The following is a 288,358-nucleotide window of genomic DNA, read 5'->3' as shown; positions in this document are numbered from 1 at the left end:
ACAAAGCTTATATCAATATACTCAAAGACTGATAGCAGAAATCCAATTAGTGTCATTTACTGTCCACACCCAAGGACAACTAAAGTTAGAAAATAAGCCTTATTTCACACTGATTTAAATTGACAAATTGAAATAAGTAAATATTCAGGGGACCTTAGTAGTACTAGGCAGGAACCTATTCCTGGAGCATTAACTATTTTTTCTGATGGTTCATCTCATAGTAAAGCTGTTTATCATGCAATGAATTTAGACCAAGTCATCCAAACCAGTCATACTTCTGTGCTAAGAATTGAATTAAAAGCTATCAAGGCTGCATTGCAGGATTTTCAAAAGCCAAATTATTGTACAGCAAGCAAATAAATAAATAAATATCCCTTTTGCATGTTAAAACAAAAATGGGGAATAGTGGAGAAATATCCTGTAAGTAAACTACATCAAACTTTAATTACTTTAATTTTTTTTACTTGTAATGCTGATGGCAAGACACCCATGGAATTACACTGGTGTCAGAAAATAAGTCAAAGGAAAATGGTTTGGTTAAATAGAAAAATTCTGAGTCTGGTTTATGGAAGAGTCCCTTTATTAACCTTTGGTCGAGGATATGCTTGTATATTTCCAGAAAACTCCTCCAAGCCCATGTGGAAACTTCAACAATGGATCTGATACAGGAACCCACCAGTAGTGGTGGCCCCAAGCAACACACTGATGAGACAGAGGAGAAACAGTTCAGAGATGGGGGATAATAAAGACACCTTGCCATGCTAGCAGTCATTAGCTGTGTGTCAGTGCAAGTTGCCCCAGACCACGCCAATGCATGTTAGACCTGCATTGCCATTGCTCAACATTTGTCCACCATTCAGAACTCAAATATCATTGCTGTCAATTCACAAGGGGACAGTGATTGGGAAGGGGACTCAAAGAACTGGTGACCCAGAAAGGAGCCTACTTCAAACTAGTTCCATAGATGCCTGACAACAATTTTTAAAGGACATGAAAAAACTCAATCCTTTTCATTGAATCTAAAAAGTCTTAAAAGGACTCAAGCCCTTCAGGCAGCAAACACCTTTCAAAATTTATTAAGAAAACAAAAAAAGGGGAAATGCTGAAAGCTACCCATTGTCTACACCAGGGGTCCTCAAACTTTTTTAACAGGGGGCCAGTTCACTGTCCCTCAGACCGTTGGAGGGCCGGACCATAGTTTAAAAAAAAAACTATGAACAAATTCCTATGCACACTGCACATATCTTATTTTGAAGTAAAAAAACAAAATGGCAAAAACACCTGCATGTGGCCCGGTCTACACTATCATGAAAGTGCAGCAGGGAACACAGAAGGCCGATGGACCATGGTCTTTAGCAAGGGCTAAAAACTATGCACCAATTGTTCTGTTGAGACAATGGTGGCTCAAGGCAATCCCCTAACCTGATAATCCTTTTACTGTTTACCAAACTTTACCTTTGATATGCCTATTTGTTTTGCTAAAGGGAAAATGGGTATTCTAGTAAATAAAAGCAAAGGGAACCGAGAAGTCAGGGAGCTTCTCCACTAGAGTGAAGCCTCCACCTGGCTTCCCCCATGCCTTCTAAATTTATATTTCTTGTCTAGTATATCCATTTCTATGCAGCCCCTTCTCCAGGCTTGAACCTTAGCTGCAAATGGATGCAGCAGACACACTAGTTTAAACCAATCAAGCTACTATAATCACCAGCCAGAAAGGAGTTCAGGAATCATCCTGGGGCACATTTCTGCTCAAAGTCTTCTGAGAAAGCTTCCTCTACTGAGAGAGCATTCCAAGCACAAAAACTCTTTTTACTTCCTCAGGGAAGAATGCAATCTATCCTTTTCCTAAGAAAGATCACTCCAAGGATAGCATAGTGGCAATAGGGAAAGATATCAAGGGTTCTGGATGGCATCACTGAACTGCCAACCCCACCAACCTCATACCTAGTCCAACCTCTGGATTCCATGTTGCCTGATAAAAATGTCCTAGATGTCTATGCCAGAATGAGTCAGATTCTATTTCCTTTCTTCAGAAGCTTCCTGGCTGATGCCAAGAGTCAAAATCCAAATTCAGGTCTGTCTGATGACTGAAGCACCTACTCATTCTAAGAGTTTTCTAGTCTGAAAGCTATCTCTGGTGAGCATAAAGTCTCAAAGGGTTTCCAACTCAATAGCAACAGTAGCCCTTGAGTCAGACTTGGATTAAGTCCCAGCTCTGCCACTATTTATCTGTTTGATCATAGGCAAATTTACTTTCCTTTTTATGCCAGTTACCTCATCTGAAAAATGTGACTAATATCAATGCTTATCAAGGAGACATTTGAAAAATTAAAAGACATTTTCACACCTTAAGTGCTCAGTGCCTGTTAGTGCTCACAAAGAAGCGGGTAGTGTGACTTTGGGCACCTAAATTTTTTTTCAGAATCCTTATGATGTTTGAATAATGTGATCTTATTTCCTGCTTATATATCAAATCTATGCCAGAATTAAAATATGGTGTTTCTTTAATGTTTATCTCTATCTGAGCTTTTGCCTTTTTACTTAATGATTGCACTCATTCTTTTTTGAAAAAAAAACACAACATCATTAAAGAAAATATTTATGTCACCCATAGTATTGCACTATCTAATTAAACTATTTTTCATTCTTTAATATTACCTCTTGCATGTAATATTTACATACCCACGACCTTAGTGAAAATCCTACTTGATTTACTTAAACTATATCATGTTCCTCCATATTTCTACATGTTCTTTATAATTATTCACGTTAATATTTTTATGATATTGACATAGCATAATTCACTAAACATTCTCCTAGCATTGATATTTTAAAATAAATACTTCCTTATTTTTTGTCTTAAAAATAATTCAGCAGTGAACACTTTGTTTACATATTCTTTGGTTTCTGTGAATTATTTCCTAAAGAAAAATTCCTAGGAGTAGAATTACTGTGTCTAGGGCCATGTATTTTCTTTATGCCTCCTGCTATATACTGCTTTCCTAGAGGATTGTTCCAGCTTGCAATTGTAAACTTCATTTTAACTAGTCAAGACTGAAATTGAGTTCCTCTAAGCAGTTATTGGTTTGAAATACCATGAAAGTCTTTGTACTTTGGGGAAATCAGTATTTTGATTGCCTTGCCATGGGTTTCAAGCTTTATAAGTTCTGCTTTCTTGCTTTGAAAGTTCCCCCTTGAACCAATCAGTCTTATTTTTCACAGGCCATGAACTTTTAAAAGCCAGTCTGCTTTTATCTTTCCCTCTCTCTTCATGAGTCTGATTGGATTGATATAGACCCCCAAGGATGTATAAATGGCTCAAGGACATCATTTTAAATGGATGACCAAGCCTAACTTCATACTTCCCATGAGAGGCACATTTCTAGTCTGGAAGAGAAATGGTACAATCACTCTATCCAGATGGAGTACATTGATCTCCCCTGGCAAAAGCCCAGATTCTTGGAAACTCACTGACCACTTCATGAAAACCTGGGACATTAATAGGTGAAGTAACTAAGAAAAATGCACCCCATGCAAAGTTTAATGTGAACCCCTCCTTACTCCTCCTGTAGCAAAAATAACTACTCTCCTTTTCCCCTAGAGCAAGGAAAGTGAGTTTGGCTATGGCAGGAGGAGTCTTTTTTTTTCTTTTAACTTTTAGTTTTTTATTTTGTTTCAGACAACTGGATGAGGCTTCTACATTCCAGCACATCTTTAGTGAAATCCTACCTAATAATAGACAAATATGCAAATTGACCATACCTTCGCTATGCCCATGATTGGCCAGGAGGCACGTGGGGGGGGGACTCGGGGTGGCCGGGGTAGCTGATTGGGCCGGCGGGACGCTGAGCTGCGTTGCCAGCAGCAGCACGAGCTCAGCGTCTGCGCCATGGCTGTGCTGCGGCACAGAAGGGGCCTCTGGAGCAGTGAGCTGACTTCCCGCCGTGCGGACCATCAAAAGCGGGGGAGCTGAGTGCCTGTCCGCTCAGGCAGCAGGCCTTTCAGAAGCCTCCGGCGCCTGGTGCACCAGCGGACAGGCACCCAGCTCCCCGTGATCGAAAGGGAAAGCGTGTAGGGGACTCTACACGTGCATGATTCAATCATGCACTGGGGCTCTAGTGTATATATATATACACTAGAGGCCCAGTGCACGAAATTCGTGCACAGAGGGGAGTTGTCCCTCAGCCCAGCCTGTACCCTCTCCAATCTGGGACCCCTCAAGGGATGTCCGACTGCCCTCTCACAATCCAGGACTGCTGGCTCCCAACTGCTTGCCTGCCTGCCTGCCTGCCTGATTGCCCCTAACCGCTTCTGCCTGCCAGCCTGATCACCCCCTAACCACTCTGCTGCCAGCCTGTTTGCCCCCAACTTCCTTCCTCTGCCGGCCTGGTTACCCCTAACTGCCCTCTCCTGCAGGCTTGATCACCTCCAACTGCCCTCCCTTGAAGGCCTGGTCCTTCTCAACTGTCCTCCCTTGCAGGCCAGGTGCCTCCCAACTGCCCTCTCCTGCTGGCCATCTTGTGGTGGCCATCTTGTGTCCACATGGGGGCAGGATCTTTGACCACCTGGGGGCAGCTATATTGTGTGTTGCAGTGATGATCAATCTGCATATTACTCTTTTATTAGATAGGATAGAGGCCTGGTACAGGGGTGGGAGCCAGCTGGTTTGCCCTGAAGGGTGTCCCAGGTCAGGGTGGGGTTCCCTTGGGGCGTGGGGCGACCTGAGTGAGGGGCCTGTGGTGGTTTGCAGGCCGGCCACGCCCCCTGGCAACGCAAGCGGAGGCCCTGGTATCTGGAATTTATTTTCCTTCTACAATTGAAACTTTGTAGCCTGGAGCAGAGCCAAGTCTGGGGCTCCCTCCGAGGCCCGCAGCCATTTGTGTTGGGGTTATAATTGGAACTTTGTAGCCTTAAGCGGGTGGGCCCCGCCAGGGTGTGTGGAAAGCTTTGCTTCCCCTGTTGCCGGCGGCAACCCTGGCCTGCTCTCTCCAGCTCCATTCTGCCGCCATTTGTTTGAATTTGTTTACCTTCTATAATTGAAACTTTGTAGCTTGAGTGGAGGCTTAGGCCTGCAACGGCTGGCAGAAAACTTGGCTTCCTCTGTTACCTAGGAAACCTTGCTCTCTGTGGCTGTAGCCATCTTGGTTTGGGTTAGTTTGCATACTCACTCTGATTGGACGGTGGGTGTGGCTTGTGGGTGTGTCAGAGGCATGGTCAAATTGCATATTTGTCTATTATTAGATAGGATATATATATATATATATATATATATATATATATGTGTATATATATATATATATATATATATATATACATATATATATACACACACATACATACATACATACATATACTAGAGGCCTGGTGCACGAAATTCGTACACGGGGGGCAGTGTCCCTCAGCCCAGCCTGCACCCTCTCCAATCTGGGACCCCTCGAGGGATGTCCCACTGCCTATATATATATATATATATATATATCCCTAATATGCAAATAGACCAAACGGTGGAACAACCGAACAACCAGTCGCTATGATGTGTGCTGACCACCAGGGGAGGCACATGGAACATGACAAGCATCAGCAGCAGGTGACAGAGCTCAGAACATGGCAGGCATCAGCCGCGGTGGGATGGTGGAGCAGGTGAGCAGGGGTGTCAGACCAAGGCAGGGCACCAGTCGCTGTCATCAGGGTGAGCCTCTGGTGGTTACTGAAAATTATTTGCTCCTGCAAGCCGCGGTCCTGTCTGGTGTTCACACCTGCTGCTGGCACCCTCAGCTGACGTCAGAACCGCTGCTCACACCTGCCGCTGGCATGGGTGCCAATCCCGATTGCTCAGCGCCATCAGCAGGTGCAAGCGGGGCCTGCGTCATCAGCGCATGGGAGCAGAGGCAGCAGGAACGGGGCTGCCAGCAGACAGGGGACTGGGCTGTGGTGGGAGGGGCCGGGGGGATACAGAGGATGGGCCAAGACCCGTCCCTGTGCCCACCGCAGCCTCGCAGCCCACAATTCCTCTTAAGGTGCACGAATTCATGCACTGGGCCCCTAGTGACATATATAAAAAGGCAAGGGAATAAGATCTCTTGTTCAATGTATCCAACTCTTGCAAAAGGATTACCAGTCTCTCATCCAGGAGCTTCCCAAGGATTCCCTTTAAACCATTAAAGTGCTGTTTGAGGATATCTCTTGTCTGTGACACACTCTCTTTGGTCTGCCTCTGTGCCTCCGGCAGTCCCTGCAGCCTCTAGCCCAGCTCCCACCAGTAGCTCTGCACTGCCTCCACATTCTCAGGGCCTGCTGCAGCAGCAGCTCAGGCTCCAGCTCCGTCACCCCCTCAGCTGGCCACTGGCCAGGGACTCTGAGCACAGTTCCCAACTGTCTGGAGGAGTCTCTTGAGGGTGTAGAAAGCCTGGGTATTTTTCTCTGGTTCTGAGTTTACCTAACTCATGGGCAGACACCTCTAAGTCATAGGCAAGGTGGTAACACAGCCCTGGATGCTACTAAAGGGACTTTGTCTAGCCCGCTGTGAGGTTTTTACACTTTCTCATGTTTCTAACAGCCATTACCCAAATATAAATGCAGACGCTAAAACACAAGGCACCATGACTGGGTTCTAGACTAGTCATTCAGAGAATACAGAGCATGCTTATGTTCATTTTTTAAAATATATTTTATTGATTTTTTACAGAGAGAAAGGGAGAGGGATAGAGAGCTAGAAACATCGATGAGAGAGAAACATCGACCAGCTGCCTCCTGCACACCCCCTACCAGGGATGTGCCCGCAACCAATGTATATGCCCTTGACCGGAATCGAACCTGGGACCTTACAGTCCACAGACCGACGCTCTATACACTGAGCCAAACCGGTTTCGGCTTTTTTTTTTTTTTAAATATATTTTTATTGATTTTTTACAGAGAGGAAGGGAGAGGGATAGAGAGTTAGAAACATTGATGAGAGAGAAACATCAATCAGCTGCCTCCTGTACACCCCCCACTGGGGATGTGCCCACAACCAAGGTACATGCCCTTGCCCAGAATCAAACCTGGGACCCTTGAGTCCGAAGGCGGGCGCTCTATCCACTGAGCCAAACCGGTCAGGGCCTTATGTTCATTTTTAACTCCAGATAATCATAGACATAAACACACAAAGTTCTGGTAAAATTCCAAAAGTATGTTTAGAGATCCTAGAAAAGTTATAAACTCCAGGTTAAGAAATACATCAAGTTCAAGGGTCTAGGAATCTTTTTTTGTCAAAAGCCAGATAGTAAATATTTTAGGCTTTGTGGGCCATATAGTCTTTGTCACAACGATTCAACTCAACCTGCACAAACACAGCCCTAGACAATTTGTAAACAAATGGCATGACCATGTCCCAATAAAACTTTTTTTTAACAAAAAGAAGTCTTGGATTTCACCCAAGGGACAGAGTTTGACAACCCCTGATCCAGTGTGTGAATGGTTAAATGAAAGCCCTTACTCTCTCTGTGCTCTTGCCATAATTATCAGCTCTGTACTCTTGCCATCTGCAATTTATGTTTGCAAGCTCACTGATCCATTTTATCAGTGAGTTTATTTATAATATTATGAGATTTAGGATATAGGTGATGTTTTAATCATATATTTAAACATATTTTGGTGCCTACTGTATTCTGGACACACACGGTCTGTCCTTAATTGGCCCTGCCTCTATCTGTTAAATATGACCCAAGATTGCATTTTTTGATGACGTGGTAGAATTGGTTAGGAAAATAAAAAGTTGGACAGTAGTAAGCAGTATAAATCAATTTCAGGAACTTCTGATGAGCAATAGGATCAAACCGCTTCTTTAAGATCTGAGCATTGTGCTTTGAATGGTTTCTCAGGGATCAATGAAGAGTTGAAGGCAGGGAAGCAGTCTGATATAGCAGAGCATGCTGAGCTCAGAGTTAATTACTGATGCTGCAAATACTTAGCTGTGTGACCTCTCTTTAGGCAAGTCGCTTAATTTCTCTGAGACTTGGTTTCTCCTTCTATAAAGCAAGAGATTTGGATTAGATTAATTGTATTATATGAGTCCTCAATCTGCTCAAGCTTTGAATGTTTAAAGCTTTGTGTCAACCAATCTATGCTGAGAGACTGCCATTATGTCAGAAAACAAGCAATTTAGAGAGTCCGGCTTCTTGTGGAGTTCAAAATATAGTAGTATATCCTATGAAGGTCCCTCACTTTGGTTTCCTCTAAAACTGGGACATTTCATTCATATTGAGGACCACAATGATTTCCACCCAGTGAGGGAATCTGACATTTAACTGCTAACTGCAGCCCAAGGCAGAGTGAAGCAGAGGGATAAGCTGTGAGAGTGTGGGGACAGGAGCAGCAATTCTGACCGGAAGAGGGAACTTTGATTTGGGCCCTGTGGAATGCACAGCTTTTAATAAGCATTGAAGGATGGGGGTGTTAGAAGGCTTTGCTGACTGGAGAAATGTGGTGGGAGAATGGAGGCAGCATCCCAGAGCCATAGCTCAGGCATGCCACTCTGTGAGTGAATGTTTTCATTGGATTCTGTTTCTGTTCGTACCCATCTCCAACAGTTCATCAATGGTGAGTATTGTAGCAAGCACACAATGGGAACTTTTTATTAAATACTATTTTTTTGGCTTTAGATATCATTTATTCCAAGGCTTTGATCTTAACTATTATGTCATATATAGTTGTGTTGTTGTTGTTTTTTTTACTGCCAGTATGAAATTTTGGTTTATGCCTCTCAATTGATTGGTCCTTCATAATCATGGACTCATGGTTTAAAATGAGGTCACATTCAAATGGGAGAATAATGACTATGGTAAGCACAGTGACTCAAGCTAATAGCAAGTGAGGTATAAAAAATGTAGATACATGGGTCTATTATAAAACCCAATAGTGGCAGTGTACTTTCAACAAAATACCACCTAACATATGAAACTAATCTTTTTAACTTGAATACTGTTGATAGTTTTCTTGTTTATATTTAATTAGTAGATGTTTTAATGGTTATATAATAAATATAAACACATAGAATATTTGCTCATTATGTAACTCCATATATAAAAATAATGTAAGTCAACACTTGAAGTCTGTAAGAACTTTTTTAAACGTATTCATTACTCAAGTTTTCTAAACATCACATTAGATGAACTTGAAGTTTATTTCTTCATGTATCAAATAGAGAGAATAATTGTTTATTTTGCAGGGCTATTAAGAGGGTAAAATTAGATCACAGTTTAAAGGGGCCTGGAAAGTATAAAATGCTACATAAAATCAAGGAGATAAAACAGCTTTTATTATAAAACAAACACAGGAAAAAAAAAAAAAAAACAGCTGCCCAGTATCTACATCAACCTACATACTCCAGGCTCTTGGCAGAACTGTTTTCATAGGTAAAGAGCAATGACTCACAATTTAGATGTGTTCCTTGGGGAATCTAGACATGCAGCAGAACTCTACCTGCCTGAATGCATTATTATTTCTGCAAATAGGTAGATGCTAGCAAGTTTACTCAGGGCTCCTCACAGCTATTTGCAGCAAAACTCAGCTCAGGGTAAATGCAGCTGCCAACTCATGAAGCTGAAGCTCCTCAGAACTGTGCACAAGCCGCTAATGACAGAATGCGTCTTGATATCTAAGCTGGAAAGTCTTTTGACTGAGGCAGGTGGGCAAGTTTTTCTATAGCATGTTCTTTAGCATCAAGAGGTCCAAATGGTATGCCTCTCAACAAACACTCAACTAGGGAGGTGGGTGCATGCAGGACTCACAAGGCAGGTGTCTGTCCGTCTTGGAGCATGAAAACAGTGGTTTGGGTCAGGATTTCTGCATGACGCTGCTCACTAATACCCAAGCATTAGTGTTTTCCAAAAGGAGGGTGGATCACTTCAACCAGTGAAAATGAAATTTGGGTAACCCGTGTATAACTAGTAATTACAGAAGTTTAAAATTTGATCGCTTAGCACCAGTTTTGCAATTCTTTATTCAAGGTGAGAAAATTCATATTTCTTGGGTGTCCAGAGACTGCCTAGGTACTGAAGTTCTTGACTTTCAGTTGCATTATTTCAATGACAGTGACATCTTGACATTTTCGTGGCTAATGAAAATTCTTATAGCCTCCAAGAATTTACTTGACCTTCACAATAAGGTTTGCAACAACTTCAGATAAATATCTCTGAACTATTGTGCTGAGGGGTTTCCTCAAAGTCCCTGAGCAAAATCAGTCCTTATAATGACTGTTTCCTTTATTCTTCTCAAATGTCTGACAAATTGCTGTAGCTAATGCATTCTCTTCAATCCATATACTCTGCCAGTTCACCACTGAGGAGAGTTTAAGCAACGGGACCACATTGTTTCAGGAGCTCTCTGTGCTCCACCGCTCACTACTGATGGGGTCCTTTTAATCAGGGGGATGGCAAGTGATGCAGCTTCAAAACCTCATCCTATTGCCTGTTTTCCTGGGCCACTCCCAGCACCAACTCTTGCAGGTTGTTAGTGATTCTGAGTTTTTTAGAAGCAAACTCTGAGATAGAGTTTTTGCATACAAAATATTTATTAGAGATCACCATCTGTGGAAGAGGAGGAATAGGATTGGCCAGATAGAAAAGTCAAACCAATACAAGCACAACAAAACCTTTGCCAACTCCCACAGGAACTCAGGAGTATATATGACCCATAAGGGTTGCGCCACAGGGAGCTGAAATGGCTAGACCTTTATCCCCACCTCAGTCACTGGAGGTAAGCTATCCTCATGTGAGGCAGCTTTCTGTAATTGAGGTAAACCCTGAAGGAGCTGACAGGTTGAAAACATATGCTGACAACTGGGGCCATAAGTCATTCCTTGAAGAGGGATCTGAGCAGCCCATTATTGCACCCAGAATAATCCACCTATTGCCGTGTTCAGATCCACTTCATATCCATTCGGGGAACAACCCTTTAGGACTCCAGAGAACACCTTTTCCTGCAGAAACTCAGAAGTGTGATGAATTATAGCTCTCAGCACAGTGTCTAGTATGGGGAACAAAGCCAGTACTCAGCATTTCTCTTTTCTGCTATCCCTCCTTGATTCCTCTGATCCACAGCCACCACATCTGCTGGCCCCGGACTCTCCTCCCTGGGAAGTATGAATCCTGAGCCCACCATGACCTTCTCAGGCCAGGGTTGCAGCACTTTTTTATTTACCATCACAATTGGGGAAGGGAGTTCCAAAGGTGCCCAAGTATATCACTGAGGGACACACGTATTCCTCCTCGATTTCACTGTGTCATAGCAGCCCTGCTTTTTCTCCATGAGGAGGATCAAGTGCCCCGCAAGGACAGTGATTCTTCTGCTGCTGGTCTCTGGACACAAGAATCCAAATGCCCAGTTGGCAGCCAGTTTTATACTTAATGAGATTTGTCCTGTGTCCTCTGGGAGACCATGACCTCTAACCCTGAAGTGCCAACAGTTGTGGAAATGGGAGCAAACTCCCGCAGTGGGATGTTGAGAGTGACGGTATGTGGCATTACTCTTGCTCCACCCCTTGGTTTTCAAGCCCATGTATTCCTCTTATTGCAATAGCACCATAAAAGGACCTTTCATTCAGTGTGCACATTGCCTCCTGGAGAATGGAGCCCCATATTTGCAGATTATCATTGAACTGATTATTTACCTTGGCTTTCAGCAGATCATCCAATCTATCAGACTAGTAGCTCTTGAGTGGTGTAGTATATGATATGGCCAGGGCTCCATGGTCATGGATCCCTCCTCACATCTCCTTTGCTGAGAAGTGGGTTCCCAGTTTGAATGCCATATTATGTGGAGTTCCATGCTTGTGATTCAAGAATGCCATACACTTTCAGAGAGTGATGTTGGCTAAAGACCTGTCAAGGAAAGGAAAAGATGTACAGGTCCCTGAAATATGTAACTTCTCCTATTAGAACAAATCTTTGTCCCTTCCAGAAAAGAAGTCCAATGTAGTCAAGTTGCCAACAAGTGGTTGCTTCAGTATTGAAGGGCCAGCATTGGTCTCCATTGCTGGCAGGCTGAATATCTGGAAGCAGCAGTAACTAATCAGCATGGGTAAGTGGGAGCCCATTCTTCTGGACCTGTAGGTTCTCTCCATCTCTCACACATGGCTCCTTTTTCATTTGCCTATCGGGCCAGCATTGGGATGGCTGAAAATGGAATCCGGCTGATGATAACTTCCTGTGTCATTCTGTGCACTTGGCTGCTTGGTGCCTGTTCTGTAGTTCTCAGGAGAGCTCAGCATCTGATATAAAGATCTTCACACATAATACCTACTCCCATAGGTCTAAACATGACTCTCCTCCAGAATCCCTTCTCCCTGATCTTCCAAGATTTCTCTTTTCAAGCCTGACAAGTCCATTCACCACTGCCCTGGAATTTATGTAAATTACAGCGCCTGACCATTTCTCCTTCTACATGAAGTGGACCAGGAGAAACTCTGTCCATTGGAAGTATTTTCCCTAGCCACTATCTATCAAGGCCTCTCCCAAGTTAGGCTAAAGTGCCTGCACCATCCATTTTCAGCTGGCACACACATACCAAGTTGACCCACCTGGAAACCCAGGTTGGGATATTTCCTCCTCAGAGACCTGGTGGTAAGGGATTCCTTATAGGGTTTATGTGAATGATTGTAAAGGGCCTGAAATCATTTATGATAAATGTAGGGGCTAAGTACATGATAGTTATAAAGTCCCTTCTCCCTGTGTCTTTATTTTTGGATCTGTATCTAAAAGGTGTTGAAAGAGTCCTCTCTCCTCCATGCTTCCCAGAAAGACATGAAGATTAACATCACGTCTGCAAAGTTTTTGTGCCCTTAGATGAAAAAAAAAAAAAAAAGAAAAGAAAACAGAGAGAATTACCATGGTTGTTAAAGTGGGATGGTTGTTAAAGTTAGGCTCAGAAAATCCAGATGAGGAGATTTCCTTTTATACTATAAACAACCATGGGTATGGTGAGGCTCTTAGCAGAGGGGAGGGGGGGGAGGAGGGCGCAAGTCAGGATGTAAGGCTGTGTCCAGACAGCGCCCTGGTGGGTATCAGTAAACAAATGCCGAGCTACTTGTTAAATGCCCAGGGGATGTTCCGCAGCCGCTGCAGTGATGTCTACTGATGACTGACTATGCCTGTAGTCAGTAGGATTCCCACAGAGATCAATATCCAGCAACCAGGCAGCGTGTGTGTGTGTGTGTGTGTGTGTGTGTGTGTGTGTGTGTGTGTGTGTGTGTAGAGAGAGAGAGAGAGAGAGAGAGAGAGAGAGAGAGAGAGAGAGAGAATACGGGCAGGGAGGATAAAGAAATCCGTTTTCCTGAATATTTCTCTCATTTGAAGATCTGTCCCACATCAGTTGGTAAAAGTATAATAACCACCAATTAAGAGGAATTATTAATTACCATCCATAAAACTTGTGCTGAGTTCTCTGAGGAAACAAAAAGTTACTATATATGGGCCTGGCCTTTGAGGAAGCTTGAAATAAACCAGTAGAGAAACGTCCAAGCCTCTCGGGGTCTAGGGCAGTGCTTCTCCAACATCAATGTGCATAGGAATCCTCGGGGATCTTGTTAAAATGCAGGCTCTGATTCAGCAGGTCGAAGTGGAACCTGAGATTCTGTATCTCTAACCAGTGTCCAGGAGACACAATGCTGGCAGTCTCAGGCCACACTGTGAATAGCTGTTGAGAGGAGGAAGAATGTGTTGTGAGCTGACGTTGTGACCAGGGTAGGCTGTTGGGTGGACATTGAAATATGGGTAAGATGCTAAACCCCCAGACAGGATATGGGGACTGTGTTGTGATGTATAATAAGCAATATATATTTGGTCTTCCTCCCTTTCCTGACACAGAGCTCTTGAAAACTTGGAATTTCCCAAGTGATAAGAGGCACAAATGTGTCTTCTGTTAATGAGGTGACTTTAGAAAGCCCCTCAGTAACCTAAGAATAGTGACTGGTTGGCAAGGGAATCAACCCTGTGATTAGAGGTTTGGAATTTTAAGTCCTATTCCTTGACCCCTGAGGAGCTAGAGGTTGACTCCATCACCAGTAGTCACTGATTTAATCAGCCACACCTACCTATGCAGTGAATAGGCTATAAAAACCCCGAAGGACAGGGTTCAGAGAGCTTCCAGGATGGTGAGCACATGGGAGCATGGGGAGAGGGGCCTGCTCAGAGAGGGCGTGGAAGCTCTGCACTCTTTCCCCATACCTGCCCTATGCATCCCTTCCACCCGGCTGTGCCTGCGCTGTGCCCTTTTATAATTACCTGGCAATATAGCAAGTAAAATGTTTCACTGAGTTCTGTGAGCCACTCTAGCAAATAAATCAAACCCAAATAAGGGATCATTGGTCCCTCTGACCAGTAGGTCAGAAGCCCAGGTGATAAGCTGAACTTGCGATTGGCTTCAGAATTGGGGTGGGGGCAATCGTGTTGACTGAGCTCTTAACCTGTGGGATCAGATGCTATCCCCTGGCAGACAGTGTCAGAATCTGCTTAAATTGTAGGACACCCAGCTGGTGTCAGAGAATTGCTGCAATGTGTGGGGGAAAACCCACACATTGGAATTGGGAGCAGAATTGTAGGGATATACAGTAAATCGTCACTTATGTCATGGATAGGTTCTTGGAACTGAGCCAAACAATGTATAATGGAAGCAATTTTACCACAGGCTAATTGATATAAACAAGGGTTAATTTCCTATAGTATCTCATCAATGTTTTAACAAAACACCATTGAATAAAAAGGCATAATTTGGGGACCTGCTGTTTGTGGAAAAAGTGGACACTTTGAGCAAAGGCTCAGAGATGGGGATGCCGAGAGCATTCTGGGCACAGCAGACTCCATCGGAAAGCCCTGTGGCCTGAGGAAGGCGAGATGTTGGAAAAGGGCAGCCGGGTCTGAAGGGGGATGGCTGGGTGGAGACTTGGCCCTTGGATAAGGCAGCGCCATGGGAGGTTTTATTGGTCGTGTTGTTACTGGTGATGACAAAAGCAGGTGAATGTGGCGGTGTTAAGCGGGGTGCCTTCCAGCAGGAGAGTTGGGAACAGGCCGGTTAGCATCCTGAAGGAAGGACGTGACAAGATGATAGGCGCTTCGATAGGAATACGAAGTCAGGAGTTACCGTGTGGAGGTGGTTAATAAGAGGGGCTGAAATCTGTGCTGCAGGTACTTTTCCTCTTCAGCTGAGAGTTTATTTTAAATCCAAAGTTCAAATATTCCGTGACAGTGACATGGGAAAAAAAACAACAGACATGCCCTTCACCCTCTGTGAGTTGGGCTCTCATAGAACAAGAGAACTTTGGAGCCCAAGGGTACTTTAGAATGATCTAGACCAACTTCTTCAGTTTGCAGATGGGGCCGGGGGCCCAGGAAGTGGAAGAGACTTTTTTCAGGACAAAGTACACATGGATGACAAGGAGAGGGTAAGATTTGGGAGTCTCTCAGCTTTCAATACAGAGGGTCTAACTCTTCTTTTTGCCTATTAATTTAAAGTTTCTAATCATTCAGCGATTGTTGTTATTTCCTTTGCAGACTTCCTCTCAACTGACTTTACCTGCCCATCCATCTCCCGTCCTGGCCAGGAGGCTGAGGCCCTAGGAGAAAGGCCCTGGTGCCCCGGGGCTCCTGCCTCCGTGGCCCCTGGTGCAGTGGCCCCGCCCTGCTGTTGCCTGCAGGGTGTGTGCCTTCCTTCCCCTGAGGATCAGAAGCAGACTAGCAAAGCTGGCGCACAGGCCAGAGGCTTCCTGACCAGTGGCCGTGGAGCCAGGCAGCCCTGTTCTGCATCTCTCCACCCCCACCCCCAGCTGCTGGCTGTGAGCAGTGCCCTTCTCCCATGTCTAGTCCTGTGGTCCACGGCCTTATAACGACCAGGTAGTTAGCACCTACATTTGGGTAACCAACTTGCTCCTGTTTGGCAGGGACTATCTCAGTTGTAAAATCACAGGCCTCACATCCCAGGAGTCCACTGTCCTGAGCAAAATGAAGCACTTGTCAATTTTCTCATTTATCAAAGGTGGTAACATTTTGTATCTTACAAAGTGGTTTGGGGAAACTTTAAGGAAACAAAAATATAAAACAGTTGGCCCAGAGCAGGAATTCAATAAACGCTCTTTCCTCTCTCCTTCCGTGCCAGGTTTCCTAGTGTCATTGGCCCATCACATCTCCAGCGTGGGGCGCAGTGAGCGCCATTCTCCACAGTGGCCCAGTGTCTTTGCCGGATGGAGGGAGGGAGGCTGAGCCCACATAGGTGTTCCTACTGCAGTGAGGACTGAATCTTATCTTAGATTTGGGTCCAAATGGCACACAGGTGTGCTGAGCCAGGAGCATCCCGCTCCCAGCCAAGTCTGCCCACTCCAGCAGCCCCTATGAGGGAACTCCAGTGCAAGTTATGTAGCTCTGTAGAGTTGACCATGAGAAACTGATCATGTGAAAGCAAAAAGCAGAAGCAAGGGAGGACAAATGACTAGACCACACAAAACATTTATTTATGTATTTATCATGTAGTCATTTATTTATTTACTATTTTTAATTTTTATTTTTAATTACATTTTGCATTCACTATTATTTTGTATTAGTATCAGATGTACAGCATAGCAATTAGACAATCATATATTTTACAAAGTATCCCCCCCCACCAATATTTCAGTTACCCACTTGGTCCCATACATAGTTATTACAACATTGTTAACTATATTCCCTGTGCTTTACTTTACTTTACATGACTATTTTGTAACTACCAATTAGTACTTCTAATCCCTGCACATTTTTCACCTAGCTCTTCAACCCTCCCTCCCATCTGGCATCCATAGGTCTATTCTCTGTATTTATAAGTCTGTTTTAATATTGTTTGCTCATTTATTTTGTTCTTTAGATTCCACATGTAAGTGAAATCATATGGTATTTGTCTTTCTCTATCTGACTTATTTCACTTAGCATAATACTCTCTAAGTCCATCCACGCTGTCAAAATGGTAAGATTTTATTCTTTTTTATGATCAAATAATATTCATTCTATGAATATTCCACAACTGTTTTATCTACTTGTCTATTGATGGGTACTTGGATTGCTTTTATATCTTAGCTATTGTAAATAATGCTGCAATGACCATAGGATTGTATATATATATATTTTTTTTAATTACTCTTTTGGTGGTTTTTGGATATATACCAGAAGTGAAATCACGGGGTCACAAGGCAGTTCCATTTTTAATTTTTGAGGAACCTCCACACTGTATTCCACGTGGCTACACTAATCTGCATTCCCACCAAGACTGCACTAGGGTTCCCTTTTCTCCACATCCTCTTCAACACTTGTTATTTGTTGTTTCATTGGTAATAGCCTTCCTGACAGGTGTGAGGTGATGCCTCATTGTGATTTTAATATGCATTTCTCTGACGATTAGTGATGTTGAGCATCTTTTTATATGTCTATTGGCCATCTCTGTGTCCTCTTTGGAGAAGTATCTATTGAGGTCCTTTGCCCATTTTTAAATTGGATTACTTGTTTTTTGAGTTTTATAAATCCCTTATAAATTTTTAATATTAACCTCTTATCAGGTGTATCAGCAAATATGTTCTCCCATTCAGTGGGCTGTCTTTTCATTTTATTGATGGCTTCCTTTGCTGTACAAAAACTTTTTAATTTGATATAGTCCCATTTGTTTTAGTTTTGTTTCCCTTGCCCAAGAAGATATGTCAAAAAAATATTGCTAAGAGAAATGTCAGAGATTTTACTGTCTATGTTTTCTTCTAGGAGTTTTATGGTTTCAAGTCTTATATTTAAGTCTTTATCCCATTTTGAGTTTATTCTTGTATATGGTATAAGAAAGTTGTCTAGTTTCTTTCCTCTTTTTTTTTTTTTTTTGGCATGTATTTGTCCAATTTTCCTAACACCATTTATTAAATAAACTATCTTTATCCCATTTTATGTTCTTGCCTCCTTTGTCAATATTAATTGACCATATAGACGTGGGTTTATTTCTAGGCTCTCTATTCTGTTCCACTGATCTATATGTCTGCTTTTATGCTAGTAAAATGCTGTTTTGATTAATATGGCCTTGTAGTATATTTTGATATCAGGTAGCATGATTCCTCCAATTTTGTTCTTTCTCAAGATTGCTGTGGCTATTTAGGGTCTTTAGTATTTTTATACAAATATTTGAATTATTTGTTCTAGTTCTGTGAGAAACACCATTGGTATGTTGATAGGGATTACATTAAATCTATAGATTTCTTTGGATAGTAATCTATAGTATTGCTTTTAGTTATCGTAATTTTTCCTATCCATGAGCACAGAACATGCTTCCATTTATTTGTATCTTCTTCAATTTCTTCCTTCAATGTCATAATTTTTTGAGTACAGGTCTTTTACATCCTTGGTATTTTTTATGCAATTGTAAGTGGGATTGCTTTTTTAAAATTTCTCTAATAATTTATTATTAGCATATAAAATGCAACCTATTTCTGAATATTTAATTTGTATTCTGCTACTTTACTGAATTACTTCTAGTAGTTTTTTGGTGGAATCTTTAGGGTTCTCTACATAAAATATTATATCATCTGCAAATAAAGAGTTTAACCTCTCCCTTTCCAATTTAGATATCTTTTATTTCTTCTTGTCTCATTGCTATGGCTTGGATTTCAGTACTGTGTTGAATAAGAGTGGTGAAAGTGAATATATTTGTCTTGTTCCTGATCTTAAGGGAAATGTTTTTAGTCTTACCATTGAGTATGATGTTAGCTGTGGGTTCATCAGAAATGTACTTTATTATGTTGAGATTTTTTTTTTCTATTTCCTCTGTGTTTGTTGGGATGTTTTTAATTACTGCTTCAGTTTCATTGTTTGTAATTTGTCTGTTCAGATTTTCTGTTTTTTATTCAGTCTTAGGAAATGATGCGTTTCTAGTAATTTATTCATTCATTTCTTCCAGATTGTCCAATTTGTTGGTATATAGTTGTTCATAATATGTTTCTACAATCCTTTGTATTTCTGTATATCAGTTGTTATTTCACTTCTTTTACTTCTGATTTTATTTATTTGGGTCCTCCTTCTTTTTTTCTTGGTGAGTCAGATGGAATAGTTATCAATGTCGTTTATCTTTTCAAAGAACCAGCTCTTGGTTTCATTGATCTTTTGTATTGTTTTTTAAACTCTCATTTTATTTGCAGTCTGGTTGTTTTTTGTTTTTTTTTTTCTATTCACTTTGGGCTTTATGTGTTGTTCTTTTCCTAGTTCCTTTGGGTGTAAAATTAGATTGTTTATTTGAGATTTTTCTTGGTTCTTGAAGTAAGTCTGTAATGCTCTGAATTTCCCTCTTAGAACTGCTCTTGCTGTGTCCCTTTGATTTTGGGTTGTTGTGTTTTCATTTTAATTTATCTCAAGGTATCTTTTGATTTCTTCCTTGATCTCATTGTCAACCGATTCATTGTTTAATAATATGTTATTTAGCCTGCATGTGTTTGTGTGTTTTTCAGTTTTTTCTTGTAATTGATTTCTAGTTTCCTACCACTGTGGTTGGAAAAAATGCTTGAGATGGTTTGACTTCTTAAATGTATTGACACATATTTTGTGGCCTAATGTGGTCTATTCTGGAAAATGTCCCATGTATACTTGAGAAGAATGTATGTTCTGCATTTGGAGATAAAATGCTCTGAAAATATATACATCCATTTGGTCTAATGTGTCATTTAAGGTCACTGTTTCCTTGTTGATTTTCTGTCTGGATGATCTAACCATTGATGTCAATGGGGTGTTAAATTCTTCTACTATCATCTATCCATTGATGTCAATGGGGTGTTAAGTATCTCTCTTTATGTCTATCAATATTTGCTTTATACATTTAGACGTTCCTATTTTGGATGCATAAATGTTTACAAGGGTTATTTTCCGTTGTTGAATTGATCTCTTTATCATTTGTCATGCCCTTCTTTGTCTTTTGTTATAGACTTTGTTTTATATTCTTTTTGTCTTATGTAAGTCTTGCTACCCAAGCTTTTATTTTGTTTCCATTTGCATTAAAAACCTTTTTTCATTCCTTTACTTTCAGTCTGTGTGTGTCTTTCATTCTGAGGTGGGTCTCTTGCAGACAGCATATATATGGGTATTGTTTTCTTATCCATTCAGCTACCCTATGTCTTTTAATTGGAGCAACTCATCCATTTACATTTAAAGTGATTATTGATACGTAAATAGTTATTGCCAATTTCATTCTTTATGTCTCTCTCTCTCTCTCTCTCTCTCTCTCTCTCTCTCTCTCAAAGAAGACCCTTTAACATTTCTTATAATACTGGTTTGTTGATGACGTACTCTTTTAGCTTTATTTATTTATTTTTTAATTCAGGAAAAAAAGGTGTTCTCTTCCTAATGGAAAGACATAGGAGCTGCTTAGATAAAAGAGATTCCTTTTCATTTTTTTTATAGGATTGTAGCCTGAACATTAGCAAAGAACCTTAAATAAGCCCCTCCAAATCCTTTCCAGGTGGCACATGTTTGTAGAGAAAACTGTCCAAGACAATCTTCTACTTGCCTCATGTTTGAGAAGATGGTGGTTGAACCCCAACACTGAGATTAGGTGAAACGTTTATGTGTCTGCAGTGTCTAACAGCAGTCTTGACTTCCAATATTCTGTGTAGTTGCCCCCACAAACAAATATTTGCCCAGGTTGCAAATTTGAATTTAGAAAACGTGGCTGGGTAAGCACAGGTCCACAGTGTTTAGCGGCCCCATCAGTCTTCGCTTCAATAGTTGGGCCTGAAAACACCTTTGCAGAATTGCAGACTGTCCTTCAGGACTAATGGAAAGCCGGCATTAACTACTTACTTTTGAAGGTTTACTTCTTCTCAGAGCTGTAAGCCTAGGCCTTTCCAAAAAATGCACACAGGCTGTCTCTGGGAATGTCAGCAGTTACTGGGCCGCTGCAAAAATTTTCCAACATAGGAGTCAGTCTCTTGGAACTTTCAGTAGCAGTTTTCTTTTTGTTTTGATGTTTTGCTTTAGATCCCCATACCCAGCCTGTTGGGTCCTATCATGGGAATACGAGAGGCAGTGAAGGTGTACTTGAGCCAAGTAGCAGCATGGGAATCCCTCTACACTCTCAGAAATCAAGATCCAAATGTTCAAATCCCAGCAGGTCTGAATACCACTTAGCCCCACAGCAGGGAAAAGGAGTATATGTTGGAGCAGTCTACTGACTGAAGAGCTAGCTCCCTGTGCAAAATTCAGTTATCTTAACAGGCAATATGGTTGTCCATTCCTTTAAGAAAACAGTCCTTTAGCAAAACTTCACACATAGTCACATTAGTTTATTCAGTTACCTTTATCAAGAACTATTTTATTGTCTTCTGTTTTTACTTTCTTGCATAAATTATTTAGCTTTCATTTGAAATATCATTTTGACTTTAAGTATTTGATAACGATAATGTCTTTAGGTGTACTTACCAGCTAAACAATAATAGAAGCAAAATCAAGTGACTAACAATTAAGTGGAGCATAAAGTTCTCTCTCCTTGGCCAAGGAGTTCTCCCTTGAAGTACTTTTATTATCCTAGCTGGGCAAGTGGTGCTTAGGATCCAGGTTTTCTCCTGAGTGCCTTGTAAAAAGATACTACCTTTGGTACCTTTCAACTGTAACAAGAAACCATTTTGTAAATGGTTACCCTCAAGAATATATACTTTCATTCATCTCACTAACATGTAACTAAATTTGAAGATGTATAATCATTAGTGTTGTGTTTCCAGCAGTGGTTCTCGAACTTCAGTATGCATTAGACTCTCCTGAAGAACTTCCTATTTAAAAAGCCCGAGGCTCTATATTCCTTCCTAATACACCAGTGTTGGAGAACCATGAACAGACCCTGCATCCACTTGCTACAGAATAACCAAAGCCCAGAGTTCTCAGTTGTCCACATGCTGATGCCAATCAAATCAGACCAGTGTCTGAGTTTTCACCAGTAGTACTAAGGAGATTTCTCCAATGCTTAATTACAACCACAGACTCAGATGCAAACAGGCTCCTAGAGAGCTGGAATCAGCTCATGTATCTGTGTGCTGTGTACAGACAGGCTCTGGTGATAATGTTTGCATCGTGGCTTCCAGAACACTCATTCTGCGGGAAGATGAACATCAGAGAGAGCAAGCCAAGCCACACCAAAGGCAAAACAAGGTCTGAGTCTCAACTTCTCTAAAGCTAGGATTTCAGTCAATTAATAAAACTCACTCTGGCCCATCAGCAGATGAGTGGATTAGAAAAAATACCTGTGGTACATTTACACAATAGAATATTACATGGCAGTAAAAAAGAAGGAACTCTTACCATTTACAACAGCATGGATAGATCTGGAGAGCATTATGCTAAGTGAAATAAGCCAGTAGGAGAAAGATAAGTATCACATGATCTCACTCATATGTGGAATCTAATGAAAAAAAATAAATTGATGAACAAAATAGATCCAGAGAAATAAAACTGTGAACAGACTGATGAATTTCATAAAGAAGGTGGGGATGTGGGGTGTATGGGGGAGAGATTAATCAGGGAACTTATATGCATATATGCATAGCCCATGGACACAGACGATAGTGTGGCAAAGGTTAGCGAGGGGCAGGTATGGGGAAAAGGGGGTCAATGGAGAAAAAAAAGCTGACATCTGTAATACTTGCAATAATAAAGATAAATTAAAAAAAATAAAACTCACTCTGCGATCACAGAATTGTGAGACACTGAAGGTCATTGTAATAAAAGCTGGTGTGGCATTTTCTTCCCTGGAGACCTTAGGAGTTCAGAGAGTCCCCTCTCTGGAGTAGTTTAAAGCACAGATCTGGCTGCACAGATGTGACTGGAAATTCTGTGACCTTCAGAGGGAATTGGTTTGCTTCCTGGAATGGCTTAGAACATTTTCTCCATCCTGTAGCACTGAGTCAAACAGGTCTATACAATGGAGATGCAACTTCTCTCAAGACGCACAAGAAGGAATAGGAAATGTGAAGAAAGACAATGAAGGAAGAAAATACTCTGGACCTTGACAGAATTTTTGCTCCCAAGGTAATCTTTCCTGCTAACCCCCGACATAAAGAGCAGACCAATAATTGTTTGCTTTACAGAAAATAAACACGTTTACTAAACTATGATTTTAAATGAGGTACGTAGAAAACAGGTGTCATCCTTACTTCAGTTGAAAAGACCCATGAAGCAGATACTTGCCACAAGGCTTGTTTCCCAGTAGAAGCATCTCTTGGTGGCCATTGACTTCTTCACAAATCACAGAAAACAGAGTTCTGTAGAGGAGACAAGAAAGAATGCTGAAGTTTCTGGCAAGTCTGTTCAGAAAAGACTCTAGGCTTCATTTCTACACATTCAGAAACCCTTTGACTACAAACCCATACAGAAGTCTTAGCAAGAACCTGGATGCTGGAAATTTAAATTTTGCACAACAAAAATAAAGCTTTACAACAAAGTCTAAAAGCAGTCATCTTCTAGAGGTAGCACTTTTATAACCATTACCATTCTCTGTTTCACAACTAAAGAAGAAAGGAAGACTGACAAGTGGAAGGCCGCCCACCAAAATGTAGAAGGAATGAAGTTGAGGTTCACATGAAGCTGAGTTTGAGACCTGGTTCCACCATCTCCCAGCAGTGTGGCCTCAGGAAAAGTTGTTTAACTTCTCCAGACCTTAGTTTGTTCATCTGTAGGATCAGGAGAGTAGAAGTATCTCCCTCATCCATTTGCTGGGAGGATTAAATTCAATGACATGATGGTTGGAGCCTGACACACAAAGAAGGTACTCAGTAAGTGTCAGCATTTTGGGGGGTCTATACAGGAACAAGACCACATTACACTTCAAGCAAAATTCTCAAGTCATTGGAAAGTTGGTAACGTAAGAAAGAAAATGAAGGCATAGAAGGTGGTGGAAGTATCCTGCCTGTTATCTCTTCTAAAAAAAATACGTAGGGAAGTTCATTATTTTCTGAACATCTGAACTACATGCCCAGACTGTCCCCGGCATTATTGGAGATATAAAATATGGTCCCTGCCCTAGAAGAGGTTATAATCAAATTATATAGACAAACCATATAATCATCTAACTGTATAGACAAAGAAAAATTAAGTATAAAACCAAATGATATCTTCAGTGAAGAAAGAATGAGAGGAATGAGATAGTGTGCATTTGAGAAAAGCATTCTGAGGGTGGTGGGGTTGGGGGTGATCTTGCGTAGAATCAAGGTGTCTCACATCTCTGTTTACATCAGTCACCATGAGACACTCAAGTCTCCCAGACCATGCCCCACCCCCTGCATAGTTCTGTATACCTCCACGTCCATTCAATCTCACCCTCTTTCTAACCCGCCAAATCCCCTGCCCTCTGCCCTCTAATCTCACAATCTGAAACAGAAATCTTCTAAACCTCTTCTCTGAGAGTCCTTTTCACCTTCTTGTTATAATCACACCTCGTTCCACCCTATGGAAGCAGTTTCTCCTACAGCCCTCTCAAGCAGTAGCTCTTCCTCACACACACACACACACACACACACACACACACACACACACACACACACATCTGAGTTACCTACCAGGCCAGGCTCCTCATGCCTCTTCCAGCGTCTACTCCCAAACCTTGAGATTCTAAAGCTCTCAGACCAGAACTCCCTGTTAATGTCACCTACACACATCCGGGACCCATTCCCAATTCTTAAAGAGTTCTGCACTGGGCTGATTGTCACTCTCTTCAACATATCTTCTATGATAGAATAATGTTCTCCTCCTACCCTACTTCCCAAAGATGTCCACACACTAGTCCTTGGAACCTGTGAATGTTACATGGTGATATGGACTGGATTGTGTCCCCTGCCCCCCCCCCGACCCCCCAAAAAATTTTCATATGTTGAAGCCCTAATCCCCAGTACTTCATACTGTGACTATATTCGGAAATCAGGCCTTTAAAGAGGTGATTAAGTAAAAAATGAGGCCATTAGGGTGGGTGTTAATCCAATCAAACTGGTGTCCTTATAAAAAGTGGAAATTTGGACACACAGAGAGACAGCAGGGACGTGCACACACGGAGGAAAGACCATGTGAGGACACAGCGAGAAGATGACCCCCTGCAAGGCAAGGTGTGAGACCTCAGGAGAAACCAAAGCTGCGGACACTTTAATCTTAGACTTTGAGCCTCCAGAACAGAGAAATAAGTTTCTGTTGTTGAAGCCACCCAGTCTGTGGTGTTTTGTTATGGTAGCTTGAGAAGACTAACACACATGGCAGAGGGAAAGGTTGCAGATGAAATTGAGGTTACTAATGAACTGACCTTAAAACAGAGAGATTTTCCTGAATTATGCTGGTGGGGTCCATGTAATCATAAAGATCCCTAAAAGTGGGAGAGGAAGGCAGAGAGGTCAGAGTAATATGATGAGAGAAAAATGAGGCCCACCGCTGCTGGCGTTGAAGTGGGGAAAGGAGCCATAAGCCAAGGAGTGCACATGGACCCTAGAAGCTGGGAAGGGCAAGGAACCCAGTTCTCTCCTACAGCCTAAGGAAAAAGCACAGACCTGCTGACACCTTGATTTTAGCCGTGAGATTATCCATTTGTGTTATTTAAACCATTAAATTTTTGGTAATTTGTTACTGCAACAATAGGAAACTCATATAACCCTTGTCACATTGGAGATTTCAATGTTTACATAGAGTAGACAATGCACCCAATATCGTCTATTCCTTCAGTTCCTTTAGTTTCTTTCCTCCAAAGACCATATTCTGCACCCTCCTCCCTCAGGCCCCATGCTCATGACCTTGTCATTGCCTCTAACTGTAGGTAACCTTTCCATAATCTCACTCCCAAGCATCATACTCTTCAATTTCTACATCTCTTATCATCCCACCTCACTTCCTTAGGTCCTGAATCCAGACTCCAAAAATCCTTCAGCTGTACTTTATCTTACATTCACTCTCTTCCCAGTTGAGATGTCATTGGCCATAAATATAACTATTCCTTACATTTACCCTCATTATCTTTACTCTTTCCCTCCTTCATGCTCATGTGGAAAAACCAAGACCTGGGAAAATCCAGTGTTCCACTTACTCCATACCTGTACCTGAGCATCTGACCTAGCTGGAGGAAAACATTCTGCCAGGCTCCTCAGTCTCAGTTTAAATTCATGACTAATAATCTCAAGAGGATCCTCAGTGCTGCCAAGAAATCCTGCCACATTCCCCTCCATCCACTCTCTCAGTCTCTTGGATGCACAGTTCATACCTGACAACTGAGCCATCACCTCTTTTTTTTTTTTAATTACTTTATTGATTAAGGTATCACATATTTGTCATCAACCACCCCCCATTCCCACCCCAAACCCCCCCACACTCATGCCCCCATACCCCTGTTGTCCGTGATCACTGGTTAGGCTCATATGCAAACACACAAGTCCTTTGGTTGATCTATCTCCCTTGTCCCCACCCACCCCTACTTTCCCTCTGAGGTCTGACAGTCTGATCAATGCTGTTCTTATTCTTCAGTCTATGTTGTTCATCATTTCCCCTAGATGAGTGAGCTCATGTGATACTAGGAATACACTTATAGGAACCGAAAATGAGAAAAGCAATAATGGTTATGCTGAGAGGCAAATGAATCAGTCTATAGTGAGTTTCTTTCTGGGCCAACAGTTCTTTTGAGTCCCGATTTCTATGTCCAACAGTTGTTTATGTGTACATAACAGCAATGATATTTCAGTTCTGGATGGTGGACAAATGGTGGTAATGCAGGTCCGACCCTCTCTGGTTTGGTCCTGGGCAATCTGCAGTGACGCACATTTGCTGACTGCTAGTATGGCAAGGCATCGTCAGGGTCTTCCATCTCTGGACTGTTTCTCTTCTGTCTTCATGGCTGGAGCACTCCTGTCAATTCCTCTCTGTTGCAAGAATCCACATGGTCTCGGAGTTGTTTTCTGAAAATATACAAACATATTCTTGACCAAAAGTTAATAAAGTAATATTTTCTATAAATTTGACTTGAGATCCTTTTTCATTTTTTTGCCCAAACGATTTTCCTTTGGCTTGTTTTGACACCATGTATGTTTTACCTGGGTGTCTTGCTGTTAGCATTACAAATGAAAGTTAATTTTCTAAAGTAAAAATTTTCTAGATGTAATTTATTTACAGGATATTTTTCCTTACATGATATTCTTCTATTATCCCCCCTTTTTTGGTTTAAATATTGGGAGGCTTTTGGAAATTTTATGCTGTAATCTTGATAGCTTTTAAATTTTACTTTTTTGCACTAAAATGTGACTGCTTTAGGTTCTTTATATGTTACACAATTTTACCATGAGATGAACTACCAATAAAAATTTTAGTTAACAATTTAGAAACAGCTTTTTTGTCCAGTACAATTGATTTTTCTAGAGTATTTGCTTATTTTGATTGGCCAATTTAAATTAGTCTGAAAACTTGACTACTATTTTACATCACCTCTTATAGGAAGCCCTTTTGACCTCTTTCCTGGCCACACCACAACCAGATGAGGTGCTTCTCAACAGGACTGTTAAAATATTCTGTGCATATTTTTGCATTTACCATTTTGGATTGTAATTACCCATACACCCACTGGATGGTGAGATCCCAGAGGGTGTTTTTCCATGCCCTGCAGTAAGTCCAGTGTCCAGCATAGAGCAGGTACTCAGTAAATGTTTGAAGAATGGGCAAAGAAATAAATGAATGAACTAACAAAGAGGAGGGAAAAAGACTCTGAGGAAGCCAGATGGCATACAACATTATATGATGGGGATTTAACCTCTGAATCACTTTTCCCCAAAAGAATAGAAGCCAAGTTGCCGACTGACCACCCAAGGCCATCAGTGTGCTGGGCAAACATCCTGAGACAGCTGCTGGAAAGCAGGTTGGATATATTTGTCTAAATCAGGATATATTTCTTTTGGAGATGTTCTCAAGTCTAGAACAATGGTTTTCAACCAGTGTGCCCCAAGAATTTTTAAAACATGCAATACCTGACTATTTAGTCAGGTGTACTGACCTCTTTTCCCTTATATTGTCAAATAAAAAGTGACAATAGCCTATAATAGCCATCTGGTGTAAATAAATCAAAATTATAACATTTTTTTGTAAGAATATATTTTTTGGTGTGCCTCAGAATTTTAGTAATTAGTTTATGTGTGCCTGAGATGAAAATGGTTGAACATTGCTGGTTTGGAGGGTGACCTTGACTTCAGAACAATATTGTTTGCTGTTTTGGTGGATTCATTATTATATTTATTACTAGAGGGCTGGTGCACAAAATTCGTGCATGGAGGGGGGGTCCCCTTAGCCCAACCTGCACCCTCTCCAATCTGGGAGCCCTCAGGGCATGTCTAACTGCCAGTTTAGGCCCAATCCCGCAGGGGTCGGACATCCCTCCTGCAATCCGGGACCTCTGGCTCCTAACCTCTCACCTACCTGCCTGCTCTAACCAGTCTGCCTGCCAGCCTGATCCCCCTAACTGCCCTCCCCTGCCGGCCTGGTTGCCCCTATTAACTTTTTTTTTTTTTAATCTTATCCCCTTCACACACAATTGTATTTGACTTCCTTATTGGCTTCTCCCACTCACAGAATTTTTCTCTCTCCTTTATGAAACATTTTTTCCTACTGACTCATCATTTATAAACTTTTCTTTCCTCCTTATTTCCTACTTCTGTTCCACCATCCTTCTTCCCATCTTTCTCCTACCCTTCCTTCCTCCCTCCCCACATTCCTTCTTTCCTTTATCTTTACCCCTCCCTCCCTCCCCTTTTCCTTCCTTCCCACCTTAATTTTTTTCTTCACTTCCTCCCTCGGACCTGCTTTGCTCCCTCCCCCATTTCTTCCTTCTTCCCATTCTCCTTTTAAGCTCTACCATCTCCCCTTTAAAACGTTTCTTCCCTCTATCTTTCTCTCTCATCCTACCTTTCCCATACACTCTTTTCTACTTACTTCCACTGTTTTTAATATCTATCTATCTATCTACCTACCTGCCTAATTATTCACTATCATTTATCTTTTTTCTTTTCTTACTCCTACTTTTAAAATCTGTCCCCAGTACACAACTATACTTGATTTTCATTACAGCTCCTACAGTTCACTCACACATCTTCTTTCCTTCTTTAATTTTGCTCTCTACTAACTCCTTTATAAAGTTCTTCCCTCCTTCCTTCCCTTCTTAAAGCTACCATTCCAGGGGGGGGGGGGGGGGGGGCCTTAACCCCCAGCCCAGAGCTCAGCCCCGGCCAGGTGTTCGCTGCCCCCCTTCCCCGGCCTCCCTGCCACCATCTTGCTCCCATTCCCTGCCTAGGACGCCCAGCCCAGCGAGGGTGGCTGAGGCCCACACAGCCCAGGCACTGCTGCTGCCACTGAGAAGCAGGAGCGCCTCCACCCAGAAGGCCTTGGACTGTCCACCACTCCGTCCCAGACCTGTGAGCGCCTCCCACCAACGGCCCACGCTGGGGGCCACCGCCCTTCTCCGGTGACTGGGCGGGGCTCCTCACTGGGCACACCTGCCTCCCCCCCAATCCTTTCACCACCCCCTCCCACATGCAGTCCTATGTTTCTTTCCCTTTTCCATTCCTGCATCTTTTTCTTGTTCTCTTTCTGTATTTCTGTTTCTCCTCTCGGCCTGTCTGCATGCAGGCCTGCCTTCCTCTCCCTCTCCTTTCTTATCCCCTCCTATCATATCCTATCCTACCCCAGGCCTTGCAGCTGCCTGAGCAGAGGGCAGGGACACAGCCTGCTGATCGGGTCATGATGTAATGCTTGTAATGGACAATTTGCATATTTCTCTATTATTAGTATAGATAACAATTATTACCTTTAATAATTATTATAATTATTTTTAACACAAGTTGTTTAGAACATAAGAAAGATACTGGAAAGGAAAAACATTCACCTTGAAAGACCCATTAAAATTGGCCACTTTCATACATTTTTTTGGATTTGAACAATTAAGCCAGATTAGAGGGAATGGAGAGATGTATGACCCAAAGTCAGGAAATGAAGGCCTATAGGCTCACAGGTATACCTGTGCAAACCACTGATCCTTCCTGAGCTTTCCTCCCAAACAATGGATATTATTATACCTGCATTCCCCTCCCCAGACCTTACTGCATTAGGTAATGCCTGTAACTAGACTGTGCTCCATGGAGAGTGGGTACAAGCAAAAATTATACTGTTGGAATATCTGCAAGACCATAAGAAACTAACGGTCTTTTGTGTATTTTTAAAAAATCGTAAACCTCATGATTTGACCCAGCCAAGTTATGAGAAATGCGGCTAATCATCCTAAGACTTATGGAATAGCAAAAGGAAACTTTAGAATGTTGGCTGTTTTTTACTAGAAAGAAAGTGAAATGCAAAAATACAGAACACAGTTTCTCTGGGCCACACTTTTGAGCTTTTGATGGTGAACATTTACTTGTCAAAAATACAAACAAACCCAAAAACGTTTATTCAGCATCTACTAAGTGCCAGGCACATGCTGGGCTAGCCCAATATAGATGAAGATGATGAGCTGTAATACCTTCTCTAGAGAGACTCAGAGTGTGGTGGGGTGGGGGAGACACAGGTGGAAACAAACCACCACGATAAGCATGCCAAGCACTCCTGAGGAGGTATTATAATAACAGGAATAGCATCTATCAATATTTCTAGTTCCCCTTCCAGGCAGGGACAAGTTGCTTTGGTCAATAAATGTTAGAGAAAATGATACAGGCAAAAAATATTTCACTGCCCACGTGAGACTCTTCAGAGTTTTCATCTATCTTGGTGATTGTGAAAGTGTAAGCTAAAATTAAGAGCAATACTGAGCCAACATATGAGGTCAGCCTCCCAAATCTACAATAAACTTTGCATCAACAAGAATGTATCTTTGTTGTTTTAGACCTGTCAGATTTAGGAAGTGTTTGTTATCCACCTATTCTAATTCAGATATCTACTAAGTGCTTTGAGAGTAGAGAGGGAACTGAAATGAAAGAAACATTCACAGTGGAGGTGACACTTGAGCTAAATGAAAGGGCCCGGGGAATGGTAAGCAGTCTGCCTGGTGCATGTGTATGTATACAATGTGAGGAACTTTAATGTCTAAAGAGATTCAGGGTCAAGAGCATTGAAGGTCATGCCAGGGAAAGGAGTTTGGACTGATTCCAATGAACTACTCTTTCCCAAAGAGTGTCAAGGCTCTTTGGGTGGTTCTCCAACGGAGAGAAATAATATCTAATCATGTAGTGAAAAATATTATTCTCTTAATTTTTTTTAGAACTTCTAATGCATCAAGGAGGAAGTCTCAGTGTGAGGCTCCTCACCTCACTTGAAGTAATAGCCCAGTGGGTTACAAGGCCTACAGCAACTTGAGCTCATTTAGTACTCTTCTCTCGGGCACTCCCCTGAAACCGTACCAGGCGCCTTGATGTTCCTTGAACCCCAGGACCTTTCCATTCTCCATTCTCATGCCTGGAATGCTCTTCCCAGGATACCTTTTGGCTCACTCTCTCACGTCCTTCAAGTATTTGTGCACATTTCATTTTACCAGTGATACCTTCCCTGACACCAGCTACATAAAATTATAACCCCTTCCCTGATACTACATACCTTTTAAACTTATTTTGTTTAGCATATGTCCATCCTCACTAAAATATCAGCTCATCAATGGCAGGGATGCTTGACATTTTGTTCACTGCTGAATTCCCAGCTTTTAAAATTAACAACAGGTGTGCAAACAATATTTGCTGAATGAATACCTACCTAAAATGTGTTCATGTCCATTTTTATCAGAGGATTGGCATCAGGATGAGAAATGTTGGAAGGCATCAATATAAACTTAGAATGGGAAATTGTATATGTGATGGATAATTTTTTAAAATATAAAATTATGACTTTCATACAAAAATAAAATAACAGGTGTCAAACATTTTATTTAGCTAATTAATGAGTGAACCAGTAGATGTTATAACTAGTTCAAAGGAGAACTCATTACATAACAGATAAGTAGTACCCAGATGGATATATAAGTAGATATAAAACTACTCAATATCAACAGGGCAATAATCCAATCCATCCCATCAGATAAAATTAATTTGCCTCTCTACTGACAAGAATCGTGTATACAGTACTACATAAATTTCTTATACATACATTTTCTATAACTTATAGTGTTGGAATTTGCTCAAAGACAATGAAAAGCATAAAACAAGGCAATACACAAGACACCCAGGAAACATTTTTGCCCATTTTAAAGTCTTTCACAACATTTTCTGACATTTAAAATTTTTTATTGCATTTAATTTTATAGATAATATCCTATTTATAAGAAATGGTACTAGTTTCACATTTATATTAATGATATTGTTTTCTTTAAACATAAACTTCTTTTTATTTTTGGAAGACTGACATTTTAAAGAAAAAGATTAGAAAAGTGCAGACCCCTGTGCCGCAAACTTTTACTATGCATACAAATCACCTGGGAATCTTGTTTCAATGCAGATTCTGACTAAGGAGGTCTGGGGTGGAGCCTGAGGTTCCGTATTCCCAGAAAGCTCACATGTGATGTCTCTGCTGATGGCCCACGAACCACGCTTTAAGTAGTAAGGGCAGTATTGGCATTAGGATAAGGCAAAAAAAAAAGAAAATCGTATTTTGACTAAAGTTTGAGAAACTGCTCTGGGCTATTGAATCGGGTGTCTTGAAGGTTTAAACAGAGAAATGACAGGATCGGGTTTGCCCATGGGGATCATTACTTTACCTGCAGAAGGAGGCTGTGAAGGAAGGTGGCTGAGGGAAGCCACTGTCCTCCTCTGGAGCAGCAACGGTGGGACAAGAACACTAACAAAGGTACTCCCTCCGCAGCTGGCGTTGTGTTTTATTGTTGTTATTGTTGTTCTTCAGGAACTTGATAGTTTCTTTGTAATCTGCCGTTTCGTGAACACTGCATACCTGTTAGATAAGCTTCTTCTGTAACATTTGGTGAGAAACAGGTCTTCACACCTTGAATCACAGGTGCAGCCTTCTCTGCTTAAGTCAATAGACCCTTATAAATGCAAATGGCAATGACTCGGTCCTTGGCAAATTTGAACCTAACAGAATTCTTTTCAGTTATAAAAATAAGAATTTAAGAGTTTAATGGCTTCCTTGAGTGATTTCTCCTCCTCTTATCCAAATTTGGCATCTTAAGAAACCATCTTCTATAGAACTCTGAAGTACTTTTTTTCAGTAGTTCAGAACACCCCTAAGACACACAGCAATCAGGCCAACCCACTTGCAGATAAATTTCTACTGGACTACTAATCCAAAATGCTGACTACTAATCCTGGCATGGTAAGTGTTGGGGGGAAAGTCATATCAAGCAGAGTAAGATGACTGGCTAAAGACAACACTTATTTTTAAAAAGATTTATTGAGATATTACTTAGATACCATAAAGTCACCCATTTTAAGTATACAGTATAATTAATTTATATAACATATACAATTATATTGCCATTACCTCAATTTACATTTAGCATACTTCCATCACCTTAAAGTTTCCTTACCTATTTGTAGTTAATACCCAACTGCATTCTCAACCTTAGATTGCAGTATTGCCTTTTCTAGAAATTTCATATAAATCGAATGATACAGTATATAGTTTTTTGTGTCTGGCTGGCTTCTTTCACTTAGTATAATGTTTTTTAGTTTCATCCATGTTGTTGCATGTTTTAGTAGTTCATTTCTTTTTATTGATGAGTAGTATTCCATGGTATGAATATATCATTAGCTTTTCTGTTCATTAGTTGATGAATGAACTTTTGGGTTATTATGAATAATGCTGATATGATCATTCATGTATAGAAATCTTAATGTGGATAGATATGTTCATTTCTCTCAAGTAAGTACCTAGAAATACAATTGCTGGGTTGCGTGGTATATTTACATTTAAGTTTTTTTTAATGCCAAACTCTTTCCCAAAGTGATTGTACATTATTACATTTTACATTATTACCAGAAATGTATGAGGGTTCCAGTTTTTCCACATTCTCTTCAACTTTGGTATTGTCATCCATCTTTTTGGTTATAGACTTTCTAGTGGGTATGTATTGGTATCTAATTGTATTTTTATTTACGTTCCTCTAATGATTAATGATAAGCAACATTTCATGAACTTCCTTTTCTATCGCTTTCTCATTTTTGTTTTTCATATAACGCCCTTTGGCTCAGTACCACCTTGAGTCCTGGGCATAAGAGAGCAGGCTCTTGGCCCTTAGGGCTGCCAGATTTAGCAAATAAAAATACAGGATTCTGCTAACTTTTATTTTCAGAGAAACAATAAATAAATTTTTAGTTTGAGTATATATCATGCAATCTTGGGAACAAACTTATACTAAAAAATAGTCATTGTTTATCTTCAATTTAAATTTAATTGTATGTTCTGTATTTTATTTGTCCCATGCTTTAGAGGACCTTACATAATATAAACACACTTAACACAAACAAATAAACATTCTCTCTCATAACTAAACTATTCTCATAGCAAACACCGTTCAGGCCCCAGGGAATCACCGTCTCCTCCTCTTTCATTTGTCCTTGAAATGAAAGACAATTGCATCCAAACGTAGTGAAGGTTTGTAGGCTGGACCACTGCCAAGGTCAAAGGTGAACACTGCCTCAAAGTGCCAGAAATTTTTGAGTGACAGAAGCATGAAGGTAAAAGACAAATTAATTAGCTTGCCAAGACCTTCCTGTCAGATGGTATGGAAGACACAGACTCTTGCGAAATTTAATACTGGTTTGCAGTAGTGCCAGAGGACTAATTTGTGCTCCAGTGTGTGGTTTTGGCGGTACTCCAAAATTAGCAGGGCAATCACAACAGAGTGACAGAAAAACATTTTGCAATATTAAACAAGCCATATTACTCTTAAATTTATGTATTTACAAATATATACATGACATGCATAAAACATGATAACAATTCTTTATGTTGGCAACTAAAGAGACATTTAATACTAGAAATTCATATAGGTTTATTTTTATAAAATATTTAATAGGATTCAAATACTCAAAAAATTAAAAACTCAGCTCTACTTAAATTATTTTAATTTAAAAGTTTATTCATTATAATCTATAATTTGCCTTTTAATTTTAAAGGTAATTTTTACTATTTTAGGGGAAAGGTAACTATTTAAAAGTGCATATAAAAATAATTATAAAATTTCACATTTAATTTAATTTGCTTTTTAAATATATTATTTATACTTTGTTACCTTTAAATAATTACAATGTATCTTAATCCTTATATTATTATTAAGTGAACATAAATGATGTGAAAATCTTGACTATAACATAATTAGCTAAATTGCTGAAATAAGGCAAGAAAAAATGTATGTAATAATTACATAATAATTTATTTATTGTTATTTAGGCCTCTACTTGTTAATTTTTCAAACATTTCCAGGTCATGAAAAGATCACCCAAACATGTACAGTGATACTTAAAGATTTGCCATCTTTAGTATTTTGCCAATTATTCGTCAAGTAAAAACTATAGCCCTACCTATATTTTTGTGTTGCTATTTTGCATGGTGGACAGACATAATGTACTTATTTACCTGAACGCTAACTCCTTTGATGGGTTTGAGAGGTTTTTGCTCTGGGCTGGTGCTGCCAGGGCCAGCTTGCCTAAACAGTCCCAATGACCAAGGCCGGCAAAGGTGGTGGGCACATGCTTTCTTGCCCCTGAGGAATGGGAGAGAGCGGGACCAGTGGCTCTTTCTGCAATTAGTTGCTGGGGAAGTTTGGCTCCAGCCCCTGGTGAGACTGAAAGCTTCCCAAGGTTGTGCTGAAGAGGCAAAGTCAGGGCGAACGTCTAACTTGGAGGAAGCCACAGAATCTCAGGAGCAGAGCCAGCTGGGTCCTGGGATGCTCAAAGAGGCAGGCCTCAGCTGTGGCCTGGAATCTCTCCAGAACAGGTAGAGGAAAATATGCACATGGCACACTGGCAGTGAGGATGCTGAGGCCTGGCTGAGGGCAGGGCCAGGCCAGGCAAGGGCAGGTGACTGGAAGGACAAAGGGAACACAATTGCATAAAAGAGCAGACTTCGGAGTGACAGAATCCAGAGGAGATCTGCTTTACATAATTAACTATGTTCCCATTGACTGCGTATTACCTGATGATGACAACACTATTTATAACACTCCATTGTCTACTCCCACTGCTAGCATTTGCCAACATCCCTTCTCCAGTAGAGGCCCTTCACCTGCAGCAGGAAGCCCAAGCACCTAATCCTGCAGTGGGACTCACCCAGCCCAGCCCAGTCTTGCACTCCCATCTCCCCAGCTTCATCTCCCTGCCCCTAACTTTTCCCAGTGTCCCATTTCACTCTGAGGAACACCAGAGGGCTTGCAGGTGTTCCTCATGTTGTTTCATACCCACATGCTGCTCCCCTCCCTGTCATCCCCTTTCTGTTTCTGGTAGACCTCATACACCTTCAAGACTCAGCATGTGCCACCTCCCACCCATTGCCATCCAGAGCGGGACCAAGGACTTCCCTGGACTCCTATTGCACAGAATGAACTTGTGTGTCCACAGCCATTCTTCAGAATGGAACAGTTCACTCATTAAAGGGTCTGTCCCTATAAACTGGGAGTGCTTGAGGTTCAAGAACTGTTTTATCTTTTGTTCCCAGCATCTGGCATAGTGTTTGGCACATAATTAACACTCAATAAATGTTGGTTGCCTGAATTGAGCATCATCTCACTTGAAGTTCACAGCACAAAATAGAAATGGACATATTATCTCATTTAAGTACCTGAAAACAAAAGCTTAAAGAAGCTAAGTTTTCTAATCAAGGGCCTCAGTCTAAATAAAGTCTTCTGGGTCCTAAGGCCACATAGAACTTTCTATTATTATGAGTGTTAAATTAAATGGCATACTTTTAAAAAATATGATTTTTAAAAATATGTTTTTATTGATTTAAGAGAGAGGAAGGAAGAGGGAGAGAGAGATAGAAAACATCAATGATGAGAGAGAATCATCTATCGGCTGCCTCCTGCAGGCCCCTACTGGGGATTGAGCCCAAAACCCGGGCATGTGCCCTGACCGGAAATCAAACCAGCAACCTCTTTCTTGGTTCACGGGTCAACACTCAACCACTGAGCCACATCAGCTGGGTGGCACATTTTTTTTAATTAACTGTAAATCATGTTTGAAGAACAAAGGATCAAGTGGCCCTCACCTTTGAAGCAGTGAAGCAATAGTTATTCCAACACTTTGGAATATTCCTTGGCCAACAAGAATTGTTTTTGAGACTTCCCTTTGCATAAAACTGAGTTGGCATCGTTAGTTGGGAAATAATTACATAGTACAGAGCACTCAACCCACAAAAGTCTGTGTGGGTTTGTTTTTTTTAAAATCAACCCTTTACAAAAAGTTAGTTTTTACCCAGGTAACTGCTGCAAAATATTTATCCAAGCAGGAGAAGCATTTCTCTGCCAATCAGAGGCATCTCTGTTGTGTGACTTCTCCTACCTCATTACCATTTCCTACACGGACTGTGTAATTACCTCCAGTATGGACACATCCTGTTTCCGCTTGCTCAGACTCGGTGACATTTTCTCTGACTTTCCAGAACTGGGCCGGGACGTCAGACAGGCAAAGAGGAGTCTGACTCTTTAAGCTCTAAACCTCTACCTCATAGCATGTTGGGACACAAACTTAAACCATTCCTAAAGACCAGATGCACACTTCAACCGGGGAGAGGGGTCCCTTGGAGCTTCACTGAAAGAGGGAGTAGCATCCATCTAGGCATAGTAAGTAATGCCCTGGGGCTCACACATGGGCACCTCCTCCTCAAGGATCCTGGCCCCCTCTTTCCAGGAGCAGACCTAAAACCGATAATAGCACCAGAACATTTAGGTGGAGCCTTAACAGCGATGGACACCAAAATCTCTGAAAATCTAATTTTCTATCCTTTGGCACAAACCAATGAGTAGAAAATGGGTTAGGAGTTCTAAAGGGCCAGCCTCCCACCCCAGCTCTGCCTTTTTGTAGCAGTGTGACCTGCTGCAAGTTATTCAATTACCAAGCTTGCTTCACCACTTATAATATGTGTTTTGTAATTTGTATTTGAGGATAATAGTAGTTACCTCACAGCTATTGTGAAGATTAAGTAATACAGGGTGTGTGAAGTGCAGAGCACGAATGCCTGGCACAAAGCTGGGCCCACAGCAAACATTAGTTCTCGTCCCTCTTCCCCTCTGTCCCTGACAGCTGTAGAGAGGGATCATAAGGCCCAGCCAGAGAAGGACAGCTTAATCATCCTGGGAGAACCAAGAAGAGACAAACACAAGAGCAGGAGCTGCACATTCAGCTTCCTACTAGGGCCGGATGAGAGCTGGCCATACATCCGTCCATTGTGAGGACATGGGGACTATGACAAATAGGAGAAAGCATGCCCACTGAGAGGGACCTCTTACAATTATCTTAAATACATAAGTCTTTGGCCTACTGTTACCAAAGCTTCAATTTTTAAAGAGAAGCAAGAAGCCCTAACTGGTTTGGCTCAGTGGATAGAGCGTCGGCCTGCGGACTACAAGGTCCCGGGTTCGATTCCAGTCAAGGGCATGTACCTTGGTTTCAGGCACATCCCCAGTGGGAGGTGTGCAGGAGGCAGCTGATTGATGTTTCTAACTCTCTATTTCTCTTCCTTTCTCTCTGTTAAAAAATCAATAAAATACATTTAAAAAATAAAATAAAAACAAAGAGAAGCAAGAAATCAAGATTGATTTGAGAGTTCCCAGTTTTAAAAATGTAATCAAATTTAAATAAATAATAATATCTTGCAGGTCAAGTAAAATATATTACCAGCTTGAAATCTCTATACAAGTTAAAAGTGCAAGCAAATGGTACAATACATTATATAGTGGCCTGAACTTGGAGACCAATGCACATCCTGTGGCACTTGTGTCATTTAATGTGACCTTTAATCCGCAGACATAAATCAGGTAGTTATTACCACTAACAGCTAATACTTAATGAGCTCTTACTGTGTGCCTGCATTACCCCACCAAATCCCAGCAATCCTATAGGGCAGGTATTATTATGATCACCATTTTGCAGATTAGAAAGCTGTGGCTTAGAGATAGCTTTCCCAAGAGTATCTACTTGTTAAGAGGTGGAGCTGAGATCAGCCAGTGTGTACTCCACATCTTAGTCTACCCCAAGTCTAATGCTTAAATGAATTTGAAGAGTTAAGGGACAATCAAGTTATTGCCACCATGTCTACTTGGTCACCATTTCTACTTAGTCACTATGTCTAATTGGCATAGACTCTTAAGAGACATCAGAAGCAGAATGTTTTCTGCCAAGGGCCTTTGGCTGGAGGCGTTTTGGACTCCGTAAGCTCATCAGGAAGAGTGGCTCCTAAATGTACCCAACCAATAAATAGAATGAAGCCTACACTTAAGAAAATTAGGGTCAATATTTGTATGGCCTTGCAGTCTTGCTGACTAACAGGATGTGGGCACAGAGGCAGTCATCATCCTGGGAGCATGAAAAGTCTCCCACACCCTGGCCCTGGCCTGCCCACCCCTCCGAGTCTGCTTCGGACACTCAGGTGAGGATAGAGTGTGATGCAGCTCCTGGGAGACTGAGCACTCTGGTGCTGTGGGCACAGACCACATTTCAATGAGCCTTAATTCATGTCAGAAATAAAACATCACCAGTAAATTAAAACAACAGTTACTATTTCCCACTCATTGTATTTGCAAAATTTGAAAAGTCTGACCAATGCCAAATATTGTCAAATATGTGGGGGAAATGGAATTTCTCATTCACAGAACATGAAAATGTAAATGAATTCAAACGTTTAAGAATGTTTGGTAATATTAAAAATGAACACAGCCTACAACCCAACTATACGATTCTAGGTGTCTACACCTAAAAGAAATGCCGCTTAAGTGCACAAGGAGCTACGTACAAGGTTTCCTATAGCATCCTATTTGATAGACAGAGTAGGGGAGTTACTTGATTTTGTGTTATGTTCACCCTATAGAACACTCGAGTCCAATTCTAGGGTCAGTTATCTTGTGAAAGTCAAATGTGACTCATGATTTTAAAAGGAAGAATGTCTATCTAGGACACACGACTCTGCCAGCCAATCATTTTCTACCCCTACAATACAGTCAGAAGAAGAGTCGAACTTCTTGATGGATCAATATACAGAAAACCCAACATATGGCTTAATAGACTTCGAAATCAGACAGACCCAGATCTAAGTTCCAGGACCATTACTTAGTAGTTTTGAATCATTTTGCAGAGTAACTTACCTGAGTCTCAGTCTCCTTGTCTATAAAGTGTGGAAAAGGAAACTTTCCTCATAGATCGGTTGTGGGAACTGAATGAATGAATAAGGCATGTCCTTATTCTAAGTCACACAGTTTTCTCCACTTCAAAATCTCTGAAATCAGGGTCTGCTTACTATCACTATCTTAAAATTATAACCGGTGGTATTTTTTTGTTATTATTTCTCACAGGAAACCACATAAAAATATGTCTTATAAACAATGGTGTCTTAAATTCTATTAAATACAGGGTGGGGCAAAAGTAGATTTACAGTTGTTCTTATGGAAAATAATACAGTAATTAATAATAATATGAGAATAAACTGTGTTTTGCATACTCACAAACCTATAGTAAACCTACTTTTACCCCACCCTGTATATTAATTCCTAATCTTTCCGTGTTTTCTTTAAATCTTTATTGTTGAGAGTATTACAGATGTTCCCCTTTTGCCCCCAATTGCCGGCCTCCAGGCCTTCACCACCCTATTGTTGTGTCCATAGGTAATGTCTATATGCATATGTTCTTTGGTTAATCTCTCCCTTCCCTTCCTCCCCACTTTCCTCTGAGATTCATCAGTCTGTTCTATGTTTCCATCCCTCTAGTTCTATTTTATTTATCAGTTTATTTTGTTCATTAGATTCCTTGCTTGTTTGATTTTTAGATTCAATTATTGATAGATATGTATTTATTGCCATTTTATTGTTCATATTTTTCTTCTCCTTTTTATTCCTTTCTCTTCTTAAAGAATATCTTTCAGCATTTCCTATAATAGTGCTTTGGTGGTGGTGCACTCCTTTAGCTTTTTCTTACCTATGAAGCTCTTTATCTGACCTTCAATTCTAAATGATAGCTTAGCTTAGCTGGGTAGAGTAATCTTAGTTGTACATCCTTGCTATTCATCACTTTGAATATTTCTTGCAATTCCCTTCTGACATGCAAAGTTCCTATTGAGAAATCAGCTGACAGTCATATGGTGCTCCCTTATAGGTAACTAACTGCTTTTCTCTTGCTACTTTTAAGATTCTCTCTTTGTATTTTACCTTTGGCATTTTAATTATGATGTGTCTTGGTGTGGTCCTCTTTGGATTCCTCTTTTTTGGGACTCTCTGTGCTTCCTAGACTTGTAAGTCTATTTCTTTCACCAGGTAGGGAAAGTTTTCTGTCATTATTTCTTCAGATAGGTTTTCAATATCTTTCTCTCTCTCTTCTTCTGGCACCCCCATAATGCAAATGTTGGTATGCCTGAAGTTGTCCCAGAGGCTCCTTACACTATCTTCATATTTTTGGATTCTTTTTTCTTTTTTGCTCTTCTGCTTGGGGGTTTTTTGCTTCCTCATATTCCAAATCATTGATTTGATTCTCAGAGTCCTCTACTCTACTGTTGAATGCTTGTAAATTATTCTTTATTTCAGTTAGTGTATGCTTAATTTCTGACAGATCCTTTTTCATGTCTTTGAAATTCTCACTAAGATCCTTAAAAGTATCACTAAGTCCCTTGAAGCTCTCATTAAGATCCTTGAGCATCCTTATAACCATTGTTTTGAACTCTGTATTTTTTGTTTTTTGTTTTTTGTTTTGCTTCCATTTCATTTAGTTCTTTTTCTGGAGATTTCTTCTGTTCTTTCATTTTTGACATGTTTCTTTATCTCTGCATTTTGGTTGCTTCCCTGTGTTTGTTTCTATGTATTAGGTAGAGCTACTATGTCTCCTGGAATTAGTAGAGTGGCCTTGTGTAATAGGTGTCCTGAAGGGCCCAGTGCTCAGCCTCCCCAGTCACCTGAGCTGTGTGCATAGTCTTATTATAGTTGAGCCTTTATTGTTGTTGATGTCACTAGGAGGAATTGACCTCCAGGACAATTGGCTCTGAAGACCAGCTGCGACTACAGTGAAAGAACTGCTGTGCAAGAGATACCCCTATGGAGCAGGACTTGCTTCAGTGGGGCTTTGGTGCTCACTGAGTCTTCCCCTTGAGTGCATCACTCATGGATGCATAGAGTTGTAATCTTGTATGGTCTGACGCTGTCCGCTGGGTGCACTGGTTCTAGAGCCTCCCAGAAGGTATAAAGTCAGCCACTACCTAGGCCACCTTGCAGGAACTCTAGATGGATCTGCAGATGACTGCTATTTGTGTTGGACTCAGAAGTGCCCAGGCAAGGCCAAGCTGTGAAGCAAGGCAGTCTGCTGCTAGTGACAGATCTTGGGTCTCTTATTGATAGGGATGGGCCACACTGATGCCAGCTGCTGCTTGTTTGAGAGATTTTAGCAAAGTCTGCTGCAAACTGCTTGGGTGGAACTGCAAATTGGATGGGGTGGAGTCCCAGGAAATCGCCAGGATGGAGCAAACAGTGTGAGCCAGACTGATGGAAACTCAGATATGGTGGCCAGTCAGCTCTGTGATAGGGGAGGTTTCAGTATAAGAACAATGACCCCTGCAAGCACCCCTGTCTGGGATAAAGCCAACCCTGAGTGCTTGTCTAATGCCAGATAATCCAATTCCTCCCCACATGTCCCTGGATTCCCCCAAGCCACTGCCCCAGTGCTGGAGCTCAGGGGGAGCAAGTCCATGCCACAGCCATTTATTAGTAAGAGGAACTGCCTGGGACTCCAGCAGCCTCCCTGGCACTCAGCCACAAACCCCACTGGTTTTTAAAGGCTGAAGTTATGAGGGACTTCTATTCCCTGGGCTGGGAATCTAGTCTGGGGTGGGGACCAATTGCTCCTCACAGGAGGCCTCCACAGCCAAGATTAAAAAACACCACATGTGAGTTTTGGACCACCCCATTCTGTGCCTCCACCCCTCCTACTAGTCTCAATGTGTTTTCTTCTTTACTTCTCTGGTTGTAGGACTTCCATTCAGCCAGATTTCAGGAAGTTCTGAATGATGATTGTTCTGTATTTTAGTTGTAATTTTGATGTGGTTGTGGGAGGCAGCAAGTACTGGCATTTACCTACATCACTATCTTGGTTCTCCAGAACCCCTGATCCTCCTGTTTTAAACAGTAGCTATGTGTAAAATCAAGATAAATCAGAAACACTATTAGGCTAGTATCTAATCTATGTTTCCAAGAAAATTGCTAATAAAAATTTACCTCATTCTAATTAGTCACCCCAACCTCCTTAGAAAAAAATGGGTTACCTCCTGGCCCTAGATAAGCTGTATCTCTAAAATTAATCATCATACCTTCCACATGCTTTATGGTTCTCCTGCAGGACTGCTGGGAAGAGAGACAGGTTTCTATGTATTAAGTGCATAGAAACAGCTGTAAACAACCCCCAAGCTCTTCTTCTTTATACACAACAGAAGTATTTGCTAAGCATTTTTGAGAGATAAGGGGAAATTTGCGCAACTTTTGAAAAATAGAAAAATGTAATGGAGAAATAAGGTGTAAATCTTGGGGAAACATACATAAGAGGAACATATATTGTGCTTTATATTTTTCAAAGATTTTCAACTGTTTTATTTAATGTAGTCATCACAACATTGTGCATTAAGAGAATAAATATTATTATATTATTCTCATTTTATAAATCAGATATATGAGGCCTGGAAGTAAGTGCTTTGTTAAGATCACATAGTAGAAATAGTAAAAATAGAAGTAGAATCCAGTTGTTCAAATCCTCAATCTAACTTCCTTTTCACTCCACTGTAAGAGCAACCCAGAAGAAACCAATTACAAAGATTTTATTCTGTGGTCTGTTACAAGTAGGTCTCATGCCAAGTCATTTATTAGAGTTCTTGTTCTCTGGTCACCCTTTCAACCTATTTCATAAGCAACAGCAGATGAACTACTCTTTTTTTTTCTTTCCTTCTATCTTATGAATTCATACAATCATTTCTTTAAAAATATTTGACAATTTGTCATGACAGCAAAGTCAATGTATTCACTGTTGTCATATCCCAGCCTGGCAATTTGCCTGGGTGTTCTGGCATATCCTGATGAAATTACTGCTCAACTTATAGAATACTTTCTTACATCCATGAGTGAATTTCCCTGCAACATTATTCTGTAATCATCTATCTAACATATCTAATCAATAATCATGTTCTATCTTTTCTAACTCACTAGCAACAGAACCTGTGAAATGACACATTGAAATGGAATTAGCTTCTAGAAAATGTAGTCATATATATGTGTGCAGATTATCATGTGTTAGATTTTTTTAAAGATAGTCCGCATAGGATTAGGATATATACATGATCAAGAAGGCATCTGTGTTTTTATTTTCAAACCAGGAAAGTGAGATCCCAGAGTTTCTTAAAGTGATTTTGATCTTCAACAAGCTTACTGTTATGACCCATTACTGGTCATTTATTCATTACTTTCATGTGCAGGAATGACACAAGAAGATTAATTTGTCTTCTATGAAAATTCCAGCCAAACGGTTATCACCTTTAATTGAATGCCTACCATGCTCCATGTTATACACTCCTTAAGGAGATTAAGTATTGTTAAACTTAATAATAAGCAATGGAGCTGAGTTTAGAGAAATAAAATAACTTACCTTAGGTAGCCCAGTTCATCAATGGAAATCCAGGATTTGAACTCAAAGCCTATGCACTAACAAAATGAAAAGTGAACACACTGTATGGGAGAACATATTTGGCAATGATACATCTGATAAAGGGTTAATATCCAAAATATATAAGGAACTCATACAACTTAACAAAAGGAAGACAAACAATCAATTGAAAAATGGGCAGAGTACCTAAATAGACACTTCCCCAAAGGGGACATACAGATGGCCAAGAGATAATTGAAAAATGTTCAAAGTCACTGACCATCAGAGAGATGTAAATTAAAATGACAATGAGGTACCACCTCACACCTGTCAGAATGGCTACCATCAACAAATCAACAAATGACAAGTGCTGGCGAAGATGTGGAGAAAAGGGAACTCTAGTACACTGCTGGTGGGAATGCAGACTGGAATGCAGCCATTATGGAAAGCAATAGTTTCCTCAAAAAAATAAATATGCAACTGCCTTTTACCCAGTGATCCCACTTCTAGGAATATATCCTAGGAAACCCAAGATACCAATCAGAGAGAATGTATGCAACTCTATGTTCATAACAGCACAATTTACAATAGCTAAGTCTGGAAACAGCCCAAGTGCCCATCAGTAGGTGAGTGGGGGAAAAACTGTGGTACATTTACACCATGGAATACTATGCAGCAGTAGAAAAAAAGGATCTCTTACTCTTTGAGACAGCATGGAGGGACCTGAAAAGTATTATGCTAAGTGAAATTAGCCAGAGAAAGACAAGTACCACATGATCTCACTCATATGTGGAATATAATGAAAAAAACACACACAAAACTGTTGAACAAAATAGATCCAGAGACATAGAAGCCCAAAACAGACTGCAGAATCTCAGAGGGAAGGCGGGGTGGGTGGATGGGTGGGAAGAGATCAACCAAGGAACTTGTATGCATTTATGTATAACCCATGGACACAGACAATAGAGTGGTGGAGGCCTGGAGTGGAGCGTGGGGGCTGGCTAGAAGGTGTCAGTGGGAGAAAAAAAGGGGAAGTATGTAATACTTTCAAGAGGAAATTTTTTTAAAAAATATATTTTATTGATTTTTCACAGAGAGGAAGGGAGAGGGATAGAGAGCTAGAAACATCGATGAGAGAGAAACATTGACCAGCTGCCTCCTGCACGCCCCCCACCGGGGATGTGCCCGCAACCAATGTACATGCCCTCGACCGGAATCGAACCTGGGACCTTCCAGTCCGCAGACCGACGCTCTATCCACTGAGCCAAACCGGTTTTGGCAAAGAGGAAATATTTTTTTAAAAAGGAAAAATAATAAATAAAATGAAGGAGTGAACCAAGGAAGAGGATGATGGGGGATAAAGAAAGCAGACATAATAGAAGAGCGAGCAGAGAGGATTCCCCAGGTCGGTGAGAAGAGGGAACTTGGATGACAGCAGTCACCAGGCATGGAGCCATGGGACCATATCGCAGGCAGGTCAGAAGGCTCCTTAGCACTTTAAGAAAATGAAATTGAAAAAAACCTGCTAAGAATAAATTTACAATGAAGGGATTAAGATAACTAATGGACAGGTTAGTATTGAAGTAGTGATTGGTACATAAATAATTAGGCAAACTTTAAAATATTAACCCTAGGGAAAACAACATGTTATACAGCAAAAGGAAATTAATTATAGGTACTATAGATCAGCCCAACATTTTATTCATAATAATGAAAACACTGAATAGTGATATAACTAAAATTATTTGGAAAATACAGTGGAGGATGGGAAGTCCAAGGTAGTGAGGTCAGTTGAAGAAAGAGCTAATTTCCGTATCAGTTAAGATCTTCAACAGATACTGCCTAAAATGAGGTTTAAAAAAATTTTTTTAAAGATATAAATATACAAATATTTTTAAAATCAGCTAAAAGAGTTAAACCTGGGTGTTGCTCTTCAAGAAGAATGAGGGCCCAGCTGGCATGGCTCATGGATAAGCGTGAACCTATGAACCAAGAGGTCATGGTTCAATTCCTGGTCAGGCACATGTGGGCTCAATCCCCAGTGTGGAGCATGCAGGAGGCAGCTGATCAGTGATTCTCTCCCATTATTGATGTTTCTATCTCTATCTCTCTCTCTCTTCCTTCCTCTCTGAAATCAATAAAAATATATTTAAAAAACAAAAAAATAAAACCTATGCCCTTCACACTCTAAGAGTTTAATATGACCTGAAGTTTTGTCTTTAAAATGGGATTTAAAGATTTAGGGATCTAGACTTTCCAATGGATATTGAAAAGCTCTGACATAATTCTACTCATATTAGCATATTTTGGTTTTCATATATTTAGTCAACTGATACCATTTTCCTGTATTCTTCTTGGTCCTGGAGTTTACAGCCCAGAGAGGACATCAACATTAAACAAATAATTACACAAATAAATAAATGTACAGCTACTCTCTAGCATCCTATATAACATTTATTCCTATAAAGGAGAGATGGTACATGTTTAGGGAGCTCTGATGAAGTCCCAAAGATTTCAGAGTAGGAAATGTTGAAGTTTCTAACCCATGAAGCACAATACTTCGATGTTGCTTCTAAAGCTGAGGAAACGATAGCAACAATAATCAGAATTTCCAACTGTATCTGGTGGTCAGCATTTTTTAATTGAATTCAGTATGTCCTCTTCAGACTTGGTCCCATAGTATTCTCTTAGAGCAACTCTAGGACATTGTCTCCATCTCTGTCAGCTATACCTAAGTACATTTGAAATAATTGATCCTGTGAATGACTTGGGCATAGAGGATGGCAGCAAAAACAAAATCCAAGATGACTGTGAGAACATAAATGTGGGTAAGTGAGAACTGAGCACTTTCCTTCACCAGCAGTGGTAGCGTTGAACATCAGTGAGCGTTTGGGGAACACCTGGATTATAATATATTCCATCTTAGACACAGAGATGTAGGTGACGGTAAAATATCCAAGGGGAAACACCTTGTAGACTAGAAGGAGGAAAAAAAAGAACAAAATATGAAACTGGGACTAAGACTGGAATTTATCTGCATTCAGTAATAATAACTCTTTAAATTACATAATAATCATTAACATTTCACATCGTTCTTACTACGTGTCCATGTACATATTAACCATTGAAGTCACAGAACAATCTCTGAGGTGGGTATTATTATCATCTCCATTTTACATATCAGGAATTTGAGACACAAAGAATCTAAGTGACATGGCCAAGGTAATAATGCTGAACCAGGTTTAAACCCAGAAAATCTGGCTCCCAAGGCCACATTCCTAACCACTCTTAAGGCCTCCCTACATAGTATTACGGATTATAATGCTCTCAAACATCCTACTCCACATTTAATTTCCATAGCAACCTTACCGAGTGTAACAATGGGGAATTGTAAACCACCCCACCATTCTTTTGGCATTGTTTTTGCCAATGCTGACTCTGACTAATATGTAGCTTGTAGATAAACAGCATGTTTGTATAAGAATCCTAGGAACTCTCCAACATCTACAGGCAGCTTATGCAACTTAATAAAAGGAAGATAAATGATCCAATAAAAAAATGGGCAACAGACCTAAACAGAATATTTTCAAAAGAAGACAGAAGGAAGGCCAAGAGACACATGAATGCATGTTCAAAGTCACTTATTATCCGAGAGATGCAAATCAAAACAACAATGAGGTACCATCTCACACCTGTCAGAATGGCTATCATCAACAAATCAACAAACGACAAGTGTTGGCGAGGATGCGGAGAAAAAGGAACCCTCGTGCACTGCTGGTGGGAATGCAGACTGGTGCAGCCACTGTGGAGAACAGTATGGAGTTTCCTCAAAAAACTGAAAATGAACTCCCATTTGACCCAGTAATCCCACTCCTGGGAATATATCCCAAGAAACTAGAAACACCAATCAGAAAGGATATATGCACCCCTATGTTCATAGCAGCACAATTGACAATAGCTAAGATTTGGAAACAGCCTAGGTGCCCATCAGCAGATGACTGGATCGGAAAACTGTGGTACATCTACACCATGGAATACTATGCTGCCATAAAAAAGAAGGAATTCTCATCATTTGCAGCAACCTGGATGGAACTGGAGAACATTATGCTAAGTGAAATAAGCCAGTCAATGAAAGAAAAATACCACATGATCTCACTCATTTATGGATAGTAAAGAACATTATAAAGTGATGAACCAAAAGATAGATACAGAGACAGTAAAGCATCAAACAGACTTTCAAAGTACAGGGGGAAAGTTAGGGAGAGGTGGGGGAGATAAGAAATCAAACGAAGGACTTGTATGCATGCATATAAGCATAAACAATGGACGCAAAACTCTGAGGGGTGAGGGCATGTATGGGTGTGGGGTGGGGGGGGGCAATGGTAAGATATGTACACATATAATACCTCAATAAAAAAAATTAAAAAAAAAAGATAAAGTATAGCAAAAAAAAAAAAAAAAAGAATCCTAGGAACTAACTTCAGAAGATACAGACTCCAACCTTCATTCATCCAGGAGGTTTGCTGACCTTCAGTCGTAGAACCAGGGCGACGAAGATCAGGATGATTCACACCAGACCATCACTTGACCAGTTTCAAGATCCTTATAGGAATGGACTGTGCTGGCCTGCACATAGAGAACTTTTAATCCCCTCCCCTTGATTTCTTTGTTCAGCTTTCCTTCTCCCTCCTTATAAAAGCCTCTGCCTGCATTGAGGTAGGAATATGGGCTTTGTGAAAAGAGTACCCTGAGAGAAGGGGAACTCCTGAAATAATGTCAACATTTAAAAAGAATTTTTTTAAGAATCTCCCCCCATCTTCTCAGGTAACCAGCACATGAATAAACCTCTTTCCTTTTTCACCAGCACCTGTCTCGTGAGTTTAGCTTTTATAGAAGCAGGTAGCCAAACCTTTGTTTCTATTACAAAAGGATATATTTTTATGCTCATTTCTACAGATGAGAACACAAAGAGCTGCCCAAGGTCATAGAGTTCCAGAACTCAAACCTATCTTTTCTGGTTCCAAATTCAGTATCTTTCCATTTGATCATAGCTCCCCCTGAAACCTCATAAGCTCCTGCTATAGGTAGCACAGAGGGAATAAAGGGAATTTCCAGAAGTGTTGAGGAGAAAAGACATGAAGGTGAAGGTATAAAATGAAAAGTCATAAAAACAACATTTTATAAAGCTCAGACATCCCAAATCAGATCATTTCTCTTCTAGTAGCAATCTCATCAAATTATGATTGGCTGATTTCTGTGTGCAAAGTGCTAGGCTTGGTGTTTAATAAAAGGTAGTCTGAGGGCAGATGCAATGGTCAACACCTGCTGGAATACCTGATTCTTGTCTTCGATGAACTTATAATCTTGTTGGGGAGAAAGTCAAACATTAAAGACAGATAAATAACCTTTCTAGACAATGTGCTATCTCTTTTAGATGAGTAACTCAGAAAAGAGTAGGAGGATTGCAGAGGAGGCAAAAGTTACAGGTTGAATTATCAGAAAACACTTCCTGAGGGCAGATGGACGCTGAGAATTCTACTAAGAGAATCATTTTGTGCTCTTGCTTTCCTTTTCATTCTGATCCTTCTGGACCAAGAGGTGAGAAAACAAATTTAAATCCTTCCCTCTCTCCTACCTCTCACTCTCCAAAAAGTGAAAAATAATGACAACTTCTCTACACACAACATTGAGATGATCTGTTTGAGTGGCCTATTGCAGCTCTAGTAGCTGTCCTTCCCATGCTACAAGAATAAGTTTTAATTACACTCCCATCTCCAAAAATGTTAAAAGTGCTTGAAGTATGCCCAAGGGTCCACCCTTCAACTGTTAACTAAGTCAACGGTCCCTCAAGGAAATAATCTCCCTTTTAGAAATGAGCAAACCTTGCCTATAGTTAAACATAGTCTATGTGATTCCTATTTCTTAAGAAGAAACTAACCCAATATGGATATTTGTTAAAGTGGTTTCCTTGCCACAGTAATAGAATCTCAAAAAGCTTATATAGATCCCAGAGTTCTAATTATCTACAAGTCCAGTTGTGTCAAAATAGATGTCTGACAAAGTAGCAGGATACAAAATTAATATTCAGAAAATTGGTGGGATTTTTATATACTAATAATAAACTATCAGAAAGAGAAATTAAGAAAATAATCCTATTTACTATTGCAACAAAAAAATAAGGTACCTAGTAATAAATTTAACCAAGGAGGTGAAAGACTTGTACTAGGAAAATTATAAAATACTAAAGACAGAAACTGAGGAAGATGCAAATAAGTGAAAGCATATATTTGTGTTCATGAATAGGAAAAATTAACATCATTAAAATGTCCATACTACCCAAAGCAATCTACAGATTCAACACAATTCTTATTAAAATACTGATGGCATATCTCACAGATCTAGGACAATATTCCAAAAATGGAACCACAAAAGACCCAAAAGAACCTCAGCAATCTTGAGAAAGAAAAACAACGTTGGAGATATCATACTACTGCATATCAAACTATATTACAAGGCCATTGTAAACAAAACAGCATACAGATCAATGGAATAGAATAGAGAGCCCAGAAATAAACCCATGCATTTAAGGTCATTTAATATTTGGCAAAAGAGGCAAGAATATATAATGGGGTAAAGATAATTTATTCAATAAATAGTGTTGGGGAAAATTGGACAGATACATGCAAAAAAATGAAACTAAACCACCTTTTTATACCATATACAAGAATAAACTCAAAATGGGTTAAAGACTTAAGTGTAAATTGTGAAACCATAAAAATCCTAGAAGAAAACACAGACAGTAAAATTTCATACACTCCTCATAACAATATTTTTGCCGATATGTCTCCAAAGGCAAGGGAAATGAAGGAAAAGATAAACAACTCATAAGATCCAACTCATAAGCTTTTATACAGCAAAAGAAATCATCAACAAAATGAAAAGATACCCACTGAATGGGAGAACATATTTGCCAATGATACATTTGATAAGGGGTTAATTTCTAAAATATATTAAAAAGTTATACTACTCAACACCAGGAAGACAAACCAATTAAAAAATGGGCAAAGGACCTCAATAGATACTTCTCCAAAGTGGACATACAAATTGGCCAAGAGACATAGGAAAAAATGCTCAATGTCACTAATCATCAGAGACATGCAAACCACAATGAGACATCACCTCACCCGTGTCAGAATGGCTATCATCAATAAATCAACAAACAACAAATGCTGGGGAGGATGTGGAGAAAAGAGAACCCTAGTGCACTGCTGGTGGGAATGCAGACTGGTGCAACCACTGTGAAAAGCAGTATGGAGTTTCCTCAAAATATTAAAAATGGAACTGTCTTAAGACCCAGCAATTCCACTTCTAGGAATATATCTGAAGAAACCTGAAACAAAATTCAAAAGAATATATGCACCCCTACGTTCACTGCAGCATTATTTACAATAGCTAAGATCTGGAAGCAGCCCACGTACCCAACAGTACATGAGCGGATAAAAAAGCTGTGGTATATCTACACAATGGAATACTACTTGTTCATCAGTTTATTTCGTTCATTAGAGTCCACATATAAGTGAGATCATATGGTATTTGTCTTTCTCTGACTGGCTTGTTTCACTTAGCATAATAAGGTCCATCCATGCTGTTACAAAAGGTAAGGTTTTCTTTTTCCTTTTATCTTTTAGAAACTGGTCATGGAAGCATGGAACAGACTGACAGCTGTCAGAGAGGAGAGGGGTTGGAGGCTGGATGAAAGAAGGTGAAAGGGATTAAACAATAAATATATGTATAAAACACATAGACACAGACAACAGTGTTGTGTTAGCCAGAGGGAAAGATGTGGGGGCGGGGTAGGTGGAGGTGAGCAAAGGTGGTGGGGAATGGGGACAGAAAGAGACTTTGTGGGGGGTAATGGGCCCAGGATGCAGGGTGCAGATGATGTTTTGTTGAGTAATATACTTGAAACCTATATGGTTTTGTGAACCAATGACACTCCAATAAATTCAATTTAAAAAATTAGTAATAAAGAACAAGAAAATGGTAAAATGTAGATATATTGATAGACTTGAGTCAAAGAGAATTATATGGGGTACCCAGAATAGGCAATTTCGTAAAGACAACGTAGAATGGTGGTTACCAGAGGCTGGGGGAGGGGGAATTGGAAAGTTACTGTTTAAGGAGCACGGAGTTTCAGTTTGGGAAGATGGAAATGTTCTGGAGATGGATAGTGGTGATGGTTGCACAACAACGTGGATGTACTTAACGACACAAAACTGTACACTTAAAAATGGTAAAAATGCTTGCCTTAGCCGGTTTGGCTCAGTGGATAGAGCGTCAGCCTGCGGACTGAAGGGTCCCGGGTTCGATTCTGGTCAAGGGCACATGCCTGGGTTGTGGGCTCAATCCCCAGTAGGGGGGCTTGCAGGAGGCATCCATTCAATGATTCTCTCTCATCATTGATGTTTCTATCTCTCTCTTCCTCTCCCTTCCTCTCTGAAATCAATAAAAAATATTTTTTTAAATGGTTAAAATGCTCAATTGTATTTGCTGTATATTTTATCACAATTTTTAAAAAGGAGTAAAGGGAATTTGTTTCAAAGCTGGTTATTCGAATCATCTCCTAATGACATGGACCAGGGCAATTGCCACCTTTTTATGACACACCAGTTTTTAGTAAACTATTTTAAAAATAGCATAAATGAAGGGAAGGGAGAAAATAAGGCTTTTTACAAGCATAATATGAAGAAAAGTCCAATTGTTTGCTAAGAGTCACAGTATGAGTAATTCAGGTGAACCATGGTCATTTCCTGGATTATTTAAGGAACAACTCAGTTCACCAGCTGGTCATTCGGCGAACTAATACAACTGCATTGAGACTTTGAGCCAATTATTATCCATTTAGAGAAGCTAAGATTTCAAAACTATTTTTCAGTACCTAGAATAGGCAAATTCATAGAGACAAAAATAGAATAGAGGTTACCAGGAGCTGGAAAGGGGCAGGGAGGAGGAATTGGGAGTTACTTTCAGCAGGTATGAAGTTTCTGTTTGGGATGACAAGAAAATCCTGGAAATAATAGTGAAGGTTAATGCCACTGAATTATACTCCTTAAAACTATTACATTTTGTGTTTTGTATATTTTTCCACAATACAAAATTTAAATTTTTTTTAAAGGTAGACAATTTCAGCCACTTGAAATAACAATGAAATAAAGATCCATTTGGGGTGTGAGGGGATGGAGTGAACCGTAAGGGAAAAGGCTAAGAAAGAATCGGTAGACACTGGGTGGGGGGCCTGCATAGGGGGATATTTCACAAAGAGGGTTGTTATCAACATGCGGCAGCTTTTAGCCAGTCTGCTCAGCAGACGTCCAGCCCCGATCTTTGGCCGAGAAGGTCCTGTTCAGCCAGAAGTCTTCCAAGTGGCCCAGTCCCTCTCTCCCGGGCCTCCTGCCCCCTTCCTCCCCTTCCTCCCCTTCCTCCTAACCTATTCAGAGCCCTAACCAGTCATTCCCTTCCTTTTATATTGGCAACCGCCTACATTGGATAAACAAAATGCACAGGATGGAGGGGGATTGTGAGGGGGAAGCACATTTCAGAGTAAGAAAACAAATAGCCAATGAAGCAGGAGATTACAATCTGACCTAGACACGTTCAGCTGTGGAAATACGTGTCCGAGGAGTCAAGTGTTTCCAGATTTCAACAGGCCAGGGTTGGAGAGAGCAAACCATACCGTTTATTGAAGTGAGCTCACATGGGTGGAGTCAAAGTCAAGGGAATGGATGGAGAGAAACAAGAAAGGGAGTTAAGGTCCCTTTCATTAAGTTGTCACTGAGAAAGCCAAGTCTGTAATAAAACACATTGGGTACGGTTTAGATTCTGTGGGTTTGGGCAGGGAAGGAAAAAGGATAAAATTCCAGTCATGACATGACACCTTCTCTCTGATTCTCACTGGAGCAGAGCAGCAAGATTGGACTAAACCAAGCACAGAGACCACAAAGCCACATGGCCACCCACCGCAAGGCTCCCATGGGCTGCCAGGGATGAGCCTCTCAGGAAGCAGGATGAAGAAGCAGGAGGGGACGCTGGTCCTGGGCAGGCGGACAGACTGCCTCCGGCACACTGAGCCATCGGGAGATACAGAGGGACCCAGATGGACCTTACCTTTCCATGAGCTCCTCGCAGAGCCATGAACAAAGACAATGCAACTAGAGCCTTCAGAAATTATTGGGTTTGCCCCAGCCAAGTGGTTTAGTTGGTTGGAGCATCATCCCCTACACCAAAAAGTTTGCCGGATCGATTGCCGGTCAGGACACGTACGGGAGTCAACCAACTGATGTTTCTCTCTCACATAGATGTTTCTCTTTCTCCTTTCCTCTCTCTCTAAAATCAATAAACATATCCTTGGATGAGGATTTTTAAAAAAATTATTGTAGATGAGTTAAGGCCTTGTATTCTTAGTCACATTAGTAGAGCTGCAGGATATGCTGGTGCATTTTGTAACTTGAGCCTGGCCTTGGGGGAGACAGCAGTATTACATTTAACTCTTTCCAATTGCATCAAGTGAAACTGTTGGATGTGCATTCAGGCAATATTATACCTAACAAAGGACAACTTTGCCAAACCGACGTCTCTGCCTAAATGTCAGTGCCTTTGAAATGTCCACTGTGCACAACACTGCAAAAAGCACTGTAGAGAAGGTGATCTGAAGAAAAGAAAACAGATCATGCAGACACAAACCGAGTGAGTACACTCATGGCATGTCAGTTAGGACAAAGGATTAAATCACACAAAAAGCACCAAGGCACTGAGTGACCAGGGAAACAACGTTTAGATGGAATCAGTCACGGGAGCTTCCTGGAGAACCAGGCTTGTCAGTAAAATTGTGCACACTTATTATTAAAATAGTAACACTAACATTAACCACAATTACTCTTAAAGAAACATACTTTTGTTTCTTCACAGCAAAGGAACAAACAACCCTCAGTCAAACCAGTCATATTTTCTTCCTTCTACACTTTGTTCCTTTAACTGCCAAGCTGTTTATGACTTTTACTACAGAATGATAATGAGCTGTGTTATAATAAAAAACTTTGCTATAACATATCCTACATATTGTCAAAATGATAAAGTAGCAGAAAATGAGCCCCGCCCCAGCCAGCTAGACACACACACACACACACACACACACACACACACACACACACTCAAATTCTTTAAGTACAGTTTTGCATAAAAAATTATCACTCTCAGTTACCAAGCAACCAACATGATTAAATTCTCTATCTCTTGACGTTTGCTTTGCATCACCTTGAAGTGGGGTGTTGGACTGGATAATCCCCAAGGTCCTTTTTAGCCCCGAAGTCCCATGAATCTAGGAAGGAGATGGGGTCATGGATTGTCAAACGAGGAGCTCTGACAAAGAGCCGGGGCCAGGCAATCTGAACCCTCACCCGATGCCACCACTGCATAGACGTGAGAAACAACCCCCAGCAAAGTCACGTTAACCGTTGTGGGCAATGATGGTGCCAGGGAGACAGGGCGTGGGGTAGAGCCTGGGCATGTCTGAGGTTTTTTCAATATTATGTGATATGCTATGCAAACACGACTTCAAGACAGCCCTGCCACTGTCCACTCCACCCCCGTCCGACCAGATTGTTGACCTTAAGGTCCTCCTATATGGAAATTCTGTAGCGTGGCCATCTGTGTGCTAGTTTCTCCGCTGTAAACCTGGGATAATAAAAAGATTGACCTATTCCCCCAGTAGTGGTATGGGGATTGACTAATTAAGCCCAGTAAAATGTCTTGAAAAACAGACAATAGAACTCTCTGCCTAACGGTCTGAAGGAATTCACACTGTTCCTGCCCAGCACTTGTCACTCTGCTCGTATTTTGTCACACTTGGATAATTAGCTCTGGAGTCAAAGGGCAGTTTGAACCACATACCCAATATCATGCTCAGAGGAATTCCTGGGAATAAGCTTAGTGCGGCTGATGGCCAGCTGCTCTGAATCACTACCTTTCTTCCTTTGTTCTGAGTTCTGCCCCTGGGTGAAATGGGTGAGCCGGCGGGTGTGCCCGTGTCCACTGGACAATGCCTCCGGCCCCAGGCTTCTATTTCAGGTGACAGGGGAGTCCTAAGGCTTCTACAGTGACATGGGCAAGGGTCACCTTCAAAGCTTCCTCTTCCTAGTCCCTTACCTATTTCCTAATTTAGGCTCAGGTGTCATTTTGAAGCTGGGAAGCCAGAGAGCCACAAAGCTGTCCGCCCACAAAACCACTCAGGGATGCTGTGTGATGGAAAAGCTGCTGTGGTTTCTGTGAAAACAGTTGCGTGCAAACGTCTGGGCTTTCTGCAGATGGTTTACCAACCCATACATGTCGTTGCCAGTAAGCTCTTTACAAAATCCTTTTAAAGCATATTAGATGTGACAGCTTTCCAGAAGCGTGGGTCCTGGGTTTAATGTGCTGGTATTCTGAAAGGCCAGTCGCATTCCTGATCATCCACAAAGTTCCTTTCAAGCAATTTATGATGAAGTTATTAAAAGACTGGACTTTCCTTTAAATCTGACACGATAGAGATAAAAGCTATAATGAAGAATGAGTGAATTGGATCAGTAAAACATGTATGTTATGTTATTTAAAATGGTAATTTAGCTTTTAATTTAGATCAAAGGAAAATAACATAGGCAATTAAATGAGGGCTTAAATTGTTATCTGGTTTAGATGCCTGAGTCACAACTTGGAGTATAAACCTAACACAACTTGACATGTCCTCTCAATGAGTGAAATACAAACTATAGAAAGCACTGAACAGGTATTTGTTGCAATTATTATGTGACTCCACCAAATCCTTTCCGTTTTCCACTACTGGTTCATTTAATATTCATTTAATACCTAATATATGTCATCAGGCAGCCTCTGAAAATACCATGGTGACCATCCACGGTCTATGCCTTGAAGGAGCTGGCAAACTATTAAAAGCAATTTCTGGCCCAGCTGGAGTGGCTCAGCTGGTTGAGTGTCATCCTGGGCACTGGAAAATTGTCGGTGCAACGCCCGATCAGGGTGCATGCCTGGGTAGAGGTTTTGATCCCGGTCGGGGCATGTACAGAAGGCAAGAGATCAATGTTTCTTATATAGATATTTCAATGTTTCTCTCTCTCTCTCTCTCTCTCTCTCTCTCTCTCTCTCTCTCTCTCTCCCCCTCTCTCTCTCTCTCTTTCTCTCTCTAAGCATGTCCTCAAGTGAGGACTTAAAAATAATAATAATAAAATAAGATAAAAATAAATGCATTTTCTGTACACTAAGGCTTGTTCATAAATATAAGCCCTTTTTCTCTAAATTGTTCAGAGCTCTGTAATAGATATAACTATGTCTTGCTACAATATGAAGATTTAAAACATAGGCAATATTATTATCATCATTTAAAAATATATTATTAGAAAGGCAGAATCTTTAAGTAAATACAGAAGCAGTCAGAAATATTGCCTACCTGTCCATTTTCTCCTTGGTCCCTATTGGGACTCACAGAGCATGGAAAGAACTCACCTTAATTAAAGAGACATCAAAGCTAATTGACTAGTTAGTAAACAAATTCATCATCATAGACTCAATCCAACTAATAAATATCATAAAGAAACAGAGAGGTGTCATGCTATGTACCCAGGATGGCTTGTCCAATGCCATACAACTAACAATAATAGCCTGGACACACTCATATAGATGATGGAGGGAGTATAAATCAACACAGCCTCCTTGTAGGATAATTTGGCAATATCCATGACACTTTATACATATAAATTTTAGCCCAGTAATTATACTTTTAGGAAGTTCTCCAACAAATATATGCATGGAAATTTGCAAAAACACTATACTAGGCTATTCATTGATTCATGGTAGCAAAAAACTGGAAACTATCTAAATATCCATCAATAAAGATTTGTTAAATCAATTTTGGGATGGCCCTACAGTGAAATAGCATGCAGTTATTTTAAAAGAATGAAATAGATCTAGATATAATGATCAAGTGAAAAAAACAAAAATAAGGTAGAGATCATATTGAATGTGATATTATTTGAGAGTTTTAAAATGGGATTTGAAGGAATTTGTAAAGAGCTTATTTAAATATCCTATATAATAAAGAGGTAATATGCAAATTGGCCGTCACACCCTCACAAGATGGCTGCCTATGACCAGGCCGGCAGGGGGGTTAGTGAGGGACAACCAAATGACTAAACAGTAGGCTGTGTGGGGCGACCAGGCTGGTGGGGGAACCATGAGGGGCAACCAGGCCGGCAGGGGAGGCAGTTGGGGGCAACCAGGCCAGCAGGGGGGCAGTAAGAGGTGACCAAGCCAGCAGGGGGGGGGCAGTTAGCAGTGATCAGGCTGGCGGAGGGGGGGCAGTTAGGGGCGATCAGGCCAGCATGCAGAGGCAGTGAGGGGTGATCAGGCCAGCGGGGGGAGTTAGGGGCAACCAGTCAGGCAGGCAGGTGAGCAATTAGGAGCCAGTGGTCCAGGATTGTGAGAGGGATGTCCGACTGCTGGATTAGGCCCGATCCCAGGCAGTCGGACATCCCCGAGGGGTCCCGGATTGGAGACGGTGCAGGCTGGGCTGAGGGGACCCCCTCCCATGCACAAATTTCGTGCACTAGGCCTCTAGTATTATACATAAAGAAGCATACATATATGTACATGTATTAAAAACATACAATGCATACATGCTTGAATGTACAATGAATGGATGCTTTGAACTTCAGGTCAGGGATGAAAAGACTGACTCTTCTCTATATCCCTTTGGTATAATAATGGTTAAAATTTTCCCCATATTTAAAAATAACTTTTTTGTTGTTAATCCTCACCCAAGGATATTTTTTTCCATTGATTTGCAGAAAGAGTGGAAGGGAGCAAGGGAGGCAGGAAGAGAAGGAGAGAGAGAGAGAGAGAGAGAGAGAGAGAGAGAGAGAGAGAGAAACATCGATGTGACAGAGACATCGGTTGGTTGCCTCCAGCACACTCCTCCACCCTGTCAGGGATTGAACCTACAACCCAGGTAACCTTGACCCTTTGCTGCAGCGGGGTGGGGGGGTGGCGGGGGGGGGAGAGCTCTACCCATTTAGCCACACCTGCCAGGGCTAAAAATAATTTTTAAAAAAGAAATGACCCTCCTTAGACAAGTCACTTAACATAGTAAACCTATTTCTTTAATGATATGTGCGGGTAATAATACTGGTAACTGACATTTATTGTGATGATCAGGGCCCAAACTCTGCACTCAGAGCTTTTTCTTTTTTATCATCACTCAAGGATATGTTTATTGAGAGAGAGAGAGAGAGAGAGAGAGAGAGAGAGAGAGAGAGAGAAATATCAATCTGGGGATTGAACCTGCAACCTTTTAGTGTACAGGACGATGCTCCAGCCAGGGCTGTGCTCAGTGCTTCTAACATGTATTATTTTATCTCAACTCAAACCAATGCTATCTAATAAGCATTATTGCTTTATCCGAAGGCCAGGATTTATCAGTTTCCAGAATCCATGTACTTACAGGGTTGTGTAAAATGTGAGAAAGAGCAGGTGAAGTATTTAGCAATGTCCGGCCCTCTGGAAATGCTTAGGAAATGTTAGAGATTATTACTACTGATATTTCTTCTCTGCCAGGAAACTCTCCAGCCATTAAAAACATGCACCCAATTGAACAGAAACAAGGTGGCTTTGTCCTGAAATCACGCTGAAATTAGCAGGGATATAGTTATGAGTAATCCAGAGCCATAACTTGAGCTTGGACACGTGGAAGCACCTCACAGCTCCTCAGCCATGAAGAGGATTGTCATGGGAGGTCATTAGGGAAAGCACTGTAGCAGGGTACTCCTTTCCCCCTGGGGATATGATGGTTTGGGCACTACTAGTAACAGATGTGGCCAGGCAATTACAGACTGGAGATGGGCAATCACATTTTGCATGTTAAAGCTTAATCTGATCACCTCTAGGGTCAAGGACTTAGTTTTCATAATGGTCAGAGTCTATCTTGGGCTAGCATTTATGGACTGTATTTCAAGCCTTAGAGGTCTGGAATGTAATTCATCTTTGTTCTGTAGTCTTCATGTGTGCATGCAGGAGCGAGCATGCGTGCATGTGTGTGTGCGTGTGTATGAGTGATTTATATGGTGTTCATGTAAAAGCTGCTCCAAAGCTCAGCCCTGGGAGGTTCCCTGTCACCCTAGCTCCCACTCAAGTTTACCTGATGATTCTTTTGAGAAAACAGAAAGCCAATGGGCTCCAGTTCTTTCACCTCTGCTACAATTCTTGGCAACTCCCAGGCCTTTGCGCATCTGGTAAATTAGGGCAGCCTCCCACTGTTCACTTGTCTCCCCCACACAACTGAGAATTCCCTGAAGGCAGGAACTCTTGTATCAATCATTGAATTCTCAGCATCTAGAAGAGTGTCTGGCATATAGTAGACACTCAATAAACACTGAAGTTTCCTTCCAGCTACAACATGGCATGGTTCCATGAAATCATAATCTAACACACTGAGTGGATTCCAACGCACGCAGCAGATCACACTGTCTGTCAGCTCTCTTCTTGTCTCTGCCCACGGTGAGATGCTTTCATGAACATTCCACTGGAATATAAGTAATATGCACAAAAGGAGATGATACTGATATCTGCCACATTTCCTCTTCTCTGGCAGTATTGAAAATGGCTTGGCTGAGAAAGAAACTGAAAGCATTAATGTGAAGAGTCAGTGAGCTGCTGGTTTTAGCAGGCTGTGCCTGTCAATCACTCTCATCCATAATAGAGAACTGGCCACCATAGCACCTGTCACCAAGGCCTCTATACTCAGTTCCCCTTGGTGAGGTAAGCAGACGCGGTCACTAGTCGACAATATCTGAAAACTTCAAGTGACATGAAAGTCATTCCAGATCCGGAAAGAGAAATGACTAAAAAGGACACTCTGGGGTTTTGTTGTTTGTTTTCATGTGCATTAGTCAGGATTCTTGGATGTAAACAACACCAACAAACTCTGCCCATCAGAAGAAGAAGAAAAATTTATTTCAGAAAAAGGAGACATATGTAAAACTTTCAACAATAAAGAATTAAAAAAAGAATTTATTTCAAGAATTGCAGGTACCACAGAATAAGTAGAATCCCAAAACTGGTTCCTCTACCACCAGCTCCACGAACCCCACTGCTAAATATGACCTGCCTCTTAGGGACCCACCACCAGGGTGAAGTTTCACTTGTCCCTTTATCTTTGCACTGTCAGCTCAAGATTCAACGTCCCAAATAGGAGCATCTGTTTGGCCAACCTGAGTCACACCCCCAGCCAAGTATCTGTCTCCATTCGGCTCCCAGAGTGGGAAAGAAGGTCCTAACTCTCACACACGGTGGGGGCCCAAGTAGAAAGGAAGTTTGCATGCTCGTTTGCCACAGAAAAATGTCAAGTGTCCTACATCACAGCTCAACAGCATCCATCTGTATGCTTTGCTAATACATAGTTTATAGAGATGAGTAAAACTCAGTCTCCAACAGGGATGCCCACTCTCACCACTCCTGTTTGACATAGTACTGGAAGTATTAGCCATTGCAATTAGACAAGAAGAAGAAATAAAAGGCATCCAAATTGGAAAAGAACAAATAAAGCTGTCTTTATTTGCAGACGACATGATATTGTACATAAAAAATCCGAAAGACTCCGTCAAAAAACTAATAGACTTAATAAATGAATTCAGCAATGTAGCAGGATACAAAATTAATGCCAAGAAATCTATGGCCTTTCTATACACCAATAGTGAACTTACAGACAGAGAGACTAAAAAGGCAATCCCATTTACCATCGCTCCAAAAAAATTAAGATACCTAGGAATAAACTTAACTAAGGAGGTAAAAGACCTATACACGGAAAACTACAGGACACTGAAAAAAGAGATAGAGGAAGACGTAAACAGATGGAAGAACATACCATGTTCATGGATTGGTAGAATCAATATCATTAAAATGTCCATACTACCCAAAGCAATCTATAGATTCAATGCACTCCCCATTAAAATACCAATGGCATATTTCACAGACCTTGACAGAACTCTCCAAAAATTCATCTGGAATAAAAAAAGACCCCGAATAGCCACAGCAATCCTGAGAAAGAAGAATAAAGTAGGAGGGATCTCAATACCAGATTTCAAGCTGTATTACAAAGCCACTATTCTCAAAACAGCCTGGTACTGGCACAAGAACAGACATATAGATCAATGGAACAGAATAGAGAATCCAGATATTGACCCAAACCACTATGCTCAATTAATATTTGACAAAGGAGGCATGAACATACAATGGAATAAAGACAGTCTCTTCAATAAATGGTGTTGGGAAAATTGGACAGATACATGCAAAAAAATGAAGCTAGATCACCAACTTATGCCATACACAAAAATAAACTCAAAATGGATACAGGACTTAAACATAAGACGGGAAACCATAAAAATACTAGAGGAATCCACAGGCAGCAAAATCTCAGACATATGCCAAAAGAACTTCTTCACCGATAATGCCCCTAGGGCAATGGAAGCTAAAGAGAAAATAAACAAATGGGACTATATCAAAATAAAAAGCTTTTTTACAGCAAAAGAAACTATCAACAAAACAACAAGAAAGCCCACTGCATGGGAGAACATATTTGCAAATGGCATCACTGATAAAGGTTTAATCTCCAACATCTATAGGCAGCTTATACAACTTAATAAAGGGAAGATAAATGATCCAATAAAAAAAATGGGCAACGGACCTAAATAGAATCTTTTCCAAAGAAGACAGAAGGAAGGTCAAGAGACACATGAAAACATGCTCAACGTCACTAATTATCCGAGAGATGCAAATCAAAACAACAATGCGGTACCATCTCACACCTGTCAGAATGGCTATCATTAACAAATCAACAAACGACAAGTGTTGGCGAGGATGCGGAGAAAAAGGAACCCTCGTGCACTGCTGGTGGGAATGCAGACTGGTGCAGCCACTGTGGAGAACAGTATGGAGTTTCCTCAAAAAACTGAAAATGGAACTCCCATTTGACCCAGTAATCCCACTCCTAGGAATATATCCTAAGAAACTGGGAACACCAATAAGAAAGGATATATGCACCCCTATGTTCATAGCAGCACAATTTACAATAGCTAAGATCTGGAAACAGCCTAGGTGCCCATCAGCAGATGACTGGATCAGAAAACTGTGGTACATCTACACAATGGAATATTATGCTGCCATAAAAAAGAAGGAATTCTTACCATTTGCAGCAACCTGGATGGAATTGGAGAACATTATGTTAAGTGAAATAAGCCAGTCAATGAAAGAAAAATACCACATGATCTCACTCATTTATGGATAATAAAGAACATTATAAACTTGAACAAAAAGATAGATACAGAGGCAGTAAAGCATCCAACAGTCTGTCAAATTATAGCAGGAAGGTTAGGGAGAGGTGGGTAAGATAAGAGATCAATCAAAGGACTTGTATGCACGCATATAAGCATAACCAATGGACGCAAAACTCTGGGGGGGGGGAGGGCATATATGGGAGTGGGGTGGGGGGGCAATGGTAAGATATGTACACATATAATACCTTAATAAAAAAATTGGAAAAAAAAAAACAAAACAAAACTCAGTCTCCACAGTCACAAGCCCAATGCCCTAAGTGGGGCAGACTCGTGATTAATGTACACAGGCTTGCTAGGAATTCTTGCTCTAAAGGTTGAAAGAATTACCAACCAAAATTAAATTTTAATCAGCTAGCAGTTTCCTGCTACTTTATCCGAGGCAATTTTAGAAGTTGCGGTTGCGCACTGCAGGCTACCGGTATGTTATAAAATCCTGCTGCCGGCTCCGATTAACCCAAGGGAACTTTCAGCTCTTGATCAAGTTTCCATTCCCCTCCGATCCCGCCAGAAGTCCTCTCATCTCAAAAAAGCAAGACGACTCCAGCCTTGTTTCATTCTCAACCAAGTGGTGACTCTGGAAGTCCAAGAACCTGGAATTCTTGAAATAAATTCTTTTTCTTTTTTTTTTTAATTCTTGTTGAAAGTTTTACATATGTCTCCTTTTTCAGAAATAAATTCTTCTTCTTCTTCTTCTTCTTCTTCTTCTTCTTCTTCTTCTTCTGATGGGCAGAGTTTGTTGGTGTTGTTTACATCCAAGAATCCTGACTAATGCACATGAAAACAAACAACAAAACCCCAGAGTGTCCTTTTTAGTCATTTCTCTTTCCATATCTGGAATGACTTTCATGTCACTTGAAGTTTTCAGATATTGTCGGCCAGTGACCGTGTCTACTACTGCTTCAGACCGTGGCCCAGCTCCCGGGAGAAGGGGTTCTGGGAGGAGCAGCTCAGCTTCTGGTGTTGGCAGGCTGTGCAGAAGAAGGGGCAGGACGCATGCCTGGAAGGAAAGCTTTTCCTGGTAAAGAAAGGTGATCCTCCAGGCAACAAACAAGACGGAGACCTGCAGAGGAGAGGCCTGGCTGCACAGGGCAAAAGCACGATACCGGTGGGTAAAGTGGAGGTCACAGCAGGAGACCGCCTCATCCAAAAACACCCAAGGACACGCAAAGGTGTAGCAATTTCGCTCCCAGCAATCTATTGCACATATACATGCTGGCACACCAAAGCATTACTGGCAACCACAGAAACAAAAAACTGGAAATAACTGCCCAAAACTAGTTCAATATATTACCCCATAATCACACTATGAGGCATTACGCACCTATTAAAAAAGAGGTGCCATTAGATGTGATAATATTGTCAATAAATTAAGTGAGAAGCTCAAGTGGCAGAACAGTGTGTAGAGTATGATTTTGTTGGTTTTTAAAAAGGGAATATACAGGAAGGCTTGTCCAGTACAAAATACCGGAAGGGTAGCCTGGAAACGGTTGGAAATGGGGGTTGGGGGGAGGGTAAGAAAAGGGAGACCTTTACTTTTCACTTTATATCCTTTTCCTGTTTGAATAGTTACTGTGAGAATATAGTCTATTTATAATTCAACTAACTTAAAATATTATAAAAGTGAAACATAGCAGGGAAAGGAGTAAAATTGGTCATTTAAAAAGCAGGGTCAAAATAAATTATTTTCCCCAAATAAGGCAGCTCACCTGAGCCTGTGGGAAGGCAGGCTTTTCTCATTTTAGAAATCTTTTCTGCTTGCAGGCCCGAAGGGAAAACCATCTCTGGATCTTTGCCTTAACCTCGGGAACACCTCAGAGCCAGGCAGGTCTGCATTCCACTCAGGTGAGGACCTACCTTCTGCCTCCTGCCCAGGTGTTTGCTGGGCCTCACACCATAGCCAGGCTCAATGTTACTGAGGTAGGGGTGCCCCCTCAATCCCCTATCCCCACCCCCCAAAAACAAGTCAATTGTTATTAAAAGCATGGGACTAGAGTTGGGCCTACTTGGTTTGTAGTCCTGTAATAATGATGGTAATGTTGGTGGTAATGTTTAAGAAGGTGCTAGAATCTAGTTTGGAAATTTAACTAATTCTAGAGTAGAAAAAAAGAATGACCAGACTTTACTAATGACCCTAGGGGGATTCTATCTTCTCTAAGTTACCAAAGGCAGCCCCAGAACAGTCTGTATTAAAGCTTTAATGACAAGAAGTGGGGAGAGGATTGGGGATGAGCTCAGTAAAGGGCCCCCAAAGAGAAAAGGAGTTCTCCCTAACTTCCCACTGACACAGAGGAATGTTACCCACACAAAACTTTGTAGAACCAGCCACAGGTGCCTGCAAGGGAAGGACTGGGGTGCATTAGCCAAATCTGGTCTAGTGCCTCAGCTCCTCTTCCCTAGCGTTTTCTACTGCCCCACATCTTCCAGGTTGAAGTTTTACCTCTTCTCAGCTCTTCTACTCCAATCCATTCAGCAGGTGGAAAAGTAAAAGACTGAACCCCTCCCTTTTTGCCTTGCCCACCCCCCACCACACACACACACACACACACACACACACACACACACACACACACACGGCACTCTGTAAGACCCTGGAGATACATCACTCTACTGTAGGGAATTCCCAGTTCAGTCCCCTTGGGACAAGGGTGGCTGGAGTTGGTCCTGGTTGCTTGGGGCAGGTGGAGAGCCAAAGCTGGGTGACCACCCAGTCTGACCTGGGCTGCAGCTGTATTGCTGGCCTGTTTCCCCCCACAACTACCAAGGCAAGAAAACCTGTTCCAACTCCATCTCACTCCCCCTTATCCCCACCCCTGGGGAGATCTGGCCCTTTTGGCATCCTTTGAGCAAGTTCCTGCAGTGGCCTTCCCCAGCGCCGGGGCCTTCCCCAGACCCTAAAGGGGAGGTTCCTTTGGGCTGCCCACAACAGCACGGGCTCAGCCCTGCCCGGTTCTACTTGTCTTTTGAGGACCCCCACCCACCCACCCAGTCCAGCCTTGGGTCCAGCCCTTGGTCAGAGGGGCGGCGGTGCAGGTGAAACCAAGGCCTTGGTGGGTCCCTGACCCAGGAGCCCAGACGCCGGAGACCCCGTGCCTTATGCGCGCACAAAGCCCGCGGCCGCGGAACCCTCGGCCCCGCCTCACTGGGCTGTGGGACCCCGACACCGCAGAGCCCCACGGCCCAGTGGCTCCGTGCGCTGCCAGCGCCCCGGCTCCGGTGCGGGAGGTCCCGCGGCAGCGCAGCCTGGGGCGCGCTGGGCAGGTAGTTGTGGGGACCGGAAGGATGGCGAGGAAGTAGGAGCGGGTTTCCTGAGATGAAAGATTACTTCCGTCCGGGCTCTGGCCTCTCCCCGGAGCCGGCCCGCTGGGGGGTGGGGAGCGGGCGGCGCGGGGCCGGGGGGCGCGCCTCGCCACCTGCAGCGCCCAGGGCCCCAGGGGCGCGCTCGGCCCCGCCTGGGGCTCACGCGGGGGGTCCTTGCAGGTGGGAGCTCAGAGTTCTTCCAAGAGCCCAAGCCATGGTGGCCAAACAGCGGATCCGGATGGCTAACGAGAAGCACAGCAAGAACATCACCCAGCGGGGGAACGTGGCCAAAACCCTGGTAAGGCGGAGGCGGCGCCGGGCAGGGCGGGGAGCGGGGCGGGGCCGGGCGCGGGGCGGGCCCCCAGCTCCTCACGCCCCGCCCGCCCTCCTGCGGGCCCCGCCGCCGAGGGGCGCAGAGAGCTCGCCGAGGGCGCCGCTGGGCTGGACTCGCCGGTGCTCTCGTGGGCGGAGAGGGCCCGGGTAGGTCGTGGCCCCCCCGGGAGGGGCTGCTGGGGCTGCCACGGGGCCAAGGAGGAGCCTCCCCAGGAGAGAATGGGTCCCGTGTCTCTGGGGAAGACGGAAAGCAGCAGTTACAGAACAGTTAAGGGTGCTGAACCTACGAGGTGCTGGAATGTTAAATAGGTGATGCAGGAACGAATGAATGAATGAGTAAATGAGGCCCTGTATCATGTCCCCTCCCAGGCGTCACCCCTGCCCTCCATACCCAACAGACACACACCCTGAGAAGGTTTTCTTTCCAGCCCCTTTGTAATGGTCTCCCTATTAAATTGGAAGAGTGGAATGAGATTCAAACCCGTATTACCCTCCATCCGCCTCTGTTTTGCCTTTTCTCCAGCCAGGCCTCTCACACTGGGCTAAAGTTTAAATGCAGCTGTCCTCTTCACCCTGTGAATTCAGGTTTATTCTGATCCAGCACTTCAGAGGCTAGTTAGTTACCAGACATTCTGTGCCCCCAAAACTGTATATTAAAGCTTTATAACGACTTTCATGTAAAATCTGTGCCTTCTGCAATGGGGTTTCTTTTGGCAATGCAAATTATCTCCAACAGAAAATGCCAGGCCTGTGATTTTGGACATTCAGAGGCATGCCTCGAATGAGTTGCTGGGCAGTGTGAGTCTCCAAGTCTATGAGCAAAGGCACCTGGAATCTATTATTCCAGGCACTTAAGTGGAAGTCCAACTGAAGCTTGGGGTTTGGCTGGAAAAGCCTGCAGACTTGATGAGACAATTCCTTTTAGCCAAAGAAATAATGCTGCTTTGATTAACTGAGCAAAAAGCTGGATCTACAGTCATTACCCCAGAATTCTTGCAAACCAAGCAGTACTGTGGCAGAGAAACTTTAGGATTAAACTGAGCTGTACTCGGGGCTTTATGCGCAGCTCCAGGCTGAAGTCATGCTTGAAATTCTTTCACTTGGGAATTAGATCATTTACTTATGATTGACCAGCAAAATGCTGATGTGCCATTGAATTGGAACCATTTTTCACGAAGATCTATGTTTTCTCTATTTATTTTTACTCATAAAAAAAAAAAAAAAAACTTAAGCTTGCCGAAATAGCTCAGTTGGGAGAGCGTTAGACTGAAAAAAAAAAAAAACTTGCTGTTCAAATTAACATTGACAAACAACTTTTAATTGATGTTAAAGCATTCAGGATTTTATATCCCAAGGATATCTTTCTAGAATGTCATATATACAGACTAGCTGACGTACTGAAAATCTCTAGTTGTGCGTTTCTTTTTAATGAACCAGGATTCAGTTGTTAACTGAACTAAGCTGACAACTTACCTGACTATAAAAATAACCACAAAACAAACTAATTTGTGGAGCTGTTTTATCCGTTAGACTCGGTAAACTCAGTGTCTGCCACTTCTAGCTTTTCAAAACCACTAGAAAACGTTGGGGAGCTGAAACAAAAATTACTGGCTCCAAAATAAGAAAAGAAAACGGAAAATTTTGGAGAAAGAGATGTTTAGATAATCTAGAAAATGTAGTCACCTGCAGTTCAACTCAACTTTCAGAGCTGCATTCAAGTTATGTTTAATCTATGGTATGAGTGCATTTCAATAGTTCACATATACCATGGAACAGGCCCTTCAAAAGTGCCGGGCGCTTCTGAGGGTTTTTAAATGGCCCCGCTAAATTTGTAATGAATGGTTTCCAAACCAAGCCACAATGTATGTTTGTTTTCCTTTGGTTGGAATGGCTTTTGGTTAACTTTATTATAAATGGATCAGCATCCAAAAAGAAAAATGAAATTCTCTTTTAAAAAGCAACACTTTAGCCCTAGCTGGTTTGGCTCAGCGAATAGAGTGCAGGTCTGCAGACTGAAGGGTCCCAGGCTCTACTCCAGTCAAGGGCATATACCTCAGTTGCAGGCTCGATCCCTGGTCAGGGCGTATGTGGGAGGGGACCAATCGATGTTTCTCTCTTTGTCTTTCCCCCTCCCTTCCACCCTCTCTAAAAAAAATCAATGGAAAAATATCCTCAGGTGAGGATTAACAACAACAAAAAGCAATACTTTAAATCCTAAATTTTATTTTCCTAATTACAGGTCAAACATTATACTTTGAAAGAATTAACTTGCAAGGGAGAACTTGTTCAGATGAAATTTAATAAATGGGGACAGATGAACAGATTCTAACTGAAAATTCAGATTAATCACTCAGAAATAAAGCCCTTTGATTATATGCAGATGCCTCAGTATTTTGTTATTAGTTAATAGCTATGGCGTGAATCAAAAGTATTCTCCCAGATAGCAGATAAAGCCAAGAAACAGAGAAATGGGATAATCATTTCATGATTATACAGTAGTAGCTTCTTCAGAATGAAGAGGGAATTTAAATTCCAGAGTTCTGAGTTACCCTGCTGTTATCTTATCACAGGGAAAGCCATCCCCTGACATTTGGGAGCCTTGGGAAGTGGCAAACTTCTGTTTGAAATGAACCATGTCATTTGCAGGATTCCGCTGATTGTCTTGCTTCTCCCAGCAGTAGATTCGGGGTTAGGTACATTTTCCCATTGGGACTGTGCTGGGCACCACTTCCACACACACAAAAAAGTAACTCGAAGCTCTCAAAAAGAATATTTTGGTATTATGATCACCCAGGTATTCCTGAGCGCTGAAAGTCCCCAAGTAATATTGATTCACTGGCAAATATCATCAAAAAGGTTTTGCTCCAAGCTCTGCATGTTAATAATTTGTGTTTTTCAGCAAAGGAAAAATAAAGGACTTCATTTGGTATCTGACTCGACCAATAATTCATTTACAGGCTTCTGAATTCACTTGTTGGCTTTGCTGGAGATGGAGAAAAATGAATTTTTATATAACACTAGAGGCCCGGTGCCCGAAATTCGTGCACAGGGGGCAGCGGGGAGGGTGTCCTTCAGCCTGGCCTGCACCCTCTCCAATCTGGGACCCCTCGTGGGATAACCGGCAGTCTGACATCCCTCTCACAATTCAGAACTGCTGGCTCCTAACCGCTTGCTTGCCTGCCTGATTGCCCCTAACTGCTTCTGCCTGCCAGCCCGATTGTCCCTAACTGCTCCCCTGCTGGCTTGATTGCCCCTAACCACCTCTGCCTCGGCCCGCACCCGGTACCCAGGATTCCCTCCTCCAGCCAACCACAGGCACCCAGGATCCGGGCTTCCCTCCCTCTGGTCAGCTATAGGCACCCAAGCCGGCTGCAGCCACAGGGGATGGTGGGCAGGTGGCTTCGCCTGTGCTGCAGCTGCAAGTGCTGGCACCCAGGACCGCAGGGTGGGCAGCTTCTCTGTCTCCCGGGCCACAGCCAGCCGCAGGTACTGGTTCCCAGGACTGTGGGGTGGGCGGCTTCTCCATCTACCAGGCTGTAGCCAGCTGCAGGTGCTGGCGCCTGGACCGCAGGTGGGCAGCTTCTCCATCTTCCCTCAGATGCAGTGTGGGCAACTTTGGCTGGCTGTGGCCTGGGATCATAGGGCAGGCGGCTTCTTGGTCTCCTGGGCTGCAGCCAGCCTCAGGCACTGGGGCTGGTTTCTCCGTCTCCCCAGGATGTTGGGCAGGCAGATGTGAGGCTTCTGAGGCTGGCTGCAGCCTGGGATCACCGGGCAGGTGGCGTGGCTGCAGCCAGCCTCAGGCACTGGCACCTGACTTTCTCCGACTCGCACAGGCCCGGAGCAGCTGGGGGGCGGGGCTGCCACCATGTTTTCGGTTTAATTTGCATACTCACTCTGATTGGCTGTGGGCGTAGCGAAGGTGCGGTCAATTTACATGTTTCTCTATTATTAGGTAAGATTAGTAGGATGACAGCAACAGAATTGGTTTCTGGGCAACTATGACAAATTGTTAGGAAGTTGGTAAAAGAGGGTGGGGAGGGGTAAAGCCACACTCTGTTTGGGGAACTTTATTTAATATCTCTACTATTTACTTGATCTGACCTTGACCTGGTCTTAGTGGCAAAGAATGACCCGATAAAAATGCTGGTTAAAGTTATCTTATGCAATTATTTAAGACTGGCTTTGTCCTTGTCTAGTCAAGGGCAACCACGTCTTTCCTTGCAGTGTGATTTGCCCTCACACAAGAGTGGTAGATACAAGCTTGTCAGTGACAGAGGAGTGAATGCTTTCAGTCCTTAGTCAGAATCTACCTGCCACTGCCACTTTAACCCATACTTCTCTAGTAAGAGAAATGAAGGGATAACCCTCAGGCCAATTAGGAAGTATAATAATAAAGACAATATCCTTCCTAGGCCCTGTCTTTATTCTACCTGCCCTAAGAAATCATGTTTAATGAAGCTTGGGTGCTTATTCATTCTTCAATTAACATTTGTGGAACATCTACTATGTTTAAGTTCTGAATTGCGCACTGCTATACATTGATATATGAAAGATATATGCCCTTGTGGGGCCTACAGTCTAGTGAAGAGCCAGACATTGAACACATCATCACAAGAATAAGCAGAGATACAAACTGTGGTAAATGCCAAGAAAAAGAATATGGCTTTATACATGACAAGTGAACCCAATTGAGACAGAAGAGAGAAGGCTCTCTAAGAATGTTAGCAGGTGAGCTGGGAACCAAAGACACTACTTCTATCATTCGACCTTCTCCCTTTTTATTTGAGAAATTCGCCAGTGTTTCAGATGCCTCTCAGAATGTTTTATTTTATTTTTAAGGACCAAGCTCTACCTGCCAATAGACCTAGAGGGGTTGCAGAGAGACTTTCTTATTCTGTCTGTGCTTTTGGTTTGAGAAGAGCAGGATGTACGAAGGCTAGATTGGTGTGGGTACAGGAGTCCCCCTCTGCTTCCCAGAGAATGCAGAAATTTCCAAAGTGTAAGCTTCACAAAGATTTAGGAACTTTATTACAAAACGCTGCTTCCCTCACATCCAATCACAGTTGCTGTGGTGTTTCTGGGATTCCAAGGATTTCCACTGTACTGCCTTCCCAAATGTTTTGGCATATGGGAGGTCTTGAGAACATGGCTGTGCTCTGTGACCCTACTTAGATTTCACAGATGTGGGAGTTAAAAATGAAGCTATCGCCCTAACCAGTTTGGCTCAGTGGATAGAACGTCGGCCTGCAGACTGAAGGGTCCCAGGTTCGATTCCAGTCAAGGGCATGTACCTTGGTTGCGGGCACATCCCCAGTAGTGGGTGTGCAGGAGGCAGCTGATGATGTTTCTCTCTCATTGATGTTTCTAACTCTCTATCCCTCTCCCCTCCTCTCTGTAAAAAAATCAATAAAATATATATATTTTTTTAAATGAAGCTATCAGTGGGAAACACCCAGGCTCTGTAATGAGGCAGACCTAAATTTGAATTCCAGCTCTTGCCCAAGTTAACAAATTTGAGCTTCAGTTCTCAACTACAGAATGGAGTTGTATGAGGTTGTGAGTGCTGGAAATAGTGGATGTAGTAGGTTTCTGTCATAGAGAGTGCTTTCAACAAATGGAAGCAATTATTAGTAATATCATCTTTGGCTCTCAAATCACTGTATTAGTTTTATGTATTTAGACCCTGTCCCCAGAATATTTAAGACCACCACGTTCATTGAGTTACAGGGATGTAAGTAAGGTTATTGATGGATATTTTTAAACCTATCTTGATCCTTTACAATTGACTTTATTCATCTGTTTCTGCCCACTGGGCATTGAGACTGAGTCTGTCTCATTCACAGTGGTAGCTCCAGCCCCTAGCACATGACTAGTAGCACTCAATAAATGTTTCCCAAATTAATGGACCTAATCTTACTTTCTCCCCTTCTCTTTTAGAGGCCGCAAGAGGAGAAATATCCTGTGGGACCATGGCTGTTGGCACTGTTTGTTTTTGTTGTCTGTGGCTCAGGTATGGGTTCTTCACTGCCCTTATATCCCAGGTTTTCCTCTGTCCTTCAAAAACACATGTTTTATTCGGAAGGCAAATAGACAAAGAATATATTGGTCTAAGGTGCAAGTTAATCTCTGCCTGAGGTATTAATCTTAATGGGTTTTTATTTAATTTCTGTTCCAGCAGACCAAATATGAGTAGAGATAGAACTGATATGCTATCAAATTGTAATCATAAAATGATTGTGCTGAGCAATTAAATCAGCTATATAGAGTTTAGAGTTCAATCAAACCTTTCTGTGAAGACACAGTACAAAACTGTACCCCAGTCCCCAAAACAGAAAGTGGAGCACCTGCCTGCCCATGATAAATCCGCATTCCAGAGAGAGGGAGAGGCCTTCTGAGAAGAGGACCTCTACAGCGCTCTACACAGAACTGAGCCTTTGACCTGAGCCTCAAGGGACGGTCACTTCATACTGGAAGCTGACAAGTTCAGAGAGCTTGCAAACACACACATACAAAGAGGAGGTTTGAGCAGAAGGATATACAGTCGTTTCTAGTAAATTCTGCTATTGGGAGTCTTGACATAATTCCTGGTCCCCAGGCTTGGGTTTCTGAAGCACTGGCGAGTGTAGGTTACTTCCATTGGTAGGTAGGCCATCGGCGCGTCCCATCCCCATCACCTCACTGTTGCTGAGGACTGGGAAGGCCAGGAGTCCACATCTTCCTGCACAGACCCAGGCCTCCCATGAGAACATCATTCTGTCCCAATGGCAAGAGACACCCATCACTAATGATAGATTGGTGCCTCTGATCTCCAAGAAACCACTCTTCCAAGGAAGCAAAAGCTCTTAGGAGAAAGGAGGAATACAAAGGACTTGGCATGATCGTTGCTTGAGGCTCAAATATTTTTAAAGCTGATTTGGCTTTCCAAGATGAGAAGATCTTCCACTCAAAGAAACAAAACTGTACCCCAGTCCCAAAGCTGTGTCCTAGAAGGGGATCTTTTGCCCAATATGGGGATTCCTCATCTTTAACAGAGTTTACCCATCCTCTGCTGGAATACTTCTGAGGGTTGAGGACTCGCTTCTTCAAAAAGCCCATCCCATTTCTGTGTAGGTCTAATTCTTTTAGAAATGTTTCCTCCCCTCTTTTGAACTATACTGTGCTGTCTTCTCAATAATTCAAAGTAGACTCTTGGAGTCACACAACAGGACTCATTCTCTTCTCAACATCTTGAATCTTTGGATATTTCAAAGATGACTGCCTAGTGGTTCCTTCTACTGGCTAAACTTTCCCAATTTTCTCAACCAGTCCTCATAAGATGTGGTTTCTAGTTATACGCCAAGAGTAGCATTTGCAACTGTAGAAGTTAGTCCAGAAGGGGTGTGAATGCTGCAGAGTTAGTAGGATTGTCACTGCCCTTATATCAATGCTCTCCTTCTATTAATATGACCAGTTTGCAGTTTATATTGGAACAGTCACAGCATGTTCCAGACTCACTTAGAGCTAATGGCCAGGCAGGCCCCACCCAGATCTTCTGTACATAAACTTCCTGCAAGCTTCAGAGGCAGCTATGTAATCCCATCCAAAGTTGTCTCCTCTCCTATCACTTTGTTTTAGCCCTCATCAACATTTGAAAGTATTTTGTTTTCTTACTTATTACCCATTTTCCGCCCAGGATATAAGCTCAGGAAAGACAGTGTTCCTTTTCCACTAAATTTGTAGATTCTACTACAGTATTTGGTATATTGTGATCAATACAGTTGGATGGATGGATGAATAAAGGCAGATATTCCGCATATTGTAAATATCCAATTGACTTTTTTGAGACCTAACATAAAGTTTCATGAATATTTCTATTAAAAGTTTATTGTTGATTTCAGTTGTCCTTCTACAGAGTAACTATAAGTCTGGAAACACAGAAAAACATGCATGATAAATGGCTCACCAGTATTACAGTATAATATACGATATGGTCAGTGACACTACATGATCTATTCAATGTATTGTCATTAGCAATGCACAGTTCAGAGCACTATATGAAACTGCAGTGACTCTGGTGCATCGATGCAGCATTGTCATCAGGCCCACATATTCATCTGTTAGGCATTATCTCAGATGATCTGGCTCTGATTTTCACCCAACAACCCACAAAACAACCTGTGCTTTAGCATGCCACAGAAAAATACAAAATCAATCCATATAATAAAGTTGTCTATCTTTTCAGGTTTTATAGCTAGCCTGTAGATTGTTAAATCTTGAACCTTGAGCCTTTTATCTAATTACCTTTTTCTCTGAGCCTTACAGTCTCTGAAGTATATTATTTCTCCAAGTCACTGATAAAAATCTAGACCTGGAGAAGTCCATGGAACACAATTAGAGACAACTCCCTTTGGGTTGACTTTGAACCTCTCAACAGAACTCATGCAAGCAATCATCATGCGTTGAGGGTCCCCGGGTGCCTGCCACTGTGCTGGGCTTTGAAGCTACAACCTCCTTCAGAACCTACAGGCTCTGGAGAGGGCAGATAAGAAAGCTGCCCGTTGTAACCCCGGAAAGAGCACTGTGATAGCAGAGTGCTTGGTGAACACGCATTAGGGATTGTCTTAGTCCTTTCAGGCTGCTGTAACAACATACCACAGCCTGGGAGGCTTACAAACTGCAGAAATGTACTGCTCACAGTTCTGGAGGCTGGAAGTCAGATTTCAGGGCCAGCACGGTCAGGTGCGAGCCCTCTTTCTGGTCATAGATTTCTCCTTGTACCTTCATACCATATCCTTATGTAGCAGAGGGAGACAGGGAACTCTCTGGGCCTCTTCTTTAAAAGCACTAGTCCCATCCACCCTCAGGACCTCATCACCTCCCAAAGGCCTTACCTTCTACCACCATCATATTGAGCATTTCAACCTGTGAATTTGGGAGAACACAATCAGTCATAGCAGGAACCTCCAAACCATGCTGGGCAGAAGAAAAGGTTTCCCAGAGGAGGTGCCGTTTGAGCTGAGTTTTGAAGGACAAACAGCCAGACAAAGGTAGGTTATTCCACATGAAGGAACGCTGCGTGGCAAAGGCACAGAGGCTGGAGATAGTGGCTCAAGAATGGCAAATCCCAGCTGTGAGGATCTGTGAGCCCTTAGTGGTGTGGGGGATGGGGGGAGACAATAGAGTTACTTGGTCTGGCTTGTTTTTCTCAAACCTGTGCTAGTTCTCAATAGTCATTCTTTTCAAAGGGCTTAAAAAACCTTCTCTAAATTACATTTTTAAAAATTACACTTTAATTAAAATTTTGCCAGGCTTATTGGTTCACATAGCAGGAACCCTATCCAACAATCTTTGGGAACCAGTCTTCAGGAGTGTTTTAGGGATCAAGCACAAAGGCTCTGTTATCTCATCTGCAGGATTGTCCAGGGGCCTGGATGGGAGACTGCAGGGCCTGGAGACTTGGACATAAAGGAAATATAACACTCATTGGGCATGCCAGATCCCCCCACCTTGTGTCCAGTGCTCTTCCAGCGATGCTTCTTTCAACGTCCTCGTTAAGACCATTTTGCTATTATGAGGCACAATAAATAAAATGGGAGTTGGGTGGTCTTACTTTCTCTATCCTGTTTACATGCTACAAGGATCCCTAAGTAATGGGCCTCATCCCCTTTTTAATCATAACTAAGAATAATCTAATACCACCACCCTTTTTGCTTTGTTTTGCTGTTGTTTTCTGCCAACTTTAGCATTTTTTCTGCGAGCCTCAGCTGAAGTTGGGCACTGTTCTCACAGAAATGTGTCACTCTCCTCAATTTGTCCTCGGTGCTGTGCCCTTCCTTCTGTCTTTGTACATGTCCTTTTCTAAACCAAACATGTCATGAAAACACAATGGCACCTATAGATGTGTCCCCGTTGCCACCTCTCGGGAATTAGTCACAATTCAGTTCGTTTTGCAGAGCCATTGTCCCTCTTGAGTCTCTCCCTTTTTAGGGTCGCAGGCCATAGGCTCCCACCTATCTTTTGTCTACATTCAAAAGAATGTGATTTCCTCAAGTTTATCAGTTCCTCTGCTTTATGTACTAAGCCTTCTTGGTGCTAGGATGATTGAACCCCTCATCACCATTCTCTCTCACCTCTATCCCATTTCAGTGATCCAAAGTAGGAGAGACCCCCTGCACCTCACTTCTGACCGTCCATCTGTGCTGTGCACACCCTCACTCCTGCTCTTGTCTGTGACACTCACACAAAACGCACGGCAGTTTCTGGTAGGATTTCTGCACCTCTACAGACACACACGCCTTCATGTCCCTCGGGTCTCTTTCCTTTGAACAAGGCATGCCCATATGCCAGGCTACAGCTCCATCTCACTGAGTCCCACTGACACCTATGAGGTCATTTGCCCCCTCTGAGCTCATGTCATTGGTTATTCCTATTTTGTATATTTTTATACAGACAGGAAAAATATGAGATCTTCTAATATTAATGAAGATGCTGATCATTGATCTGATTCTCTTGACAGACTCACTTGCTTTCATCACCTTCCTCATTAACCCACATTTCTAACTGATGTTTGGTTGGGCAAAGTGCTCCTTTTAGAAGTAGAGTCAGTAGGGTAAATAGACAGTCAGGTCAGGCAAGGAATAGGAGTGCACATCTTACCTGTTTTCCTAGCTATATTCTGGGAAGGAATTGGGCTGGTAAAATGTTGGTATTTAAGTACATGCTCACTTATTGGTCACCCTTACTCCACTTTATGTAGAAAAACAAGTTAACAAACCACCAAGAGGTTGCAGGATCCCTTTATTACGGGGAGTGATGTGTCACAGCAAACTTTCACCCCTTGCTTCTCTTTCTTACGACCTGCCTCATTCTCCCTTCGTGCCTTTCATGCCTACAGTGGTTGTAAGAGCGAAATAATGAAAGGGAAGGAAGAGAAACCTGAGGAGCAGTGAGGGTACAGGAGCACGGCACCCAGGGACCCCTGGCCCAAGCCTGCACCCAGGGAACACCCACCACCTCACCAAGAAATTAGATAAGAGCACTGGAGCGGTGCCCGGGCCCCCAAGATCGGAGTCCGAGTACACAGCTGCAATCTCTAATACATTACCCTGTTAAGCGGCAGTTGAAGGAGGTTTATCTAAATACACCCCTCTCCAGAAGTAAGTAAATTTCCACTTCCTACCATTGCAAAAGGTCTCTGAGACAAGACGATTCTTTGAAATCTGACCATCTGGTGCCTCAGAGGGGAGGACAGTTTTGGAATCTGCCAGATAGGGGTTCAGAGCCTGGATTTGCTATTTATCAGCTGAATAACCTTGGACAAGTTTTTTACTCTCTCTGTATTGATTTCCTTTTCAATCAAATAGGGATATAGGAGCCCCTCCACAGGTGGTCGTGGCATTGAAGGTTCCAGGGATGTAAGTGCTGGCCCAACAAGCTTGACACCTGCAGCTTCAGTCACCACCACCTCAAACCCCCTCCCCCCCCCATGGAAACCAGTGGCACCGGGGCTGGGACTGCTGTGCCATGGGGTGCTCAGGCTTCCATTCGCCACCCTTCCTCCCAGACTAAGCCTGTCATTGGCAAGCTCTGTCATCATATTTTTTTCTGGGACTTTCAGAAAGCATTAGGCCCTGCCTCTTAACTCCAAGGATGGGTGTGAGCAATTTCAGTGGTAACACTCTGGGTACATGAGACTGTTTTCCCTTGATAAAGCTTCAAAATCTGTCACCTCCCCACGCAAGGAAAAGGAGGCATGCATGTGCAGACCCAAATCAATGAATGGGGGTTTGTACTTTAAGTTGAGTCTCAGAAGTGAAATGTAAGTTTCATTTCCTTAACACAACCCACATACATCACTGTTTTGCTAGAGAAGTTTTCTTTGTGAGATAGAAAAGTTTTGGGAACCCTGTGTTCTTTTGAGACACAATATTATCCAAATAGGTCCCTTCAGGGCCATTCCGTGCTTTGTTTTGCTCAGTTTGATAACCAGCTTTATTGTTATTGGTATTAGATATTCTGTCAGCAATCTCAGACCTGCTTCTCAAATACCTGTTATGGGCCCCCTCAGGTGATTATTCCAAATAGGCCAAAACTTTTCTTGTTCAAGTCTTGTCCTGGGACTTTGTGTTGCTGGAACCTTTTTATAACTGGTTGCATTTATCTTGTTTTGGTCTCCTAGGACCGAGATCCACATTAAAACACACCCCTTTTTATAAAAACATTATCTTCCACTTCTGCAGGCAAGGGGGCCTCTCTCCAGATAAGCAGCTCATTCCAGCTCTCTCAGTCCCTGGTTTCAAAACCTGCCCTTTTTAATAGCTTCTGGGTAATAGCTTCTGACGAGTTCTTGCTTTATCTTGAGACTCAGAGACAAGCGTGACCTGGAATGTCTGTCTGAAACAGCAAACACTGTCGCACAGGTCTGCCGACCACTATCTTCACTAGACACTTGCAGGCTTGACGCACCTCCCCAGGCCATTAATGAGGCCAGTCCCCACTGTTTGTGCTCAGCGCCCTAGCCCCTGCGTTTTTCTCCCCTTTTATCCTCAGCTCTTTTCAAAGCCTTATTGAGAAAGATTCTGAGGCCACACCAAAGCTCTGTGGGAAAGTGTGCTGCAATTGATTGCTACTGTCTGTCATGAGCATGGTAAAACAGCAGGGTCCCCGGCTCATCTTTGCTGTCCCTGGTCTAACTTTTTACAATGTAAGTGCCACAGTGTTCACAGGACAACCGTCTTCAGCATTTTCAACTCTTCTCTTTGACTAGAATGCCTCCTGGACTCGATGAAATGAGGTCTTTTCCTTAACAGGTTTGTCGTTTTGTCATCATATACATGTTTCTTGTGATCCTGTAGTGTGATTTACCTTTCCCAAGCTCTGATACTGTGTGGTGACAGGAAGCCACAATCTTAGCACTCTTTGCAACATGGTTGTATCCTTCTCTGTTCTTACCCCTCATTGAGGTTTCAACTGGGACTAATGGGGTCACCATTTAATTCCCATCATCCTTCGATTCTGATGGGAACTCTTACATACCAGCCAAGCCCCACTTCCCTCCCTCGGACTGCTTCTCCCTCGTGTATTCCTAATTTCAATTTTATTTCTCTCTTTCTAGCCAGTTTTGATGTTCATTTCCTAGTTAGTGATCATGAGAATGTCAGTGGTTACTGAAGCCGGGGTATGCTTGAGGCCGAGGAGCTTTTTTCCTACATCCAAGGGAACCTCTAGGGCAGCAGGATTAACTAGTGACTTATTTTATTCATAACCTTCTATATTTCCCCATTTTGTCAATGAGCATATATTACTTGAATATTTAGAAAAAATTAAGTGTGATTTAAGAACAAAACATCTAGACTTGTGGTTTGTAGCCTTTTCCTTCTTTTAAAGCAGCAGCACTCTGTTCAAATCTTACAGGGAAACAAACGAAAGAGCAGCTATGCTGGTTGAAATGAGATCTGTGTGTATGTGTACGTGAGCATGTTTGTGTACATGTTTGTGTATGTATGTTGTGTGTTTGTGTGTGAATGTTGCATGTTTGTGTGTTGCATGTTTATGTATGTGTGTACCTCCTGTGTTACTGTATATTCTGATTTTTTTTCATTCCCGGAAAGGAATATCCAGCTGGACCCTCTTTGCCCATCAAATAGGGAATTGTGTCTGGCCCAGAGCTGGCCTCTGCTGTACAGAGTTAATGTCTTTCAGCCAAGAGCCCACTAGGTTTATTTGGCACCATCAGTCGTAAGTAGCTGCAGTGCTTCTGGGCAGGGACATTCCTTTTGTCTATCAGTTCACAGACTGTCAGAACTCCTCTCCTGTATCCTCCAGGGACTCTACCCACAGGAATGGCCGGGGGCCGGGGGAAGAAAGATAGTGTCACAGATAGGTCTGATTTTTCAGGACAACCTAATCAGAAGAGATATGAAGAAGTGATTCCCAAATGGGCCTGAACTCCGATTCTCTCAGCCCCATGTTTCAGGTCATCTACCTGGCTCTCTTTATAGATACTAAGGACCTCTCCATTCCTGGAAGGACTGGCACCCACCCTTCCTAGGACTGGAGGTTTTTATTAAGGGTGTGGAGGAGGGAAAGGACTAAATCATGTGTGTGCCAGCCCCAGGGCCAACTTCCCTGGGTTTGAAATCTGGGTTTGCTGCCTCCTAGCTGTGTGGCATTGCCCAGGTTACTCAAGCCCACTCTCAGCCTCAGTTCTCCCATTCTTAAAAGGCTTAGGACTGCTTTCTGACTCCTGAAATCCTCATGAAAACTAATCCTGAGGGTTAATGCTTGTCCAGTCAAGGTAATCGTTTTATAAATGTGTGTTGTTATTGTCCTTATGTTGATGGTCCTTGGTCACACTGTCTCCCCAGCTCTTGACCTCCTGGGCAAATTTCTGACCAAGGTTCTGAGTGCTTACAAGGAAAGAAAGATGCCAGTTTGACCTTCCTGGTGACTTTGCTTTGTGATGACGAGAACGCCTGTAGAGGCGGAGCACAGCTCTGTGATGCTGAGGAAGCTGCGTGAGCCCCAGCTCCCACCGGGCCAGGTAGAGGGCAAGGCTTGTCAACCAGAGGTCAGTGGTATCACCTCTGCAGGAGCAGCTAGAGCCTCTTCTCTATTTCCGGAAAGAACTCTTCATATCTAGACTATGGGGACGAGCAGGATCTGTTCACACAACTATTTTGGCTGCCAGTACTTGAGTCTTTATTATAATGCCAGGCTCTACACAGACATTCTCCCTTCTAGTCACACACTCCCTACAAAGAAGCTGTGGTACTCACAAAGCTGAGGCTCACAGAGGAAACCAGCCAGCATCCCATGTTAAAAAGTGATAGAGCTAGTACCCAAACCTAAACTTCAAACCCAACTGCTTCCTGTTACCCTGCATTCCTTCTCTCTCACCGTGTCCCCAAAAGTACTGTGGAGCAGAAGGTTTCCACCAACTCTAGGCCTTTAGCATACGACTGTGTCTTGAAAAGAACCCCTGTTGAGACATCTCCTACTTTCCCTGCCAGAAAAGGTGCACTGTCCAGAGACTCCAGCTGTGCAGCCATCCTGGGTCTGCTCCCAGATGGATAACGCCTATATCAAGTCATGGCTGCTTTCGGACTGGGCCACCGGGCACTCATCACCTGACCTTTTCCTGGACACGTGCTCAGGGACAGACTTGAATTCACCGTGTTTGCAGGTCAGCCACATAAACCCTGGCCTTTCCTGGAGACTACCAGAACATTCCTGAACTTGTGACACCCAGAGGGAGTCTCTCCCCGGAGACTGGCAAGTGCGATGTTTGAGAAACAGAGCAGCCCAGAGAAGCCCTTCTGTTTCAGCACGGAGGAAAGATGGAAGACATGCATCTACTCTGGAACTCCTGCCTCAAGATCTGAGATGGACAATCTGGAAAGATCTCATCAGCCATTGGCTCCAGCAAGGTGACTTGTGGCCTCCGTTGTTGTGTGCCACCCTCTGCCCTGTGCCCGTGGAGCATTTGGGTTGGTGTGTGGTCTCCTTCTCAGAAGAGAGTTTCTGTCTGCCATTTCAATGTGGAGACAGGGCATCACCTTCTTTGCTAATAATATCCTTTCCTTTAACACTGTCTTCCTGCCTTTACCTGTCCCTGGCATCTCTCTCTCTTTTCTCTCATCACCATCTCTGGGGAAGTCACCAGGAAAGGCTAACAGAACATGGTGCTTTGCTTTTGACTTTTTTTGTGCTGATTCTCTTAGAGAACTTAACAAACCACCTTTGCAATGTCTTGTCTCCTAACATTACTACTTGTCTCTCTCAAGATTCATACTTTCCTTACAGCAATTTTTTAATGAAAGAATGATCAAGTTGTGTGGTTTCTAGAGTCATCTTATACTCCTAAAGGGTGTTCCTCTGGCCTGCCTTAATGTCTCTTGTCAGAAACGTCCTTGATCTCTCTTGTCAAGTATTTATTTTCAATAAAAGTGGCTTTCTGAAGCATCCTGTTGTCTAGCTTTCTGACAATTTCCAGAAGATCCATTTCTATCAGCCCTGTGTCCTTCTGGCACTCCCAATTAGCTGGGGTAGGCCAGGCCCCAGGGTAAGATGACACAGTCCCAGGGCTTAAAGGGTTATTGGTCTGTCATGACTTAACGTCCCATCCAAGGACTGATTCTTAGGAATTTGAATGCAAAAGTATCTATTTGATGCTGACGCTTGGTTTGCAAAATAACTATTGGAGGTTTTTAATATGTATTTTTCTCCATACCTTTTGTAATGATTCACCTTTCATTCCTTTAGTAAATATTTCCTGAGGAGCTACTATGTGCCCAGTGCTGAGCTAGGCTCCGGGGTAAAGTCATGAGCAAAATCATCCAAGATCCCTGCTCTCCTATAGCTACAGCCTGGTGGGGAGGCAAGAGGAGTCAAACAAGTAATTATGCTAAAACATGTAAAATTTCAGCCATGAAGGTGTGTGAGGAGAGTAGGGCTGTGAAAGCAGGTAATACAAAAGGCTAGTGTACTCTGGCTGAGTGTGGTCCTTCGACCAACAGCCTTAGCCTCACCTAGAAACTAATTAGAAAAACACATTCTGATTTCCCACCCCCCGACCTATTGGATTGAAACTCTGGGGGTGGGGCCCAGCATCTATGTTTTCATATGTCCTCAGGAGATCAGGATACACACTCCGGTTTGAAAATTCTTGCTCCAGATGGTCAAATGAGGCTTCTCTGAAGATATAACTTTTGAATTATGAAGGAACACTAGGCAGTAGGGTGGGGTGGGGAAAGTATTCCACATAGAAAGAATGGCATGTGTAAAAGCCCTGTAGAAAGAGCAGAGAGCTTTTGAAAGTGTGAGGGATTATCCAAGAGAGGAGAAGAGTGATAAAAGATGAGCCCCGACCGGTTGACAGGAGCCAGGATGCACGGGTCATGGAGGCCTCGTCAAGGATTGGGCAATAGGAAGCTTATGATGTGCTTTTAAACACAGGGATGACATGATCCTGTTTGTTTTCATTTAAAGAATAAGTCTATAGTATGGAGAAAGGATTGAAGAGTTGCAGGAAGAGGCCAGTTTTGGAAGTCACCATAGGCACCTGGAGAAATATGGTGGTCACTCGGACAAAGGTGGTTTCTGGAGGGATGGAGGGAAGGATGCATAATCACAAATTCCGTAGGTAAAGTCCACAGGTCTTGATTATCAATTGGAGATGTTAAGGATGACTCTGGCATTTTGTTTTACATGCGAGATGGAGGATAAATGATGCCAAAATTGACAGTGGGAAGAGATCATGAGAAGGTCCTGTTGAGTTTGACGTGCCTTTGAGTACCTAAGTATAGATATCAATTAGATGGTAAAAGGTGTGGCTCTAGAGTTAGAGGAGACATCAGGGCTGGCAATACACATAGGTGAGTGAGTCATCAAAAGCTAAGTGGCAACTGAAATTGTGGGCCAGGCTGAGATCATTCAGGGAAAAAGAATGTAATGAAGAGAAGAAAGCCAGAATGCTCATTGCGGAACCTCAGCATTCTTGTTTACTGGTCAGGTGGAGTTAGGATGACCCCATGAAATACATTTAGCATATAGAGCCAAAGAGAAGGGGGAAACTAGAAACTAGGAGAAGACAGTGTCAAAGAGGCCAAGCGAAGAAAGAGTTTCAAGGAGGGAGTGCTCAGCTATGGTGACCAGGGAAGAGATGTGGAGTCAGGAGGATTGCTCTAGTTCCGTGGTCGGCAAACTATGCGGCTCTTTGGCCCCTTGAGTGTGGCTCTTCCACAAAATACCATGGCCTGGGCGAGTCTATTTTGAAGAAGTGGCATTAGAAGAAGTTTAACTTTAAAAAATTTGGCTCTCAAAAGAAATTTCAATCGTTGTACTGTTGATATTTGGCTCTGTTGACTAATGAGTTTGCCGACCACTGCTCTAGTTTGTTTGATTTTTTTCAGTGTGAGTGGTTCTTGCATGTTAAAACCTTAGGATTTCATTGAAAGGGGATGGTGGAATAAAAGGAAGATGTGGCCAGGGTCCTAAATACAGGTGGTAGAGTATAGAGGCTCGGATTCTGTAGATTCTTCTCTAGCCTGAATTTCTCTGAACCTCTGTGACCATCCTCTGACCTGGAGTGCCTGCTGTCCCTCCCTTTCTTGGCATCTCTGCTCCCCGCTGTCTTGCCTGCTGTCCCTCCCTTTCTTGGCATCTCTGCTCCCCGCTGTCTTGCCTGCCACAGCCCCTTTCCTGCAGCCCGCTCTGCTGTTTTCTCAGCTTTGTTCACCCACTGTTAAGTTATTAACTTGTCAGGGTCTAGACTCCCCACTTCCTTTCCCACTTTGAAAGCGCTGTTGGCTCCCTTCCTGTTCACCGCCCGGAAAGTCAGCGTTTGGAAGGCTGGGGTTACTCTGCGGGTCATTATTGGCAGGCACACAGAATTACAATTAACGTAATTAGTGTAGGATGTTGAAGGCTTCTTAAACACATTGATACAGCTGAAAAAGGAATAATGAACACAGCCATCTCTTCATTACCTTAGATGTGGAAGCAAATGATGAACTTAAAATAGACACTTCAAAGTAGTTTCTCCAAGCGGGTTCAATTTTAAAGGGTCATATATAAACATGTTAAGGGCCATCAGTTTTTACATGGGCTCAATTAGGATTAGGAATAATCTTTAGTTTTCAAAAAAGACTCAGAAATAGGTGATTTTTTAAAATATGTGTTGCAACTACTCTAGGGCAAGCAAATTTTTCTGATTCTTTAAGAGAAATTTGCAGCAGTTTCTTAAAAAGAATTGAGTGGTTTTATCACTACCTAGCACTTCTGAAGTCATGAATTAACCTAATGGGGTCTGATGGACTAAAGGCACAGACTGCCTCCTATTTGTTTATCTAAGTCCTGCTGAAATGATTTCTTGTCTAAAGATAAAAATTAAGGGAGAAAGAACATTTTTGAGTATCTATTATGAACAGATCTTATACTTATGTCATTCTATAGATTACTTGCAATCCTGTGAGGCACATCCTATCTATTGATTTTACAAATACAGAAATCAGGGCTCAGAACTGTTTAGTGATTTCCCAAAGTTCACACCTCTGGAGAGTGGCAGGTAGTTCTGCAGCTCTGGTCTTCATGCTCATACCTGGAGAAGCAGCATCATTTTTGTAATAAAGTAATAGTGGTTATAATAGCAATGCCTCCCACACATCAAATCCTGGACGTATGAGGAGCCTCCGTGTATGTCAAATTGTTTAATTCTGTAACAGTCCTGCAAGTACCATGGTCCTCATTTTACAGAAGAGGAAATGGGCTTGAAGAGGTTAAATGATCTGTCCGGTCACTCAGATATTCAGTGAAGACCTGGAATTCACACCCAGTTCCACCTGGCCCTGACATTTCGCTCTTCAGTACCGTTGTCAAGGTTAGGGATGTTTCCCCAATCCTCACTATCAAGCCTGAGGCATGGTAGCTGTAAATATTTTTCCCCCAATGTTGACTATACAACTGCCTCCCAGCACTCCTCTTGAGCTGGAATACCAAATGCTTATTTAATTTTTATTCCTCGTCAGCCTTGAGAGGGGAGGACAAATACATCAACTATTTCTGCAAGCTTATATATTTTGGTAAGGTCCTTTCTCGTGCATCTAGCAACTTCTTCTGTCAAGCCCCCCAACCCCCCCCCCACAAAAAAAAAAAACACAAAAAGCAGAAGAGGCCAAGAACACCGCTTGTGCAACCAGAATTAAATCACAAGTGGTAAATGAGCTCACTCACTGTATCTCGCGAAGAGCCCCTGCCATGGTCACACAGACGGGTTTGCTCTAATTTTACACATCATTCTAACGGTCTTTGTTTTCAGCTTAGTCCACAGCAACACACCAGAAGAAAGCCCACTGCGGATTAATGTAGTAACCCCACAGATAGTAATAACTGAGACAAAAAGAACAGAAGCAGAAATGAGAACCCAGAATACCGCCGCCCAGAGCTCTGTAGTGCACTCTCCATGACAGGATTACAGCCGTCTGCGTGATTGCTGTTCCACATTGTGGCCACGCTGAGCATTAATGAAAAGTTAACCTTAAATCATGTTTGGTTTATGGCACATATCCAATTTAGGAAATAGTGATGATGTGTGCAGAGTTCTTTTTTTTTTTTTTTAGAAGAAAACGTATTAATGCTCTAACACGTGTCTATGTGGCCCTCTGCGTTGTTCACCTGTGGGCCCGAAGCACAGTGCCTGGCGGATGGCGTGTGCTCACTAACGTTGCATGATGAAATGCCAAGTGCCTTTTTCCGGAGGGTTCGGATGACCTGCGTCACTATTGTCTCTTAGGAAGCTGCATTCCTGGCTGTGTTCCAGGATGACTATGAAGGAGAGAAGGGGCAAGACCCCGAGAGTTCAGTGCTTACTGTTTTTACACATGAAATGAGAGGATACTCGCGTCCCCTCAAAAATAAAAACCATCACTGTGAGGTGACGCTGCTATCATTGCCTTCATCGGGTTAACCAATGTTGCCCGCTGAGCGCGGTTTAACAAAGCAGCTGGGCCTTCTCTTCCTGGGACGCGTTTAAACCCAATAGCTGTAACCAGCTATGTAACCAGCTCTGGCCAAAGGAAGTGCAGGTCCCGGGAACGCTCTGTGGGGTGTACAGGCTCCGCAGCCCCTCAGTGTCTCTCGGGGAGGCCCATGTAGTGAAGACTGAGCCCTGAGAAGGTCAGGGGTGCGCTCAATGAGAGAGCCACAGTTCAGAAAGTTCCAGACGGCCAGAAGATTTGCCTGCATCAAGGGCTGTGGCAGCCAGGGGCTCGGCTTCCTGCCTCTGCTCTAAGCACCGGCCTCTCTGCCCAGCTCAGGGCTGCTTGCTTTCCAGGTCACGGCCTTTTGGGAAAGGCGGCCTCCCGGGCCTGTTAAATGGCAGCCCCGCCCCCAGCAGAGGCAGCTGTTCTAAGGAAGGGGACCAGATCTCCCAGCCCCTGAGGGACTTGTGCCCTTCACTCCTGGTGAAGGCATTAGCAGGCGTTATCTATAAATCCCGAGGCATCCATCAGCAGAGGCAACAAGGCTGTTTCTTAGAGAAGTTCACTGACCTTTTGTTAACTTAACTCCTTGTGAGGAAATATCTAATCAGCTGTGTGCTAACGCGTCAAGGGCCCAGGGTCACAGAGGCAGGCTCTGTGGGCTGGGTTTCCAGCTGTGTGCTGCCTGGTGTCTGAGCTGTTCTGTTTTCCTCTTTCAGCTATCTTTCAGATCATTCAGAGCATAAGGATGGGCATGTGAGGAGGCCCGGAATATGGCACTGCTCTTTCCGCTGGAGGGTGAGGACCTCTTAAGCTCTTAGCCGGGAATCTGGGAAGTGAGCAGGCCACACAGAACAAAAAACAAACAAAAAAAAGGATCTGCAGTTATTCCCTGATCACTTCACCGTGGATGTCAGACCAAATTGCCTTCTCACAGGACATCTTGGTACATCCGTGCTCTGGAGCGGAAAAGACACTTGCTTTTCTGTGGGCAGGATGGGCAGCTCCCGGGTGCCTGCCGCACTGCTGTCTTTGGTTCAGGAATGCTTGCATGCGGCACTCTGAAGGATCGCCGGCTTACGTTCTACGGATACAATCTCTCCTCCACTGGGAACTGGTTTTATAAATAAATGTCTTTGTTCAACCCTATGTCATGTGTTGATTACCGTGTCCTCCTGCGTGGGCATCTCAGCACGTAAGGAGTGGGGAGACGCATCGCAAACTTCAGGTTCTTGGGTTCCACCTCGAGCCAGCTAAATCCAAATCGCTGCAGGTGGGGCTAAGAATAACCATTTGGTACAAGCCTGGGTGAGGCTTCTGCGCTCTAACTTTTGAGGACCACCATCCTGAGAAAGCACAGATACAGATGGAAGGAGTCTTGTCCCATCCCCAAGCAGTGAAGGCAGCCAAAGCTTGCTCTTAGCAAAGTCTGTCCTGGAGACGGGCGCAGGACTTGGCCTGCCTTTTCAATGAGACTTCTGATGTCACCTGAGGAAGTCAGGGACAGCTGCAGAGAGCTCTGACAGATTCAACATGGTCACCATGCAAATTCAAACAGGACTTGGTTGGTTTTTTTAATTCCATCCTTGCATTCTTGGCAATTTTTTTATCCTATAATACTGTGAGAACTTTAAAAATGGAAGTGGTAGAAGTGGCCAGGACCTCTCTCAACAATTTAAGAGGCTTTGTTGCAAGAGGCACACTGCAAAATAGAGGGCAAGGCTTTTTTGCCTTCTGGAGCCTTTCACCCCAGACCCTTTAGTGATACTCTTGAAGGCTTTCTTTTCTCCCATCCTCCTGCCTTTTTCTTTCTCACTGAGAAGAGAGGGTAGCAGGGCTGGTCCAAAATGACCAGCCCCGGGGCACTACCACCACCTCTGTGCCCGCCCCCCCACTGCTCCACCCCCTGAGCCCCTCCCAAGGTGACAAAAGTCATTTCCCACCACTTGCAGCTGCACACAATACATGCTCTTCGAGCTGGTCTCCTCTTCATGTTGGCTCTGTCTGGCTATGCTGTTCTAGGTCACTGAGTGAGACCAGGCTACTGTGAATGATCAGACCCCCCGGCTGCCTGCCAAGAGGTCAGAAGAAGAAAGGCCCCTTGACATAGGTTTACCTGGTCCGTGCTCCCACATATGACCTCGCTGACTCTGAGCACGGGCCTTCCCCTAATGCCAGTATAATGACACCTACCTCACTCCAGGAAAGGCCACGGCTGAGCCTGAGCTTTGTGGTTCATCCCTATTGAATAGGGTTTTTCCCCGCTCCCTAATTTGGTCTTTGCAAGCAGTAATAGTAGGGAGATTATCCCCATTTCAGGGAAAGGGAAACTGAAATTTGGTCAGGTTGGGCTCCAGATAACTTCCGCCCTCCCCACATGACGGGTGTTCTGGGCTGAGTCAGCTGCCATTCCTAAAACGTCCTGTGATTTGCTTGTCTCCCCAGGCTATGTGACCATCCACAAAACGGTTTTCTATTAGTTTCCAGGTGGCCTCCCTGAAATACTGGTGTGTGACAGTCTGCCCTCCCTGGTGACTTCCTCTGTCAGTCTTCTGCGAGAAGAGACAGGACCTGCCCTGAGTAAATTAGGGTCAGAGTTGCTGGATGTTGTGCCGCAGAGACTTACATGGCACATAGTAAGGAACACACAGCAACCCGTGCACAACCCACTCACTAAAACAAGCTTCACAGATAATACTCACCCTTAACACATGTCATGCACTCTGATGTTTTTCCTAGTCTATTTTCTTTAATGCTGGTTGTACCCTCCTCAAATGATTTAATAACCCATGAATAGGTTCTAACCCATCGTTTGAAAATTACTGCCCTTCTAGTGAGAGACAGAGAACCAGGGCTCGTAAGATCAGAAGGTTTGAATCCTGATGCGAGCCTGGCACCGCATCTCAGCCACAGCCAAGCAGTACCCCGGTGGCACACAAGCCGCTTCTTTGGGCATTTTAGGGGCGTTGGCAGATCCTGCAGAGACAGCACAGCACCCCCTAAACCAGTGATGGGCAACCTTTGGAGCTTGGTGTGTCAAACTTCGCCAAAAAACTGAGTATAACTCGGGTAGTGTGTCACTTTGAGGAAAAAACATTATTTCGCAAATGTTTCATCCTCGGCATGCGGCCGCCTCAGCGGCCGCGTGTCATCAGACATGGCTACGCATGTCAGTGCTGACACGTGTGTCATAGGTTCGCCATCACTGCCCTAAAACCACTGAAACAATGTGAAATAAACACCAGATTCCATTTGTCAGCATTGATGTGCTGTGCACCACAATCACTAGGGATGGGGATGGGGGTGGTTAAAAGCAGGAATCTGCTAAAAATTAAACTTTCTATGAAAGATGGGCATATGTAAATATTCATCCAGATGATTCTGACGCTGCCCACCCACCAATTAGCATTTGAAAACCAATTCACCATTTTAATTAAATCAAACCAGGGACCCAGAGGTAATACCCCCAAGCCTAACACTGCATCAGCTCTGATCCACAAGGATTTCCCCCTCTGAAATTGTAAGCACTTGGGGTGTTCCACAGAGCTCAGCGACAAGGAGACACTGTGTCTTGTTTTGCTCCAGGTTGTATGTATGTGTCGTCCCACGTAGACCACAGACCGGGGCACGGAGTGCTCACTACCTGACTCGGAGTTCTGTCTGAGGGAAGAAGTGTGCGTGGTGGGAAGGCTGAGGGCTTTGCCAGGTCCCTGCCCTCCAAGGCACACTCACAGAGCCAGTGCCGCCTCTGGGAAGGCCGGCACGCGGGCAAATGTGCTCGCTGGCTCGGAAGGGAAGGAAACATGCACACAGACAAGTAGGCTGCACTTTGCACCTTTCTCATCCTGGCCAGACACAAGGCTATTTGAATGTATTATTTCTGCAGTTAATTCCACACTTGGTCCCCAGGGCTTGGGAGGCAAAATGTCATTTGGGTGCTGTCCTTCGCCGTGCACAGTCACCAGGCTTCAGCTGCGCAGGGAGATAGCTCTCCGCCACGGGACCGTCTTGGAAAAGATTCAGGTGCTGTGGCTTTCTCCGCCAGCCCTGGGTCTGACTTCCTCCCAGGGGTCAGCAAACTTTCTCCGTAGAGAACCAGATAGGAAATATTTTAGGCTTTGTGGGCCAGGTGGTCTCGAGACTACTCAACTACACTGTTACTAGCTTGAAAGCAGACATAGATAGTGCATAAAGGAATGGACGTGCGATGTTCCAATAAAACTTTATTTTTTTCAGCTTTTATTATTTTTTTTTTTTTGCATTTTAATTTTTTTATTGGTTAAGGTATTACATATGTGTCCTCATCCCCCCATTACCTTCCCAAACTCCCCTCCACTCATGCCCTCACCCACCTGTTGTCTGTGTCCATTGGTTAGGTCTATATGCATGCATACAAGTCCTTTGGTTGATCTCTCCCCCTCACCCCACCCTCCCCTACCTTCCCTCTGAGGTTTGACAGTCTGATCAATGCTTCTCTATCTCTGGATCTGTTTTTGTTCATCCGTTTATGTTGTTCATTATTTCCCCTAGATGAGTGATATCATGTGATATTTATCTTTCTCTGACTGGCTTACTTCACTTAGCATGATGCTCTCCAGGTCCATCCATGCTGTTGCAAATGGTAGGAATTCCTTCTTTTTTACCGCAGCGTAGCATTCCATTGTGTAGATGTACCACAGTTTTTTAATCCAATCCTCTGCCGATGGGCACTTAGGCTGTAAAGCTTTATTGTTTAAAACAATGGGTCTTGCAGAACCGTGGTTTGCCAACCCCTGCTCCGGAGCAGCAGTTCTCACGCTGTGGCCCCCTTTCTTCCAGCCTCCTCGGCATCACCTGGGAACTTGTGAGCACTGTGAGTCCTCAGTCCTTCACCCAGACACTCTGCGGTTGGGGCGCAGCGGTCTGGGTTTTAAAAGCTCGCCAGGTGGTTCCCATGCAAACACAAGTTTGAGAACCACTGCTCTGGGTCCAGTGCCGAACCTGTTTGCTCCAGAGAGTTGTCCCTGGTTAGCTGCCTGTACGGGCCTCTTCCCCTTCATCCCTCACACCTTTAGGTACACTTAGTGCTTAACTAACTGTTTTGTAGCTAGAGTTTTGCTCGCTGCTTGTTTCATGCCTCTATTTTTGTCTCACAAACGAGTTGAAAACCCCTTGAAGAGAGTTTATGTCTTTGATTTGTCTCCACTCCTTCATTGCTTCATTTTAAGTATTTAATTCCTTTATTACCTTCTTGCATCTCAGAGAAGATCATTACATACAGAATTCTCAGCCCACAATTCATTTTTTTTAAATTATACATTAAGTGCCTACTATGTGCCAGGCCCTGTTTTAAGGCACAAGTCCCTGCCTTCATGGGACTTACAGTCTAGTGGGGGATACATAATTACACATAAATATGTCAGTAAGTACTATGAAGAAAAAGGAAGCAAGATAACGTGGTGGTAACTGGGAGGGTAGGTGGGACTTTAAGCAGCATGATTAGAGCAAAGCCAAGAAAGACCCCCGTATCCGTGTGACTTCAGAGAGAACGTGCAGGTCGTTTTACATACCGCTCCTCACAGAGGGGCCTTAGCGTCCTCACTGCAGGGATCGGGATGCTGCTGTGCTGAGCAGCAGCCGAAGGCTCAGCACTTAGCACAATGCACTCTACTTCTCACACAAGTCGGAGGCAGGTTGGCGAGGGCTTCCCTCCCGGGTGTCTCAGTATGTAGGTTATGCTGCCATCACAGCACAAGGTCACCGCAGATGGGAGGGGGGGGGGAGAGAAAGAGAGAGAGGGAAAGAGGGAGAGAGGTGCAGGAGGGACGCAGCCCTTCACTGCCTTGGCCCAGAAGTGACACTTCACTTCCACTCACCACTGTATTGGCCAAATCTAGCTGTGTGGCCCCATTTATCTGCCAGCGAAATGGGAAGTGTCAGGGTGCACCTGGGTATTTGGTGAGCTCTACCTGTGTTTTTAGCATGTTGTGTGATTGCAACATTCAGTGTTTCGCTGTGGTCAGCTTTCTAACTGTCACCTTTTCTTAGGGTCTTAATCTCATTGCGCGCCTCCGGCCTTTAGAGCCCGCCGTGAGCAGCTCACAGTGGTGTCTCAGAGACCGTTTGCTGTGGGCCATGCTAGGCGCCCATGTGATTTATCATGAAGGCCGGGATACGCATAAATATGAAAGTAGGTACTATTAATAATTATACCAGGGCACCAAACATAAACTGTGACTGTCCTGGGCAAATCCGGACATACAGCAACCTCGCCATGGGTCCATGCACAGGCCTCATCTCAAGAAACCCTGGACTAAGTTGGAAAGGTTTCTGCTTCCGCAAACTCCTTGTTCCTTGATCAGGGCAGAAAGCAGACTCTAAGGAGAAATGTAGAATTTAAATAATAATAGTGATACAGGTCATTGTCCCGCCTTGGCAGAGCTGGGAGATCTATTGGGATGAATACAAAGTGTATCCAGGGCTCTGTAGGAGTGGGGAGGGAGTCGTGGGGGAGGGGCGGGGGTGCTGAAAGACAAAGCAAAGTATAAGCGTGCGGGGGAGAGAGCAGGGGAGTCAAGCTCTTTACTAGAGTTTCGGCCTTGAATGTTCAAAATGCCTTTCGTCAAAACAGAGGCCTAGGCCATGTCACTGACATCTTGAAAGTCCCCAATACACAAATCTATAAACAAAGACTTATGTTTTATCTTACTTTGACAGATACACACTTTAAATATTACATTAGGGACACAGTGAGATCTGAGCAGCGCTTCAGAAAGCTCTGGAACATTGAATGAATATTTTTCAAATTGGCCATGAGATTTTTATTCATTTCTTCTTGGTGGGAGCAGGTTGGATGTAGGATACCAGTGAGAGAAGGCAAGTAGTGACTGCTAAGTAGAAGAGGCCAGAAAGAAATGAGCACAGAGTCATCACCCCAAATTTTCTGCAAAGCATCCTTAAGCGTTTTATAATAACACACACTTGTGTTTCTCCTACACGGTAGGTTACCCTTGCGACTAACACTTGTGCAAGGCTCACTGTGTGCCAGACACTATTCAGGTACCTGTGAGTATCGACTCCTTTAATCCTCACAAAAGGCCCCTCCGTGGGAGCTATCATTACCCCGTCCTACTGATGGGGAAACAGAGACACAGAGGTTTGAGAAATTCCCCAAAGGTCATGCCGCTGGTAGACAGGTGAGCTGGGACTTAACCCAAGCAGACCGGCCCCGGCACCTGTGCCTTAACAAGGGCCTGGCCCTGCTGGCAGGAAGAGCTGGCTTTGTGTTTTATTTTCACTGTTACATATCCAAGAGGAAGAATAACGCCCGGAGCTCAAAATATTCATGAAAAGAATGCATGAATGAGTCAACAAGTAATAGCCTCTTGCTGAGTACATAGTTTCGGCGAGACTGGAGCTTTGGAAGGCAAAAGAGAACTGTAGGGCCAGCCCAAGGCCAGAAGGCAAGCCCCTGGGTTCCTGCCCTGGCTTCTGCTCATTACTTTTTCTGTGGACCTTCATTTCCTCACCTGGATATTTAAAGATATCCCAGCCCCCTCCCCCAAGCCCCTACCCGACATCACAGGGCTATTGTGGAAAGCAAATGACATGATGCATGCGGCATTGCTTTGAAACAAACTGTAAAATGCTACACCAATTATCTATATAATTACACATCTGTACACAATTATATATGTAATCATTGTTGGCAATCATATAATAATATAATAATTGCTACTCAGGACAGGAGGGGACTGCACCAAAAAAAAATGTTTCATATTCAAAATCCTCCCTCTACCAGGGCTCTCTCTTAGAGCACCATGCTCTCATCAGCAAGAATGCCCAGCCTGGAAAGTGAGGGTGGGTTACCACAATCCACGCCAGCTGATGGAGAAAGCATTCAAAGGTCACATGCCTGCTGTTGTCAGTGCTTTCATTGTTATTTATAGCAATTCCTGGAGGTGGCGTTTAGGCAAGGTTCAAAATTAATCTGGGCTATGGGAGGCCACTGGTACCTGTTAAAAGGCTGACTGACGGCCAGTTTCATTCTGATTATGTTCTCTTCCAACCTCCCAGGTGACTCCTGAAGGGAATGGAGACAGGCCATGCAGGCAATTAGGCAGGTGCGGGGAGGGGGGACGCCAACAGGGAGAGAGAAGAAAGGAAGGGGGGGACGAAAGGAGGCAGCGAGGGAGGGCGGGAGGGAGGGATAAGAAAGGAAGAGAGAAGAAAACAGAGGGAGGGAGGGGACTTTCTGACATTTTAGCGATTCGCTTTGTTGTGCGCAGGAACTCCCCGGGTGTGTTTGCCTGGGCCAGGTTACTGGGGCTGGTTACACCCCCCATGTTCTCAATCTCCTCTCTCAGAACCACACCCCACAGGGAAATGTTTCTAGAAGGGATGGTAGAAACGTGTCCATTTCCAAACCTTGTAATACTTCCATATGAGAAAAGGGTTTATTTTCCCCATTTCTCATCTGACTATTATCATTTCAATGAAGCACCTTCAGACTGGATAAGCTGGGAGAGGTGGGGCAGTGAGGGGAGGGTGAAGGTACGTTTCTGTGACAAGGTGTCGATAGGGTTGTTAGCAAGCAGGCTCACACACCGGAAAGGGGCCCTCAATTCTGTGGACCAGGCATGTCTTTGAGGCTCAGGAAGAGCAGAGAGCAGGTGGGCGGGTGCTGCAGGCCCCTTCCAGGGCTCTGGGTGCAGAGGCCCCAGGAACAGCATCCCACTGTCCCGGCCCCTTCCCCGCACTGGCGCCTGCTGCACAGTCTGTTTCCTCCTGAGAAAGTCAGGGTGGCTGACAGAACGCTGGACGGCTTGCAATAGGGCAGGGTCCTACCCGCTCTCTTTGTAGTAGACAGACACCCACAGAAGTGGCGTTTGCTTCAGGAAGGTTTTGGGGGGAAATGAAAGGGAGAGGAGAGGTCGATGACATTGTTCCATGTGGGAAAACGTGGGCTTTTTTTATACAGTAGGAAAGCATTTCGTTTGTTCTCTGCCTGCGCGGCACAGGGAGATCTTGGCTGAGTGTTTCTTTCTATTTTACAACGAATACTGAAAATAGGCAAAGGATGGCAAAGGGACAGGAGCGCTCCCCTGGTGAATTAGGGCCATTCTCTGTCAGGAGTCACCAAACCTGTATTTCAAGGGCCACCTCTGCAGCTCCGTCTCCTGGATTGGCCCCTGGCCCTGAAGGGGGCGGGCCTGGCCCCATCCCTTTCAGTCCGAGTGAAACCCATCAGACGTTGCTCCCGGGTTTTCTAACGTCCAGGCTGCCACCTGCCTTCCCCGTTTATCTGTGTTGGAAAAGGCTCCTGCTGCTTTCCCACCGGGAGGGCCGGTCTCCACCCCCCCCCCACCCCCCACCCCCGGCCAGGTGGGGAAAGGTCGCTGCTGTAATAGCCCGGCCTGGGATCGGCCTGGGGTTGCCACTGGGGCACAGCCTCCCCGTCCTTGGTCTTCGCAGTGAGGCTGTGCTTTGCCCGAGGAAGCCCCTCCTGACAGCGTTCCCAGGCGGGTGTCCGGCTTCTTTCTGCCTTTGCCTCTCTGCCCCCTGTCCCTCTCCCTCTCCCACTGGGGACCAGCAGTGCTGCTCTGGGACCGCTTATTCTCCGCCCGGGCTTGGGGTGTCCATGGCATTTCCTCTCCAGCCTCACTAGCTGTGGCCGCGGTCGGCCCCCAGCGCCCGCCCTCGCTCCCTCGCTGGGCTGCACCCCGCCTTCCCTCCCCCAGCTGGCTCTCCAGTGCGCTCCCGAGGAGCCGGCTCGCTTCCTCCCCCTGACCGCCTCTCAGCGCTCTCTCTGAGCTCTCAGCCCGCGGGAGCCTGGGGCAGATGCAGACAGTCCTTTGGCCTGGCTCTTTGCTGTTCTCTTGGTGCAGAGGCGGAGAAGCCATCGCTGGCAGGAGGCGGGAGGCGGGAGGCGGGAGGGCGTGACAGCTCTGAGGACGGCAGTGTCCCCGGCGGGCGGCGGACCTCGGGAAGGAACCCTCCTGCAGGCCTCTGGTCAGTCCCATCCACCAACAAGACAGCACTTTTTAAATGTGAACCAGAACGTCCCCCTGTGATGGCCTGGGCTGTAAATCAGCATGGACACCGTCGGCCCCATTCACCTGTCCCTTCGGAGCCAGCACAGAGGGGACGCCTCCAAGTTGCCAGAGGATGGTGCTCCCGAGGGTCTTAGGGGGGGCTGCCCTGGGGAGCTTTTCAGGGTGCACAGGGACCCTCCCCATCCCATCCCGGGGCTGAGGCTGCCGGGACACGTGCACCTTAATCCTACACACCTGGGAAGCAGTGCCCCTCCTGCCCGAGGTGGGATGAAGCCCAAGTGACTTGTGGGGGAGGCAGGACAGGGAGGGCTAAGAGGGAGCGCAGAGACCCCCTCATGCCTGTCCCTGGCTCAATGGCTGTTGCCAGGCAGATTTTCTGTGTGCTGTGCTGAGGAACTTCAAGGAACCCAGAACATTGTTTTCCTGTGCACAGTGTAATTGCATTATTTAAATTTAAGAATACAGCAGGGAGGAAGGTGAGCATAGTCATCGTTATGGGAGACCAGCAGACAAGGGGCCTCTACCCAAGTTCCACCTTCGGTCCAATCGCTGGAGTTTGAAGGACTAGTGACTCCTGCCTCCCGCCCCCCTCCCTCCCTCTCTCTATCTACCTCTCCCTCTCTCTGAATCCACCTCTCTCTGTCTTTCTGCCTCTAATAATACAGCCACCCACTTGGCCCTTACTGGTGCCATTACTGCTCCAAGGGCTTTTCAGATCATTTAACCCCCAGTTTCTCTGAGGAAGGTTCTGTTTCTCTGCATCACATTCTTCTCTCTTGCTGCCTCTGCTCTGCCACACACACTCACACACACTCACACACACTCTCACACTCACACTCTCACACTCACACACACTAACTCACACTCACACACTCACACACACTCTCACTCACTCACACGCTCACACACTCTCACACTCACACTCACACTCTCACACACACTCTCACACACTCACACAAACTCACTCACACACTCACACACTCATTCACACTCACACACACACTCACACACACACAAACTCACTCACACACACTCATTCACACTCACTCACACACACTCACACACACACCACACCTCAGGCTTCTCACACACACACACACCCACACACACACACACTCACACTCCACACCTTGGGCCCCTCTCTCTCTCTCTCTCTCTCTCTCTCTCACACACTCACACACACACACACACACTCGCACACACTCACAGTCCACACCTTGGACCTCTCACACAAACACACACTCACAGCACTCACACACACACTTACACTCCACACCTCGGGCCTCTCTCTCACACCCACATACACACACACTTATACACACACTCAAACACAGACAAATACCCCACAGCTTGGGCCTCTCCCTCACACGCACACATACATACACTCATACACACTCATTCACACATACATAATCCACACTCTGGGCCTCTCTCTCACACACATGCACACACACATACACTCTCACATATACACACCCCACACACCTCGGGCCCCGCTCTGTCTCACACACAGCCTAGTGCAGGAGGACAGGGCGCCGACCAGCTCCGGGGGAGAAACAGCCTCAGGTTTGAGGAGCTGTCAGCTCCCCGCTGCCGAGCATCCGGGGATCAGCCGAGCTGCAGCAGGGCTGCCCTGAGGTGCCTCAGTGGGAGACACGCCTTGGTCACAGCCCGTGGGAGAGGACAGCACACTCAGGCACAGGGAGCCCTCCCTGCTGGCTGCACGTGGGGCTGCCCAAGCCCCGGCCGGGTCTGGTGAGGGTGCTGCCCTCTCTTCTGTCCGGAGCACTGCTCTGACCTTTGAGGTAAGGGACAGACACAGACAGGGCAATGCGGAAAACAACAGAAGAAAATTTCCTTTCCTGGCAAAGGCCGTGGTGGCAGAGCGCTTAATAGAGAACGGGGAAGCCTGGATTCAGAGCCTGGCAGGGCCACTATAGACCTCCGGACACCTGCCAGGCCACGCACCCTCGGTGGCTTTCTAACCCTTCCACCGAAAATCGGATTTTATCAGTTTTTATGTTAGGGGCAGTGCTCTCCTTTCAAACAAAGCCAGAGAAGCCCAATATATAAAAATACACGCACGAGGGTACAGGTAGGGCTCAGTCTAACTCACCCTTCACCCTTCTCTCAGCAACAGGACAGATTTGATCATTAATAAATCTTTCTGAGCCCAGCCAATGTGGCTCAGTGGTTGACCCAGGAACCAAGAGGTCACCGGTTTGATTCCTGGTCAGGGCACATGCCCAGGTTGTGGGCTGTACAGTGTGGGGAGTGCAGGAGGCAGCCAATCACTCACTGATGTGTCTATCTCTCTATCCCTCTCCCTTCTCTCTCTCTCTCAAAAAAAAAAAATCAATAAAAACATATTTTAAAAATAAATAAATAAATAAACCCTTCTGGAGGGCAGACTGTGTGGCTTCCACAGCATCGGGCGTGGGAACATCAACCACAGGGCTCCGTCCACCGGGAAGTCCCCGTCCAGGGGCGGGCGTGCAGACAGCAGCCCTCCTGCAGGTGGCCGCATGCAAACAGCAGTGACTCAGCTCAGTGGGAAAGTGGCCTAAAACTGTGGGTCCACTTCTGGGTGTATACCCCCCAAAACTGAAAGCAGGCACCGAAAGAGATATTTGCAAACGCATGTTCAAGGCAGCGTTATTCACAGTAGCCATGGGAGAGAAACATCCCAGAGTCCCTCGACAAATGGATGGGTGAACAAAATGTGGTGTACACGTACAATGGACTATTATTCAGCCTTAAACAGGAAGGGGATTTTGACACAGGCTGCAACGTGGATGGGCCCTGAGGACATTACACTGAGTGAAACCAGCTAGTCACAAAAGGATAAATATTGTATGATCCCACTTAGGTGAGATACCTAGAATGGTCAAATTCCTGGAGACGTCGGTGGAATGGCGGTTGCCAGGGCCTGGGAGGGGGAGACGGGTAGTTCCTGTGTAGCCGGTACAGATTCCAGTCTCGCCAGGTGAAGTGAGTTCTGTGGATGGATGTGGTGGTGCCTCCACAGGAATGGGAAGGTGCTTAATGCCACTGAACTGTGCGCTTAAACATGGTTAAGATGGTAAATTTATGGGATGTATATTTTACCGAAATTGAAAATGATTTTTAAAATTGATGAGTCCGTGTGTCCAAACGGCTGGAGGAGGCTGCTCAGCCGCAGTGGTTCAAGGCCCTGGGCCTGCCCCTGCCCTCAGCGGAAAGAATCTCCTTAATGGTCTCAGGGCCTTTGGGAATGCTCTTCCTTCCACCAGATGCTTCTCCCCAGATGTTTCCTTGACTCAAATCCCCTCGGCTCTCCCCTCAAGCGCCACTCCTCAACCAGCCCTCACTGACATTACTAACGAAAATAGTGCTCCCATGAGCACTAGACTTAGCGGGTGATCCCCCCATAAGGTAGATAAACATCTAATCCCTATGCTGCACACCTGAAACTAATATAATGTCAACCATAGTTGAAAAATAAAATTTTTAAAAAGTAAAATAGTGCTCCTATGAGCACATGCGCACATACACACGTATGCACACCTACATATGGACACACACACACACGCACACACGCATACATACACATACACACTGCCTGGCACATGCCTGTGATGGACTTACCTTCTGCACAGCACTTGCCACAATCTCCTGTGTTGATGTCCAGATGTGTGTTAGTTTGTTTCTTTCCTGACTCCCCCGCCCAAACATAAGCTTCACCAGCGCAGGGTCTCTGTTTTGTGCACTGTCTCTCCCTGTGCTTGACAGTCAGAGGCGCTGATAGGAATTCTTTGGAGGAATGACTTTGGAGCCCTATCTGGTCTCATGCCCACCCATCTGAGCTTGTCTTTGTTGCATGCATCTCTCTCGGGAACCTTGCAGGGAGTTGATGTCCAGTTAGTTGAAGACGGGGTTTGAGGATTTGATTCAGAATTTCAGTTAAATAATAACTATTACCATCTTCTACCCTTCTAACTGGCTTCACAGTTCAGATGCCAGGAGAATGACAGATGGTGAATGTGGGGGAAGGGGAGTTCATTTCAGAGAACATAAAACTCACTTTTTAAAATAGAATCACACAATTTTTGAGGTGGAGAGGACCCCAAAGTTGGGCTGAGTTTCAAACAGTGAGACAATATCAATTACAAATGGATTCCATGGCCCTAGTGACTGTCAGCCTCTGGTGACACCGGCAGGCCCAGATTGTACTCTTGGTCAAACTTGCTATGTAACACGGCGTTTTGCAGAGGAGGAGAAAGCAGGGACAGAGCAGAGAGGCCCAGGCCCCCTCAGGCAGGCACGCGAGATGAGCTTTCTCCAGACTTGCTCCGGAGCACTTGGGCCTGTGGTCCTTGACAACTGACTACTCTGTGCCTGATACTTACACTTGCTCATGTCCAACAGTGTTTTGTTTTGTTTTGTTTTTTTGTTTTTTAATTTCAGTCCTCACCCAAGGACATATTCATTGACTTTAGAGGAAGGGAGAGAGAGAAAAAACATCCATGTGAGAGAGAAACATTGAGATTGCCTCTCATACAGGCTCCAGCCAGAGACTTAAACCCAAAACCTAGAGGTATGTGCCCTTACCCAGGATGATGTGCCAACCAACTGAGCCACACAGGCCAGGGCCATGCGTGTGTTTTGAGAGCTCTAATCCATCCCTCCTCCAAATTAGGCTAAACCTAAGAAAGGCCAACTTTGAATAAGAATTCTGAAAACTGGAACTTGGAAGGCAATTTCATTTGATTTTTCAAGGCAATGATGCAAACTCCCGTTAAATGCACCATCACTGTGACATTATTACATTCTCATTAGTTATGCCTTGGAATCTTACCATTGGAGCCACAGACTCTCCAGAATGGGGGGAATGCCAAAGGTCACTGGGACAGTGCTTCTTAAGCCATGGGTTTCAACCACTTTGCAGGCCATGAAATCAATTTAGTGGACCATAATGAGAATCCGAAGTTGAAATAGAGCAGAATTGAGTAAACAACATCACAGTGCATTGCACAGAGTGAAGGTAAGTATTACTTCACAAAACTTCTCATTAGTTAGATATGAATATGCATGTGCATAGTACTGCAACATGACCCGAGTTTCCTACTATGAGTCCTGGCCAAGAACAATTTGAAAGCTATTCCCCTGGTCTATTTTCCACACAGTTCAGCACTCCTATATCCCGTCTATATTCAATCACTCCTTAATTCCTGAATTTAGTAAGTGCTATTAGTGTGAAAGGCGCTGTTTTGGATCCTGGGGAGATGAATAGAACACTGTGTTAGGCAGGGGCCTGGCAGGAACCAGGTGGCACGCTCTAATTGGGTAATCTGAGGAGAGCTTAATAAAGGAGTTATTTATCTGGCATGGGCAGGGTATAGGGAAACCTAAACAGACAGCACAGAACTGGGCTGTGAATAGCAGAGCAAGGTTGGAAGGCACAAGGGAAGGGAGATGTTTCCAGAACGCAGAGCTATGTGGAGCGGACTCTCTGACAGGACTGTTGCCTTCTGTCCAGAGACCCTGTCGCGGCCAGCTCACAGGAACCCTGCAGGAAAGTAGTCAGAGGAATAAAGATCTCTCTCTCTCTGATCTCCTGCCATGAGTTCCACTGGCCAATCCCGGCCCAGGGCCCCAGTGATGTCATCCAGTAGGGACCAGCAGGGTGAAGAAGAGTGGAGAGTGACCATGGAGAGCAGACAGATGATGACTGGTGCAAACAAAACCTTTGCTCTCCAGGAACTTATACCCCTTAGATGAAAAGGCATGTAATCCAAAAAAATACAGCAAGGTGACCCATGCAGGGAGATATTAATGAGAGCATCTGGAAGGCCCTAGGAAAAAGCACTTGACCCTTCAGGGGAGGTTAGGGAAGGCTCACATGAGAGAGGACATAGTCTGTCTCCCCAACATTCTTTCCTTTGGGAACCACCTGCCCTGCAGAGGGTCCTGGCGGGTCCCAGGCACGGTGCCCTGCCCCTCTCTCCTGCAGGAGCCATAGTTATTGGCTCAGGGAAGGCCCAACACTCAGCCCCGCAGAGATTTCCCAAAGGTCCCCTGCTAGGAAAGGAAACTGTCTCTTGCCTCAGAATTCGGGATGCTGGAAGGATGTAAAGTTGACATTATTGGCTGCCATCTCTCCCCTCTCCCCGGTAAGTGCAAATATTCAGCTTAGGGGGGAAATTGAGGCAGGGCAGAGAATCTTCTTACTGGGCAGTGTTTTATATTCAGGGTTACTTTAGCATTCATGATAATAGTTTCTCTTTATGTTTTTTAGCTGAGTTGAGTTTGCCCTAGCTCACCATCTGTGCAGAAGTGTGGAGGTAAGAAAGTGGAGGCATATTGAAGGATCTGTTAGGTTTGAGGCCTGGACAGACCCAAGGGTGCTTGTGAAGATGATGGTAGGTAACAAGCTAAGGCTACAACAGTGGGCTTGAGTCAGATGCTGAATAGTGAGCATTCATTAAGGATTTTAAGCAGGGAGTGACACCTACAGAAAGTTCATCCTGACAGCCATGTGCAGGTTGAAGTGAGCAGACCAGGAGGGAAAGGGGGCTGGTGCAGAGAGCATCCGAACTCAGCTGGGGACACTGAAGAACAGAGCAGTGCTGGAACGCTAGAGAGACGGAGGGAGGTGAAAGTCTGGCATTAGTTCAGAGGTTCCGGTTTGGGTGAGAAGCAGCAGGAAGGGAATGCTACTTCCCTTGTTTCCCACATCTCGTAACTTTGAGGTTCTTCTCCTTCCTAGCCACCATTTCCTGACTGCATTCTGGGTTTATCGACCTCATATATGAGATTACTCCAGATGTGGTTTGACCGGTGGAGGGAAGAACCATCACACACTTTTATGAATGCAGCCCATCGGTCCTGAGGATCTTCTTGGAAGTCATTGCATAGTGACGACTCACATGGACTGCAGTATTCTCTACAACTCCATAAGTCTTTTTTTTCACATGGGCTCTGGATCATTTTTTAAATGGGATAGTGAATATTTTTACAAATGAGTAATTCTTTTAACCCACCTGAATGTAGGCCTAGATCATTAAGCTTAGTATGTCTTCCCTACATCTGAAAACTATACATCTCCAGTCCTTTGAATACAATTTAATTCAACAAGAGAAAATGATGTGAAGATTCTAAAACAGATATTGTGAAAAATGCAAGAAAAGAACATGTTCTTACTGTTTTTAAGTAGCTTAGAATCCAATTTTATTAATATAGTAGGTTAAATTACCAGTCAACTTTACCTAAAAGATAAACCATTAGTAAGGATACAAAATAATAACAATAATAGTAAGAAGAAGGCAAATAATACAAATACTAGTAAATAATATAATAATAATTAATAAATAAATAATAATACAAGAATAAACTCTGTGTTTTGTATACTCAAAACTGTAAATCTTTTGCCCGCTCCTGTGTGTGTGTGTGTGTGTGTGTGTGTGTGTGTGTGTATGTGTGTGTGTGTGTGTATAATGATTAAACATCTTTGGATCAGTCTCTAATTGTGAAATGTTAGTGTGGAATGTTCATTATGATTTTTCAAGGTTCTGGAAATATTTACCATGAGGTAACCATAGCACCTTCACAGCTCAGAAAAGTTGAAAGGTTTCACCATGTGAGCTTGTGATTACCTTATAACTATCTACATTGTGGGTAATTCAGATTAGTCACTGGCCATTCACCTCTGTGACCTTTGACCTAGAACATATCCCCTGGGTCTATGGTTTTGTACCATCCTCTGCTCTCTCTTTTCTGGGGTTGATCTTTTGTTTATTTCCCAAATCTCCTAACTTCTACAGATATGCCTCAAAAGGGGGTGCTAACAGAAAGCAGGCATCTTAATATGCCTTTGCAGGTTTTACATAAGCTATCTTAACTCTTTCCCCCTTTCCTCCCCTCCCTTTTAGTAAACTCCCACCTGAATTCTTATCATCTGAGATTAGTTTTTTCGGAGTCCTGCTGTAATCATTTTCCATTTTTCCTCGATCACCATTTATTTAATCTGACCAGCCAGGCTGAGGACCACACAATGTGTCCTCTGTACCCCATGACACCCCCTTTCTGAAGATCTGTCGGGGAGCCTGACAGATCTCGGGACAGGAAAGCTGTGTGACTTTCAGCAGATCCATTAATTCTACTAATATTTCCTGAGAGCCCCTGGTGTGTAAGGCACTCTGGGAAGAACAGAGGCCCAGGAAAGGAGCTGGGTGGCTGGAGGGAAGACAGATCAGCAATTATAGTCCTGGGAGCCCACGAGGAAGGAAGTACAGGATTCTTGGGGAGCAGAGAGCAGCACTCTCTCGCCCAGCCGCAGGGGTAGGGAAGCTTCCGAGAGGAAGAGACAGGTGAGCTGAGCTGGGGAAGAAAGAACAAGAAAGCAGGAAATGGCCCAAAGGGAGAAGTTTGGCTTCTCTGTGACATGAAATGTGAGGGGCTGGTGGGAGCAGAGAGGCTGTAGGACAGATGAAGGCGCTTGGCTTTTGTCTAAGGGCAATAGGAAGCCACCGAAAAATTTCGACCAGAAGTGATATGATCAGACTGACCACCTTTCCTCTGTCTTTGATAGCTTAGAAGCTCAGAACTGAATTGGCAGCCCACGGCTAGCAACTATACAGAGCCATCCATGTGCAACTTGGAGGTTAATTTACCTTTTCTTCATCTTATTATCTCTTTATCCCCGTGTCCTCATTTATTAACTTCTGTTGTACTCCATGCATCTCTGTAGGCCCATCACAGGTAAAGAAGCAAACCATATAGTGCATTTACTCTCCAACACCCCTCACATTAAACATGTGTGTCCTCCTTTCATAGAGAGGCTTGAAGAAATTCAGGAACTTGCCCATGGTCTTAGCATCACTCTGTCCATCAATGGGGCTTGTTCAACATCTCCCTTCCCCATCAGACGGTAAGTGCACAGAGGCAGACACCATGTCTGCGGGGTCGTGGGCGGGTGCCTACCTCAAGCCCAGTGGCTCACACAGGGCGCCCCAGCCGGCTGCTGACGGACTGACTGGCTCTCCCTGCTGGGGCTGTGGGACGCCCAGACCTGAGCACTGGGCTGCTTCATCACACTGTCCTCGGCCACCTGCTGTGGTATCTGGTGGGCAAACCCTGTCCCTGCCCTCCATAGACACGTGGTTTTAAAGAAGATTCGTCATCGAACTTTCAAGTTCATCAAGTAACTAAAACCCAGCAGCTGCCTTTAGAACTAGACTTTTAGGGCTGCGAGAAACCTGAGCGACGATTCTGATCTGACCGACTCATTTTACTGTGCATTAACTCAGGCTCAGAGAGAGGGGCGGCTCCCCAAGGTCACACAGCAGGTTAACCTCAAGTTTCAACTCAACAGCAGTTCCCAGGGACCTTAGAAATGTCCTGTGTGGCATTTACAGTGTCACCCTGTTCATTTAGAAACATAAAGAGTAAATGTTTCATTTGACTTGCTCATAAAACTAAGTGGTTTGCAGTATGTAGAAGGTCTGTTGAGAATTTATTTTTAAAAGATTTGAAACCACAGCCCTGTGATTTATCCCAGCCACCATTCTGCCTTAGATTCTCAAAAGCTGAGTGGCAAAGCCTCCTCGCTTGCTCGGGGTCACAGCTGTCCTGGGCTTCTCCCGGCTCACACACAACTCTCCCGGGGCCGTCCCATCCATTCATAAGGCTTCAGCCACCCCTCAGAACCTGCGGGGTCCCAGAGAGTCAAAGAGTAGCTAACACGCTTGGCGCACTGCTATGCACCAGGCATTGTTCTAAGCACAGCACATAGGTTATCTCATTTAATTCTCACCACCAGCACCACAATCCACGCAACACAGAGGAGGAAACTGAGGCCCTGAGAGAGAAAACAACCTGCCCAAGGTCCCGGGTAGTAGCACTGGCCCCTGCCCCCTTTACCAGGACGGGTCAGTCTGTAATGCTCAGCTCTGGCCCGGGGCCCTCTCTCCTGAGCTCCCAATCCCAGCAAACCACTGCCTACGGGGCTCCCCATCAGGCCGCCCCAACACCAACTCTAAACAACGCAGCTCCTTGCCTCACGGCGCAGGCTGCCAGGCATAGCACCAGTAACTGCTGGCCCTCACTCCCTCCGATTCCTTGCCCGCCACCTGCTACCTGTCCCTTTTATTCCTAGATATTTCTCAGGTCTGCTCCCCCCTCCCAGGGCCCCCTCCACTGCATGTTTCCCAAGCGGTCCCTGTGCCACACAGCCATGGCTCCTGCCCAGCCCTCTCCCCACACCTGCCTTCCCCACAGACGTCAGCACAGGATTCCTGCAGGCGAATTGCAGTACATTCCCGGGGCCTCAACTCTCTGCAGCCCGAGGGTGACCACGATACTCCCGAGCCTGCTCTGGGGCGGATCAGCTTGCCTCCTGGGCCGGGCCGAGCTGACATCTCTGCTTTTACGCCCACTCTTCCTTCCTCGGGATCCTCCTCCTCTGCCCTCCGGCCTGCTGGTCATTCCTTCTTTGCTCCAAGGCTGCCTTTAAATTCATGCTCCCCTAGCATTTTTCCTAGGTTGAAATGACTTTCTTTCCAGTCTCCCCTCTGCAGGCGGCAGGAGCTATATATTAGGTGCTCATAGCTCTATAGCAGTTATGTAGAGATCTCTTTAGATGGAGGGGGAGGGTGGAGGGGGAGAGGGAGGAATAGCATAAAGCCCTGCGATCAGGTGAGCACAGAAACCAGTCCGCTTCTGCCTCTTCGTGGGCTCCTGGTTGCTGCACCCAGGACACCCCGGCCCAACGCCACCATCATCAGAGTTCAGCTTCTCCTGCCTCCCCAGCAAGGCCCTCACCCAGCCCAGGCCCGGAAACCCCCCTCCCCGGCTCTACATCCTCACCCGCCAGGGCCTCCCTTAACCGAACTGGGAAGAATGTTTGGAATCTGCTGATGGATGGTGGATGGAGGGGCCCCAGGGTCCTGCAGGGAGGCGAGAACGTTTGCTGTCCGTGACGTGAGCACTCAGTAAATATTTGTGGAGCAAAGGCCCCAACGTTCTATAAATATTTGTTTCAATAGATATGCAGTCAATCTCTGCGAGATAAGGTTTGTGAAGCCGAAGCTTCAGAACTCTCAGACATTTGAAGTTAGCGGTTCCAGAAGGCTGTGTTTTAGCGAGAAGAGTGTGTGTTCCTTGGAGGTGAGAGGAAGTGAGAGCTCAGGAGTGAGGAGAGGCCCCCAGCCCAGCGGTCCCTGACCCGTGACACACTCACCACGCCCGTGCCCGGTGCCAGCCCACTCGTTTGCTAGGAACGCACCCGCTTGGAAGTGGCAGAAGCTGGCGTGACCAAGCCTCACCACCAGGTCCCCCGCTGTGAGTGGGGAGAGGAGCCTGCAGGGGGGTCCTGGTGCCCACGCCCCCCAGAGAGTCTGGCTTTGGATGGTTATACCGCAAGTGCTTCAGACACTCCTTTGGGGAACTTTGGTTTTCCTTTGTGTGTGTGTGGTGTGTTTTTTTTTTTGTTTGTTTTTTTTTTTCTTAAATTGTCCTATTGAATTCACACTGTTAAGAGATACATTTAATTGAGCTGTAAATTCGTAGAGAAATGATTTTTGAAACTCATGCCGTGGTCCTCTGTCCACACAAATGTCCTTTACGTGTCCTGGGAAATAATGTATCTAAGCTCCTGCAGGAACTTCAGGAAACCTAGACGAGCAGGTGGAGGAAACAAGCTGTGGGTAACCCCACCTTGCCAAGGTGACCACTGTTAGCATTCCTGTACGTGCTTCTAGCGTTTTCCACCAGCGTGTGCCTTAGCATTCCCCATTGCTATCCAACAGGGATACTATTTTGGATCTGGCTATGTTTGGTTTTGCCCGCTTTGCAATGTATTGTAAGTGATGTTTTCTGGTTTTTGTTTGTTTGATTCATTTTTGTTTTTCTATTGTTTAAAACACCAATAAACATTTTGTATATGCATCTTTATAAGAAGCACATAGTTATTTTCTTAAGAAAAAATAACTTAGCAATGGGATGGCCGGACCAAAGGGTATACACACACTTAGGGTTTTGAGTCCATAGAGCCAAACTACCCCGCAGAAATGTTGAACCGCACGTAGAATGAGGCTGTTTCTACCCACTCTCATCGACGTTTTCATCATTTCCAATTTGATACACAGCCTAAAAAAAAAACACAAATAAACAAACAAACACCTTCCGCTAACTTCTATGAACTTAAAGGTACTTATGCAGCTCCCTGAATTCGTGCTCACTAAGGTGAAAAGGAGAAAATTCAAAGTTGAGGCATACTGAAAACCAGGAGCCCACCCCTTCATGTCCTACACACTGTTTTCCAACAGCCTATTCAAACGGTTAAAGCTGTGAGTCTGGGGTTCTCCCGGTGACAAACCATTTCCTCCCGCATCCACAGGATCAAAATGACTCCCAAGCACCAGCACTTCCCTGCTTGAGCTCCCTGAGACAGTTCATGGCAGGTGCCCATTCCCAGGGGTGCCCCACGCCAGCGACCACAGCCTTTGTAGTAACAGCAGACGGAAGACGCTGAGCAGTGGCGGCCAGGGAGGGAATTCCTTGGCTGCATAAGCTTGGGTGGGGGCGTGGGGGGTGGAGGAGAAATGCATGTTTGCTTCACTAACCTCTAACTGTCATTTAGCATTTCCTTTGGTGATAAATGCAGACAACAAACCATAGTAGTGTTGGCAGTTCCTGTGACTTTATTACCAGTAGAAATCATAGATATTTCAGATCTATTACAGATGTTGCAGTTATTTCAAAATGTCATTAAGCTCATCATTACTTCAAAATTACAGCAATTAATGAGGCCCACTACTAGATCTTGTTAGTTAATATGTTAAAAAATAAGCATTCTCTATTATCATACCACTAATTTATTTAATTTATTTTTAAATATATTCTGCAACTGTATTTTAATATAAAGGTTTTCTTTATGATCCTGCATATTTTATTATAATATCTAACCTTCGTTCTTAAAAAAAAAAAAAAAGAATCTACTACTTGACAAAGACATACACACACCTTGTTCAAACATCAGAAGGATTCACAAAAACATCAGAAGACACACAAAAAAGATGCAGGACCTGAAGAAGGAAGCCCTGTGGGCAAACTAAACTTTCTGTTTTAAAATCCCAGAACTACGAAAGATTTTCCGTCGTGGTGGGAGGATCGAGGCCCTTCCAAATATTTTCTCATCGCCATTTTTAATCACTCAACAGACATGTATTTAACATCTACAGAGTGCCACACACTGTGAAAACGAAGCCAAGACAGGCCTGGTAAGAGAGCTGCTGACCCGGCAGGTGAGAGGATGAGGTAGGCAGACCCAAGGAGCAGGGCTCAGAGAAAACACAGGTCCCAGCGCTGCTCCTGTGAAATCCATGCACGCTCCTCCCTAAGGCAGAAATGCCATCAGAATAATTCATGGTTCCCCAGGCATATCTTTTATCTCTCTATGACTCCCATCAACTCTATCAAAATCCTGCTTCTTCCTCAGGATCCTCCCTCTGCTCCTCCTTCCCAGCTGGATGGAATTACTCCCTCTCTCAACACTCTGGCTCATGGGTTTTAGCGCGGCCACTTTTTGTTTGTGTTACTTATAAATCTGACTCGCCTCCAGGATCCAAGTGCCCAGTGTGGTATCTGGCCGTCCGGGTGCAGTGGAGCTGACCCCGGAGCCCAGGGTCTGGCTTTGTGCTCTGCCCCCTCCAGTTCTTTGGGGCAACTTTCTTCCCACCCCACTGGCTGGTGTGCACTGACCAGGCCTGCAAGGGGCAAAGCCACCCCCCACGCTACAGCAAGACCTCTCTTTGAAGTTTCCCACTGCATTCCCCCACCAGTCAAACAGGGTTTCCAAGAGGACACACTCCCTCACTCTTGAACCTGAGGGCTACCTCAGACAGCTTGCTTTCTGGCCTGGCTCTCACTCCCTCCACGGAGCTGTCCTTTCCACTTGGTCCACCTCATCTTTTAACCCTCAGTCAAGTTGCTTCCTCTTGGAAGCTTTTCCTGGCACTCACATCCACCCGCTGCAGCACTGCACAGACGACTCTTTCCTCCTGGGGGTCCCACGGTATCCTGCACACTTTCCCCAAAGGCTGTCTATGTCCCCTCCCTGGCTAGAAGTTCCCTAAAAGCAGGTCCCAGCACCTAAAAGGCAATACCTACTTGCCGAATGAAGAAGTGAGTGGAGGGAAGAATGAATGCATACCCCTTCTCTCTTCTTCTCCCCGCCTCTCTCCAACTCTTCTCTTTCCCTTCCAATCATTTGGTTCCAGGGCTGTCTTGGACACTAACTCTGTGATCTTCACACCCCTGGGACTCAGTGTCCCCTCTGGAAAAGGAGGGAGGGGGGAGACCCAGAGGCTGTGCAGGACACCCCCAGCCTCTCTCCTGTGTAATGTGTGACTCTGTTGTCAGTACAGCTGGGATAGACCCTCCTAAGGACACACTGTCTGTCCCAGGCACCCATCCAGGACCAGTGTCCTAACCCTCATAGCTAGTTGGTCATGTAGTCATCTCAATTCTACAGCATTTATGTCTTTAAATCCCAGTCCCACCTCCCCTTTCCCTTAAAATCCAGGCCTGCATTTTCTCCCACGCGGACTATCTTGTTACTGCCTCCATGATGTCCAGTGGCATCTGAGTCCATCCGGTCTTCTGCACAGCCCCGGACCTCAGTCCTGGAGCCTGGTGACTCGGGGGGCGGGGGGCACAGGGCTTCTGCAGAGATTGCAAGGATGTGCAGGGCTTGGATTTGCTGTGAGAATCAAAAGTCATTGTCTTTAATCATTTCCTTCCACCAGTCCTCTTTGTTATTCTATCTTCAGTGCTCTTCTCAAACTTCCAGACTTTGCCATCTGAGCTTTCTGGGCAGATCCCACTTCCTAAATCACAGAGGACAAGTTAGGTTAATAGGAGGGGGATGTTCAGTCCCCCCCGCCCCCGCACCCCCACCACCACCTGCAATTGAGCCATATTTGCATCCACCTTCACTTTCCTGTCCTTTCTCTGAGAGGCCCGATTCTGCCACCTCTGTTGTGTTCCAATTTCTTCTTGCTTCCTCAGGAGTGTCAGTCATTACCTATGATTGATAAGCACGTGCAAATAATCCTATTTTACATTTTCCCCTTGACCTTCTGTTTAGTTGTTTCTCTACCTCTCTTCTTTCTCTTCTAGACACGTTCCTTAGACTGCTGACTCCGCTCATTAGCTCCCCTTGACCCCCTTTCATCACTCAGGCCCCTCACAGCACCTTTCTGCTCCAGCCCACCTGAGCGTATCACCTTCTTCACTTGACAACCTCTGTGAACACTTTTGTGTTGTTACTCTGTCCTGACATCTCTCTAGCACATTATAATGTCACCCACACTCTTCCTAAATTTCCCTGCCTCCCGGGGCTCACCTGCCTCTCACCTCCTCACCTGACTGTTCTCACCTCCTCTGCAGGTGGTTCTTCAGCTCCACCTTCAGCCAGGTTTTCCCAGGCTCCATCCTCCACCTTTCTTCCTGGACTAGACTTTTCCTGAGCAGCACATTGCCCCCCCCCGGCTCACCTCCACTCACAGAAATGACTCTCAACTCACTCAGTACAGCTGTTAATCAAGGCAGGCTAACATCCCTCCTCCCCAGAATGTCTGGGGCCTAGCAGGTAGAGTTTCCTTTTTGTTCTTTTCATAGCTCATTCTGAGTGGGGAGGCAGTCTGGGGAGCAGGAGCCCTGCTCCACACAGCCACTCAGAGGGCCTGGCTCCTGCAGCTTAGCTCTGTGCTCCCACATCCTCAGTCCTCCCACTTAGCGTGGGATGCCCGGACTGTGCCAAGTTCCTTAGGGCCCCGCCTGCAGGTCCCACGGACAGTCCTTCCATGGCTGTATGTTATGGCCAGCATGGATGAGAAAGGTGGCCTGGCTGTGCCCAGGAGGAGAGCCCTGTACTATTTAGCACCAACTCTCTGCTGACTCGCCCAGGTCTCTCTCACGGGCCCAGAGCTGTCCGTCAGGCTGGCGAGAAGGAACCTCCTCGTAGATACCTATCTGATGGCTCCTCGTTCTACCTACTCAAAGTGCTCAAGCTCCCAGACTGGTTTACCTTTCTATTCCAGTCCTGGGATGGCACCATCACCCACCAATCACCTGAGCTGGAAGGATCCCACACCCCTTCTCCACCCCTCCCTGACACATTACTTCCTGGCGAGTTTCTTAGATTCTTCTCTTGCACCTGGCCTCTTTCAACAGTTCAATAATGGATTTCTCTGCACACAATCTCATTCCACTTTAAATCTTTATAAATGGGCTTATATTATGTTTCGTCCTTACAGCTCCTTAGTGTGATTACAAGACCCCACCGGCCTGAGCTCTGCTTCCCGCCTCAGACCCCATCAGCCAACACTACCGTTGGAGGAAGCGGCAGTTTCCATTCCTCTGCCTGTTCACAAGATGCCCCCAACACTCCTCCCCTCTCCCCCTCTTCTCCCTCGTGGCAATCTCCATCTTATCCTAGAAGGCACAGCTCAAGCATCACTTTCTGGGGAGCCTTCTATGACCTCCCCGGAGACAGTTGACAACTACCTCCATGTAAATTACTGTTGGTCATTTCACTGAATGGTCTCAAGCACAAGGACCAGTTAAGTACACCAAAGAACACGTCCTCACCTATGGTATGAGTAAGCTTTTTCACACGCTGATGGACGCAATTTGAAACTATGGGAAGGGGCCTCTAGCTCTTTATCTCACAATGGACTTATCTCTCCTATAGAACTTTGAGAATTGAAAGTATGCAACAATAATTATTCCTGGGTGGGGGGGGGAATTGAACAGAATCCTAATCTGTTGACAGGGAAACAGAGAAGGGACCTGTATTAGTTAGGGCTCCTCTAGTTTGCAAGCCACAGAAAACCTAACTAAAACCAGCTTCAGAGAAAAGAACAATGCCCAGGGGTCGGTGTAGCTTCAGACCGGGTGATTGTAGGGCTCAGATGAGTTGCAAAGATCAACATCTCTGCCCAGTTTTCATTAAGCTTCCTCCATCTTCTGAATCTACATCATGGCTCCTGCAGGAGACCCAGCTCTTTGCTCATGGCTGCAGCACTATTAGCAGTTCATTTTCAAACTGAATCCAGCAGAGAGAGAGAGAGACAGGGACAAGATTCCGAGTCTTTTGTGGGCTAAAGTTGACTCTGACTGCACCAGGTTGGGTCACCATGGCCAGGAAAGGGTGGATGTCAAGCAGATCATTTCTGTAGTCACACAGGGGGTTCCCAAAGAAAGGAGGAGAATGAACACTCAGCAGTCAACAGCAGATGATATTCCAACACCTCTTCTCAAAACAAAATTGGAACAAGGCCAAAGCCTCCTTTCTGAAGCTGTGTCTTGTTACCCACCTCCCAGGCAGAATTAATTCTTCCTTCCACTTTGTTCCATGATATTGAGGGAAATATCTTTTGCAATATAATAATCTATATATATAAAAAAGGCTAATATGCAAATTGTCCCCTAGGGAGTTTGACCGGGAGAATGAGAGTTCAATCGCTAGGTATGACATGCACTGATCACCAGGGGGTGGCACAGAACATGGTGGGCAACCAGTGGTGGCAGCAGGGTGCTAAGGGAGTGAGGGAAGGAGGAGGCAGGGAGGCAGGGAGGTGGGGGAACCTGATTGGCCCTGATCACCAGCCAGGTCTAGGGACCCTACCCATGCAGGAATTTCATGCACCAGGCCTCTAGTTTTTAATATATCTGTGCCTCTGGACTGGGGCACCTCAAAAGTAGAAGTGTTTTCATTGCTGTACCCACAGTACCGGGGGATGAGTCCCTAAGCTTGGTATATGGTGGATGCTTAATTAGTGTGGTGGGTTTTATGAATGAATGAATAGTAACAACCTTCATAAGAATATTTCATCCTCCAGTGCTGGCTTTTCTGGGTCAAGTGGCCATGGTATTAGAATGGGAAAGGCAGCTGTCTCATCTACACAGTGGCTCTGCCTGACGCCATGCCCGACAGGGAGAAGGGGGCTACTTGCCTTTGGGCTGTGTGTTCTCACCTATAGAGTCTCTGACTTAGTTGGCACCTACTCTTCCCTTTGTGGTGCAGAATTCCCTCACAAGGACACAGAAGTCCCTGGGTTCTGCTAGCCAAGCAGCTTGGCAGACCGGGAAGAGTTCAGGGCACAGTGTTGTCTATCGCTGTTCAATAGCAGAGACGGGATTCATGTGTCAGCCCCGACTTGTACTGCCACGTGCAGCCCTCTTTGGGACACACACTGAGGAATGGACCGAAGGCCAGCACCGGGGCAGCCATGGGCCCCGGGCATGCTCCACAGGAAGGGGCTGCCTGGCTTTGGAAGTGGTTGAGATGGTGGCTAACAGCGCAAAGCTTGGTGTCAGACACACTGGTTTACATCACACTTAGCTCATTACACTGACTGGCTTCTTCTGTAATTCGGGATAATACATTCTTCACAGGGCTGATGTGAGGAAAAATTAGATACTGTCATTTCAATTGATTAGCACATATTAACTGCCCACTAACATGGAATAATAACACAACACATGGGTTCCATTTTCCTTTCCCCAGGAGAGCGCAAGTCTCCGTGCTGTGACCCGACTCCACCATTCCATACCTGGGAGGGAAAAGCTGAACTCCGTCCATCATTTCCAACAGCTTGGATCTATGAAGTAAAACAAAACCAAACAGATAATAGAACAAATTCTAGTTGTTTTCTTCTTCAAGGGTCCAAATTATGTGAACTTTAAAAACATTTTTTAAATGAATTGTCACAAAACTTTATGAATCAGGTGTATGGTCTGGCTTTGGGACACAACCTCAAATGCTTACCTAAGCCAGGTAGGTAACCGGATGAGTGACACATGCCAGCGACTGACAGTGTGGGGCCATCCCAGGAATGGTGGGCTCTGGCAGACTGGAGGCCACGGTGGACAACCGCTAAGACTCAGCAACAGCTGATTATTGTCATGAAGGAATCTAGATAGACTCAAGGTTGTCGGAACTTGGAACAATATCCAAGTTTCAGAAGGGATATCTCTAACCCCCACCCCCACCCCTCAAAAAACAACAACACTGTAAAAACATGTCTGAGAGGCAGCTCTGGTCAGTAGGCTTGATATGGCCTGAGGATAACAAAACTGTGACCTTTGATCTTAGCTGGCTCCTTGCCATTGGTGTTTCTCAAAATAAGTTACACTTTACAAGTTCAGCAGGCCAATTCTCACTGCATAGAGGTTTTTTTTTGTTTTTTTTTTCAGATTCATAGGAAGATATTTCATTCTTATTACATGGGAAGGCAATTACTTTTGATAACTATGTAAAAAGTTATTTTTCTCATGTGTTGTTCTACAGCTTCTTCAAAGTCAACCTCAAGATTTACCTCTTCCCAGAACCCCTCTATGATGTATTTAACTCATCTAATTCTACTTACTGCTCCAATGTCCTTTACATTGTAGTGTTGCTTCATGTAGTCCATGTTTGTGTACCAGTTAACAGACTAAAAATCATATATCTGAAATGTAACTGAAATTTCTTCTTGCTCTCTTATGTCAGTTTTAAGTAGCTCCGGGTTGGGGAGTTGGGAGGTAAGAAAGGGGTTCTGCTCACTTCACCATTCAGGGACCCAGGCTGGTAAGACTGTGCCATCTCCAACATGAGGTTTACAAAGTGGAAGTAGAGTTGTCTCCAACCAGTTGGCTGAAGGTGAAAGAGCAGAAAGGATTGCCCATGGGAAGTTTTTATGAGTCAGGAAATAACAAAAACAGTATTTGTGCCCATGCTCCTTTGGGAGGATTCAATCATGTGGGCTCATGCAGCTGCAAGGGAGTCTGGGAATTGCAATCTGTTCACCCAGGAAGAGGACATTTTTTAAATAAATGACTACCAGTCTTATTTGGCCCTCCTTTAGATACAAATATACTTTTTTTTTTTTTAATCTTCTTGCCCTCATAGAACACCCTCACTTTCCTCAGAGGCAGCAGCCCAAAGTCCCATCCAGCTATATATCCCACTCAAATTCCAAGATCTCCAGGTGAGGCACCGGTTTGAATATGGCTCCTAAACATCTGGAACTAAGACAAATTTATCTCCACAATCACAATGGTGGAGCCCTGGCGTGATAACTGTGATAAAACTCCCATAGGAGGCATATGGGACACCGTAGGCCCCAGCCCTCAGCAGTTACAAAGTCCTGTTGGTGAGATGTTGAGGCCCCTTTGCCCTGGCAGTGGGGGTTCTTTGACTGGACTCTGATTCTGCTCTCTGGGAAGAAATCCCTGGCTCATCGTTCTCTAAAACTCCAGGCTCCTAGCTCTGGGAGGCTGTCTTGTCCAGTCTCCTCCAGGGTCACACATGAAGTGGGTTTTGAGGAGAATGTTCTCCTTGTGAGCCACACAGCTTGAGACATTCGCTTCAGCTAATTCCAATTCCTGCTAGTTTGGGGGTCTGGGGTCATTTGAAGGTTTCAACAACACGATGAACCCTGGCTTGTGTTTTCCTTGGCAATAAAAGTCCCTCACACACTTAGTAGGCTTCTTCCCTATTTTTACCCCATCAATTCAATGTGTCAGTAGCAAGACCTAAAATATTTTTCTGGACATGATTGTGTTGTTTTAGAACTCTGACTGCCTACTCCATCAGCTGAACAGTGAGCACCTAGAAGTCATCTGAAACCAAAGGCGCACATGGCGAGTCCACACCCTTTATCCCATCTTTGCTGAAGGAGTGAAGTGCCTTGTCTAACCAAAAAGTCTTAAAGGGCCTTTACTGCTTTTTCAGTCTTATTTTAAACTCTAGATACAATAGGTGTTTCCAATACCAGACAGCCCAAATTTCTGCATTTTACTCCCTTTCCTTTCTCCTGATCTCACCCTTTTCTTGAAAGCCTTTGCCAAACGCAGCAAAGAGCCACGGGTCACTAACTTTCTGGATCCTCAGAGCTACATGCTCACTAGCACATAGGAACCTTTATAAGTTATCACAGGAAAGTTTTGCCAGTTCACAATATGGATCCCAACCTCTTGAGCCTCCAATAGTTTCATGACCACTCACCACCCCATAGTCAATGCCACACATTTTAGGTTTTTTTGACAGCAGCACCCCACTTCAGAGTATTCATTTTCATGAGTTCAGGTTAGCCACGGAAGCAAGCAGATTCTAAAATGCCTAATGACTGACACACTGTTGCTCATGACTGTGCTGGCTGGATCCAGGATAGTAGGGGAGGACACTCCAGAGTCATTCAGGGACCCAGGATGACAGAGGCTCTGTCACCTCCAAGGACACCAGTCTTGTCCACCAGGTCAGTGTTAGTGGAAGGAGCACAGCAGATCCAGAAACAGTTTTCTTATGGCCAAGACTGGAAGTGTTCGATCACTTCAGCTCTTAATCCATTGATTAAAACTGAGGCCCACGGTCACACCTAACTTCATGGGGCTGGGAGATGTGATTTAGCTGTGTCCAAGTAAAAGAGGAAATGGGATCTAGTTTGCCTGGGACTTTCCTGATGTTAGCATTGGAAGTCCCACTTCCCAGGAATACCCTCAGTCCCGGGCTGGTACCAATTGGTCATCATTACATCTGCTTTCTTCTTAAGGAGAGAAACTAAATCTTCTGTTTTCTTGGTCTCCTAGTCTGCAGTAACTACCAGTCACTATCAGGGCATGAACTGAATGTACTTGACACAATAGGGCAGATTCCTTTCATTGGAATATGTTATTCCTGGAAATTTGGGGCATATGAGATACATACAACCTTGTAGCACAAACATTTGCAAACACTGTCTTTGTCCCTAAATGAGTCAGCTATAAAATGTAGTGAAGTTTATATCACCACGAGCAAATGCTACTAATTTAACAAGTGTTTTTAAAGAACTCTCAGAAATAATCTTGCCGAAGGATTCATCCAAGAAGGAATTTAGAATTATTGTTATTATATCACATAAGGCAACTTTCACCAGAAAGCAAAGTACCTCATTTATCTTAAAGGCAGCTCCTGGGGCTGCCCTTGAGGACAGAGAGAGTGCGGCTTGTTCACTATACGATCGCCGGCTTGTGGAAGGTATTCAATTAACGCCTCTCAATCAAGTAACACATAGCTTTTTTACCAGAGCCTGTGCCCACATTCTCTAATCAAAAAGGCTGTATTGTGCCCTGGCCATTGTGACTTAGTTGGTTGAGCTTCGTCCCATGCACCGAGAGGTCACCAGATCAATGCCCAGGTTGCAGCGATTCCCTAGTGGGAGACATGCAGGAGACAGCCTATCAATATTTCTCTCTCATCAATGTTTCTCTCTCCCTCTCCTTTCCTCTCTCTCCAAAATCAATAAAAACCTTTCTATAAAATAAAAGAGTAATATGCTGATTAGACCAGACGTCCTTCCAAACAAAGCTGGGGCCGGAGGGAAGCCAGCCCAGGTCCCAGGTGCCTGCAGGCAGCTGGAGGGAAGCAGCCAGGGTCCCGGGTGCTGGAGGGAAGCCGGTGCCAGCAACCAGGGGAAGGAAGGCCTACTCTTGCAGGCCTCTAGTATATATCTAGATATATAAAAGCCTAAGTGACCATTACGACCAGTCAACGGAATGACTTGTATATATATAAAAGGTTGTTTCATTTTGTTTTGTGCTGAATGATGAGTGGCCATTTAGGACTTGAGTCTGGTTCTTGAGACAAATAATAGAAAGCAGTAAGTGGAAACTTGAGGCCTTTGTGCCAAATCAGCATAGTAGTAGTAGTGTCTAACAATCAGAAATTTTCAGATAGAACCTGAATGATGAAAAATGGAAAGATCTGGCCACACCATGCTTGAATTCCCACAGAGCAACAGTTGAATGGAGCTAAGTAGCAACTGGTCCCATTAGTCTGAGGACGGAGCATACACCCTCCAACTGCCACATTCACGACGATTTCCTGTTTTCTTACCCTCTCTGACTAAGGAACTTCTGTTATATTCCCATAGACATGTTTCTAAAACACCTGGATTGAAGCACAGGTTTATACTATAATGTTGTAGTAATTCTGCCCATTTAAAAATGGCCACTGAACCTTCCAATAGTTGTTGATAAATAAGGTCTGATTACCAATCACAGTGATTTTGGGCCTGCCTGGCATTTCACAGCATCGTGTTTACAGAGAGTTTTTTCCATAAGAAATAACTTCAGTTTCTCTGCCTGTTCCTAATCTTTAATGTCATATTGCTGTTGAAAAGCAGTGTGTTTCCAGGCCCCTAGTAGTTCCAACTACTTGTTTTGCATAAAGGGCAGAGTAGTGTTTATTGAAATTAACGTTCATTTTTAACTTTAGTTATAATTAACTTGTACACATTTCTTACGTAAACTTCAAATTAATTCTGGCATTGCATATTCATCACATAATGAAAAATAAATTTTTGCTTTAAAAGTATGCGAAAACACACAGAATTAATGAATTATGAACATTGTTAACTTGAAACAGAAATCAGACATTCATTAAAATCATGTAAAATTCTTTCTGTTACTCCGTCACTGATCAGCAGTGTCTCCTGCTGCAATTGCTCATGTCATGAACACGCAGCACTGGTACAACATTCTATTCCCGTTAAATCCTTCCTGCTCCACTGAACATTAAGTGTGATATAATCAATTATATAATAACTCACAGACTAACAAAGACCTAATCATGTCTGTAAACAACTAGTAAAATGCCTTTTTAAATTACCTTAAACATCCTGAAATATAAGTCAATCACTTAAAGCAGCGATGTGCTTTAAGGATTTTTAAAACATGCAATACCTGACTATTTACTCAGGGGCACTCACCTCTTTTCCCTTAGGTTGTCAAATAAAAAAATGACAACAGCCAACACAACAATAGCTGTATGGTGTGAATGAATCAAAATCGTACCTATTTTTCTGTCAGATCAGCAAAAAATATGTTTTTATGTGTACCACAGAATTTTTATAATTAGTTTACACGTGCCCCAAGATGAAAAAGGTTGAGAATTTCTCACTTGAGCATCTTACTAAAACGAACATATATGGAAAAACACATTTTGATTTTAACTCATTCTTATTTCACATACAATATTCAGCTCCAAAATGTCACAGGAGTGCCACATTTTATTTGTGTTGTTTTTTTAATATATTTTATAGAGAGAGGAAGAGATAGAAACATTGATGAGAGAGAATCATCAACTGGCTGCCTCCTGCACACCCTCTACTGGGGATCAAGCAGGAAACATGGGCATGTGCCCTGACAGGGAATCAAACCAGTGACCTCTCAGTGCCTGGGATAATGCTAATCCACTGAGCGACACTAGCCGGGCAGGAGTGCCACATTTTAAATAAAAAGGCCCAAATTCCATTAAACAAACTAGAAGAAAGTTCTCTATTATCTGAATGATATATTGACATAAAATTTTTCAAATTTTCCACAATTACCACCTTTGACATTGAGGATCTTCGTTGAAAACATAAAGATAAAATGAGTAGAGATTTTATTCACTATAGTTTTCTTCTTAAAGGAAATATAATTACTACATAAATATCCCTTTAAGCTAAAGTTATATAATCTTTAAATTAATATGACAAAGATTTTTTTAAGTCCTCTCCAATTTCCCTAGACCAGTGGTCGGCAAACTGCGTCTCGCGAGCCACATGCGGCTCTCGAGCCGCGGTTTGCCACTCTGTTGACTAATGAGTTTGCCAACCACTGCTTTAGACCATTGCCACCGGTTTATGGTGATCAGCAGTTACTGTTCACCATGAGCTTTGTGTGGCCACACCAGTCACTTTGAGCTTTGTAACACACACACACACACACACACACACACACACACACACAGTCCATTTCTTTTCAGGGAACTCTGATGTTCCATTCGCCTGTCCATCTCCCAGCAGCTCTACATTAGAGAATGAAGGAATCAGAAAAATTAAGTCCTTGTTCTGCAAGGCCTTAAATAAGCCTTAGAGCTCGGGAATGCCGATTCCCACTGGGTGGAAGGGGCCGTTGCTGAGGTCCTTGGGCAGATTACAGAGCTGGTGAATCCAGCCTGTTTAATGTCACAGGAGCTGACATTGCTCCTAGAACAGAGTGGGACCCCTCAGGCTCACTTCTCAGGTGCCCATTTGCTTTAGGTTTTAAACTTTACACTTTGACCTATTTTATGGTCTTAAGGAATCAACTGGGAGGGATACCCTTGTTCATCTAGACCCACTTCAAATTCAGTAGAGGAAACCCGTCTTTTGCTTGGACATTCCCAGGAGATAGAACCTCAATCCACAATAGGAAAGACATCCCAACTCAGGGTGTTCTTAAAGTGGAAACTAGCTTCTTTAACTTCCATCTTTTCATCCTAAAGCTGCTTACTGGGATTATGTATAGAATAAGGCTCATTCCCCACAGCTGGCAAACACTGGAAGATTAAGACTTTCATGGACTCCTAGAAATTTAAAGCCACAGGGGAACTTAGAGAGACTATTTCTTTCCAAAGCCCACATCAGTCCTGAGAGGTGAAGCCATTTGTCCAGGTCACGCTAGTCTGAAGAACTAAGCTCTTGTCTCCCTTCACTATGTCTCTCTACCCATAGCGGCTGAAATAATGCACTGTCTATGTCTTTTCACTTCTATAGGCAAACCACTAGCACCCCCACTTTGTCCAACCCTTTTATCCTTCTTCAAGATTTTACTGGTCAAAACTGTTTTAACTATGATTGCAATTATGTTAACATTGTAATATGAAAACACTTGTTTATCAACATTTTATATGCTTTATTGAAAGTTGACAAGTGCAACAGTTAAATACAGTGACACCTTACAACTGTGTAGAGAACATGCACAGAAACATATGCATATAACTACTATACAGGTAATAGGCAGAACCCCCTACTGGGAAATTCATCTCTAGCTAAAACTGATCATTTTTCAAAGTATTCAACCAGCTCAATCAAAACACTTCAGTGAACAGGAATTTACTTCAAGATATTCAGCAGCTATAAGATTTCAGATTACACAAAGTGACTAACTGGGCCAAATTCTTAAAATTTCTTTAGGTGTGGTTTTCTTCACGTAGCATTTTTAATGTAACCTCTAGATAAAGACAATCCACACCTCTTCAGACAGCCAATGAAACGTCTAAATTTCAATCTGTACAACCTAAATAGTAGTTAGTCCTCTATTGTACAAAATAGTTATACTACATACACAAATATATAATAAGCAAAACATCCTTCATGGTAAGATAGCCTAGGTCCCAGCTACCTGTCACCTTTTAGTCACTCTAATGGTTTTGTGTCATCCACTGTTTCAGCAAGAGGCACACAGTACAGTTGTTGTTTTTTATGGATTTGGTGACCATCAATGAACTGTTTCCCCTCCTGTTAGAAGAGACTATGCACCGGTCTTTCCTTTTACCTCCCTTTCAAGTTCCTCACGGGGAGAAGAGGAGAGAGGACAGTCCGGTGGAGCTCCACTGCTCCGCAACCCCGTGTCGCTCACTATGTGCGAGCAGAGAACTCTTGGTAGTGAGGGCAGGGAGCAGGGAAGGGGTGGAAAGGCACACAGCTCCTCAGCATGAATCAAACCATTTCTCAAACATCTGCCAAGCTGCATGAGGTCCCAGTATATCCATGCTAATTCTCTTATTCACCTTTAATTCACCCAACTAAGAAACTTCTTCAAGCCAAAAGCACATGGGTGTTTAATACTGGAAAAAAAAGAGATAATGGCATATATCAGTCTCACGTCTCTTTTGCAGCGAGCAATGAAATGGGTGGTTGTGGAGGTGGATGCCCCCTAGTACATCATCTCGGGTCTGTAGAGTTCAGACAGCAGCAGCCAGTTCTGCGGGGGGCGTAGGAGGCTACGCAGTTGGTCCTGAGCCCTGGGAGGCGGGCTGGGCCGGGGGCTGTGTGGTCCCCTGCGGCTGCGTGGTGGCAGGCGGGGAGCCAGTCTGCAGCTGGGCCTGAAACTGGGCAAGCTGCTCAGGACTGGCCAGTGTCTTCAGCAAATTGTTTTCCTGCTCCAGCTGGGAATTTTTCTCTATCAGTTCTTTGATTTGCTCTTTGAGGACCTCCACTTCCTCTCTAACCGCATACATCAAATGGCTCTTCACCAGATCCTGAAAGGGAGAGGAAGAAAAGGGTTTAACTTCCTACTTACTATTTCCCAGACTCCGTATTTCTAAAGTATAATTTTGCCTGGTTCTCCCTAATAATTTACATAACCTGCCTTTATTGTTCATTTAATGGCAAGGGGGAAATCTACTGAATGCAATCACAACAGTACAATACTTGAATGTGTAACTGATGAACTTTTTAAGTCTCTGCTCTTTTTGCAGCCCTTAGCCAACAACGCAAACCATCACGTTTCCCATTTGAGGTGGCGATCTGCACAGGGCTGAGTCCCAAGCAGGAGCCGGCGCAGGGACGTCCAGGCTCCCAGCAACTGCAGCCACCTCCCCGCCCCCAGCCCCGCCCCCTCCGCCGCCAGGCCGCCCGCCTCCCGCAGCACCGGCTGCAGCCAGTTCCTACGGAGCATGTTGCCGCATTTTCCTCCCTCCACCCTGACTCCCCCCCACTTTTCGTGATTAAGCTGACATCACAGAAACCTGGGCAGACGTTGCAGCCAATGAGAGCTCGATTTATTTATAGCTCCGAATTAAAAGGTTCGGAGTTTGCCTAGCAACAGTGGGCAGAGAATCCCGTGAGAAGAGCCACAGGCGCTGCTCCAATAACAAAGAACGGCCAAGGCGGAAATAAAAAATAGGAGAAATCCAAGCGCAGGCTGGGAAGACAAAACTTTTTTCGGATTCGTCTTCCTTGTGCAGTAACCGGTACCACTTGAGTCCATCTGTGCCCAGTCTACAGGGCCCCTTCTAGAGACCCTCACTTGTGGGGTCTCCGCCCAGCCCGGGATCCCCAGGAAACCTTAGGATTTCTAGTAAAGCCACCTCCCTAGAGACGTGCTCACGACCGACCGAAGGGTACACAAGGGCCACGCACTTCCCCAGCAGAAGGGACGCCTCTGCACAAACCCCGCTGTGGCGAGAAACCGGTCTTGGAAAGAACATCCCCTACTCCGCGCCCCCTTCTCTCTCCAAAGCAGCCTCGGCTGGCAGCCTGGCCCTGGCAGAATGGAGGCAGTGCCGGCATTTCTGAATGTATGAAGAGCGATCATCATCTTAACTACGAACGCACTGGTTCCACCCTAAGACATCTCGCCTTTTGTACTGTGCCCACATTAGTACAAATGGTTTTTAATCGGTACATACCATAGCTTGCTCGATTTTGTTGTCAATAGCTACCACACTTGCACCAGAGGAGCTGGAAAAAAAAAGGGGGGAGGGGGGATCAATAAATGGAATTATCTTAAACGTCCAACAAACACACAAAAAGGATTTCCTAATTCTGTGATGTTTCTAGCATCCTTTTCGAAACATTCTTTAAGGCTATGTAACATATTATCGTCCAGAAAACATAAGTCACTCTCCTTATAACGAACATCCAGACATTTCCCTATTTTGGTGAGCCACAAAGGGCTAAATTACATAATGTGCTGAAAGCCTGTTCTCTGGCCAGGCTGGCGAAAAGAAGGCTATTCTAAACACTGCAGGAAGCAACATCCATGTCACCAGAGTCTCTCAGCAATGGACAAAGGAATTTGCCTGGCTCTCTTTCTTTCACCTGCATTATTACAAGTATCTCGAGTAAATAAAAAAAAACCTATCCCAGCCGACATTTACCTATTGTCAAGTCTCACAGAGGCGTTTTCAGTCCCCAGCAAGGATGACAAGAAAGAAATTGAGAAATGTCTCAGTTGGTAAACTCCTAGATCCATCGCCACTGGTCTACACCATTGGGATTTCATGCAATTGCAGCCAAAAACACCCTCGCGGCAAAAAAAAAAAAGAAAAAAGAAAAAAAAGGAGGGACTATCAGCAGCCTCGTTTGAGCTAGGTAAAAATCTTCTAGCTGGCTGCTGCCGGGGAGAAATGGAAAACAGCTGCCTTAATTTACAGAGACCCGGCTCCTGGGGCTCGGCGATCCAGGGAAGATGCCGATCAGATCCCAAGGCTGTGCTGAGCGGATTCTCAGGTCGGCGGCCGGGCTCCACTAGGATCTAGACTAGGGCTCCGGTCCCGGCGCAAAATATAGTCAGGGAAGAGCCGCGCCAATTGGCCAGCACGCCGACGGGGCCGCCCCTTCTCCGGCTCCTTCTCCCTTCCCCGCCCTCCTCCCGCTCGGCCGCCTTCCCCCTCCCCCGCCCCCAGCCTCCCGATCCCGCTCCTCGGGTGGGCTGGCCAAGGCCGCACTCGCAGGGCCCGGGTGCGGGGCCTCCGAGCCCTCCACGGCTTCGAAAAGCCGGACCCCTGCTTCGGCCAAAACGTCCAGAGATCCGGAAAAACACGATCGGGGCCCCGCACGTGCTTACGTTTCTGGAAGTCAGACCCCGTCCCTGGAGCTGCCTGTCCCCGTGGCTGCAGATCGGCAAAAGCTTCCTATTTGCAACCAGAACCGCCTGAGCTACTGGGCATGCCCAGTCCCACCGCTAAGACTTGCAGGAGCTCCAGTGTCTCGATTTCAATTATCTAGTTCTTACAGGCAGCAGTAACGGGAGGATTTTATAGGCGGTTTTATTTATAAAGATAATAACCCTACTGTAATAATACTTCTTTTTAAAAGCCAGTGAATTTTACACTTGAGCTTAGAGTGAAAAAAATCACATTTGCTTTTTGAGAAATACTACCTTTCCGTGGATTTGTTACTTGTAAAACAAAAAACATTACATAGTCAGCTAGGCACATATATATTGAAGCAAAAAGTAATCTACAAGATAAAATCAAGGGGATCCTCCCCAAATATCCCTAAAAGCCGGAAGCCTTAACATAGCCATCACTTCTTTTTCCACTTATAGCTAGAAAAATCAATCTACAGGTTGAATCCTACTTAGATCTGTTTTCAGTAAGTCCCTAATGCAAATTTTGGGAGTTTAATGGCTATTTTTATAAGCTCAATCCTACAGAGGGGCTGAGGAACTGTAAAATATGTATTTCACCTTTTTGTCCACAATGACCGAATAATTCCCTTTTCCAAACTCAAATCAAGAGATCTGGTGTAAAATAGCTTAACCTGTTATATATTTCCTGTATTAACTTGAAATATTTTCAGGGATGCATCATTTGAGGTAACAACAATACTGAAAATTAAAGACCTTAAATTTGCTTACTATAAATTATAAAGTTTGCAACTCAATGCAGTGAAAAAGTCAAATTTAACCTCGACAATACTGCCCTCTAATGGCATAATAGTATAAAACCAGAAACCAAAAAACACTAGCTTTCTAATCCATGGACAAGTTGTGTCATCACAAATAATTCCAACATAAAATTTGACTATGGCGCGCGCGCGCGCGCACACACACACACACACACACACACACACAGTCTTGTCTTTTCTCCCTCAAGCAGCATCCTTTTAATTGAGAACATTTTAATTGTCACCTGAGCCTTTCAGACATGCTTTTAAATTGACCCACTACTGGCACAGGGAGCATTTAGTTTTAAACTGTACACAGTGATTAGGAACCAAAGCTGGTGAATGTGGTAGGTGATGGAAAGGGCAACCCTCTTTTCGGTTAAAAACTAAAGTGTGATTGACTATAAAGCAATAACATTTTTTATTTTAAGGTTTACATTATTCTCCAAATTTCAAAGCTTTTTTTTAATAACAAGAAAAATTTGTTAACATATTTACATTTTTATATGTATACTATCTCATGATAGAAATTTATTTGAGGAAGGCACACATTTTTAGTAAAAAAAAAAAGCAGAGTAAGTGGAAGCTTAAAAATCATAATTTGAGGAACAGGCATATGGTCCCTATATCTATGAATGCTAGACCGAATTATTACTTACTATAAATAGTTTCTATATTTAAAGGTTAAAGTTATCACTAAAACTATAATTAAGTTTATTTACATATTTGAACTGCACAGGAAAAATTAAAGCATCATCTTAGGCTAGAGATTAACCAAAGAACATATATGCATAACCCATGGATAGACAATAGTGTGGTAAAGACCTGGGGAGGGGGTGGGAGTGGGATGGAGGGGACCAATGGGGGGAAAAAGGTGGACATCTGTAATACTTTCAACAATAAAGATACATTTAATAGAATAACAATTAAAGAGCTGAAAAAAAACACAACACCTTAAAGTCATCTACAGAAATAAATTTAAAATTCCCAGCTAAAGTTTAAATTACTGAATTAACTGATTTTTATTTATTCATGATGTTCTTAAACACAAACAGAAATGTTTTGTTTTTCATTTCATTCATTTCAACTGATCTTCCATTGTATTAAGCTATGGAAGCCAAAATACAAGAATGTTTAACCCATTTATCTTATAGTCATCTCCAATATTTTGCTGTTTTAAATAAAATTGCAAGAAATGTCTTTGTATATACATCCTTGAACATTTGTGTATATACTTCTGGAATATGTGCAGGGCCAAAAGATATGCAACAAAAAGGATTAGAAACATATTTCTTTTCATATCTTTCAATAAATGTGCTAGATTCCTTTAAAAATAGATTTTTTGTATGAAAACTAAAAAGATAATTTTAAAAAGAAGGCAAAGAACTTGGAAGAATGCTCCATGGAGGAAAACCCTTAAGTCAGAAACTGCTGAAGCACAGATGCCTAATTACTCTCAAAGATTCTTCTCTTTGCAAGACAAAACATCTGAGTCTAAAGCCCAGCCAGAGCTCAGCAAAGGCTAGCAGATCTGACCGGAGAACACCAGCATGCCTCCAGGAGAGACTCCTGAGGGCGTGGAAGATAATAACCATCTTCAGCATTGGGCAGTGATCAGGTCTCACTCCAGGGAGGAATCTGGAGCACAGGAAACAGCCTGGACATTTGAAATTAGGTGTGTTGTTGTTGTTGTTGTTGTATTTGTTTTTCTGTTCCATTTTGCCTAAGAGCCTTTTTCCCTGGGTTCCAGTTTAATCACTTCTGCGTATCAGTAGCGCACATCCTAGGATATGAGAAGAGGAGCAAGGACAGGACCTGTGTGTTTCTAATTCAGTAACGTGCTTTTCTTCCCAACTTGATCTGTCTTGACTAATACAGGTTAACAGTTTGGGAATCCATCACTCAAAAAGGATAATCTACATCTCCCCTGTCCAAACTCTTTACAAATCTAAAGTGACTGCTAGAGAAGAGGCTAAAGCATACCACCCTGCACCTGACCAAATCATTGTTGTCTAGGACCGCAGGTCACTTCCCCTTTCCTAGTTTATTCTCACTAGACACTGGGAATAGGGTTACCAGGTCTAGCAAATGGAAGTATAGGGTCCTCGGTTAAAGGTGACTTGCAGATAAACAACAAGTAATATTTTAGTGTCGGGTCCCACATACTGTCAGAACAAGAAGCAATTCAAAAGAAATCAAAACAAGAAAATTTAAACTTATTTTAAATTTCCTTGATTTCTATGGAAAAGTTGGAAGATAAAGGTGAGAAACTCCATCAAAAAGGAGAATAACCCTGTGTGAGGGAAGCATCCAGGAGGCGGTGTGGAGAAGGGGTTTAAAGACCTGGATTTGTGCCGCTAGGCTTGTACAATCTACTGTTTGGCCCCGGATTGTGGACGTGAGCTGCGACCACCATCCAGGCTTCCTGCCTGTGACCCATGGACGGTCGAGAGATTTTAACTGGTCTTGTTATTTCTCCTGGCACCGGCTGGTCAAGGACCAATGGCTGAGAGCAACCAAGAACAGGGTTCAGTCATGAATGTGTTTTTGCAACAACTGCAACTAGGTCCTCAGTCGCTGGTTTCCTAGGGCAGCCCCTCCGTGTGAATTGCTTACTGCACAGGTTTGCCCTTCCAGGTCTTACAATCCAAAGCTCTGGACACAGTGCCCAGCAGTATTCAATGGTCATGTAAAAAGCACAATAAAATCTGAAGAGCGTGCCGTGCAAAAAAAATAAAAAAGAACAACAACAAAAAAAAGAAGTGGAATTGAGACGAGACTATGGGATGAATCTAGGAGGTCCAGCATCAAAATAGAATGAATTCCAAAAACAAAGAACAGAGGAAAGGACATTATAAAAGAAACTAGTGGCCCGGTGCATGAAATTTGTGCACATTAAAAGGGAATTAATTAGAGGAAATATTTTAATATTGCTATTTGCCCTTCCTCTCTAATAGAAGTGTCAGAGATGAAAGAATATTAGTAAAACGTATATGAAAATCTTCCTCCTGTCAGAGTCTGGGGCACACTGCGGGACCTAGAGTCAAGTCCCCACCCACCACCCACACGCGCTTCGAAAACGCAGGAGACCCAGACCCGGTCAGCCCCACCCACATTGGGTAAGACCCAGACCCGGCCATCCCCACCCCCGTCCAGTCCCTCCTTGTGGGGGGCACAGTCTCAGGTCCCCCAGCCTGGTGCTGGGTGGGGGGGCGCGGCCTGAGGTCCCCGTCAAGCCCTGTCAGGCGGGAGACGTGGCCTAAGGTCCCCGTCAAGGCCTGCTGGGCAAGGGGCGCATCCTGAGGTCCCCCAGCCTGGCGCTGGGGCGGGGGGTGCGGCCTGAGGTTTCCAGGCCTGGCGCGGGGGCGAGGGGGTGTGGCCTGAGGTCTCCAGGCCCGGCTCCAGGGTGGTGGGGGAGCATCCTGAGGTCCCCTGTCAAGCCCCATGGGGCAGGGGGCACGGCCTGAGGGCCCTCACCCCACCCAGGCACCATGCAGCCTCAGGTCCCTGCTGTTCGGTCGTGATGTTATGGAGTCCTGGCTAATTTGCATATTCCTCTATTATATAGATAGACTAGGAGCCCAGCGCATGAAATCACACAGCCCCACCCACCCACCCGCCGCCCTGCCTTGACACCTGAACCTCTCCACACAGTTCCAGCATGCCTGGCCCAGCCCCCAACCCCTCTGGCCACTTCAAGCCCCGCCCTCAGTCCCTCGAGTCGCCTCGGGCTGGTCCCGCTTCTCCGGGCGCCTCCCCGCTTCCGCCCTGTCTCCGGAGCAACGCGGCGGCTCCACCCCGTCATGGCGCCAGAAGAGAGTGTGGAAGCCTCCCGCCTGCTGCGCTGTGCTCCTTCCCCTGGCAGGTGGGCGGGGCGCTCTGGGTGCGAGCTGTGGGTGGCGAAGGACTGGTGAGAGGGGCGCTACGGGCTCTCACCCCCGCCCTCCCCAGCACGGGATGGTCCCGCCTCCTCTGGGCACCTCCCCGCTTCCACCCTGTCTCCGGGGCAACGTCCTGCCACGCATGCGCAGGCAGCCTCCTGCAATCCGTCACTGTGCATTACGGCGTCCCGACCATTAGCATGTTCGCTCTTTATTATTATGACAATTCAAGATTTTTTCCAGAACTAAATGACATGACCAAATGGCCACCACAATAAATGAACAAGCCCTACTTGTTTCTATCATGAAACTCAAATCACTTGGACAAAATCCTAAAAGCTTCAAACAGAAAAGGAAAAAAAATTACAAATACAGGAACTAGTATCAGAATGGCTGGCTGTGCTGGCTGCCAGAGAACAATGGAGAAAATGTCCTTAAAATTCTGGAAGAAAAACATTTTTCAGTTGGCCAAATTATCATCCAAGTGTAAAAGTAGAATAAAAATATTTTCAGACATTTCAGACACCAAAACTGAGAAACAAATCTAGAAAAAGGGTTAAACAAGATGAATAAAGCCTGGAGATCTGCTACACAACCTTGTACCCACAGTCAACAATACTGTGCTGTTGTTCATTTAAAACTTTTTGAAGAGCATGGATCTCAGGTTTAATGTACTTATCACAATAAAATAATTTTTAAAAAATAAGAAATGTTGTATATTCCAAAAGTTGAGAGAGAGAGAGAGAGAGAGAGAGAGAGAGAGAGAGAGAGAGAGAGAGAGAGGATGGTGGTGGGGGGACGACACATGAACCAGGGACTCAAACACTGGAGAGAAAGAAGGGAATCAACAACAGAATGATGGGAAAGGGAACCTCAGGACTCAGCTGCTAAGCAAGCCTAGGCAGCAACGGGTCTGCAATGGAGCACAGGAAGGTGAGCCTTTGAGACAGCGCTTCAGTGGGCATAAGCAGGCACAGGGCAGGGGAGCTACTGACAGGTGTATGATGGATCTGATGAAGCAATTAGATAAGTTTGAAGACAGTTTGAAGCAAGAAAAATAGTATGCTTATAAATAAAATTTACATGATTATATTATTTTTTATTGGTTTAACTTTTTAAAAGGTTAACTACTGAGAAGGTGGTGGGAAGAAAAAAATGTGTGGTAACAATGGTTTAAAGGTGCTAAATTGTAATCTATTAGGTGTAGCTTGATTAGAAAATATAAAAATTGAAAAAGGAAGAAGTGACAATATAAATACTTTACATGGACATGTTTAGGCAAATATGAGAAGACATAACAATGAAAAATGGCTGCTTCTGAGGAATACACTCAAGAACTGAAAAATGAGGACCTGCTAATATTGTTTTTTTTCTATTCACTCTATTTGATCTCTCAGTATGTTCAGGCATTGCTTTGATTTAAAAAAACAAAACACTGTATTTTAAAAATAAGAGAGAGAGAATGGGATCTGCAGAGGGTCCCTCTGCTCCCAGGTTTCGGCTGAGCACTTACCAGCACATGCTACCTTAGGAATGAGACTGGGGAAAAGCCACGCAACAGAAGCAGGCAGAACAATTTTTGGAAATCACATAGGGTCAGGAATAGTTGGTGTTACTACCAGCTTGAGTAAAAAAAAAAAAAAAAACAACACACAAAAAAACTTGTAAACACAGGTTTATTCTCACTAGACACTGGATGAGACACTGCACATTAAAAGGGAATTAATTAGAGGAAATATTCAGAAGAATACTATCAAGGCAGTGGGAAAAAATTAGTTCTAGACTGAAGGGTGTTTGGGTCTTCTATATAGTTTAAAAGGAAGGCTTGAAAAGATCAAACTGTTTCCAAGTAACTTAATTTTGTCCCAAAGCAAAGCTCAAGGGTATTAAATAAAATACAGTCAGCATCCAATAATTTACAATGTCTGGTATCTAATGAAAAGTACCAGGCATACAAACAAGCAAGGAAATATGACTCATAAGGAGAAAGAAAACCAATCAATTGGAATGACCCAGATATGACAAAGATAATATAATTCCAGTCAAAGACATGAAAACAATTATTATAAACATATTTTACATGTTCAAAAAGGTAGAGGAAAACATTAGCATATTAAGTAGAGGTATCAATGGTATAAAGAAAATCCAAATTAGATTAATAAAGATGAAAAATGCAATGTCTGAGAAGAAAAATACACTGCATGGGATTAACAGCAGATTAGACAGGGATGAAGAAATATTAGTGATATATTAGCAACAGAAAGTATCCTATATAATAAAGAGCTAATATGCTAATTAGACCGAACAGCAGAATGACCAGCCGGACAGCCTTCTGGACGAAGCCAGGACTGCAAGGGCCGAGGCAGACGGGGCTGCGAGGGCTGAGCCCCTTGCACAGATTTCAAGCATCGGGCCTCTAGTCCGAAATAAAACAGAGAAATAGAACTGAAAAGAACAAACAAACGAACAAAAAAGAAAGAATCACTGAACTTTGGGGCAATTTCAAGCAAATATACACTGAGTGGGCAGATTATTATGATCTCTGAACGCATAATAATCTGGCCACTCAGTGTGTGTGTGTGTATATATATATATACATATATATGTGTGTGTGTGTGTGTATTATGTATGTGTGTGTATATATATATATATACATAAGAGGCCCTGTGCATGAATTTGTGCATGGGTGGGGTCTGGCCAGCCTGGCCAGGGGGAGGGGACATGGGCGGTTGGTCGGCTGGCCTGCTGGTCGAACTCCTGGTCTAGGGGGCAATTTGCATATTAGCCTTTTATTATATAGGATATACACTGAGTGGCTAGATTATTATGCATTCAGAGATCATAATAATCTGGCCACTCAGTGTATATAGTAAAGTCCCTAAAGAAGAAAAAGGGGGAATGAGAGAGGAAAATTATTTGAAGAAATAATGGTAATTTTCCTCAAAGTTTATTTAAGCAATAAATCCACAGATCTAAGAAGCCAAACAAACCTCTGTTGAACCTCAGAGGGAAGGCAGGGGAGGGTGGGTGGGAAGAGACCAACCAAGGAACTTGTATGCATATATGCACCACCGGTGGACACAGACAACAGGGTGGTGAGGGACTGGGGGAGGGAGAAGTGGGCTGGAAGAGGTTAATGGGGGGAAAAGGAGGACCTATGTAATACTTGCAACAATAAAGATTTTTTTAAAAAAAACCTCAAGCAAGAGAACTGTGAAGAAAACTACAAGTTATATCATAATTATCATAATCAAATAGCTTAAAACCAATAATAATGAAAAAAATCTTAAAAGCAGCCAGAGAAAAGAAGTAGTAATACACAGAGCAACCAATAAGATGGTAGCAGACTTCTGCTAGACAGAAGACAGTGCAGCAATATTTTTAAACTGCTAAAAGAAAAACCTTAATGTCCAGTAAAAATATCAGTCAAAATAAAGTCAAAAATCATTCTTTTTCAGACATCTAAAAGCTGTAACAATTCATCATTGGCAAACCTACACTATAAGAAATTTTAAAATAAGCCCTTCAAGCAGAAGGGAAAATGGAAACCAGAAGGAAATCTAGATGTATACAAAAAAGTGAGGAGCAGCAGAAATGGTAAATACTGGTAAGTGGTTAAATAAAAATAAATAAATCCCTATTTAAATCTCTTTTAAAAAGAGAAAGCAAAAATGATAGCAATGTATTGGGGGGGGGGGGTATAACATATGTAGAAGTAAAATGTATGACAAAAATCGAATACAGGCCAAGAGGCCTTCCACTTGAAAGAAGGCTGTGGTAAGTTAAAGATGTGCGGTTGACCCTTGGACAACCTGGGTGTGAACTGCACGGGTCCACCTATACAACGATTTTTTTCAATAGATATCTGTACTGTTTTGGATTTGTAGTTGTGAGTCTGCAGAAGCAGAGGACCAACTATATGCATGCATTAATCTTCGCCATTTTATATAGAGGACTTGAGCATCCATGGATTTTGGTATCCACAGAGGTCCTGGAACCAATCCCGCACAGATATCAAGGGACAGATAAGTTTTGTGAAGTCAAAAGTTATATGTGATTTTTGACCACAGGAGGGTTAGTGTAAACCCCTTTTTGTTTAAGGGTCAACTGTATACTACAAACTCTAAACCAACTGAAATAACAGTATAAAGAGCTATAGCTAATAAATCAATAAAGGAGAGAAAACCGAATCATAAGAAAATATACAATCTAAAAGAAGGTAGAATTAGAGGGAAAGAGGAATACAAACAGAATTTAAAAAACTATCAATAATCACAGTAAATGTAAATATTCTCAATTAAGCATCATAATTAAAAGGTAAAAATAGTCAGGTTCAATAAAAAAAGCAAGACCCAACTATATGTTGCTTATAAGAAATATACTTCAAATATGAAGGCACACATTCCATTTTATCAATCATAAAACACTGAAGTGGCTATGTTAATCAAATGAAATAGATTGCAGGCCAAAAATCATTTCAGATCTAATGGAGGCACAGAGCTATCAGAAAACAAAAGAGAAAATGGCTATAGGAAATCCTCATACATCAATAATTACCCTAAATGTAAATGGTCTAAATTCACCAGTAAAGAGGCACAGAGTAGCAGAGTGGATCAAAAACAAAACTCAACCATATGCTGCCTATATCTAAGACACATCTAAGCAGCAAAGACAAAGGTAGACTCAAAGTAACGGTGAAAAATGATTCTCCAAGCAAATAACATCCACAAAAAAAGCAGGTGTACCCCTAGCCGGTTTGGCTCAGTGAATACAGTGTTGGCCTGCGTACTGAAGAGTCATGGGTTGCAGGCTCAAGCCCCAGTGGAGGGTGTGCAGGAAGCAGCCAATCCATGATTCTCATCATTGATATTTCTATCTCTCTCTCCCTCTCCCTTCCTCTCTGAGGCTTTCCTCTCTGAAATCAATAAAAACAGGTGTAGCCATACTTATATCTGACAAAACAGATTTTATATATTTTTTTAAAAAGCAGGTGTAGCCATACTTATATCTGACAAAACAGATTTCCAGATAACAAGAGACAAGATGGACAATTTATAATGATAAAGGGAACATTACACCAAGAAAACATGACACTTCTTAATAGATATGCACCCAACCAGGGAACACTGAAATATATTAAACAGCTACTCACAGAATTAAAAGGAAAAACAGATCAAAACATAATCATAATTGGAGAACTTAATACTCCATTGACAGCTCTAGATAGGTTGACCACACAAAATAATCAATAAAGAAATATCAGCCTTATATGAAACACTAGACCAAATGGACATAATTGACATTTACAGAACATTGCATCCCAGAACATCAGATTATACATTCTTCTCCAGCGCACATGGAACATTCTCAAGGATAGACCATATGTTGGGGCACAGAACTAGCATCAACAAAGTAAGAAAAATTGAAATTATACCTAGCATATTTTCTGACCACGATGCCTTGAAATTAGAAATCAACTGCAAAAAGTAAAGAAATCCACAAATATGTGGAGATTAAATAACATACTACTAAAAAAATGACTGGCTCAAAGAAGAAATAAAAGATGAGATAAAAAGATATATAGAGACAAATGAAAATGATAACACAACATACCAAAACCTCTGGAATGCAGCAAAAGCAGTAATAAGAGGGAAGTTTATATCATTACGGGCCTATCTCAAGAAACAAGAGAAATCCCAAGTAAACAACCTAACATCATATCTTAAAGTACTAGAAAAAGAAGAACAAAAGCAACCCAAAGTCAGCAGAAGAAAGGATCTAATAAAATTAGAGCAGCATTAAATAAAATAGAGAACAAAAAGACTATACACAAATCAATAAAACAAAGAGCTGGCTCTTTGAAAAGATTAATAAAATTTACAAACCCCTGGCTAGACTCACTAAGGAAAAAAGAGAAAAGACCCATATAAACAAAATCAAAAATGAGAGAGGAGAAATCACCAAAGACATCACAGATATACAAAGGATCATACCAGAATATTATGAAAGATTTCATGCTACCAAATTCAATAACCTAGAAGAAATGGATAAGTTCCTAGAAATATATAACCTTCCTAGACTAAATCATGAAGAATTGGAAAATCTAAAAAGACGGATCAGCAGTGAGGAAATTGAAACAATCATCAAAAAACTCCCAATAAAACAAAAGTCCAGGACCAGATTGTTTCACCAGTGAATTCTACCAAACATTCAAAGAAGAATTAAAACCTATCCTTTTCAAACTCATCCAAGATATTGAAGAAGAGGCAATACTTCCTATCACATTCTATGAGGCCAATATAACCTTGATACCAAAACCTGGCAAAGATAACACACACACAAAAAAAGAAAACTACAGACTAATATCCCTGATGAATAGAAGCAAAAATCCTAAACAAAATACCAGCAAATCAAATACAACAGTACATCCAAAAAATAATACATCATGATCAAGTGGGATGCATTCCAGGGCACAAGGATGGTTCAACACATGCAAATCAATCAACGTAATACACCACATTAACAAAAGGAAGGATAAAAATCATATGATCTTATCAATAGATGCAGAAAAAGTATTTGATAAGACACAACACCCATTTATGATTAAAACACTCAATAAAATAGGAATAGAAGAAAAGTACATCAACGTAATAAAGTCCATACATTATAAACCCTCAGCCAATAACATACTCAATGGCGAAAAACTGAGAGTTTTTCCCCTAAGATCAGGAACAAGACAAGGATGTCCACTCTCACCACTCTTATTCAACATAGTGCTGGAAGTCCTAGCCAGAGCAATAAAGCAAGAGAAAGAAATAAAAGGCATCCAAATAGGGAAGGAGGAACTCAAAATATCACTTTCTGCAGATGACATGATCCTGTATAGAGAAAACCCTAAAGGCTCCACCAAAAAAACCTATTATAAACAACAAACAAGTTGCAGGATACAAAATCAATCTGCAAAAACCCATTGCCTTCCTGTATACTTCAGAAAAAGAAATGGGGGGGGGGGGGAACTTCTTTTGCAATATCAAACAAAAGAATAAAATACCTAGGAATAAACTTAACAAAGAATGTGAAAGACCCATATACTAAAAATTACAAAGCATTATTAAAAGAGTTTGAAAAAGATACAACAAAATGGAAAAATATCCCATATTCATGGATTGCAAGAATCAACATAGTTAAAATGGCCTTATTACCCAAAACAATACACAGATTTAATGCAATACCCATCAAAATCCCAGTGTCATTTTTTAAAGAAATAGAATGAGAAATCATCAGATTTGTATGGAATCCAAAAGACCCTGAATAACTAAAGCAATCCTGAGTTAAAAGAACGAAGTATCACACTACCTGACTTGAAATTATACTACAGAGCTAATGATAATCAAAACAGCATGGTATTGGCAGAGAAACAGACACACAGATCAATGGAACAGAATAGAGTGCCCAGCTATAAAACCACACTATATATGGACTGATAATTTTTGACAAAGGAGCCAGAAATGCACATTGAAGTAAAGATCCTGGTAGTCGCTTTAATACATGGTGCTGGGAAAACTGGAAAGCTATATGTAAACGAATGAAACTGGATTATAGTTTATCCCATGTACAAAAATTAATTCAAAATGGATCAAAGACCTAAATATGAGACCCCAAATAATAAGGTACATAGAAAAAAATATAGGTACCAAACTTATGGACCTGGGTCATACAGAACATTTTATGAACTTGATCCCAAAGGCAAGGGAAGTAAAGGCAAAAATAAATGAATAGTATTATATCAAACTAAAAAGCTGCTTTCTGCACAGCAAAAGACACAGACAACAAAACCAACAGATAGCCGACTAGATGGGAAATGATATTTGCAAACAGTACCTCTGACAAAGGTTTAATTTCCAAAATATATAAAGAACTCATAAAACTCAACACCAAACAATCCAATCAAAAAGTAGGCAGAGGACCTAAAAATACACCTCTCCTAAGACGACATATGAACAGCCAATCCTATATAATAAAAGGATAATATGCAAATTGACCCTAACAGCAGAACAACCAGTCACTATGACATGCACTGACCACCAAGGGGCAGACACTCAACGCAGGAGCTTCCCCCTGGTGGTCAGTGCGCTTCCACAGGGGGAGCACCACTCAGCCAGAAGCCGGCTCATGGCTGGCCAGCGCAGCAGCGCTAAGGATGTCCGACTAACAGCCTAAGTTGTTAGTTGGACATCCCCCAAGGGCTCCCGGGCTGCCACAGGGATGTCTGACTGCCAGCTTAGGCCCAATCCCCTGGGGAGTGGGCCTAAGCCGTCAGTTGGACATCCCCGGAGGGGTCCCAGACTGCGAGAGGGCGCAGGCCAGGCTGAGGGACTACTCCAAGTGGACAAATTTTTGTGCCCTGGGCCTCTAGTAAATATATGAAAAGATGTTCAACCTCACTGGCAATTAGGAAAATGCAAATCAAAACTACAATGAGATACCACCTTACACCTGTTAGAGTGGCCATTATCAACAAGACAAGCAATAACAAGTGTTGGAGAGGTTATGGAAAAAAGGGAACCCTCATTTACTGCTGGTAGGAATGTAGACTGGTACAGCCACTATGGAAAGTAGTCTGGCCTGACCAGTGTGGTTCAGTGATTGAGCGACAACCTATTAACCAGTCATGGTTTGATTCCTGGTCAGGGTACATACCCAGGTTGTGGGCTCGGTCCCCAGTGTGGGGCATGCAGGAGGCAGCCAATCAATGATACTCTCTCATTATTGATGTTTCTATCTCTCTATACTTCTTTCTTTGAAATCAATAAAAAATGTATTAATAAAAAAAGGAAAGCAGTCTGGTAAGTCCTCAAAATATTAAGAATAGAGCTACCATATGACCCAGCAATCCCACTCCTGGGTATATACCCCAAAAAACTTGAAGTCATGTATTCACAAAGATATATGCACCCCATGTTCATTGCAGCATTATTCATGACATATAAACAACCAAAGTGTCCCACGACAGAGAACTAGATAAAGATGTGGTACACATACACAATGAAATACTACTCAGCCATAAGAAAGGATGAAGTAACACCGTTTGCAACAACATGGATGGACCTTGAGAACATTATGTTAAGTGAAATAAGTCAAACAGAAAAAGCTAAGAACCATATGAATTCACTCAAATGTGGGATATACAACTGAAACTTAGGAACACAAACAGTAGTGTGGTGGTTGCCAGGGGGAAGAGGGTGGGGAAAGAATGGGTTAATATAAGGTAACAGGAGAAGATTTGACTTTGGGTGGTGGGCACATGTTGCAATATACAAATCTTGCAACACAGAAACCCACACATGAAACCTATATGCTCATGTTGAATAATGTCACCCCAATTTAATAAATAAAATTTAAAAATAAAACAAAATAAACATACAACATATCAAATTTATTTCAATAAATTTAACAACTTAAGACAAAATGGACAAATTCCTAGAAAGACACAAACTGTCAGAACTCACTCGGGGAGAAATAAATAACATAAACAGTTCTATATCTATTTTAAAATTTAATTTGTAGTTTAAAATCTTACTACACAGCCTTTGCCAGTGTGATTTAATAGTTAGAGCATCGGCCCATCCAACAAAGGGTCCCAGGCTTGCTTGGTTGGGGCAACCAATTGAGCATCCCTCTCACATTGATGTTTCTCTCTCTCTTCCTCTCTCTTCTTCCCTCCTACTCTAAAAATCAATGGAAAAAATATCCTTCGAGCTCTGTTTATGCCTGGTTTTCTCTAAAGCTGAGATGGCACCCCCTCTCTGAAGAGTGCAGGGTGCCATTAATTACATGGCATCTTATGAGCTGCACATCAGTAATGCTTATTTATCTACTAGAGGCCCTATGCATGAATTCGTGCACATTGAAAGGAAATTACTTAGAAGCAATATTTTAATATTGCTCTTTGCCCTTTCTCTATAATAGAAGTGTTAACCAAATTCACGATTGACAATGACAGATCAAAACACACACATGCAATTGGCACCAGCAAGAGCTTTATATATATCGCACATGCGAGAGTCAACTTAGCCTTTTATAGATATAAACTTGCTTAATTAGACCTGCTTTCTCATTTAGCTAAACTTTTTCCAGCCCAATGAAGCACCCCAACTTCTCTTTCAGCTAACTGTCAACAACACAGCAGTAAATATCAACACAAAGCAGATTATTATTGTAGATCATGCAGGGAGAACAAAGAGTAAAATATTTAACTGCAGCAGTGTTTGACTATATTCTGCGCAGTGAGAAAACCTGAAGTCATTTTCAAGGTCCACCGTTTCTTACTTCTGAAAGTCGGGTCAAGTTTCTAAATCTCTGTTTTCCAACTAATGAAAAGAAAATAGGATTCCACCAAGTCTCCCATCTACCTACTCCAGGACTTCTGTGAGGATTAAATGAGGCACAGGAAAACGCTTCACAGACATTTGGTTAAAGTGTGAAATGTTTGTACCTGGCTATAAAGCAAGTCGTGTTCCTGGGCTGAAGAAATTGCAAGGAGGCTAGTCGCTAGGGAGAGGGAGCCGGGCGTTGCTACGTGATGTCATTACCCTGATGGTCAGACACTTGGCATATTAGCCTTTTATATATATAGATGACCTGTTATTGAAGGCCCAGAAGAACCTCATTTTGCCACATTCTTTGAAAATCAAACTGAGGTGAAGAGGGAACATAGAAAGCAATTCATAAGACATCTAAGAGAATGTGAGAGTAAAATCATCTTCTGGTGATTAAGAGGCCTGAGATAGATAACAAGCTCTCAAATCTGCTCTGCAATTAAAAATTGAAATAAAAAAACATTATGAAAAAAAAAGAAAAAGTTTATCAGACGACAGCCCTGATAAACAGATGTAAAAATTCTTAACAAAATTTCAGCAAATTGAACTAGCCAACTTCCTGCTAGACGTGAAGACCATAGCTTCCGCCAACAATGACACTAATGTGTTTTGCTTCATGGTAAAGTACCTGGATGAACAGAAGAGTAACACAGACTACTAATTCCAAAGGAATGCCCATATGCTAAAAATCACTGCCTTTAAGCAATAGGATTCAAATGGCTTACACTCTTTTTATCTTTGGGAAAATAAGCTCCTCAAAGCCAAATTTCTTCATAAATTATCACTTGTGTTTAATGGCAGTGGATTATGAAAATCAGGAGCCATGGGTAAAAACGAGGCATCACAGATTTAGAAGCCAAATTATATTCTATTTAAGACTCTAAATAAAGCCAGGAAAAATCATCCTGCTTATGATATGCTATTTTGAGAACCTCATGCAAGTCTCCTACCAAAAATGGACACTATTTTTATTTTACTTATGCATAGCTATAGAAAACAGATGGTTAAACTCTTCTTTTCAAACTTTACTTTTTAAAAGTAACTCATTAATTTAAGCTAATTTTTCAAGTTAAATTCCAGAAGATAACAAGGATAAGCAGTATAGAAAGAAGTGCCAGCAGGAACTAGTTTAACCACTATTCTATGCATACAGACCACCTAGGGCCATTAGAGTCGATCCTTTAGAGATCCTAAACAATAGGTTGAAGTTCAACTGAACAGTGTTATGTATGAAGGTGAAGATAAATTCTAGAGTATCACACAGCTACTGAAATTTCTAGTGCAGTACAGACTTAGGTAAGCATTAACAAAATGGGAAAAATAACTGTGTGCCAGGGACACAGTGAGTATTTAATAAATACCTTCTGCTTTGATCAAGGGACACATTTCCATTTTATGGTCTCTCTGGACTCCAGTTTGGCAACTTTAATGGGGCCTGAAGATTTCTTTAATTGCTCTATTCAGAATTTTAAACCTGAAACGGACCTTGGAGATCATCTAGTTCTAACTTCCTTATGCTGTAGGTTTAAAAAAGGAAGATCAAAGACCTGTGTGTTTTGACCAGGGTTTATCTGAGTAATTATAGGGTGGGGCATAGAACCAACTTCTGATTCAATCTACTGTCGTCTAGACAGGCAGACCAGGAATTCCAGATCCACATATGTAGATCTAAACTAAGAAATATTAGAACTGGGAGAGCAAAGAGATGGTAGAGTGGAGAGCCCTCCTGCTGATCTCAATGGAACCTTGGCAATCTTCCAAAGCTGCCCATTTTACAGGTGACGAAACCAGGCCGTGCGTCTGTGTGGAGACCAAAGACCCATTCAGTGTGTGAGCCAGGCAGCCTGCATACCGGCTTTCCAGGCTTTGTCCTGAGTAGAGATGTTGAGCTCTTGGTGAGAGCCAATAACCCTGAGCTGCGTATTATTAGATGATGATGCTGGAGAGGTGGATGGGCACTCAGATCAGCCCCAGTGCCAGTGAGTTCCACAGCCACTGGGAAGAGGCTCGCCAGACACACACAGACACAGGCTGCTGCCAGGTATGTGTTTGTGAACATGCCTAAGACTGATTTTCAAACTTTCATAAGCCCTGACAGTTACTTGGAGAGCTCTCGAGAGCTGTGAGAAGGGCCAAGTGGAATCCAAGTGGACCAGAGAGAAGGAAGCTCACTCCTAGAGAAGCAAAGCAGGTTGCCTTTCCAAGGCTTGTGGCCAGTAACGAGGAGAAAACGGCCTTAGCGGCATACCACTCTGAGAACCTCTGAGGCTTTCCAGTACCGTCCTGACGGGTCTTTGCTTTTAGTAAATCAGCTGGGATCTCCTACCCAGCTCTCCCCCAGAATAGAATTTTGACATTATTATATTCTCCTTTATTCACAAGCAAGAGCAAGAAGACAATATAATGAAAACAACAGAGTACTCAGTGGGCTACTAAGGTCAATGGAGTGGGAAATATAAATTTACAATGATCACTTATGATCACTTTTTAGTATTTAAACTTGCTGCCAAACACTATAAAAGAAGTGGTCACTATAATAATACATCTTGGCTAGAGGATATAGACTAGAATAAAACACTTTTCTGTGAATTAGCTCTTCAGGCATTCCTTCCTTCCTTTTTTCATATTTATTTAACACTAAGCACCCTTATTTATTTAAGTTTGACACTAAAATTGTCAAGACGAATAAGACACAGTCCCTGCTTTCAATGGTTCAGGGGTAACTGCGGATGCGGAGAGAAAGACACGTGGTGTCTGGTATCATTTGGGTATACATAAAGAATGATGGTTAGCAAAAAAGAATCCAAGGGATGTTTCCAAGAGCAGAAGACTCTCCATATGGGCCCTAAAAAATAAGCGGAACTGGCCAGTTGGACCACAAGGTACAAAGAGAATGAGAACACTCCACGAAAAGGGCATGAAGCAGCAGGATGAGTTTGGATACCTATCAGCTGTTGAGTGTGGCTAGAAAGTAGGAAGTTGGGGGTTAGGGGTGGGAAGTATAAAGAGAAGCAGTAAAAAGAAAAATGGCTGAACACAGGCTGGGGCCTCACAGGCCATGTGAGGGAGACCAGACTTCAGCCTGAGAGAAACTGGGGTCCATATAAAGGGTATTAAGCAGGTAATGATATGATAATGGGATCTATGTTTTAGCAGGGTCACCCTGATCACAGTGTACAAGACTAAAGGAGATGCAACTTGAAGTAAAAGGAAGAAAATTATGAGGGCCAGAACCAAGAAGGGGAGGGTTGATAGAAAATGGGGATAAATTCGTAAGATATTTGGGTGATAGAACTGACAGGACTGGTTTATGAGGGGGGTATGGGAGTCAAGAGGACTCCCAGGTTTCTTTGTGAATTATGTGAATGGCTGGAAGGTTACGCCATTAACCAGGATGATGCTGAAGTTCGGGAGAGGGGCTGATTCTGGGAAATAACATTGACAGGACACCCTAGACTTTGGGAAATATGATTTGGGAACTTAAGAGAGGTCTGGCTTGAGAAAATACTTGGGAGTTGTTAGGTAGCAGTGAATAGCCATGGGAGTGGATGAGATTACCTCAAGACGATGTATTGAAAAGACACAGTGGAGTGGAGGGGTCGCATGCCACTGGGGCAGCCATTTGGCATGGCAAAGACACCTGCATTGTTCATGAGTCTATGAACACCACAGAAGGTTACTAGGCTTGAGCCATTTTATAAGAAAATGTCTAGGAGAACAGCCTACTCTTAGACCAAGAAGCAAGAGGGTAGAAGTGATTTGAGTGTGGAGGGGGTGGAGAATGAAGAGATCAGCTTTGATCTCCAGTGCCAAGGGTTCTCCAAAGAACAACCAAGTGTGCCCTATGGGAGAGTCCACATGTGAATGGCTGCCTCATAGAAAGAGCCAACAGCCAGTCAAACAGAGGTGGACAAAAATGTGGCTGTAACCAACACACAGAAGTGGGATAATACAAAGCTGTCACCCAGAGACTTCTGCCTCTGTTCTTCCTACCCACCCAACGACGGTGCACTACTTGCTGAGTATAGGAAGGGGGAAGCATGTGAGAGCCACACAACACCCCCATAGCAAGGTGCCAGGACCTAGGCTAAGGTTTTCTTTCCTTTTTGGGAGTAGGAGTGGACAGAGAAAAGAGCTTTGATTCTAACACGAATCAAGTTTCTTTTTATTTTTTAACTAGAGGCCCGGTGCACAAAATTCGTGCATGGGGTGGGGGGGGTCCCCTCAGCCCAGCCTGCACCCTCTCGCAATCCAGGACCCCTTGGGGGATGTCCGACTGCCAGTTTAGGGCCTAAACTAGCAGTCGGACATCCCTCTCACAATCTGGGACCGCTGGCTCCTAACCACTCTGCTTGCCTGCCTCATCGCCCCTAACCACTCTGCCTGCCTGCCTGATGCCCCTAATTGCTTGCCTGCCTGCCTGATCACCCCTAATTGCTCACCTGCCAGCCTGATCACCCCTAACCACTCTGCCTGACTGCCTGCCTGACCGCCTGACTGACCCTAACCACTCGCCTGCCTGCCTCATTGCCCCTAACTGCTCGCTTACCTGCTTGATCACCCCTAACCACCTCTGCCTCGGCCCCCGCTGCCACAGCTTCTTCTAGAAGGACGTCCAGAATGACATCTGGAAGGTTGTTTGGCTGTCCGGTCTAATTAGCATATTGCTTTTATTATTGTAGATTCTTTTTATTTTTTAAATTATAGTTGATATACAATATTACATTAATTTCAAGTACAACATCATTTATATACCCTACAAAGTGATCACCATGATAAGTCTAGTAACCATCTGTCAAAGTAAAAAGTTATGACAATATCATTAGAGAATCAAGTTCCAGTATGAGAAATACTGAACTTAAAAAAAAACCACAAAAAAACAGTTTAAATAACCAAATTTTACTGGAAAGTCATGGAAATAGGTTGTCATGCTGAGAAGGAAGCCTGCTGCCAGTGTAAAAAGGAGATCCAACAGAATACAATGGTAGCAATAATTAGAAAAAATAAAACCAAATCATAACATGTTTATTCTCCCCAATGAGTTAGACATTTCAGTGAATATCGCTTCTCGGCCTTTTGGCTAAGATCAAGTGTAGACATTTCAGTGAACAGTTATGGAGAAGGTGCAGAAGAATGCAGCATAAAGCCACCAGCTGAGGGTCAACTGTGAGGTGAGGCCATGTCCTGGAAGGGGCTGGGAAGAAGAGGCTTCTCTGTGGGGCTTGTTGGGGCCATCACGTATCTGTGGGGCCATATCAAGCCCACAGATCACAAATGTAATAACCATTATGGCTGACCAAGGAGAGCACTGCAAGCTCTGAGGTAAGGGCACCTGTTTCCCCCTCTCCTGATAGCCCAGCTCCACACAAAGTGAGCTCCTTCACAGAAGGAAGAAGGGGATCCATAGGCCGGAGAACAGACCAGGCTCTCACATTTCTATTCCAAACTGCAAGAGACACAGGTGAGCTTGAGTTGGCAGAAGAGGAAGCAAATATGACAAAGTTATTAAGTAACAGAATCAAGTCTTAAAAACCAAAATGAGGCTGTTTAAGTAAATAAAAGTAACTGGAAAGTTATAGCACTAAAGTGAGATATGTGAAAAAGCCCCTCTATATGACAAAAACAAAGGGTTTCCAAAGCTCAAATCTGGTGGCCATTATGAGAAAAATAAAACTGTTGCATTATTTATAGCCCTGAAAACTTAAGACATCAATAAACTGGTTATATGGGCATTTTCTTATTTAATCCTTACAACAACTCTAAGGTAGTAGGTACCATTACTTTCTTCATTTAAAGAGAAGAAAACTGAGGCTTGAGTGGCCAAACAACTTGCCCAAGGTAATATAATCCTATCCTCCTATATAATAAAAGGCTAATATGCAAATAGACCAACCAGCGGAACAACCAAACAACCGGTCGTTATGACACGTGCTGACCACCAGGGGGCGCACATGGAACATGGTGGGCATCAGCAGCAGGCGGCAGAGCGCGGAACATGGCGGGCATCAGCCGCGGAAGGGTGGTGGAGCAGGTGAGTGAGGGAACCAGACCAAGGCGGGCACCGGTCGCTGACATTGGGGCAAGCCTCTGGTGGTTACTGAAAACTCTTTGCTCCTGCATGCCGCAGTCCCACCCGGTGCTCACACCTGCTGCCAGCGCCGGCCCCGCTCACACCCACTGCTGGTGCCAGAGCCACCGCGTGCACCCACTGCCAGCACCCAACACTGGTCCCAATCGCTCAGCGCCATAAGTGGGTGCGAGCGGCGGCGGCCGGCCCTGATCCCCTCTGAGGGTTTCTCCACCTCCCCCTGCTCCTGAGGGGCGATTGGGGCAGCAGCCACCGCTCAATCACACCCACTGCCGGCACCAGAGCCGCCCCTCGCACCCGCTGCCGGCACCAGAGCCACCACTTGCACCCACTGTTGTCACCAGCCCCGCTCGTACCCGCAGCTGGTACTGAAACTGCCACTCACACCGGCTGCTGGCACCCGACGCCAGTCCTGATTTCTCGGCGCCGTCAGTGGGTGCGAGCAGTGGCTGCCAGCACTGATCACCCGAGGGCTTCTCCACCTCCCCCTGCTCCTGAGGGGCGATTGGGGCAGCAGCCGCCGCTCACTCGCACCCGCTGACAGCACCAGCCCCACTCGCTGCTGGCACCAGCCCCAATCGCTCCATGCTGCAGCGGGTGTGAGCGGGGCCGGCGCCATCCGTGCATGGGAAAGGCGGGAGAAGGGCTGCCGCCAGACGGCGCCTGGGGGCTGTGGCAGGAGGGGCCGGACAGGGGCGCAGAGGATGGCCAAGACCAGCCCATGTGCCCACTGCAGCTTTGAAGCCCACAGTTCCTTTCAAGATGCATGAACTCATGCACTGGGCCCTTAATCTTATCTAATAAAGAGGGAATATGCAAACTGACCGTCATGCTGTAACGGTCAAGATGGCTGTGCCCACAGTGGAGGTCGAGTTCCCATAACGAGCCTTAAGGAGCAATCAGTAGGGACCTGAGGCTGCGTGGCGCTGGGCCAGGGCAGGGGACCTGAGGCTGCGCCCCCCTCCCCGGCACCAGGCTGAGGGACCTCAGGCCACACACCCTGCCCGGCAGGGCTTGATGGGGGACCTCAGGCCACACACCCCGCCCGGCAGGGCTTGATGGGAGATCTCAGGCTGTGCCCTCCACCCCAGTGCCAGGCTGGGGGACCTCAGGCTGCATCCCCCACCCGGCAGGGCTTGACGGGAACCTCAGGCTGTGTCCCCACCCAGCAGGGCTTGATGGGGGACCTCAGGACGCACCCCTCACCCCAGCGCTGGGCCAGGGGACCTCAAGCAACACCCCCAGCACCAGCGCCAGGCTGAAGGACCTGAGGCCGTATCCTCTGCCCCAGCGCCAGGCCGGGGGCCCTGAGGCCACGAGCCCTGCCATGCGGGGCTTGACAGGGGGCCTCAGGCCACGCACCACGCCCACAGAGCTTGATGGGGAACCTCAAGGCTCACCCCCCGCCCTGGCCTAAGCTGGGGGACCTCAGGCCATGCCCTGCACCCCAGCACTGGGCTAGGTGACCTGAGGCTGCGCCCCCCACCTGGCTGGGCTTGATGGGGTTGGGGTTGGCTGGGTCTGGATCTAGCCCAATGGGGGTGGGGCCAGCTGGGTCTGGGTCTCACGCGATTTTGAGGCGCACATCGGTGAGTGGGGACTTGACTCTGGTTCCCGTGGAGCAACCCAGACTCTGACAGGAGGAAGATTTTCATATACATTTTACTAATTTTCTTTCATCTCTGACACTTCTATTATAGAGAAAGGAAAAATAGCAATATTAAAATATTTCCTCTAATTAATTCCCTTTTAATGTGCACGAATTTCATGCACCGGGTCACTAGTATTTATATAAATAGAGCCAAGATCCAAATATTCTTAAGTGATTATGCTTTAATTTTAACAGTTTTGTAAATTGAGTTGAAACACAAAATGAGCCTGACCAATTTTCCTCAGTGGTTAGAGCATCGGCTTGTGGATCAAAGGTTTGCAGGTTCAATTATGGTCAAAGGGCACGTACCTAGGTTGCAGGTTCAATTCCCGGCCCCAGTGCAGGTGAGTGAGGGAGGCAACCAATCAATGTGTCCATCTCACATCGATTTTTCTCTCTCTCTCCCTCCCTTCCATTATCTCTAAAAAAATAAATGGAAAAAATATCCTTGACTGAGGATTTAAAAAAATAATTTTAAAAAAACTTGTTTAAAAAATACACAAAATGATTCATCTAATTCACTTTAATGTCAAAATATTAAATCCTTCATTTCACTAGATAAATACTACATATATGTTTTTAAAATTCAATCATTATTTTAAATAAAACCAGATGTTTTATAAAGGCCATTAAAAATGGTGTCAGTGATTAACTGGGGAACTTATATGCAAATATGCACAGCCCATAGACACAAACCATAGAGTAGTGAAGGCCTGGGAGGGGCGGGGATGGAGTGGAGGGGGGGTGTCAATGGGGAAAAAACAAAGGGACATCTGTAATACTTTCAACAAAGATAAAATTTAAAAAATAAATAAAATAAAAATGGTGTCAGTGAGAAGGCTTAAGTCCTATCATCTGTTACCCCAAGTTAGGATAATTCTGCACAAATTACATAAAACTTGTACTTGAATACCTCAAATACATATTATAAGTAAAAAACAGAGTTAATTATAAACAACTTTGATTATCTTTAATAAATTGGGGGCATGGAGGGGGACCAATTAGGTTATATTAAGAGATTTTTTTAAAAAACAAATCAGGATAGACAACCAAGATGGCGGCATAGGTAAACACCTGAACTTGCTGCCACGCACAACCACATCAAACTACAACTGAAAGACAGAACGGACATCATCCAGAACCACGGGAAGGCTGGCTGAGTGGAAATTCCACAACTAGAAGGAAAGGGAAAAGCACACTGAGTCTGATAGGAGATGTGGAGGTGTGGAAGTGTGGAAGTACGGAGGTGCGGCGGTGTGGAAGTGTGGAGGTACGGAGGTGTGGAAGTGTGGAGGTACGGAGGTGTGGAAGTGTGGAGGTACGGAGGTGTGGAAGTGTGGAGGTGCGGAGGTGTGGAAGTGTGGAGGTACGGAAGTGTGGAGGTACGGAGGTGTGGAAGTGTGGAGGTACGGAGGTGTGGAAGTGTGGAGGTACGGAGGTGTGGAAGTGTGGAGGTACGGAAGTGTGGAGGTACGGAGGTGTGGAAGTGTGGAGGTGCGGAGGTGTGGAAGTGTGGAGGTACGGAGGTGTGGAAGTGTGGAGGTGCGGAGGTGTGGAAGTGTGGAGGTACGGAAGTGTGGAGGTACGGAGGTGTGGAAGTGTGGAGGTGCGGAGGTGTGGAAGTGTGGAGGTACGGAGGTGTGGAAGTGTGGAGGTGCGGAGGTGTGGAAGTGTGGAGGTGCGGAAGTGTGGAAGTGTGGAGGTACGGAGGTGTGGAAGTGTGGAGGTACGGAGGTGTGGAAGTGTGGAGGTACGGAGGTGCGTGTGAAAGGGGCTGGCAACTGGGTACGCTGTTGTCTTTTTCAGTCGGGAGGGAGATACAAGTTCCCGACTGCTCTGAACTCCAGTTCCGGGCGAGACGCTGGGGACCCAGACTCATACCGCATAGGGGAGAAACTGGACTGTCTGGCATCGGGCTGGAACACGAGGGCGGCTTTCTCTCAGAGGTGCTTGCAATCATTGTTCTGCATGGTGCCACAGGACAAGGGACCCAGGGGCCTCTTTGGGGCAGGGCTGACAGGCAACCATTGCTGTTTGCTCCACTCTGGTGATTCCCTGAGACCCCGCCCCACCCAATTTACAACCCCACCCAAGCAGTGTGCAGAGGCTTTTGCATATGAATGGCCTGGCCATTTGCAATCTAACAAACTGCAGCTGGGTCAGAGAGCCCCAGAGCTTCCAAAAGAAGACCCAAGGTTCCACAGCAGCTTGCATTGCTTCACAGCTGGGCCTCATCTGGGCACCTCCAAACCGCAAACAAAGAGGAGGAATCTGCAGATCTCTCTGTAGCTCCTGCTGGGCAGCCTCAGGCAGTGGCTGACTTTGCACCTCCTTGGAGATCCAAGAGCCCGTGTACCCAGTGGTCAGAGTGAGACCATACCGGATTACAACTCTTCACATCCATAAGAGACACACTCAATGGGCAGACTCAGTGAGCACCAAAGCCCCACAGAAGCAAGTCCTGCCCCATAAGGGTGTCTCCTGCGCAACAGATCTTCCAGTGTAGACACAGATGGTCCTCACAGCCAATTGGCCTGGAGGTCAATTCCTCCCAGTGATACCAACAACAATCAAGACTCAACTACAACAAGACTGTGCAAACAGCCCACAAAGGGGTGCACCAAGAGTGTCCACCTCAGGTAACTGGGGAGGCTGAGCCCCTGGGCCCTATAGGACACCTAGCACACAAAGCCACTCTATCAACTCAGGGAAGCAGCGAAAATGTGGAGACAAAGAAACAGGTCACAAATGAAAGAAATGGAGGAAAGCAAATGACTGGATATAGAGTTCAAAACCACAGTTATAAGATTTTTCAAGAATTTTCTAGAAAAGGCCAATAAATTTAGTGAGAACCTCGAGGATATGAAAAAGGACCAACTAGAAATTAAGCATACACTGACTGAAATAAAAAATAATATACAGAGATCCAACAGCAGACTAGAGGAACGCAAGAATCAAGTCAAAGATTTGAAATACAAAGAAGCAAAAAACACCCAACCAGAAAAGCAAAAAGCAAAAAGAATCCAAAAATATGAAGATAGCCGAAACCGGTTTGGCTCAATGGATAGAGCATTGGTCTGCGGACTGAAAGGTCCCAGGTTCGATTCCAGTCAAGTGCATGTATATTGGCTGCGGGCACATCCCTGGTAGGGGGTGTGCAGGAGGCAGCTGGTCGATGATTCTCTCTAATCGATGTTTCTAGCTCTCTATCCCTCTCCCTTCCTCTCTCTGTAAAAAATCAATAAAATATATATTTTTTAAAAATATGAAGTTAGTGTAAGGAGCCTCTGGGACAACTTTAAGCGTACCAACATCCGAATTATGGGGGTTCCAGAAGAAGAGAGCAAGATACTGAAAACCTATTTGAAGAAATAATGACAGAAAACTTCCCCAACCTGGTGAAAGAAATAGACTTACAAGTCCAGGAAGCGCACAGAACCCCAAACAAGAGGAATCCAAAGAGGACCACACCAAGACATTTCATAATTAAAATGTCAAGGGCAAAAGACAGAGAGAGAATATTAAAAGCAGCAAGAGAAAAACAGTTAGTTACCTACAAGGGAGCACCCATATGATTGTCAGCTGATTTCTCAACAGAAACTATGCAGGCCAGAAGGGAGTGGCAAGAAATATTCAAAGTGATGAATAGCAAGAACCTACAACCAAAATTGCTCTACCCAGCAAAGCTATCATTCAGAATTGAAGGTCAGATAAAGAGCTTCACAGATAAGAAAAAGCTAAAGGAGTTCATCACCACCAAACCAATATTATATGAAATGCTGAAGGGTATTCTTTAAGAAGAGGAAGAAGAAGAAAAGGGTAAAGATAAAAATTATGAACAACAAAGTGACAACAAATGCATATCTATCAATAAGTGAATCTAAAAATCAAGTGAATACAAAATCTGACAAACAGAATAAACTGGTGAATATAATAGAATCAGGGGCATGGAAAGGGAGTGGACTGACAATTCTCAGGGGAAAGGGGTGTGGGGGTGCGGGAAGAGACTGGACAAAAATTGTACACCTATGGACGAGGACAGTGGGGGGAGGGTATGGGCAGGAGGTGGGGTGGGAACCGGGTGGAGGGGAGCTATAGGGGGAAAAAAGAGGAACATCTGTAATAATCTGAACAATAAAGATTTATTTTAAAAATCAGGATAACTAGGTTAAATAAGTAATTAACCTGTTAACAATGAAGTATGCTTGGAACAGAAAATATTTTTTTTTTAATGATGTGTATAAACTACCTACATTCAAATGGGGTTGAGAAAGTAAACACAACAAATGAGCAAATACATAATATATGAGATAGTGACAGTACTAGAGCGATAAATTAAAGAATGGAAGCAGGGATATGCATTATCAGAGAGGATAAAATTTCAGATACAGTTATCAAGAAAGGCCTCCCTGAGGAAGTGAGTTTTGAGTAGAGATGTGAAAGAAATGAAGCAATTAGTCATGAAAGAGCTTTCTAAACAGAGAGAACAAGAAGAGAAAATGTTAATCTGACATTCAAGAGTCCCAATAAAGTCAAGCCACAATGAAGTATCATAGGATCGTGCAGTAAGCAATATATGATCCAAGAGCTCTCCCTTGCTTTGCTATGTTGGTATTCCAGCATGCTCTTGGAGAAGAATATTTACTGAGACCAGCATTATGACACATACATGCATTTAAGAAGCACTTCTGGGCATTTAATAGCAATATAGCAATAGGTATTACATACCACCTTATATTCTCCTAATTTCATCAAAGATTATTTTGGGGTGCTTTCCACCTTCCAATAAAAACTCAAATCTTGCCCTGGTCAGTGTGGCTCAGTTGGTTGAGTGTTGTCCCATGCACCAAAGGTCGCTGGTTCGATTCCAGTTCAGAAATGCTGGATTCCCAGTAGGAGTGTGCAGGAGGCAGCTGATCAATGTTTCTCTCTCACATGGATGTTTCTCCCTCTCCCTTCCTCTCCCTCTAAAGTCAATAATAACTTATTTTAAAATTTTTTTAAAAACTGACATATTTTTCTGTCTGAAAGTTTAACCAAGTGATGTCCTTCTATAGAGTTATCTGCCTCCAGAGTATAACCACTACATATGCAGTGAGAGCTCTTTCCTGAGTCTTGGTTTGTAGTTTCATGAAACAATGAGAATTAATTTTATAAGGAATTTACTTTGTTGTACTGCAAAGCTATTTAAAGCTACTTCTGAGTAAATCTAATAGGTTGGCAACACTCATTTATCTCTGTTTCTATCTATAAACTATTAAAGAGATTGAGAATGCAGTTTTAAACATACACGGATAGAGTAAATAGGGGAGATGTCTAGTTCAACAGACTGAAACCAAAGCAAGCATTAAAGAAAGTCCGGAAGATAAGTTAATATACATTGGAGAACCCAATACTTCTCAACCATATGCTTCTCAAAGTATACAGTGCAGGCAAGATGAGCCTATAAAACACAGACCCTAATTGCCACCCTAATCTTGCATAACTAAATAACTAAGCAAGGGCTAACCATCCTCTAACTTAACCAACACGGGGGCGGGGGGGGGTGGGGGGGGGGCGGAGAGGAGGAACAACCTGGGGGAAACAGAGATTATGTAGGGAAATAAAGAAACATTAAAGATCTTAAAAGATTACATAGATAAAATAATAGTAAGGAGGGAAGGGAAGAACAGTAACCTTCAGAAAAAAATGAAATAAAAATTCCAAAAAGAGCTTGTAAATTGAAAATTTTATATGAAAGCACAAGTGAAAATTCACTAGAATGGAAAGTGAAGTTGAAAAAATACCTCAGAAACTAGAACAAAATACCAAAGAAGGGGAAAATAGGAAAGGAAGTTTAGAAGGGCTAACATTTGAATGATAGAAGTTTCAGAAACAGAACAGAGAATATAGAAAAGAGGAAAATCCCATAAAATAATTCAAGAAAATTTCCTAGAACTACAGATCAGGCTTTTTTAAACTTAAAGAGCCTGTTAAGTGCAACCTGTTCTGTTATAAAGCTTGTTTAGAAAACATACATTTGTTCCAACACAATTTATATGTTAGAAAACAATTTGACCATAATGCTCAATTCACAGTTTACTTGTGCTCATGTCCTCAAGAAATACTAGGTAAATGCAGGAAACTACACCCACTGAATCCAAGCCACCTAGAAACACACACACACACACACACACACACACACACACACACACACCCCTCAACCATATACCAGCTACGTCACTTCATCACTACTGTTACACTATAAGATTGTATTTTGCTATTCTTTTAGCAAATGTTAATTTTTCTATATAAAAAAGTACTCATTCTGCATTCCAAACATGTCTAATTGCCCTGGTCCAGAAACATCAAGCAGTTCATGCAAAAGAAAAGTTTTCAACTATTGAGGAGAAGCAGGAAATGAGGTGTTTTGAAAGAAACAGGAGACCACGTGATATCTCCAGACAAGAGGCATAAAGAAGTCCACATTGGGAACATCAAAGATGACAGACGATAGTGAAAATAAAAGAAACATCTATGGCTAGAGGAACCTCAAGTGCTGTGAAGTCAATGAGAACGACTCAAAAGAAAAAGAAGAAATGGAAAGATTGCTGAGTACATGGACTAAAGAGCAAATCATTTAAAGAATATTAGGAACAACCTTTCTCACAAGCAAACAAATAGCTCTATCTACGCATGATGACCTTGAACAGAAACTGCCGAGTCCTGCAAAAGCTGCCTCTTTCAGTGCAAGTGATGGCTGGCTTAGTAGTTTCCACCATCTCTATGATTTCCCAAGCATTCAGCTGTAGGGTGTAGATGAGAAAACTGCAACCTCCAGCAATGATATACAAGTTAATTGAAGAAGGAGGCTATAAATTGGATCAAATTTTCTACTTTCATTTTTTAAATGGGTGATTATTTTATTATTTCTGAATCACTATTTTATATAAGATTTGACCCTAAGATTCTGATATCAGCAAAAATCACCTGTATTCTCTTAACAGCATCCTATATAATAAAGAGCTAACACGCAAATGGTCATCACGCCCTTGCGCCCGGGCCGGGGGACCTGAGGCCGCGCCTCCCCACCCGGCGGGGCTTGACGGAGGTGGGGCCGGCCGGGTCTGGGTCTTGTGCAATTTTGAGGTGCATGAGTGGGCGGGGACTTGACTCTGGGTCCCGCAGTGTGCCCCAGACTCTGACAGGAGGGAGATTTTCATATACATTTTACTAATTTTCTTTCATCTTTAACACTTTTATTATAGAGAAAGGGCAAATAGCAATATTAAGATATTTCCTCTAATTAATTCCCTTTTAATGTGCATGAATTTCATGCACTGGGCCACTAGTTATTCTATAATGGCCTAAGAGAGGTAAGCAAAATGATGCTGACTTATCCTTTTTAATTAAAAGTTTTACTTTCAAACTACTCTTAAAAGCATCTATGATGGTATTTTAGTCAGTATTGTTATTATATTCAAAAGAAATTTTTTTCAACTATGAAAACCACCTTTACAACTTGCTCTTCTCTTTTCTAACATACTAATTATCCCAAGAACCAATTCATAAGTGACTTCATTGTTTCAGTAAAAGAGCAACTCAAGTTTTGCTTTAATTTCTCATGATATGATGAATTATTCAGTGATTCCTAATTTTTTTTGTTTTATGTCTTTAAAGAGAACCCCCTCTTTTTTTTTTTTTTTCTTCACCTACTTATTTGATGTCCCAAACTATGTTATTGTCCTGGGAGCTTCCTTCATACAGGCTGTCTCTGCTCCTTTATTTATTTATTTATTTATTTATTTATTTATTTAAACAAATTTTATTTATTTATTTTTGTTAAGCCTCACCTGAGGCTATTTTTCCATTGATTTTTAGAGAGTGTGGAAGGGAGGGGAGAGACAGAGAGAGAGAGAAACACTGATATCACATCAACTGGTTGCCTCCCACATGCATCCCAACCAGGGCAGGGGATCGAACCTGTAACCTAGGTATGCCCTTGACTGGAATCGAACCTGGGACTCTTCAGTCTGCAGGCCAACTCTCTACCCACTGAGCCAAACTGGCTAGGGCCCTCTGCCATTTTAGTCTCTTCTCAAAGAAAAGTCCCTGTCAGCATCTACTAGTATGTCGTCTCTCTCTGTGATTCCTGTGAGCAGGAAATCAAAGACCTCACGCCCAGCACAGGGAAGGGAAGATATTCTTATTTCCCACCGTAGCTCCCTTCCACAAATATTTACTGCACACGCATTTTGTGCCAGGCATTGTGCAAGCCACTGGGCTTCTTTGAGGAGTAAAGCAGCCTTTCCTCCAAAAAGCTGGAAGTAATTTTAAACAATGGTTTTCCTTAGAGCAGGAGTGATAGCTTACCTAGTTTATCACAGAGCACTAGAAGAGAGATACATTTTCAGATTCAAATTCAGATAATTTTCTTGTTACAAATTAAAGTTCAAAGAGAAAAATAAAGGCAAAACAAAATATCTAGACCAAATTTAGCTAGGAGAACAGAATATTTACTGAACATTTATTGAACTGTGTACTAGGCAAGGTATAAAAACTATACATATTATTTTGTTTAATAGTTAACTCACCCATATTATCATCACATGTATAGATAAGTTAAGTGAGCCTTAAGCAAAATGAATTTGTCCACTGTCACACTGCTGATTAAAGACAAACCTGAAATTTGAACTCATATTTGTCTAATTAAAAAAATAAATTATTTTCACTACACTTAAATTATTTCTTTAGTGCCTACCTGTGCTAAGCACTATGATAGGTCCATAGTCCAGGAGGGGTGGTAGATTTACAAGCAATAATAGAGCAAAGTAATGAGAAAATCTTAGGTATGGCAGGTGCCAAGAGAGCAAAGAAGGCGGTAACCAAGTAAAGATGGGGATGGGAGAGGGTAAGAAGGAGTGTTATGGATGTTGAGTGGTCAGGAGAGGTTTCACAAAGGAATTTTCTCCTAATTTAATCTTTAAGAATAATCTTAAGACCATTCGTTACACCAGGGAAAAAAGAGAGCATTTCAAAGACCATGAAGAGCATGTCCGAAACAGGCAGAAAGGCAACGCATATTTGTGGAAAGTCCCCCAAAAGTAGGGGCATTGGAGATACTTACAGAACGGGGGGGAATGGAGGCAGGGGTATTCAGAGACATGCCAAGTCCCCACAAATCTTGAAAACACTGCTAAAGAATCTGAAGATTTCCCCACAACACAAGAGCTCCAGGCAATCAGAATGGACGCTGGCTGTAAACAGCCAGTTGAACCTAACTAGTACAACCCAGCTAATTATCAACCCTGCCTCTAAGATATGGTAGCAGCCATTGAAGGGTTTACTGCAGGGGAGTGCCCTGGACTTTAGAAAGGTAATTCCAGATACAGTGTGGGGGCTGAATGGAAGGAGGAAAAAGCATAGACTAGGAAGAAATCCAATTAAAGGGTCTCTGCTGGGTGTGGGGGAGTGATTTTAAAGAAAGATACGTAATCAAAATATAATCATTTCCAATGATTCTATCACTATAACAAATAAGTACGTATTACATAGAAACCATTACATAATAAGAATAATCCAGACTGCTGACTCCACATACATATACAGGAATATTATTTCAGCAAAATAACAAGAACCATTACTATAATTTAACTAAGCACTTTCTTTTGTTCAAGTTATATAAAATCAAACATCTATTTTACATATTATTTTTAGAAAGTGCTGTGTAGTAGAAAATAGGCTCTGTGAACAATACATCACAATGAACTTATTTAATCTCTGTATGGAAAATAAGAGCAGATTTTGTACAACAAAAGAAAGTAGTAATGATGTATTTCTAGTAAACCTTCTGAGTCCTGCTCTGTAATCATCTTATAACAAATCTTCAAGATATACTATGGCCCATACCACTTGTTAGTTAGATGGGTCATCTACTTCAATACCTTATTTATAGGCCTGCAAATGCAATAAGCACAAGTACACCCCAAAATTCCAAATAAAAACAAACCTTGTACAATATAAAGATATATAAATAGAATTTAAAAGTAGATTATTATAAGATATAAGATATTAGAAGTTACCCTATTTATATGGGTGTTTAGAGTACTTGATATAGACTCTATTTCCACATTAAAAAAGAGGATATAAAGAATTTAGAGAGAGCCCAAAAGGGCAAAAAACAATTTTAAAAGTTATAAAACTGGAGTAGAAGAGAATAGCAAATAGGGGAAAAAAACTAATACAAGTCCATTAATATGGTAAATATCTGGAAATATTTGAAAACTCTTTAATTATCTGTGAAAAGCAAAGCTTATGTGTAAAATATATAATTTATAAAAAGTTAATGTATAATTACAAATAAGATCTTAGATGCATGTTACTTATCAAGACTTCTGAAATTTAAAAAATATTTAAATCATGCCACTCTTTTCAATGAAAAGAGATTAACTTAATAAATTTAGTCCTTGCCCCACTAATTCTAAAACTAAAGTTGATCACAGAAGATAATTTTGCATGTTTCTCCAGTGTTTGATCAAAGGAATCAAATTTACTTGACAGAGTAACAAAAACAGATATCACCATCTGTGTATAAGCATAAGCATAGAGAGAATAAATGGATATAAAAACTATATTTCCTAAAATTATGGAATTTCAGTTTAAAAGTCCATGGTCACAAATAAATCTTCAAATAAATCTTTTAAAGTTACAAGGAAATAATCATCATTGATAATAATGTTATAGAATATAGCAAAATACAAAGTTTATTTACTTGAAGTAGTTAAAATAATCTACTATAGATATAAAATCCTAAAATACTGGCAAATTGAATTGAACAGTAAATCAAAGAACAACAAAAATGAAGCCCATAGAAATTCTTCAAAGTATGGTAATGCCCAAACATCTATAAATCAAATTCACCTCATTTGACATAGTCAAACTCCTCACATACCTGTATTACCCTTGTCTATCCAGAATTATGGAAACAGTAGCTCTAGCTAAGCTGCAGCTCAGTGACTGCTTGCATGCAACTCTGAATTAGTAGTTAAGGTGGTTAAATAGCCCATGTGTAAAAAACACTATGCACTTGAACTTAGAGATGTGTCAATAGGAATAAATTCAGATTAACTATTGAATTTCATTAGTAAGTTTATATATAAGAAAATAGTTCTCTCTTTCAAGATGGCCTTTCGCAAAGAAATGTCTAAATCCTTAAATGTGTGACAGTAGAGTATTTTGTGAAAAACATATTTACAAATTTATATTCATTTGCTCTTAAGATATAATAAAGATATAATATATCCTTAACTGCAATGCAATCCAGTCATAGTAATTGTCAAAGAACAATGCCAAAATAGTAAATCAAATCCAAGAAAGAAAAAAGAAAACAAAAATCAGTCATTTTTCATTTGTTGGCTGTACCCATAATTGAGTTACTTCACATGTATATACATAGCTTACATTTTAATATATTTAAGGATATACTGACAAATTTAAAATGCTTAGCTATGTATATAGAACAGGGGTCCTCAAACTTTTTAAACAGGGGGCCAGTTCACTGTCCCTCAGACCGTTGGAGGGCCGGACTATAGTTTAAAAAAAAACTATGAACAAATTCCTATGCACACTGCACATATCTTATTTTGAAGTAAAAAAACAAAACAGCAAAAACACCCGCATGTGGCCCACGGGCCGTAGTTTGAGGACGCCTGATATAGAAGGTACTCATTGCCTGCTGAATTGAATTTTAGAGAAAATTCTAATATATAAAAACCCAGGGTCCGTCACATCCGCAACGACCAGGAGGCTTGACCGTTTGCCAGGCTATGCACCCAGCAGGCGAGTGGGCTGAACTGCTGACCTCTCGGAGAGAGAGAGAGGCGGGGCTGATCAGCAGTGGCAGCGGCTGCTGGCGAGGCCCGGATAGAGAAGGAGGGTGATCAGACCCTGCTTCTCTCTCCCTCACCAGCAGCCAAGCCTCTCTCTCTCTCCCAGAGTTCAGCAGTTTAGCCGCTCACCAGCAGCCTGGGATGGCTGCTGATCAGCCCCACCTCTATGACCAGGCCCAGAGATAGGCCCGGAGATGCTGTCTGGCATAGAAACTGACCAATCAGAATCAAATCTGGGTGAATTGCGAGGAGCCAATGGCTGTCTAGGAGGCAGAGCTTTTGATGCTGACTGGCATAGAAACCGACCAATCAGAACCAAATTGGCTGGCAGAGGAGGGCAGTTGGGGGTGAAATCAGGCCTGCAGGGGAGGGCAGTTGGGGGTGAGATCAGGCCTGTTGGGGAGGGCAGTTAGGAGTGATCAGGCAGGCAGAGGCAGTTAGGGGCGATCAGGCCGGCAGGGAAAGGCAGTTGGGGGCGAGATCAGGCCGGCAGGGGAGGGCCGTTGGGGGTGACTGGGCAATCAGGGGAGGGCAGTTGGCAGGAGAGGGCAGTTGGGGGCAATTGCACCGGCAGGGGGGCACTTAGGTGTTAATCAGGCTGCCAGGGGAGCGGTTAGGGGGTGATCAGGCTGGCAGGCAGAAACGGTTAGGGGCAATCAGGCAGGTGAGCAGTTAGGAGCCAGCAGTCCCGGCTTGTGAGAGGGATGTCCAACTGCCAGTTTAGGCCCGATCCCTGGTGCAGGCTGGGCTGAGGGACACCCCCCCCCCTCCAGTGCACAAATTTCATGCATCGGGCCTCTAGTTAAGTATAACTACTATACTTTGTAATCTCCTGGTTAGAAACAAAAGAAACTAGGGAGTTGTCACCAAAAAATAATAGAAACTAAGTGGCATGGAAAATACTTATACATATCCTATGGTGACAATTAAACATGAATGCATATATAATCTTACACCTAGAACCATGGTCGGCAAACTACGGCTCGCGAGCCACATGCGGCTCTTTGGCCCCGTGAGTGTGGCTCTTCCACAAAATACCACAGCCTGGGCGAGTCTATTTTGAAGAAGTGGCGTTAGAAGAAGTTTAAGTTTAAAAAATTTGGCTCTCAAAAGAAATTTCAATCGTTGTACTATTGATATTTGGCTCTGTTGACTAATAAGTTTGCCGACCACTGACCTAGAGGAACAAGAAAAAAAAAGTCCAAGTGAGAAGGAAGGAAATAATATAGATCAAAGTGGAAATAAACAAAATAGAGTCTAAAAACAATACAAAAGATCAATGAAACCAAGAACTGGTTCTTTGAAAGAAAAACCAAATTGATAAACCGTTAATCAGGCTCATCAATTAAAAAAGGAAGAACCCAAATAAATAAAATCAGAAATAAAAGAGAAGTTAACAGCTGACACCACAGCAATACAAAGGATTATAAAAAAAATACTACAATTATATGTCAACAAATTGGACAATATGGAAGAAATGGATAAATTTCTAGAAACGTACAATCTTCCACGACTGAATCAAGAAGAAACAAAATCTCAAAAGATTGATTACTACCAATGAAATCAAATCAATAATCAAATAACTCCAAACAAGCAAAAGACCTGGACCAGATGGCCTTTTATCAAACATTCAAAGAAGGATTAATACCAATCATTTTTTAAATATTCAAAAAAAAAAAAAAAAAAAAAAAACTCAAGAGGAGGGAATACTTCCAAGCTCATGTAATGAAGCTACCATTACCCTGATTCCAAAACCAGACAAAGACATTACAAAAAAAGATAATTATAGGCCAATATTCCTGATGAACATAGGTGTAAAAATCCTCAAAAAATATTAGCAAACCGAATTCAATGATAAATTAAAAAGAGCATACACCATGATCAAGTAAAATTTATTAAGGTTGGTACAATATCTGCAAATCAACTAATCTGATATACAACATAAACAAAATGAATGATAAAAATCACATGATTATATCAATAGATGCAGTAAAAGCATTTGATAAAATCCAGCACACATCTATATACATAAAAGCCTAAGTGTCCGTTCGACCATCTGACCTGTAGCTATGATGCACACTGACCACCAGGGGGCAGATACTCAATGCAGGAGCTGCCATGACACGCACTGGACATTTAAAAAGAAACGGCACCGCAGACCTGGTGCCGACAAACCAACACTCAGCTTCCCCCAAGTGGGAAATAGGTCCTGCCACCACCCCAGAACCACAGCCCACCAAATCGCAGCCAATGCTGCCATGACCCTATGGCTCAAAATGTGGCCCACAGCCCAGCCCAGCCCTGAACCGGTGGCTGTGGGCGCAGGGTAATGACGGTAATGATGTCACTAGCAACGTGCAGCTTCCTCTCCCTAGCCACTAGCATCCTTGGAATTTCTTCAGCCCAGGAATAGAAATTTTATATAAAATACTTTTTTTCTTAAACACAGTCTTGTTCCTTCTTCCCTAATAATATCTCTGTTTTTTATTTCTTTTATATTCCTACTACAATCACCCTAATCCAGACCCATATCATAAGACTTCCAGATTACTATCATATCATCCCACTGGTCAACCTGGTTCCAATCTCCATCCATCCAGATCCAAGTAAATTCATCTTCCAGGCTAATTTCCTTAAAACTTTCTTAACTTTCATGCCTTCTTAACATTCAGCTACAAGTCCTTTATTGATTACAGACTACCTATAGGGTAAATCCCCAATCTTTGGCAGAGCATTCAAGGTATGTAACCAACTACTCCTAACCCACCTCTAACTTCTTTTTTTAAAATTCAACTACAATGCATTTTTAACCCAATTTCCTTCATAAAAAAAAAAAAGTAAAAGTATCTTAAAACCACATTTAAAATGAGAAAAATACTTAAATTGTTGGCTAATTCCTTAAATCTTTTCAGTAAGATTCTAGGTATCCTGGAGTTAAATGTTCAAATTTGGTACCACTTTGAACGAGCTGTTTCTACTAATAGTTAAGGTAGGTGTGTGTGTGTGTGTGTGTGTGTGTGTGTGTGTGTGTGTGTGTGTTTGTTTTGTTTTGTTTTGTTTTTGTTGTTTTTTTGCAGAATGTGTAGGAAGATGTTAATACAAGCTAAACTCTTGCATTATCTTTCAGGCAATCTCAGAGACAGAGGTAATTTAGTTTCAGCGTATACAGTTACACAAAAATTGCCCCAAGCAACAGGGAGGGTTTAAGGCTGTTTCTTAAGGCATGAATTTTTTATATAATCCACAAAATCGGTCTGCAAATCTTGAATAAGTTCATTTTTACTTAAAAAACATACAGTACCTTTTGCCAATAGGAAAATGTATACATCCAAAAATTACAAGCTAGAGAAATTATGAAACTTCTGCTGCCTCATCGACCATTAGTGTTTTTTAAAAATGTATTATCAAGAACTAAGAAGAAAGGATCAAGTAAAAGGATCAGATGTCTATGCTCTAATATCCATTTCGGGTGAAGCTAATATATCAGTCATTTCCTGTGGCTTCTCTGGCACTCTTATAAAGGTTCCCCATTTGCCAGAGAAGGGCTGAAGGAAAGATGAGGGGGGAAACCCTCCACAAGTTGGTGATAACGAACAAGGGAGGAAAATGACAGGCAGGTAGATGAACATGTTAGAGCCAGAGAAACAAAGAGTTGTTCTTGGAAACCGTGTCCTCTCCTTATTCCCTCAATCAGTGAAGCTCAACTGCAGCTTTTTTAGTGCCTATATTGGATTAAAACTGATTCATTCTGAAATTTGATCTAATGAATTATATATACATATAATATCTTCTTAAAATTAGAAAAAAATATGCAAATAATTAAGGAAGGGACCAAATCCAGAAGAAAACCTCTTCTCTTGTCCAATCTTTCATAACAGATTCACAGAACAACTCCAGACCTGGCAGTATAGGAGAGGAGAAAGAAAGGCTCTGGCAAAAATAGCAGCATCCAGAAATGAATAAACTGAGAAGTCCAGGAGACAAGCTTTCCCCCAGAGCTTACTGCACCACCCCTGGGGCACAAACTGCTCTGGGGCAGCTCTCCAGGGACCAGAGCAGGAACACAGACCCACCAGAGACACAGATTCATGTCTGGACACATCTCATATAATATTATTCATGCAAATTATGTACAATGCACAGTCTAAAACATTATAGGAATGATTTCTTAAAGTTGTTCTACAAGCAGCTACATTAATTCCTAATGTTCCTCACAACCACATGATCCTATTCCTCATGGTCTGGGGCTGCCTTTAACAGAGTGGCCTTTGATGAAGAATTCTTAAGCCTCGTATTTTATTTCCTTCCCCAAATAACGTGGTGCAAAACCCCCTGGGACGAGGCGATGTCTGCCTTCATTTGCCATTTAAGTTTACAGAAAGCAATCATGTTCTACCACACCAGCGTCTGGCACTTGACATGATTCACTTCACTTTGACAGGAAAACATGTAGATAAGCAAAAAGCAAGCGTTGTCAGGCACAGCCTTAAAGTGCAGAAGATACAGAGTCTCTGGGACTCTGTCCTCATTCCCTCCACACCACCTTTATCTATCACTTCATCGTAATCACAATCCAATAACTGACATTCAAATGGTTCATGAATAAAGGTTAAGTTATAGTCTTCTAAGAATTCAGGAAAGTATGGAATATAGTTTAGAAAGTTTCCCATCAGAAAAGTTAAAATTTAAAAGTTCTGGTATGTAAAATGTTTAACAGTTAACCACATGGAAAACTTCTATTTTAGATAATGTAAGGTTTGCTGTGAATAGAAGCAAAAATAATGTACAAAAATACAATCCTGCCACCTTGTGGTAACTATTCAAAAGCACTTCACCACTTCATACTTAGAAACAAATTCTGCTTTTTCAAAATGTGCTTATTTAGAAAAATATTAATCAATGCAATAGTTTTAAAATATTAAATACTGCTATTAATGTTCACTAAAATTTATAGAAATGTATTAAATTATCAATGTTTACCTTAATAAAATTGTTTCTAAGGTCAAAACGAAATTCCCTCTTCAAACATAAGATGTACAAATGCAACTGTGAACACTTGGAACTTACAATAAATTCTTAGCATCAGTTATGAATCACACTTTCCTCTCTGGTAGTTAAACAACTATATTAAGTAAATGGAATTGCAAAATGTTTATTGCCCACTAGGTAGTATTGTTTGCGATCAATTTTAAACTATGAAGTAGGAATAAATGAAGGGTAAATTTCTATAGTATCTTTACTAAATTTATGTTAGAATTTTTAGATTGTTCAAACTCTTCACTGAACCTAAATAATTAAATTTTTTAATACCAGGTTGAACATAAAAAAGGCTAGGTTTAAAATATTGGATAAAAATATAGGACCACAGACATTTTCAGAGCACCATCTATAATTCTTTTAGAAAATTATTAAATAATGACTAAGTATCCTTTGAAATATAAGGGTTGGAAGTTTATTCTGTGAAAATATGAATACCAATTACAGAAAAATATGATGATGGTAAGTAATATGGTTGAACCATATGAAACTTCTATATGTAAGTTAAAAACGGTTGAATATTGCTCAAAGTAATAACATTTCTTGAGAGCTTTCCTATATAAATCTGTGCTATGTACTTTGATTGGTCTATCTCATCTAATAATCCTCACGTTATCCTTGTACAGAGGTACCATTATTATCCCCATCTTAACAACATGGTGATTGAGGCTTAGACATCGAATAACCGCCCCAAGTGGCTGAGACTGTCTATTTCCAGTTTCCATGGTCTTAACCACCATACCCAATAGGACAGACATCTATATAGATAAAAATAGAATATCTGTTTAAAGTATTTCTGAAAAGGTAATCAATTTGATCTTTTGGCTAAATTTTTATTTTGTCTTTCTGTTGCCTCTCAATAGCATTTATGTTTCCTTCTATACTATAAAACTTTTAGGAAAGGGCAAAGAGAGATTGTTGCACTTTTTGTTCTATGACTTCATTTAAATTTATTTCTTTGATTTAACAAGGACTGTCATCTCTCTTATTTCACCACCCCAGACTGTCCCTTCTCTTTTGTCATGTCAATCAGCATTTTTTACTTTGCACACTGGTACCAATCCTTCAGACACTCATAACCAATGACATATCTGATTTCTCTCTCCTCTCACCCATTCATCCTCTTAAAACATTTGAGAACCTGCGAAGTGTACCAGGTGCTGAGGACAGAAACATGAGAATGCATAGCCTTTACCCTAAAAATGTATACTGTAGTAAAAGAGGCACACAGAGACACTATAATAAGTATTTCAAGACAAGTATGAAGAGAGTATACTGGAATTTTGTAAGAAAGGCAATTAATTTTGTTTTGAGGTATCTGTTTTGGCCATTCTTTCTATTCTCTAGATAAGCTCCACAATTAATTGTGTAGCTTTTGCCAAGTGTTTATTTTTACAGTATAAAATCTTGTACTACAAAGAGTCAAGATTGGCATTAATTTTTTTAAAGTAGAAAACAAAATGTTTTATCAAAAACAATGATTAGGCAAATAAATATTTTTACAATCTCTTATCTTTTTTGTCTAAAAGTTAAAATGTCCAAATAATCCACTAAACGGCTACAGTAGAAACAAGGATACCAGGATTATGTATAAATTCTACACATAATTTATAATTAGTTTTTCTTAGGGTTCTCCCTAAATCCCTAAAAGTAGATATAAATCCCCCTAGAAAAGCTTATTCACTCAGACCAGTCTGCTATCAGATTTTAAATTGCCAATAAAACATGGTATCAGTTAAATATACACACATGTACATATATATATGCACATACATATACACTTTATTATATAAGTTCACTGATATATTTGTGAATCACAAATTTTATCAGGTTTAAGAAAAGTGTGTCTTTTTAAAAATCATCACAAGCTAATCCTAATAAAATTACATTTTATACAACCACCCCTGGCTGTCTACTTTTCAGCAATTAAAATCTAAGTTATTTCAAAGCCTTTCCATCTGTACCTATTTATACTAATAAAAGGGTAATATACTAATTAGACCAGGTCGACCGGACATCTTCTGGACGTCCAAGTTCCTTCTGGATAAAGCCACGGTGGCAAGGGCTGAGGCAGAGGCGGTTAGGGGCGATCAGGCCGGCAGTAGATCAAGCAGTTACGGGTGAGATCAGGCTGGTGGGGGAGCAAGCAGTTAGGGGTGAGATCAGGCCAGCATGGAGGAGTAAGCAGTTAGGGGCGATCAGGCCGGCAGGGGAGGGCAGTTGGAGGTGATCAGGCCAGCAGGGGAGGGCAGTTGGGGGCGATCAGGCTGGCAGGGGAGGACAGTTGGGGGTGATCATGCAGGTAGACAGAGGCAGTTAGGGACAAGCAGGCAGACAGGCAGAGGCAGTTAGGGGCGATCAGGCAGGCAGGCAGGCAGGCAAGCGGTTAGGAGCCAGCGGTCCTGGATTGTGAGAGGGATGTCCAAATGACGGTTTAGGCTCGATCCCGCAGTCAGTCAGACATTCCCCCGAGGGGTCCCAGATTGGAGAGTGTGCAGGCCGGGCTGAGGGACACCCTCCTCCCGTGCACGAATTTCATGCACCGGGCCTCTAGTATTGTTATAAATACAAGCATTATTTGACCATGAGTATTCAGATATTAAATGACCTCTTAGTTCTCTTACTGCTCTAAAATTATGTGACTATTTTATTACAAAGTTTACAAACACTTCAGGAAACCATAAATAAAAATTAGAATTTTTTATCAATGGATTTTTTCACTTAAAATAACTAGAAAATTTTGTCATCATATGAACCACATGCAATGGTTAATTTAGGCCAAACCAAAAAAAAAAAAAAAAGCTTATTTCTCCTTTAAGATTCAAGAATTTTCATTTGATACTAAGCTTCCTAGAGGTCAGGGTGACCACACTGCTTTAATTTGGCTTTAATCTGGTTCACTTCACTGGAAATATCAGGGATGGCCAGATCCCTTCAGACCCATTAGGAAATCATACTGATCCAAGATGGCAGTGTAGTAGGTGCAAGCTACTCACCTCTTCCCAGGACCAAACTGGAAGTACAACTAAAATACAGAGCAACCAACCTGAATAACCAACTAAAGATGAGCTGAAGAGAAGTCTTATGACCAGGATTTACAGAAGAAGCCACATCGAGACTGGAAGGGTGGAGACAGGCAAAGGTCTGGCCCCACTCCCACAGTTAGCAGCTGAGATTCCAGAGGGATATCTCAGCTGCAAAGGTTCACTTTGCAGAGCATGGGTTCTCAACCCCATGCCAGGCTTCCCAGCTCAAAGCACCAGATCCAGGAAGAGCAGCCCATATAACATCTGGCTGTGAAAAGCAGTGGGGTCACCAGAGAGAGATGGGAGTCTGGTAGAAACTCAGGCACTCTTAAAGGGCCAATGCCCAAAATCTCTTTTGCAGCTATTCATCCTGGGCTCTGGTGGAGAGAGGGTGGAGCAGACTAGGGTTAAGCAAGGAGAGGATGGGGTTTGTAGCTCTGGGGAAAGAGCTGAGGGGACAACCTCTGGGAACCCCCCATGCAGGGTTATGCTATCACACTGCAGGCACCATCTTTCTTGGGTGGAGCCTGCCCTCCATACAGCATCAGCCTGGGGGAAATACAACAGCCCCACCTTCTATTCTCCCTATCAGCCCACCCTGTGGAGCTTCTGCTTTGCTAGCAGCCAGGGACCAGGATGTATAGTCTGGGCAGACACAAGGGGTGTCAGTGGCTTAAGGGGGGAATTGCCTCCACTTTCCTGTGAACCTGACTGGCACCTCCTCCTCACGGTAGATCCACTAGCCCAGGGGTCCTCAAACTACGGCCCGCGGGCCACATGCGGCCCGCCGAGGACATTTATCCGGCCCGCCGGGTGTTTTTGCCGCCGCTGCCTCTCCTGCTTAGCAGCCGTCTTAGCAGTGTGCATAGGAATTTGTTCATAGTTTTTTTTTAAACTACAGTCCGGCCCTCCAACGGTCTGAGGGACAGTGAACTGGCCCCCTGTTTAAAAAGTTTGAGGACCCCTGCACTAGCCCCACTCTCTAAGCTCTCAGAGGCCCCCACCCTCTTACTTTTGGTGGCTCCACCTTGCCAAGATCTGGGCAGAATCCAGGACAGTTTGAGTTGTGTGGCTCTGGGACCGGAGCCACCCGCTCCAACTTCCCCCAAATCTGACCAGCACCTCCCCCTTTCCTGACTCCCAGGGGCCCCGCCCTGCTGAGATTAGACTCCTGGCAGAATCTGGGACAGACTGAATTTTGTGGCGTTAGGACAAGGGAAAATTTTCTGTTGCACGCCCTACCCGTGCAGAGCCTTCCCTTCACAAATCTTGGTTTGTTTAGCCTGATACAATCTGCTGGCCTCACCCTGACAATTCCCTGAGACCCCACCCCACCACAAAAGTGTGGGAGCACCCAACACGTGGCAACTAGACTTGGTATACCCTGGGACGTTTGCCTCAGATACAGCACTGGCACCAAGACTGAACCTACACAGATCTGGAAAACACCTCGCCTCTACCTGGTGACTCACTGAGAACCTGTTGCATGCAACCTGATTACTACCAGAGGCTCTTTCAGTGACTGAGCCTAACAGGCAGCCAGCAGGCGAAGACAGATGGAGGCGAACAGGGGGTTCCTAGGGACTTTTGCTGACTGACCTCCAATCCCAGAGCTGGTGAAAGTGAGCCTTGGTGCAGCGTGAACCTTCCTTCGCACACCACAAGGTAGAGTCAGCCACAAACTGTGGATTGCTTTGCAGATCCACACAAATTATCCAGGGCCAGTCACAGGCAGCATCTGATATTGACCTGAACCAGAGTCCCGCCCAAGAGGCCCCATAACCAACACACCCAGAGGCGAGCTTTAGACAAAATCTGAGCAGGTTCCAATTAGCTCCACAAGCGACATATGCAAAGAGAGATCTCAGCAGGCAACAGACCTGTTGAGGCAAATTCCATGCTGTGTGGTTAGCACCTGCAGCAGCTCATACACTGTGGTCTGGATTGATCCTCATTGTCATCCAGCCTAAGAGTTGACCCCACACACAAATGGGCCAATAGCAATCAAGACTCAAATACAACAGGAGGGCCCACATAACCCACTCAAGGGACATTCCTGGAGCACCTGGCATAGGTGATCAAGGAAATTGTACCACAGGACACCTATTTACTACATAAGGCCACCCTATCAAGACAGGGAGTCATAGCACATCTACCTAACACATAGAAACAAACATAAAGAGGCAGCCAAAGTCAAATGGGGAGACAAAGAAACATGCCCCAAATGAAAGAACAATGAGAAATCTCCAGAAAAAGAGCTAAGTGAAATGGAGGCAAGAAATTTACCAGATATAGAGTTCAAAATAATGGTTATAAGGATGTTCAAGACACTTAAGGGAAGAATAGATGAAATCAATGAGAAATTAAACAAAGAGATAGTAACATAAAAAATAAAATAGAAATCATAAAAAAGAATCAGTCAGAAATGAAGAATACAGCCCTGGCTGGTGTGGCTCAGTTGATTGGAGCATTGTCCCGTACACTGAAAGGTGACGGGTTTGGTTCTGGATCAAGGCACATACCTAGGTTGCAAGTTATGACCAAGGATTTACAGAAGAAGCCACATCGAGACTGGAAGGGTGGAGACAGGCAAACTATATAATCTAATGTACAGACAGGTTTGGTTCTGGATCAAGGCACATACCTAGGTTGCAAAAGGGATTGGCATGAAATGTTCAAAGTGAAGAAAAGCAATGCTCTACAACAAGCATGTCAAACTTAAAGTCTAACACAGACCAAATAAACAAGGTTTAAGTTTATGTGGGCCACAAAAAAACAAAAGCTTCAATTTTCACAGAAACGGAGATTTCGATAGAGACATGCTGAATACAAAGGGATAAAATAAATGAGTAAAATAGAACATTTTAATAAAAATTAATATTTTTTCTTGAACATTAACTTACCAGACACTGAATAACTACACAAATTAATAAGCGTAATGCAAATAAACCTATTTTTCTTGTTTTCCGAAAGCGAAATATTTCCTGTGGCGCATACCAAACAAGTTAGTCCGAGACTAATGACGTGGCAATTGGCTGCTAAAATATTCGCTGCTAGTATTAGTGGAGAGAAATGGTGTGCCAGCATGTAAGGCACATAAGGGAAATGAATGCAACATGATTATAGTAATCAGTCATTAGCAAATGTTGTAGTTTGTTATTAATAACTATGTATAACAGGATATTGTAAAAATTATGTTACAAAATTTTTATTAAAACATTTCTTACATAGTGTTATATTGGCTGAGCTGCAAAAATATTCTTTGTGGGCTGCATGAGGCCTGCGGGCCGCAAGTTTGACATGCTTGCCCTACAACCAAGACTACTTTGCCCAGCAAGGCTATCATTTAAAATTGAAAAAGAAATAAAGAGCTTCCCAGACAAGAAAAAGCTAAAGGAGTTTGCTACCAACAAACCAGTATTACAAGAAATGTTAGAGGGCCTTCTTGAGGAAGAAGGTGGAGGCAGAGGAAGAAAAAGGGGAGGAGGAAGAGGAGGAAGAAGAGGAAGAAAAGGAAGAAGGAGGAGGAGGAGGAGGCAGCATTTTATTCTTTACAGCTATAAAGAATAAAATGTCAATAAATACATACCTATCAATAATCACTTTTTTGTTGTTGTTAATCCTCACCTGAGGACATTTATTTCCATTGATTTTTAGAGAGAGTGGAAGGGAGGGAGAGAGAGAGAAATATCAATGTAAGAGAGACCCATCAATTGGTTGCCTCCTGCACACACCCTGACTAGGGCCTGGGATCAAACCTGCAACCCAGGTACCCTTGATTGGGAACTGAAGAACAGAAATAATAAAATAATAAAGGTCAGAGCAGAAATAAATGAAATAGAGTCTAAAAAAAAAAAAAAAAGAAAAGACAAATGAAACCAAGAGCTGGTTCTTTGAAAAGGTAAACAAGATTGCCAAATACTTGTAAGAAAAAGAGAGAGAGTACCCAAATAAATGTAATTAGAAATAAAAGAGAAGTAAAAACTGACTCCACAGAAATACAGGGGATTGTAAGAAAATATTATGAACAACTGTATGCCAACAAAATGGACAATCTGGACAAAATAGATAAAATCCTAGCAACACACAAACTTCTAAAACTGAATCAAGAACTAATCAGAGAATCTGAATAGACAGATTACAACTAGTAAAATTGAAGCAGTAATTAAAAATCTCCCAATAAACAAAAGTCCTGGATTGCATAGCTTCACAGGAGAATTTTCCCAAACATTCAAATAACTAACACCTATTCTTCTTAAATTATCCCAAAAAATTTCAAGAGGAGGGAACATTCCCAAACTCATTTTACAAGTCCAGCAATATCCTAATTCCAAAACCAGATAAAGACAATACAAAGAAAGGAAACTATAAGCCAATATCCCGGATTAACATAGATAACAACTAAAATTCTCAACAAAATATTAGCAAACTCAACCCAGCAATATATTAAAAAGTTAAGATATCATGATCAAGTGAGATTTATTCCTGGGATGCAAGGTTGATAACTTGCATAACTACACAAATTAATTTTTGTGGTCTGGATTGATCCACATCGTCAACCAGCCTGAGAAAGTCAGAGAAAGACAAATACCATATGATTTCACTAATGTACAAAATAAACTATATAATCTAATGTACAAAATAAATTACATAATATAATGATCTGCAAATCAATTACCATGATACACCACATAAACAAAATGAAGGATAAAAATTACATTGTAATAGCAAACATATTTAAGCATTTGATAAAATCCAGCACCAATATATGATAAAAACTATCAACAAAGTGGAACAGAAGGGACATACCTCAATATAATAAAGGCCAAATATGACAAACCCACAGCCAACATAATACTCAATGGGCAAAAACTAAAGACTTAAATGTTAGACTCAAACCATAAAAATCCTAAAAAACATACAGTAAAATCTCAGACATTTCTCATAGCAATATTTTATCTGATATACTCCTCCAGCAAGGGTAACAAAAGAAAATATAAACAAGTGGGACTACATCAAACTAAAAGTTTTTGCACATCAAAGGAAACCATCAACAAAATGAAAAGACAACCCCCTGAAGGGGAGAACATATTTGTCAGTGATACATCTGATAAAGGGCTAATATCCAAAATTTATAAGGAACTTATAAAACAACACCAACAACACAAACAATCCAATTAAAAAATGTGCAAAGGACTTGAAGAGACACTTCTCCAAAAAGGATATTCAAATGGCCAATAAGACATATGAAAAGATGCTCAACATCACTCATCATCAGAGAAGGGCAAATATCACATCACACCTGTAAGAATGGCTATCATAAATAAAGCAAAAAGCAAACGTACTGGCAAAGCTGTGGAGGAAAGGAAACCCTCATGCACTGTTAGTGGAAATGTAGACAGTGCAGCCACAGTAGAAAGCAGTATGGAGTTACCTCAAAAAATTAAAAATGGAACTGCCTTATGATACAGCGATTCCACTTCAAGGAATATATCCAAAGAAACCCAAAACACTGATTCTAAGGAATACATGCATCTCTATGTTCATTGCAGCATTATTTACAATAGTCAAAATCTGGAGGCAGCCCAAGTGTCCATCAGGAGATGAGTGGGTAAAAAAGTTGTGGTAACAAGTGCTGGTGAGGATGCGGAGAAAAAGGAACTGCTGGTGGGAATGCAGACTGGTGCAGCCACTGTGGAGGACAGTATGAAGTTTCCTCAAAAAACTAAAAATGGAACTTCCGTTTGACCCAGTAATCCCACTTCTGGGGATATATCCCAAGAAACCAGAAACACCAATCAGAAAGGATATATGCACCCCTATGTTTATCGCAGCACAATTTACAATAGCTAAGATCTGGAAACAGCCTAAGTGTCCATCAGCAGATGAGTGGATTAAAAAACTGTGGTACATCTACACACTGGAATACTATGCTGCTGTAAAAAAGAAGGAATTCTTACCATTTGCTACAGCATGGATGGAACTGGAGAGCATTATGCTAAGCGAAATAAGCCAATCAGAGAAAGATAAATATCATATGATCTCACTCATTTGTAGAATATAATGAACAACATAAACTGATGAACAAAAACAGCTCCAGAGACAGAGAAGCATCAATCAGACTGCCAGACCTCAGAGGGAAGGTACGGGAGGGTGGGGGTGAGGGGGAGAGATCAACCAAAGGACTTGTATGCATGCATATAAGCCTAACCAATGGACATAGACACCAGGGGGGTGAGGGCATGAGTGGGGGGGAGGGGCACTTGGGGGTTAAGGACACATATGCAATACCTTAATCAATAAAGAGAGAAAAAAAGAGAGAGAGCAAGCCCCAAAGTGTGCGCGCGCGCGCGCACACACACACACACACACACAAGTTGTGGTACATTTATACAATGGACTACTACTCACTTGTAATGAAGGAAATTTTATCCTTTGAGACAGCATGGATGGACCCTGAGATTATTATGCTAAGTGAAATCCTCCGTCAGAGAAAGACAAATACCATATGATTTCACTTATATGGGGAATCTAATGTACAAAATAAACTAACAAACAAAATAGTAACAAACTCATAGATACAAAGAACAGACTGACAGCAGTCAGAGGGAAGGGTAGAAGGAGGCTGGGTGAAAAAGATGAAGGGATTAAGAAGAAAAAAAAACATCTCACAGACAACCAGAGGGAAAGAGGGGAGTGGCAGGCGGTAGGAAAGGGTAGAGGGGGGATAAATGGTGATGGAATAAGACTTGACTTGGGGTGATGAACACACATATAATATACAGATGATGTATTATAGAATTGCACCTCTTAAACCTATGTAATTGTATTAACCAATGTAACCCCACTAAATTTGATTAAAAAAATAATTTTCATTTATGCTAAGCAGAAAAGTTCCTAATTGCAATTTCAGTTCTAATGTATAATATATCTTTTATTCAAACTGTAATCTACGTATTTAATAATGGAAGACTTAAAAGTTTATTTGTCCAGTATTCTTTTGAGCCCCCCCTTTAAATAAAACTAATTATAAGCTGTCTTTCTATAGTAAGTTAACTGCAAAATTCCTATAACTATTTTCTCTAATCTTAAGCAAGTTAACAGCTCGTTTTGAAACTTAAATGGTTTTAAAATTATAATTGTAAATTAATTCTTAAGTTGAATAATTAATGCCAACTACTCTGAAGTATTTTAAATTCATGTAGAACTATACAGTTGGGTAAGTACGTTTGCCAGCATTTAAATCAGTCTAAGTTATAGGAACAGTAGAGAGAAACAGCACATGTATTTTAAACCTTAAGCTAGAATTCACCAGCTCTAAGAAGCATTCACAAAAAATTTGAACATTTCAAAAGAACCATGCAACTGATGCTTTACATATAAATTTAAAGGCCCGTATGTTGAAAACATACTGAAGTGCCCTGGCCAGCGTGGCCCCGTTGGAGCATCCTCTGGTGCACCAAAAGGTTTCAGGTTTTCAGGTCAGAGCACATACCCAGGTTGCAGGTTCGATCCCCAACCCGGGCACATACAGAAGGCAACCATCCATGTTTCCCTCTCTTTCTGTCTCTCTCTCTCCCCCTTGCCCTCTCTCTAAAGTCAATAAGCATACCTTCGGGTGAGGATTAAAAAAGAAAGAAAAGAAAATATACTAAGTACACAAGCATCATTTTCAAGTATGGATAAATGGAGATAATATTTTCTGAGCGAGAAGCTCAATACAAAATCCTAAATCCTTTACAGTTTTAAGTAAACTTTAAATACTAGCTTTTAAAATGTTCCAACGAGAAACACACACACAAAATGGCAAAACTGAACCTGATTTCATCCTCCAAAGTGGGTTATTTACAGGCCAACTGCCCTTCACGGTAAAAAACAACCTTCAGGGCGTCGGCGGGACGACCCGCCCCAGGTGTCGGAGTTACCGGGCAGCGCTCACAGCGGGCCGGGCCGCGGCTCCACAAAGGCTCCCGGAGCGCACAGCGGGGCGCCTTCCCCGCACGGCGGCGCCGCCCCGACCAACTGACGCTCCGCTCCGGGGGGCGGGGAGGGCGCAGAGCTTCCCCACAAGGCCCCCCGAGGTTCTACCAGCGCAGGGCAGTTTCTACTTAAAGGGGCAGTCACCCGACTTACTTCTGATGACTCACTGCTTGAGCGAGAACAAAAGTACTCTGAATATAGTGGTTTGTTATAATCACTATAAAGGGATTTAAAAGGACTTAGGAGATTTTCTTTAAGTTTTCATAACATATGGCCTCTGTTGATCATTTCTCCTTGATCAGCATGCTGGGGTGTGTGTGGGGGGGGGGAGGGAGTTTGAAGATTCAAGAAAGGAAGGAAGAAGATTTGAGGAAGAGAATAAAGGAAGGGATGGAGACAGGAAGACAAGGAGTCAATGGGGGAGGGAAGGAAGGACAGGAAGGGAGGTAAAACCAAGCAGCCGGCAAAGCAAAACTGAAGCACGTGGCTCTCAAAGTCTGAGATAGAGATGGAGAAACTAGCTGCCTGACAGCTTTTCCATTCCCAAGAGACCTCTAGCACTTTCTGCAACTGTGTCCAAAATTCTCTACTCTGGCCTATAAATATACCACTTACTGGAGCAGAGGTGGGGAGGGGGTAGGAAATAAAGAGAAACACCTGGCTCTTCATTTGTTTTTCTCCTATACCATCTGCATGCTACTTCAGAGATAGAAAAAGACTAATAAACTCAACCAAAGGACAGTGAAAGGTCAGATTAACATAAATAAAAGCAGGATGGTATGAATTATGAAACAGACAAATATAATTAGTAAATGTACAAATTGGATTTTTAAAAAATAGATTAAACTTTAGAAACCTAAGGAAAATTTATAATAGAAAATATAATGCAAAGGGGTCAACATCGCAGAAACAAATTTTTTTTAAATTATGAGATTAAAATGAACAATAACAATAGTTTATATCAAAACTTGCATGATGCAACTAAAGTAACACTCAGGGAAAATGTACAGTTTTGCATGTTAGAATAAAGGCTAAAGATTACTGAGGGTGAAACCCAGCAAAATATACCCCCAAAAGAAATACAGAAAAGGAGATAAAGATAACAGCAAAAACTATTAAAATAGAAAACAAATATATATTAGAAGATCAACAAAGTCAAAAATTGGATCTGTGAAAAGACTATAAAAATAAACTGCTAAAATTCCAGTATGATTAAGAAGAAAAAAAAGAGAAGGCAGAAATAAGCATATCAGAAACATAACCATAATTTAAAAGATATAGATTAGCCCAGCCAATATGGCTCAGTGGTTGAGTGTCAACCCATGAACCAGGAGGTCATGGTTGGATTACCAGTGAGGGCACATGCCTGGGTTTTGGGCTTCATCCCCAGTAGGGGGCGTGCAGGAGGCAGCCTATAGATGATTCTCTCTCATCACTGATGTTTCTATCTCCCTCTCCTTCTCCATTTCTCTCTCTGAAATCAATAAAAACATATATATTTTTTAAAAAGAACTAATTTTCTAGACAAGGACGACCGTGTGGTGATTGCAGGGGGGGAAGAGAGTGCAGGTGGAAAAGGATATAAGGGAGATATATGGTGATGGGGGAAATATAAAATAAAGAAAAAATTTTAAAAACCAATATTCTAATAAAAAATGTTTAAGTCTTAAAGAACATGGAGTTTCTAAAAATTAGCTTCAATGTGATTGTTGACAGAGGATGTAAATTAGGTTTTACACAGTCTATTCAACTTTGTACTTTAACAGTATATAAACTATAGACAAACCATACAGCAACTTATGTAGTTTATTTCTAAGACTGTAAGTACACAAAAAATACATTAAAATTATAAAACAGAATAGTTCTAAATCAGTCAAAAATTATAAATTTGTAATTTGAAATAAACTTAGAATAACAAAATTCTGTCTTTTATTATCATCTAATAAGTGGTGCCAATTTACAAAAACAGTGATAATGTGCTTCTATTTTTAGAAAGTGATGAAGATTATTCTAACCCACATGATCTGATGCCCAAGTCATCAAGAATAAATGTCTTATATTTGAAGTAAATCTTTAATTTTAAAATCATAGTTAATTGTGAGTCAAATTTTATTATGATTTATCTATATTAGGAATTACAGATTATATGAAAATTGTTTTTTACATTTCTTAAATATAAAGAATTTATTAAAAGTTTAGACTACCCCAGTTACTGATACCGTATTTTCCAGTGTATAAGATGACTGGGCGTATAGATTTTCCTGGATTAAAAAGTCGTCTTATACGCCGGAAAATACGGTAAATGTAAAAATGTTAAGACATATGGATTTTCCTAGACAAAACATAGGGTACCCCAAAAAATTTATACAAACTTTAACAGCTGATAGCTCAATTGATGTTTCTTTCTTTTCAGATTTAACCCTTTGGAATTAATAATTATTCAAAGTATGTATACATTTTGGGGAGACACCCTGTATATTTAACAGGAAAAAACCATCACTGCAAAAAAATTAGAATTCATTATTTTTGTTAAATACACATTCTTCATATATATTATGGCTCCTTTCTATCTCTCCCTGAAATGCGTACCATGCCTTGTTCACTCCTTTCCTAGTGAAAGACACTAATGACTTTGGCTCACATCTTAAGTTCCTAAAGTGAGCCTAACTCCTAGGCCAGGTGCCATCGCCCTGTCAAATGCTCTCATAGATCTGCTTAGTAGAATTTAACCACCTGTCTGATTAAAGGTCAGACAGTCTGACTCCCCTCTTACACTTTTATTAACGGTGGACAGGAACATGCATGCTTTCTCACTGTTGTATTCCCAGTGCCTAAAACATTGCCTGGAAGCCAGATGTGTTTAAAAAAGAGAAGAGAGGAGACCATGGTGAATACAGCAAGTATTAGTTCTATTTTAAAATAGAGTCCTTATGTAAAAGGTAAAATAATTTCACCAGATTCCTTGTGAAAGCTAGGACAGAACTTAAAATTGCTCAAATAGTTCAATCACAACATTCTCCTGGAGATATCAGAAGATTGCAAAAGTCTAAAGTTTGAAGATATATTAAAATTTACTTTCATTTGCAGTGTTTTCCTCTGGGAAAAAAAAATGTGTAGGATAATAATATTACACTACTTAACTCCACACATTTCTAAGTCCTTTATACATCTACTAGAGGCCCGGTGCATGAAAATTCATGCACTGGAGGTGGGGGGTCCCTCAGCCCGGCCTGCCCCCTCTCACAGTCCAGGAGCCCTCAGGGGCGAGAGGCAACCCAGCGATCAGGGGAAGGCGATGCCCCATCACACCTCTGCTGCTGCCACTGCTGGCAGCACAAGCCTCGGCCAGCCCTGGTTACCTGCACCTCGGGCCAGCCCTGGGCGGCTGGGGGACTGAGGGGACTGGGGGACTCCAGAGGCAGGCGTGTGGAGCAGCCGGGCCCACCTGGGGGTGGGCCCAGCCTTGCCCTGTGACTGCCGCCCCGGCGGGGCTGAGGGGACTGGGCACCACCATCTTGTGGCTGTGGGCACCGCCATCTTTGAGGGCATGGCAGTCAATTAGCATATTCCCTCTTATTGGCTGTGGGTGCCACCATCTTTGAGGGCGGAGCAGTCAATTAGCATATTCCCTCATTATTAGATAGGATTACCTCATGTAGCCCCCACAACAACTCTTTTTTACCATTTGATAGGCAGGAAAACTGAGGCACAAAAAGACTAAGTAACATGCTCAAGGCATAAGTGGTTAAAAAGGTCTGGCTGGGGGTTTTCTGGGGCCATTCTGTTCATCAGAGGTACTGACATCTGGGCTGAAAAGCTGTGACCAACTTTGTCTTGTTGTAGCATATTAATGCTGTAATCACTAGTGTGGACAAAAAGAGTAGGAAGTCCCAGGGCTTGTGGTAAGTCCCAGGGGCTCCCCTTTCATCTGGGCACCAGAGGGCTGCATTGGTAGCTCAGTCCCGAATCCCCTTGGAGTGCCCATTTTCAAGCCTGCTGAATGTGTCTCTCTGAAAATGCAGTTCCTTAAGTCCCAAGGCATAAGTGAATAATTTTTTGAATCAGATCTGGAATCTAGCAGCCTTATGGCAGAATGTAAATATTCTATTGCTTCTACAAAGAACTAATATGGCAACTCAAATTTTTAAAAAAAGAATGGAGTATGAATTTTTTCACATTTTCGCATAGCAATTCCTTATATAATTAAGGCAGTGATCGAAAATTTACAGCACATGCCAAAACATAAGCCAACATCAAACTATTTATGGAAAACTCCCACTCAGTTTATTTCCCACATTCCACCACGGTATCTAGCCCTCCCTGCCTCCCACACACCACGAAGGAGCCCAGTATGCACACGTGGACGCTAATATTCTTTATGAATAGCGCTAGCCAGGGACTCTGGTAGTGAACCAACAGCAACAAGATTAATGTATATAACCACAAACATACACATGTACTGTGTGTATGTATGTGCATGTTTGTGTAAATAGAGGCTTTTCAGTCAGGACCTCCATCACCAACGTTTAAGCCCTCTGATATTATTGAAAGAAAAGAAATTAAGGCCTCTTGCTCTGCCCCAGAGGGCTCTATGAACAGAGCACAGTTATTTATTATTACACTAGAGGCCCAGTGCACGAAATTTGTGCACTGGGGAGGGTGTCCCTCAGCCCAGCTTGCACCCTCTCTAATATGGGACCCCTCGGGGGATGTCCAACTGCAGGATTAGGCCCGATTCCTGGGGAATCGGGCCTAATCCTGCAGTTGGACATTCTTCTCACAATCCGGGACTGCTGGCTCCTAACCGCTCACCTACCTGCCTGATTGCCCCCTAACTGCTTCCTTGCTGGCCTGATTGACCCCTAACTGCTCCTCTGCGGGCCTGATTGCCCCCAAATACCCTCCCCTGCTGGCCTGATCACCCCCAAGGCTTTTATTAGTATAGATATGACCCTGCACAGAAAATTTTACTAACCCTGCTTTACAATAAGGGCTTGACGATTGAATCATTAGGACCAGACACCAAGATTTCCTTTCTTTGAATAGTGGAGGGAATACTTATCTTGTCTTTAAGTTGCCCGGAAATTAAAATGAGATAATGACTTAGAAAAGTATAAAAGCATCACATAAAGACAACTGTCTTTTTAATGAAGTGGCAAAATGAAAAACACTTTTTATTCTCCCCTTCCTTCCTTTACAGCTTTTATTTAAACTTTGAAATTTATAAAAATTTCACTCCAATTTTCATTTCTTTATATTCAACATTATTTTGTATTGGTTTCAGGTTTTATATTAGTTACAGAATAGTGGTTAGACAATCATATACTTTACAAAGTGTTCCCCGATATTTCTAGTACCCACCTGGCATCATACCATCATTGCAACACTACTGACTATATTCCCTATTTAAGTGACAATGGGTTTACAGGTTCCTTTCAATCTTTCTTTTGTGTTTTTTTGTCCTTACTTTTCTTTCTCACTTCTTCCCTCATTTTCTTTATATAGTATCTCAATTGGCCATCAAAGATCAGTGAAGGCACTGGGACACGCTTCATCCATTTTACAGACCAGGAAACTGAGGCCAATTCCAGTTGGCTGTGGAACTTGACTCAGGAAGCCCTCAGAGCACACAGGAAGCCCTCAGAGCCATGCTCTTTTCGCTTCCTAAGGGGCAGCGGCCCAGCAAACAGAACAAACCTTCCAGTCAGGCTTCCGAGCCTCTTTCTCAAGCACCTCTTCATTGCGGATGCTCCACATTCTTTCCTCTCCCCCCATTCTTTACTGCCCCCCCTTCTCCGAAGCAGGTGGAAGGCTTCCCACTCACTGCCTAGGCATGCTCTGCTATGGGGCAGGGTGTAGCTAGCTTGCTTTTGGGTGAAGGCAGGAGCAGTAGTCACTGCCTCTGAAGTGTGAAGGCCGCCTGAGCGAGGCCCATTAGCACTGGGAGCTTCTCTGAATCACCTCAGTCAGTCCAGTACCCTGCAGTGCAGCACCCCTTCACTGAGGTGGCTCCACCCCTCAACCCCCGCCTCAGGGGTGAGGGTCCTTGCCCCTCTGCCAGGAGTCCTTCCATGCCCCTTGACCCCTGGCTGGGCCCACCCACATCTTGGGGGCACTGCAGAACCTCTGTCTCTCTGCAGATGAAGCAGATCCCTGCCCTAGGTCTCCGCAAAGCTATGAATCTGTGGCCAGAGGCCTGGTCTGGGTCTCAGCAACCACATGCCTGCAATGTTCCCAGGGACCCTGGGAGGGGCTGGGCGAGTCCTGCCACGCCCCACCCAGGGTGGCGATGGCCCCCGGATCCCCCGGAGCGCCTGGCTCAGCCGGACTCGCCCCCCCAGGGTGGCGATTGCCTGGCTCGGAACGCACACGCCCCGCAGGGTGGCCATCACCTGGCTCCGGACCCCCGTATGTGCCTGGCTCGGACTGCACACACCCCCGCGGGTGGCGATTGCCTGGCTCGGGACCCCCGGAAGCGCCTGGCTCGGACCGGACACGCCACCCCAGGTGGCGACTGCTGCCCCAGACCCCCGGCAGCGCCTGGCTTGGACCGGACACGCCCCCCCGGGTGGCGATCGCCTGGCTCGGACCCCCGGCAGCGCCTGGCTCGGACCGGACACGCCCCCCCGGGTGGCGATCGCCTGGCTCAGACCCCCGGCAGCGCCTGGCTTGGACCGGACACGCCCCCCAGGGTGGCGATCGCCTGGCTCGGACCCTCGGCAGCGCCTGGCTTGGACCGGACACGCCCCCCAGGGTGGCGATCGCCTGGCTCGGACCCTCCGCAGCGCCTGGCTCGGACCGGACACGCCCCCCAGGGTGGCGATCGCCGCCCCAGACCCCCGGAACTAAGAGGATTGGGCGCCGCCATCTTGCTCTTCTCAACGGCCGGATAGGCCACCCGGAGTCCCGCCCCCAGCCTCTCGCAGGCCCAATCATGGGCATAGCGGAGGTGCGGTCAATTTGCATATTTCTCTATTATAAGGTAGGATGTCACATTAGTATAGGATGGGAGTTCGGGCAAGGGGAGGCAGGGAGTTGCAGAAATGGTTAAAAAACAAGTGACACCCATGATAAATAAACTACAATGATATAAATGGCACAAGACTGATTCCAGAAAACACCAGAACTAGATGAACTATACATGAATGGGAAGTGCATGTAGGTAATCAGCAACATGGACGTTCAGTACACAATTTAGACACTCAGGAATGAAAGCCAACTCTGAACAGCTGAAAACGTTCTTATAAAGCCGCTGCACCAAGGAAATAACCCTGGTTCTTAGATCTTGTTTGAGAATTACTGACTCCTATTTATCACACAATTCTTAAAACTTATTACCTGGCATTCTGGGACGCAGGCGATTAAAAGCAAATGAAAAGGGCAAGCTGCTATATCAGTCCAGGAAGAGATAGCTTTCAGCCTAACAAGGCAGGTTAATTAAATAGTAGACACCATATAAGACAACTCATCACCCTGCTGCTGACCTTGAGTTGACATCAGGCCATAATCATCTCAAAAATTTAAAATAAGGTTAGAAGGTTAAAATAAGGTTAGCTATCCGGAAGTTTAAGTTTCGATTATCCGAATATTTCTTTTATGTCAAATGCTAAACCCACTGGAAAAGCTATGTAAATAAGCTGTTAGTTACCACTTAGAACTTGGCACACACATCCTCTCTTACGCTATTTCTTTAGGACTGAAATGGAAAGGGTCTACCCCTCTAGGCTGGCCCTGAAACGATTGCTGTATAATGGGAACAATTTATTCCAAAAATGACAACAAATGGAAGCCACAGTTACACATTTAACAAAAATATAACTATCAAACCACCACTTGAGAGCATCTAATGAACAAAAATAATACTGAGAAATATTATTAAATGGGAAAAAGTGAGGAGCATTTGAGATCTTGCTCCCTAACACATTTCATCAGTTTGGCTCAAATAAACTCATAAAAATTTCAGGGAAGGAAGGAAGAAAGGAAGAAAGGAAGGAAGGAGGGAGGGAGGGAGGGAGGGAGGGAGGGAACTGGATCAATGACAAGCTGAAAGGAAGAAAGCTTGGATTTCATCTTTAAAACTGAAAGAATTAGAAGTGTTCAAGTTCCAAAATGCATCGATGGCATATAAAACTCTTTTAAATTAAGAAACTGTAAAGAAAAACATCTTTTTTTTCCTAATCCTCACCCAAGGATATTTTTTCATTGATTTTTAGAGAGAGTGGAAGAGAGAAGGAAAGACAGAGAGAAATATTGATGTGAGAGAAACACATCGATTGGTTGCCTCCTGCACAAGCCCTGACCAGGGAGGGCCCAGGCCAGGGAGGAGCCTGCAACCCAGGTACGTGCTGTTGACCAGAATCGAAACCGGGACCCTTCGGTCCGAAGGCCGATGCTCTATCCACTGAGCCAAACTGGCTAGGGTAGGAACAATATCTTAAAATATTTCACTTTAATTTAACATTCATTAATATGTTTTTTAAATTAAGGTTAGACAACCTATTTTACAGTGCTTTTGCTTTACTAGGACAGTCAGGTGATGCTATTAATTCCTTGGGAACTAGGCATTGCTGATACATTTATTTCTACATATGAAAGCATTAGTTGAGCATTTACCACCATACAAAAATTGTGGTAGGTACCCGACACATAAAAATTCTAGTGAAAGAAACAGACATTAATCAAATAGTTATAATGAAGTAAATCCCATCATAGATGAAAGGTTAAGGAAGGCAGTAGTGATCCCAGGACTAGCTGATTATTTAAGCTAAAGGAAAAGCAGAGTTTAGGATGATTTGTGGGTCTGGGCTTATGATAGTTTGGGCAGAATACAGGAGGAGCAGGTTGTCTGAAAGGAGTGGTAAGTGAGGAGCCCAGTTTGGAAGGGACGTGCAAGTAGATGTGTTCACAGGGCATTTGGGGACACTCAGGGCAGCTCCAGAATTTCTACAGAGGAGTGGTTCAGGGGCAGAGAGGGTTAGGAGGCACTTCTTGAGACTGAGTTTCCATACCGAACATGACCCCTTTACGTAAGTTTTTATGGTTCTTGGTTGTTTCTTTTACACACATTGTATGTTTCTTAGGGAAGCTGTAGTATGTTAACGAGTGATGGACATGATGAGGGGCTAAAGCCCATGCCGTGTTCCCCTTGTAAGACCAGTGGTTGAACTTGGTTGAAACTCAAATGGAGGCACCGAATCATCAGCATATGGGTAAGGTCCCTGGAATGCAGAGAAAACCTAGAGTAAAAAGAAGGAAGGACAAACTATAGGACCTAAGGAAACACCAACATTTAAGAGGGCTGGGGAGGGAAAAAAACAAATAGCAAAATGAGACTTAAAAGCAGAAGGCCAAAGGAGAGAAGGAGCAGGAGAGAACGGTGCATGGGAGGCCGGAGAACGCAGGAAGTGACAGGCAATAATGCAAAGACAGAGAAATCCATAACGTAAGGACCAAAAAGTGTTCTTTGGACTTGAGACTTGACAGTCAGCTAGTCATTGGTGATAGCTGCAAAAGGACAATTTCAGAAGCGTGGGTGGCAGGGTGGTGAGGAAGAGGGAACGGCTACACCACAGCCATGTAGGAAGACAGGGGACTGGAATTGGGCTGGGACTGCAGGTTCACACAAGTAAAGAGGAAAGACATAGAACAGGTGAAGACATATCCTGATGAAGGAAAGTCCCAGAGGACACAGGAGGGAATTAGCTATTTATAATATACACAGAAATTTAAACTAGTGTGTAATAAGAACATTGGTCTCCTTTAGTATCACTATGATGCAGAGGCATTTGTGCATTCGTTCATTCATTCATTCATTCATATATTTATGAGCATCTCCTATGCTCAGAAACAACACTCAGCTGATCATTTTACCACCACACACATCCCCACCATCACCTTAAATACTGGTTTTTCCACAGACTTGGTTCACAATGTTGGTAGACAACATGTAATCAATAAACATTTCTAATAATCCATAAGTGGATTTTATATTCTTCATCTCCTCTTACAATGACCAAGAGGCCACTACTACCACAATAAAATATAATGAAGTTAATGGGTAATTTTGGTCCAGGATAAAAAGTATTCCTTTACCACTTGTCCTACTTGTGACCTTGAGGCCACTAATCTCCGAAATCCTAAAAAAATATTTTCTGTATAATTTAACAATTACATACAAATATTATTGCATTATTCAAATTAAAATAAAATCCTTTACATATTTATATCCCATCTCCTCAATTATACTTCTTCAGGATGTCACAATTTCTTTTTAATCCTTCTCAAGCTCCAACAAATATGAAAGATGTTTAATATCTTTTTTTTTAATCCTCATCTGAAGATATATTTTTCATTGATGAGAGAGAGAGAGAGGAAGGGAACGAGATAAAGAAACATCAATGTGAGAGAAACATTAATCAGCTGCCCCCCATTTGCACCCCAACGGGGGATTGAACCCACAACCCAGGTATGTGCCCCATCCAGGAATCGAATCCGCAACTCTTTGGTGCACGGGAAGATGCTCCAATCAACTGAGCCACACTGGCCAGGGCAATATTTTTTTTTAATATGAATAATATAAAGCAAAATTATAAAAATATGTACATGTTAGTAAACTTGTAGTATATTGTTATTGAAAGACAGATTTAACATTTATGTTGTTAGTCTACCAAGTACTAAGTCTACCAAGAATGATGGCTTTATACACACATTATATCAGTTAATCCTCAAAACAACCCATTTTTCAGATGAAGAAACTGAGCTTTAGAGAGGTTAAATAACTTGCTGCAAGTTACACTGCTGGTAACTGACAAGCTGGACTGGAGACTCAAAAGGCCTTGTTCTTTCCACTTTATCACACCATCTTCTACGCTAACTGTTGCACAGAAACTAACAGTACACATTTGGAATGTTTATATTCTTAACATATTTTATTCAAACATTATAGGTTTCAAAACAGGTATTCGTTACTAAAATAAAAATTATTTATTGAAATAATTTTACATATTCACTATGAACATATAAACAGTGGTACAATGATACTAATATTTATTGCATGTTTACTATGTGCCAAAAGCTATGCTATGTGCTTCAGAAGTATTTATTATTTATACTTCACAATAACCCCAAGAGGTAAGTACTATTTTTATTATTAGTGTAATTTACAGATGAGGAAACTGAGACTCAGAGAGGTGAAGATTAATGGCCTCAAGGTCACGAGTAGAACAAGTGGTAAAGCCAATGTTTACACTCAGGAGTCTAACTTCAAAGCCCATGCTCTTAATCAGTGTATTGTGTGAACCTATTTGTGCAACGTCCTTTCCACTAGCAAATTAAACTCCAAGAAAATGACTATAGTATTTTGTTTTCCTCTAAACTACCAATACACTCAATTCTGCGGTATGCAGATTTGTGATTAATTAAATAACAAGTAACATACTGAGACGTAGTTTTCCATGGACAGCCCTTCAATTACAAATCGGGCGTTCAATTTAAACCCCAATTTTAATCCACTAGTTCCATAACAATAGTAAATCAATTAGAAAAAATTAAAAACAAGGGTGCTAGCCTTAACTTTAAAATTGGGAACTGTCAAGAACATTATAGAAAATTTGCCACTGGTACTTTTACAAGAATTATGAAGCAAGATCTTCAAAAAGGGCAACCATGAACACAGACAGAATATCATTTGAATACCCCCAAACATCCAGATTCTACAGAGTGCTCAAGTAAGTGAGACTACCTACAGTAATATGCAGGACTTGAAGACTATGGCACTGGGAAAAATCCAAATGTAAACATAATTACAGTAAGTAATTATGCTCAATCAGCAGTAGATGGCGCTAACACACTATATCCTATTTTTTAAAAGCTGCCCATACCCTTTGAGAATTATTTTTACATAATACAACCCAGGCTATCTTAAATTAAGTAAAATTTTATTTACCTAAGATTCTATATAACTTAATTTCTAACCCAATTTTAAACATAGACATCTTATATACAAGAATCTGGGCCTTTTTTAAAAAAATGTTTTTATTGATTTTAGAGAGAGGAAGGGAAAATAGAGAAATAAAAACATCAATGAGACAACTATCAGCTGCCTCTTGAATACCCCCTAATGGGGATAGAGCCTACAACCTGGAGATATGCCCTGAATGGGAATCGAACCCTGGACCTCTTGGTTCATGAGTTGATGCTCAACCACTGAGCCACACTGGCCGGGCTGGGCCTTTTTGTTCAAATATCACTTAAATACAGAATAAAAAGTTAACAAATACAACAGACATACTATCACAAAGTCTGCAAAATTATAAAAGAATACAAATAGGTAAAAGTAACTCAACATAAGTAATATCTGAACTTTTAATGTTTGAGTAGCCTGAGAGTTGGAAATTATTTCTATAGTACAAAGTGGGAATGTTCAAACATCCCTCTAAAGTTTCTACTATCTACAATAATGAGATTTCCATTTTTTTCTACAAACCCTTTATGAGTATGCAGAATAATTTCCTATTGGTAATACTATCCTACAACCCTCCCAAAATAGACCATCTTCTATGCATTACAAATAGTGCTTTCCAACCCAGAAGTAAATCATGTTTCTGAACGTTGGGCTTGTAAGTACATGATAAGTTATTTTAACTAGTCTGGAAGAGGAAAAATGAATATTCGTTTATTATTATACTAGTGGCCTGGTGCATGAATTCGGTGCACATTGAAAGGAAATTAATTAGAAGAAATATTTTAATATAGCTATTCACCCTTTCTCTAATAGAAGTGTCAACCAAATTCACGATTGACAATGACAGATGGAAACACACACATGTGATTGGCGCCAGCGAGAGCTTTATATGTATCGTGAATGCGCAAGTCAACTTAGCCTTTTATAGATATAGAATAAACTTGCTTAATTAGACCTGCTTTCTGATTTAGCTAAACTTTTTCCAGCCCAGTGAAGCACCCCAACTTCTCTTTCAGGTAATTGTCAGTAACATAGCAATAAATATCAACATGAAGCAGATTATTATTGTAGATCACACAGGGAGAACAAAGAGTAAAATAATTAACTGCAGCGTTTGACTATATTCTGTGCAGTGAGAAAACCGGGAGTCATTTTCAAGGTCCATCATTTCTTCTTTTCAGTCAGGTAAAATTTCTAAGCTTTCTAAATCTCTATTTTCTGGCTAATGAAAATAGGATTCCACTGAGTCTACCTACTCCAGGACTTCTGTGAGGATCAAATGAGATGAGGCACAAGAAAACGCTTCACAGACATTTGGTTACAGTGTGAAATGTTTCCACCTGGCTATAAAGCAAGTCATGTTCCTGGGCTGAAGAAACTGCAAGGAGGCTAGTCGCTAAGGAGAGGAAGTTGGGTGTTGCTACGTGACGTCATTACTCAGACGGTTGGACACTTAGCATATTAGCCTTTTATATATATAGATGCTATGTTGGTCTAGGATGGGAGTTTGGGCAGGGGAAGGCAGACAGTTATAGAAATTGTCAAAAGTACAAGTGATACTTATGATAAACATGTTTTGTGATTTATGGCATGAGTCATTTCAAATCCTAGAAGTAAATCTAATCATAGGCCTTTGAAACAACAGAGAATGATAGTGCAGCAACACTATTAGTTGAAGGGAGGGGCCTCTTTTACACATCTAACATCAAGCTACACGAGTAGGCACCCAGTCTGCCTGCTGAACTACATAAAGAAAATCACCATAGGATATCTTACATTAAATGACACTAGAATTGTAGAGAACACATGAGCGTTTGTGTCCTGACTCCTGACCCAACACTTATATACTCTGATACCTTGGGAAGTCACCTAAACAACTTTCAAATTCAATTTCCTCATTTATAAAATAAAAGTAAGGTGGGACTACAGTGAGAACTAAAGAAGAAAAGATATACATATGGCATGAGTGATACAAAAAAATTCAATGAATATGGACTCCATCTCCTCCCTTTTCTCTTACCATTATTATAATTATCATAGTGTAGTAACAAACTGGCAAAAATAATAATAATAAATCTACTTAACCCCCCAGATGGGAAGCAGTGGTGAATGTAGGTATATGACATGCCCAAGTCTTCCCTGCACTCTGCTTTTTCCTATTCATAAGTTGCATAAAATATCTTAATTTTTGTTCAGTAAAAAAGGTAAACATAAACTATTCTAATTATCATTGTCCTAAAATATGCACAACGTATTCAAATGCCTCACTCATTTAACTCCAGCGCATCCAGACATGCAAACCAGGGCCAGATGCGATAATCAATCATAGAAAGTGAATAGTCACCAAAGAAAGTTGTCTTCTTATTGGTCAGAACCTAAACATTAAATAGCGTAAGAATACTTCTTATTTGGGCATCTAGTAAGACTCATTGTCAGAGATGACGCAGCTGAGTTAAGCAGAGTAGTAAAAGTAGTAAAAGTAGCAGCTTTTCCTCTAACATTTCCAAGTTTGCTTTTTGTCTATTTGATAGCTTTAGAATCTCTTGGCCTGGGATGAAGCAAAACAATCAACAAAATAAACTGAAAAGTGAAAAGAAAAAAAAAAAAAAAGCAACAGAGTACAAGATCTTTGTAACACAACAAAGGACTCATATTTAGATTGTAGAAAGAACTCCTGGGAATCAAGAAAAAGGGCAGACAACCCATTAGGAACTTGGGTAAGACTTGCACTTCACAAAGGAAGATGTCCAAATGGCCAATAACCATTTGAAAAGGTGCTCAACTACAGTAGTTGAGGAAATGCAGATTAGAACCGGAAGTAATACCTCTGCACATCCATTAGAATGTCTAAAATGTACAAGACACGGTGCTGATAAAATGTAAATTGGTACAACCATGCTTTCACAGTTTCAGTAGATACTACTTTATAACCCAGGCATTCTGTTTGGACATGGAAACATACAGTTACCAAAAGATATGTGTGACAATGTTCACTGCAGCACTATTTGTAATAGCATCAGAGTGGAAATATTTACTGTCCACCAGGAGTGAGAAACATTAAAAAAAAAAAACTGTGGCACAGACATACGCTGGAACACTATACAAAGAATAGGAATGAACTACACACAACATAGATGAACTTCACAAACCTAATAATGTATGAAAGAAGCCAGACCTAAAAGAGTGCATTTGTATAGAGTACAAAATATAGCCAAAACTAATATTCTATTTTTTGAGATGGGTGCTGGGTCTATGGCTCTGTTCACATTGTAAAAACTCATCAAGCTGTACTCTTACACTTTGGGTACTTCTTTGCATATAATCCTTCAATAAAACAATTTACTAAATATATACTGGAAATAACTGAATGAACTATTATGTATTAAATAAAATTGTTTGAAAACCAAGCACAAGTAGTATGTTTCTGAAATTTAAGAAGGTGAATTGACATTATGGTTTTTACCAAAGGGAGAGCTGAGAATATAATCTGGTTAACCAACCAAACCAATTTAACCTTTATAAAACTTCCATAGCTTGTTTCAGGAGCCCTATAACCTTCTGCACTGTCGGCTGATTATGTAAATCTACCTGAGTATTTGGAATGTCTAAAGGCCCAAAATGGCAGCTCTCCCCCATCGGAGGTAAAACACACCTGGGCTTTGCCAACTCTCTGCTGATTCATGGCAAACCCTTTGGGGTGGGAAGCATTCATTCCATAATACTAGGTGGAAAAAAGAACCCAGAATGATATCTATCCTCTGATTACAGTTATGTTCATCTTTTCCGGCCTTAAATATATGGACAAGAACTGGAAACAGCATGGGGGAGAAGAGAAAATAGGTGACGCGTTATTTTTAAAAATACACTTATGCTGACTTAAATCAAGGTAATAGTTACAAAAGAAGATTTTAAAAGACTGAAATGCAGACAGCCTTCCCAGTTATCAACAACTAGTAATGTAGGAGTTCTGAAAAAGGGTGCTTAGTATAATCAAACAAAAGCCATACACAATAATAAGCACTATAGTGATTCTAGCCACAAACCTAAGGCAGTCACCACATATGTGTATGGAAAGTTCTCTTACTCATATTTCAGTTTTTAAATGTATAGCAATTCTGCCAGTAACCTAATAAAAACTTTGTACAAGGTTATTAGGAGGCTTCGTCATGAGATTATTCTTGTTAAGCCCACATATAACAGATATTAAACTTCAGGTTACATTTTTCATTAGAAAGACATTTCAAAAATGTTCTATTGCAGAAAGAACAGATGACCAGAAAAACTGTCAACCTAGAATTGGGTACCCAGATCTTTCAAGAACTGAAGTAAAATAAAGACATTTTCAGATAAGTATAAAATAGAATTACCACCATTTAACATTCACTAACGAAACTTCCAAAAATATTTTTAAAAAGAAAATGCTCCATTAAAAAGGTCTGAGTAATAAGAAGAAATAGTAAGCAAAGCAGCTAATAAAAATACAGTTAAAGAAAAATAAACATTGTCTATAGAAAATAACAATGCCAAATTTGTACTTTTTTTCTTGAAGATGTGGATTTTAAGATATTTATTAACCTTATATTTTGTTGTTATTATACAACGGAACATAAGTAAAATATATAGACCCTACGCCAGTAAACGAGGGTAAAACAGAAATGTCCCACCTGCCATCCAAATTCTTCTATTTAGTATATATAAGAGACACAGTAAAATATAAAAAACGTGGAAATTCTAAAAGACAGAAAATGGAAAAATGAAATCATTGGCAATACCAACTGAAGAATAGTGGAATAACCTTGTTAAAATTAGACATAGTAGGCAAAAGGCATCTTTAGTGTTAAATGGCTTCAATGCACTAATAATATATAAGAATTCTAAACTTGTATGCACTGAATACATATAAATATCTAAAGCAAATTTTGATAAAACTATAAGGCAAAAAGTATAAATTACTTTTCTCTATTATTGCTAGGTCAAGCAGACAAAATTAGTTAAATATTAAATATCTAAACTAAGAAATTTTAAAAGTTGACTTAATGGACACGGAAAATCCTCAACTTCAAAATTAAAGGCTCTGTATCCTCTACATGGAGCATCTACATTAAGTGCTCATGTGCTAAACCAGAAAGACTAAATTTCCTAGAATTAGTATTATATAACCAACTTTGCAGATCACCATGCAATTCACTAATATATAATTTATTAACAGAAAGAAAAAACTAAAAACATCTACATGTGATAATTTCAAAACACACTTCTAAATAATTTGTGGATCAAAAATGAAATCATTATGGAAGTTTAAAACAGTTGAAATGAAAAGAAAATGTAGACATGTAAGAAAATGCTGTAAAGTAACAAGTTGCAAAGAATTTTAGTCTTAAATGCTTACAATGTTAAAGAACAAAATTTGAAAATTATCTAAAATTTCAATGTAATATGACTAGAATAGGAACTAGAATGACCTGTGTATCCTCCATGACTCAGCATTCCACTCCTATAGAAACACTACCCTGTAGTATATGTCTTGTGTATATGAATAAAAATGTCCACAGTAGCACTGTTCATGCTGGCCAAAACATAATAATAACTAAAACTAACTGCCTATCAAGAAGAGAACGGATATGGGGGGAAAGGGGACATATGTAAAACTTTCAACAACGAAGATTGTAAAAAGTAAAAACTCAAAAAAAGAAGAGAATGGATAAATTGTAGGACATACACACGTTTAAGTTTTATGCATTCATTAAAAAGAATGGCATATAGGATACTATTAAAACAACAGTGAAAGAAAAATGTAAAACATATAAGATTCCCTACAGGTTTCCATTTTTATAAAGATCATAAACAAATAAAATTAAGCAACACACTGCTTGGGGATACGTACATATCTAGCTAAGCTGTTTTGTGCTCTGTGTTATTTTAAAACACAGGAATATAAGCCCCCCAGCAGCACCCAAAATCAATACAGTGGTTACCTTTGTGGGAAGCTGGGGGAAGATGAAGAATGGGATGGCATATAATACAAAAGTTTCAAAGAAACTATAACGTTTTAGTTTTCTTAAGTTGGGTAGTAGATTCATAGGTATTTATATTTATAATTTACTTAAAAGTTATATGTTTCTTTTATATAAATTCCATATCAAATGACAAAAAAACTTCTTAAAATATATAAACATGAATTCTAATATTTCCCTTGGAAACTGCTCAAGAAATATGCTCTCCCTGGGTAGCTATCTACATCTGATAATTCTCAACTCTCTCTCTGTAGCTCACTCTTTACCTCTTCCATCACATTTATTCTGTAAAAAGCCACCTGTGGGAGTGACATCAGCAAAAAAATGATGCAGTAGGTAGCCCCAAGGCCCACCCCTCCAGGAAACTCAACCCCTTCTCCCCCTAATAAGCAAAACTATCAGAACCAACTTTGTCAGAACTCTGGAAAATAAAGATTTATAGCAACCAAGCAAAATTACTAAACGGAAAAAGGAGTCCTGGCCAGGCGGCTCGGTTCGTTGGAGCATCACTGTCCCGTACATCAAAAGGTTGTGAGTTCAATTCCCAGTCTGGGCCTAGTGATGAAAATGTTTTGGAACTTGATAAAGGTGGTTATTACACAACACTGTGAATGTAGTAAATACCACTGAATTGTACATTTTAAAATGGTTAATTTTGTTCATGTTAAATTGAACTTCACTTCAAAGTAACAAAACAAAAAGCCTGTGGCCTGAATCCGAAGGTCACAAATTATCTTCAACCCCTTTTTTCCATCATCTCTCACGTCTCATCTGGCACTGCGTCTCCACCTCAGAATGTGATTCTCTCCTCACCATACTATCCCCGCTTTAATTCAGGACTACCACTTCTCACCTACTAATTACAACAGCATCCCAGATAATCTAGTTGCCAACAATATTGTTCCCCACATCTGATCCCTTCTCTAAATTGCTGCCAGAGCCGTCTTTCCAAAGTGCAAATTTAATCCTATACCTTTTCTACTCAAAATCCTCCCACGTTTCCATATAGCTTTTAAGAGTGACACTCCTTATCCTAGCACAAAAGTTCTTTCCTATTCTAGCCCCTTCCTACCCCTCTGGTCTCATCTCCTGCCATTCCCTGCCTTTTCCCTACCACACAGAGGGTGTGCCCTTCCCACTTCAAAGATCTATGCTGTGTAAGGTCTCTGTACTTCCTCAAACTAGGAGATCCTTTACCAAGCAAGTAACTTCTCTCAAAATTCAACTAAATGTCTCATCCTCTAGAATTCTCCAGCTCCCAATTCACCACTTTCCCAGCATACAAGCATTTAATCAGAGAACTTACCACACTGTAGTAGCTTATTTTCCGATAAACTAGACTCTGAGAGCAGAGGCCATGCCTTCATATTTTTATCTTAAGTATCTTACTCAGAAAATGTTCATTCATTGAGTTATTATTCAGTCAGTCAAACGTAAAATAATTCCTAGATCTGCTCACCCTTTGCTACTTGATCATAAGGTCTCATCGCTAGCCAATATCTGAGAGAATAATTAGCAACTTGTTTGTGCAATGTTTCTGCAAAGTAATCCATCCTCCAACTAATTAAAACAAGAGCTTCCGACTTAATTAATGCATTTAATACATGAAAGAATATTTTCTAATCCTTCTTATTAAAAAATGGTGCAAAGTCAATTTAAGAAAATGTAAATTTTTTATTAAATAAGACTACAGTCAAGGTAAAACTCCTTAATTAGTTCTGAGATGTAAAACCTATATATAAAATTTTAACTACCTGCTTTCTCACTGAAAATACAAATCAGCTTTGGTCTTTAAAATTAGACATATGGTTATGCTCACTACTGTACCTACCAATTCTCCACATCTCACTGCCCTGTATTAAGATCACCCAATCATTTCATTGGCATTAGATAAGATGCTAGAACTAGATTCTTTCAGAATATTTCTCATGGGAAGTGTTCTCTACTTTTTCCTTGTAATTGTTTCTGATGAAAATACTGGATGTCTGAGAATGCTTTGACAATCTGAATTTGAATGTAAGCCCCAAATGAGCAGGAATAGAACTTGACTGCCTTGATGAGCATGGGTAAACCAATATTTTGAAATATTTAAAGTTTATAAGTACTTCCTATAGAATAGTACTTGAATGACATATGTGTTTTCGTTGTTAATGGAGTTTGACTCTAATTGTTCTAATCCAATCTATTTCTGCCCACTAACATCTGTACATTTCCAACACCAGAAAAAAATGAAGCATCTCTATAAACTTTCTTATAGTCAAGACTGATTTTCCCTAGGGCTATTTCTGCCAAACCAAAGCAAGTACAGGTGTTTACCTATGCTGCCATCTTGGTTCGTCTCAAAACTGAGAAAGGTTTAGCATTAAGAACCCAGATGGGCCCTAACCGGTTTGGCTCAGTGGATAGAGCATCAGCCTGTGGACTGAAGGGTCCCAGGTTCAATTGCAGTCAAGGGCATGTACCTTGGTTGCGGGCACATCCCCAGTAGGGAGTGTGCAGGAGGCAGCTGGTCAATGTTTCTCATTTTCATTAGATTACAGGTTCTCAGAGAAGACCTCAGGCCAGTATTTTCTCAATGCCAACACTCCTTGTGCTTTGCCTAATTAATGCATTTGCTAGAGCTACTAAAAACCTCTCGGCTTATTTATGGTCCATTCCTAGACTCCCTCATATCTTGTCTGAGTATTATACTCATTTTAAGCTCCATCTTCTTCTTTTTAACCTTTTTTTCTCCTTTGCCACAACATATACTTAATTTTATTTTGTCATGCTGGATATACTTTTGTAAACTGCTTTTAATCCTGGAATGTAATCCTAGAAAAACTTCATAAACACACTTGACTAATTATTAGCCAGTCTGTTTCTGGGCTCCCAAATGTTACAGGAACCATAATGAGACTTATTCCACAGCTGTTCAACAATCCTTGTATTCATTCTTGTTTGACTATATATCCATTCCCCATATAAACCATTACATATTTCCTTTTTTCATTCTGTTGGAGCCATTGCAATTTATTTCACTATCAATAGCCAACATCTCTACCTAAATTTCAGAGGTGATAGAGTCACGCAATTAAGTTCCCTCACTCTCCTCCTCACACTCCATCTTACAATTTCTAAATTATAACCTCAACCTTTCATCTACATTATTTTTTTATTATTGATTTTTAGAGATCAATATCAATTTGTTGTTTCACTTATTTATGCATTCATTGGTTGATTCTTGTATGAGCCCTGACCAGGAATCAAACTCACAACCTTGGGATATTGGACGATGCTCTAACCAACTAAGCAATCCGGCCAGGGCCCACCTGGGTTCTTTTATATATATATTTATATATATATATATATTATAAATATATAGATTTTTTTTTATAGAGAGGACGGGAGAGGGAGAGTTAGAAACATCGATGAGAAACATCGACCAGCTGCCTCCTGCACACTCCCTACTGGGGATGTGCCCGCAACCAAGGTACATGCCCTTGACTGCAATTGAACCTGGGACCCTTCAGTCCACAGGCTGATGCTCTATCCACTGAGCCAAACCGGTTAGGGCCCACCTGGGTTCTTAATGCTAAACCTTTCTCAGTTTTGAGACGAACCAAGATGGCAGCATAGGTAAACACCTGTACTTGCTGCCTCTCACAACCACATCAAAATTACAACTAAAAGACAGAACAACTATCATCCAGCACCACGGGAAAGCTGGCTGAGTGGAAGTACTACAACCAGAGAGGTAAAGAAGAAAGTGCATTGAGACTGGTAGGAGGTGTGGAGGTGTGGAGGCACGGAACAGGCTGGCACCCGGGTGTGCTGTTTGTTTAATCAGAAGGGAGATACAAGCTCCTGCTTGCTCTGAACTCCAATTCTGGGCAAGACTCTGGGGAACCCAGAGTATGGGGAGAAACTGGACTGTCTGTCATCGGGGCAGGAATGCAAGGGCCCAGCAGTCACCTCTCCGGTGCAGGGCTGACTGGCAGCCATTGCTGTTCGCTCTGCCCCGGAGATTCTCCAAGACCCTGCCCTACCCAATTTACAACCCCACCCAAGCTGTGCGCAGCAGCTTTTGCATATGAATGGTCTGTCCTTTCTCAGCCTAAAACCTGTCAAACAGGTAGCAGCTGGATCAGGGAGCCCCAAAGCTATCAAAAGAAGACACAAGGCTGGCACCAGCAGCCTGCCTTGCTTCACAGCTGGGCCTCGTCTGCACACTTCCAAACCCAATACAAAGAGGAGGAATCTGCAGATCTCTCTGTAGCTCCTGCTGGGTGGCCCTAGGCAGTGGCTGACTTTGCACCTCCTTGGAGATCCAAGAGCCAGTGTACCCAGTAGTCAGTGTGAGACCATACCAGATTACAACTCTTCACATCCATAAGAGACACACTCAAGGGGCAGACTCAGTGAGCACCAAAGCCCCACTGAAGCAAGTCCTGCCCCATAAGGGTGTCTCCTGCACAACAGATCTTCCAGTGTAGACACAGCTGGTCCTCACAGCCAATTGGCCTGGAGGTCAATTCCTCCCAGTGATACCAACAACAATCAAGACTCAACTACAACAAGACTGTGCACACAGCCCACAAAGGGGTGCACCAAGCGTGTCCACTTCAGGTGATTGGGGAGGCTGAGGCACTGGGTCCTATAGGACACCTACCACACAAGGCCACTCTATCAACTCAAGGAGACTTAGCAGCTACCCAATACATAGAAACAAACACAGGGAAGCAGCCAAAATGTGGAGACAAAGAAACATGTCACAAATGAAAGAAATGGAAGAAAGCAAACTACTGGATATAGAGTTCAAAACCACAGTTATAAGGTTACTCAAGAATCTTCTAGAAACCTCCGAGGAACTTAGTGAGACCTTCAAGGATCTTAGTGAGAATGCCAAAAAACATGGAAAAGAACCAATCAGAAATTAAGCATACACTGACTTAAATAAAAAATAATATACAGAGATTCAATTGTAGACTAGAGGATCCCAAGAATCAAGTCAAAGATTTGAAATACAAAGAAGCAAAAAACACCCAACCGGAAAAGCAAAAAGAAAAAAGAATCCAAAAATATGAAGATAGTATAAGAAGCCTCTGGGACAACTTCAAGTGTACCAACATCCAAATTATAGGGATGCCAGAAGAAGAGAGAGAGCAAGATATTGAAAACCTATTTGAAGAAATAATGACAGGAAACTTGGCCCACCTGGTGAAAGAAATAGACTTACAAGTCCAGGAAGCACACAGAACCCCAAACAAAAGGAATCCAAAGAGGACCACACCAAGACAAATCATAATTAAAATGCCAAGAGCAAAAGACAAAGAGAGAATATTAAAAGCAGCAAGAGAAAAACAGTTAGTTACCTACAAGGGAGTACCCATACGACTGTCAGCTGATTTCTCAACAGAAACTATGCAAGCCAGAAGGGAGTGGCAAGAAATATTCAAAGTGATGAATAGCAAGAACCTACAACCAAGATTACTCTACCCAGCAAATTTATCATTCAGAATTGAAGGTCAGATAAAGAGCTTCACAGATAAGAAAAAGCTAAAGGAGTTCATCACCACCAAACCAGTATTATATAAAATGCTGAAGGGTATTCTTTAAGAAGGAAGAAGAAGAAAAAGGTAAAGATAAAAAAGTATGAACAACAAAGTGACAACAAATACATATCTATCAACAAGTGAATCTAAAAATCAAATGAATAAAAAATCTGATGAACAGATTAAACTGGTGAATGTAATAGAATCGGGGCATGGAAAGGGAGTGGACTGACAATTCTCAGGAGGGGGTGTGGGGGGGTGCGGGAAGAGATTGGACAAAGATCTTACACTTATGAATGAGGACAGTTGGGGGGGGGGTGGTGTTGGGCCGAGGGCCTGGGGTGGGGTGGGAACCGGGTGGAGGGGAGCTATGGGAGGGAAAAAGAGGAACAACTGTAATAATCTGAACAATAAAGATTAAAAAAATAAAATAAAAAACTTTCTCAGTTTTTTCTATGGCCTTACTTTATCTCATATTTTTAATGGAATCCACTCGGCTGGGGCTTTCCTTCGCCAGAGAAATTTTATGAAGAACATTTCACTCTCTGTCATTGTCATTTTTAGGCAGTGACAGAGGTTCCTGCAATGTTACTGGAAGGGATAAGGATTTGGAAATAGAAACTGGGAGGTGGTGAACCAACAGAGGTAGTGACAGAAATTTAGTAGTAGAAAACAGACAAAACCCTGATAGGCAACAGTAATAATTAGGCAAGTGGCTGGTATCACGGGGTTTCAGCATAAATTAACAGATGTCCCCAAAAGATGGGAAACTGCAAATGTCACACATCCGAGAGGGTCAGTCTCTGAATTCTATGAATAGGCTTAGACTTATCAAAGCAAGGACTCTGTAAAGAGAAGTAGCCCAGGTACCTGAGTTGGGGTGCAAGGTGGGGAACTAATCATTGGAACAAAGCACTATACCAATTATCTATAATAATAAAAGCGTAATATGCTAATTAGACCAGACAGCCGAATGAACTTCTGGACATCCTTCCGGACAACCTTCTGGACAAAGCTGGGGCTGCGAGGGCCGAGGCAAGCCGCCGTGGCTGCAAGGGTTGAGCCCCTTGCAAGAATTTCGTGCATCGGGCCTCTAGTAAATGATAAGATGTCAAATTAGCAACAACTGCCCCTACAGTTCAATCTTGAGAATTGAACTGGATCTTCTAAAATCCTCCCTCAGGTCAAACTTGGTCCCAGAGGATGGGCTGGGGAAGAGGTATACTAGGTGGAACAAATAAAAGAAAATGATCAGAGCAGTGACATGCAGGACAAAATGCATGGCCCAGGAACTCTAAATGTAGGATAATGAGCTAGGAGCCTACTGCAGTAGAAACAAACATACATAAAACACCTAACTTATAAGTAAGCATATCAAGTAAATCAAAGCCCTATAAATTTACAAATACGTTGCAATTGTGTGTGTTCACGCGCATGGGTGAGAGAGAGAGAGAGAGAGAGAAATGAACACTATGCATGCACTGTGGGGTGATACAACATTGAAATGGCTCTCCCAATGGCACTAATGACCTTATACTCAGTAATCAATTAGTACTTAACTAAAATTGTGCTCAAGTGGCACTGTAGATCATCTATAATAATAAAAGCATAATATGCTAATTAAACCGGACGTCCTTCCAGACGTCCTTCTGTCCTTCTGGACGAAGCCGGGGCTGCGAGCAGAGCCCGGGTCCCAGGTGCCTGCTGGCAGCCGGAAGGAAGCCCTGGTCCCAGGGGCCTGCAGGCAGCCGGAGGAAAGTCCAGGTCCTGGGTGCCAGAGGGAAGCCGGTGCCGGCAGCAGGGGGAAGGAAGGCCCACTCTTGCACGAAATTCCTGCATCGGGCCTCTCTTCTTAAATAAATACCTCTCTCTGACTTGCTTAAAAAAAAAAATGTAACCGCAAGAAAAAGTTTATAAATTTACCTTTTTGATATATGGTTACTTTGCCATTTCTTGCTCACGCATAGTTTCAACATGATTTTGTACATTTGTATGACTTTGATACAGGTAACATACTTATCAAGAACCATTTTTTCCTATGTGTAATCCTCCTTTCAAATGTTCCATGCTTTCCTGGTTGATGACTAAGTTGTCGTTTTCCAAGTCCCATCTTGGTCCCAGAGACACAAAGTAATGAGATACTTGTTTGAGATGGAAAACACTTTCAGGTAACCTTTCACTTCTCTCGGGCTGAAAAGCTCTTTACCTCTGATTAATTAAATCAGCTTCCTTTTACAGAGTCCAACAACTACCAACACTTTCAAACCCTGTTCCACATGATTTATTGTGTTAACTCATTTGAGCCTCAGCTAGGGTTCCTCATTGGAACCACTGCAAACAGAATTGTGTGAGGGGCTGTTTTCTCAAAGCTCTCCAGGGCGGTTCATAACCAGTGTCCCTCCAGATGAACTGGGGAGAAGTCAAGTCATTACCTACAACAGAAGCCCGAAGTCAGTGGGGCTTTATTTTCTCAAGAAACCCCAGTTAAGGAAGGCCACTAATCAACAATCCCAGTAGGTAAGTTATATTATCATCTCCATTTGATACATGAGGAAACTGAAGCAAGAGGTGAGGTACTTGCCCTAACCAATTGGCTCAGTGGATAGAGCGTGGGCCCGCGGACTGAAGGGTCCCAGGTTCAATTCCATTCAAAGGCACATACTTCAGTTGCAGGCTTGACCCCCAGCCCTGGTCGAGGCGCAGGCGGGAGGCAACCAGTTGATGTATCTCTCTCACATGGATGTTTCTCTCTCTCTGCCTCTCCCCCTCCCTTCTTAAAAAATCAATGGAAAAACATCCTCTGGTGAGGATTAACAAAAAACAAAAGAGTCGAGGTACTTAACTAAACTCACATAGCTAGTAACTAAGTGGTAAAACCAGGATTCAAACCCAGACAGTCTAGCTCCAGAGTCCTTCAGAAAGTCCAACTCTGTTGCTCTGAATCCACTTAGCTCTTCCTCCACGTGCCTCATGACCTAATCCTTAATGGTTTGCTATTTTTATAATTATTTCTCATGCATGCATTTTTTCACAACAAAACTGCAAGCTGTTTAAAATAAGAACAATAAACTTCCCTTGTATTGCCATAGGACTAAGCCCACAAAAAGGCATTCAGAATGTTTCATTGATCATTGGAACTAGTAACAGCCATAAATCAAAAAATAGAGTTCATTCAAATAGGTGAACTAGTTTACTTGACATAAGCCTTAACTGAACCAAACTATATCATCAGTCAGAAATATGTGCATATTAACCACAATTAAATTTGAAGATAAAAATATGTACAAGATTCACATTAACAGAGATACATCTACAATCAATTTTCAAGTTATCAATATGAAGGTTGCTGCTTCAGCAATTTTACTTCCTAGTTCCTTCTGATAGTTTCTAATGTTCACAAGCATATATCCTAAAGAATATAGAAAAAAACAGGCAGCAGAGAAGTGATATAGTTAAAGATGAAAGTCTCTAGAAATCTGCTGGGGTTCTATTTCCAATTATACAAATCTAGACTAAAGTTAACGTGGCAGGAGAATAAATGATTTCCACAGAAACTCCAAGATGCCGTACAGAAATACACTTGAATTTCCATATTGCCATTGCTATAGGTTGTAAATCATCTACTTGACCAAGAACTTACTTCAATTTTTTTTTTGTGGGAGGTGTATTAGAATACAAAAATCTTTTAGTATTTCCAACTCCAAAGCAGAGAGAATAGAGAAGTTTACAGCATAAACTCTCAATGTCTCCACACGAAGGTTATAAACAGAAACAGAAGTAAGACTTGGCAAGTAGACGAGTAGCTCATTCTACAGCTGATGAATATTTTATTACAATTACTTGATACCTTTCCTCCTTTCATTTAAATATTGGTCCATTACAAAACCTAATTTTATAGATTCTTAAATATATCTATATTTTTATTTCAACTAGAAATACTTAAATCACTTTAATATTGAAATATTTTAAATAAATACATGACTAATTAGGAGGTATTAAATCCTAAAGCAAATGAACATAAAGATGAAAATTGATTTTTTAGCTCTTTGTTAAATATGTAAGATAATATACCTAGACTTTATTATACATAATGATTACACACTGAGAATCTGAGCTCCTGCGTTAATTGGCATTGCCGATGGTTCTTTATCTGATGCTTCAAACCCTCTGTAAAACCTACAGAGGAAAAAAACTACTTTCCAAATGTAATAAAATATTAAAGTGAAAAAAATAATTTTACTTTCTTAGGGCATTTAGTCGGGTTTCTATTTACTAGTGAAAACTCAGTTTTTCTCTTCTTAGGACCAGAAGACTTAAGCCTACATTTAATGGATATTTCTTCCCTTTCTTTCCCATCGAAACCAAACATTACTCTTTATTTCACCTGTGGTCTAGCTTTAGAGCTAAGTCCCTATTAAAAGTTTTAAGCAGACTGGTAATAGTAATTAAACGTCCACCCCAATGATAATGTTTACTGTTTCTTTAAAACATTACCTGGTATGATGTCAAATATTTAAGGTTAATACAGCATTACCACAATTCTCAATGTAGTCAAGTTTAAAATACAAGCCCAACAGCAAGTATCAGTACTGGGCATCTTTTATGCAATTCTAAGAGCTACTCAAAACCTTTATTAAATATATGCTAGAAAAGCCAAATGCGTATGAAAGTTAAAAATCCTAGCATCGAGTCTAAAACTAGTGTTCTAAGAAAATTATATATAACTTGCTAGTTCTACTCTGGGATGTCTTCACTTAGAAGGTTATCTCTATTGCACACAAATTGTTGCCCAACGTATTTCTGAGTCGTTGCTGTTTTAAAGTTTAAAATACTGAAGCTTATGTTTTAAGTGTTTTAGTGTTCAAAGTTTCATTATTTCACCTTTATATGATTTTGTTTAAAGAATATATTTTTAAACTACATAGTTGTCTTTTTTCCAAACCATAATTAAGCAAGGAAACAGTATACTCTGCTATTAAATTATCCCGGAAACCATGTGACCTCACCTAATGACTGCTGAAACTGCTTACGTACAAATTTAAACAACCTTATTTCAAAACCAAAAGTAGCTATTACAGGACAACTGCATTTTTCAATAAATTTCAATTTCATTCAGTAAATAATTATTGCATGCCTACTAAGTAAATAGATTCTAAAGAATATGATATTCTTTACCCTTAAGGAGATTATGGAATATGATTTTTCTAACATGTAATAATAAGAGCAAACATCTATTTAGTAGTGGGCAGACTTTAAGCATTTATTCCTCACAACATCCCTATGAGCTAGGTAGTATTACTATTCCCAATTTACAGATGAAGAAAAATGAGGCTCAGAGAGGTTAATCAAGGTACAGAACTAGTAAGGGGTGGAACTGGATGAGAATGGAGGCAATGCAGCTCCAGTCCATTCTTCCAACCATTCTGCCTTGCTGACATGAAGAAAAAAAAAAGATTAAGGTGGTGTTTTTAAAGTACACAAACAAATATGTACTGGGTTTCCACAACATCATGTCCAATCAGGTAGAACTTGAAATGTTCCAGGATGGGTAAGTTCCCGGGAAAGAGTGGAGTGGAAATTCTAGGTAAAAAGGATGCATAAGAAAAATCAAGGGTATGTTAAGGTAATACGTTAAAAGTATTAAGTAAGTAGACAGCTAGAAGAGAAGAATAGGAAGCCACTAAAGATTTCTGAACTGGGTATTGAGAGGGAATGTTTTAATAAGTTTAATCATATAACTGGGAAGGTGGGAGAGGGGAGTGGATGCTGGGTGGTCAGTAAGGCGTCTCCCACAAATAGTCCAAATTGGTTAACAGCCTGGATTAAGGTGGTAATAATGGGGATGGAAGGGGAAAAGCAAAACATACTACAGAATCCAATCACAGAACTGCATAACCCAGAGTGTATGCTGTGTACCAGGCACTGGGGACTCAAGAACAAGCATGAGGGAAGCATGAGAAAGTAGAGGCAAAGGTGACTAAGCTTTGGAGCCTAGATAACTAGAACATCAGGGCAACCATTAGTGCAAGCAACAAGCTCATACAAAATAGGAGGCAGTTAATCGGCTACACAGAACAGAGCAATGGGAGGGTGAGGAGGATTTGGAGTCATCTGCGGAGTTTAGTTTAAGAACTGTGGCACATGCTTCAGGAGTAAGTTGACAGAAAGGAACAGAGCTAAAAAGATAACTTTTACATGTCTATATGCAGCTCATAGGAGGAAAGGTAAATAACCAAGGCAGGAGATAAAAATAGAAGAAAACTAAAGTGTCAAAACAAGGAAGGCTCAAAAAGGAATAAAAGACCAAGCTTAGAGAGATCTAAGAAGGCAAGGAGTCAGAGTAATATATTATACTGAAGAACTAAGAATCTGAATTGTTTTTGTTTTTTTTTTAAATATATTTTTTATTGATATCAGAGAGGAAGGGAGAGGGAGAGAGAGAGAAACATCAATGATGAGAGAGAATCATTGATCGGCTGCCTCCTGCAAGCCCCCTACTGGGGATTGAGCCCGCAACCCGGGCATGTGCCCTTGACTGGAATCGAACCTGGGACCCTTCAGTCCGCAGGCCGATGCTCTATCCACCGAGCCAAACCAGCTAGGGCCTGAATTGTTTTTAAAATTTTACAAAGTATATATCTTAAATTATTTTTTAAAAAACTTATAAAGTCTAATCATGTAGGTATTGAGGTTATACCCTAGAGCCAAAACAGGAAACTAACTTAAAATTTTAACTCCTCACCCTAGAGAAGATAATATGCCAAAAATAGATGAAGCCACATTGTGAGCATGTACGGCTTTCTGTAATGTCAATTTTACTCAGTGTTAGGTAATTTAAGATACTACTTCATATTCAAACAAATCTGCATTATGGAGTGAAACAAGATTCACAAGACTTCAAAAATTACATGTGTCTAAGTCCCTTCTGGTTTGCTTTCCTGATACCCTGTGTTTGCCTGCATTCTCCCCAGTCATTGTGTCTGTCCTCAACGAGCCTTGTAACTCAGCATGGTAGATGCTTACCATAGAGGAAAGGTAGTGCTGAAAGAACATCTAAGGGGGGCCTTTTCCCAGTCTTGGGGAGTCAGACACAGCTTCCTGGAGGAATTACATGACCTTTAATTTGGGAAACCAAAATAATAAATGCCAAAAATGTGCGTTAAACTCATATATTTCATCTATACCCTGAAGTTATAACAGATTTGGAAGGGATTAAATGGAAAGCATTATGCTGACAGGAAAAACTGGCAAATGTTTTGCTTTTTGTTTCAGGACTATTAATAACTATACTGCCTACTAGAGGCCCAGTGCACGAATTTGTGCACCAGTGGGGTCCCTCGGCCTGGCCTGCAGGATCAAGCTGAAACCACCTCTCCAACATCCCCCGAGGGGTCCCGGATTGTCAGAGGGTGGAGGCCAGGCTGAGGGACCCCACTGGTGTATGTTCGGGGCCAGGGAGGGACACAGGAGGTTGGCCAGCCCTGGAGGGACCATGGGAGGACTCCAGAGTTTGTCCAGCCCATCTCACTCAGTCCCGATTGGCCAGACCCCAGCAGCAAGCTAACCTACAGTCGGAGCGTCTGCCCCATGGTGATCAGTGCACGTCATAGCCACAGGTCAACTGTCTGCCCCTGGTGGTCAGTGCATGTCATAGCGAGCGGTTGAGTGGCCTTAGCATATCATTAGCATATTATGCTTTGATTGATTGAATGGCCAACCGGACAACCCGACATTTAGCATATTAGGCTTTTATTATATAGGATTCCTCATGTATAAAATAGGAATACAAGTATCTTTCTGAATTCACTAAATCCTTTAAAGTTCATTTACCCTCAGAGGGATGTTCAAAGATAATTGACAGTGAACTTTTGATATTCATATACAAACCATATTTAGACTGGGTTAGTTAGCTTGGTTAAAGTATGTTATTAATGAACCCATGGTTCCAATGTTTGTTTTCCTAAGTTTCACTTTTCCATGGAGTAAACCTGGCCAGTTATCTTCAGCTGTGCTACACATGGTCACATTATGGACTGAGTTCAAGAGAGAGAGAAAACAAACCAGTGTAACACTGCCACCTGGATAACAACTACCTCCCAACACATCGTGCTGCTTTCACCCCTATTCCTCTATAACCCAGTTAGTTCTCCATCCAGCAGCCAGTGTGATCTTTTAAAAACATATTAGACTATGTTGCTCCCTCCATCTCAGCTCCAACTGAAATCCTTTAATAGGGTTCTAGTCACAGTGCAATAGGAACCTCACTCCTATAGCTCTAGAGAGCCTGGCCCTGCTTATTACCTCTGCTACTTCTCACACCCATGTCCTCCTTGCTCCTATCCCGTCACCAGGCCGCCCTCCTGATCCTTGAGCAGGTTAAGCTCCTGCCCACAGCAGAGCTTTGTACCTCCCCTGCCTTCTGCCAGTACATAGAGACAGAGGTCTACCACAGCCCCATCATCATGGGTCATAATTTCTGAGAAGTGTCTAGTCAAAAAGAACAATAGCCCTAGCCGGTTTGGCTCAGTGGATAGAGTGTTGGCCTGCGACCCAAGGGTCCTGGGTTCGATTCCAGTCAAGGGCATGTACCTCGGTTGCAGGCTCCTCCATGGTCAGGGCTCGTGTAGGAGGCAACCAATCAATGTGTTTCTCTCACATCGATATTTCTGTCTTTCCCTCTCTCTTTCATTCTCTGTAAAAATCAATGGAAAAATATCCTCGGATGAGGATTAAAAAAAAAAAATTAAAATAAACTTTAAAAAAAAAAGAACCACCACCAAATAAATATTTCATGAGGCCCCAGGTGAGAAGCATGAAGTGGAAGATGGGCATCAGTCTCGGCAGAACAAAGTAAGTTTAGTGAAAATGGAAATTAATGCTAATAATCCATACTCACTGCATAGGGGGCTCTAAATTATTAGTAAAAACCCAAGGCCCAATATAAACTAGAAATCTTAGCTTTGGCACCTGACAGTGTGCCTCCACACCCAGCCAAGCCAACAAATCTCCACAAAATTACTATAAAAATAGCAATCCAAAGAATGGTTCGCTAACAGTAAGAATGCTATAGGCAACACTGGTGAATTTTGAAGCCCATGTCATTATGCTGGAGGAGGAGTCAAAATGATCAGGAGGAGAGGATGGTAGTGATCCACAACAATGCAAATGTGCTTGACACTACTGAACTGTACGCTTAAAAATGGGTAAGATGGTAAGTTTTAGGTTATGAGTAGTTTACCATAATTTCAAAGGGGGAAGGTAGGAAAGTTTCAATACATTTTTCAGACTAAAATACCTGTACCTCCTTGCCCCTGAAAAATACATAAAAGCTAAGGAGATACAGTAAGAGTATGCAATTGCTCACAAAATTAGTTACTAGAATTAAAAGCGAAAAAGGAACAAGCAAAAAAAGAAATATGATTATACTTTTAACATATTTATCTTCATTAATAATCAAAGATCACATTAAAACAAGATACTCCCATCAAATTAGAAAATTAGCAAAAAAAAAAAAGTAAAAGGTAATCTTGGCAAGGAAATTAATACTCTCATACACTGCTAGTAAAAGTATAGTCAAAGCCCTTTTCAAAAGGAATTTTTCAGTATATATTGGGAGTTTTAAAAGCTCTTTTGCCTAGTAATTTCACTTCTATGAATTAACCCTAAGGAAACAATCCTAAATGCATAAAAAGATTAATGCACAAATATGAAAATTCATTAAAGCACTATTTATAATAAAATAGTGGGAAAATGAAATGAATGCCTGGCAATAAGAGAATAAACTCTGGTACATCCATATATTGCTTGTATACAGCAAATTAAAATGTATCTGAAGAACTTGTGATAATATTGAAAAAATGCTAACTTTAATAATTATAGAAAGTTGTATACCAGGTGTAATTTCAAACATTTTCAAACAACACAAACAAAAATCAATGCCTAGAATTTTCTACTTTTCCATGGTTGCGCTTATGTCACTACTAGGAGCCCAGTGCGAGATTCGAAATTGCGCGGTGTCACCGGTCCGGCACTGCCTCCCTCTCCGGCCCTTGAAGCAGCCACAGCCACTGCTGATCAGGCCCTCCCCCAGCGCAGGCGCACCGAGGCCCCTGCCACCCTGCCCCCTACACTGTGCGCGCAACCTCCCCCTGTCCAGTCGACCCATTATGGAGTCCTGGTTAATTAGCATATTTCTCTATTTATATATATATATATATAGTGGAAGGAGGGAGAAATAAGGTTAATTCAGTAATAAATTCTTAATTCCATTTAGGAGGACAAATAAAGGAAGCTATGAACTTCGTAACACATTCACCCAGTTGTCTTATTTCCCCCAGTTGGCTGTTGGCACCCAAAGATCAGGAGCTACATCTTATTTCTTTATCTCTAACACTTAGTATATAATTATTGTTGACATACAGTAGTTGCTCAGTATGCAACTACTATATCTAGACAGCTTTCTAAACAAAAGGAAATGCAGATGCACATATGCACGTGCACACACACTTTTTTAAAAATCAGGAACCAATCAAGCCAAAAATCTGGGACTCTATGAAGTATTTGATTATGATTAAAAATAAATGCTTTGTGCCTGGCCAGTGTGGCTCAGTGTGGCACATGCCCAGGTTACAGGCTTGATTCCCAGTGTGGGGCATGCAGGAGGCAGCCAATCAATGATTCTCTCTCATCATTGATGTTTCTAGCTCTCTCTCCCTCTCCCTTCCTCTCTGAAATCAATAAAAAGATTAATTTTAATTAAAAAAATAAATGCTACAACCAATAAATGTTTTTTCTAATTTCTAGAAAAAGTAGAAACAGTTTCATGTTGAAGAAAGGTTTTACTTATACTGAAGACTGATTAGATTTGGTTAGGTGAAGAGCTTGGATAGCAATTCAAGTAAAGAGAATTTGCCTAGTCAAAGGCCATAATTAGAATCTTCCAATCCCTCAAATGCTAATGTTCCCAAAAGTTCTACCTGTTTCGGGTGCTCTTTTCATTCTATACATACTTTCTGGGTGATCCCCTCTGTTCTCATACCTTTAATTATCACCATTAAGATGACAGCTCACAAATCAGTATCTTCACTTTAAAATTTTATCCCAATCTTCAGACTCAAATTTGAATGCTCATTGGCCATCTCTAACTGGATATTTGTTTCAAACTCAACATGCTTAAAAGTACTTTCCCCCTCTGTAAACCTGTGCCTTCTCTCTGCATTCCCTATTTCTGTGAAACAGAACCACCTCCCACCTAGAAAACCAGGTTATTAATTTATCCCTTTCTTACACCTGCATTGATCAATTAGCAAGATAGGATTCCTAAATCTTTCTGAAATCAGTATCTTTAGTCCTATCTCTAAAGCCTTGTCCTAATTCAGGCCCAAATTAGCACTTGCCTAAATGCTGAAATTGCCTCCCAGTTTATTTTCTTACTTCCAGTCCTAATTCTCATCAGTCCTCTTTAGAGACCAGCTTAAAGTCACCTCTGGCAGGTCTTTCCTCTCCCCTAGACCAGGTTAGATTTAACTGTGACCAATCACACAGTAATCCTCTACCTGTCCTGTCCTAACACTTCTGGCATGTTGTGGTAATGACTGCCTACTCTATAGTCAACTCCTCGGGCTCAGGACAATAAGTTAGTGCACAGGATCTAATATGTGATTGACAGCAATGATTGCCTCGACCCTGTGTATCTCAAACAGGAACCTATTTTACTTTTTCGAATGCACATTGATGCTTTTGTGACCAATACAATGCTAATTAATTTCAATCTCACTGTAAGATACGATAGGTTTCTTTCATGTATTTTCCTAGTCACTGTGTATAAAAAAACACAAAGATCTGTAAGTTTTTTTGACATTAAAAATAGGTCTTCAAACTTGAGAATGTGGACATAAATGGGTTAGGAAGAAAATGGTCTAACAAAATACTAGAAGTATTTAACAATAGAAAGTATTCCCGAGATACTGTGAATTGACTAGAACAGAAATCAGCGTATAAAACCAGGCTATTTCTTCATTTTGATTCAGAATTTGCATAAACCATTGGAAACCCTAACAGCTAAGAGACAAAATATATCTAACTACAGCTACCTTAAGCAATATCAGCCAGTGCCATGTGAACCACAGGAGAGAACCTTGTCTTATCTCTTCCACCCTTTCCTTCTAGGTTTGCTATTGAGTTAGCTAATTATGAACTTGGGGAGCCCTAGCCAGTGTGGCTCAGTGAATAGAGCATCAACCTGTGTACTGAAAGGTCTTGGGTTCAATTACTGTCAAGGGTACCTACCTGGGTTGCAGGTTCGATCCCCAGTCCCAGTCAGGGCACATGTGGGAAACAACCAATTGATGTGTCTCTCTCACATCAATCTCTCTCTCTCTCTCTCCCCTCTCCCACCCTCCCTTCCACTCTCTCTAAAAATGAATGGAAAAAATATCTTCTGGTGATTAAGAACAACAAAAAATTTAAAAAAAAAAAAAGAACTTTGGGAGAAGATGATTCAGATGACAAGTTTACCTCAGTAAGCATGAACAACCCAGACACCAATTAAAAGATCGTGGATAGATAAACTTTAAGGATAACCTATACTAAACTCTTCAAATATAGTAGAAAAGTTTCGGAAAAGTTCCTTTCACCATGTGGGCAACTATGGATAACTAAAAGGTTGGTAACGTAACTAAAAAGCTAACTAAAAATTAATATTATGAGTGAATACTATTTGATTAACATTAAAAGTAGCAAAATGTAGAAAGAGATACTAAAAACACTCCATCAAAACTCCATTAAGAAGCCCCAGCTAGATGGCTCAGTTGGTTGGAAAGTCCTCCAGTACACCAAGAAGGTTGCGGGTTCGATTCCCAGTCAGGGCACATACCTAAGTTTCTAGTTCAATCCCCAATGATCCCTTGTCAGGCACAAACAAGAGGCAACTGATCAATGTTTCTCACATCGATGTTTCACTCTCTCTCTCAAATCAATGTTAAAAAGCACACAAAAAATATCCTCAGGTGAGGGAAAGAAAGAAAAGAAAGGAAGGGAGGGGAGGGGAGGGGAGGGGAGGGATCCATTAAGTAGAAAATAGCAGACTGAGGCATTCTGCCTCTATAATTCCCTTCCTTTCCCTTCCTATTTCTAGAAACAGCAACACTATGTACAGGAGCTTCTCAAAGTAGAAAATAAAACATTTTAGCAAAAGCAGGTTGATTACCACTAAGACAAAGGAAGAAAGGGATATCAGTCTCTTCCCCAATTCTATCCAGTTGTTTACCCCTCTTCCTGCCACCTCCTGATCTCTTAAATCTTTCACACACCAACAATTCTAAAAAAGCAACCTACAGCCGAAACCGGTTTGGCTCAGTGGATAGAGCGTCTGCCTGCGGACTGAAGGGTCCCAGGTTCGATTCCGGTCAAGGGCATGTACCTTGGTTGCGGGCACATCCCCAGTGGGGGGTGTGCAGGAGGCAGCTGATCTATGTTTCTCTCTCATCGATGTTTCTGACTCTCTATCCCTCTCTCTTCCTCTCTGTAAAAAATCAGTAAGATATATTTTTTAAAAAAAGCAACCTACAACTACAGCTGTCTGGTCTACCACGCTCCCTTCCAGTCTGGGACCAATGAAGAGTTTATACACACACATACATGTGTGTATGCATGTGCGTGTGTGACACAAATACATGTATATACATAATATATTTAGATCCAGATTGTGTGTATGCATATAAAATACACACACACAGCCCTGGCCGGGTGGCTCAATAGTTCATCAAAAGATTGTGGGTTCGATTCCAATCAGGGCACATACCTAGGTTGCACAGGTCGGAGCATGTATAGAAGGCAACTGATCAATGTTTGTTTCTCTCTCTCTCTCTCTCTCTCAACTGATCAATGTTTGTTTTCCTCTCTCTCTCTCTCTCTCTCTCAAATTAATATACACATATCCCTTTTAATCATCTAAATAACTAAAATGGAAGCTAATTTTCAAAACTTCTCTATACAACCTATTCTATAGGCCATTTCACAAACTAATATTTATTTTCTTACAGTGTCTACTTATTTATGACCGTTACACCTGTTTTTTTCAAGTAAATTTTATTGATTTCAGAGAAGTAGGAAGAGAGAGAGAGAGAAGAGAGAGATAGAGAGAGAGAGAGAGAGAGAAACATCAATGATGAGAGAGAATCATTAGTCAGCTGCATCCTGCACACCCCACACTGGAGATTGAGCCCGCAAACGCGGAATTTGCTCTGACCAGAAATTGAACTGTTACCTCCTGGTTTATAGGTGATGCTCAACCCATGAGCTATGCCAATTGGGCCCATTACATCTAAAATGTAGAAGAGCAATGGTAAATCGCTACTGTAAAAAAAGTATTTCCTCCACACTAAAATATTAGTAAAAACTGAAGAAAATTAATAGAGAACATAAATTAGAAAATATCCCAGAGTAAATTATTATCCCCTACAATTTCTACAACACAGGTAATCAAAAACAGGTAATCATTAAATTTTCAAACTGAAAATGTATAAGAACATTATTCCTTAATGTATCAAAACCTGAGCTTTTTATTTTCCAATATTTAAAGTATTTTTTAATGTCTACAAACTAAACCAATCTAGTACGTTCAAAATAGTTTTGAGGAAAAAAGATGTTATAAATCCCAGAAGAAAACTAATATACTTCTTCAAAGTGGAGGTAAATAATGTTAACTCACAAAAAGTATTTCTAATTAAACAAAAGGACCAAGATAAAAATAGGAAAATTATTTTATTCACACAGTCCTAATTATAGTATCTAGCTATCAAAGTAGCATGACTAAAGTATTATTACTATCATCAAGTTTTGCCTTAATATTTATTAACATTGTACATTGGTTTAATTCAGAAAGAGTTTGATAAACTTGGAAATGAAACAATTTGAGGGAATTGGGTGATGAAAAAAATCATGAACTGTTGAGTAAGGCTGAAATTCATTTTAATTGACATGTACATTTTTTAATTTTGAAGGACTATGAAAAAGAAAAATATTAATTTTTTTAACCAAACTCTAAGCTAGTAACTACAAAACAGGAACAATCTATTTGGTGCAGGAAGAAAATAATAAAATTCCTTTTTATGTTAAAAACAGCAAAAAGTTAAGACTCTGAGCTCTGCTGATATTTAATATGCAAGCTGACACTGGCTCACTCAGCCCACCCTGTGGTCAGATGGTCTCCGTCAACTATAGCATTCAAGTTGTGCTGCAGTTAAGGTTTTTCTCAATGGTAAGTTGTCCCAAGGTTTAGGAATTTTCAGTAGCAATCTTACCTGATTACTTTCAATGTTTTAAATTCTACTGCAGTTTATGGACACCTGGTTAAGTGAGTTATATTGTCTTAAATAAAATAACTCATGCCAACTGGAGAAATGGCTTTAAAATATTCCTGCAAAGGAATATAGGATTAGAATAATATTAGTAATATAAACACAGGAAAATGGCAGAGTTGAACGCTTTTTCTATTAGCCACATCATCTCACAAACACAACATCATGCTAATCAGATCGATGAAAGAACCCACAAACTATCAAGAATTCTATCTGAAATATAGATTAATGTCCACTACCAAAATTCACAATCACAGTCCTAGATATATGTCATTATTATAATTAATGAAAATATGAAATCATCACTATTAGCAAGACATCTAAAAATTAAACATCCAGAGCATAAAGACAAACATCTATATTTTTTCCATAGACATGTTTAAAGCCACACAACACTCAATCTAGTTCTCTCAACATCTTACAATACTCATTAAGGATTACTAATAAATAAAATTATATACATTGGGAGATTTGTTCTTCCTCCTATGGTAAAATATTTGAAATGATATTTTAAGAAAGTATAGTGACAAATTAAGATGCAATCCTTAATCAGTAAATATTGCCAGGAAATTATTGAAAAATATTGCTTCAGGAGAAACCAAGATGGCAGCATAAGGTAAACACCTAATTGTTGCCTGCCACAACAATTTTGAAACTACAACTGAAAAACAGAGCGCACACCATCCAGAACCACCGGAAAGCTGGCAGAGTGGAAAACCTACAACTAGAGAAAAACAGAGAGGGGGACGCTGAGCCTCAGGAGCTGTGGAGGTGCGGAGATCCGTGAGCGCAGAAAGGGCGGGCGGCTGAATACGCAGCAGGCTTGCTCGCAGCGCGAGGAGAGGGAGGGCAGCAGACGCTGCGTGGCTAGCTTTCTCGTTTGGGAGAAAAACAAAACCTCCCGACTGCACTGAAATCCAGCTGCGGTCTGGGAGAAACTGGTCTGTTTGGCAGCGGGCGAGGCTCGAAAGCTGCCTTCTCTCAGAGGCGCGCAGCCATTGATTAGGGCACGGAGAAACCTGCCCTCTTAGGGCGGCGTGGACGGAAACCAAGTTTGTCTGCGCCATTCTGAGACTCGGCCCCATCCAAGCTGAGCACAGCCCTCCCAGTGACTGGATTTCTCGTTCGGGAGAAAAACAAAACCTCCGGTCTGCACTGAAATCCAGCTCCAGCTGGGGAGAAACTGGTCTGTTAGGCAGCGGGAGAGGCTCGAAAGCTGCCTTCTCTCAGAAGCGCGCAGCCATTAATTCAGGCACGGAGAAACCGCCCCGCTTAGGGCGGAGCAGACGGGAAACCAAAGCTTGTCTGCGCCACCCTGAGACTCCACCCCATCCAAGCTGAGCACAGAAGCTCTCCCAGCGGAGACACTACTGATCCTCACAGCCAACTGGCTTGGAGATCAACTCCCGCCAGTGATACCAACAATCCCAACCACTCTGAACTCGTTTCTGGGGACACGTGGGGGACCCAGACGCCTACGGGACTCTCGGCCATCGGTCGGAGAGTGAGAGTGACTTTTCTGTCGGTGTGGACGACACCAGATTTCAACCACTCTCATAAGGGACACATTCAAGAGGCAGACTCAGTGAGCACCAAAGCCCTACTGTGTCTCCAGCACAGCAATTCTTCCGTTATAGACACAGCAGGCCCTCACAACCAATTGGACCTGAGGTCAATTCCTCCCAGTGTACCAACAGCAATCAGGGCTTTTAACTACACCAAGACTTTCCACTCAGCCCACAAAGGGGAGTACCAAGAGCGACCACCTAGGGTGATTGGGGAAGCTGAGCTACCGGCCCCTATAGGTCACCGACCACACAAAGCCACTCCATCAACACAGGGAGGCAGCCAAAATGTGGAGACATCGAAGTATGTCACAAGTAGGAGAGATAGATGAAAGCAAACTAATGGACGACACAGTGTTCAGAACCATATTTATAAGGTTACTCAAGAATCTTCTAAAAACCGCTGAGAAACTTGAAGAGACCTTCAAGGACCTAAATGAGAATACCAAAAAAATTGAAAAGGACCAGTCAGAAATTATGCATACACTGTCTGAAATAAAGAATATACAGAGTAGACCACCGCACCCAAAGAGTCAAACCAAAGATCTGGAATGTGAGGAAGAAAAAAACACCCAACCAGAGAGGTGGGAAGAAAGAAGAATCCAAAAGTGTGAGGATAGCATAAGGAGCCTCCGGGATGGCTTTAAGCGTACCAATATCCGAATTTTTGGGGTGCCAGAAGAGAGAGAGCAAGATACTGAAAACCTATTTGAAGAAATAATGACAGAAAACTTCCCCCACCTGGTGAAAGAAATAGACTTACAGGTTCAGGAAGCACACAGAACCCCAAACAAGAGGAATCCAAAGAGGACCACACCAAGACACATCATAATTAAAATGCCAAGGGCAAAAGACAAAGAGAGAATCTTACAAGCAGCAAGAGAAAAACAGTTAATTACCTACAAGGGAGCACCCATACGACTGTCAGCTGATTTCTCAACAGAAACTATGCAGGCCGGATGGGAATGGCAAGAAATATTCAAAGTGATGAATAGCAAGAACCTACAACCAAGACTACTCTACCCAGCAAAGTTATCATTCAGAAATGAAGGGCAGATAAAGAGCTTCACAGATAAGAAAAAGCTAAAGGAGTTCATCACCACCAACCCAGTATTATATGAAATGCTGAAAGGTATTCTTTAAAAAGAGGAAAAAGAAGAAAAAAGTAAAGATAAAAATTATGAACAACAAATACATATCTATCAACAAGTGATTCTAAAAATCAAGTGAATTAAAAATCTGAGGAACAGAATAAACTGGTGAACATAATAGAATCAGAGGCATAGAATGGGAGTGGATTAATAATTCTCAGGGGGAAAGGGGTGTCTGTGTGGGGGGTACGGGAAGAGACTGGACAAAAATCATACATCTATGGATAAGGACAACGGGGGGGAGGGAACCAGGTGATGGGGAGATATGGGGGGAAAAAGGAGAAACAATTGTAATAATCTGAACAATCAAGATTTATTTAAAAAAAAAGAAAAATATTGCTTCATGTGTGAAAAAAGAAGTATCAGAGCAAATTATAGTACAGAAGGTTGGATGTGAGAACACCTATATGTCTCAGCCTACGGTATCTGCTAGATTCTGCTTCCATAATAAAACATTGTGTTTGTGGGTAAGTGAAGAATTTTTTAAAAGTTGTACTGGAGAAAATGTAATCTCAACAGCAAAATTACTCAATTGGTCATTCAGTCAGTTCTTGCATCAAAGACATTGAACTAAGAAGTGCTCACTAAATGGTCCAACATGGTTAACTTTTTTTTTTAACTTTCAAATAGAAGAATCACTTAGATATTTTTAATGAGATAAGGAGTAGCTGAATTCTTTTCCCCTACAGTTTACCAGTTATCTATTGTTGAGAATTTAAGAGGTGTTGAACTTAAAAGATGAACTACGGATTTTCCTTCTACAGAAAGAACAACATTCAAAATTTGCTGACCTTGTCTGTGATGGCAAGAGGTTAAGCCACAAAACAGAATCTTCAAAACAAACACTGTCCCTGTACCTTCAATGTGGAGGGACTGCCATAACAGTTCATGAGCATGTGGCTGCTTTTCGAGAGTAACTCCGATGGGAAAGGAATTTTAAAGATGACTGTCTCAAAACATTCCATTATTTTGTGATATGTACTAAAAAATGTTAGAAGAGTAATTTTTAAAAAGTACCTCATTTGCACACTCAAAAACTTGGAAATCAAATTTTTAACCAGTTTCAAAATCTTCCAAAAGAATCATATCAGGTTTTTAATTCATTTCTTTAAATGACAGAAATTTAACACCTTCCAATCAGGTGAAAGTTCAGACTATAGGAACTAGTCAAATATCACCAAAAACTTCTGCATAAATGCTAGATGTTATTAAAATTGAAGTATTATGATTTAGGAATCACTGCCATTTGAATCACTTAGATGTTTTTGTGACCCACCTCTGACAGCCATAAGGAAAATGTGTCAAAATAAATTGACCACAAAATCAGATTTATATTGTCGTAGAGTTTAATGAAGATTCTAAAAAATGATGAAGCATGTTGCAAACTGGTGTTTAGAAATATCCCCATCATTTGTGAATTGTACTGAAATGTTGACAATGATCTAAGAAACCTCTCAGATCTGCACATTGAACTTATGTACCTATATTATGGGTGACCTAAAAATAATTCTGATTTATAGAGGTGAGCAATAAGAAACTAATTTATATAATATTTTGTTCTCCTTTTCCTATCAAGAAGAGCCAAGCTTAAATAGAAAAAAAAAACGATGATGCCCAAAAGCATGGCCAATAAGTAGTATTCCATTTTTCACTGAAAAAAATATAGAATTTAAATATAAATGTCTTCATTCCTAGTGGAGCCTTCATGCCACAATTGAGCACATTTCCAAAAATGTAAAAGAGGTGTTGAATCTTTTGGAACAACCTCTTCTTCATTATAGGTAACCTGACTTTTTAATGGATTGAGTGAAAAAGGCAATCTAAATTTGCAATACTGATATATTACATTCCTATTAAGGAACTGTACTATAGGGCAATGAATGTAATATATTTAAACAAAGATTTGGAAATTTAGACTACTTAATTACACAGCATGCATAAACCATCTTCATTCAGATGGCTCTATATCCACCATCAATACAGAATTCAGAGAACAAAGAAAGTGACTGCTAGGAGGTGATTATTGAGTTTTGTGTTTAATGCACTGAATTTTGGAAATAAGATACCAAGGCTCTAATTTAATAGTTCGTATGAAGAGTGGAAGCACAGCTGCTGATTATATTTAAAAACCTGTTAACCATTACAAGATTGTTTCTAATGCTCTTTTAAAGACAATATTGAAAACCACAAGAATTTATTATTGTCACATTTTCCATAAAGAAAAGACTTATATTAGAATATGTATATCTTGACAGTAGAATGCCATCAACTTTTTAAAATAGGCTACATACTCAAAAAATTTTGAATAAAAACATACTTATGAAAAAATCACTGAGTCCTTATAATTAAAACTTTAGAAATTTTAGGAAGCATTTAATAAGCTATTTTACATGGATATATTTTATTTAATGTAATAATAGTGACTGAATTTTAACTTGTTAAATAAATATGAAAGTTATTCTCTGCTTTCAAAAGAATATTATAAATTTAATATAGAAATACAATTCCATCTTTGGCAACAGATACATGTTTATACATTTTCTATGATGTCTGAGGTAGTTTCCTATTAATTCAAACATGTACATTTTCTTAAAATAATCTTATCAGTACCTCAGCAAGAAAAAGAAGTTCTATAATCCAGTTACTTTTTGCTTTACAAAAGGACATTGTACTACCAATCTGATTGGCTGGGAATAAATAATTGTTGTCCAGCGATGAACTCTGGCATTACCCAATTTTCAGAATAAAAATATACTCTAAGTTAACAACTGCCATAACTGTTCTAAAAAAACATTAGGCAATTCAAGCAACAAAAACAAAAAGATCTATAATGTACAATATTCAAAACAATGACTCACAATTAATGAGTATCTTAAGTGATTACAAAAGGCTGAAGTGATTATTTTGTTCCAACTAGCAAGTGCCAGGCTACTAGGAGTGTTTATCATTCAGAATCTAGAAAAACAGGCCCTAACATTATAAAAAGGTTCTGTGACAGATCTTTAAAGTTTCCTTTGAGAAACATACAATGTTAAATGGCAAACCAGCTCTTTCTAATCTAAACTTCTCTAATATGGAGCATAAATTGAGTCAAAACAGCAGGTAGATCTGGGAGGAAAAGGCCTCTGAGACCCACTATGGGAATGATGCAAAGAACCTCCTGAACAAAGGAATGAAACAGAAATGCTGACAGTGGGTCATCTTCCTAAAAGAAACAAAAGTATGAGGGAAAAAAGGATGAATAAATTAACAAAATAAAGAGCTAGACAAACAAACAAGCAATGATTCACTACAAATCACACTAAATTAAAAAAAATTCTCAGTGATTACTAAATATCCCTTCCCAAAGATGCTCACAAGTCAGAACTGCTTGCAGGTTCAGAAAGGCTTCAAACCAACACCTAAAGCCAAATTGAAACCAACTTAAATATTTTATTTGCAAAGTTAGAAACATCTAATTTTTCCATTTTGAGAATAATATCATATTCTCATGAAGTACCAATAGAATCATTAAGTACCAATTATTTTCAAGTATCAGAGTCTATAAATACACTCTAAAATTTTTTTTTAGCAAGTAACATTTTTTACCATCATGGAAAGGCAGGGGGCTGGAAGAATGTTACAGTTCAAGTTAATTCAGCTTTTACAGAAAATTATTTCAATAACATTATTGTGAACTTACCTTTCACTGATTACTTTTTTTGTTTTTTACTAAAGGAAAAGAAAAATAGGAGTGGCTTCTTAAGATTCCATGAAATAAAGGGAATAAGCCAGTCAACTGTGCAAACAGCAAGCAAAAGCAAACAAGATCCTTGGTCCCTCAGGGGCTTTTAGCTAGACGGAAATGGTCCACAAAATTGTAAAAACGTGCCTATAAGCAATGGCACAGTACGCACATGGCACTATGGGAGCAAACAGGATGGTGATCTAACATATTCAGGAGCATCTGATGTGTTCCTGAAATGATCACTGGACTGAGACAAAGAATGAGAGCGAGAGAGACAAAAACGCCCAAAAGTGGCCAAAGGTATGACTGGAGAGAGATATAGGACCTTGGTCTTTCTGGGTTTCACAAATTAGATTAAGGATTGTTGGTGCTACCTACCCATGGATCCTAAGAGCAATAGGAAACCAATTGAATGTTTTAAGACCGACATCATTCAATTTGTATTTTGAGAAACATCACTCTGGCTGCACTGTGAAGAATGATTCAATTAGCACAAGGATGTATGTAAGACGACCAATTAGAACTGCTACAGTTCAAGTTAAGAAATAATGGACTAAGCCAGGGTAGTGGAGACACAGAAATAGGCTGCTGAAATATTTTAGACACAAATATCAAAAGGACTGGATGAAAAACTGGGTAAAGGTGTAAGGAATACACAGATATGCAGGAAGATACCTAGCGTTTCGGCATGCGTAACTGGATGGGCACAGGTGATGTTCACTGAAAGCAGGAATGGTAAAGGAAGCCCAGATTTGAAGGGGTAAAGACCATAAATTTTAAAAATGTGTTTGATGTGCTCTTGGGCACAAAGAGATGCCAAGTAGGTAATTCAATCTGTAAAGTTGGACGAGTGTTATTAAACTTGGATCATCAATATACAGTATTCCCCTCTTACCCATGGGGATATGTGCTAAGACCCCCCAGTGAACGCCTGAAACCACAGATAGTACCAAACCCTGCATATGTTTTTTTTCCTGTAAACACATACCTATGATAGTTAAATTTGTAAACTAGGCAATTTCACAGATAGAAGATTTGTTCTTACTGCAGAATTTAGCAATCTCAGCATATAATTTCTTTTTCTTTCCTTATTAAGTCAAGAACTTTCACCTTTTTACTTAAAAGTATTTCATGGCTTCTCTTTGGGTTATCCAAATTTCCAGCTCACCACTCTTGAACTTTGGAAACACTATTAAGTAAAATAAGGGTTATTTGAACACAATATTGAGATACCCTGGTAGTCAATCTGATAATCAAATGGCTACTAAGTGACTAACAGGTAGACACACTGGACAAAGAGATAATTCATGTCCCAGATGGGACGGAGCGGAATGGCATGAGATTTCACCACAATACTCAGAGTAGTGCACATGCACATTTTAGAACTTATGAATTGTTTATTTCTGGAATGTTTCATTTAATATTTTTGGACTATGGTTTACTGTGGGAAACTAAAACCATGGAAAGTGAACCGGCAGATATGGGGGGACTTCCATAATATACAGTATGGCTAGAGACACCAAAATAATGGAAAGATAATGACCCAAGGACCCAGCCTTAGAAACTGCAATATATAAAATAAAGCCTGGATAGAGTGAGAATGAATTTGCAAATGAGACTAAGGAACAGCCGAAAAAATACAAGGAAATCTGAGGAGTCAAGCCTCACAGACCCGAAAACGTGTAAAGAGAATGCATCCATCGTGGTGAGTGCTGCTGACAGCACATGTATGACAAGGTACGAAAACTGTCCCTTTGATTTGGTGATAATGTCACTGATAACATCAATACTGTTATTTGAATAAAGTTACTAAGATGTAGAAGCAAGACTGAAGTGGGCTGAGAAGTGAGTGGCATTGAAGAAATGGAGAAAATGTTATAGTCAGTTTTTAAGTGTGGGAACAGAGGAAGAGGTGAGGCAGTAGCTACAGTTAGATATAATTTTTAATTGGAAGAGTTTAATATGTTTGCATGCATACAAGGATCTAGATGAAAGGAAGAAGTTAAAGATTTAAAAAAAAAGAAAGAAAAAAATCTTAATACCTCTAAGAAAGCAGAGGTAATATGAGGTAGAGAACAGGTGGAAGAGGAAAGGATGGGTGATGAAAGGGAAGATTTATATATGATATCAGGAGAATGAAGTCTTTCTCTGTAATATAGGAGTGAGATATCTGTTGAGAAAGCTGCATGTTACAAAATGTGTTTTCTAATGTAATAAAATTTTAAATAAGAAAGCCTTTATATAATAGACTTGTATGTTTACTCAAAATGGCACATAGTAATGATATGCATATATTAGACCATTTAACCCTCAAAACAACTGTGAGGTATTAGCTCCTTCACAGATGAAGAAACTGAGGCATAGAGAGGTGTTTTTCTTTTTTAATCTTTCATTGCTTACTTTCCAGAACTTCAACAGCTATTCAACATCACTAAAGTGTCAATGCAATTGACCTACTTATGAGTGAATCTCCCTCACTAGATTTGGGCATCTCTAAGGCTGCCTATGTCTTCCTCATGGAAATTATTTGTCCAGTGTCTACTATGAGGCAGCTACTGTAGAAGTTTAAAAATAATATAAACAACACACAATAACCTCTGGTTTTAAAAAAAATCAGGCAAGATCATTTAGGGCCTTATATGCCATGATAAAGATTTTAGGATTGCTTTTACAAAGGAAAGCAATTGCGTATCAAACACGAAATGTGTATGATTTTATTTATGGTTAAACATTATAACAAATATTCTGTGAAGAACACAGAAGAGATTAAGCAAGGAGACCAGTAGGGCTACTGCAATAGTTCAGGCAGGAGATGATGGTGCCTTGGAGTAGAGGTTGATAGATGAACATAGTAAGAAGTGAGCAGGTTTGAGAGACATTTAGGAGGTAAATCTGATCTTTAAAAAAGGAACAAAGAAAATTCAAAGGAGAAGAGACAGTCTTAACAAATGGTATTAAACAACCACACAACTGACCTTTTAAAAAAGTTAACTCAAAATGGATCACAGACCTTTATGTAAAAGACAAAACTATAACTACAGAATAAAAATTCCAAAAGGTAACACAGTAGAAAATCTAGGTATGATCCATTAAAGAAAAATTGATTAAGTGTACTTCATTAAAATGTAAAACTTCTGCTATGCAAGAGACACTGTTAAATGAATGAAAAGACAAGCCAGACAAGAAAATATTTGCAAAACACTTACCTGGTAAAGTATACAAAAAAGTCTTAAAATTCAACAGAAAAACAAACAACTACTTTAAAAATGGGCAAAAGATCTGAACAGACACTTCACCAAAGATTTATGCAGATGGAAAAGTATACAGATGGAAAAGATACTCAAAAATTGACATCATTAGGGAATTAAACAAATTACTAGTAAAACAATGAGATACCACTATACATCTATTAAAGTGGCTATGATCCCAAACTCTGACACAACCAAATACTGGGGAGGATGTAGAGCAACAAGAACTCTTATTTACTGCTGGTGAGACTATAAAATAGTACAGCCTCTTTGGGAGACAGGTTAGTGGTTTCTTGCAAAGCTAAGTATAGGTTTACTATCAGATCCAGCAATTGCACTACTAGGTTATTTTTCCAAGTGAGTTGAAAACTTATGTCCACAAAAAACCTGCATACGAATGTTTACAGCAGCTTTATTCCTAAGTGCCAAAAATTGGAAGCAACCAAGATGTCCTTCAATGTGGAATAGGTAAACAAACTATGGTAAATCTATACAGTGATAAAAACATTTTTGCTATCAAGCCACAAAAAGACAAGGAGGAAACTTAACTGGATATTACTAAATGAAAGAAGCCAGTTAAAAAAAAAAAAAAGGCTACACATTGTGTGATTCCAACTATATGACATTCTAGGAAAGCAAAACAAGAGACAAAAAAATACCAACAATTGAGCTTAAAAAAAATAAATAAATGAACAGGAAAAACAAAAACAATACAGAAAACATTCTGATGGTTTCCAAATGGGAGGAAAGTTAGGGGGATGAGTGAAAAAGATGAAGAGATTAAGAAATATAAATTTATTGTTACAGAATAGTCATGAGGATATAAAGTACAGCATAGGGAATATAGTCAATAATCTATATATATAAAAGCCCAGCGACTGAATGGCGGAAAGACCAGAATGACCAGTCAACCAGTTGCTATGATGCACACTGACCACCAGGGGGCAGGTGCTCAACACAGGAGTTGCCTCCTGGTGGTGAGTGCACGCCCACAGTGGGAGTGCCGCTTGGCTGACCAGGATGAGCGGCGCTCCCACAGCGGGCCGATCCCCACAGGCCACGCCCCCCACCAGTGCACAAATCCCAGTGCACAAATACACTAGTATTCTAATAATTATGTATGGTGTGAGATGAGTATGAGATGTATCATAATGATCACTTAGTAAGTTATATAATGCTAACCACTAGTGTACACCTGAAACTAATATAATAATGTATGTCAACTGTAACTGAAAGATAAAAAAAGTGCTCCGGCCAGTGTGGCTTAGTGGTTGAGTGTCAAACTATGAACCAAGAGATCACTGGTTCGATTCCCGATCAAGGCACATGCCCAGGATGCAGGCTTGATCCCCAGTAGGGGATATGTGGTAGACAGCCAATTGATGTTGCTTTGTCATCGATATTTCTATCCCTCTCCCTTCCTCTCTCTCTAAAATAAATGCAGACATATTTTTTTTTAAATAAATAACTGATTTAAATTTAAAAAAAGAAAATATCAGTGGTTGCCAGGGATTGGGATGGCAAGGGATGAATATGTAAAGAAGATTTTTAAAGGCAGTGAAATTTTTCTATAAGGCCACACTGGTGGATACATGACATTATGCATTTAGCAAAACCCACAGAATTGTATGACGTAAAGTCCTAATGTAAACAATGGGCTTTAACCTTTTGCACTCGGATGTTGAGTGTGACTCGGCACGGTTAGCATTAGAATAAAGAAATCGAGAAAAAAGCAAGTGAGTGCAAAGGGTTAATATATGAAAACTGGTTAAACTATAACATGTACCAAACTAATGCAAGATGTTAATAGATGAAACAAGGAAAAAAAGGCATTAACATAAAATTCTGTATTTTCTGCTTAATTTTCCTGTAAGCCAAAAAATGACTAAAAAAATAAAATGCAAAATCAATTAGACTAACGGATAATGAATAGAATGTATATGACAGGTGAAGAGACTGCTCCATGGGTTTTAACATAATGAGGTGAGCACTGGTGCTGCAGAGACAAGGAAGACTAAGAAAAATAGCTCAAGTTTGCACATGTTAATTTTTAAAAATTATCTAAGAGGATATCAAGACTGGAGCTGAGGAAGTAGCTGAGAGATAAAAACTTGAGGAGAGTTAATAAGGGAATGAATGAGATAAGATCATCTAAGTGTAAAAGGAGAAGAGGTTAAGGAAAAAGCTCAAGGACTGGGCATTGAACTACATTCCACAGTTGGATGAAAGAGTAAGATCAGCAGCAGCAACTAAAAAATAAAGGCTGTGAAGAAAACCAGAAGAAAGTCAAGAAAAACACGTTTCAGAAACACGCTTTAACTACATTAAATTCTACTAAAGGTCAAGTAGGAAGGAGAGGTAAGTATACAGTGGATCTGCCACAGGGAGCCCCTAGGAGGCCTTGACAAGAGCAGTTGTAGGGGTAACAGAAGCAAAGGCAAAATTGGAATAGATTGAAAAGTAAATAAAATTTGAGAAATTATAACAACATGAGTAGACAATTCTTGGTAATAAAAGTGAGCAGTAGTAGAGTGTGAGAAAAGGGTCAGGTGGTTTCCATTTCTTAAAATAATACATGACCGCATAATTAGATGCTGATGGGAGTGATCCTAGTAGAGAAAATTTGCTCATTGAGAACATACTTTAGCCACAAAGTCCTTGACAAGAAACAAGAGATAGATCCAGTAATTAGAATTAAATTACAATTTAGTTATAGAGGACAATGAAAAAAAGTTCTTTAAAAAGAGGGGTAGAAACAGTTCAATAATGCCAATGCTTGAGAGATAGATGAACTTTAGTAGGTAGATACTTCAATAGGACTAAATGAATGCAATGAAATAACTACAAAGGTTTAGAAGCCTCCTAATAAAGCACTATTACTTGTTAAGACTCAAAATAAATTGAAGGCAAATTCAAATATTTAAAAATGCATTCTAGTTTCCAGTGCAACAAGGTGTCACCCCCCTGAACACAATGAAAAAAGGAAAAAATAGCTAAACTAAAAGCCAAAAAGTCTTCTTAGATCCATCAGAGAACCAAGGTCACAGGACAAACTGCCACCCCAAATACTGAAGAACCAGGCAAATACAGAAAACCACAGCTTATCAGAAGAAAAAACCACCACTGTAGCCAGTGATAGGTAGAAAGGGAACTAAACAAATGGGACTACAAACAAAAATCTTTACACATCGAAGGAAGGACATTTGCCAATGTTAGATCCAATTAGGTGATAATATCCAAAGCAAATAAGAAACTCAATACAAATTAACAGAAAAAAATACACACAATCTAATAAAAAAATGGATAGAGGAACTGAATAGGTATTTCTCCACCAAAGACATACAAATGGACAATGGACATATGAAAAGATGCTCAAGTCACTAATCATTAGAGAAATGTAACTCAAAACCATAATGAGATATCACACCTATTAGAAAGGCTATTATAAACAAGTGTTGTCAAGGCTGTGGAGAAAAGAGAACCCTTGTGTACTGCTGGTGGGAATGCAGAGTGGTGCAGCTACTGTGGAAACCAGTATGATAGGGGAATAAATGGTGATGGAGGGGACTTAAGGTGGTGAACACACAATACAATGTACAGATGATGTATATAAATTGTACACCTGAAACCTATATAATTTATTGGCTAATGTCATCCCAATAAATTCAGTAAAAAACCCTATAAAAGAAAAAAAAAAAAGGAACTATCTTAGAACCCAGCAATCCCACTTCTGGGTATTTATCCAAAGAACTATAAAACACTAATTAGAAAAGACATATGCATGCACCCTTATGTTCATTGCAGCATTATCTACAATAGGCAATATATGGAAGCCGCCTAAGTGCCCATCAATAGTCAAATATTGGCTAAGTATGATGTGGCAAATGTATTAACAGACACCAAACCACAGATTCAGGAAGCTCAGAGAATATGAAACAGGATAAATACCAAAATATTTGCACTTAGGCATATCATATTCAAACATCAGAAAATAAAAAACAAAGAAAATATCCTGAAAGCCAGTGGTATCAGTAGAGAAAGGAAAACCTTAGCTACAGAGAAATAAGGGTAAGAATTACATAGCCATTTCTTCAGAAACCATGCAAGAAAGAAGAGTGGAGTAAAATATTTAAAACACTGAAAGAAAGAAAAACCACCAATCTAGAATCTTGTATCCAGCAAAATTATCCTTCAAAAGTGAAGGAGGGAATAAAAAACTTTCTCAAACAAAATTGGAGGAAATTTGCCCAGCCAGCATGGCTCAGTGGTTGGGTATTGGCCTATAAACCAGAAGATCATGGTTCAATTCCCAGAGTACATGCCCGGGTTGTGGGCTCTATCCCGAGTCAGGGTGTGCAGGAGGCAGCCAATAATTCTCTCTCATCATTGATGTTCTCTCTCTCCTTTTCTCTCTCCCTTCCTCTCTGAAGTCAATAAAAATATTTAATTTTTTAAATGGAGGAAATTTGTCACCAGTAGACCCACCTTGAAAGAAATGCTAAAATAAGTTCTCCAGAGAAAAGATCTGCATAATTTCTTTCTGGAAGGGCATCAGAAAAGAAATTTTAAAAGGCAAAAAAACACACAACACCTTTATTTTTTAAAATTCTAAATTGATCGTATCACACAGTTTGTTCAAAATGACAGCAACAATATACTGGATGATTATAGCTTATGAAAAGTGAAATAAAGGTCAGCAATGTTATAAGGGATGGGAGGAAAGATGTGGGAATACTCAGTTATAATGTCCTTGCACTACCCATGAAGAAATATGTTATTTGATGGTGGACAAATTGTAAATGTATGTTGCAAACTCTAGTGCAACAACTAAAAAAAATATTTAGAAGTATAATGATATGATAAGAGAGGAAATGGAATTTCATAAAATGCTCAAAATCAAAAGAGAGTAGAAGAGTAGAAGAAAAAATAAATTTTAAAGTATAAGGGCAATCAATAGAAAATATACATATTAACCCAACCAAAATAATAATCACTTTAAATGTAAATGGCTGAAACATATCAATTTAAAGACAGAGACTATCAAGTGGATAAAAAAAAACAAGAACCAACTATAGGTTGTCTATATGAAACCCACTTTAAATATAAGGATAAAGGGAGATTAAAAGTGAAGGGATGAAGAAAGTTACACTATGATAAAACTAATCAAAAGAAAGCTAGAATAGCTACATTAATTTCAGGAAAAGCAAACTTCAGAACAAGGAAAAGTTATCAGACATAAAGAGAGGCATTACATAACTAAGGGCTCAATTCTCTATGGATGCATAACAATCCTTAATAAGTATTTATTAACAACAGAACCTTAAAATAGGTAAGACAAAAACTGATAGAACTGAAATGAGAAGTAGATGAATCCACTATGCTACTTAAATATTTTAACACTGCTCTATCTGTAACTGACAGATCCAGCAGGTAGAAAATCAGAACACACATTTTGAACTGAACAACACTAACAATCAACTGGATCTAACTGACATCTAAACAATAGTTCATCTAATAACAATAAAATACACCTTCCCAAGCCCACATGGAACACTGACCAAGAGTAAGGGCCATAAAACAAAAAAATTTTAAAGAACAGAAATCATAAAAAAAGTATGCTCCTAGCAAAACAGAAACAAACCAAAATTCAGTAATGGACACCAAATATTTGCAGATACATGGAAAAGGCCAAAATATTGGAGATTAAACAGCACACTTTTAAAAAGCACATTGGTAGAAAAAAAGTCTCATGAGAAACTTTTAAAAAAGAAAATGAAAATACAACTTATAATTCTGGCAAGCAGCAAAATCAGTACTTTGAGAGAGCAAAATAAACCTAATAAAATAAGGCAGGCAGAAGAAATAAAAATTAGAGCAGAAATCAATGAAACTGAAAACAGTAAAATAAATAAATGTTAATAAAATAAAAATCTCGCCGAAACCGGTTTGGCTCAGTGGATAGAGCGTCGGTCTGCGGACTGAAAGGTCCCAGGTTCGATTCCGGTCAAGGGCATGTACCTCGGTTGCGGGCACATCCCCGGTAGGGGGTGTGCAGGAGGCAGCTGGTCGATGTTTCTCTATCATTGATGTTTCTAGCTCTCTATCCCTCTCCCTTCCTCTCTGTAAAAAAATCAATAAAGTATATTTTAAAAAAAATAAAAATAAAAATCTCATTATTTTATCAATAAAACTGAAAAATCACTAGCCGGGCCAACAAATAAAAGGAAACAAGACGCACACAACTAATACCAGAAATGAAAGGGGTATCACTACTGATCCTGTGGACATTAAAAAGATAATACGGAATGTTATGAATAACTCCCCACAAATTTAATACCTTACATGAAATGGACCAACTCCTTAAAAGATATAACCTACCAAAACTTACACAAGAAAAAAACTAAACTGAATAAACTGAATCAATAATAACTTTCCAAAAAGAAAGCGCCAAGCCCAGATAGTTTCATCAAATATGTAATGAATTATAGCAAATATTTAATGAAATGATACTAATTCTCCACAATCTCTTTCAGAAAGTAGAAACAGAGGAAGTAATTCCTAATCCATTCAATGAGGCCAGCTTAATATCAAAATTAGACAATGGCATTACAAGGAAAATTAAAGACCAATATCTCTCATTAAGACTGACATATCCTTGACAAAATATTAACAAACTAAATCCAATCATGAGTAAAAAGACTGTACACCATGGCCAATTTTGATTTATTACATGTATGAAAGGCTGATTCAATATTCAAAAATCCACTTATGTAGGCCATCACATCAACAGGCCAAAAAGAAAAATCATATGATCGTATCAATAGATTCAGAAAAACCATTTGGCAAAAGCCAGTATCAATTCAAGGTTTTTTTAAAAAAAACTATGAAGTAACTAGAATCAGAGGGGACTTCCTCAAGGTGATCAAGAATACCTACAAAGGAGAAACCAAATTGGCGGCATAGGTAAACACCGGAAATTGCTGCTTTGCACAACCACTTCAAAACTACAACAAAAAGACAAAACAGACATCATCCAGAACCACAGGAAGGCTGGCTGAGTGGAAATTCTACAACTAGAAGGAAAGAGAAAAGCACACCGAGACTCAGAGGAGCTGCGGAAGTAAAGTGCAGAGGTACGGAGGCACGCACATGTGCACGCATGGAAAGGGCTGGCAACTGAGTATGTGTTTGTCTTTTTCAAGCGAGAGGGAGACACAAGCTCCCAACTGCTCTGAACTCCAGTTCCGGGTGAGACTCTGGGGACCCAGACTCATACAGGGAGAAACTGGACTGTGTGGCATTGGGCAGAACTCGAGGGCAGCTTTCTTTCAGAGATGCTTGCAGCAATTACCGAGGGACACTGAGACCCAGGGGCCTCTTAAGGCAGGGCTGAGGATCAGCCATAGCTGTTTGCTCCGCCCTGTTAATTCTCTGAGACCCCGCCCCACTCAAGCTCTGAGCAGAGGCTTTTGCATATGAATGGCCTGGCCCTTTGCAATCTAAAATTACCTAACAAACTGCAGCTGGGTCAAAGAGACCCAGAACATCCAAAAGAAGGGCCAAGGTCCCACAGCAGCTTGCATTGCTTCACAGCTGGGCCTCATGTGGGCACCTCCAAATCCCAAACAAAGAAGAGGAATCTGCAGATCTCCCATAGCTCCTGCTGGGTGGCCTCAGGCAGAGGTTAAATTAGCACCTCCTTAGAGATCCAAGAGCCAGTGTACCCAGTGGTCAGTGTGGGACCATCCAGATTACAACTCCTCAGATCCATAAGGGACACACTCAGGGGGCAGACTCAGTGAGCACCAAAGCCCCACTGAAGCAAGTCTTGCCCCATAAGGGTGTCTCCAGCTCAAAAGTTCTCCCATCGTAGACACAGCTGATTCTCACAGCCAATTGGCCTGGAGATCAATTCCTCCCAGTACTACCAACAACAATCAAGGCTTAACTACAACAAGACTGTGCACACAGCCCACAAAGGGGTGCACCAAGAGTGTCCACCTCAGGTAACTGGGGAGGCTGAGCCACTGGGCCCTATAGGACACCTAGCACACAAAGCCACTCTATCAACTCAGGGAAGCAGCCAAAATGTGGAGACAAAGAAACAGGTCACAAATGAAAGAAATGGAGGAAAGCAAATGACTGGATATAGAGTTCAAAACCACAGTTATAAGGTTTTTCAAGAATTTTCTAGAAAAGGCAGATAAATTTAGTGAGACCCTCAAGGATATGAAAAAGGACCAACTAGAAAGTAAGCATACACTGACTGAAATAAAAAATAATATGCAGAGATCCAACAGACTAGAGGATCACAGGAATCAAGTCCAAGATTTGAAATACAAAGAAGCAAAAAACACCCAACTGGAAAAGCAAAAAGAAAAAAGAATCCAAAAATATTAAGATAGTGTAAGGAGCCTCTGGGACAACTTCAAGCGTACCAACATCAGAATTATGGGGGTGCCAGAAGAGAGAGAGCAAGATATTGAAAACCTATTTGAAGAAATAATGACAGAAAACTTCCCCCACCTGGTGAAAGAAATAGACTTACAGTCCAGGAAGCGCACAGAACCCCAAACAAAAGGAATCCAAAGAGGACCACACCAAGACATATCATAATTAAAATGCCAAGAGCAAAAGACAAAGAGAGAATATTAAAAGCAGCAAGAGAAAAACAGTTAATTACCTACAAGGGAGTACCCATCCGATTGTCAGCTGATTTCTCAACAGAAACCATGCAGGCCAGAAGGGAGTGGCAAGAAATATTCAAAGTGATGAATAGCAAGAACCTACAACCAAGATTACTTTACCCAGCAAAATTATCATTCAGAATTGAAGGTCAGATAAAGTGCTTCACAGATAAGAAAAAGCTAAATGAGTTCATCACCACCAAACCAGTATTATATGAAATGCTGAAAGGTATTCTTTAAGAGGAAGAAGAAAAAGGTAAAGATAAAAATTATGAACAAATACATATCAACAAGTGAATCTAAAAATCAAGTGAATAAAAAATCTGATGAACAGAATAAACTGGTGAATATAATAGAATCAGGGGCATAGAAAGGGAGTGGACTGACAATTCTCGGGGGGGAAAGGGGTGAGGGGGGTGCAGAAGAGACTGGATAAAAATCATACACCTATTGATGAGGACAGTGGGGGTAAGGGGGTAAGGGCAGAGGGTGGGGTGGGAACCGGGTGGTGGGGAGCTATGGGGGGAAAAAGAGGAACAACTGTAATAATCTGGACAAAAAAGATTTATTTTAAAAATATATATATCTACAAAAAACCTATAGCTAACATCATACGTATTGGTGAGACACTATATGCTTTCCTCCTAATACAGGGAACAAGAGAAGAAAAAATAAAACTGTCTGCAAATCCCTATAAAAAAAAAACTCCTGCAATAAGTAATTGTGGCATGGTTGCAAGATATAGCTAATATCAATTGTTTTTCTATATACTAACAACAATTGAAATTTAGAATTAAAAATGCACAATTAACATTAGCACCCAAAAAATAACGTATCTAGGTATAAATCTAACAAAATATGTACAAAGATAGATAGATAGATAGCTAGATAGATAGATAGATAGATAGATGATAGATAGATAAGAAAATGTTACAAAATGTTGATGAAAAATCAAAGATATAAATAAATGGAGAGATATTCCATGTTAATAAGCCTAAATACTGTTAGATGTCAGTTCTTCCTAACTTGATCTTTAGATCCAATGCAACCCCAATCAAAATCCCAGAAAGTCATTTTATAGAGACAAATTGTTTCTATAAGCTATATGAAAGGCAAAAGACCCAGAACAGCCAGCACAATACTGAAGGACTGAAAATACGTCAGAGGACTGACACTACCCAACTTCAAGACTGACCAAAAAGCTACAGTATTCAAGGCAGTGTGGTACTGTGGCAAAAGTACAGAGGCCAATGGAACAGAATGAAAGCCCCGAAATAGACTCATACAGATATAGTCAACTGATCTTTGGAAAAGAAGCAAAGAAAATTCAAAGGAGAAAGAACAGTCTTTTCAACAAATGGTGTTAGGACTGGACACATACACAATCATTCACCTTACACCTTTCAAGAAAGGATCATTAACTCAAAATGGATCATTGACCTAAATGTAAAAGTCAAAACTGTAAAACTTCCAGAAAATAACACAGGAGAAAATCTAGGGGACCACAGGTTGGTTTGGTGATTAAGTGGACTTCATCAAAATTTAAAACTGCTCTGTAACAGACACTACTAGCAGGGAAAATGAAAAGGCAAGCCACAGACTATTTGCCAAACACTTATCTGGTAAAGAACTGGTATCCAAAATATTTTAAAAACCTGCTTAAAACTCAACAAGAAGACAAATAATTGATTTTTAAATGGGCGAGACATGTGGACACCTTGCCAAAGATGATATTTTTTTATAAGGCATTATATATTGCCAAGTTAAAGAAGCCAGTCTAAAAAGGTTACATATCCAACTATATGACATTTTAGAAAAGCAAAACTAGAGACAGAAGATTTGTGGTTGTCATGGGTGGGGAGTGAGGGAAGGGATGGGTGGGTGGAGCACAAGCCATCTGTAGGCCAATGAGACTTCTGACACTGTAACTGTGACACAGTATTATGTACTTGGCAAAAGCCATATAACTGTATGACACAGAGTGAACCCCAATGTAAACCATAAACTTGAATAATGATATACCAATACTAGGTTCATTATTTGTAACAAATGCACCACAGGAAAGCAAGATGTTAATAATAGAGGAAAGTATGGGAAGGGACACCTGGTATTCATGTGTGACAGAACTCTGTACTTTCTGGTCTATTTTTCCGTAAAACTAAAACTTTTTAAAAGTCAATCAAGAAATGCATACTAAGTAAAATATCCCTTTTATCTACTCTCAACACTGAGGTTCTACATGAAATTTTCATAAGGGTATGCATTCTTTGGGGCAAAGATGTTTGGTAATCAGTGGTACAAGAGAATTCTTTTAATTTTGACAGATCTTTCGAATGCCATCTTTGTTTCTTACTGATTATATGCCCTTGGGCAGTTTTTGTGACTCCTGAGCTTCAGGATCTTCACATGTAAAATAGAAAAATTACCTTTCTCACAGGTCAACTAGATTAATTAGGTAAAATATTTGTAAAGCACCTAGCCAAAGGTATACAGAGTAGGCATGTTAAGTATCTATTCCTTTCTTTCTCACTCATTTACCCTAAAATTCTTTCTAATTCAGGTAAAGTAGAATATTCTCTACATATCAAACCAGTGTTTCTCAAACAAGGGTACTTGTACCCTTAAGAGGTACACACAACTATTAAATAAAAAACTCGTGTCTTCCTAGAATTCAATTTAAAATTTGGGAGAAAAAAGTTAAATATTTAACTGGTAATTTAAAATGCTGTTTATAGATTTTTAATATTTCCTACAATTCTTGTAACATTATACTATGTTAGTACAGTTTTGGTAATATTATATTTAAAATCTTTTTTCTTGAAATATTAATGTTTATTGCATGTAACATTATATTTAAAATCATTTTTCTTAAAATAAAATTAAAAAATGTTGTTATACCAAAACACCATTGCTATAGCAGAGTACTTGCGCTATATTTCAAGGGGCAAGATAAAACTATGCTTGCATTAAAACTTAGGCCCCAACCTAAGGCTTCTAGGACTATTTCCCTTTGTCATCTTCTGCTGTTTGGTATAGATTCGATACTTTTCTACTAAAGCACTGCCTTTCATTTCTCATTTTAATTGTTAGTAAATACAAGTTCATTTTCTTCTCAATGTCAATCATATGTCAATAGTTTAGTTCCAATGGGCCTGGTTACCCTTAAATTAGCAAAAAACGGGGAAAAAATAACATTATATATTACAAAGCTCATTTAATACGGAACTTATGGTTATTTGCGTCAGAATTCAGCAAATAAAAATAACTGAAACGGAGATTGTACTTTTTTTTTTACTATGACTTCTCAGGATCTTCGCCATTAATTTGAGTTAATTTTCTTTTCCACTAAACTGTGAATATTAGCCTTTCTATAAACATACTACTTGCCTAATCTTCAGAAAAACAAAATATTTTGCATACCACTATATAACTCTTTTACTCAACAGAATCTCAACATGCATAAAATTAAGCACCTTCATGGGTAAATATGTAAGGACAAACAAAGTGGTATTCCAAAGTCAAACACAGGAGCACACCTGTACTATCTTGATTTAGTGTCACATATTAAGGAAAACAATGATAAACTGATGTTCAGAGATCACAAAACTATACCACATGAACAAGAGCGAGAGAATATAGGTGCTTGGGTGCTATGGACTGACAATGGACACCCAGAATGATACCCAACCCCCAAAGCAGCAGCCAATGATATATCTCTCTGTGGAGAATGTCATGCAGAAAAGTGAAATAAAATCCAGGGATCCAATCAGATGCAGAGAATGTAGATACAGAATAATGTACAAGAAAAGGACTAAAAGACTCGTGCTTTCTGATGCTTGATGAAATGGAATTCTTTGTTTGCATTTGAATTTGCTGTTAATGTTGTATAGCTTTTGATTAGTGTTATCTTTATGAAAACAACTCTATATACACGATTTCATTTTAAAAACCAAAAAAGGAAGAAAATATAGGTGCTTAATATGTAGAAAAAAACAACTGGGCTTGGAATTGAGATATAACACTGTCATGTTAAAAGTCCTGTAGGCTGTCATATTTGAAAAAATCAGACTTGCTCAGTGTTTTCCAGAAGTAGAATCTACATGCGAAGGGGGTAAAGCACAGGCAAGTACAGATCTCTGAGCTTGCAGTCAAGAGACTTGAGCCCTCCGGACATTTTATCAATTATGTGATATTAGAAATATATGTGATATTCCTGGATATCAGTTATCTTTTATATAAAATGAGGGTGCTAAACTAGGTTATTTCTAAAGTAATTTTCAAATTAAAAAATGACGCAGAAGTAAGTTCTGGATCAACTTCTTAACATTATACCATTCTGAACATGGAACCAGCTACCTTATTAAGTAGTGAGTTCTCCTAGTAGTTCAGATCATCACCATTTGCTCTACCTAAGACAAAGGTAGAAGAGACAGCATATAGCATAGCCAACTATTTTTACTAAAAGCACATGTCCAGGAGCTGGTGTTCTTATAAAAAGAATTAAAAGATAGGATGGAAGGTCATTGTGTTTAGCATGTTACCATCTACTGAGTAAATTAGTAATTTAATCTAGATAAAAACTAATAATTTTTATAGCTTAACTGGACTGAATACTGCATTTTCCTTTGTTTCTAGATATACTAAATATACTAACACTTGACTTATTGAATTACTTAATATTCCTTAAAGAATAATAGTATATCTTTCTTCTCTGAATGATTTTATCCACTAATATTATTTCTTTTTTTAAAAATAATGTTATTTCTTAACCCATAGTATAAAGATCCCCCTGAGTTACAGTGTTTAAGGGAATATTTATAAAACTTGAATTTCTCAAACCAAAGTAAAAATTAGTGCAGCTATTGTTTTCTAAGTTCTAGGCATCATTTAATAAAAATAGGTATTCACAGCAAAACTGAAGCCAGGCAATAATTTCATGGAATACGTACTCAACTTTCCATGAAAAGTACAATATTTTAAAAATGTTCAGAGTCTAAGAAATACTAAGTTAAATATGGATCATAAACACTAAGAGAGCAAGGATAGGAGGAGATGCCCTGGAATAAATGAGGTCAAGAACACAAAGGGTAGAATATCTGTGGATATATGTTTCGAAATGTACTCCAAAATCATACAAAAACAAATTTGTGGTTTATCCATCTCTCTTCTCTGGGAGAGATCACTAGGGAAAATTATTTTTCTAATTCTGTATTTCTGAAAATCCAAAGATATCTGTTATAGTTCACTTTATCATCAGGCATTATATTGAACACATTTTGAACATTTTTCTACCTATGCCATACCTTACCTCTGGAGTAGAGATCCCTTTGGTCATAATTCCTGAAAACTCCGATGCATACTTCAAAGTTCCCTAACATTTTTACCGCAGTAACCTAATTACCTTAGATGTACATGTTGGGGAGGGAGGTACTTTAGAGCACCTATGTGCATATTTTTGGAAACACAAATCTTTCACATTTTAGAACTAAATTAATATGAAGTCTGTTTAATGGGAAATAAAAAATATCTGAATAAAAAGAAAGCAAGAGATTGCTTAGGACATCTAAGCAACTGACATCTTGCTCAATTGTTTCAATATAGCAAAATAAGATCTGTGCGCATATTTACAATAAACTGTAAACCACACTGCTTATGTCATATACATTTTTAAGACAGAACTTATTAAAAAACTATTTCCTCACTAAAGAACAAAACTGTATCTACAGTTAATCCAATCGATTAAGCTTATGTTCTTATACCTCAAAGATATAAAGGTAACCCATGTTCAACATTCTGTAATGTCTTTATTTTAAAGCTACTGATGGTGTAGGGAAAAGCCCATGTAATAAAAACTAACTTATTTAAAACCCTCATTTCACCATTATTTTTATAATGTTTGAAGTTTCTGGTGCAAGATTTTTATTTAACCTCCCATACCTTACCCTTTCATACACATAAAATTTTTTTGTATTCAAGTAAAATACAGCCTCCCGCTGAAATGTAGTCTGTATATTTTTTAATTGCTTTAACTCTAAAAACAAACTTTTATTCACAGAATCCTTACTCATCTTTTCCAAACTTACCAGAAAGCCAAGAATTTTAACTTCCTTTCCCACCTCCCCAAATGCAGTAGCTATTCTAAATTATAATTTCAATTTCTAATTTTTTTTAGAGTATAATTTCTTTGAGAAGCCAAATTACTTCATTTGATCCAAAAGTTGTCATTAATTTAACTTTTATTTCTTGCCAAGGACCCACCCCATCATAATGTTTATTTTTAAGCTTTGGAGTCCACTTCTTATAAAGTTTTCTTCAAATCAAAAGAAAAATCGTCTTGCTTCTAGCACACTCTGCATTTTTTAGAAAAGGTAAATTGTTCCAGGGGCTTCAATTAAGTTTAGGGAGCTATAAAAACCAGAATCATTAAAACCAATTTGTATCCTATCAGGTTAAAAAAGCAAGAGACTCTTAATATTTTACCTTCTATAATTTTTTGCTCAAGCAGAACACTAAAATATAGAACATTTTTCGTTTCCTGTTAACAGCTCTTATAAATTAAGTAGTCTCCAATCAGCCATTATTTTCAAATGTGTTTTTCTGTGTATAGGAGCTGTCTTTTGCATGCTATTTTGTAAGATGTTATATTTTGATCAATTTTGCTTTTAGAAGATTTAACCATATTACTCCTAATATGTATAATTTTGACTCAAGAGTTTTCCTAGTTTGCAAAACTGACATTAAAAATGGCATCTAAAAAATCCAATTCTTGAAACAAAGCTAAGATGAAGCCAATCATGAAAATGCAAAAACTGACTAAATTGATCACCTATTTTCATAAATTTGGCACTGGGTGACCTGATAATCATTTTAACAGTTTAAAAACTGTTTTCTCAAAAAAGGTTAACATACAAAGGGTAGGATATATATTAAGAAATACTTAGAGAAAGACACATAAAATTAAAATACACTTAAAAATACTGTTGTAGTTTTCAATTTCTACTCCTGAAACAAAAATAAGCCATTTATCGTAAGTGCATTTTTTTCAAGGAGAAAATATTTATTAGTTTTCAAATGATCACATAATACAAATATTACACAGTCATTCTAGAAAAAAATTAGCTTATAATATTCATAAAATAAACACTGAAAAATGTAAGATTGCATATTGTGACACAAAATATGTAAAATCTGTAAGAAAAAAATATTAAAATAAAAATTTAAATAAACAAATCAATTTACATTAATATACAAAAAGTTTCAGTTTTAAATAGCTTTTAGTGGCATGAGGTGAATAGAAATGCACTTACATTTCTTTTGTACACTTTAAGAAACAGAGCTAAAATTTAATCAAAGCATGAGATTAAGAGATTAAATCATTTTCATCTTTCAAAACTGAAACAAAAGGCTAATAATCTCACAGGCCATAAACTGGTTCAAAGAGTTCAACTAACTTAGTTTCCAAGAAATCTCACTTTCAATTCCCCTAAGTTCTTTCTAAAATGTTGAGCAGTTATTTTTTTAAATTTATATATTTGTAAAAACTTTCTTATTAACATTTAACAAAAACAAATCAAGCATAAAAAGCTGTCATCATTTATGAAAATTCAGAGCTCTCTAAAGAAATTTTAGTTTAAATTGACCTTTTATACTTTCTTTTAAGTACTACACATATAAACATTTATTTATAATCAATGAGGCAAATACAGGTCTAATAAATAGCCAAGAAAGACTTGGCAAATGTTTCTAGATTCCTAAAACATTTTAGAGGCTCCCATATTAATAATTCTACACTTTCCATTCTTAAAATTTATACCAAATAAAACAAACTGATAGCATCAGGTAACTTTTAAAAACTACTTTGTTTTTACTGACCAGTTAAGAGATATCAAAAAGAGAAGTAGAAAAATTTTGATAACTATTTTGATCAATTAATTGGTAGTTTGGATAATGATCTTGCAACACTACATGTACTACTACTACCTGCTTTGTTTCAGTATCATTCAAACTTTACTATGTCTTCAATGCAAAACAATTCCTCAAGTTTAACAAGTATTTTAGGTACTTTAGAAGAAGGAGCAAAAGCTACTTTCATCTCAAAAGATGTCTCTTCTACTTCTACACTGATTTGACAAATGAAAATATGACTCAAGACCAGAAAAAGATAAGCTAAAAGTGTAGCCTTAATTTTAAAAATAATTTGGGAGTAATTAAGAATTTCTAGCTTCTAGTTTATTTCTAGTTTCTTTCAGTGTCAGGAAAAAAAACACAACAGTTTCACTAAGGTTTTTGGATCTCTCATACTACAAAAAAACGTTTGCCTGCTTGATTTTAAGGTGATTTTCAATCCCACAAATCTTTTAAGTGAAACAGATACAGAGAGCTGCTTTTAAAAGAAAGGAGTCTCTCATGCTTCCTCTATTTCAGTCTTCTGAATAGAAAGGAGTATTTTCATGGCCATGTAAAATCCAATCTGAAAAAATTATTTCATTAATTAAGCCTCTCCATTTCCAGACCAAAAGTACACCAGAGTAAATCTTAAAGTTTATAAATGACAAGATCAGGTGGCTCTCTCATCCTTGTGTCTTCTAGATATATTGCATGGCTCCGTTCACCACTGCCTTCCAAACTGCAGGTGCTGCATGTGTGACAGATATCATCCATGAAGGCTCTGCTAGGAGAGTTCCTTTTGCTGAAGAAGTATGATGTTTACCAGTTGAAAGAAATCTGGGCAATTAGAGAACAAATAAACCGGTCTCCCATTATCAAGATACCTGGAGTCACAGAAGGAATCCACCAAGGAAAAAAAACTTGCCAAAGGCACCAAGTTCACATTCTACCCATTGTAGATGATAAGAATTTCCTGGAATCAAATCCTACCCTTGGCATCAAAGAAACTAAGAGAAAACCATTTTAATGCCATGGGAAAAATCTAGGACAAGGCTTTTGTCACAAATAACAGTATTCCTAGGGACTAGAAAACTACTTATGAATATATTTAACATAGCCTTTCAGGGATATTATATCCTGAAACTTATATTCATTCATATTTATCTTATTAAAGAATGAAACCTAGATTTGACAGTAAAATCATAACAGTACTATCATTTCATCTTCTAAAAGATCTAATTAATATGAAGTCCTAAAGTTTGAGGTAGGAAAAAGACCAAAACTTTCTCACTAACAGGGTAGAAAAATACCTTGGACATCAGACTATGTAAGTTAGGTGAGTTCAGATGTCCAGTTTGCCCAAAGATGAAATACAGAAACTTCTTAATTACTGGAATATAAAAGAGCACTTAGATGTCAACTAGTACCATTAAAAGCTAAAATGGCAAATATTCCCTTTTTGAAAGTCCTGTGGACTACAAAGTCATTCACTAAATCAAGTGCCCAAATTACCCACTGCTTTAATTACCTGGAGAGAAAATTAAATAAATTTTAGGTTGCTTTTTTGAATGGGCACTAGTTAGCATTCTTAGAAAAACAAACAGATTGCAGCCCCACCTAGTTCTAATATGAACCCAAGGAGTTCACCAGTAGAATTAAATGGGCAATGGAAGGACACTCCAATCTATAAATAAACCCAAGTAAATAATGGAAAGCACCCACTTGTTTATTATCCTTTCCCACTCTCTCCAGAAGCTGGATATTCTGCCTCCAAGGGTTCAGTGGAGAAAGTGGACCCCTGACGTCAAAAGCTCTCCGTGGTCTTGGCTGTATCTGTGGTTCTAGGATCACTCCTTGCACCTCTGGTAGGAGAGAAGCACTGAAATAGAGAGCTGAATATAGATTTAAGAGAAAAATTCTTATTAAGAAATTACATTCTCTGGTCATTTGAGTTTGTAATGACTTATCCTCAGGATAAAAAGGAGCTACTTTTGCGCACTTTCTTTAGTGCCTTCTTAATTTGAATTTCAGAAGTCTGTCCCCACAAATGATTAATTCCTCAGTAACGATTAAGAAGGGACCTATCTTGGTCTTAAACATAACACACTCTGTGACAAACCACTCAACTTCAAGTGGTGAAGACTGAATTGAAAAATGATAAATTTTGAATGGAAACAAGATCATAGTTCTCTAAATGGGACAGGGAAAGGCACTCGGCCTCAAATATATTAAAGGAGGAGTCCCAGTTAATTCTTCTGTAAAAGAGAAGAAGATGGATTGAAAAGTAGAAACAGAAAAATCAAGCATATGAACAGGAATACTAATAATCCTTGGGAACTGTTTAAGAAGCTGAATTTGTTCTTGGTTTTTAAGTCTTCAGTAATTTAAACGACTACAGTCCCACATCATAGCAATACAAAGCTAAACCTAAATTTTATCAAGCTATGACTACTGCCACTGAAAAAGATTTATTCTTCAAGCACTCATATTTAAAAGTTAAAAGGCAGGATAGTGGACATAGGTAATACAGACTAAAAATCTTTTTTAAACATATGATCATTTGGTTTGAGGTCAAGAAGGACCAGGAAATAATCATTAATGTCTACAATGCAGAAATTAAAGCAGTAAGATATACCCAAATAATAGATGATGATAAAGATACTGAAAATAGTATGCATTGTTATAGGAATAAGGTAAACAAGAGAAAGAAGTTCAAAGCATATAGCAACTGATCAAGGAAAAGCTGAAAGGAGAATAAGATAGGCAGACATGTATTTAAAGTTATAGGGACTGCAGGATAAATTTTAACAGTGGAAAACAGATCAACTATACTTTGTGGTATCGAGTGATACATCCCTATTAAATTTCAGACCTTATTCTAAATAGAAAGGTGCTGCATATTTCTGCTGTATGGAACATAGTTCACACTATCCTATTTCAGGGACACAGTATATGGTGGGATAAATTCAGAAAAAAAAAAATACTATCAAGTAATCTCTCTCTCACACCAACTGGTTATCACAAGGGTTCCTTACCTGTTAGTGGAACGAGGATTGTGCTCTCTTGTTCTATCAACCAACCAAAAAGGTTGTAGTCTCAGCACTATGAAGGTAGCAACCAACCAAAGTTATTGTTTTAGTGCCTTCAACTTCCTCCTGGCTCTGCCAGCCAGTTTGGAAATATACGAATAGCTGAAAAGGAATGGTTATTCCATTACCTAACAACATTTGGACTAAAATTTTTTTAAGCCTAAAGATGAAAGAACGAGCTAACACTTCTGCTCTAGGAATATATTGAATTCTGTACAAGTGAGAAATGAACATAGTTTGGACTAAGGAAAAAAAAACTACAAATTTAAGCATCAAATCTATAATTTCCAAAAATTAAAGAAATTATGAAAAAAAGAAATCTAAAAGATGTCAAGGGGTGAAACAGCCATATTGCAAGAGGTATCAAATTAATAACTACAAAAATACTTTATGAGGCTTTGTGCCAGCTATTTTTTTTTTCATTTTAAGTTTCCAATAGAGTTTAAGTCCGGAAGTCTTTTAGTTTTGAAGAAACTAAAGACTATATTTGAGCAGTAGCTTAAAACAGTACTTTACAGTATATTCACATTGGAGAGCTATGTGAGGAATGACAAGAGAAAAGGAATACAAATTAGATAAAGACCTGAATACTGAGTATCTCAAGAAATACAACCTAATTAGGTATTTTCAAGAATCCAAAAATCCCAAATAGATTAACAAAGTATTCCATAGCTGGAGTTCCTATGGGGTGGCTCTTTAACAGATGTGAAAGGCTTAAAATTAATATACCAGAGCTATCTTATTTATGTTTTCATTGTACCTATATGGAACAAGATGTGCTACATTAAAACTATTAAACAATCATCCTCTACTCTTTTCTAATCAATTTCCTTGACAAATCAATCCTTTTCGAATCTAATATTTCAATATAAACCAGGAAAAATATTCAATATTTCCAAAATAATGAGATCTTAAAATTTAACATTAAGATATAGTTAAAAAGATATTCAGAAATTATAAACAAAATGATTTTCCAAATTTCCCAGTTTTCCTTCAGTTCTTGAATGCTAATCAGCAATAGCAACATATCTGAATGAAAATACAGGCAAAAAAGGGAACATTCATTTTGAACAAAAAAATACATCTATTTTTTTTTTTAAATTTACAGACTCCTTTCACTCTGAAAATAAAAACAACACCCAAGAAATCGTATCTTGCTCAAACTGATATTGGGCTAAATCTACAATTTCTCTTTCAGTAGGAGCTCCAAACCTTTGATTATCATACCCTGAAAAATATATAAATTAAAAATACAACAACAAAAAAATAAGTATCCTTAGGTTATGGGACAAGTGAGTTGGCTGGAGATATAGATCCACTTATAAACTTCTCCCAAGTCAGACTCCTTTCAGGATACAACTTCTTTCTTTTGCCTGAAGTACCAAAACTTGTAGATTCCACATATTTATACTCAAAAATGAATAAGTAAACAGATATCCCTAAATAGACATTATTTTGAATCATTGAGGAGAGATGGTATCACTCTTGCTTTAGGAGTAAATACTATATGGAGGCTGTGGGTTTAATATTGTACCATTTATAAAGAAAATGTAAAGGCACTTACAAAATGAGATCATTAATCAAAAACGAAAGAGCATCTTTTGTGAGATTTAATGGAGGCTCATAAAAATGACACAGCAGGACCTTACCTAATTCTATTTTAATAGATAGCATTCTTCTAAGTGATATTTCAAGAGGAAAAAGAGTAAATACTCTACACAGGGCTCCACTAGAGAATAAATTCTAAACCAAAGCCAACAAAACCAGCAATGCTGAAATGTCAAAAAGGAAGCCAAACAAACAGGTGTTCCAGTACATCAATAAAACCATTTTACCATTTCCCATAAATGCTTAAATTTTTATATTCAAATCAGAAGCAATAAATCTAAATAGTTTATGTATAAATCCACTCTGAGAAATTATCCTGAAATGTACAAACTAGATGATTTGCAATATTTGTTCTCAATATTAAACTATTAAATGAGCACATACTGCTAGTTTTAAGCATTTCTCATATTGAAGAAAGAGGAAAAGCTACACCTAATCATTTTTAAGCAATGAAATAGAAGGTAACACATTTTCACAAAGATTATCATTTTTATCCACTTGTGCTATAACTAACTGATCTTAAAAGTTGAACTTGCTAACTTATAGATTTGCAGATTACTCATAAAATAAAAACAAGATATTCTATGCTAAATTGAAAGCATGATGGAATATATTTTCCTATTCATCTTTTATCACTCATTTTACTGGTTCTAAGGCACATCTACGAAGAAAAAGAATTTCTCACAGATCCCTCTAAGTATCCAGAACAGCCCAGCTGGCATTAAAAAGAAAATGAAAGAACATCCTTGATAGAAAGAGTGAGTTTGGTATCTGCAGCTCATAGAAGAGTGCTTGGCACACCAAGTTAGGTAAATTTAGTAAATGTTTTATAAATGAATAAAGCCTACTGACCAAGAAACAAAAAGAAGAATTTTGTCAAGTGGATGATACCTAAAGTAGACACTACAGAGTTCAACTTCCTAATCCTAAAGAAAATAAAAACTTATCAAAATATTACTTTTATGGATCTCTTCTGGGGATCAGCTTTTAGGATTAATTTTTTAGTATGGTCAGCTGAAACTTCAAAGGTATTATCCTGAGATGATCCAAATTTTAGCTAAATTACGGCACCCGTTATAGATTTTCCAATGTTCTTTTTCCAGGTTTAAAATTAGTAAGGAAAAAAAAACAGCTGGTGCCAAATTCAAATTTTCAATTTTAAAAACTGAGTGACATTGCCAAAAAGCAAACAAGCAAAACCCAACTTCCTTAGAACAAGTTAGCAAAGGTACTGTATTGGCTCTAGAGGAAAAGAAGATTATTTCTAAACCACAATCTTATATATATTGTCAAATGGGATACACCGTAAAAACATCAAAATATAGACGAAAGTTAGAACTTTAAAGAATGCACAGCATTATGAGGATACACACTTAATCATAGAAAGCAAGTTCCTAAAAGAGGTTGTCCTGAGAATAAAAAGCCCTATTATAAATGTTTAAAAACTCAACATCTAACCAAATTCCAAGATTTTTTCAATATATATTTTGTCATCCTTTTGGAAAACTATCCAAAAATGTTATTAGGATTCAAATTATTTCATTAGGTTTAAATGTCAAGTATTTGTTAAAAGACAGACAAGAGATAGCTAACCCAGCTGTGTCTTCATGTTCCAAGATGAAGAAGTAGAACAAATAAAAAAGAAATAACACAAAATATACATTTAAGAGTAGGTAATCCACTACAGAATAAAAGACAAAAAACAAGGAAGTCAGCTTCAGGTTCAAGTTGCCTTTAAAAAGACAACATCAGGTTTAAGAAGACTAAACACAAAAATATTGTTTGCCACTGCCTCCCTTGAATAAGAAAGGCTTCTATAGCCCAGGCCAAGTGGCTCAATTGGTGGGAGCATCATCCTGTACACCAAAAGGTTGTGGGTTCGATTCCCAGTCAGGGCACATACCTAGGTTGCAGGTTCGACTGGTCTGGGCATGTATAGGAGGCAACTGATTGATGTTTCTCTCTCCCTTCCTCTCTCTCTCTAGAATCGATAAAAATAGCCTTGAGTGAGGATTAAAAAAAAAAAAAAAAAAAAAAGGCTTCTATATTTAACAATAAAAAGAAAATCTTAATGAAAGTGAGTTTAAGAAAAATCTCTAAACCACTGTGGCAAATTCTTTTCATTATTAATTCAGCCCTTTACTTTTACTTCCCTAGCATATTTTTTACCTGTTTTGCTAGTATGAAATATTTAGCTTTGTTCTGATGATGACCAGAATACAGTATACTGAAGTATAGGTAGGAAGAAAAAAAAAGAATCAACTTTCTACCGCATTTTTAATTCCAGGATTTTTGTGTTGTGCTATATTCTTAAGGGCATTCAGAAAAAGATGAGTATAAAAGACTATAGAAAGAAAAAGATATGTTTTATAAATTAGGCTGTCTTTATATTAATTCCTTTAATTCTTATCCATCTATGACAAGAAATATGATATACCAGTCAACAAAATGATGTTAAGGAATTAAATTCAAAAGGTTCTTATCAAGCAAGAATCATCAAGGGGTATAGGGATACTAAAATTAATGGGTGCAAGTATGTTGAGAAACAGGTATTTACTTGATCTCAAGATATCTCCCCATAAGACACTTGCTATTTATAGAGAAAAAGAGTAATTTAACAGTATAGAAACCTGGCAGACACCTTCTTAATCAATGATCATGATATCATCACCAGTAATGGGACAAATCAATATTATGTACCTCATTCTATAATGCATTGATAAGGACATAACATCAATTCTGTGGTATCCTTGCCAAAAACGTATAATCTCAATCTGATTATGAAAGAACATCAGACACACAAATTGAGAGACATTCTAACTAGCTAGTACTCCACAAATGACAAGGTCATGAAAGGCAGAGAATGAAGAACCAGCCCACACTGAAAGAGACTTAAGGTCACATGACAATTATGCACAAATAAGATCCTAGATTGAATCCTGGACCAGAAAAAGGTCATTTAGTGGAATATTTACAGATTGGTTAGTATTACTGATTTCTATATTTGTCTTATGGTTATATAAAATATGAACATAGGGAAAGCTGAATGAAGGTAATGGGAACTTTTTGTAGTATTTCGCAACTTTTTGGTAGGTCAAATTATTTTAAAATAAAGTTAGAGGGGTTGAAAGCGGCCTAATATATGGTGACGGAAGATGGTTTGACTCTGGGTGGTGGGCATACAGTGCAATATACAGGTTTTGTATCAAAGAAATGTATACTTGAAACTTATATGATCCTATTAACCAATGTCACTCTAATAAATTTAATTTTAGAAAAAAGAAAGTTAAAATAAAAAACAAAGAGTTACGAATAAGGTACCATAGTTAACATACCTATGGAATATATATTGAGAAGAAAAATAAATCTACATTTTTTATTGATATGAAAAGTTCACTCCAATCTTTCTCTAAAAAGTAATCTTAATGAAAATGAGAGTATCATGCCATGTTCTGTACTAATATCAGTAATCAGATGGTGGTAATCTTGATTATGCTTATTTGGTAAATAGCCTTCTATACAGAGAACTGATTCAGAAGAAAAGTATGTAAGAGATCAAAAGAGAAAATCTTGCCTACAAACAGAAAAACTGAATGATGTTTACATCCAACAACTATTATGGAAATTAACTTTAGACTACAGAAAGCATCTGATAGATAGAATAGGTGGATTAAAAAAAGGTCTTCAAATTTAATTTATCATGTGTGAATTTTCATTCCTGCGTTATAAAAATGGAAGAAATCAAAATGTCTGTTCGTTTCTTTAAAAATTTCCATAGCAAAAAAAGTTCAGTGCCATAAATATCCCTCTTACATTTGTTTTTAATTAAAAATCAAATGATAAAATTCCCAAATAATTTACCTAGACTTACAAAATCAGTAACAAATATTCATAACCTGTTTGATTTTTAACATGAGAGCTTGGTATATGTCATGTATTATGCATTTCATATATATACTGCCTCATTCAATCCTCACAATAACTCTATGACAGCATACAATATTTTAATCATCACAATTTTGCTGATAAGGTAACTAAGGCATGAAGTAGTGAAGTAACTCACCTAAGAACACTTAAGTTGTATATGCACAGCAGAAAATTCAAAAATGTTTATTTCCTGGACTGAGTTTTAACTAATTTTATACTTTTCTAATCATAATAGTCTTTATAACAAATATTTTCTTTTAAAATATTATAAAATGCTAGAATAAACACTTCTGCTTTAGTAGAATTCTAAGATTCTTTCCTTCAATTTTTTTGTTGTTGTTAATCCTCACACAAGGATATTTTTTCCACTGATTTTTAGAAAGAGTGGAAGGGAAGGGAAAGACAGAGAAACATCGACTTGAGAGAGACACATTGGTTGGTTGCCTCCCACACGGCCAATGCTCTAACCAATGCTCTAACCATTGAGCCTCAACCATTGAAGGCTAGGGCCCTTCAATTTCATTTAAACATAGATCACTTGACAGTTATTTGCTTTGCCATTTCTATCAACCTATGAAAGTTTGACAACGCAATGAAACATAGAAGTAAATTGTAGCAAAACTCAGTATCAGCAACATAAATAATCTAGGAATAGACGTTTCTACTGAACCTGAAAAGCCTATATCTAAAGTATACTGAAATGATAATCTGAAATCCCTCTCACATTTTAAGTACTAAAATTAAGAAAGATTCTAATTTCAATTTCTAGTTTACATATATATTGACTTGCCTAACAAAGAAGGATAGGTCTTGTAAATGTGTAAGAATTTCATAAAAATCCTCGGAAAAATCTTTAATTCTGGTATGTTACTGACTATTCACAGCTTTCGTAGCTAATTCTACTTTCCACATATTTTGGGAATAAGATCTTTATAGTCACAATCTACAATGAGTGGCCAGATTATGATGATCTCTGAACACATAATAATCTGGCCACTCAGAGAGAGAGAGAGAGAGAGAGAGAGAGAGAGAGAGAGAGAGAGAGAATATACACACACACACATACATACCAGAGAGAGTGTGTGTATGTGTGTGTGTGTGTGTGTGTGTGTGTATATATATATATATACATATATATACATATATATATATATATGTATGTATGTGTGTGTGTGTATATATATATATATATATATATATATATATATACCAGAGGCCCGGTGCATGAATTCATGCATGGGTGGGGTCCGGCCAGCCTGGCCAGGGGGAGGGGACATGGGCGGTTAGCCAGCCTACCTGCTGGTCGAACTCCTGGTCAAGGGGACAATTTGCATATTAGCCTTTTATTATATAGGACATACACTGAGTGGCCAGATTATTATGCGTTCAGAAATCATAATAATCTGGCCACTCAATTTATATCTTAAAAAGGAAAATATTGCCAAAGAGAAAATGGTGAAAAGGTAGAAGAATACCATCATTAACTATTTAGGAAATATGATTTGAAATAAGAGATATGTGAAGTTTAGTTATGGTCTCAGGCTCTACAGCAGAGGTTCTCAACCTGTGGGTTGCGACCGCTAGCAGGGTTGCCTACAACCATCAGAAAACACAGATATTTACATTACGATTCATAACAGTAACAAAATTACAGCTATGAAGTAGCAACGAAAATAATTTTATGGTTGGGGGTCACCACAACATGAGGAACTGTATTAAAGGGTCGCGGCATTAGAAAGGTTGAGAATCACTGGTTTACAGAGTTAACTAGTTTTTTCTATCCTGTTTAGGAATTTCTCCCAGGGAAATACTAACTCATGAAGTCTATCCCTAAGGTCTGCAAACCATTTACAATGACAGGGCCAATTAAATGAGGCTGCAAATATGTCAGTGCTATACTTCTCAAAATATGTTCTTCTCTGGCAGATGGTTCACTTGGTATATACTCTCACATTACAACAATTATACTTTTATTTCTAAAATAAACCAAATACTTATGAAAATAGGATGGTACAACAAAAAAGGAACTGTTAGAGTAGAACAAATGTAGAGACAGACTCAAATTGAAGACTGTCATCACTTAACTGCATGACTAGAACATTTCTCATATATAAAGGAAGTAGGTTAACATTTCCAAAAATGTTCCAAGGAATACTGATTCTGCAGAACATTAATAGGTGTTACAGGATCAAAAGAGTTGAAGCTAATAAATAAAACTGTCTCTCTTCTGAATTTCTCAGTCTTTAATAAACTAAAATGCAATGTCAACCTCCAAGATGTATATAACAAAAAGCATTCCCCCAAATTCCTCGGCTATAGAACTAATTTTATTCACTTGATGAACTAACTAGTATTCCAAAAATCACTAGTTTTGAAACTTTTTATACTAGGTTTTAAAATTCAGCTCAATGAATTTTTAAAACTTAAAAACTGGGCACTAACTCATTATCTTAATTAAAAACTGATTAATTTCAGTTCCAAATGGGATTGAGTATGAAGCATATGATCCTAAGGGCATTATCCCACCTAAAATAATGTATGAAAAATTTTAAAAATCACTTGATTAGGGAAATGGGTCTGTTTTGGAGTATTAACAAACTGCTACATGGCATTACATTCTTGTACTGTTGTTCAAAAATGAGGAAGGTGAACTTTGCAACAACTTTTGTGTCTGTAAATTTAATAATTCTGAAGCATTTCTCAAATAATTAGATATAGTATAGTCCTAGCAGCCCAGAATTCAGCAAAAGAATCCCTGATGACTCCATTACATGTAATAAATTCATTTTCTCTCATGCATCTATGCACTATTCTTAGGAGAACTGAGAAAGCAGTCACTCTTTTCCTGTATGGATTAATTTTCTTATGGAGCCCCAGGTAAGAAAGGCTATACCAAAATACCACAAAAACACAGAATCACTGGTTTAGAAGGCTAAATAAAGTATGTAGAAAGTCTCTGGATGTGTAGGCAAGCTTTTACTTTTAATTAACAGTGCTCAAAAGAAAGGAATCATTCTCATCTGTCACAGTAATAAGAGCAGTCACCTTTACAAAACTAAGAACTGAGCTAGGTGCAACTACGTATTTTATCTACTTTAAAGCTTCCAACAAAAGTACCAAAAGTAGCTCCCATTGAACAGGTAAGGAAATACCTTGGTAAACATTTACATTTACCAAGGTCATACAATGAAGTGGTCATATAAACATTAGATACCAGATAAATGCCAAGGCTAATGCTCATTAAATTGGAACTCATTATGGTCAATGCTCATTAATCTACAGCTTAATCAACTTATTTGAATAAAAAAGCTGTCATGAACACCACATATAGCATGACAACTAAGCATAATATAATTTGAATAATTCAGATATATCAACATCCTATGATGCTTCAGGGTACCAGACAAAAATTACGACTTTTTGTATCCTTTGTACCTTTTCAGTGCTAACATACATAACAAGCGTTCAATAAATATTTCTTACATAAATCATCACAATGCCAGTAAAGGAGAAAAGTGCTAGGCTAACAGACAATTGTTTAAATTAGCCAAGGTAATTTTTCTAAAGTAATTTATATAGCTAGATTTATAGATGCAGGCAACGAAAGTGTTCAGGAAATTTATCAATTACTACCACCTCTTCTCCACCCCTTTTAATGTTCTTCTATTACCTTTCAATTCTCTGTTTCTCCTCCCCTACTCATGTGTTAAGCCTCTAACTCAATTGGCATTAACTGCATTTACATAACATATTCAATAAGCTCAAATACAGCACAACTTGATTTTTGTTAGGCCTGTGTGTTCTCTTGTTAAAAGTTTTTGTTTTTGCAAACTGGAATAATTTTTTAGTAAGTTAACTTAGTAGGCTACTGATAGATTTTCATGAGCTAAGAATCTGAGTACAACTGGAAACACAACTAAACCTTTAAATATTAGAGAAAAAAACTCAAAGTAGATCTTTTAGCCTGCCCATTATACAAAAAGTAACCCTACTTTTAAAACACTCTCTTCAATTAGATTGCCTACATGGATTGAGGAAAATGGCAAATTTAAGCTATCAACAATGGGGTGATAAGGACACATATGTAATACCTTAATCAATAAAGAAAAAAAAGCATATCAATGAGTAAAATTTCTTGAATGCCATTAACTTATACAACTTGTAAAAATTACTGGCTTTCAGCAACTTTTGGCTATTTATTATGGAACACGTGAATAAGATTCATGATACATGACTATTAAATAACAAACTGTTATGTCCTTTAAGATAGATCTTTACTGTTAACTACAATTCAAAAAAATATCCTAATTGCTTCTATAGTTCCAATGTTTATAAATCAGGAAAAAATATCATGAAAATGAAGGAAAGCAGCTCTACTGTAAAAATTTTGAATTAAAAGAATACCTAATGCAATTTCTTATATTAAAAAAATAAACTCCCTCTTCTATAACAATGAGTAAAAAAACAAGGCAAATCCTGGTTTTCAACTTTTATATAAAAGCATTCATATAAATTAGCATTTTCTTGTTCCAATAAGCATATGATACAAATATAAGCTATAACCATTACAAATTAAAGATCTGAGTCATAAAATATGCTATTATGGTTCAAATGATTAAAGTGAGTTTTCTACTTTAAAAAGTATTATAATGTAATTTGATTATATTACGCATTAAAAAAATAACCTAAATATCAACAGCTTATAGTAAAAGCTCACTGACATTAATGAAAAGCTACCAATCTGACTTACTGAAATGTTCATGTCACAAAACTATGCTATATTCATTTATTCTTCAGAAACTTTATTCCTCCTAAGCAAATTTTCCAAATTTAAAGTTCATTCTTTCACAAAAATTTGGAAATTTTAATTTTCAAAATGTAGTAAGAGAAAATAACTAAATTAAAACTGAAAGGATCATCATTAGGAACATTAGTCATTGCATAACTCTATAACAAAGAACCAATTATGTCTATAGAGACAAATGCCTGGTAGACTAACGACTGTTTTTTAATAATTGCCAGTTGCCACCTCTTACTACTGCTTATCAGTGGGCCAGGGCAATTACCAGAATGATTAAGAGTATAAGCTTTGGAATCAAATCACCTAGTGGAATACTAGCTCCATCATTCAGTAATTATGTGACCAAGTTACTTAACTTGACAATATTTTACTGATAGTAATATTTCTGCCAATTATATAGTAAAAGAAATTTTAGAATTATCTGTCACATAATACTCAGCACCCCTATGGATTTATCATGAATCTTATATAAATTCACCAAAGAAGAGCTAAAGAGGTTGCTAATTCAAATATTATGTATCTTCAATAAGCACTAAACATATTTGTTCCTAAAAGAATTGGGATGCAGCATCATAATTTATTATTACAGGGTGCAAGAATGGAGACATGAGCCCTAGCCGGTTTGGCACAGTGGATAGAGCATCAGTCTGCGGACCAAAGGGTCCCGGGTTCAAATCCAGTCAAGGGCCCGTACCCTGGTTTCAGATTTCCCCGGTCAGGGCTCATGCAGGAGGTAACCAATCTATATGTTTCTCTCACATCGATGTTTCTCTTTGTCTTTCCCTCTCTCTTCCACTCTCTCTAAAAGTCAATGGGAAAAATATCCTCGGGTGAGGATTAACAAACCAACAAAAAAGAATGGAGACAACAAATACATAAAATACCTAGTTTGGACTTATCACATCTTCTCATGATCTTGACCCACCCTTTCTCCCTGGAACCTTACAACTGTTAAAAATTTCTAATAAAATATAACTGGTTGCACAAACATACAAATCCTGCTGTCATTTCACTGAATAACTGGTAAATAATGTTTGGTAGGTCCCCCAAAGAGGAAAATAACACAGTGATGATGAAGAAGAGCTTAGGAATCAGCCAAATCAGGAGTACCAACCAAAGGTAAGACATGGCTCTAAGCTTGACTCTAAAACAGAAGTTAAGGCAATCTACAGTGATAAAGCCCTTTAGGAGAGGAAGAAAAGTCCCCGACTACGGATAGCTTATCAGCATCTGAGCAATGGACAACACAGCGCTATTGTCAAAACCAGAAATTTTTCTCAATTCACTTCAACCACCCTGAACCAAAGCAAAACTCTTAAAAGAAACAAAAATCAAGCAAAAAGATAACTTAAAAATAAGCTTCTTTTTCCAAAATAAATTTGCTATTATATATTTCACTGAATACCATCTTTAAAAAGTAATTTTTAAAACATAAGAGTATTTCCTCAATAGGAATAGAACCCTTCACTGCTGAAAATGCCACAACAAAATTGTCTAAAAGGACAAAACTAAGAAAAAATTAATTTAATATTAAGCATAAGCAAAAACTTCCTTATGCAAGAAGGTGGTGTGAGTTATCCATTTCTTTAAAAAGAAATTAAAAACATCTGAAATAAGAGAAATCAGCTTCCCCTGATACAATTATTTGATTTACTATGTTGAGAAAGATAATTTAAAAAATATATCAAAGAAAATATTGAAGGAGAATATTTATTATAGTAAAATATGTAAATTAGTAATTGTCTACAAAATACCTTATAAAGAGTAACTAAGATGTCATTTATTCATCAGTAATTTCACTAAAAATAAAATTACTAATACTTACTTAAATTTTAGCATCTATTAAGGACTTAAAATTTTACTACTGAAAGTATCCTCAGCAATTTCTATTTGTAGAGAACTAGCTTTTATTTATAACATGTTATTAATTTCTTACAGAATAACCTCATTAGCCTGTAAGCTGGAAAAATGTGAAGCACTTATTTTACAACAGGAAAAAAGCAATATGGAGCAGTAAAGTGATTTGTCGACAGTTAAAAGATACAGTGGAGTCAGATATGACTAAAAAGATACTCTCTTTACATTTTCCAGTAGCTCAACCAATAATACTATCTGGAATCTTATGTTCATGCTTCCTTAAAGTAATATACCAAACATAATCTAACGTTCAACTGGTGAACATTCAATACCGTATCGTGTGTGTGTGTGTGTGTGTGTGTGTGTGTGTGTGTGTGTGTGTGTGTGTGTGTGTTAATTTCTAATCCCTACCTTGATGTCAGGCTATACAACTGATACTTTCCTAATGTTACACCTTACATGTCTCAGAATCCCATTTTATTTTCCTTCTTCTCCTTCATCTGCTTTGAGATGATAAAGCCAGCAAATCTAAGACTTAAAAAGAAAAAAGTCTAAAAAAGGACCAGAAATGCTATGTAAAACTATCCATACTCACACAAAAATTCCACATGGCTTTATTTTGTGACAATTTCAAGCAGTTTTGGAAGCTTTTACATTCCAGAGCTGTGTTCCAAAGGATCAGGTTAGCAGTGTTCAACTTCTGTATAAGCGGAGTGTTACCATATGTGGACTGGGTCCTTACCTCCTTTAGCTTTCCTATGAGGCCAAGGTCACTAGTTTAAAGCATTAGCTCAGACTGCAACCACAAAGAATGTGCCTCTATTTCTACCACTGACAGAAGAGGAGTTACTGAGTTCTCATTCCCCATATTAAGGAAGCAACTAGACATTCCAAGTCAAGTCACCACTTTCCTAAAACACAGTAGTGAACAAGCCACTACACAGCACAAAACCTAAGAGGGGCCTCCATTCCATAGCCAACTAAGTCCAGACTTCTCCATCTTGCCTTTAGGCTTTTCAAAGCAAGCCTTATCTTCTATATTCCTATATATAGACACAATCTCCTGCCAACTTAGACTATGTCCTAAGTTCTTTCCTATAAGTACTCCTTGTACCTTGAACCTTTTTTATGTGTTTTCTCTACTAAAATGACTTACTAATCCCCACAGCAATCAAACTCCTCTCAAATGTCACCTTCTCAAAAGCATGTGATCTTCATCTTCTAACTCCCAATACTGCTTTATTAGTATCTCTTAAAATTTACCATATCCTACTTTGTCATACTTTTCCCATTTGTTGGATTTCTATCCTGTCATTCCCTAAAATATTTCAAGCAGCTTACAAAAATAAACATAAGTATTACAAGAGAAAATAAATTATAAGTAGGTGAAAAAACTAAAGCAAAGGACCAAAAATAGAGGAGAATAATATATGGAACTTGTTACCTGTTATCTTTTTCTATGTATATGTACACACACACACTTATCCTTGAGTTCAACTATAGGTTCTCCTTAAGGACAGATAGGTCAAGTGGGTACTAGAACTATCAGGAGGAATCGCTTTGTAAATTATGTAAATGTTTCACCACTATGATGGACATCTGAAACTAATATTGAATGTCAACTGTAATTCAAAAACACATTTTTTAAAAGTATTTTTAATTAAAAATAAAAGGATAAAGATAGTACTGTGCATATAACTATTAAATAAATTACATACTTTCAAATACCTAGGAGACTTTGGAATCTAAGGGCAATTCAAAATGTGCTTTTAAAAAATTATATTCCTTTATATGTACACAATTCTCAAAATTTAAAAATGACAAGCTGTAAAAAAAAAAGGGCGCCAATATATAAAGAAATGTTTTGTGGCACTTCAATGTCAATAAAATAAACAAATTACTCACATTTAATGTCAATGATAGTATTAATGCTTTCCACATTTTAAATAAATCTATACCATTTCCTTTTTGATAGATACCTAGGAGTGCTCAGGAAAAAAATAATTCCTCCTCTATCCATTATCTGGAAGAGATTGGCAATAGAATCCAGTTGTATGAAAAGAAAGCAGGCAAAGGTGTCTATGACCACTAAATGTAAAGAACCCACCCTAAAATATTAGTTCACATCCACTTGGATTTCTTTTTACTACTATACATATTTGGGGCACATTTGCTTTGGATTAGATATGGAAAAACCCTATGAAAATATTAAATGGCAAAAAAATCCTACCTGAAGTTTATGACCACTTATTCTTCACACCTTTAAAACCATAGCTGTAGATAATAGCTTTTCTGGAAAATTAAGTTATATATTTTTCTTTCTTAAAATGAGAAGAGAAACACATTGCTTTAAGGAAGAAGCTGGGAAAGTGAATACAGACAGAATTTTTATAAACTGAGAAATTTGCTAACCAAAGGGTTCCTGTACCAAGTCATTTTACAGTGGAAATCACTACACCCTAATTTACTTCATTCATTAATAACAGAAAAACATAATTTCCTAACTGGTCTTTCCTGTTTCTAGGTGTACCCCCACTCCAGCACAAACTACAGATTCCTTTTATACCAATCTTCCTCAAACATCATTTAGTCAACAAGAGATAAGGGCCAAATCACTGCCCAATTCAATCTTCAGTCACTGCCTATCACTTCCTGAGACCAACTTAGTAAGTACAACTGTTGCTTTACTGATGCCCAGAATGTTTTTCTTACTTCCTCCCATTTTTATTCCTATTCTTCTGCCTGAAACATTCTCCTTCAACCCAAAACTTTCAAAACGTCAGTTCAAATAACACTGCTTTCCTGACCAATCAAAGGTCAATTTTATCCTATCTGTGAACTTTGAATGCCAATTCCTAATGCCATTTTGGAGACTACAGTTCCAATTCCAATCTAAGAAACATTTTATAGCACTATGTCTGAGAATTCACTTAGCCTCTCTGAACTTGTTCCTCCATCTATCATATAAACCAAGGGTTGAATGAGATCTCAAGATTTATAGCTCTAGTTTCTTAATTTCATAGTTCATGTAGTTTAAAACTGTTATTTTGCATTTGCATAGTCATATAAGTTTCCCACATATATGTTGTATACACTCCCTTTGAGGACAAGAATCGTGTTTGATTGAAGCTTTACTAGATATAATGATTTACACCTACTCAATATACCCATTTGATAGGTCAGTGAAGGGGAGACAGAGAGAATCTATATATACTAGAGGCCTGGTACACGAAATTCGTGCATGGGGCGGGGGGGGGGGGGGGCCCTCAGCCCACCCTGCACCCTCTCCAATCTGGGACCCCACAAGGGATGTCCGACTGCCCAATTAGGCCCGATCCCAGGATCGGGACTCATTGGGCAGTCGGACATCCCTCTCACAATCCAGGACTGCTGGCTCCCAACTGCTCACCTGCCTGCCTTCCTGATTGCCCCTAACCGCTTCTGCCTGCCAACCTGACCACCCCCTAACCACTCCCCTGCCAGCCTGATTGATACCTAACTGCTCCCCTCACAGCCTGTTTGCCCCTAACTGCCCTCCCCTGCAGGCCTGGTCACCCCCAACTGCTCTCCCCTACAGGCCTGGGTCCCCCCCAACTGCCCTTCTCTGCAGGCCCGGTCACCCCCAACTTCCTTCCTCTGCCGCCTGGTCACCCCTAACTGCCCTCCCCTGCAGGCTTGATCCCTCCCAACTGTCCTCCCCTGCTGGCCATCTTGTGTCCACATGGGGGCAGGATCTTTGACCACATGGGGCAGCCGTCTTGTGTGTTGGAGTGATGGTCAATCTGCATATTACTCTTTTATTAGATAGGTCAGAGGCCTGGTGCATGGGTGGGGGCCAGCTGGTTTGCCCTGAAGGGTGTCCTGGATCAGGGTGGGGGTTCCCTTGGGGCGTGGGGCGGCCTGGGCAAGGGGTCTGTGGTGGTTTGCAGGCTGGCCACACCCCCCAGCAACCCAAGCGGAGGCCCTGGTATCTGGGATTTATTTATCTTCTACAATTGAAATTTTGTAGCCTGGAGCGGAGCCAAGCCTTCTGCTCGCTCCGTGGCTGCAGCCATTTCTGTTGGGATTTATTTACCTTCTATAATTGAAACTTTGTAGCCTTAAGCGGAGGTCAAAGCAGGCCAGGGCTGCAGAAGCTTGGCTTCCTCCATCGCCGGGGGCAACCCTAGCCTCCTGCTCTCTCCAGCTCTGTGGCTGCCGCCATTTTTGTTGGGATTTATTTATCTTCTCTAATTGAAACTTTGTAGCCTTAAGCGGAGGCCTGGGCCGGCCAGGGTATGCGGAAAGCTTGGCTTCCTCCATCGCCGGGGAAACCCAAGCCTCCCTCCTGCTCTCTCCGTGGCCGCAGCCATCTTGGTTGGGTTAATTTGCATACTCACTCCTGATTGGGTGGTGGGCATGGCTTGTGGGTGTAGTGGACTGATGGTTAATTTGCATATTACTCTTTTATTAGCTAGGATAAAGCCTAAGCGACTGAACGACCGGTCGACGGGTGCTGTCATGCACACTGACCACCAGGGGGCAGATGCTCAACACAGGAGCTGCCCCCTAGTGGTCAGTGCGCTCCCACAGCGGGAGTGCCACTCAGCTCACTGACCCAGTGGCCCACCAGCCCAGTGGCAGCCACTCCCTCAATAGTCCTGCAGGTCTAATCTCCGGAGAACAGGCCAGGCACCAACGGACCAGTGCCGCTGGCATGATCCCAACAGCGCCACCGGCCTCCTGGAAGTCGTCCTTGGTCACTGTGGCCGCTGCCCCTCCCTAGACGCTTGGCAAGGAAGAAACAATATAAAAGCGGCCACCAGGTGGCTCCCAACAACCGGGCCAGCAAGGGCATATCACCACCCGCCCAGAAGGCCAATCACGTCCTGCCTCCCCACCCCCCTCAGGATGGGCACCAGATGCAGGGCTCATGGCTGGCGAGTGCCACTGCAGTGGTGGTGAGAGCCTCTCCCAATCAGGACTGACTGGGCGCAGCAGGGCCGGGATGAGCAAAAGCAGCAGGCGGCGCTGGACTGCTGGTTTCAGCCCAATCCCCACAGGCCACGCTGGGGGACCCCACCCGTGCATGAATTCATGCACTGGGCCTCTAGTTTAATATAATAGGTACAATATCATATCTGGAAAGAAATGAATCTTACTTCTTGTCTATCAAAACGGCTGTGCCATTTTGTGTATTGATAACAGGATAGCAAAGTATTTGGCAGTATTTATCTCCCTATGTTGGATGTTTGTAGGGTTTTTTTCTGCTACATGTCTAAATTCACTTATTCAAGAAATATTTCAGAAAATACTATGAACCAAGCACTATGGCATGAAGTGGAAATACAGATGTAAACTAGATGGGTAAGGTCCTTGCTCTCATGGAGTTTATATTCTTGAATACAAGAACAAGATTAGCATCCCCACCCAAATTTCCAAGATAAAAACAATAGTATTTAAGGATATAATGGGATAAGAAATATTTGCAGTTCCCAGTGCCTTCCAATGCACTTAAGTTGACTGAGGAAACAAAAAAATGCCTTGGTTCTAATCATGTGCTACAGAGGCAACAGACCACAAAAGTTAAGATCACAAACTCAGAACTTAAATTCCAGCTTAAGTCCCAGCCCTCACCTAGTAGCTATGTGACCTTGAGTAAGTTACTTAATCTCTGTATTCTTCAGTTTCTTGCCTGCAAAATGGGGATAAATAATGGTACTTAATAAATAATAAATAAGGTTGTCCAGAGAATTAAGTTGATATATGTAAAGTGAATATAAATACTATAATTTCAACTACTCCTACCACTATTACTATTACTATTATTACTAAACTGGTGTAGAGTCTGTCTATGAACAAGCTAAAATCAGTACATAACACAGAACAGCAACTCAGTATTTAATTACTGACCAAATAAATGAACCGAAGACTCAATTTCTTCCTCTGTGAAAAACGAACAAAAGCATCTTACTAACTTTTAAGACTGCTAGGACTCAAGAGGACATAATATATTTCAAAATGCTTTGTTAAAACAACCCCCTAAAATCACAGAAGAATAAGGTTTTCATTATTATCACCCCTAGACGTAATAGTAAAAATGCAATGCTAGACATTTCCATTGTACATTTATACCTTCAAAGTATTCCTAACAAGTCCAATATGTTGTTTGTTACCATGTGACTAAAGTCTAAGAAAGGTACTAAGAAAGCCTAACAACCAAAGAAATTCCTAACAAGTCCAATATGTTGTTTGTTACCATGTGATTATATACTAAGAAAGCCTAATAACCTAAGAATATAGATAACTAGATGAGCTAGGAGAAAATGAAGTCTCATAACAGTAAGCAATTTTATAATCAGTCCATCTACAATTTACTCAGAAAAAGAATACTCAGGCATATACACAGGGTATCAGGAGTTCCAACCTGAGAAGTGAACCGTTATACAAAAATAATCTGGGAGACCTGGAAAAATAAGAAGTTTCTGTCCTAAGAGGTGTAACTCCTTATGGCTCCAAGGATGAGAAAGAGCAATACCAATTCACCATGATCTAAAGATAATACTCAATAAAAATGAAGCCACAGTACATCTTCTCCTCAGTCAACACAAACATGGTTTTGATCCAGACAATCAAATTTAACACTATGTCCACAAAAAGTATAAGAAAACCTTCAGGGACTCTCAGAACTAGCCTCTGAGGATAATGCACTATCACATCAGATTCTACATTTTCCCTTCCCTAAAGGCCTCATCTTTTAATGAGTTTTACTCCCATTTAATGCCCATCTATAATCAATAAAATTTATTGCTAATTCTGATCACTGCCAAACCTTTTTCATGGTTCATCTGTTTTAACATAATCCAATACTTACTGGTTTAATAACAAGTAACTACAATAATCTAAGTAAAATAGATAAGCTAGGAATTTTAAACAAATAATTAACTCAAAGGTTACTAAACTGTTTAATAACGAAAACTCTCTTAACACAAAAAGTGTCATTTTATAAGCTAAATGTTTATATTTTCAACAACTGAAACTGCACCAAAGGATTTCAAAGGTAGCACTTAGATATTTAAGAATCATTATAAGCTAAATAGCTGACCCAGTCAAAAGTAGGTAAAGAATACTGACACTTTAATTTTAAAATAAATGGGCTTCTATTTTATTTTGTTTTGTTCAAGCTGGAGAAATTTCATTGGCATAAACATCAGTAAATACAAGACCAGCATAAACATAAAACAAAATGCTTGTTAAAAGCAGCAACTTCACATTGATTTTTTTGGCTCACAAACAGCCAAAAGTAATCAATTAATTCTCAATAATCTCTATTAAAGGAAAAAATAGTAGTATCACATGATCATATATAAAGAACTTATTTACCTTTCAAATATGTCACAAAAGTATTTTAAAACAATAAGTTGGCCTTCTCTTATGCCAATATTATAAATATTTTTCTTCATTTATTCATGAATAAATGAGTACCTACTGTAAGTACCTACAGTCTGAAACATAGTTTAGCTATATAGTAGCAAACCAAACATCCCCATCCTGAAGCTTAAAATCATCAAGCAGATAATCACGAAAAAAACAAAAATTATAAGCCATTGCCCTGACCACGGGGCTCAGTTTTTGGACTGCTGTCCCATACACCAAAAGGTAGCGGGTTCAATATCCGGTCAGGGCACATACCTAGATTACGGGTTCATTCTCTAGTTGGGGAGATTATGTGAGGTAACCTATCGATTTCTCTCTCTCACATCAATGTTTCTCTCCCCACCCCTGCCTTCCTCTCTCTCTAAAATCAATAAAAACATATACTCGGGTAAAGATTAAAATTTTTTTAATTAAAAAAATTACAAACTAAAATAAACATTGAACAATATTAACAGAAAACCTCAACTTAGATTGGTAGGTTAGAGAAGGCCTCTCAAAAAAGTGACAGTTAAGCTTTAAGAAGGAATAAAGGGGAGGTGATATAGGGGATGTTCAGGTATGGAACAGAATGTGCCAAAGCCTAGAAGAAAAAGAATACATGTAACTTAAGGAACTGAAGGACAGCAGTGGGAATGCAGAAAGTGAGGGAGAAAATGACACATAAGGCCAGAAGTAAACAAAAACAAAAGGTATTTCCTTAAAAGAAATGGAAGGCTTTTAAGGGGTTTTGGGTGAGTGATCTGAAAAGATTTCCATTTTAAGAATATCATTCTGACTACAAGATAAAATATTAGAGAAAGGCAACAATGTTTGCAGAATGCTAGTGAGAGGCCTTTACAGAGTAAGAAATTAAAATGAGGATGACTAAAGGAGAAAATTTGAGAAGTTAGGTAAAGTTTATAATCTGTTGAGATTGAGGCCTATAAGAATGCAAGTAGAGATATTATAAAGGCAGACTGATATTATCAATCAGTCAAAGCTAAGAGGAGAAGTGTGGGCTAGTGATATGCATTCAGGAGTTGAAAGCATACAGACTGTATTTAAAGCCATAGAACAGATGATTACCTGGGTGAAGGTAGTGGGAAGAGAACTCAGAAACCCAAAGAAGCTCCAACTCTGAGAGTCTGATGGAGGAAGTGAATCTGAAAGAGACTGAAAAGAAATGGCCAGAAACGTGGGAAGAAACTAAGGATACCATGGAAAGCAAGAGTGTTTCAGGAAGGAAATAAAACAAAGGTCAATTTGGCCTAATGTCATCAAAACGTCAAGATTTCCAGGTCAAACTAACTTGTAACAACAACAAATATAAGGGAGTGTAGGGGAGTGGGAAGAGACACAGACAGATGAGGAGGAGGACATTTTAATATATGTGACCCAAAAAAAAAATCATTATAAAATCTAAAACTCATAAATATTTCTTTAAAATAATGTAAACAGCCCTGGCAAGTGTGCCTCTGTCAGTCTGGTTTCGTCTGTGCACTGAAAGGTTGCTGGTTGGATTCCCAGTCAGGGCACATGCCTGGGTTACGGGCTCGATGATCCCCCAACCTCCTTCCCCACCCCGCAAAGTAGGGTTGTGCAGGAGGCAGCTGATCTGTTTCTCTCTCACATTCATTTTTCTTTCTTTCTCTCTCTCTTCCTTCCTCTCTCTAAAAATCAATTTTAAAAAAACCCTTTTTTGAAATAATAAAAATAAAATGTAAACATGCCTTAAATTTTTTCCCTCATGTAATCTTTCAATAAGCCATTAAAGCATATTCTTACCATGACATAGTCAACCCTAACAACACAGTGACATGGAAAAAAACCACTAGGATGCTAATATTGCAGGATCAGAACAGATCATGCTTTGCAGTTTCATATTTTTAAAACAAGCTTTCTAAACAAGAAATAAATATAATTGTTTTGCAATTCTGAAGCCATATTACAAAGACTGAATTCAAATTATTAGAAAATTAAAATGATTTTCCTGAAAAGATAATTTTCATATAACTTTCAAAAGATATAAAATTTAACATTAATTCATTTAACATTTGAATTTCTAATGCATCCAGGTACAGCACTGTGATGACTTTACCCACTTTTTTCTTGCCAAGAGCTCGCAGGTAAATGTTGGTATGTTCTATAACAACTTCCATTACTTGTACTAATACACACATCAATGAAGCCTCCCTTTTTTCATGTTTTCAGCCACTCTATTATTTATGGGCATCAGCATTACCTCTTCTTGTCTTTCTGAGTAGTAGTATCAGCACTAGATTTTTATTTTAAAAAAATGGCTTTTTATCCTAGCACTGCTTTACTGCTATGTGTGTAATCTCAAACAACTCCCTTGACCTCTCTAATAAACAAAATAAGCTTCAGTTTATTCACCAGTAAAATAGAAAAAAATTAATTCATAAGGCTGTTGAGATGGTTAAATGTGACAATAAATATTAACTGAATCTAATTCTAACATTTTAATCACTTCTGTGAATTGAAGTATTATTCTTATTTCTGTTAGATGTAAGCCAAGCAATTCCACTCTTAAAATTTACGTTATAAATTTTATAGCTCAAATCTTGGGGCAAATACTTTATTAAAATTCACAAAGTTCTTACATTTAATAATGTAGTATTCCACTGTTAAGATAGGTGTGAATAGTAAACACACATATTTTTACACTACTTTCCTAAAAATCCCACAAAAGTGTCAAAAGGGCTATTTTTTAAGATATAAAGATACAAGGTCACAAAAACTAAGAAAACAATAGCAACAAAAATTTGAAAGCTGGAAAACAGATGGCTGAGTGACAAATGACTTAGCAAAACAGTAGGAAATCAAATCTCTAGCAAATAGTGGAGAAAACTAAGAATAAACCCAATTTAAACTGTAAAATCCCCAAAAGATTCAGGAATTGGCAGTACCACACATAACATCTGATGTGGGATGAGAGAGAGTGAGTGCTAAAATAAGGACGATTTGTTTAAGTCTCTTTAAGCAACAAGCCCCACAGATCCCAAATGCCCCTCTCCAACCCAAACAAAAAAAAATGAAAATACATTCTGTGGAGAATATGAAACACAAGATCCCAAGACTGAGGAAATCAGGCACAGGAGTAGGCAGGAGAACATACTGAAAACAGAGTGAAGAAACATTTATGAGGATACTAAGACTCCTCAAGACTCTTTACCCCATTCTCCTCTCCTCTTCCCCCAAAATGTAGGTAAGGCCTTCATGCAAGAAGTCAAGAGCCTTCTATAGGGAATCTAACCTGCTAGGAGGAAATACCCGAAGACACTGATATCAAAAGTCTTCCAACCAAACAACCCAGCCTGGTTTACCACACAGTGAAGTTAAAAAAGACTTTCTAATCAGCATTTTATCCCCCTACTCTTACACAAACCACCAACCACCTAAGGTAAGGCTATAACTTGAAAAATAAAGACCAAAACAAATAAAAACTAAAAAAAAAAAAAAAAGCAGAAAGAAAGAAAGAAAAGTGGAAGATACATCACACAGGGAGGAAAAAAAATCCTTAAAACAAGACACCTATCATTTATATATTCATTATATTAGAGAAAGTACTATCGTTTTTAGAACAGGAAACTATTTAAAAGGAACAAAGACAAAAACAAAAGTTCTTGGAAATTAAATATATAATAAAGGAAAACTCAATAGAAGTAGAGCAAAAAAAAAGAGAGAGAGATGAAAAATAGGAAAGAAAATTCGAAGACTGGTCAAGAAGGTCCATTATCCCAATAAGAGGAGTTTGAGAAAGAAAAAAAGAAGGGGAAGGGGAAAATGGAAAGAATCATTCAACCTCATTCAAGAAAATAATCCCAGGATTAAAAAGATGCTTCCAGACTGAAAGGTCAGGTCAAGTACTCAGCACCATGGATGAAAAGAGACCCACACTAGAACATTCTTGTAAAATTTCAGAACTCTGGAAACAAGTACAATCTTTAGAGCTTTCAGAGATTTCAATAATGAGAGAGAAGGAAGGAGAGGAAACAAGGGGGAAAAAAGAAAGGAAAAACGAAACACATACAGGTCACACACCATATATAGGAGGAATCAAAATGGCTTCAAACTCCTCAAAAGCAATTTGGAAGCTAAATATCAACGGAACAAAATTATAAAATAACACAATTTCCCATCTGGTATTCTTTACCTAACCAAAGAATAAAATAAGTGTTAAAGTAAACTAAAGCAATTTTAAAACATCAAGTAAACCAAAAATAAACACTACATGGGTCACTGCAAAAATAGAGATCCAACCACAGAAGAAAATGAAGGGAATCCCATGATAAAAGTTGTGTACCAAATCTACAGGGCGATCGGTCCATAATGGAGGTCAGAGGGATTTTAGAGACTTCCTCAGGAAGATAAAACTGATAACAATACCTGATATGTCTCAACATCTTGAAAGGCATCTGATGGAAAGTTGAATTAGTCACAACTATTGATATACAGATATATAACTAAGAATTCCTTATTAGCTCTTTAGTCTCCTACACTTAAATATAAACAGACAACCAAGAATTACTGGACACCTAATAAAAGGCTCTATCACAAAAGGTGAAGCCCAAAACATACAAAAATGGGCAAAAGGCACTTGAAGGAAACAGACTATGCTGATACAGGAAATCTTGGTGGGGAGGAGAGGGGGAGGAAAAACTCACAAACAGTTCTATATGCTAAAGAGTACATAGAAATATATATACTACATACACTAGTATACTATATTTACTAGACAGCTGGGGTGGGATGAAAGAAGGCAGGCAAGTGCAGGGCATTGTACAGGAGAAGAAAAGTAATCATGTTTTACAGGAATACTGAATAATCAACAGTGATATAATCATCATAACTATTAAGAGGAAGGAATACTGCTCAGTACGTAATGACAACAAAGTGAAATCTTCATTTTTCTACCCAAGAAGCTAATAAGGCCAAAAACAAAAGAGCTATTTTATTTAACACATACTTATGTAGGACATATGAGTTAGACACAGTTCTAAGGGCTTTCCAAATTCCTTTAATTCGTATAACAAACCTATGAATTAGGTACAACTAATCCCTATGTTTTAAAATGAGTAAATTGAGACACAGAGTTTAAGTAATCCAACGTTACATAAAACTAGTAACTGACAAACCTAAGCAGTCTAATTCCAGAGTCCATGCCTGTACTCAATACAAGTTATTTAGAGACTACAGGTATTATCACAATAATCACTTATAGAAGGTGAAAGTGATTGCTTCTGGAAAAGGGAAAATGGAAAGGAAGGGGGCAGGAAGTTTTTGTTTTGATAGCCATGTAAATTATTTGACTCTTTGTTTGGTACACCCTAAATAAAATTAAAACTTATAATTTAGGCCCTAGCCGGCTTGGCTCAGTGGATAGAGCGTCGGCCTGCAGACTGAAGGGTCTCAGGTTCGATTCCGGCTAAGGGCACATGCCCAGGTTGTGGGCTCCATCCCCAGTGTGGGGCGCGCAGGAGGCAGCCGATCAATGATTCTCTATCATCATTGATGTTTCTATCTCTCTCTCCTTCTCCCTTCCTCTCTGAAATCAATAAAGAAATATATTTTTTAAAAAAACAAACTTATAATTTAGTATTTCACAGTTAATGTATTTAGCTGATGCTACCATCCTCTAAAATAGGCAAAATGAATATAACTCCTATTTTATAAATAATTCTCATTTCTCTTAATAAATATTTGAGGGCCTACTGTATAACAGGCACTATATTTAGGTCAATATCAATTCACCTCAAGGAATGTTGAGGTAAAAGATGGTACAAAAAGCAAATCTTATTCATTTTCAATTCGTTGCATAAATTATATGATCCTGCATCTCTGACATATGACAGTATAAAATTTAAATCATGATAGAAAAGGCATAGAAAGGTCTGCTCATTAACTTGTTCAAAAAATATTTAGTTCTTGCCCTGGAGGAACTCAGTCTTGTGGGAAAGATAAGTAAACATAAATTGAATGTGTGTAGTGCCTATACAGAAGAACACCAAAAGTGCTAAGGAAACAACATTCCTTGGGTAAGGAGAATGCTTCAGAGGGAACATCTGGGCTGTCTTGAAGAATGAATAGAAGTTTGAATAATTTCACATAAGAGGCTATACTAATAATCAGAAAACACAAAAATATATAAATATATATATATATATCAGTGTCAAATACCTCTATCTTTCCCTGTGTTGAAAAGGTAAGTTCATGCCAAAGACTAAAATAAGAAAATACGACCTTTTTAATGAGAATTACTTTAAAAACAAGATATGTAATCTTACTGTCTGATCCATGTTTCTAATGTTTATAGTCCCTCCTAGCGACCAAAAAGCATTTCCACATGTCTAATAAGCATTTTAAAATTTAAAGTATTAAGAGTGTTATTACAAAAGATTACTGAAGAATAACTACCCTTGACTTGTCCTACCACCCAAAAGTTTGTTAACATGTTTTTTAAGTCATAATATTTAAATTACAATGTACCACTTTTTCCCATGAGAGACAAACAGGTGACCAAGCCCAGAATATGCAAGTGACACAGAAACTAATGAGAAGAAAAGAGAAAAATCATTTTTTTAATCATTATCACTTTTTTTCTCTTGTAGATATTCTCAAATTTCCTTCCAAGTGCAATTTAAATAAAACATTTCTTTTTCCCAACTATAGTGACAAAAGAAATAATCTGTAGCCAAACACAATAAAGAAAATAATATATATATTTATCCTTTCTGACCTTTAGAGTATTTTAGGGATGAAACATTTCATTTTTCAGAATTTAAAAAATAACTTTGAAAGAAAAATGTTCCAGGTTTGATGACTTCATTTTGATGTTAACAAAAGCTCAAATGTGTAGTAAATTCAAATCAGTCAACTCAAGTTACAAAATTTACCTTAACAATATTTAAGTTACCAACATTTAATCAGATTTCTCAGTATCTCTTTATGTCCCTTTAATTCCAAACCTTTCTATACCATAATTTGTGCCTAATTAATCTTTATCCAGTTACTAAATGGAAAAATTAATTTTGTACTAATACCTTAAACTGGGACTCGATCCCTACAGTTAAAAACCTAGTTGAAGGTAGCAACATCTGACTTTAATTGTCGGGAACAGCAATTTGTGGGAAGCTCTCTCATGCCCAACCACCAGGAGGAAAAAAAGGGAAAGTCATGCCAGGAGACCACAAATGCTAATTAACAAAAATCATGGCAGGTTTGAATTCAAAATACAGTATGTGGTTTTCATTTATATATTTCACCGGTCTTCCATTTCTCTAAATTTACCATCCATATAATACACCTAGTTTTATAGGGACTTCACCCTTTAGATTTAGAAAACATTAATATCTGGGGCAAATAATTCTTTAAAGTTATAGGTGAATATTAGCAATTACAGATGAGTATTAGCATATGATAAAATTAAAAGTTTAACAATAATTATAATAGGCTATTAAGAAAACTACCTCCTACAAAAGATCTATCTTTTAAAGTGCAGTTTTGTATATGGTACAGAATACATTTGGTCAGATAACAATATTTTAATTATATGACTATTAGAAAAATAATGAAAATCTTGAAAATAAGATTTTAAATAAATTCAATAAACCACGCCTTTACCTTCTTTTAAGTAACTAAAATATCATGAAAACCTGACTGAAACACTTGGTCTTTTTCTAAAACTGCAATCTTTTCAAATATCCCCAATTCTTCCAAAGTGAAAACCCCAAATATACATTTAGGATATAAATGTTCCAACTGGTTTAATGAAAATTCAATCACAAAAGCCTCCGACTAAAACTAAAATAATTAAATGTCTTTCAAGCTTACAGTTCCCACAGTGAAAATGTATAGCCTTTGTCATAACTCCTTTGATATTATTTTGATCAAGATTAGTCAGTCAAATCTGTGAAAACATTTCTTTAAAGTCAACTTAGTTTACAGCAATTTAGAATCATGAGAGACTTCACAACTATTCTGGCTAGTGGGCTTTAAAGACATAATTTAATTCAGTAAGTGTGATTAGCACACTAGTTCCAATTCAATTAAGAAAACACTAGTTTAATAATATATTTTAGGCTTTATGGGGGTTTTTTTATAAGGGAAGAAGGGAACAGGTGGAGTAGATTAGCAAAACAAAGTCTTATTCCCATGTCTCTATAAATGCAACCCCCCAAGACTTACTTTCTTTACTCTTAAAATGGCTACCTCGATCTACCATGCAAAAAGCAAAAATGTACAGCATACTACCATAAAAATAAACCTGGCTATTTTGACAGTGTATGCCCTCCTCCCCCACCAAAAAAAAAAAAAAAAACTTCTGAAGATTCCCATTCCTCCTTCACTGTTCAGACAAAATGAGCATAAAATAAGTACACAAAGTTGATTAATTACAGTATGAAAGCAATCTATATAACCCAGATCAAGTCATCTTTCCTATAATGTCTGACTTAGGAAAAGCAGGTAACAGTATCTTTCACAGACTAAGATAAACATAGAACTGAAAAGGATTGTCCAGTCTAGGAAGGGAGAAACAAATGTGGGAACCACACCCCTCCCAAGAGAAGATGGTAAGGATTTTAGTAATTCAAAAGAATAGATTGACTGTTATATGGGTTAGCAAAAGTTAAGTTTCTGTTCATAATCTTTAAAAAAGCATTTTATAAATAAAAACCACTTAGTGCTCCCAAACCTATTCTTAATGATCAATAACTATTCTTTCAAATGTTTACATATTACTTACACCATTTCCTATCCACTCTGAAACCATTCCATAACACTCTTGCTCTAGAAAACATCACAAAAATGAATTTTCACATACAAAAGTGAAAAAAAAATGCTTTAGACTAACTTGTGCATATATATATATACATAGCTACTAAATACACTCTGAATCCGTTGAATGTCTGCAGAAATAGGGCATGATCTTACCTCTCATCCTCTCCATCCACCAGGGGTGTCGTCAGCGGTAGCACCTTCAACGGGAAAAGAGAAGCAGAGGCTGCTAGGCTGCTGCTACTCCCATCTGAAACTGCTGACATTCCCCCACTGTCACCACTGATAGTCTGAGGTAAGCCAACTAAAGAGGGTTCCGCTGGGCGCCTGGCATCTTCAATTTGGCTTCCAATTGCCTGAGCTAATGATTGTGCAGAGAACTGAGAACTTAGTGATATCTGTTGTGCCAAAGGCAAATTTATATTAGTTGCTATCAAGGGAGGTTGACTAACACTTTGAACCACACTACCATTTTGAGTGGCAGGGGTTTGTGCTATATTCTGTGGTGGAACCAAGTTTGTTGGAACAGAAGGCATCGCAGAAGGACCAGCTGAACTAACCTGATTTGTAACAGAAATACTACTAGCAGAGGGTACAGGACTAACTGCAGGCAACTGCTGTGAGACAACTCCTTGAGCTACTGATTCTACTCCTTGTGGCTGGGGAGGCACAGTTAACAATGTACTTTGGGGTGCAATGACCAATTGTTGAGGAAGGCTTGAAGCACTAGTTTGAATTCCCTGATGAATAACCGCAGTTTGAGCAGGTGGAATTATTTGTGAAGATGGAGGAGCACCTTGCTGAACAACTGAAGGTGTGACTTGGGAAGAGACCTGCTGCATTGCAGTGGGTACGTTTGCTTGTTGAACAACACTTGCAACTTGACTGCCAGTAGGTACAGCAGATACTGCCGTTTGAACCTGGCCAACAGGCTGGCCCGATGCCCCTGCAGGTTGTGCTTGGACTGCTGGGGGCTGCACTGGCAACTGGATACTCTGTGGCTGAACCATAGGAATCAACGTGGTTCCTCCTCCCACTCCTGCAGAACTGGGCTGACCAGAGGGCACTGCTGTTTGAAGAATCGGCTGCTGCTGCACATACTCCGAAGTAGGAATCTGAGTCACTGGTTTACCATGACCTGGAGCCATCTGTGTGGAAACCATCGGTTGCTGTCCATATTGTAACTGCTGGGGTGGTGCCCCTGGAAGGGGAGCTTGCACAGGAGGAGCCGTCTGAGAATATGGCAGTTGGGGTTGAGCCAAACTAGAAATGGAAGGCTGCTGACCTAAAGCTGAAGTTACCCCCACATTAACAGGTGATGGTTGGAGACCAGGTGCAGCACTGATAGTGGCTTGTAGAGGTACTGGCGGAACACCTTGCTTTTGCTGATAGCTCAGTTCTTGAGACGGTAATTGTACTTGTGAGATCTGTGGCTGAGAGACGTTCTGTGGTACACTAACTGCCGGAATACTCTGTGGACCGGGGCTACTGAAATCCATCTGCTGAAGGGCCACACCTTGAAGAGCTGGTTGTGGCTGCGGCTGCGGCTGCACCACCGCAGTCGGGGCTCCCATCTCTCCGCTGCCCACACTTTCCGTGTAGTGACTCAGTGTGCTGACACTACTGCTCACCGAACTCCCACTGGTGCTCTCCCTCTCAGAAGTCACTTCTACTGGGTTTTGTTTTACAGTTTCCACCACCTTATTTATAACCACACCTTCTGTAACAGGTACAGCATTTTCTTTTTCATAGAACTCCGTGCAAGTCCATCTACCTTTCTTGAAGGGTTCAGAACTAGCATCTAACTTCACAACTCTGAACCTTGAAGTGTTAACTGTTGGTTGTTGCTGCTGACTTGAAACGGATCCCGCAGTCATCCCTGCAGCTGCATTAGGGACACTGTTAACAACAGCCGAGGAAGAAAGAGTACCATTGCCCATGCCACTTAAGATATTCACATTAACACTGCTGTGAACTCCAGGCCCAACACTCCCGCTAACAGCACTAGGAATATTGCTTGTATTTATGTTAGCGTTATCAAGCACGCTGCTTGTCACATTAGGATTAAAACTACCCACAGCAGCAATGTTAACATTATTCACTGTATTCGTGCCAGCGGCAGAATTTATACCTATACTGCCGGCAGTACTGGGAGCATGGATGTTAGTCATTACAGATGCAGGTGAGCCACCCGATGATACAGCAGAAGTTGGTGCCGCTGGTACAACACTGTCAGAGCTTCCAGTTGTAGAGAGCTTTCTGGATAGTGGGCTTGGGGGTGGCCCTCCAGGAATGGATGTACTGGCCACAGCAGCATGGGAAGGATGGTGGTGCCCGTGGTGGAGGTGGTGCCCGTGATGAACGTGATGGTGGTGATGGAGGTGGTGTGGATGAGCATTCCCGTTGATCACAACATTCTGCTGTGGAAGGTGAGGCAAATGAGGCTGAGGAAGGTGGGGCTGGTTGGGAGAGACTGCCCCAGGTGTCTCGGCTTCCTGGAAGTTATTCAGTGTCTCTTCGGAGGAGCTGCGTTCAGGTTCTCCTAAGTCAGTAGCCCTGGAGAGCGACACATCAAGGATCTCTGAAGACGACAGGTCTTCCGTGTGAGATTCATCCAAATCATCATAGCTCTCCGTGTCCTCGGCTATACTGTTGTTAGAGCTCATGCTGGCAGAGATCTGAGCCGGGGTAACGCTAGTGATCTGGAAGCCACTTTTCTTTTTCATTTGAGTTCCGCCTGGTGCGAGAGGCGGTGTCTGCAGCTGAGCCTGCGAAAGGAGGTTCAGGCTTTGTGGAGGCGGAGGCTGCGGTCCCAGCGCACAAGATGCTGCAGGCGGTGGCGGCTGGAGCAGCGACGGGGGCGGAAAATCCTCGGAAGATGTGGCATTACTACCGGCGCCGGTACCTGCTGCATTGAGGGCAGAGGCGCCGCCGCTGCCCCTTCTAGGGAACAGTGCCGGGTGCGCCATCTTCCTAGCGCTCACGTCTGCAGCGGTCGCGGCGGCGGCGGACTCAGGCGGCTGATGCATTGTGTTGGGTACGGGGGGCGGAGGAGGCGAGTGCAATTTCCTTCGGCTCGGTAATCTTTGTATGCAAGACGCCGGGGAGGAAAACGGGCCCGGCGCTCCGCCCGGCGTGAGCCCTCCTCCTCCTCCTCCTCCGCCGCCGCAGGCACTGGCCGCTCCTGCCTTCGAGGGCGAGCTTCGGGAAGGGAGGATGAACGAGGGTGAACAGGGCGGGCGGGGACCCGAAGAGGGGACCCCTTCAGTCCTTCACCATTCACTTTCCCCTCTAGTCTCACACCCCCCTTTATATGCCGCTTCACGTGGGGTGCGGGGCAGGAGGGAGGGGGAGGCCAGGGGCGGGGGAGACGGGAGAGGGGTTGGGAAAACCCAGAAATGCCCACCTTCTCCGGACGACTCGGAAGCTACCGCAACCCCTCCTCCCGCTGCCCTGGCGGCGGCCGCAGCAAAACCCTCCCGATCGCGCTGCACGGAGGCAGCGCGGAGCGAGTGTCGCCTTCCCCTCGCCGCCCCCGGCGCCGCCGCCGCCGCCGCCGGCGAGCAGCGAGCTCAGTGTCGCTCAAACCTGCCCTCCGGGCCCCGCAGTCCCCGCTCGGCCCTCCCCCCACGCCCCGCGGACCCTTTCAAACCCCCTGGGCTCGCGGTGGCTGCTCCGGGAGGAAACGCTGGCCAAGGCTGGTGGAGCCGCGGCGACGAGGCTCCGAGCGGGGCGGCGGCGGGGCGCCCGGTACGGTGAGCCCAGCAACGAGGCGCGGGCGGGCGCGCAGAGACGCCGGGTCCTCGCGGAGCACGGCCGGGGTGCGGCGGCGGTGGCAGCGGGCGCTCAGGGACCGCTCCATCACTGGCAGCCATGGAGCCCGAGCATTTTCCTCCCTCGGGGCAGGCGCCTCGGCGGGGCACACGTCCTCGAGGAGTCCGGGGCCGGCGCCGAGCCTCCCCGAAGGGCGGCGAGACGTGCGCTAGCGCGGAGGGTGCGAGCCGCTCTCGTCCTCTTCCTCCGCAGCCGGCCGGTCCTCACCCCGCTGCTCCCGCGGCCCGGGCGGGAGGGGCCGCAGGCGGCGGCGGCGGCGGCGGCTCCTCACTCGGCGGCGTTGGTGGCCAGACGGGCTGGTGCAGCGACTGCAGCCGATGCCGTTCAAAGGAACGAGAGGCGGGGTGGGTCGGTGTCGGCACACGGGGCGGGTGAGTGCCGCGGGAGGGCAACGGGCGGGGAGGGGGCGGAGGTGGTTGTTACTAGTGCTCTTCTCCGGCTCCACGGTATCCCCCGGTCTCTCGCGGCGTCGGGAGAGGAGGGACCAGCGCCCGAGCGCAGGAGGAGGAGGAGGGGCGAACGCCGGCCGGAGAAGGCGGCGGCGGGGGGGAGGAGACCGGCCGCGGAGGGAAGATGGCGTCTGCGCATGCGTCCGGGCGCCGCAGACATAAAGCCGGGTCCGGCGGCGAAGGAGGCGACGGGTGTTCGGGCCTCGGCTGGTGCCCGGCGTCCTGACGGAAATTGCCGAAGGCTGGCGGAGGCGCCGAGGCCCGGGGTGGGGGTGGGGCACTTCGCCGGGGAGCGAATCGGGTGGGCCCGTGAGACCGCCCGAGTGGGGGTGGGGCGGGATGCGGGGCGCGCGCGGGTGAGGTGTGTCCGCTCTTTCTCACACGCGGCCCTCGCGCGCGCGCGGGCGGGCGGGCGGGCGGGCACGCGGCAGGCTGGGGAGCGTGGCGGGGAGGTCGCCGGAGCCGGCGTCGGGTGTGCGCGCCCTGGGAGGTGTCCTCCCCTGCGGAATGGATAATGAGGCTTTTCTCCGCAGCAACAGCATCACGAGTTCCAGTTCCCAGGAGCCCGCCGCCGCCGCCGCCGCCACGACATGAGTCAGGCTTTCTTCGCGCGTGGCGGAGCCCTCCTCGCGGACCCCGCCGCACCTGGGCTCCGCCCCGGCCCCCTCGCAGGAGGATGCCCCAGCGCCGGGAGCTGCGGGGTCCGCCGAAGGCCGGTGGCTCCTCTCGCTGGGCGCTGCCTTTTGTGTGGTGCAGTGGCGGCTGCCATGCGGTCCCTCGCCCTTCGCCCGGCGGGGGCCGGCCCGCCGCGCAGACGCTGCCGCGGTTCGCGGTTAACTGCCCGGGCTCCCCCGGGTGGGTTCCCGGAGCTGGCGTGCCTGGCAGACGCCCTGACCTGCGGGGAGAAGCCGCCTGGCTCCGGCCGCTCACCGACCTCCACAGGTGGAGCTCCTCTCCGGCCGGGCACGGCTTTTCACTGCATTGTCCCGGCTGCAGCCCCCACCGGTTTGACTTAAGGAAAAGCGGAGGCCTAGGCAGGGTGGCCGCCCGGGGTCCGTGAGAAGTGAAGTCTGCTTTTTAGGAAAGAGCCAGTGGCACTTCGAGTTTAAAAACAAACACCTGCCTGGGTCTGGGCGTATTTCTACAGAAGCACTGCTGCCTTTGATTGGAGGCAATGTAGTGAAGTTGCTTCCCTGGCATTAACATGTTAAAACATTCTATATCTAAGCATTTTTTATTATTATTATTATTATTTGCTAGTAGGCGAAAATGTATTTCTGGCCCGGGAATTTAAAAAAATAATAATAATATGGCAAACCCTAGAGAGAATTTTTTTTTTTTTAACTAGGTTCTAAGTTGGGGGACCTGATTCAGGAACTTTCGCAGACTAACATCTACAGTTCTCTCAGAGGCGCTTGTTAAAGCGTAAACCGCTATAGTCTCGTGCAGAATCGGGACAGACGTAGTTGTCACATCAACTTGTAGCCTTTAGGTTTCTCTAAACTTTCCCCCTCATTCCATCTCTCAAAAATTCATGTCACCATTCTCTTGTATTGTTGGACAGAAGTACACCCTCAATATCCCAAGTAGATCCTGTATCAAAACTATGGTATAGTGTTGATTTTTCTGTGGTTTCACTATCCCCAAAAAGCAGGACTACAAATTTTTTTTTAACTTTAAATTACTCATGTGGAGCTCTGTGCTAGGTACAAAACTTTGGCGCTGAGAAATAGTGAAAGTGATATGTAATAAAAATCAAATACGTTTGAAAAGATTCTACTTGTTTTGTGATATTCATTAACACCTGAATGATTGTATTTTTATATAATTGACCATTTGTGTATTTTACAAAAGTATTTCTTTTTTAATACCCCAAATGCTTTTATTTCAGGTGACATGCCTGTAATGGTTGCCATTCATTGTTGAAATGCAAATCTGATGTGCTTTTTCAACAGTTTTTGAATGGAAAATGTAAACTATCCTAACCAATTGCAACTGCAGTGGAATATAGAAGGGCAAAATGTGTTTCTTTGGACCACAGTGTGAAAGAAAATGCTGTTGGTCTCTCAAAATGTTGCCTTAGGTCAGAGTTTTAAAAATTATCCCAAACAACAGCTCAACATCCCTCGGGCACCTTAAAACGCTCTATGATCCTCCTGATATGGTTAGAAGCACAAGAAACACCTATAATAAAGTTTTACCCAAAGTTGAAAGAATAAGTTATTGAATAATCCTATAAAAGCAGATAATTGTACTACTAACCAGGAGTAAAGAGTATTGCTGTTTTGGCTGTTTTGATGTAGGAATGTTATTTCTTTTGAAAGAGTTTTATAAAAAAAAGATTTTCTAGGATAACATAAGATAATAAAATATGGTCTTTTCAAATGTTTTTCCTTTTTTGTCTGCCATATCATTTTCAAATTCCTGTTTTAGCTGCCTTGCATCCCATTAAGATATAAAGAGCAACTCTGCAATTATGGAAACCTGAATTAAAAAAAAAAAAATCTGTGTGTGTGTGTGTGTGTGTGTGTGTGTGTGTGTGTGTCTTTTCCCAATTCCTCTCTAGTTGCCAACATGTCTATGACCAGCAATACATGAATACAAGCACATTAAAACAAGAAGAAGCACTTAAAAAACTAAGTGTTATGTTACTACCACTTAATTTATAAAGTCTGGACTTTTTTACATTAATATTAAATGCCTACTGCTATGTGTAATGAAGTCATAAATCCTTTGAACCCAGTACGTAGAGTTATCCTTTGCCTTTTGAAAGACTGAATTTCGCCTGTTGCATTCTGAAGGTGTAGCCCTGAATTACTCTCTATTGGCTAAGATATTAATGTGTAGTGCAGTGTTTTACTTAAATCTAGTTATTGTGACATTGCAAACTAACATGTAGATCTCACCATGTTTAGTGTTTTTCCTACCATAAAATAGAAAATTTACTGAACATTACAATATAATTTACCAAGTTGTGAGAACTGTGAAATAGGTCAGTATTTAAAGCCAAGTAATTCTCCAGAAGTAAAGCCCTCAAACAACAAGAAGGAAATACACTCAGAATGACTGTGAGTGGCAAAGGTAGATATTAAAGGAAAATGTGTACAGAAAATATGCCACCGTTCTACTCCAGGAATTATTCTGACTAACCAGTGCTTCAGTCATACAATATTATCTACAACTTACAAATGTCAACTGAAAAAAAAAAAAGGTAAATTTTTAAGCATGGTGTTAACAAAAATTCGAGTAAATTAGAGGATCTAATTTGTCTTTATTGAGCAATTCATGAATCAGGCAGCATCCAACCTAGCAAGCAGAGAGGTGCTCCAAGACGCTGTACAATACCGAAGGCTTTTAAACGCAGAAACTGGGTAGAACAAAGTTATTAGCAGAAGAAAAGACAGCATTGTGTAAGGCAAGGTTAGCTTTCCTCAAGGAAAGGGAGTTATCAGGCAGGTTGTTTCAACTTCTGGGGGTGGAGGAAATACAGAGTCACATGGCAAATTACCTCATTGGTACTAACCAGTAAATTCCAGACTGACCTATTAAGATTACATTCCTGGTGGTGTGGCTCAGTTAGGCGTCATTCTTTGCACCAAAAGGTAGCCAGTTCAGTTCCCAGTGCGTCAGGGCACATGCCTGAGTTGGCTGGATTGGCCTGGGTTGTGGGTGGGGGATGTGCAGGAGGCAGCTGATTGATGTTCACTCTCACACTTCACATCGATGTTTCTCTATCCCTCTCCCTTCCTCTCTTTCTAAAAAATCAATTAAAAACCCTGGCTGGTGGGCTCAATAGTTAGAGCATCATCCCATGGACTGAAGGGTCTCAGGTTAGATTCCCAGTCAAGGTGCCGTACCTGGGTTGCAGGTTGAATCCCTGGCCCAGGTCGCAGGCATGTAGGAGAGGCAACCAATCAATGTGTCTCCCGTAGATATTTCTCTCTCTCTCTCCCTCTCTCTCTCTCTCTCTCTCTCTCTCTCTCTCTCTCTCTCTCTCTCTTTCTCTCTTTCTCTCTCTCCCCCGCCCCTCCGCCCCTCCTCTTTCCTTCCTCCCTTCCACTCTCTCTAAAAGTCAATGGAGCTCCAGCCGGTTTGGCTCAGTGGATAGAGCGTTGGCCTGCGAACTGAAAGGTCCCAGGTTCGATTCCGGTCAAGGGCACATGCCTGGGTTGTGGGCTCGATCCCCAGTGGGGGACTTGCAGGAGGCAGCCGATCCATGATTCTCTCTCATCATGGATGTTTCTCTCTCTCCCTCTTCCTTCCTCTCTGAAATCAATAAAAATATATTAAAAAATAAATAAGTAAATAAATAAAAGTCAATGGAAAAAACATCCTTGGGTGAGGATTAACAACAACACCAACAACAAAAAATCAATTTAAAAAAATTTCCCCTTTTTTAATTAAATTTATTGGGGTGGCATTGGTTAATATGATCATGTAGGTTTCAGGTGTGGGTTTCCATGTTGCAAGATCTGTATTTACACTGTGTGCCCACCACCCAAAATCAGATCTTCTCGCATCACCATATATTATGACCCCATCACCCCCACCCACTTCCCTCTGGCAGCCACCACGCTGCTGTTTGAGTTTCAGTTGTATATCCCACATGAGTGAAATCATATGGTTCTTAGCTTTTTCTGACTGATTTATTTCACTTAATATAATATTCTCAAGGTCCATCCATGTTGTTGCAAATGGCAGTATTTCATCCTTTCTTATGGCTGAGCAGTATTCCATTGTGTATATGAACCACATCTTCTTTATTCACTCCTCTGTCTCAGGACACTTTGGATGTTTCCATATCTTGGCCAAGTTAATAATGCTGCAATGAACATAGGGGTGCATATATCTTTGCTAATACATGTTTGTTTGTTTTTAGTTTTTCAGTTATATACCCAGGAGAGGGATTGCTGGGCCATATGGTAGCTCTATTCTTAATTTTAAGAATTGCCAGACTGTTTTCCATAGTGGCTGCATTTATTTGTTTGTTTATTTATTTGTTTGTTTGTTTGTTTATTTATTTATTTATATTGATTTCAGCGAGAAAGGGAAAGGGAGAGATAGAAACCACTGATGAGAAAGAATCGTTAATCAGCTGCCTCCCACTGAGGATGGAGCCCACAACCCAGGAATATGCTTTGACCAGGAATCAACTGTGACCTCCTGGTTCATAGATTGACACCCAACCACTGAGTCACACTGGCGGTGCAATAGTGACTGTATTTTTGAAAACTCTCTTGGAAATTAATAAGTGTCCATTTAATGCTTTTGAATGCCAAGGAAGATAACTGGACACACACTAATTGCATATAGCCTTTCTTCTACATGAAGAGGATAAAAGACTTTTTCCTCTATTTGAACCAATGTAAATATTACAGATTCTTCTACAGTCCATCTTTTCTGACATGAATGTGTTAATTTGGAGAATTTTTTTACAACTCAAAGAAATCATTTTTAACATCTGCTACAAAACTGAAGTGATATTGAAAAAAGAAATAATTTGTTAATTTTTTAAAGTCCATAATCATATACCTCTTTAAGTCTCCCCAGATGATATCTAATATTTATTCAATGCCTACTCCATGCTATTCACATTGTTCTAAATGTTTTAAGTGTTTCATCTCACTTGAGCTACACAATTGTATAAAGTAGGAACTATAATTACACCATTTTACAAATGAGGAAAGTGAGGTGCAGAGAGGTTGAAATCTTACAACTTGTCAAGAAGTGGGGCTAATGCCCAGCCAGTGTGGCTCAGGAACCAAGAGGTCACTGGTTCAATTCCCGGTTAGGGTGCATGCCTGAGTTGATCCCCAGCAGGGGGCATGCAGGAGGCAGCCCGCTCTCTCATCCATGTTTTATATCTCTCTATCCCTTTCCCTTCCTCTCTCTCTAAAAATCAATGAAAACAGCCCTCATCAGTTTGGCTCAGTGGATAGAGCGATGGCCTGTGGACTCAGGGTCCCAGGTTTGATTCCAGTCAAGGGCATGTACCTTGGTTGCAGGCACATACCCAGTAGGGAGTGTGCAGGAGGCAACTGATTGGTGTTTCTAACTCTCCCTTTCCCTTCCTCTCTGTAAAAAATCAATAAAATATATATTTTTAAAAATAATAATAATAAAAATCAATGAAAACATATTAAGAAGATGCAATGCAACCACCCTTCATATTGTTAAATCAGTCTCCTGCCAATTCTAGCTCCCAAGTTAAAATTATACAGAATACTCATTTTAATTTTTCTAATTCGACATCTTCAAAGAACCTAGGAGCAGCATTTTCTCCTGATGCAGAGATATTCTAAGAAAGAATGTACATTTTAGAAACCATACTGTGGCCATGTAGGAATTGGACATAAATAACAGAACAACAATTTGATAAGTTGGATGATCCTTCATTGATCAAAAACAGATGTTGAAAAAAAGTCATTAATCACATAATTGAAGAAAGCTGTCTATACAAGTCAAGATAAATGTTTTTCCATTTTAGCAATTAGCTTTCATTGAACATGAGAGCCTGTAGAATAGAGGCAATAATAACCCAATCTTTCCAACATGTTCTAAGGACCAATGTGTACTAGTATTTACACATCTTTTTGAATACTTAGTTATAGAAATAAACAAATTTCTGATATTTGATTGTATAATAATTTTAATAAGACCTTCATCTTTTTCCCATACGTGAACCCAAACCAAGTCAAGGAATACAAACAAATCATAATCCCAAATTATAGCAGCCAATATTTCTTTGTATTTAAAGATTAGGTTCCCGAATACTTAGGCATATTGCACGTCTCAATGCTCAAGGAAACAGAAATGGCTGTTGAAGTCACTCCTTAGTATGGAATTTTCCTTTGGTCATTCATCTCCCATCACACACACACACACACATACACACACACACACACACACACACACACACATATACACACACACACACACACACACACACACATACATACACACACACATATATATATGTGTATATATATATATATATATTCTTTTTTATTTAAATTCTTTGTTGTTTAAAGTATTACATATGTATCCTTTTTCCCCCATTGACCTCTCCCCAGCCTCTCCCACCCCCCAGCGCATGCCTGCCCCACCACCCTTAGTGTCTGTGTCCATTGGTTATGCTCATATGCATGCATACAAGTCCTTCAGTTGATCTCTTACCCACCCCCCGTCAACCCTTCCCTGCCTTCCCTCTGAGGTTTGAAGGTCTGTTCGATGCTTCTATGTCTCTGGATCTATTTTTGTTCATCAGTTTATGTTGTTCATTATATTCCACAAATGAGTGAGATCATGTGATATTTAACTTTCTCTGACTGGCTTATTTCACTTAGCATAATGTTCTCCAGGTCCATCCATGCTGTTGCAAATGGTCAGAATTCTTTATTTTTATTTATTTATTTATTTATTTTTCAAATATATTTTATTGATTTTTTACAGAGAGGGATAGAGAGTTAGAAACATCGATGAGAGAGAAACATCGAACAGCCGCCTCCTGCACACCCCCCACTGGGGATGTGCCTGCAACCAAGGCACATGCCCTTGACCGGAATCGAACCTGGGACCCTTGAGTCCGCAGGCCGACGCTCTATCCACTGAGCCAAACCGGTCTTGGCAGAATTCTTTATTTTTTACAGCAGCATAGTATTCCATTGTGTAGATGTACCACTGGCTTTTAATCCACTCATTTGCTGATGGGCACTTAGGCTGTTTCCAAATCTTAGCTATTGTAAATTGTGCTGCTATGACCATAGCGGTGCATACCATATATCCTTTCTGATTGGTATTTCTGATTTCTTGGGATATATTCCTAGAAGTGGGATTAATGGGTCAAATGGGAGTTCCATTTTTAAGTTTGTGAGGAAACTCCATACTGTTTTCCACAGTGGCTGCACCAGTCTGCATTCCCACCAGCAGTGCACAAGGGTTTCTTTTTCTCCACATCCTCACCAGCACTTGTCGTTTGTTGATTTGTTGATGATAGCCATTCTGACAGGTGTGAGATGGTAACTGATTGTCATTTTGATTTGCATGTCTTGGATGATTAGTGACTTTGAACATATTTTCATATGTCTCTTGGCCTTCTGTATGTCCACTTTTGAAAAGTGTCTATATAGGTCCTTTGCCCATTTTTTGATTGCATTGTTTATCTTCCTTTTATTAAGTTGTATGAGTTGCCTGTAAATGTTGGAGATTAAACTCTTATCTGATATAACATTGGCAAATGTGTTCTCCCATGCAGTGGGCTCTCTTGTTGTTTTGTTGATGTTTTCTTTTGCTGTGCAGAAGCTTTTTGTTTTGATGTAGTCCCATTTGTTTATTTTCTCCTTAGTTTCCATTGCCCTAGGAGTTGTATTGGTAAAGATATTGCTACGACATATGTCTGAGATTTTGCTGCCTATGGAATCTAAGATTTTTATGGTTTCCCATCTTATGTTTAAGTCCTTTATCCATTTTGAATTTATTTTTGTGTATAGTGTAAGTTGGTGGTCTAGTTTCATTTTTTTTTTTGCATGTATCTGTTCAATTTTCCCAACACCATTTATTGAAGAGACTGTCTTGACTCAGTATGCTCTTGCCTCCTTTGTCAAATATTAATTGAGCATAATTGATTTATCTTTAAGGAGAAGAAAATTAATAAAATAGGTTTTAGTAACTTATACTTAAATTGACATTTCCAGGTAATTTCATTGTAGAAGAAAAACAGGAAATTATTCATTTTAAGAGCCAAAATCTTTTCTGATTTTAATAGTTTTTTAAAAAGAAGAAAAGAAAATCTTAGTTGCATGCAATCTAAATTGGAGTCAGAAGCACAAGATAAAACCCTGTTAATATCATGACCACATAACATTAAAGGACATAGTACTGTTTACATATGGAAGGTGTTTACAAAACCTTTCTATATGAATGATAAAGTTAGACTGATTAATGAGCAAATGGTGGAATTTCAAAGTAAAGCATGATATGGAATTTAAAAGAAAAAGCCCA

The 288,358-nt window shown here is 41.1% G+C and overlaps 4 protein-coding genes across 9 annotated transcripts; 3 read left to right on the top strand and 1 right to left on the bottom strand.

The window, feature by feature from the left end:
- Positions 1-67,388: 67,388 nt before the first annotated feature.
- On the top strand, positions 67,389-105,374 carry SERP2 (stress associated endoplasmic reticulum protein family member 2). 2 transcript variants are annotated; one of them, XM_054720222.1, is made up of 5 exons: positions 67,389-67,488; positions 67,708-67,825; positions 73,798-73,870; positions 104,628-104,673; positions 105,099-105,374. In XM_054720222.1, exons 2-4 carry the CDS (start codon positions 67,742-67,744, stop codon positions 104,645-104,647), a joined length of 177 nt encoding a protein of 58 aa, XP_054576197.1. In that variant the 5' UTR covers positions 67,389-67,488; positions 67,708-67,741; the 3' UTR covers positions 104,648-104,673; positions 105,099-105,374. The 2 variants fall into 2 exon arrangements, with proteins under 2 accessions (XP_054576197.1, XP_054576196.1); XM_054720221.1 differs by lacking the exons at positions 104,628-104,673; positions 105,099-105,374 and adding an exon at positions 89,036-89,465.
- Positions 105,375-124,259: 18,885 nt separating this feature from the next.
- Positions 124,260-278,320, bottom strand: TSC22D1 (TSC22 domain family member 1). Of its 5 annotated transcripts, none has more exons than XM_054719816.1 (3): positions 275,232-278,320; positions 126,576-126,627; positions 124,260-125,423 (listed from the first exon to the last, which is right to left on the bottom strand). In XM_054719816.1, exons 1-3 carry the CDS (start codon positions 278,102-278,104, stop codon positions 125,166-125,168), a joined length of 3,183 nt encoding a protein of 1,060 aa, XP_054575791.1. In that variant the 5' UTR covers positions 278,105-278,320; the 3' UTR covers positions 124,260-125,165. The 5 variants fall into 5 exon arrangements, 4 of the variants coding, with proteins under 4 accessions (XP_054575791.1, XP_054575793.1, XP_027994831.1 ...); XM_054719818.1 differs by lacking the exon at positions 275,232-278,320 and adding an exon at positions 178,307-178,407; XM_028139030.2 differs by lacking the exon at positions 275,232-278,320 and adding an exon at positions 127,736-127,824.
- LOC103289663 (DNA-directed RNA polymerases I, II, and III subunit RPABC4-like) lies at positions 239,379-239,555 on the top strand. Its single transcript, XM_054719819.1, has one exon. It carries the CDS (start codon positions 239,379-239,381, stop codon positions 239,553-239,555), a length of 177 nt encoding a protein of 58 aa, XP_054575794.1.
- A 153-nt stretch (positions 278,321-278,473) lies between the features above and the next one.
- On the top strand, positions 278,474-280,421 carry LOC129150086 (basic proline-rich protein-like). Its single transcript, XM_054720281.1, has 2 exons — positions 278,474-278,825; positions 279,892-280,421. Exons 1-2 carry the CDS (start codon positions 278,474-278,476, stop codon positions 280,416-280,418), a joined length of 879 nt encoding a protein of 292 aa, XP_054576256.1. The 3' UTR covers positions 280,419-280,421.
- The last annotated feature ends 7,937 nt before the right edge of the window (positions 280,422-288,358 follow it).

This window comes from Eptesicus fuscus, chromosome 8 (assembly GCF_027574615.1).
Source record: "Eptesicus fuscus isolate TK198812 chromosome 8, DD_ASM_mEF_20220401, whole genome shotgun sequence".
Classification (NCBI taxonomy): domain Eukaryota; kingdom Metazoa; phylum Chordata; class Mammalia; order Chiroptera; family Vespertilionidae; genus Eptesicus; species Eptesicus fuscus.
This window is presented reverse-complemented; position numbering and strand designations above follow the sequence as displayed.

What these genes read in the sequence shown, in the direction of transcription:
- SERP2 (XM_054720221.1), top strand. Translation starts at nt 67,742, where the DNA reads ATGGTGGCCAAACAGCGGATCCGGATGGCTAACGAGAAGCACAGCAAG. An exon ending in GGAACGTGGCCAAAACCCTG is followed by an intron (nt 67,826 to 73,797) that starts GTAAGGCGGAGG and finishes CTTCTCTTTTAG; the next exon opens with AGGCCGCAAGAGGAGAAATA. An exon ending in TTTTGTTGTCTGTGGCTCAG is followed by an intron (nt 73,871 to 89,035) that starts GTATGGGTTCTT and finishes TTCCTCTTTCAG; the next exon opens with CTATCTTTCAGATCATTCAG.
- LOC103289663 (XM_054719819.1), top strand. Translation starts at nt 239,379, where the DNA reads ATGGACACCCAGAATGATACCCAACCCCCAAAGCAGCAGCCAATGATA.
- TSC22D1 (XM_054719816.1), bottom strand. Translation starts at nt 278,104, where the DNA reads ATGCATCAGCCGCCTGAGTCCGCCGCCGCCGCGACCGCTGCAGACGTG. An exon ending in GTGGATGGAGAGGATGAGAG is followed by an intron (nt 126,628 to 275,231) that starts GTAAGATCATGC and finishes TTTTTTTTCCAG; the next exon opens with CTCCTCTGGTGCAAGTGTGG. An exon ending in ACAAAATCGAGCAAGCTATG is followed by an intron (nt 125,424 to 126,575) that starts GTATGTACCGAT and finishes TCTCCCTTTCAG; the next exon opens with GATCTGGTGAAGAGCCATTT.
- LOC129150086 (XM_054720281.1), top strand. Translation starts at nt 278,474, where the DNA reads ATGCCCACCTTCTCCGGACGACTCGGAAGCTACCGCAACCCCTCCTCC. An exon ending in GGGCGGCGGCGGGGCGCCCG is followed by an intron (nt 278,826 to 279,891) that starts GTACGGTGAGCC and finishes TTTTCTCCGCAG; the next exon opens with CAACAGCATCACGAGTTCCA.